The sequence below is a fragment of the Dipodomys merriami genome, unplaced genomic scaffold (assembly GCF_024711535.1).
Source record: "Dipodomys merriami isolate MVZ:Mamm:240054 unplaced genomic scaffold, mDipMer1.0.p SCAF_6, whole genome shotgun sequence".
In the NCBI taxonomy this organism is placed as follows: domain Eukaryota; kingdom Metazoa; phylum Chordata; class Mammalia; order Rodentia; family Heteromyidae; genus Dipodomys; species Dipodomys merriami.
Genome location: NW_027206179.1, coordinates 66,008,548 through 66,293,146, shown reverse-complemented (window position 1 = coordinate 66,293,146; position 284,599 = coordinate 66,008,548). Strand labels below are relative to the sequence as shown.

Sequence of the window (284,599 nt, the reverse complement as noted above, 5' to 3'; positions counted from 1 at the left end):
GACTCAGATAAGCGCTGGCCCGTCACTGGTGTGAAGCCAGGCCTGCCCTTCTCTATTCTTTGACAGCAGAGTCCTCGGTGACAGCCTGAAAATCTGCAGTCGGGACTTAGTCACCGCTATCCTGTTTATTGGCTGTTTGTACACTGGAACATGTTTATTTAGTTCTCATCAAATAAGTCATTGAGCGGGGGCTCTTATATCTAGGCAGTACTGTAGATGTAGAAACTATGGCAACTGTAGCTACGTGAGAGCAAAGACCAAATCTTTAGGCACTTTAGGCAGTCATAATCTGTGAAACAGTAAACTGGAGCAATTCTTGTTTGTTACTGTAGAGCCAGGGTTCGAATCTGTGTTGGCCATTTCCCAGTTAAATGAATTGCTTCTTCAGTTCTCCATACCAAGATGAAAGTGATGATGTAGGGGCTGGGAAGGTGGCTCAGTGGTAGAACGCTTGCCTTGCATGCATGAGGCCCTGGGTTCGATTTCTCAGCACCACATAAGCAAAAAGAAAAAAGCCAGAAGTGGTGCTGTGGCTCAAGTGGTAGAGCGCTAGCCTTGAGCTGAAGAGCTGAGGGACAGCGCCCAGGCCCAGAGTTCAGGCCCCACGACTGGACCCCCCCCCCCGCCCCAAAAAGAAAATGATGATGTATGGATAAAGTGATTCGCTTTAGATGAATCGGTTGGTGTTCAGCAGGTGTCACATTGGTGATAACATTTACTTATGAGCCAGACACTTACTATATATATTAAGTTACTTTAATCCTCAGAATAACCTCATGAGCTAATTGCTATTATTGCCCATTTCACGGGTGAGAGAACTGAAGGATAGAATTAAGTGCTTTACTCACCATTACACACAATAACAGGAGAAAGAGAGGGAGGGGGGCAGAGAGAAAGACTGAATGTGTAGCTCAATGGTAGAGCACTTGATTAAGCATGTGTGAGGCTCTGGCCTCAACCTTCTGCAGAGAGAGAGAGAGGAAAGAGAGAGAGAGAGAGAGAGAGGGAGAGAGAGAGAGAGAGGAGAGAGAGAGAGAGAGAGAGAGAGAGAGAGAGAGAGAGAGAGAGAGAGAGGAGAGAGAGAGAGAGAGAGAGAGAGAGAGAGAGAGAGAGAGAGAGAAACAGGCAATCCAGCACCCCAGATTATATGCCTCTTATATGCTACTACACTCAAGGGATAACAGAAGTTAACAGTTACCTAGTCTCTGAAAATAGTCAAATGTATGGAAGGAACTGAAGCATTTAAGATGCAAACGAAGGATTCAAGAGTTTGGAAAGATTATATCTTGAAATTCATGCCACATAGTCCCTGGTAAACTTTGAAGGCCTGTGGGTCCAGAGTCGATGAATTGGGCAGCTTTCCAATGGCCTTGGTCAGATGTCCGAAGACCCACAAGATGGTGGTTTAGTGTTCTTGAGAGTAGACCTGCAGGAAAGGGATTTCTTTTCATCTTGAGCTCTGTTTTAACCTCCAGGTGAACTGGGATGTGGTTGCTTTTAAAGAACCATTGAGAGCTTGGTGCTCTGTTTGTGGCAGGTCATGAAGATCCTTAAATAAGGCAGTGGAACTGGCTTCCTGCACAGTCCTAACTTGCTAAGACAACATTCTGGCTTGGGAAAGTAATTATTGTGCCACAAATGTGTAATTTGCTCCATTGTGTGCACAAAACAGTACTGTCAGATGTGTACAGTTTCCCAACTGTCGTTTCTACCCATAATCTCCCTTGTCTCAAAGCATAATCTCACTAAGATCCAAATCCTAGTAATTCTAAAGCAGCTCCCTCCCTCCCTCCCTCCTTCCTTCCTTCCCTCCTTCCTTCTCTTTTCTTCCTTCCCTCCTTCCTTCCCCTCTTCCCTCCCCCTCCTTCCCTCCTTCCTTCCTGCCCTCCTTCTTTCTTTCCCTCCCTGCCTCCCTCCTTCCTTCCTTCCTTCTTTCCTTTCTTCTCTCCCTCCTTCTTTCCCTCCTTCCCTCCTTCCCTTCTTTCTTCCTTCCTTCCCTCCCTCCTTCCTCTTTCTCTTCCTTTTCCTCTTCTTCCTCCTCTTCCCCTCCACACCTCTACCAATACTGGGACTTTAACTCAGGGCTTTGGTCCTGAACCTTTTTTTTTTTTTTTTTTTTTGCTTCAGGCTGGTGCTCTAGCATTTGAGCCACACCTCCACTTCTGGCTTTTGCTAGTTAATTGAAGGTGAGAGTCTCCTGGACCTTCCTGCCCAAGCTGGTTTTAAACCTCAATCCTCATGAGTAGGCTTTGAACCTCAGCCTCTGAGTAGCTAGGATTACAGGTGTGAGCCACTAATGCCTTACTGTAAAACTTGTGTATTGTCTATATCACATAGTAACATCCATGTTAATTGCCATAGCAGGTCTATGAACTTTCTCAATGATGTTTTGCTCTGGTAAAGGATTGGTGGAAATGTTCTATCCCTCTCCTTACCATTAGCTTTGAAAACCCTCTAACTGCCAATGCACAGGGAACCTTCCAGAACCAGGGAGGCATATATGACTCAGTAGTTTAGACCAAGGTCCTTGAGATAAATCATTCCCACAAAGGAATTATTTATTCTATGGGTAATTTCTTTGAAAAGTTATTACCATTAATCTGTTTTCATATTGCCACAATGACTATAACAATTTTAATTTTTTATGGATTCGTTTTCTGTGTGTACCAGTATTGAGTATTGAACTCAGGGTTTTGCACTCTTGTTTGACTTTTTTGTTCAAGGCTGGATGTCTACCACAGCCCTACTTCTGGCTTTTTGTTGGTTAATTGGAGATAAAAACTCTCACTGACTTTTCTGCCTGGTCTGGCTTCGAACCATGATCCTTACATCTTAGCCTCCTTAGTAGCTAAAATTACAGATGTAAATCACCAGTGTCTGGCCTTAACAAATAATTTTAAAAGTGTATATTTATACTAGTAAAACTCCTAGTGTATTTTTTATTGTTACTATAAAGGTGATATACAGAGTGATTACAGCTACATAAGCCAGGTAATAAGTATATTTCTTTTTGAACAATGTCACCCCTTCCCTCCTCTCTCCTGGGTGTATTTTGAAGTTCTATACACAGTGCAAAGCCTATATGGGTTCACATATGCAGTGTATTCTTCAACAAGTCATTGTTCATGGATTATAGTTGATTTATATAGTTCCCTCTCTATATGACTATAAGCTTGATCAGGGTAGTTTTTCTAAAATAGAAGAACTGAAGTCTGTTATGTGTGAGATCCTCTGTTGTGCCAACTAATTTGAGCGGACATGAACTATCTAACGAAAATGGCAGGATGTCTACTGTTACAATATCAGTTTAGTAGCTAAGAATCTGCTCTGTTTAGTTTTTCATTACCAACTTGTCATAGGACATAGAAAGCAATATGTGTATCTGGCTTCAGCTGAGTGTTAAGAACCTCATTTAGATTTTTATTTTAAAAGATGATTCATCAAGTGCTGATGGCTCATAGCTGTACTCCTAGTTACTTGGGTGGCTGAGATCTGAGGATTATGGTTTGTAGCCAAGTTAGAAAAAGTCCTTGAGACTTTTATTTCCAATTAATCACAAAAAAGTGGGAAATGTAGCTGTGTTTAAAGTAATAGAGTGCTAACCTTGATCACCAAAGCTCAAAGACAGCACCCAGGCCTGGAGTCCAAGCCTCTCTGGCTGGAGGCCTTTGTGTAGAATCTGTGCTGTTCAACCACAGAAAGAGTGTGTCTAATTCACTCCAAACATATACACATTATTATACTTCAAAAACAAAAGCTTCTAGGAAAGGAGATTTCGCTCCTCACATCAGTGTTTTCTAGGTCATAGGAATCTTTTCCTTCGTGTAACCTAAATTCGCCACATCGCTCCTTAGTCAGGTTCCCGGGTGGGCTGAAGAGCATCTGGTGATCACATCTGTGTTATAGCCCTTCATGGGTTCTCAGACTGTGTTTAAATTTAGGACAAAGTTCTTTATCATGTGTAAGATTTCCCATGATGCTACAGTTCAGATTAACCCTTGCTTTGACCAAAACACTATGGCACCCATTAATACACAGTAGTAGTTGTGATGAGTAAAACTATTTAAAATAGTACATATTGTAATTGATTTTTGTACAGTTTTCACATATGCTAAGTAGAAGTATTTATGCATGGAGGTTCCATTTCTTTTCTTTGAGAAGTCTCTGTGCCCCTAATTAAAGCAGAAAATAGGTTCAAAAATCTCCTTTGGGTTTCCAACAAAACCATGTGTTTCTGTTTCAAAACAAGTCATTTTTTGAAACATTAAATGAAAATAATTCTCATTGCTGTCACAGAACGTCATACAGGATGGTGAAAAGGAAGTGCTGAAACTTTATAAGGTGGTCCATGTTAATTACTGTGAAAATCAAAGCAAAACAGAACCAAGTTGTTAGTTTGAATTTTACATTTAACATACAATCTAATTACTTTTTAAAAATATTTTCCTTTCTTCTCTCTCTCCCCTCCCTCCCTCCCTCCCTCCCTCCCTCCCTCCCTCCTTCCTTCCTTCCTTCCTTCCTTCCTTCCTTCCTTCCTTCCTTCCTGTCTTCCTTCCCCCTTTCTCTTTCCTTCCCTCCCTCCCTCCTCCCTCTCTTTCTTTTTTGCTGCCAGTACTAAGGCTTTAACTCAGGGCCTAGGTGCTGCCCCTTAGCTTTTTCCACTAAAGGCTGGCACCCTACCACTTGAGCCACAGCTCCAGTTCTGGCTTTTTTGGTAGTTAATTAGAGATAAGAGTCTCATGGACTTTCCTGCCTCAGCTGACTTTGAACCAACATCATCAGATGTCAATCTCCTGAGCATCAAAGGCTATTTTAGAAAAGCACCCAGTTTAAACACTTAGTTGCTCCCTTCCAAAGGAAAGCATGTCTGACAGCCATTACAGTGTCAGCAATGGAACGAACACATTTGTACTTTCACAGTTTCCCATTTTGGAGGCAAGCAGAATTAGAAGCCAATCATATTGGAAGTTTCCTCTAGCATGGCGTTTTCCCTGTTTACTGTATGGGGGAGCCTTTCTACTGTCCATTGGCACATTGTTCTGCTGCTTTCCCCCACATGGAAGTTGCTAGGTTCCACTGCACAGATTTTAAAGGCGGCATTGTTGGCAGCCTAGGACACATCCATGACCTTACCAAATTCAAGCGAAAGCTTCAGTTTTTCTTTTTTCTCCTTTTTCTTTTTTGCAACAGTAAATCTACCAATTTTACAGTCAGTTGAACAGCAATGGAGTAATTTGTGTAAAGTCTGCCTTCACAAAGGAAACCTGAGCTTCAGTGGCTTGAATGCCTGAAACCGTAGCGTGATATTTGAAGGGTAGACATTCTTACAACTTGCTCTCAAAAGATGCAGGCAGGCCACTGTCACCTGCTTCTCTGCACAGGTGCTGACCCCTCGGTCGATGCGGGCATCCTGATTGGGTAGGAGGAAGGCCAGGCCTTTGTGTGTTACAGAGAAGGCTTTTCCAATGCCGGCCCAGTTTTCTCTAGCAGCCTCAGGAAGCAGAAGAAAGGAGAGGTGAAGGTCACCTCAGGGGTCACAGTGGGTTAAATTTAGTTAACATCAGAGGTTGTAGCTTTTAACAAGAGCTTCAAGAAAACTTATTCGAAGATGCAATTTGTTTCCTCTTTGTCCACTGTTTTTCTTTTTCTTTTTTCTTTTTTAACTCTATTGATAGTGACAGCCTAACAAAGTTGCTGGAGGTTTTCATCCTTTAGAGAATAAAGAACTGTGGTCCTAAAGAGATGCAGGTGGAAGGCTTTATAAAGCTTCTATGATTTTCAAATCGGGAGCTTTAAAATAGGCTCCCTGCTTGGCTAAATCAAAAATAATCTGTGAGGGATGTTGAAAAAGTGCCCATTAGAAATGGAGGAAAGTTTCATCTGTCAAATGAAGAGGCTCAAGCTTCTAGAACATTCTTGTGTTTTTTTCCCCTTAGCTGTCCTAGTATAGACTTATCAGTTGTTATTCAAAGTTACTGGAGGAGATGAATGGATCAAGAAAATGTGGTGATGTGCCTCCATCAGAAAGAATGACACTGCCCCATTTGTTAGGAAAGACTTGGAAAAAATTACATTAAATGAAGTAAGCCGGACTCAAATAAACATAGGTCCCATGGTTTCCCTTATCTGCAATAAGTAGTATCTGTCTAGGAGAAGCAGAAGAGGTCAAAAGCTATGTACATATGACCATATAAACTGATGCGAAGTGAAATGAACCCCAAGATAGGGACAGAAGAGATTTTATCTTTCTTGTTGTGCTTTTTAATGTACTTATAATGTACTATGTGATTTTTTTTTTGTTTCTTTGTATGTTCTTCCCCCCATAGTATAACCCCTGTTGTCACTGTATTTGATTCCGGTGTCCTGCATCTTGTATATACATTTTTCTAATTTGAGGAGGGGAAAAGAAAGGACAAAGTGCTGAAATAAGGATACAGGATGACCCATTGTAACAAGATGTACCAGACACTATGTTGAAAACAAATTTTACAACTTTGGGGCGGGGGAGGAATTGGGGAGGTGGGGAGGAAAGGGATGGTAGGAGAAAAACAAAGAAGGAGGTAACAATGCTCGATAGGAAATGTACTCATTAACTTGCTCATGTAATGGTAACCCCTCTGTACAGTATCTTTACAATAAAAAATATTTAAAAAAATTCCTGGAGGCCTCCTCCTAAGTTCTCATGGGTGCATTTCTCTAAATTTAGAGCATAAACCTAGAAAGAGTGAGCTCTTTGTTGTATTTTTACAGATGCAGAAAAGATAGCCATTGATTTCTAAATATATGCTCTATGCTCTTTTTTTTTTTTATAAATTAGTCACTCCACACTTCCTATTCAAGGACTGAACCATTAAGGAATTGGTCTTTCAACAGTTATGTATACACTCAGTTTTTGATTGGAAATGTCTGATAACCAGGAACTCACCTTGCCTGTCCTTTGTCATAAGACCTTGTGTGTTACTGAGCATCATTTCCCTGATAAACAAATGACTTGATATAGTTTGAATGAGTTCTGTGTGTGTGTGTGTGTGTGTGTGTGTGTGTGTGTGTGTGTGTGTGTGTGTGTCTTGCGTGCACATATGCATATGTGCCAGTACTAGGACTTCAGCTTAGGGTCTGGGTGCTGTCCCTTAGCTTTTCCACTCAGGCTGGTGCTCTTCTTGGCAGTTAACTGGAGTCTCATGGACTTTACCACCCAGCTGGCTTCGAACCTCCTCAGATCACCTCAGACTTCTGAGTAGCTAAGATTATAGATAGAAGTCGCCAGCGCCCAGCTTTAGTGAAGCTTTTAATGGGCTGAACTTGGGTTCCTACTTTGTGATCAGCAAGGCAAACATAATCCACATAATCTATGTGCTGAACTATAATGTGCTTTTAGAAGTATATTTGGTTAAGGTAGGGTGAATACTCAATCATCATTTGGGAAATAATATATTTTATATAAGAGAATCTTACAGACATACAGGCTTTCCTCCTGAATGGATACCAATCTGAATATATAGTATAATTGCAAACATTCTCAGTTTCTGAAATTTAACATACTCATATTTTGTAATGGTACTGGGGGTTGAACCAGGGCCTTACATTTGCTAAGTAGGAACTCTGCCAGTTGGGCCATCCTCCCCAGCCCCTTTTGCTTTGTTTATTCTGGGGACACTGATAGCTTTCTATATTTAGCCTCACAGTGAAGGCATTGTCTAATCTCTCTTCATGCTCTTCATCTTATCCAAATCAGCTCACACACTACCAGGCTGGGTTTCCACACCTGCCTGCTGAGTTGAATTGTGGTTTCACCCTATCATCGTCCACAGCATGTCTATGGTAGTGAACTACTCAGTTTGTTGGCCTGCTCTGTCCCTTGCTCAAAGACTGTGTTCCTGTACTTAGCTCCTAAAAATATCCTGTCATAACTGCCAGGATTTGGATAGAAATCTTACCTAAGGAGAACCAGTCCATAGATTGACAATTTGGAGATTAGTTGGATGTTGAAAGGGCACTTTTGACACATATACTAACCAGATATGTCTTCCTTTTCCAGGTTTTAATGGGCATAGGGCTGCCAGAATAATCCTTTACAGAAAGATGTGGCCACATGCCAAGGTTCTGACCAATGGGATTTATGAAGCAGGATAGCCATATATCCTGGGATGGTTCTAGTTTATGTGTGGTGTCTCCATAGGACAATAATGTGATATCAACAATAATTAGCTCCATTTTGTGTGAGTAGTAGGGCTTCAACTCAGAGCCTTGAACTCTCCACTTGGCTTTTTGCTCATGACTAGTCTCTACCACTTGAACCATGCTTCCAGTGTTTTGCTGATTAATTAGAGACAAGAGTCAGATTTGTCTGTTCTAACCCTCAATTCTCATATCCCAATCTTGAATTGGAGGTATGAGCCACCAGATCTGGCATAATTACTAGCAGTATCCATTCACTCACAAAAATTCCAGTGTTCGGGGCTGGGAAGGTGGCTCAGTGGTAGAGTGCTTGCCTTGCATGCCTGAGGCCCTGGGTTCGATTCCTCAGCACCACATAAGCAAAAAGAAAAAAGCCGGAAGTGGTGTTGTGGCTCAAGTGGTAGAGCTCTAGCCTTGAGCTGAAGAGCTGAGGGATAGCGCCCAGGCCCAGAGTTCAGGCCCCACAACCGGACCCCCCCCAAAAAAATTCCAGTGTTCTTGGCATATTATATAGTCAAAAATGCAGAGATAGAATATGAAACTTTCATAAAGTTCTCCAGAAAGGAGAGAATACTCCTTTCTCTTCTTCCTTCCTGCCAGAGCCAAGGTAAACAGGACAACTAAGCATGGCTCTCACCCTGTTGTCACCTTCGAGGGCATCATAGGATCAAAACTATATGGTAGAAAAGTACCATAGAAATATCCAGAATCCATTTGCAGGGACATGGATATATCTGGAAAATATATGGAGTGAAACAAGCCAGGCCCAGACAGACAAAGGGCCTATTTTACTTAGGATCTAAAACCAAAAACACAAGCTTCCATGAAGATACACACAGAACCATATACTTACACTCATGATTTAGTTGACAGACATATACAATATTCAGAAATGAAGCTTCATGGAGTAAATTTTTTTAACAAAATATCAGGAAGCTGAAATGAGAGGGGGCGGGTGGAGGAATGAGAAAGGGAATGGGATAAAAGAACACATTGTACATATGTGATAAAGTGGGACATGTGAAATGAGTCTGGGGGAGAGAACAGATTGGATGGAGGAGAGTGATGGAAGGGGTGACTGATCAAGAAGCACTGGACACAACCTTTGGGAGTTCAGAAAGTGGGTGGAAGAAGATGTTGTCAGATCTTGGTACCATGGTGTACTATGACAGCCTGAGATTAAATCCTGTACCCCTAGGTTTCTTGGATGACAGAGAAACATGTTTCTAGTACAGTTAAGTCTTCTAAACAACATGATACTTGAACTAAGACATCATTCAAAGGTCTTTTATAATACAAGCCCATGGCTTTTGCATCCTGGAGACTTCAAACAGATGAATTGGTCTGCAGAGCAATTGGAAATTAAAATAAGAGAAAAGAATTTTCAGCCCTGTAACAAAAGGGAGAAGTAGTTCTTATTTCTGCCTTTCAAATTCCAGTACCAGAAGATATCTTCTGGGCCTCAAGCCCTGTCTCTGAGTGGATAATTTTCTTTTCTTTCTTTCTTTTCTTTTTTTTTTGGGGGCGGGGGGTCCGGTCATAGGGCCTGAACTCTGGGCCTGGGCACTGTCCCTCAGCTCTTCAGCTCAAGGCTAGCAACGCTACCACTTGAGCCATAGCACCACTTCTGGCTTTTTTTTTCTGCTTATGTGGTGCTGAGGAATTGAACCCAGGGCCTCATGCATGCAAGGCAAGTGCTCTACCACTGGGCCACCTTCTCAGCCCCTCTGAGTGGATAACTTTCTGCTCATTGCAACCAGTATTTGTTGAACAGTTGTTGAGTATAAGACATACAACAAAGCCTGAAGTATTTCCTGAAGTAAGGAAGAGCAGGCTTATGTCTGAGTAAGGTGTGCATACTCTCTTGCAGGCCATTGTGTCAGAGCTTTCCTTTGCTCTCCTGGCTTCAAGATGAGGTACTTAATTTTTTTTTAAACCCACTAGGTAAATGCCTATGGCTTTATAAGAAAACTTTCCAGATTGCCTGGGCCACTGTGTTGAGATAGGAATTTTTATTGAAACAGATGCACAGGTGTTTGCCTACAACTAGCAATATACAACTATAGTGGAAGCAAGAAGCAACAATAAGGACTTTGGATTTTCTTACCTTAATTACTGTATTATAGACTCTATAATAATCTGCTGCCTTCATTTAACAGCATCACAGTTGTCAAGAGGGTTGTGAAAAGATCACACCTGTGTAACATTGGGTTGGCATAGCTATACCCAATCCAGAAAAGTCTGATCGAATTCACAGTGTGATAGAAAATCCAGTCTAACCACTTCTTTCATTTTTTTGCATATAATTGACACATTTTGTGATTGACTTGGATAGATGTTCGGATATTCTTAATTAAAAAACAGACACCATAAACAGACTCGTGTAATTATAGCTGCAACTTTTGCTAGGAGGGCATGTGCTCCAATAATGTGGGCTAAGGAAAAAGAAGGCTGTTGGCCTCACCCAAGGACACCACAGAGAGGCTGTAATTGGACGGCAATTCGGTTCACCACATTCCACACTCAGCCATCCTGTCAGGGCACCCTGGGGTGATTTACTGGGGGTCAGTAATAGTTTGGTCCTAGAAGTCCCCAATGATTTTACTCATCTGGATTGGAGGTTTTACAAATGATGATAGATTTGAAGGTATTCTGTGGACTATTGCTTTCCAGTTCTTTCTAGCTCCTGAAGTGGGAAAAAGAATTGCTGGCTTACAGCTGACATCACAGGAGTGGTGGCATCTTACACTAAACCTGGTTAAGGCTGGAAATGTGGCTTAGTGGTAGAGTGCTTGCCTAGCATACATGAAGCCCTGTGTTCTATTCCTCAGTACCATATAAACAGAAAAGGCCAGAAGTATTGCTGAGGCTCAAGTGGTAGAATGCCAGCCTTGAGTGAAAGAAGTACCCAGGCCCTGAGTTCAAGCCCCAGGACTGGCAAACACACACACACACACACACACACACACACACACACACACACACACACACACACGCCTGGTTAAGTGAGACCATCACATGCTTCCTAGACATGCTGAATTATGGCAAGAGAGCTCACATGAGCTGCTCTCAGTCTGCAAGTGCTGGCAAAGGAAATGGTATGTATGAAAGAACAAAGCTGGAACACAACACAGAGGTGTCACTCAGTGGGAAAGCAGTTGCCTAGCATCTTCTAGCACTAGCACCATGAAAAAGAAAGAGCCAAAACCAACAAAAACTCTCTCTGTCAGAACAGAGAGATAGACCTGGAACTTAGATAGAGAAGAAAAATAAAGACAAATCAAAAGAGGGGCCCAGATATTGTCAAATCCAGGTAGCAAAGCTTTCTTGAGAAATAACACAATTACAATACCACCATTATTTGTAATATATAATCATATTCAAAAATACTGTTTAGAAAATGGTATGAAGTTCTCAATCTAGAGTACAGGGCTGAAGATGTGCAACCAACACTTTCCTTATTCTAAAAGCATCAAGGATAGGGACTCTTGCTCAGAATTGGCGATAATAACTGAAATTTGTGTTTTCACTCTGATGATTACAGAATCTGAAGTGCAGGGATGGGCAATGGGGTAAACAATTTGAACATTGTCTGAGGATATTGTTTGAATAGAGCTTATTTTACCACCTCAATACCTACATATTGCCAGGTGCTATAGTCTTTGTCCAGAGTCCCTTGGGAAAACCAGCAAACTCAGAAGGAAAGGTGCATATGATATTTGGAGAGAGGCAGGCACTCTGAGCAGTTCTTCTGGACTGGTCCCTGTTTGTATTTCGTGAGCAGTTTGCCTGGCAAGGTGATCAGAACATAGGCTCCGGTCATGGGGAAAGGGCTCTTATTGTGATGGGCTTGTTAGCTCTCACCTTGTGCAGATTATTGAATTTCTATGTCTTCTACTTTTCTGACAAGGGAGGATTTTCATGTATAGCCTGACTGTCTCATAACTGTCAGAAGCAACCATGTCATAATTGTGATTGTTTTATGATAAATTATCACCAAAAGTACTGTAGGACATATAGGTTTAGCTATCAGAACCACTACAAAACACCATTCACAATGCATCTGGTTAATAAGAAAGCAGGTCAGAGCCAGGCACCAGTGGTTCATGCCTGTAATCCTGGCTACTCAGGAGGCTGTGATCTGAGGATCTTGATTTGAAGCCAGCACTGGCAGGAAAGCACAATCGACTCTTATCTCCAAGCTCTGAGTTCAAGCCCCAGTACTGGCACAAAAAAAAATTAAAAACATAAAGAGGCAGACCACAGCTGAAGACAAAAGCTGAGAAGAAGGTCAAGTTCAAGTCTGATGGTCCTTGGAATCGCCTCTTCACTCAGGGCTTCTTTCCACTCCCATATGTCACTGCTGCTTCCCGACCATTCATCTTCTCTTTTTTCTATGCTCTGTGCATAAGGGAAGTTCCAGGTCTGCACGGGAGTGGTGGATTTTGGAGGAGTTATTTGAAACTCTTCCAATTACATCCTTAAGGCCACTTTAGTGCAGGGTTGCTGTCACTGCCCTCTGCCAAGGACCACGTTCCTTCCAGAAGTTCACAGCTGAGAGTCATGATGTGCTGATGCTACTGGAGATCTCTGATGATCCACTGGTCTGAGCTTTCTGCCTGGAGGTAGGAAGCAGGGCCAAAGTGGGCCGGTAGAAGATGTGGAACATGGAGGAAGGGGTGCAAAGAGGGTGGAGCCAGGCTGCTGCTGAGATAGAATTATGCTCCCAGAAGCACCGAGGCTCGTTTCAAATACTTATTGCTCTGTGAAGATGGCAAGACAGCCTTTGTTGTGCTTTGAGGAGTCTATTTATACATCGTGCCTCGTATATTGATGACACCCTGCTTTGCTGAAGTAGTGTTTAAAGAAGAAAGCAGTAATTATTAACTGTATATCCAGATGTAAGCTCAAAATGAGCAAAGAGCAGAAATTACTTGCTGCTTCAGGGGGATGTGGAGGCTGAGTGATGTCTAGCTAAAGCATGGCTCTTGAAATAAATGTGCTGCAGGACTTCAGAATCCACCAAGCCTTGGCCTTTTGGCTTTTCCACTGTGAAGCTTCATCCCTTTACCTTTACACAACCCTAAGGCCAGGGGTGCGTGTGGTGTATGTGTGTTGGGGGAGAAGATGGAGATTGAGGGGCTCCATCTGCTACTGAATGGAGACTGAGTGACAGCTGCTTAGAATCCAGTCAGCATTAAGTCCTGATCAATGCTATGGGGGTGGGGAAGGGCGGGTTACATAATGATAGATACGATATGTAGCTCACTAGACTAATACTAAAGACATGGGAATATTATTCTTTTCAGTAGCAAAAGAAAGTAGCACTAGCTGGGTACTGGTAGCTCATACCTGTGATCCTATTTATTCAGGACGTGAAATCTAAGGACCACAGTTCAAAAAATAGCCTGGGCAGAAAAGTCCATGAGACTCTTATCTCTAATTAACTAGTGAAAAAAGAAAGTGTAGGTGTGGCTCAATTGATATTTATATCTTGATACTACTGTGTGCTAGAAATTCAAGATACTTGAGAAGCAAGAGGAAGGCAGAATGTTCTAGCCTCTCCCCAGGCTCTTAGTTACCTCACTGCTGTGAATACCAATGTCAGTAGTCTTTATTTTTATGACTCATATTCCTTGAGATCTGCAACTTAGTATTGTCATTGTTTCCACTTACCGTTTAATGGTGTATATCATACTGCCGTGAGTCAAAAACGACAGAGATATTCTGAGAACTGTGTCACTAGGCAACTTTGTCATCATCGTGCCAACATTCTACTGTGTGCTTGCACAAACTTGCATGGCCTCATCTACACATATTGGCCATTGTGATTTCACAGGAACACTCAGGTATGTAAGTCTATCTATGACAGAGATCTTATATTCAGCATGTAATTAAACTGTGTAATTATTATATCAAGTATGGCCAGCAAGAACAAATTTGGGGACCAAAACAAAAATTCTTTTGGTCATGGGAATACAGTGGGTATGAGTGGATGTGTATAGGGGTATTCAGAGAGCAGCCTGTGGTGTTCAGGGTGTCTCTGCTTAGGGACATCAGGTGACACTGGGCAGAGGCTGTGGAGACCATCGGGGTGCCCTGTATGGCTGCTGAAGGGGAGAGCAGTAACAAAGCCATCTGCCTACACATGGGGATTACATACAACACAGAACTTCCCTGCTCAAGGGTAAGTCCAAGAATGCATAATGGATTATGTGAGGACAGAAACAAATATATAATTACATGAAGACTGATGGCTGATCTCAACAACCTAGTTCCAATCACTAACCAAGTGATAGCAATCAAATACCTGCTTAGACCTGAAGTCCATCAATTAAATCATTTGTATACAAATAAGCCAACTTGGGGCTAGGAAGGTGGCTCAGTGGTAGAGCGCTTGCCTTGCATGCCTAAGGCCCTGGATTCGATTCCTTAGCACCACATAAGAAAAAAGAAAAAAGCCGGAAGTGGTGCTGTGGCTCAAGTGGTAGAGTGCTAGCCTTGAGCTGAATTGCTGAGGGACAGTGCCCAGGCCCAGAGTTCAGGCCCCACGACCCGACCCAAAAAAACAAAAACTAAAAACCAAATAAGCCAACTTTAATAGTTCTTAATTTATATTTGCATAGCACATTTGTTTATTTATTTATTTATTTATTTGGGCCAGTCCTGGGGCTTGACCTCTGGGCTTGGGCACTGAGCTTATTTGTCCCTGAGCTTATTTACTTAAAACATATTTGCATGCTACCACTTGAGCCACAGCTCCACTTCCAGCTTTTGGGTGGTTAATTGGAGATAAGAGTTGCACAGACTTTTTTTCCTGGACTGGTTTCAAACAATGATTCCAGATCTCAGCCTCCTGAGTAGCTAGACATAAGCCACTAGCACCTGATTGCATAGATACTTTTTACAATCAATAGTTTCTCCCATTCACCACTGCTCCCCCCCCCTGCCAAAATGGCCAACTTTGCACACCCATAAAAATGTGTAGGAGGTCCACAGAGCCAGAATATAGAGGAGGATGAGAGATGCTAGGGTGCAGGGGGTGGCGGGTTGCCACACCTCCTGGAGCTAACACCAGAGATCCAGAGTTGGAAGGGAGGAGCCCTGGGTGTGTGCTGGAGACCTGCCTACAGGAGTACTGCTTAGTCATTTTTATACTAAGTAACCAAAGCTTGAAAACTATGGCAGATGCTGTCCCCAGGTAGTTCCTGAGGATATTAGCTACAATCTTTTGTTTCATCCAAAAGGGCTATGATGACAGCCCAGCCTACCTGTCAGGTAAAGTCAGCCGACTGCACGCAATGGAAGATCAGATTCCACGTGTTGGTCGCGCCACAGGCAGTCCTTCGACAGGTTTGCACAGGAGCTCATTGTTGAAAGAGTCAGCATTCCCTGAGAAAACTCCAAGCAGACATCCTAGAAAATAGAGGTAAGGATGTTCTGGGTGGATGAATGGAGCACCAGCTCTCATGTTGTCTCTAAGAACATCATGTCTGGCTCTCACTTCCTTACCTGGCAGCTGGGGTATTTCCTCACTATTATGCTAAAAATCATGTAACAGCAGATCCACTCTGTGTGTGTGTGTGTGTGTGTGTGTGTGTGTGTGTGTGTGTGTGTGTGTGTGTGTGTGTGTGTGTGTGCCCATCCTGAGTCTTGAGCTCAGGGCCTGGACACTTTAACAGCTTTTGTGATCAAGGCTGGTGCTTTACCACTTAAGCCACAGCTCTACTTCTAGCTTTTAACTGGAGATAAGAGTCTCAGGGACTTTCCTGCCTGGGCTGGCTTTGAACCATGATCCTCTGATTTCAGCCTCCTAAGTAGCTAGGATTATAGGCGTGAGCCACCAGTGCCCAGCTAAAGGCTCCTAGCTTTTTTGAATGCATCTATTCAGCTCTACATGAAGGGCCCTTGTGACTGTCTTGCAGGTTTGCAGGTGTAGAGGGAGAGAATAAAGGCCAGCACACTGAGTAGCATGTGGCAGGTGCCCAGCAGCATCACTGCCCTTCTTTCCCCTTCCCCCACACCCAGACTCAAGGGAGCTGTACATCAGACACATTTGCTTCCATAATCTTAGCTATACCAGCTCACAGACGAGGTGAAGTTTACCTTGGAGGGAAGTTGATGGAAGCTCCTGGAGGCTTAGGCATCTTAAAAAATTCAGAGAGAGAAGTGGCGCTGTAGCTCAAGTGGTAGAGCGCTCACCTTGAGCTGAAGAGCTGAGGGACAGCGCCCAGGCCCAGAGTTCAAGCCCCACGGCCGACAAAACAAAACAAAACAAAACAAAAAAAACATGTGGTCAGGGACATAAAAAAAAAATTCAGAGAGAGCTGGGGGCCGGTGGCTCATGCCTGTAATCCTAGCTACTCAGGAGCTGAGATCTGAGGATCACTGTTCAAAGCCAGCCCAGGCAGGAAACTCTGTGAGACTCTTATCTCCAATAAAAACCACTAGAAAACTGGAAATGGTGCTGTGGCTCAAGCAGTACAGTGCTTGCAGGGAAAGCTCCCAGGCCCAGAGTTCAGGCCCCAGGATGGACAAAAAATAAAAAAATAAAAAAATTCTGAGACACCCCCCCCTTCTTTGTAAGACCCAGTCACCTTCTCTGTCTCAATCAGCAGCCCTGAAGGCCAAACTGGCCCTTGGTGATAGACCCTGACATTAGGGAAAGATGGGAGCTGACAGGGTCGTGAGACCCTCTGGAGTATTTGGAATGATGGAATGATTCCCACCATGAGGAAGGCTCAACACTTTTATGTAAAGTCCTCAGTGACTGAGGATGCCCTTTTCTTCTCCCTTCTCCTGTCTTTGGCAGGTGAGCTCAGATCAGTATCTCTGAGCAGGGGGTCAAAGAGCCTGGAGAGTGCTTTGGGCATTCCTCGGGCAAATAAATAAATATAAAAAAATTAAAAAATGAATTCCCATTCAGCTGTGGAATGGTTGTTCAAGGGGAAGTGCTGGTTTCTAGGCTTAGACCCTTCTTTCAAACCCAGGGCTGGTAAAGAAGGCCCACTGCATGGATTGCCTCTCTTGGGACTTCCTCTTCAAATATTCAGGGCACATGGCTTCTATGCAAATCACTTCTAGCATTTATCCTGCTTTTCATTAACACAGTATCTCCTGGGCCATCACCCTAGCTGCAACGTTCTTCAGACAAGAAAAGCTCAGCAATAATGGGGGAGAGCGTCTGGAGGAGGTACCTGCATCTTTGCTAGGGAGGTAGAGACATTGGTCTTGGATGTTTGTATTATATAGGATCATATGTAATATCCACATCCAAATGCTTTTTTTGTTCTAACAAAGGACAAAATAAAACTGCGATGAATGTTTCCTGGATTCAGAAGCCCCCAAATCTCAAAGGACTTCTGAATTTTACCTATATGCACACCTCACACAAGTCTTTATCTGTGAGGTGGCCAGATGCTTGACAGAATGAGAAAAGAGCTCGTGTAGGGGTGTGCTCACAGCGATGACATTCACAATAGCCATCCAATCTCCTGGGAGGAGAAGTTATTCTATGCAGGTAATGGCTAGAAGGGAGATGAGGTAGAGGAAGATGGGGGCGTCGCTCCCAAAGGCAATATTGTCACTTGATCTATTGCATTCTATATGTGATGCTTGTCAGCTTAATTCCAAATCTTATCTCTGTGCACCAGGATGATTCTAGAACTCGGGAGGAAGAGCAGGTGAGCTCCTAAGCAGTATTTACCAAACTGATTTCATCTCATGCCTTGGAGTAGGATGCAGCGACTATTCTGACTTTACAGAGCTTTTGATTCACACATGACTTAAAACAAGAGTACAGAGCAGTTTAAGATATAATCTTGGGGCTGGGAAGGTGGCTCAGTGGTAGAGCACTTGCCTTGCATGCTTGAGGCCCTGGGTTCGATTCCTCAGCACCACATAAGCAAAAATTTTTGAAAAGCCAGAAGTGGTGCTATGGCTCAAGTGGTAGAGCGCTAGCCTTGAGCTGAAGAGCTGAGGGACAGCGCCCAGGCCCAGAGTTCAGGCCCCACGACCGGACCAAAAAAAAAAAAAAAAAAAAAAAGATATAATCTCAGCTGTGAACACCCCAGCACACACATTCTTTATTTTATTGAAATTTTAAAGTTATATTTAAGGAGCTATACAGAGGGGTTTCCATGTGACGTGTCAGTTTATGAATACAATGCATCCTGACCAATGGCACCTCTCCATCATTCTCCCCCATCTCTACCAAACCTACCCATCCCTTCAAGTGACTTGGTTCTATTCTCACATATGTACATTGAATATTATGACTGTATTCGCCCACCCTTCTCTTGGCCTCCCTCCCCCCACAACACATTTCAGCTTTTTGGTATTCATTTTGTTCAACTATGTGATGTTCAAAGGAGTTACACCATTGAAATTCTCCCCTGAGTATACCATAATTCAGTCAATTTGTATATTTAACCCCATATGTTTTTATATGTGTTTATAATTTAGGTCTAACTTCTACATATGAGAGAAGATAGCTGTCTTGTCTCTCTGACCTTGACTTATGTCACCTGTATAACTTTTTCAGGTCTTCCCACTTTCCTGCAAATGACCTAATATTATTCTTTCTGGTAGATGAGTAAAATTTCATTACATATATCATTATATATACATATATTTCCTGATCCATTTATTCATTGTAGGGCATCTTGGCTGTTTCTATTACTTGGCTATGGACACACAAACATTAAAAAAAATGAAACCTTACAACTGTGATGTTATAAGAGGTTATCTCCAGATTCTTGGGCTTAATGTTGGTTTTTAGTGGTTTTAAATATATTTTATTCAATGCATCTATAGAAGCCTGAATTTCTTTTATAACCAAAAAGAAATGAACATTTTATTTCTTCTATAAAAACACCCTAGAAACTGGTTAATCCTTAATAAGTCATTGGAGGACATTTTCAAAGGAATTAATTAACAGCCCAGTTAGAATAAGACTTTGGTGACATCAAACATGTTATTAATACCTGCAGTTGGAGGACAGACAGGAGTGGAGACAGGAAAGCAGGGGAGGCGATTGTCAGTCAGTAGGATGTCAACAATAATGTGGTCTGCTAAGTGACATTTTCCTGGGCCTCGCACACCATATCCTAGGTCTGACTCAAGAATGGCTGGCAGCCTGCAAACCAGAAGCTGAAGGCCTGCCTACTCCAGTTTTAAAATGACAATCAAACTGATATTGAATCAGTCCATTTTGTATAGCTATAACTGAATACCAGAGACTGGCTAATTTATAAAGGAGAGTTTATTTCTTGTAGTTCTGGAGGGTTAGAAGTTCAAGACTAAGGTGTTGTTGACATAGGACTGGGAGTGTGGCTTAGTGGCAGAGTGCTTGCCTAGCATGCACGAAGCCCTGGGTTCAATTCCTCAACAGCACATAAACAGAAAAAGCCAGAAGTGGCACTCTGACTCAAGTAGTTCAAGTGCTAGCCTTGAGCAAAAGAAGCTCAGGGACAGTGCCTAGGCCCTGAGTTAAAGCCCCAGGAGTGGCAAAACCCAAACAGAACAAAGACACATGTCCACATGGTGGAAGGCAGAAGGACAAACAACAAACAAAACAAACAACAACAAAAGGACCAAACTAGTCTGGCACTGGTAACTCATGCCTATAATCCTAGTGATTCAGGAGGCTGAGATCTGAGGATCAAGGTGTGAAGCCAGCCTGAGCAGGAAAGTCCATGAGACTTTTTTTTTTTTTTGGTCAGTTGTGGGGCCTGAATTCTGGGCCTGGACACTGTCCCTCAGCTCTTCAGCTCAAGGATAGCGCTCTACCACTTGAGCCACGGTGCCATTTCCAGCTTTTTCTGCTTATGTGGTGCTGAGGAATTGAACCCAGGGTCTCATGCATGCAAGGCAGGAACTCTAACACTGAGCCACCTTCCCAACCCTATCCATGAGACTTTTATCTCCAATTAATCAGCAAAAAAGGCAGAAGTGGAGATGCAATTCAATTGTTATAGCTCCAGTCTTGAGTGAAAAAGCTAAGGGACAGTGTCCAGGTCCTGAGTTCAAGGCTCAGTACTGCCACAGAAGAAAGAAAGAAAGAAAGAAAGAAAGAAAGAAAGGAAAGAAAGAAAGAAAGAAAGAAAGAAAGAAAGAAAGAAAGAAAGAAAGAAAGAAGAAAGAAAGAGAAAAAAGAAAGGAAAGAAAGAAAGAAAAAAAGAGAAAAAAGAAGGAAAGAAAGGAAGAAAGAAAGCAAAAAAGAAAGAAAGAAAGAAGAAAGAAAGGAAGGAAGGAAGAAGGAAGGAAGAAAGAAAGAGGAAGGAAGGAAAGAAGGAAGGAAGGAAGGAAAGAAGAATAGAAGGAAAGAAGGAAGGAGGGAAGGAAGGAGGGAAGGAAGGAAGGAAGGAAGGAAGGAAGGTGGCAAGAGAGAAAGAAAGGAAGGAAAGAAGGAAGGAGGGAAGGAGGGAAGGAGGGAGGGAGAGAAGGAAGGAGGAGAGAAAAGAAAAAACAGTGAGGTCCTTAAAACTCTATGAGGCCAATGAGAACTAAGAAGCTATCACCACCTCTAGGCTGCAGGGACAGTAGCAGTGGACCATGTTGAATCCTGAAGGTGGAAGAGCCCATATAGGGCTTTTTGTGTGTCTATGCCCTAGACAGAACTCATCCCTGGAAGGATGAGAGGAGTGGCCTGGCTTCTCCCAATGCCTGCAAAGGAGCAGCCACACTGATGCCATCAGAGTGCAGGAGGAGGAGCGGTGGATCAGGTCTGAGATTCAGTGAGCCTCAGATTGGACCCTGTCTGTCTGGGGGGCAAAGGAACCTGTGTTATCTGGTTCCATTCTCCATCCCCTTAAGAGAATAGACTCCAAATATGCCAAGGATTTTTTTTCATAATCTTCATGATCTGCAAAAGGGCAAAGATGAAATGATTGCATTAGTTACAATAGACTTCCTGCCAGGTACCAGTGGCTCATGCCTGTCATCCTAGCTACTCTGGTGGCTGGGATCTGAGGTGTGAAGCCAGACTGAACAGAAACATCTGTGAGAGTCTTATCTCCAATTAACCAGCAAAATCCAGAAAGTAGAGCTGTGGCCCAAGAAATGAGCTCTAGCTTTTAGCAAAAATGCTGAGAAACAGCACCCAATATCTGAGTTTAAGACGCGGGACCAGCACAAGAAACAAACACACAAACCAACAAATAGATTTTCTGAGACAGGTGCCAGTGGCTCATGCCTATAATCCTGCTTAGGAGACTGAGATCTGAGAGTTAAGGTTTAAAACCAGCCTAGGCATAAGTCTGTTAAACTCTTTTCTCCAATAAACCACCAAAAACCTAGAAGTGGAACTGTGGCTCAAGTGTAGAGTGCTAGCCTTGAGCAAAAAAGCTCAGGAATAGCATCCAGGCCCTGAGTTCAAGCCTCAGGACCAATACCAAAAAAAAAAAAAATTAGGAAGTCCATTTTATTTCCATTTTTGTGTCAGTACTGACACTTGAACTCAGGGCCTGGCTCTCCTTTAGCTTTTTTGCTTGAGGCTCATTCTCTACCACTTAAACCACAGCTCCACTTCTGGTCTTTTTGGTGGTTAATCAGAGATAAGAGTCTCACAGACTTCTGCCTGGGCTGGCTTTAAACCTTAATCCTAAAACTTTCTTGCTTGGGATGGCTTTGAACTGTAATCCTCAGATCTCAGCCTCCTGAGTAGCTAGGATTACAGGCGTGAGCCACCAGTTCCCAGCTACCTAGATTTTTTTTTTTTTTTGGTCGGTCATGGGGCCTGAACTCTGGGCCTGGGCACTGCCCCTCAGCTCTTCAGCTCAAGGCTAGTGCTCTACCACTTGAGCCACAGAGCCACTTCTGGCCTTTTCCTCTTAGGTGGTGCTGAGGACTCGAACCCAGGGCCTCATGCATGCAAGGCAAGCGCTCTACCACTGAGCCACCTTCCCAGCCCAACTACCAAAATTTTTGTGTATAAATGAGGACACTGCACTTTCAAGCTCCCAGTCTCTCAGGGCTCTGGCTTCAAGTTCCATCCACTGTCGGCTACTGTGGCCCATAGTAGCAGAGGGTCAGCCCTAGAGCTATATAATGGGTATGAAAACCAGTCAGTCCCCATTCAAGTTGGGGACTTGTTCCTCTCTTTCCCCAGGCCCCAAATAAATATCCCTGCTTAGCTATGAGGGGAGGGGTACCGGGGTAAAAGGCATGCTTAATTTAGGATGCTTCCAGACATGGGAGAAGAAAATGAAACCCGGATGGGAGGAAAGGCAAAGAGATCCAGGAAGGAGGAGAACCTATGCCTGGGGCCGCTTTGGGGGCACAGTGATCTCACCCCCTGCTGTCGGGTTCTCCAGAGTTAGAAGATCTCACAGATAATCACTGAGGCAGAGGGCAAAGTGGGCCAAGCATCGAAAGCTTTACAGTGCTTCCCAGCATAGCAAAATGAAGCCTAGAGATTCTTTTCTATGAGTCAAGGCAGGAATTAAAGGAAAGAAAAGCAAGGTGCCAATGGCTCATGTCTGTAAGCCAAGGTACTCAGTGAGGCTGAAATCTGAAGATCATGGTTTGAAGCCAGAACAGCCTGAAAAGCCCCTGGGTTGGTTATTTGATTATCTACAGAAAACCAAAAAGTGGAGCTGTGGGTCAAAGTGGTAGAGCATTAGCCTTGAGCAAAAGAGTTCAGGGACAGTGCCCAAGCTCTGAGTTCAAGCCCCAGAACCAAAAGAAAGAAAGAAAGAAAGAAAAGAGATGCGGGGAGGGGGAGAAAGGGAAAAGGGAAGGGAAGGAGAGGCTTTTCCCTGCTTTAAGCTATGCATATAATTTGAGGTACTAGAGGGCGGCCTTAATATGAAGGCTGAAGTCATGGGCAGAAGGAAAGCCTATGTCACTAGCTAGTGCTGGTATGTTTGGACAGGAGGACACAAACTACCAGAGCACTACTGGGGCTTGAACTCAGGGCCTCACTCCCTCACTTGGCTTTTTCTCTCGATCAGGGGTGGCACTTTACTTCTTGCACCACACTTCCTTGATCAGCCCTTTGCATACAGGAATTTTCAGTTCTTCCTATTTGATAGATAAATGAAATGCATTGGGTCATGCAATTTCACTTTTTAAAGGTGGCACTACATTATGTATAGTTTAACCTTTAAAGCTTCAAAAACATTATATCAACATGTTATAAGTCTATCTAATGGTGTTTAAAACTTTAGACATGGGGAAGGTGGCTCAGTGTAGAGTGCTCGCTTTGCATGCATGAGGCCCTGAGTTCAATTCCTCAGCACCACATAAGCAGAAAAAGCCAGAAGTGGCACTGTGGCTCAAGTGGTAGAGCACTATCCTTGAGCTGAAGAGCCGAAGGACAGCACCCAGGCCCAGAGTTTAGGCCCCACAACCAGAAAAAACAACAACAACAACAAAAATGTTAGACATGAATGATCAGACTTGGCTTACAAGCACAGAATAAAAATACGGTCACATCTCTTCAATTTGTTTTTAAAAATTAATTACTGGGGTAAACAGGCTCCTTGAGCACAGATCCCTATTTCTCTTTTTCAAAATTTTCTTCGGGTCATTTCTCAGTCAAGTTGTCTGAGAATATTTACTTTCAAGGGCTCGGGGATGGCAAACTGATAAAACTGCATTTATTAGGGTTCTAGCCATGCAGTTCTCACTCGTTGCCACATGGTGTCACTGTTGAAGAGTAGTCCTGTACCCTCCAAGTCACAAGAACCACCCAAGCCTAGAGTGCTGGCCAGCCCAGGGCCTGGTGGTTCATATTTGCCTGCCTACTCACTGGCCTCTAAGCCACAGACACTGAGTAACACTAAGATGTTTCCAAGGCCAAAAATATACATCTCTGAAGTCAATTCCATCACCGACTCTTCGGTCCTTGTGATTAATTTGGGACATGAGACTTGGATGTCCTTTTTTCAGGGAGACTATTTTTAGGTTGTCTTTACTTCCCTGTGATAGACGTGAGCCAACTTGTGTCTAATATACAATTTCTAATGGAAACAGTGGTTAGCGGTTGATTCCTTTGGAGAATCCTGTATATCTTGAGCAGACCAGTCCTCTTCCTTCTAAGCTGTGTGTGTGTGTGTGTGTGTGTGTGTGTGTGTGTGTGTGTGTGTGTGTGTGTGTGTGTGTGTGTGTGTGTGGTTAGCGGTTGATTCCTTTGGAGAATCCTGTATATCTTGAGCAGACCAGTCCTCTTCCTTCTAAGCTCTGTGTGTGTGTGTGGGGGGGGGGTTTGAACTCAGGGCCCAGGAGCTCTCCCTTAGCTTTTTCATGCAAGGCTGGCACTTTCCCTCTTAAGCTACATTTACACTTCCAGCTTTTGGGTGGTCAATTAGAAGTAAGAGTCTCATGGACTTTTCCCTGCCCAAGCTGGCTTTGAACTGCAGTCCTCAGATGTTAGTCTCCTGAGTAGTAAGGATTACAGGTGTGAGCCACCTGTGCCCAGCTTCTTTTTTCTTTTAATTACAGTCCTCTCCAGACAATGAATCAGGGTCTCACAAGAAAACTTTATGCCTTTCTGAAAGCAAGGGGCCCCAATGACCTAACAACCTTCCAGCAGGCTCCACCTTTTAGGGGTCCATTACCACCTGGAGGCCAAAGCTCCCCGCCTATGACTCCTTGGGGGGACAACCCAAATTCAAAGTCTCACAAGCAGAAACTTGAAGACAGAACTGGAGCAATGGTGATGCTGCTCAGCACTCAGTCTTCTGTTGCTAACAAGAACAGAAAGGAAGAGCTCCCTAGGAGACATTCAGACACCTTCCCAACTGGGGCCAAGTTTAGGCTAGATATAGGATAGATACTGTGAAGGGAGAGGGAAAGCCTGGCAGGCAAATGTGCCAGTTTCTGGATTCCCTCAGCAAGTGAGGCACCAGGAACTACAGACTGCCCACAAAGATGGAACTCAGTTTGGAACCTCAGGGAATCAGCCTTCTCAGAGTTCCTGCTAGGGGCCACAGGGGAAGGATATAACACCCTATCTCCAACTCATTTTAGCTCCGGCTGGTACCAGCCACTGGCTGAGAAGTGCATGGGTATGGCAGCCTGTGTCAGAACTCCTCTACAGCCAGCTCCACCCTCTAGAAGGCACCTGGACCTGATACTATGGGTGGTGGTAATGGTGTGTGTGTACCATTATTGGGGCTTGAACTCAGAGCCTGGTATTGTCCCTGAGCTTTTTTGCTAATGGCTATCATTCTAGCACTTGAGCCACAGCTCCATTTCTGGCTTCTTTCTTTCTTACTTACTTTCTTCTTTCTTTGATGGTTAGTTGGAAGATAAGAATTTCATGGACCTTCCTGCCGGGATTGGCTTCAAACTGCTAAGATCTCAGCCACCTGTGTAGCTAGGTTTATGGTTGTGAGCTACTGCCATCTTGACCACTCTGATTATTTGTGTGTATGTGTGCCTGTACTGGGAACTGAACTCAGGGCTTTATGCTCTTGTTTGGCTTTTTTCACTCAAAGCTGGTGCTCTATCACTTGAGCCAAACTTCCACTTCTGGTTTTTTTTGGTGGTTCTTTGGAGATAAGAGTCTCAGAGACCTTTATGCTTACATTGGCTTTGAACTGTGGTTCCCAGATCTCAGCCTCCTGAGTAGCTAGGATTGCAGGCGTGAGCCAACAGTGCCCAGCGTACTCTGGCTATTTTTGAGATAAGGTCTTGCTTTTTCCATGAGGACTGCCTAGCAAAGCCTTGGGCTTTGCTTGGGTTTTTCATGCCAGGCTGGCAGTCTACCACTTGAAGCAGACCACTACTTCTGACATTTTGTTAATTCATTCAAGAGTCTGCCTGGACTTAGAATTTTGATTTTCATGTATCAGCCTCCTGAGGAGCTTTGATCACAAGCATGAGCCACCAGACAGAGAGCTTTGTTTTTCTAAAAAGGACAATAGGCCAGGAGCCAGTAGTTCATACCTATAATCCTAGCTACTTAAGGGGCTAAGATCTGAAGTTCAAAGCCAACCTGGGCAGAAAAGTCAATGAGATTGTCCTCTCTAATTAACCACCAAAAAGGCCAGAAGTGGAGGTGTGGCTCAAGTGGTAGAGTGATAGCCTTGAGCCAAAAAGCTCACAGGACCTGAGTTCAAGTCCCAAGATGAACACACACACACACACACACACACACACACACACACACACACACACACACACGAAAAGAGAGAAAAAAAAAAAAGAATAGTGGAGAGGAAATATAAGACCTAAACCTTGTAGCTCTTTCCAAATGGATTTTCCTGCCTTCTAAACTGGAAGACAGCAGCCCAAGACTGGCCAGGCATAGGGCCTCTCACCCCGGGCAGACTTCCTGCTGAGCGAACAGCTGTCTGTTGGGAGAGGGGGGTCTCCACACTGGCTCAGCTCCTGCTTGCAAAGGCAATTCAGGCTCTATTGCGTCTCTTTTTAAATCCTATGAAGGTAAGGGGCAGGAGCAGATTTTAATGCAATAGGAAAAAATAAAACCCAAACCCCACCAACCCTTGGGCATGTGGTTTCTGCAATTAGCTCGCTGTGCTAATGAGAGTCTTCAGGAGAACGACATTAATTAATGGGTGAATATCACTTTAATAAATGTATAGGCAATTTTCTAAATGCAGGCGGTAGAGTCCGCCCTGATGGCTGTACCTAGAGGCACTCGACTTGGTAAGTGTTGGATGAAAGTGGTTAATTTGTAAAATGCTTCATGATCCTGATTAGAAGAGAATAATGCCTGTGTTTGCTTTCCAATGTATCATTCATCTCTCCCAGCCGAGTACTGGTGCCTCTTTCTCACTCTCCGCAGTATCCCGGGGCTCTTTCCCATTGTTTTGAAATGGGAGGACTGGAGGGATCTCCCCTTTTTCTGGGGGTTTCTTCTCATTCTGTTTCTAATGCCAAGGCAATGCTCGGTGCCTGAATCATACCTCCCCCTCTCTGTCTCTCAGTCTCTTTCTCTTGCCTCTGTCTCTGTCTCAGAAGCCAAAAAGGGCTGAAGTGGCCCCTACAAGAGCAATGACACTGTCAATAAAGAAAATGGCTGATAGAAACTGTTATGATCCAAAGCCATTTCTGCAGGATATACTGTGCTCCTTGCTGCCTCCAGACATTTAAACACAGCAGGATGACAGGAAGCTAAGGGAAGCAGGGAATTCCTCTCTGGGTAAGTTTCTCTTCCTCCTTCCAAGGTAGACAGGGGAACAAAAGAAAAATGGGAAGCTGGTCTCCAATTTGAAGTCCCATTTCCAGTCATTCTCTTCGGGACCAATAAACACTTGTTTGGGGACCTCCACTGAGGTTCACTGCAATAAAATTCAGCCTCTCTGGGTTGGTAAACTTTAAAATTCAAACCCTGACCAAGTGCCAGTAGCTCAAATCTGTAATCCTAGCTACTCAAGTGGCTACAATCTGAAGATCACAGTTTAAAACCAGCCCAGGCAGGAAAGTTCATGAAACTGTTTTCTCCAATTAGCCACCAAAAACCAAAAATGGAGCTGTGGCTCCCCAGTCTTGAGTGAACATGCTAAGGGACAGCATCCCAGCCCTGAGTTCAAGCCCCAGTACCAGCATTCTCTTGGAGTAAATAGGTTGCTACATTTAGACAAATAGGCCAGACTTACAACTAGCTCACTAGATCAGGACACACATGTCTGCTACAGATGCCCTTCTAATTCATGGAAGTTTGTGTGTCACGTCTCATTTTATAAATGAGCTAAGAGAAGTATGTGTGTCATTTCATTCCATGAAATTGGTTATTGGGAGTAATTAAGGTTTGGATAAGTCTCCCACAGAAACCCACATATGAAAAGCTGGTGCTATTGAGAGGTGGTAGAACCCTTAAGAGATGGAGCCTACAGCTGAGCATGGTGGTGTATGCCAGTTTTAAGCTGAGATAGGATGATCATAAGTTCAAAGCCAGCCTGAGCTACACAGGGAGTTTGAGGCCAGTCTGGGCTATACGACAAGATCCTGATTCAAAACAAAACAGAAAAAAGCAAACCAACCAAACAAAAACAATAAAAAGGGAAGGAAGAGAAAAAAAAGGTGGGGCCTAGTATAAGGAAGTTAGGTCATTGGGGGTGTGCCCACCAAGTGACTCTTGGGATCATAATCCATTCTTTCTCTGTGTACTTCCTGGCTATGTGAGGTGATCAGCTTTTCTTCTCCATGCCCTCCCACCAGCTGGGCTGCCACAGATATCCCCTGTCCCGTGCCCCAAATGATGTCTACCACCCATAGACTAAAACCTCTGCAATTATTCATTGTAATAAAACGATTCAGTTTTATAAGTTGATTATCTCAAGTATTTTGCTACAGTAATGGAAAGCTAGCAGAGGAGTTGGCTGATTTTTCAGGACTTGGCTGATGTTTTTTTTTTAAGTGTTTAAAATATTCTTGCTAAGATTTGGAAGACGTAACAAGCAAAGGGTGTAGAGCATGCCTTCCTATCCTCTTTCCCAATGTTTCTGATGGGAAATATTTTTTTCCCTGCTTCTTCCCCCTCACCCCTACCCTCTTTCTTTTTTAGTTTTTTTGTTTGTTTGATTTGCTTTTTGTTGAGAGGAAATCATGACTGCTGGTGACTGGTATCAAGCACTCTGTGGCCTATTTTGGAGACTCCACTGGTTATATGAGCATGTAGAGGATGGGAGAGAAGCCATTGACCAACCTCCTCCTGGAGCATGCTCAAACACAACAGGGAAAGGCTCAGATCCTGTCTCAGATTCCATGGGTGTACCCAATCAACGATTTCCACCTCTTCAGTGATCTACTCATTTATCCTATGGACTTTGATGACTTCTTTGTGCCAGGTACTCGTGCTGCAAAGGAAATCATGAGGAACTGTCCCTGTGGAGTATATAGTCCAGTGGCAGAAGGCACCTTTTTATTACTATAACAAAACACCTGAGATGATTTAGCAACTTTTAAAGAGGAACGGTCTTTTCAGGCTCACAGAGAGCAAGCAAAATTATCATCTTCTCAATGAATGGATTAGGTGACAAGTATCACTTTTGGCTTGCTTAGCCAAAAGTGGTTTTCTTCTGGTGGTTTTCTGGTGGTTAATTGGAGATAAGAGTCTCAGAGACTTTCCTGCCAAGGCTTTCTTTGAACCACAATCCTCAGATCTCAGCCTCTTGAGTAGTTAGGGTTACAGATGTGAGCTACCGGTACGGCTGCACAGGTGCTTTTTCTTGGTGGGTCTTGAATGCTAGTGGGATGAGTTAGCCTATACAGGGGCAGGGCTAGAAACCAGCTAAAGCTAACAGGGAGTTTATCGGTTCGACTTGGCTACTGTCACTGTATGCACTGGGCAAATAGGTGACCATGTGGGCATCAGCTGTGCCTGCCTCGTGAGAGTCTGTGCATCCAATGAAATGACACCCGTGCATGGTGCTTTGTCCATGCAATTGTCACTTGATAACTTGTCAGGCATTCTTGCCTAAGAATTATTTATTACAGGCAAGATCATTGATTAGCAAGGCTGGGCTCATCTGCTGAGGGACGTAGCAGTACGTAGCACAGGGACAGAGGTACCTGTGAGATGATGGGGACTCAGACACCCTGCTATTCAGCAGTGGGAATGGCCAGATATTTTCCTGTCATGATTTCCACTGGAAGCCCGGGAAGTAAGGAGGCCTCTCCTGTGCGGGTCTATGGGAGAGTTTAAGTTCATGGTTTAGGTTTTAAAACTGCAATTTGAGCCCATTAGAGAGAGATTGGGCTGCTGACATGCATGAGGAAACAGTGCATTAGCCTATTTCCTTCCCGTAAAGACCTGTAAAAGCCAGTGTGATTTTTGCAGAATGAGGTTGTTACAGCCGGTAATCGGCTAGCCCAGCACTGGAAGCTTTGAAATCAACCAGACCAGGTCAAAGGGGCTCTATGTTGCTTTGGGAATGGGAACTAATTCATCTTAATATTTGCAATGATCAGATGGAAGAACGCTCGACCCCATTTCCTAGTTGGGGAAGCTGAGGCTTTGGAGGTTCACAAAGCTGCCCCAAAGTCAAAGGGCAGGAGGTGATGGAGCCAGGACTTTGGGAACTGGCATTCCCTGGGGGGAGGGGGGGTGAAGGAAGAGCCTCTAGGGAGGAGGGGCCTCAGAGGAAAAGCCCCTAGGGGGCAGGGCACATTTGCCAGTCCTGCCATCTACTGGGTAGCCTCCTAGAGCAATGGGGGCATGTAACACAGAAAAGGCACCACAGAAAATGCCTGCCATCTGGCCTAAGGGGGCAAAAACTCCCACACTCGCAGGTCAGGCATCTGCTGTACCCTTAGCCCAGGGAGGCAGCCAAGGTCAAGCAGGCCGCACGCAGAATTCAGATGCACCCGGCAGGGACTGGAAGACATGGGCTCTCAGCCCACTCCCTGCAGTATTGCCTTTTGGTTACTCAGCTTCCTCATCAGGAAGCAGATGCAATAAAGTGGCCCAGAGCTTTGGTAGACTTTGAGAGTAATGCTGCTTAACCATTGAGAGGACTTCCAACTGTTTGAGGTTGAGGTTTATCATGATCATTTGGATCATATATATTGGCCCCAAATTTACTTTCTTTCTTCCTCTTTTTCTCTCTCTCTCTTTCTTTTTTCTTTCTTTCTTTCTTTCTTTCTTTCTTTCTTTCTTTCTTTCTTTCTTTCTTTCTTTCCTTCTTTCTTTCTTTCCTTCTTTCTTCCTTCCTTCTTCCCTTCCTTCCTTCCTTCCTTCCTTCCTTCCTTCCTTCCTTCCTTCCTTCCTTCCTTCCTTCCTTCCTCTCTCTCTTTCTTCTTTCTCTTTCTTTCTTTCTTTTTTTCTTGTTTTTCTCTCTCTTTCTTTCTCTCTTTCTGTCTCTCTTTTTTTGTGTGCGAGTCTGGGGCTTGAACTCAGGGCCTGAGTGCCGCCCCTGAGCTTTTTTTTTTGCTCAAAACTAGTGTTTTACCACTTGAGCCACAGCTCCACTCCTGGCTTTTTTAGTGCTTAATTGGAGATAAGAGTCTCACAGACTTTCCTTCCAAGGCTGGTATCAAACCACAATTCTCAGATCTCAGCATTCTGAGAAGTTAGGAATTTTGGCATGAGCCATCAGTTCCCGGCCAGAAACTCTAGCTTTTAAAAGCCATTAGCTGTGACTTAACTAATAGGATGGTCCCATTTTGTTGGGCATATGGCCAGGAAACATTTGGAGTCAAAGAAGGAGGCTCCTGGCAGAGAGGCTGATAGGCCCTGCACCTGGGGTCTCTGAGCACCCCAACAGTGTAGGAAGGACAGTAGGAACAGAGACTTCAGAATTAAAGAGGGATCCCTCCCCCAAATTGTTCTACTGGGCCATCAAGCGACAGGCCTATTAGCTTTCTTAGGGGGCAGATCTGTCTCCTTCCCCCTGGTTCTCAGCCACAGCATTTTACCTCTTTTAGTCGCTGACCTCAGAAAGCACACATCCCTGTTCTCTGAAGGAGCACTTGTTTCTTGATTGCTGACTCCATTCCAGGAGGACAAGAAAGAAAGTGAAGAGGACTGTGTATATTTATGCACCGCCTTTTGCTCAGTGGGTTATACTATAGTGACAGGGGTGTTGGCAGGCCCTTTAAGGTAGGAAATGGAAACTAGAGGGATAGAGAGAGGAGAGGAATTGCAGGGACACTGGTGCAGTATTGAGGGGATCTGAGGGCCCCCTCACCTCCTTCAGGACCCTGGTGGCCCCAAGAGACAGACGCAAGGCTGGTGCTCTACCACTTGAGCCACACTTCCAATTCCAGCTTTTTCCCCCTAATTAACTGGAGACCAGTATCTTCTAGATTTGTCTGCCCAAAATGGTTTCAAATCAGTATTCTCAGATCTCAGCCTCTTGAATAGCTAGGATCATGGGTGTGAGCCACTAGAGCCTGGCAGTGTGTGGCTATAGTCTCGGTTATGAATAGCTATGCATGTCAGTGGTTTGCGATGCTGAATGCAAAAGTGAGAAAGAAGGTTGAGAATATGGCTTAGTGGTAGAGTGCTTGCCTACCATGCAAGAAGCCCTGGTTTCGGTTCCTCAGTATCACATAAGCAGAAAAAGCTGGAAGTAGCACTGTGGCTCAAGTGGTAGAACACTAGCCTTGAGCACAGAGAGGCTCAGGAACAGAGCCCAGTCCCTGAGTTCATGGCCCAGGCCCAGCCAAAAGAAGAACAAAAATGCAAAAGATCCTTCTGCAGAGAATGGGACCATGCATGTGCACACATCTGCACTTGCATACACACAGGCCCATGGGGAAGGAATCAGGCCTCACATCTTTGGTTCTCTGTGTCTTAGCCATGTGAGAACAGTTCATCTCTACGGTCCCCTCTGCAGATGGTGGATTTTGTGTGTTTGGGCTGACATCTCATTAATAAACAGTTGTTACTTGGCATGAGGCCATTTTAAGCCATTCTCTGTGCACTGCTGAGCCTACTGTATCTAGTTTCATTTCATTGCCTGCCCCCCTCTTCTTATTAGTTCTGTTGTGGCCCAAACTCCTCCATGTTTTGAAGTCTTTGGAGATTTAACCCACATGCTGTTTGCCAGCTCCTGAGAAGCACAGGCTTCCAGACGCAGGATCCAGCATCCCCACTCTCAGCCCAGCTGGAAGAGGGAAAGGATGGGTGACAGTGGCCAGCGGGCACTTTGAGTGATTTGCTGCTCACACACCTCAGACTGGAGAGCCAGGAAGCCCTGATGGCACTGTGCCGTTCTGAGAGGACTCATGAGTCCCATCTCTTATAACAGCCTGCATCCTAAGACCAGATGTTGGCTGCTCATGCCTGTAATTCTAGCTTCTCATGAGGATGAGATGTGAGGATTGAGGTTTGAAGCCAGCCCAGGCAGGAAAATCCTTGAGACTCTTACCTCCAATTAACCAGCAAAATGTTGCAAGTGCTAATCTTGAGCAAAAAAGCCAACCAAGATTAGGAGGCCTGGGGCTGGGAAGGTGGCTCAGTGGTAGAGCGCTTGCCTTGCATGCTCGAGGCCCTGGGTTCGATTCCTTAGCACCACATAAGCAAAAAGAAAAAAAAGCCAGAAGTGGCACTGTGGCTCAAGTGGTAGAGCGCTAGCCTTGAGCTGAAGAGCTGAGGGATAGTGCCCAGGCCCAGAGTTCAGGCCCTGTGACCGGACCCCCCCCCCAAAAAAACAAGATTAGGAGGCCCAGAGTTCAAGCCTTAGTATCACCGCCCGCCCCCTTCCCCGCCACCATCTCCCCACATCAGGAGGACTCTGATCCTGTCACCATCTCTTCTCCATCATGGGACAACCAGGTACAATTCTTTCTCACTGAGAAGTGACTGAGGAAAAGCTGACCTCTGCTGTGGTCAGTTCCTGAGTGATCTGCCCCTTGATGCTGCAGTAGCCTTCCATGACACAGCCCAATTGAGGAAATGAGGCATTCCATGGTGAGGCTTCGAGTGAATCAGAAACTATTCATCTAACTTGGGTAAAAATAATAACGATAATAAAAGGTCCAGGTCCAGGGCCCTGCCTAGCAAGCCAGAGGTCCTGGGTTCAATCCCCAGTACCTAAAATCAAAACAAAACAAAAAAAGGGGTGGGGGAGAAAGAAAGAGGGAGAGAAAAATAGAACTTGTAGATTTAAGACCAGTATTCTTAAGACCAAAAGAATTCTTGTCACCTCTGGATAGTACCACTCCAACGCCAAGGCCAAAATGACTAGTTCTTAGCAAGGCAGCCCCTCCCCAACACCCAGAAAGGGCAGCCTGAGGACCTCTGTGGAATTGTGACAATCCAGCTGATTCAGTGGGGTTCTGTGCAATGCTTTCCACCTGTATGTCCGATTATTCTGTTTGGATCTCCTTTAAATTAGGACAAACCGTACTGGCATGGTGCTGCTGTTGTCACTCCGTTCTGTTTACTCTCAGCTCTCTTTAAGATGGAAAAGGCTAGAACCTGCGTCCTAATGGCCCAATTAGTCCTAATGCTGCGTAGTGTTGACTGTTTAGTTACCACCATATTGTGTACAGAACTAATTGTGGTGAAAGCAAATGAATGGTCAGGAAACAAACAGGCTACTAGAAAATAATTACTTGGAGTGTTTCTCTTTAGTGCCTGTGCAGCGGATTTCATTATAGTCAACAGCCCCTAAGCTGCTTGAAATAGCGGTATTTGTCATTTTCATAGAAACTTGATAATGACATTAATTTATCTTAATGGCCTGTTCTATTGTTATAAATAGTAAAATTAGCTTAAATTGTCTTGCTTTTGCTGGTTTTGGATGGCTGCAGAGGGCCCCACAGCAGCCGACGAGTAGATAATTTGGTGTGCTTGACAGATTTCCAATAATTTGTTATGTGGAACATGAGTAATGCTAGTACCATTAATGTTCATTTTCCTCTAAATTCATTACTGCCCTTTTCCCTTTTATCTGTTTTAATGTCTGGGCCATTTTTCTATATTTCAAGTGGAGCCACAGAGCCTATTCATATTCAGCCAGCTATTAACATTCTGAACATAGCGAACGTCCTGCAGAAAAACAGGTCTTTATGAAATGATGAGCTGTCAGAAAAGCAGGCAGAATGAGTGAGGGGCCTGCAGGTATCAGGGCCTGGTGTAATTAAGTCAAATGTAATTTTAAAGAAATTTAAATGTTTTCATTTATGGCAAAGGTAAAACACACTCAAGGGAGAATCTAAGATGGTATAAATCCATTGCTAACATTCATCTCTCCTCTGTTGGAAGACTCCATTCCAACATCTCATGGCATTTGAGCGAAGGTTATTATGGGGTTTCTCTAGAAAGTTGATTCTAATTAATCCCTGAAAAATATTATGGTTCATCTCATTTCTGGAAGCTGATATGTTATCACAATATCTGGAACAAATATGAGGGTTCTTTCTTCTTTTCTTTTCTGTTCCAATAGTGGGGCTTGAACTCAGGGCCTGGGTGTTGTCCTTTATCTTGCTCAAGGCTGGGGCTGTACCATTTGAGTTACAGCTTCACTTCTGGCTTTTTGCTGGTTAATATGAGATAAGAGTCACAGATTTTCCTGCCCAGACTGGCTTCAATACATAATCCTCAAACCTCAACCTCCTGAGTAGCTAGGATACAAGAACTAGAATGTAGTGTACACAGGATGCCCTGTAATTGCTTTTAGCTCCATGTCTCTGCTGTTTCATGGGTTAGATTAGACCACAAAACCATTTGCTCCAGTTTTCCAGTGGTTTTTAAGCACCTTTCCCTGTGTTCTTTAATATTTCTGTAGGAAGGCAACTAAATAGTAATGGAGATGTGCTCATCTTCCATAGCAGACATCTTGTGTCCCACAAACATGAAGAGATTGTACAATATTTATCCTGAACAAGGAGCGACCGCTACAACTTAACGCCAGCTTCATGTGACACTGGGCAGAGTGGAGCTGGGAGCCATTCCCACCCTGCCCCTAACACTTCATGTTACATACCCCTGAGTGGGAGGGACAGATGGAAACATACACACATATTTGTTAATTATAAAATAAGCTTTAAATATTATAAACTGAATCTTTTAATTTTATTTTGTGCTGGTACTAGGGCTTGAACTCTGGGCCTGGACACTGTACCTTAACTTTTTCGCTCAAGGCTGGCACCCTATCACTTGAGCCACAGCTCCACTTCTGGATTTTTGGTGGTTAATTGGAGATAACAGTCTCACAGACTTTCCTGCCAGGCTAGTTTTGAACTGATCTCAGGCTCCTGAATAGTTAGGATTATGGCACTTTTTTAAAAAAGTGAAGTTTTAGCTGTATGTAGGTACAGGTATGTACCTGGTTCAGCAGTATCTTTTTAAAAAGTGAAGTTTTAGCTGGGAGCTAGCTACTCAGGAGGCTGAGATCTGAGGATTGCAGTTCAAAGTCAGCTCAGGCAGGAAAGTCCATGAGACTCTTATCTCCAAATGAGCACCAAAAAAGTTGGAAGTGGAGTTGTGGTTCAAGTGGTACAGCACTAACTTTGAGCAAAACTAATTAGGGATAGTGCCCAGGCCCTGAGTTCAAGTCACAGGATCTCCATCCCCCAAAACCCCAAAGCACTAAGTTTTTAAAAGGAAGACTGATTTTCTTGTGATGCTTTATTCTCAAAAATAATGAAGATTCTCTATCACAAGGTATCAACACTTTTCCTGAGGGTCTCTTGGCCCTGATTCTTCAGAAAAGATCCATTGAAGGTTTGGTTTTGGTTTTTTAAAGCAGACTCTAGACACTTTTGTTCAACAAAAAGTCTCCAGATGACAACTTTCACACTGAAAAAGCAAACCTGATTTAAAGAACTGTTTCTTTTCATAAGACAAAATTACTTCTCCCCCCCACCACAGATACAAATAGATTTTAAAAGCAGCCTGTTCAATAAAATCACCCAAATGTACTCTTGAGTACATCCCTCCACTGTTCAGGGAGGGATGAAGGATAATGTACTAATAATGTAATGTATCAGAGAGGCAATTCATAAAATATTTATCTTAAAGCAGAAAATGTGTCTGTCTGCCTTGTTCATTTATAAAATAATAGTTTAGGAGAATTAGGTACCAGCTAAGTCCCTTCGTCTAAATAGTTGGCTTCACCCAGAGTCCATTAGACTGGGTTATGTATCTGCTGTAGAAGACACAGCCGTCAGTGATGCATAATGGATCATGAAAGATAAATGGAATTAGGCAATTGAATAATTAGAGTGGTGTCCACCAGAACAGCTCTAAGTAGAGGGCTGCAGGGATTTCCATTAGAAACCTCCATTTCAATGGTTACACATCCATCTGAGGGAATTTGGCTGGGGTTGGAAGTTAGTACCAAGTGAGGAAGGGAGGGGAAAAGAATTTTCCCAAGAGATACCTTGCTACTCAAAGGTCAGGTTGAGGTGACTTCAGGGGTCATAGTACAGAGCCTACAATCCTACCCAATTTAAGCACCTGGGTAGAAAGAAATGTTTTTCTGAGGCAAGAGGAGTTATGCCCAATCTGTTCCTCTGTACTTAGATTTGGAGCTCTTAGCACCTGTGCTGTGAATGTTGCAGCCTAAGATGGTGCAGTGTGCAACCTGCAAAATGGTATTCAGCCATCTTTCCAGTTACCTCCTCTTTTACCCTTTGTCCCTCCATTTCTATGCCTCCCCTTATACTCCCTAAAACATATAGACAAACAAGACAAAACCAAAAAACCAAAAAAAAAGCAGCAAAAAAAGATAAAACCTCTTGTTTGCAAATGCAGCAATGGTACTCACTGGATACTACGTTAAAAATGAACTATACAACTTCTGGGTGGGATGGGAAGGAAAAACTGGCAGAAAGCTAGGGAAAGAGTGACAGTGTTGAAAAGAGAATGAACTCTCTGCCTGACTTAGGTAACTGTTACCCCTCTCTTTTGAGTATTTTCAAATAAATCACCATCATCATCATCATCATCATCATCATCATCATCATCATTGTTACACCCTCAATATGTTCATCTTCCCTGAAAATACTGTCAAACACATACCCAGAAGTAATGCTTTGACCATTTCTCCATGAATCCCCCAAATCCAGTCTACTTGGCACCCACCATTACATTTTGGGGGGGGTCAGTCATGAGGCCTGAACTCTGGGCCTGGGCGCTGTCCCTGAGCTCTTCAGTTCAAGGTTAATGCTCTACCACTTGAGCTAGAGCGCCACTTCCGGCCTTTTTTTGCTTATATGGTGCTAAGGAATCAAACCCAGGGCCTCATGCATGCAAGGCAAGTGCTCTACCACTGAGCCACCTTCCCAGCCCCCCACCATTACATGTTATTAAAGACTTTGCCCAGAGTGTATCATAAATGTCTCTATACACCTCCTAAGGTCCTGCTATTACAAAAACTTGCTTCCCATGATCCTCTGGGTTTATCTGCACTTGATTTATCTGCACTATCCCTTCCCTGCTTTCTCTCCTGACTCTCCCCCTCTCATGATTGGCTCATCTCTTCTGCAACCTTGTACTGAAACCACAGCACCTTCTACTTCTAACCCTCTCCTTTCCCAGCTCCTTTATATAAGAGTGAAGATAGCTCAGTCCTCTCAGTGCCCAAGGATAAGCAACTTACAAAACAATCTTTCAACCATTTGTCACTCTTCCTGCTGATGGCAGGCAGGATCTAGCTTGCATGTGGTTGCTGATGGCTTGGTACTGCCAGGTCTCCAGGTCATGTGTATCTCCACCAGGCCTGTATCTCCTCGCCCCACTGTTGGCACAGGGGTGAACATTGTGTCATGCCTCCTCCTTGAGCTTATTTATCATCTTGGCACTCCATGGCACTTCTTGGTTCTCTTCCATGTGCCTTCTCCAATTTCAACTGCTATCTGCACACATATGACTTCCAAGACAACTAGTGTTAAGACATGTGCTTACCACCTACCTGCATGGAGACTGAACCTTTCCTCTACTCTATATAACGTTCCCCTGGCCTCTTCCAGTCAAGTCCCCAAAGGTAACCCCTGCTTCGCTTCTCAGAACCCTTCATTGCAATAGATGGAAATCACCTAAGATGTCCTTTTAGTGTCTTACTCTTCTCACTGAGCTGATTAGCAGAGGGGGGATTCAATCGTGTTGTCATACATGTCAATGACAGATTCCTTTTTCTTGGCCCAGTAAGAATTCATTGTATGAATCTATCACAACCCATTATCCATTCCCTCCATATCCTCTGATGGAGACATTTGGGGTTGTTTAGTTTTGGGTTTTTGTGTGTGTGTGTGTGTTGGCTACTGTATCTAAATATGTTCTAAACTTCGGCTATTGGGAATAAAAATGCTGGAAATGTCTTTTACATGTCCTTTGAGAAAACCAAAGGGCTTTTCAAAGTGGCTGAAAAAATGTATACCTGTACCACCTATGCCTTAGAGTTCCAGTTGCTCCCTTTTCTCATCAACATTGATATTGTGAATCTCTTCCCATCCTTCTAGTGGTAGTGAAAATACTTTGCATAATCTTTTGTCTAATTTCAAAATTTTTCATAGTCATATTTTTTTTATTGTACTGACATTTGAAAACTCACTTGCCAAGTTGAGCACATAAAGTGTGCTTGTAGTCCTAGGCACTCAGAGGCTGAGGCAGGAAGACTGTTTGAAGCCAGAAAAGAAAAGAGAAGAGAAGAAAAGAAAAGAAAAAAGAAAAGAAAATGTTGGCTAGGATAGGTAAGCAAAAAAAAGTACATTAAGAAAAGTTGGCTAGTGATGGTGGCTCACACCTGTAATCCTAGCTACTCAGGAGGCTGAGATCTAAGGATCACAGTTCAAAGCTAGTCTGGGCAGGAAAGTCCATGAGACTTCTATCTCCAATTAACTACCAGAAAACTGGAAGTTGATCTGTGGCGTTAAAGTGATAGAGCACTAGCCTTGAGCAAAAAAGCTCAGGGACAGTGCTCAGACCCTGAGTTCAAACCCCATGACTGACAGAAAACAAACAAAAGTTGGCTTTATTCATTTCAGTATTTATAATCCCTAGAGTATAAGTTTAATAAAACTAGTGAATAAAATTCATAAAATCAAGTAAATGATCATTTACTTAATAGAAGAAGCATGTTGCATCAAATTAACTATGGAAGTAAAATATGAAGATTTAAAAAATTAAAAAAAATCATTGAACATTAAGGCTTCTCCTATTTGGGAAAGATATTTAAGTACTTTTTGTTTTGTACTTATTTATTTACTAACTTATTTGTTTATTTATTTAGTGTTGGTTCTGGGGCTGGGATTCAGAGTCTGTGAGCTCTTGTTGATGTTTTTCTGTTCCAGACTGGCACTCGGGCTGGGAAGGTGGCTCAGTGGTAGAGTGCTTGATTTGCATGCATGAGGCCCTGGGTCTGATTCCTCAGCACCACATAAATCAAAAAAGCCGGAAGTAGGCACTGTGGCTCAAGTAGTAGGGTGCTAGCCTTAAGCTAAAGAGCCTGAGGGACAGTGCCCAAGCCTAGAGTTCAAGCCTGACAACCACCACCACCACCAACAAAAAGACTGGCACTCTACTACTTGAGCCACTGATCACCACTTCCTGCTTTTTACTGGTTAACTGAGATGAGAATTATAAGGGCTTTTCTACCTGGGATAGCTTTGAACTCTGACTTTCTGATCTCAGCTTTCTGAGTAGTTAGGATTACAGTTGGGAGTCACCAGTACTGTGCTTGGTTTCTCTTTTAGTAGGGCTTTGAAGGAGTAAGGCAGGGATTGGCTGAGACTCACTGAACTGTTTAACCTGCTGTGGGACTTCTGGCACATTTGCACAATCTTGTTTCTTCATCCACAAAGTTGGGGTAATAGCAGAACATGGTAATAGAGTTGTTATGAGGATTAAGTAAGTTATTACTCTTAGAATAAGTCCTGGCACTTGAGTTAATGCTCATTAAATCTCAGCTGTTACTGTCATCTGAAGACATTTATTGAATGTTATTTCTTTTCCCACTAGCAGTTAATAATAGCTCTTATAAAACTAAGGCACACACAGGAATCTGTGCTTTATTTCATTGGTTAATTGTTCTGACCTTAAGCTATTACCATATAGCTTTGTTGACTGTTGTTTAATACTATGTTTTATAAGTATATGGAAAGTTGAGTTCTTTGATTTTGCTTCTACTTTCCTTTCCTGAAATACTCTTCCCTGTTTATTTTCCTGGTAGGTTTTTAATATGATTCTGATGGGAATCTTAATTAGTGCTGGAGTTCTACCTATAATTAGCTGTGGGAGAGCTTTGATCTTTACCATTTCAAATCTTTTTAAAATACAGCCCAATGCTTAACATCCAACTTTTCAATGCCTTTTTGATTTCTACTACAAGAAGTTCATACTTTTCTTTCAAGGGGTCTTGAAATCAGATACCAGGTGAACTCTCAAATATATTCTTTAAAATTTTCACGATTTAGATCTTCTTATCACTGTTTACTTTTTATGTTCTGCATATTAGAGAATGATTATGTTGGGGGGGGGCTCATGTTACAGCAGGCACTATGGAAAGCCCATGGATGATGGTGTTGGGTTTTGTGAGGGACACAGCAAGCCACATTGGAAGAGCTCAGTGTTTGCAATAGAAGGGTCGGCTGTCAATAAATCTGTTCCTCAAAGTGCATGTGAGACTAGGGCTAAGCTCTCATCTCCTCTGAGTGCCAGGGTCCTCTCTGAAGAGGAAAGGAAAATGACAGCCTGGGATGGCTTGTGCTGGTGAGAAGTTAGGCCTTCTGGGATAGGTCGAAAATGGCAGCTGGGGGATGACGCAACAAGACACGTGTGCCCCTCAGGGTGGTGGTGGAGGGGCGGGATGACTTAGCAGATAGGAGAACCAATCACAAGACTCATTGCAGCACATGGCCAATCAGAACAAGAGCATACCTTAAGGAGGCAGAGGCAAGGAACCCTATATATAGGGTACCTGGGGAAAAGATGGAGGATAGGTACTCATACAAGGAGTCTGTTTTGCTATTTCTTTTGCTGCCTTTTTTCAGTGTTAATTTTGGTTTCTAAATAAGCCTGTGTGCCTGCTTTAAACACTTTCATTCTTCATTAGGTGAAGGAAATGAACCTGAACCCTATTACTGGAACTGCAGACTTTCTTATAGGCCATATCAACTGCTAGAAATATACTCAAAATAACGATGCTAGCAGCATGAAGAGCTGTTTGTACACCCAAGTTTGCAACAGCATTATTTGTAACAGCCAAGAGGTGGAAGAAACTTGGTATCTATCAGTATATAGATATGAATGCTTAAAAACTTTGATATATGTATATTCACATATATATGAAAGTCATGCAGCATCACAGATGAACCTGAAGGACATTATGCTAACTGAAACAACCACATAGAATAGATACCGTCTGGATTCACATATATCATCGGTGCTGGTCAGCTTTCCATCACTAAATGAGATAATCAACTCACAAAGAGAAAAAGGTTGGACACAGTTGTGGAGGCTCTAGTCAATGCTCTCTTGGCCCTGGTGATTTTAGGCCAATAGTAACACATGATAATGGGAGCCTGTGGTAGAAAGGAGCCACTGACCCTCATGTCCAGGAAGGAAAAGAGAGAGGGGAAACTGGGGTTCCACATTTGCTGTTGAGAGCACACCCATGCTTATCTGAAGGCTTCCAACTGGGCCCAACAGCATCATGCTGAAAATCAGTCTTTATCAGGTGGACTGTTAGGGGGACAGTGGAGGTCCAAATTATATCAGTGAGGCATGCAGAGAAGTCTAATTCACAGAGACAGGATGTGGAGTGGAAGTTATGGGGATTTATTATTTTTTTTAATGAGATTAGGGCTTCAGTTTTATAAGATGAAAGAGTTCAGTCAAGTGCTGGTGGCTCATGCCTGCAATCCTAGCTACTCAGGAGGCTGAAATCTGAGGATCACAGAGGTTCAAAGCCAGCTCAGGCAGAAAAGTCTGTGAGACTCTTTAACTAGCAAAAATCCAGACATGGATCTGTGGTTCATATGGTACAGTGTCAGTTTTGAGCAGAAAAGCCAAGCAAGAGTGTGAGACCCTGAGTTGAAGCCCCATATTGGCATGTGTACAGGCTAACACATACACACTCTCACACATACACATACAAGATCAAAGAGTTCTGGAGATGAATAGTAATAAGTTAGAGCATAACTACCACTAAGACGCTAATAAAAATTATTATTAATAATAATAATATTGCAGAACTTTGAAATATTATTTGCACAGTTCATTTATGCTAACAAAAAATTGGGGGAAAATGATCCTTGACAGATGTTGCCCTTTATTTGGGATATCTCATCTCCAGGGATCTTGAGATAATAAATTTTCAGTCATTATGAACTATAAGTTATAAAGTTGGAAGTCTAGCTCAGTTGATAGAGACTAGTTAATGAGCATAAGCATCAGGTACCAAGTTTGAGTTTCAGTCTCAGACTTTTTTTTAAAAAAAAGCAAAAAATGAAATATAAGTAATAGCAATATATGTTGGCAATTGGAACCCTCCTACATCTCCTGTGGGAGTGTAAAATGGTAGAGTTGTTTTAGAAAAGCCATTTGACATTTCCTCAAAAAGTTAAAAATAGAATTACCACATGACCTTATTTTATATCTACAAGAATTTCAACCAAACATTTATGTAAAAACTTGTACCCCAGTGTTCTTCAGCATTATTTATATTAACTGAAAATGGGAAACAACTCAGATAATTCTCAACTGATAAATAAAATGTGGGATATTTATAGAATGAAATATTATTTTCCCATCAAAAGGAATCATGTATCAACATGTACTACAACATAAATGAACTTGGAAAATGTTCTGCTAAGTGTACAAATCTAGTCATAAGTGTTATACACCACTGATTCCACTTAAACATCTCAAATAGGCAGATTCTTTTTTTTTTTTTTTTTTTTTTTGTCGGTCGTGGGGCTTGAACTCTGGGCCTGGGCGCTGTCCCTCAGCTCTTCAGCTCAAGGCGAGCGCTCTACCACTTGAGCTACAGCGCCACTTCCGGTTTTCTGGTGGTTTATTGGAGATAGGAGTCTCACGGTCTCTCCTGCCCGGGCTGGCTTTGAACCGCGATCCTCAGATCTCAGCCTCCTGAGTAGCTAGGATTACAGGCGTGAGCCACCAGCGCCCGGCTATAGGCAGATTCTTATGTCAGGACAAGAGGGCACTAGAGCTTGCTAATGGGGTTTGGGACTTTTAGGGGGATGAAGGAAAAGTTCTGAAGTTAGGAGAGTGGTTATACACAATATTTTTAATATATGGAAAATCACTGAATTGTTTATTTTATTTTATTTTATTTTATTTTATTTTATTTGTGAACATACTGTACAGAGGGGTTACAATTACATGGGCAGGATAATGTATACATTTCTTACCAAGCATTGCAGCCTCCTCCTTTGTTTACCCTTCACCTCCCTTCCCAGCCTCCCCCCTCCTCCCCCACCCAATCCTTCTGAATTGTTTATTTTTAAGTGTGCCTTCTACAATTTGTGAACCAATGCAATTAAAAAAGCACAAAGCAATTGAATGTCCATTCATCAGCCATAAATTATTTAGAAATATAAAACATATTGTTTACAATATCAGCAAAAGCCTAACAAAAATATGCAAGCTAATTTTAGAAAAATATACAAATTTATTAAACCTTTTCCTCAGTATTTTCAGTATCCAGGGCCTTGCTCTTGTAAGCAAACACCTTATCATTTGAGTTATCTGGGACCACCTTTCATGTTTTCTTTTGAATAGGGTCTCATATTTAGGCTTAGCCTGGACTGTGAACCTTCTATTTGCACTTCCTGTGCTCAGCTTTATTGATTGAGACCCCCATCTCAATCACAAACATTTTGCTTATGCAGGCCTCAGACAGTGATTCTCCTTATTTCATCCTCCCAGGTAGCTAGGGTTATAAGTTCCTTGGTTGGAGCATTTAAAAAAGGTGAAATAAATGAACTGAAATAAGAAGGTCATGGAGTCAGGTGCTGGTGGCTCACACCTGTAATCTTAGCTACTCAGGAGACTGAGATCTAAGGATCCCAGTTTGAAGACAGCCTGTGCAGAAAAGTCAATGAGACCCTTATCTCCAGTTAACCACAGAAAGGCCAGAAGTGGAGCTGTGATTCAAGTGGTAGGTGCTAGCCTTGTGTAAAATAGCTCAGGGGTGGCAACCAGGCCCTAGGACACACACACACACACACACACACACACACACACACACACACACACACACACACACACAGGCTCATCAATAGAAAATATCGGTATTATAGGTATTTACTCTGAATCATCTCAACTCAATCAAAATTCCAACAGGGTTATTCAAACAATTAGAAGCTGAATCTGAAAGTTTATTTAGGAGTAAAAAATTTCTAAGAAGAGAGACAGACACAGAGAATGGACATAGCTATGTTGCTGTGATTTCTGCCAAGAATCTTTAAAAAAAAAATTTTTTTTTTTTGGTCACTCATGGGACTTGAACTTGGGCTGGGTGTTGACCCTCAGCTCTTTAGCTCAAGATTAGTGCTCTACTACTTGAGCCACAGCACCGTTTCCGGTATTCTGGTGGTTTATTGGAGATAAGAGTCTCACAGACTTTCCTGCTCAAGCTGGCTTTGAACTGCGATCCTCAGATCTTAGCCTCCTGGTTAGCTAGGATTACAGGGCTCCCATCATCTGCCAAGATTCGTAAAACCATTACTGATTAGTCATTTAGCTAGAGGGCATTTAAGGTGGATGAATCAGTGATTTGGGAGCTTAGGAGCTTGTCTGGGACAGCTCTGCTCACAGGATACTTATTACAGTGGAAGGACCTTGTTATACAAATGAGAAAATAATGACCTTCCCATGACCTTGGTTTATTCCTCCAAAGATTTCCTTTTGGTCTTGAATAGAGCCCTTTTGCATGGACTGCTTGGGGTCTCCCTTGCCTAGTTCTGGATTGCTGTAGTCCTGGAGTGCTGGACCATTGTCTCTCTATGTGACACTCATTCTGAAATCCTATAGAAAAAGTATAGCAGCCCTCATTCATTCCCCGCCCCCCCCCCCCATATTCAACTGGAAAGTATCTTGTCAGTTGCTTTACCCCTGGAAAATCTACTGTGTCCCTGCTCCTCCTTAGACAAGCAGCCCCCAAGCAGAATAGCATACATCTGGTAGCAGAGATGGTTGCACATACCTGTAGTACTCTTAACCCTAGAGGGACAGTTTCTGCTTTTGCAAGGGCAGCACTACCAGTCCTGGGGCTGGAACTCAGGGCCTGGGGAGCTTCTTTGGTTCAAGTCTAGTGCTCTACCACTTGAGCCACAGTGCCACTTCTGGGTTTTGGGTTTTTTTTGCAATTTATTGAAAATTAGAGTCTCAAGGACTTTCCTGCCTGGGCTGATCCTCAGATCTTAGCCTCTTGAGTAGCTATGATTACAGAGGTAAGCTACTAGTGTCCAGCAAAGCATTGCCTTTTGCAAAAACTAACTTCCTGTGGAAAGAGGTCTGCATCAACCTGGTGGAGTAACTCATCACCACTGGTTCAAATCCCAGTGGCCCATCTGCTCTAGCTCCAAGGCTTCATTTCCTTCCCATCCCAGGCAGCCAGCCAAGTCTCCAGGGAACAAAGCGCATATGGTTACAAAAAAAAAATCTGTGTGTCCAGGGAAGAAGTGCGCATGCATGGGTGGAAAATGAACCAACTCGTTTGCTCAGAATCTGCACAAATAAGAGAAGGCTCAGCTGGGGCAGGGCCGGGGGTGGGAACAACAGGATCAACCTTGGACCCCCAAACTGGGGTGTGTGTGTGTGTGTGTGTGTGTGTGTGTGTGTGTGTGTGTGTGTGTGTGAGAGAGAGAGAGAGAGAGAGAGAGAGACAGAGAGAGAGAGAGAGAGAGAGAGAGAGAGAGAGAGAGAGAGAAAGAGAGAAAGAGAGAGAGAGAGAGAGAGACCTTGTCCTGACAGCCTCAAACCACCACAACCCCTCCTCTTTACCTTCTTCTGTGTTACTTTTAATTTTGTAATTTCTTTTAATGTGGTATGGAATCCATTTTCAGAATAAAGAAAATTTCAAAGGAAAAAAGCGCTGAAAAATACTGCTACAAATCAGATGACGAGGATCTCTAGGTGACATCTCCAGGACCCACGGAAGCCTCTGAGAGCAAAGGTGCCCCCGGAGGGAGCTGGGGCTGGGGAGGGTGGTGACGGCGGCATGCTGAGTCCTGGAGGTGCAGGCGGGCAGATCTGCCCAGAGCTTGACAGAGGGCAGAGGCTAGCAGTCAACAGATGACTGCCAAGCTTTGGCTGAAGTGCCTGAGAGCACAGTATCCCTGCCACAGACAATGAGCTGGATGAGGAGGCAGCTGCCCTGGCCACCAGACAAGGCCATCAACCCTCTTGATCCATGAAGCTGCAAGGTTTTCAGCTAGAACACCCCGTCTTACTTCTTAGATGGATTCTAAGTTTGAAAACCTGAGTTTTAGCAATGGGAACCGAGAGTGTGTGTGTGTGTGTGTGTGTGTGTGTGTGTGTGTGTGTGTGTGTGTGTGTGTGTGTGTGTGTGTGTGTGTGTGTGTGTGTGTGTGTGTGTGTGTCAGGACTTGAACATAGCTGGGCACTGTTTCTTAGTTTTTTTTGTTCAAAGCTAACACTCTACTACTCAAGCCACAGCTCCACATTTTTTGTCTATTTTTTTTGGTGGCTCTTTGGAGCCTCATGGATTGTCCTGAGCTGCCTTTGAACCATGATCCTCAGATCTCAGCCCCCTGAGCAGCTAGGATTATAGGCATGAACCACCAATGCCAAGTTGAGTGATATTTTTAGGACATTGAACATCGGGGCTGGGAAGGTGGCTCAGTGGTAGAGTGCTTGCCTTGCATGCATGAGGCCCTGGGTTCGATTCCTCAGCACCACATAAGCAGAAAAAGCTGGAAGTGGCGCTGTGGCTCAAGTGGTAGAGCGCGATCCTTGAGCTGAAGAGCTGATGGATATCTCCCAGGCCCAGAGTTCAGGCCCCACGACCAACAAAAAAACAAAACAAAACACCACTATGAACATCTATGAAAGCATCATGTACATGAATACAAATGTACAGATACCCCAAAGTGAATACAACAATGAAACTGTCCCCAGGGTGAAGAAACAAAATCTAACAGACCCAAGAAACCCTGTCCTGTCCTATGAAGCTCCTTTCAGTATCTACATTTTGTTTTTTATTCTGTGTGTGGGGTGTATGTATGTGTGTGTATGGGTGTGTGTGTTGGTCCTAGGGCTTTAACTCAGGACCTAAGGTGTGGCCTTTGAGCTTTCTTTCTTGCTTACTTGCTTGCTTTTTTCCTCTACCACTTTAGCCACAGTTTTACTTCTGGCTTTTTTTGGTAGTTCATTGGACTTAAGAGTCTCATGGGCTTTCTTGCCCAGGCTGGTTTTGAACCACAATCTTCATATCTCAGCCTCCAGAGCAGCTAGGATTACAGATGTGAGCCATGGGCACTGGCTACTCTCTTGATTTTAGGGCTAGAGTCCCCCATCTGGTTCCAAAGTGAGCTCCAAAGGATGACTCAGTCTTTCTTACTGCAGGCCAGTGCCCCCACCCTGAACAAATGGCTGTTGCATACAGATTGGGTCTGTCTCCTTGTGGGCCCTCTCCTTCTCCTAATTCCTCATGCCAAAAAAAAAAAAAAAAAAGCCTTCTGTGATACCATCTGTTACTTTCCATTTTTATTCCTATAGTTCTCATCCTAATGATTCTGTTACTAAATTCAGGTCATTGGGTCCACAGGCCAGAAAGTTTTTCATGTTGTGGGAAAAAGAACTTAGGATGGACATGGAGGACACATAAGACATAAGCAGGTTTATTTATGTGATGCAAAAAGAGAGCAAAGCAAGACTGTAGCTTTCATATGCAGTAGCAGGCAGGCTAGAGACACAGCCCTGCACTGCAGGGACCATGATCCCATAGTTTTATGAGGTCTGCAGACAGAGTTGGTCCTGGAAAACCGGGTTAATGGGTCAATAGCCTTGGAATACTAGGCTAGGTGCCATCAAGTCCGCCTACATGTCAGGTGGGAGGTTTCTTGGCCCTGGATGGTCATCATTGGTTCTGTCATTTTCTATAGGCTGTGGGTCAGCCAGACTCTGCTGTATTGCATAAGTACTTCCTGTAACATCAGAATTCTAGGATTTGAGTTTTCCTTCCTTCCTTCCTTCCTTCCTTCCTTCCTCCCTCCCTCCCTCCCTCCCTCTTTCTCTCTCTCTTTCTTTTTCTTTCTTTCTTCCTTTCTTCTTAGAAATCAACACAATACCATCATTCTCAGCCACTGTGTTTTCTAACTCTTTACTTCTTCTTCTCCCCTTTTCCTTCACCTTCTCCTTCTTCTTTACCTCCTCCTTTCCCTCCTTCTCCTCCTTCATTGTCTCCCCCTCCTCCTCCTCCTCCATCTCCTTTTCCTCTTCTTTTTTCTTCTTCATATCAGGGCTTAAGCTCAGGGCCTTGGCTTAGCTTTTTCACTCAAGGCTGACTCTCTACCTCTTGAGCCACAGCTCTATTTCCAGCCTTTGGCTGGTGGTTAATTGGAACTAAGACTTTCTAGCATGGGTTGGCTTTAAATTGCAGTCCTCCGATCTCAGCCTCCTGAGTTGCCAGGATTACAGGTGTGAATCACCTGTGTTTTGACTCACCTAACTTCTCTATCATTCCATCCTCAAGAAGTACAGCTCAGAGTTTGCTGAGTACCAGTATCTTATAATCACTGATGGCCTACGAAGTCCTCTCCATGTGGAGAATGCACCTGGCTATCCATATCCTGCAGCTGTATCACCCTTCAGGGATCTTGGCCAGGTGGTCAGCACTGGCCTCAGCAGTGGCAGAAGCAGGGAACCAGCTCCAGGAGGCAAGGCTTCCCCAAGGCACAAGCTCACCATTGAGGTGGATGTACCCATTCTATTCAACATAGGAGCACAGAACACAGATAACCATAGAAATCATGAGTTGGGCACTGCTGGCTCACATCTGTAATCCTTACCACACAGGAGGCTGAGATCTGAGGATCACAGTATGATGCCAGCTTGGGCAGGAAAGTCCATGAGACTCCTATCTCTAATTAACCACCAAAAAGCTAGAAGAGAAGCTGTGGCTCAAATGGTAGAGCACTAGCCTTGAGCAAAAAAGCAAAAAATAAATAAAATAAAATAAAATAAGCCAAAAAAAGCATCTAGCACCTAGAAGGATAGCACCTAGGTCCTGAGTTCAAGCCCCAGGACTGGTACAAATTAACACACACACACACACACACACACACACACACACACACACACACACACACACACACACACATTCCAATGGCCATGAATGCTATGGGGTCATAGCTCCCAAGGGCAGAAGGCAGCATTTGTGGGCAGAGGGGGGAAGAAGATGCTGCAGTTTAGGCAAGTGGTATAGGGCAGTCCTCACTGAGAAGGTGGCCAAGCCCCGAGTTCAAGCCCCAGTACTAGCACAAAACAAGTAAACAGCCTACCATAGAAATTACCCCTTCCATTTAGTTTACACCAGCTTACGTCTTCTCTTCTACTTTGTGAAGCTGAAAGGCTGCTGTCATCTTCCCTTTGGACAGAACCCAAGGCCCAAGGCTTAGAATAGTGGTGAGGTTTTCTAACTCCAACAACAATGTTCTCTATCTTTTCCCAGCATGGAAAAGATCAAGAAAACCTGAATTCTATCAGGTCTTATCGATGTTTCCCCTTGTCATTTAACCTCACATATCCTCTACCCCACCACTCCTTCAGAGTTAGAAACCCTCCCCATCCCCCATCCCAGGCCAGGCTGTGTCTTTGAAGGAAACTCCGGAGCAGCAAGGATTCAAAGGTGTTCAATTCTGCCACACCTTTCTCCAAGGTGTTGACTTTCATGGCTCTCAATCACCTTTGCAGCTGCACTTGAAGTTGAGTGTGGTTGAAAATCACTGGAGCTTCCTTTGGAAGGTAACTTGAATGTCTTACATTTTGGGGAAACCTGGTTGATTTGGTACTCACAAAGTTTTCAGGCAGTGGTGACCGAGTCCTTTCAGTGATTCAAAGCCAAAAGGCACATCCCTCTCCAACCCTAGAATCAAGGCTGTGACTCCCCATGAGGGCTTCCCCTTTTCCCAGCCCATGCCAGAGACGTGTACCACAAGTTCCACCCACCCATGAGGCAGAAAGAAACTGGTGGAATGACATAGTGGTGACCAACTTATTGTTGGAGCAAGGGGTGTCTCTGTGTGGAGGTGTGACCACATCTTGTTTCAAAGTCAGCCATGCCTGGTGTCTGCTTGAAGCAGGGGTGGGGCATGAGAGGGTGAGATGGTGGGAGTGTGGGGGGGAGGGGGGATGGGAGGGGCAGGAACGACTACAGAAGACACACTGTTTAGAAATAGGGGCTAATTTACATGTTGTCACTGAGACTCTTTGTCCAGTGGGGTTGTCACAGATCATGGCCACCCAAAGCCCAAGGTGAGGGAGGGAGGCATTGTCCTTGGTGACACAGTCAGGGTAGACACGGGCCAGCACTTGGAAATGATCTGGAAACCTTGGACAGCTTAGAGGTGTTATTTGTTTGTTGACATACTCCAGGAAGCGGAAGAGCTGAGCCCCTACCCACGGAAATCCTGTTATGCATGCTGTGGAGTGAATACATGCTTTTTCCCTGCAAAATTCACACTGAAATGTAATCATTTTTGTAAGAGTATGCAGAGGCAGGACCTTTAAGAGGTAATTAGACCATGAGAGCTCTGTCCTTCTGGATTAATGGCATTGTAGAAGTACGGTACCATCGGCTTCCTTGATACTGTTGGCAGGGGAGATGTGCTCTTTCCTCTGCACAGCATGCAAGGGGCCATCTTGGAATGAGAATCACTAACCTTGCTGGTGCCTTGACCTTGGACTTCCCAGCCTACAGAACTGTGAGCTGAGAGATTTCTCTTCTCTATCAACCATGCAGTCTGTGGTATGCAGTTATAGCAACACAAAGCAGACTGGTACACTCTCAGTATACACAGCTCTCTCCAGTCTTCGGCCCATGGAGACCTCTCAAACAGAAATCTATTGAAGGTTAAGGAAACTGAGGCAGAGAGGGCAGGAAACAGGGCTACCAAGAGCTAAATCTGGCTCCACATGCTCCTCTGTCAGCCCAGTCTGTGCCTGGACCCTCAGCTGCTCTTGCCTGCCTCCCTCCTGAGCAGTAGCAATGCTTACAACACAGCCATGCCCATGCTCAGCCATGAGTGACCAGCCCTTCTGGGAACAAGAGGAAGGTGGGGGGTGGGGGTGGGGGTTGCTACTCAGTGATTATATACCAATGCTGTGTGGACTTTACACTGTCACCTAGGAGATAGTGGATGACTCACTCACAGGCTGATAGGTTTAAGGGGCTTGTTTATAAAGTTTATAAAGATCACACATTCTTTTGTTTTTCTTTTTTAGTTCTGCCAGAACTGGGTCTTAAACTCAGGGAGTGGGCACTGTCCTTGAGCTTCTTTTGCTCAAGGCTAGCACTCTACTACTTGAGCCACAGTGCCACCTCCGGCTTTTTTTTTGTGTATGTGGTACTGAGGAATCGAACCCAAGGCTTCATGCATGCTAGGCAAGCACTCTACCACTAAGCCATATTCCCAGCTCCAAGATCACATTTTCATGGCAAGATCAAGATTCAAACCGGGTCTACCTATCTCCAAGTTTTGACTCTATGGCTTATAAGCCAGAGACACAATATATAGCTCTAAATCCCACAGATCTGGGAGTCAGGGTTCTGGACTTAAGTAGAACTCTTTCCATAAAAGAGAAGACGTGAACATGATCTCATCTAATTAACTCATCTTGCTTTTTTTTTGGTCAATCATGGGGCTTGAACTCTGGGCCTGGGTGCTGTCCCTCAGCTCTTCAGCTCAAGGCTAGCACTCTACACTTGAGCCATAGCACCACTTATGGTTTTCTTTTTTCTTTTCTTTCTTTCTTTCTTTTTTTTGTCAGTCATAGGGCTTGAACTCTGGGCCTGGACACTGTCCCTCAGCTCTTCAGCTCAAGGCTAGTGCTCTACCACTTGAGCCACAGTGCCACTTGTGGTTTTTCTGGTGGTTTATTGGAGATTAGAGTCTCACAGACTTTGCTGCCTGGGCTGGCTTTGAACCACGATCCTCAGATCTCAGCCTCCTGAGTAGCTAGGATTACAGGCGTGAGCCAGTGGCACCCAGCTGCTTTGCTTTTCTTTTTCGTCATCTTAAATGCTATCTCCTTTCCCCTGGCCTCACATTCTCCACAGGGAATGTGTGAAAGTAGACTCTTAGGACTCAAGAGACTTGATTTTGGCTTTTCCCAGCTCTGAGTAAGTCACCTAATTTCTGTGGCTCCCAGCTTCCTCTTGTAAACTAGGGATGGGTAAAGGGGTCCACAGCCAAGATGTCTTCTGTGTTCATACTGCAGATCCGGGGCCCCTGCTCTTCTGCCTTCTGCAGGTTCACGCTTGCCCCTCCCCCAGAGGGGAGAGATGAGCTGGCCTTGGCACCATTACTGTCAAGAGTTGACAGTGCAGAAACTCCATGGTGAGAAATGCTGGCCCCCAACAAAGTATTCTGTAGAACAGAGCTGGGGTTTTGTTCTTAAACGATCCTTAGCAACTATGGTTTGAGTGACTTGCCAGAACTTCCCTGGAACATAAGGTGATCTTGGAAATGCTTTTCGCAGCCTTCCTGTCCTTCTAGAAAGGACAGGAAGAGGGAGGAGAAGTCTTCAGTCATGCTTTGCAGAGCTAAAAGCACTAACTGCAGTCCTACATGTTTAAAAAAAAATGATTTCCCACCAGAAATCCATCTACCAGCCCCAAATGTGACCCAAAGTAGCCCAAAGGAAATGTTGGAGACGTCTCTCCCTTTGTCTGAGTAGCACCAGACGGAATCTCAGAGCTGGAAGTCATCTGAGAAGCCATTGCACGTGATGTAATTTCCAGAACTCTCCTTGGACCCCATCCACATTTCCACATCCACCTTTACAAGTGTCCACAAGGACAGGATGTGTTGTGTTGATAGCAAGGATGGGCGGGGTGGGTAGGGGGCTCTCCCTTCCTTTGTGTAGCTGGCTCTACTCTGCTTTCATTAACATGACTGGAAACTGCACAGCAGCCATGTCCCATGCACAATCCTACTAAAACATGGCCACCTAGATTTCCCGGCACTCTATTTTTTGCTGATGCAACTAGTTCCCTGAACCTATATGAGGTCCTTGATTCTTTTCAGTCTTTTCAGTTTTAGCTTCTTTAGTTCTTGTTCCACCCTGGTATTTGGTCATCAAACCCTTTAACTCTTCTGCCTTAGTTTTGTGTCTTTTTTTTTTTTTTTTTTTTTTGCCAGTCTTGGGGCTTGAACTCTGCCAGGGCACTGTTCTTGAGTTCCATTTGCTCGAGGCTAGCACTCTACCACCTGAGCCACAGCGCCACTTCCGGCTTTTTCTGTTTATCTGGTACTGAGGAATGGAACCCAGGGCTTCATGCAGGCACTTAGGCAAGCACTCTACTACTAGGTCACATTCCCAGCCCCTGGGCCAGTTTGAGCTAAAAATTCACATAGGATAACCCCAAGGACAGAGCTGTGACCCAGCAAATCACATGGTCTCTGAAGTACTAGAAATTAGTTGTTATTCCTCCACCATGTATAACATCCATTCTACATTTCAGAAATTTTTTTTTCACCACTTTCACCACAGACAGCTTAGCTTTCAGGTGATGTTATCCCCAGCTCAGACAGGGCATTGTGCCAAAGGCCCTTACTGACCACAACCACCCATCCCACATTTCTCCAGAAAGTTCTGAGTGCAATCTTTTCTTCTCTCTTCTTTTCCCTTCCCTTTCCCTCTTCCCTTCCCTTATTTTCTTCTTCTCCTCCTCCTCTTCCCTCCCTCCCTCCTCCTTCTTTTCTTCCTCCTTCCCTTCCTCCTCTTCCCTCCCTCCCTCCTCCTTCTTTTCTTCCTCCTTCCCTTCCTCCTCTCCCTCCCCTTCCCTTCCCTCTCCCCTTCCCCCTCACTCCCTTTCTCCCTCTCCTTCCTTTTTTCTTTCTTCTTTCCTCTTTCCTTTATTCCTTTCTCTGTCTTTCCTTCCTTTCTTCCTTTTCTTTCTTCTTTCTTTCTTCCTTCCATCGCACAGGGTCTTGCTATGTAGACACAGCTGCCCTTGAACTCAAAATTATTGTGCTTCAGAATCCCAAATGCTGAAGTCACAGGCATATATCACCATTTGTGGCTTGAGTGTAATGTTTCTATGTCACTCACTCTCTCTCTTGGGTGGAATGGGTGAATGATGTGAAAAGGTATAGCTCTTAAGCATACAAGGAATGTGCCTTACACAACTGAACTTTTCTATATGGATTGGCTGGTCTTAGTGTTAAATCTATACACTTTTAAGCCCATTCCTGTAGTCCTAGCTACTCAGGAGGATGAGATCTGAGGATTGCAGTTCAATGCCTGCTGGGACAGGGAAGTCTCTTCTCCAATTAACCACCAGAAAACTGGAAGTGGTGCTGTGGTTCAAAGTGGTAAAGTGTTAGCCAGCCTTGATAGAAAAAGCATGGGGACAGTGCCCAGACCCTTAGTTCAAGTCCCACGACTGACCAAAACAAAAACACAAGTGATTTTGACAGTAAAAACAAGGATATGATTTTGGCAGTAAAAGCTAAATGTCCTGAACCAAAAGAATGTGTGCTGCCTTGAATATGAAATGTCCCTGCCAACTGCTGGTGACACATCAGTAATTCTAGCTACTTAGTAGGCTGAGACCTGAAAAATAGTTTCAAACCAGCCAGGGCAGCAAAGCCTACAAGACTCAATCTCCAAAGTAATTACAAAAAGCTGCACTGGAAGTTTGACTACAGTGGTAGAGCACCAGACAAACAGCAAGGTTCAAGCCCTTGTACATACCAGCAAAAAAAAAAAAAAAAGTCCCCTGTAGACTATGTTGGAAGTCAAGCGGCAGCCAGCTGATGAGCATTGGAGAAATATTTGGATCCTGAGGGCTGCCATCTAATCAACAAATTAACCCCTTGATGGATTCCTAATATGATGGCATTGTGAGGTGGTGGAACTCTGGAAGGTGGGCCTAGTTGGAGGTAGTAGATCACTGGGGATGTATTACTGAGGAATACATCTTGCCTTAGCCTCTTCCTGTATTCTGTCTCACTGCTTCCTTTGAACTGTACGTACCACAACACTATTCACTGTTTTTTAGACTATCTTCGCTGAAATAGGGGCCCCAGAGAATCTTGAACCACATGTGTTTGGTTTTAAAGTAGTGGAATTTGAACTCAGGGCCTTGTACTTGTTAGATGTGTTTCCACTGCTTAGGCACTGCCTCTAGCACCCATACATTCTTTTGCCTCCCAACTTTCACATTCTAATCTCTCAATAGCTCCAAGATTTCCCTCCCCACTGGTAATCTTAGGTTGCCACAAGTAACCAGGCCAGGCACCATTGTCACTGTAACTGGCTTCTCCACTGGGCCCTCTGTGAAGTCTTGCTTTGCTCTTGGTCTGTAGCCTGGGCTTCATGTTTGTCTCTGGGCTTACCAGCTTTGTGTTTGTACAGAGTCCTCAACTTACAGAACTTGTTTCTTCATTGTTAAGGGAAGAGATCCATCTATTTGTCCTCTCAGGGCTTTGGTGTGTGTAGCCAATGACAGCCTGCTAGCTTCTTCAGTCTTCATCAAGTTTAGTCTTCATCAAAGTACAGGACGACTGAGGTATACTTTAATATTTCAGATTTTGGCCCAGAGAAACATTTACTGTACACAGTCCATATGAAAAAGGTTTGCATTATATGAATTATTTTCCTATTTGAAACCCAGAATCTCCCTCAAATGGCTTTCCAACCCACACTGTACTGAAGTATCCTGTTTGTTCCATTAACTATTCACAGAGTCAACTGGGGAACTGTTGTTATTAATTTCAATGGAAAGCTAAAATGCAGTTCATTTTCTGTAATTGCGGGCCCACGGTCTAAAGAGCCAGCGAAAGCTTTTAATCTGAGGCTTTTTTAGAGGAGTATGATCAGAATTACATTGAACATCTTTTGAAGGTGCATAATTACCAAAACCTCAATGACATTGACATTCAAAGAGCCCTATCCCATAGAAGCTAAGCCCCGTGCAGAAACATGGCAAATTGCCGCCTTAGTTCCTCGTGGATGGAGAAAATGGCCATGGTCGACAGTGTGTGTACACATTCATTTTTCTGTTTTATGCCAACTATGTGGTTCCTCATGCGGATATACCCACTCTACTCTTATGTAAAAGCTTTTGTGGCCTCAGAAATCCCATCCCCTACCCTAGCACAGGGATCCTCAGGGCTTCAAACACTAGGGAATAGCCAGTGAGGGTGGCCACTCCATTTGTCCACCAGAGGGTGCTAGAACATGACACAGCTAACGGGGATAGACATTTGTGATGTCTAGCTGTTCTAGTGTGATGTCTAGCTGTTCTAGGGTACAGTGTGTGTGTGTGAGTGTGTGTGTGTGTATGTGTAGCACTAACCAGTCATCTCACTCGTGTTCCTCCAGATTACTCATGAGTCAAGAGCATCAAGACCATCCTCATTGGTCACAATTCTGTGAGACAGAGCCCCACACCTCTTCTTCTCCCAAAGGAAGAAGGCCAGCAGCAGAGAAGGTCAGGGAGGTGGCCCAGAGCAGTGGCAGTGAGCCACCTCCTGTAAAGACTGGTTAATGACATCAGCACCATGACTCCTGCAGGTGACCATGAGGCAGAGAAAGCAGAGCATGAGAGAACATGTCCCCTTTTATTCAAAACTCAGAAGTGGTTTTTTTTTTTTAAATTGTTGTTCTATGGCATGAGAGCTTGAACTTTGGGCCTGGGTGTGGTCCCTGAGCTTTTATGCTCAAGGCTACCACTCTAAAGTCGCTTTTTCTGTGATTAATTGGAGATGAGTGTCTCATGAACTTTTCTGCCTGGGCTGGCTTTGAACTGTGACCTTCAGACTTCAGTCTCCTGATTAGCTAGGACTACAGGCATGAGCCATGGGTGCTATACTTCAGAGGTGTATTTCTAAGCCAGAAGAACATCTGGATACAGAGACAGCCCATGAGTCCAGGTGTATCAATCCTGTCCTTGTTAAAGGGTTGTGGATGCAGAGACTTGGGAAAGTTGGGTTAAGTTATAGGGAGAAACCAGCCCTTGAACTAGCTTGTGCAGAGATACAGTGCAGCCTGTGGAGGACAGAGGAGGAAGTGTGAATTCCAGGCAGATCTGGAGGATGGGGTAAAGATCTAGATGCAGTAGGGGTCCACAGATGACGTGTCATCTAGAAGTGGAAGTCTGGCGGTGGGAATCTGGTCTTTGTTCAGTTGGCCATAAGAAACCAACAGGGCCTTTGAGGCTGAAGAGTGACAGTGTCAGATGTGTAATTTACAAAGTCCACTCTGGGCCGTTGGTGCCATCAGAGTCAGTGGGGAGCCAGTGAAGCAAATAGTCCCCTTCCCCAAGCATTTCTGCTCTGTGTGGATCCTGAGGTAGGGCTCACCCAGTGCCTTTGGATCCTGGAAATAAAATATTAGATATCCATCTAACTTTTTTCCTGAAAATAAAAAGAATTAAACGTCACAAATAGTTACAATCCATGTCTGAGGTGGCACATTCCTTCACTGTGTCATTCGGGAAATTTTCTCATCTCCGTTTGCTTTCAGCATATTGTGATCTGCTGCAGATCCTGTGCTTCTGGATAAGTAGCCTTAAATGGGTTTCCATATTAAATGGGTTTTCATATTAAATGAAAACTTGAAAATATAGAGGCTTTAGAAAGTTCACTAAAAAGAAACTGTAGGTGGATAATGAAGCTCGGAATCACAAGTGATCCCAGGAAAAACAGACAAAACAAAAAAACAAAAAGAGCAAACTCAAACAACAGCAACAAAAAAGCTTTGGCATCTCCCACTTCCCCCAGAAGAGCTCCTTTCCCAGACCTATCACCAGGAAGACAGTGGAGGAACCACCACACCTGATGATCTCAGGCCACTGAGCATTTAGCATGGAAAAGCCACAAATCTGCCCTGTCAAGGGAGACATGTGTAAACAGCAAATAAGAATCTGAGTGATTTTTTTCCCCTTCTTCTTCAGAGGACATGTAACCTGTAATAGGAGACCATTTTAAAAAATGGGATGGCTGTAAACTTGTTATGGTTCTGATAGTTTTATTGTCAAAAACTGAATTTGTAGTTGAATACTACAAAAGCTTCTCTAAATGCACCCCTAAAATTAAAGCAGAATGTTCTAATTATATGAAAATCTACCAAATCTCCTTAAATTGTTTTTGAGCCCATATCTCAAAAACATAAAATGCCAAGATTGTGTGTGTGTGTGTGTGTGTGTGTGTGTGTGTGTGTGCAAGTACTGGAACTTGAACTCAGGGCTTCTCCTTCTTGCTTGGTTATTCCTCTTCTACCACTTGAGTCACACCTCCACTTCCAGCATTCTGCTGACTAATTGGAGATAAAGAGTTTCAAGGATTTTTCTGCCTTGGCTGACTTTGAAGCTTGATCCTCATATCTCAGTCTCTTGAGTAGCTAAGATTACAGGAGTGAGTTACCAGTGCCTGGCTGACAAGACCTTCTGGTTAGTATATAAGAACTGGACAATATCTGAGAAAGGGGAATGTGTGGTGTGTGGCTAAATGTCAATTCAGAACCTTGCGTAAGTTGGGCACTTGTGACTCATGCCTGTAATCTAGCTAGTCAGGAGACTGAGATCTGAGAAGCCCATCCCAGAAAGTCAAAGCCATCCCAGAAAGCAAAGACTGTGAAACTCCTATCTTTAATTAGCCAGCATAAGGCTGGTATGGCTGGTATGGCTCAAGTGGTAGAGCACCAGCCTTGAGCAAAAAAAGCCAATTGAGAGTGAAAGGCCCTGGGTTCAAGCTCCAGTGTCACCCTCCCCCTCAAAAAAGGAAACTGTGTAATTAGTAGATGGGTACAAAAAGTCAATATGGAAGCTGAGCCTCACCTCATGGAGGTGACCTTATTGGCTGTAGCAGCCATCAACAAAGTACCAACATAAAGGACCAACCCTTCCAAACACTGTACCTCAAAATTCAAATTGAGGCTTAAAAATGAATTATGCACGAAACATTTAACTAGAAATTATTCTTAATAATTTAATGTGAATAATTTTATAATTTTAGCAGTTATAATTATTTGCAATGAGGAATAATTAATGAATATTTAAAATGCTTCAGTGAGGGAAAAAGGTATTTTTGTAGCTTTAATTAAAATCACTTCAAATCTTGTAGATTTTATCTTTCACTTTTTCTAATTTTCATGCTTGGTTTCATTAGGCTATAGATAAGGAAGTCATTTATATGTATGTGTTCACATTCCACTGTGGGGGAGAGCTACCCCTAATTTTTTCTTGAATGGGTAGAGAGCTGAACGGTGTGCAGAGGCCTTCTTTGGCTGCCTCTTAGCTGCCATCTTTCCAGCTCTGCCATGGGCACCTGCCTGACCCTAGGCGACAGGCACTGAGAGTACCATGCAGGTCCACTGCCCAACTCTCAGCCCTCCAGGTTTTCATTTTTCTGTTCTCTGTGCTTTGGATGGGAAGAAAGCTGGGCATCGCCTGAGGTGACAATCTTAGTGGAAAAGACTGTTTTAGACATGGAGACGGGCCTGGAACAGCTGGGAGCGTGGTAGGACTGACAGGCAGGTGGCCAGAGGCTGCCCTGGAAGGGACTGTGAATCACGGGCAGCTGGTCCATGGAATCGGCAGACAGTGTGGATGACTAAACAGGTTTGAACAGCAAAGGGCCCTGCCTGTCCTCCAAGGAGCGTGTAGTGCAGTTGCAAAGGGAAGGCTTACACATGTGACATGGCATTGTGCAATGGAAAGAAGAGGAAAGCTGCACATGGGTGTGGGCTCCAGCAGTGCCCAGGAGCTTCCCAGGGCTGCGTGGGCTGGTGGCTGTGCTCCTCTGGAAGCCAGTGCTGGGGCAAAGGGAGTTGCTGGGTGCTTGCCATACCTGGGAGGGATAAGGAGAGGAGGATGGAAATAATCAAGACTCCTGTTCCCCTGGCTGAAGACAGCACACGCAGACACTTGATCTTTAGCCTCAAACACCTGGAACACACAAACCAACACTCAAACCAAAGAGCCAGATGTGAGAAATAAAAAAAACAGCAACAACAAAAAAGCCAGGTACTAGTGGATCACACCTATAATCCCATCTACTCAGGAGGCTGAGATCTGAGGATAGTGGTTCAAAGCCAACCCAGGCAGGAAAGTATGCAAGATTCTTAGTTCCAGTTAACCACCAAAAAAAAAAAAAAAAAAAAGCCAGAAGTAGAGCTGTGTCTCAAGTGGTAGAGTACTAGCTTTGAACAAAAAGCTCAGGGTCATGTCCACCGCCTCCCCCCCCCCCCCGGAAGTTCAAGCCCCAGGACCAGCAAGAAAAAAATGGAAAGTGGAGCTGTGGCTCAAGTGGCTGAACACGAGTCTTGAGTAAAAAAGCTAAAGGATGGTGTCCAGGCCCTGAGATTGAGCCCCTTACCCATATGCACAACAAAACAACAATCAAAACACCATCCAAATAACTGAACAATGAAGGTATGGCCAAAAGCACAGTGGTTTTTGGGCTAGTGAAAGCAAGCAAACTACAAAGAAGACAAAGAGAGTCAAGGACAGGAGAAAAGCAAACACAGAGTTGGAGAGCAAGTGGAGAAAAACCAGCCTGGGGCTTTCTCTTGTCACCTGAGGGTTTTGTTTAGGCTGAACTGTGAAAAGTCATGGACCCATTGAGTCTCTGTCACCCAAGGCCTGTTCAATTAACAATGACTCTAGAAGGACTCTCTTTCTGTGTAGGTTTTACACAGTGAAGCCTGCTTGGCCCAGTCAGCTTTCCCCAGGGGCCATAGGACATTTGACCAATGCTATTTGACCTGGCCTGGCTGCCTGATGATTCTGACAATGGGCCCATCTGTCAAGGATGCATACCATTTCTAAGAAGTCCTTGGTCACATTAACTTCTTGGAAATATGAAATCCCATCTTTACAGTATCACGTGAAGATGATGGTAGACTATAACATTATCGTGAAATGGCGGTAAACAAATTAAAAGTGAGCACATGATAAATTCTTTCCAAGAGATAGGAACTTTCCAGGGAGGGGCTGCTTCTGCTGTAGCATCCGTCCCACCATGCACCAGTTCAGTCTTTCCTATGTTGCCTACCCACCCGTGTCAGATGGTGACAAGAGATGACAAACAGGGAGGCAGTGGTCCAACAGGAAGGCAAAGATACATTGTATATCAGCTAGCAGATTGTGTACTTCCCAGCCCAGGCTCATACATAACATTAAACATACATTAAAAGAAAAAGCCTGCCAGACTGGGCTTGGGCCTGGCCCTCAGAGCAAACATAAGACAGACTATAGTATGGTGGGTTTTGAGCCCAGGACTTTGGGGACTCCACCTGCCAGAGCTGGGACCCAAGCTCTATGTGCGTGTCAACTCTGAACTGGGCTTATTGAAGCTCTTATTTTGAAGTGTGGGGTAAGGAACAAAGTGCGTGGGGAGAAGGCTTGGCAAAGGGCAACCATAACTGTTAGCTGTTAGAATCTCACCTTACCGTGGAAGCCAAACGAATGTGCCCAGTTCGAGCGGCCTCATCTTTTGAATTTTCCAAATCTTTTGTGGCATTTCAACATCAATTTCTCAGTTCACACAGTATATGAATCCTGAAGTACACATGAGATTTGCTGGTTTGAGAAAGGCAACTGTCGAAGTAAGGGCAGGAACAGAGAAGAGATCTCAGGGGCACTCTCCCCATTCAGATGTTGAAATGGAAAAACTGAAAGTAAATAGCTCAAGCCAGGTGCTGAAGGTGCAAACCTTTACTCCTAGCTATTTAGGATGATGAGATATGAGGATCATAATTCCAAGCTAGCCTGGGCAGGAAAGGCTGTGAAATTTATTTCTAATGAATTACCCAAAAGCTGGAGGTAGAGCTGTGGCTCAAGTATAGAGCACTAGCCTTGAGCAAAAAAGCTCAGGGACAGCTCCCAGACTTCTGCAGCTCAAGCCCCAGGATGGGGCGGCTGGGGAGGGGGGGAGGGAGGGCGGGGAGTACAAAGCTCAAAGCTCAGATAACAAAACTGCTGTGGGGAGGGGAAAAGACCAGTTTGATATAATCAAGAATATTAACCTTGTTTAAAGTGAAAGGCATTGAAATGGCATATGCCTGCAATCCCACCACTTGGGATTAAAAATGTAGCAAGACCTTAGCTCAAAAAGCTAGAATCAGAACATAGCTTAGTCCACAGCTTGCCAGCCTCTAAATTCCTACTCAGTAGAACTTTAACTTGAGGCCTCTCAGAGGTCAGGCAGAGTACATTAACATGACTGTCCGCAGGCTCCCCATCTAAGGAGTCAATCAACCATGGTTGGTTATTTTATAGAAAAATGTTTTGTTTTTAAAGTCTGTACAAAACACATACAAGCTTTTTTTTTCTTGCCTTACACAATGTAATGTAGCAGTGATTTCCATGGCGTTTACATTGTATTGGGTGTTGTACATCTTGAGCACTTGAGCACCCAGGGACTTCGGTATCCATGGGAGGTGTTGTGGGGGGGGGGGGTTGGGACCAGTCCCCTGTGGACCTGGAAGGGTAACTCTGTGTCTCCCTTGACTTTACTTAGTGGGGACTTCCCAAAGGAGGCTGCCTTCTTACATTCATGTCTGTTGAATTCACGTGTAACATGGAGAAGTCTTCTGCACAGGGAAGGGGTGGGGAGTTGGTTGTGATGGCTCACATCTGTCACCCTAGCTACTTAGGAACCTGAGATCAGGAGGATCATGGATGGTGGTCCAGGCTGGCCCAGGTATAAACACAAGACCCTCTTCAAAACAATAGGAATAACAACAAAAGCAAAAAAAGGGCTGGGGATATGGCTCAAGTGGTAGCCCGCCTGCCTAGCAAGCACAAGGCCTTGAGTTAAAATCCTAGTCTCTTCATTTTCTCTTTCTGTCTGTCTCTCTCTCTGTGTATCTATCACAGACACACACGAGGTGGAAAATAATCATTTCCTCTATTGTTAGCCTGGGCAGTGTGGTCAGGATATTAATGGAAGGCAGGGGTGTGGAATCTCGTGGTGGGCAGGCGGCTGAGCAGGGTGGGTGGAATTCTCATTATGGGTATGTATTTTTCCACTTGCCAGCTATGTGTAAATGAGTGAGTCAAATCACGGACACCTCCATTTTCATCATTTATCAAATAAGAATAATCTAGTCCAAACACCGTGTAGATTATTATGAGAATGAAAAAATAGATGATTATGAGAATGGAATGAAACATTTGTAAAAATGTAAAATGTGATAAATGTATAATTATGCTAGTTTTTGGCCACCTGCATTTCTTGTACATGATTAAATGAGAAAATAGGAAAATTTTCCTAGAAATTATGCCAAAATAAGTAAACAGAAACAAAAGTCTTTTTTTTTTTTTTGGTGTGTGTGTATGCCAGTACGGGGGCTTGAACTCAGGGCCTGGGCACTGTCCCTTAGCTTTTTTGCTTAAGGCTGGTGCTTTACCACTTGAGCCATATCTCCTCTTCTAGCTTTTTGGTGGTTAATTGCAGATAAGGCTTTTCTGCCCAGGCTGGCGTGGGACATTATCTTCATATCTGGGATTACAGGCATGAGCCGTCAGCACCCAGCTTTCTTATGTTTCTTTACAGACTTATATTGTTAATGTCTAAATAAATACCAGCCCAGCCAGTTTTTTCCTCCTTCCAGACTTTTTTTTTTGTGGTGCATTGCCATTCTTCTATTTCTCTTTAGGGAGATTGTAAACATTTCCTTCCTTCCTTCTATTCCTGTACTCTTAGCTTTCCTTTGTTTGCTGGGGAGTCTGAAAGATCCCAGACACCATCCAGAAACTCTTGTACATCCTGCCGGACATGTTTGCAGAGGCAGCCTGAACGTTCCTCTGCTGCCCAGACCTCTTCTCTTAAAGACTTTGCCTTAGCCCCTGCCCCACTTACATCCTGCTGCAGACGCAGAGTTTGCCAGAGTTTGCCCCCAACTTTTCTCCCAGCTTCTAACAGCTTGAGTTGAAGCTGACTGGGATCATGTGAATAGCACACAACAGTCTGTGGTAAGTATGTGGGTGGTCGGATGCTCAGACGTTGGAGCGGGTCATAGACGCTGAGGGAAACAGATGGGACAGGCTGCAATCAGAACGTGCAAGCACATCCAAGGGACTGATGGTGGTGCAGGTGCCAGGCAGCCTTGGTGCATCTGGCTGGGGCTTGAAGGCTGAGCAGGACTAGAAGAGTGGGACAGCAGAAGCAGAAGCCTGGCCTGGGGAAATCTCGGGGTGCATGTTGGAAACATGAATCACTTGTATGATTAAGGCACACGAGAGAACTTGCTGGTTTTGTTCCATTTAGACAAACACAATCATGGGAGGAAACAAAAGTTCAAAGAAACCTCTAAAAATCAGCCTTAATAATTTACTTATACTGTGATCTTTGATCATTCCCAGGGATGAATAATTCTAGCCAGATTCTCTGCATATCCACAGACAACTACAACCAGGTGTCAGCCATTTTACACATTCCACCTCTTGAATTTGAATACCAACCAAGCATAGAAGCATTTTCATTTTATGGATAAGAAAATAGGACCAGAGAGGTGTCATCAGTTGTTTCATTAAGTCCTAGTGACAGGAGGTGAATCGAGGCTTGTCTGGCTCTTCCCACCATGCCACAGGACTGACCTTCCTCTATATTTGTGTACAACAATGCACATTAGTGTTTCTGTTCCAGAACAGAAAAGCTCATGTCACGAGCCCAGATTCACCATACTGTCACAGCCTCCTAGACTGGTCACTCCAGTCACCAAGCTTCTAAGACTCACATAGGTCACCATCAAATATACCACAGAGAACCTACATTCTGCTTCCTACACCTCCTCAATCATGATACAGGACGTCCCAGGCTGCTCCACAGTCTCCATGTACTTGTTTCACTTGGTCACATTTCTCATTATCTAAAATTACATTAGTTCTCCATATTATATCGAGTTCTGTCTCTGTCTCTGAGACAGCAATAACCTTTCCTTGTTAACATGGATCTTAACCTCAGGACAGTGTCTGACACATAACATATGCTAAGTAAATACTGAGCCAAAAAAGAAGAAATGAGCTGGGCACTGGTGGCTCATATCTGTGATCCCAGCTATTCAAGAGGCTGAGACCTGAGGACTGAGGTTTGAAGCCAGCCAAGGCAGGAAAGTCAGTGAGACTCTTATCTCCAATCAGCTACTAAAAAACAACAGCAACAACAAAAAACCAGAAATGGATCTGTGGCTCAAGCAGTAGAGTGTTAGCCTTGAGCAACAAAGCTCAGGAACAGAGTCCAGGCTCTAAGTTCAAGCCCCAGGACCAGCACAAAAAAGAAAAAAGAAAAAAGACAAATCAAGCAAGAGTGTTGTGTTGCGCACCTACCTAATACTCAAATATTAAAAGTAACAAATGAAGAAATACTTTTTTTTTCTCCCTAGAGCTTCTCCACTCTTACTTAGAGAGAACAGGGATAATTTATCATTTACAATCACCAACGCAAGCACCTAGAATGAGGGAATGAGGACCCTGTAATGGGGAGCATTCAAGCAGGAGCAGGATGACAGATCATAAGAATGGGCAAGGAGCTTCCAATTCTAAGCCTCTCTGACTTGGGATAGTGATAGATGATTATATAGGGTGTAGAGAACAAGATGACACAATGACATCATCTCCTTTGGAAGGACTGACAAATGAGAGTTAAAAAGAACCCATTTTCCATATCCACAGATGAGCTTTGCTTCGGTAGGCCCCAGCACCGTCCACCAGTGATCACCTAGGTGGGCACAGGCTGGCACCCCAGAACTTGAGTGCAGTCCACTGTTCCCAAGCAGTAAGAAGAGTGCTTTAAAGTCAGGCTATTTTGCAAAGTTGAATTAATTCAGTTCTCTGAACTTGTTCAGAAAGTTTTCCATTTAAGGATGAATCCAGGCAAAGATCCCAAACTTGAAGCCTGAGGGCCTGAGCCAGGGAGGATGAGGCACACAAATGCTCTGGTATGTGGTTTCCCAGAGTAGGAGAGGCTGGAGACCTAGAACTTTCTCAGATGAGCTCTGTAAGAGGTGGGTGGGAGGCTGGGAATGTGGCTTAATGGTAGGGTGCTTGTGTAGCATGCATGAAGCCCTGGGTTCAATTCCTCAGTATCATATAAACAGAAAAAGTCAGAAGTGACACTGTGGCTCAAGTGGTAGAGTGCTAGCTAGTCTTGAGCAAAAGAAGCTTAGGGACAGTGCCCAGGCCCAGAGTTCAAGCCCCAAGATTGGGGATAAAAAGGTGGGTGGAGAAATCCTTTAGATAAAATCCAGGGGGAGTAAGGAAAATCTATTTATTCATTTGTGTGTGTGTGTGTGTGTGTGTGAGAGAGAGAGAGAGAGAGAGAGAGAGAGAGAGAGAGAGAGAGAAGAGAGAAGAGAGAGAGAGAGAGAGAGAGAGAGAGAGAGAGAGAGAGAGAGAGAGAGAGAGAGAGAGAGAGAGAGAGAGAGAGAGAGAGAGAGTACTATGGCTTGAACTCAGGGCCTTGTGCTGGCACTTGAGCTATACTACCACTGGCTAACTCATAGACTTTTCTGCCTGGGCTGGCTTTAAACTGTGTTCCTCACATCTCAGTCTCCTGAATAGCTAGGATTACAGGTGTAAGCCACTGGGGCCTGACTGAAATTTATTTTTGTGGGTTGTAGGGCTTCAACTCATGGCCTAGGCACTGTCCCTTAGCTTTTGTGCTCAAGGCTAGTACTCTACCACTTTGAGCCACAGCTCCACTTCCAGCTTTGGGTGGTAAACTGGAGATATGAGTCTCATGAACTTTCCTGTCTGGGTTGGCTTAATACTGTGATCTTTAGATTTCAGCCTCCTGAGTAGCTAGGATTACAGGCATGAGCCACCAGAGCCTGGAAAATCTTTAATAGTTGCCTCTTCCTATCCAGTCTTGACTCTGGACAATTGTTGCTTCTCTTCATCAGCTTAAGCAACAGACATTTCTAACTGCTCTTTCTCTTCTATTTCCTGGAATTCATTTCAATAAACAGTATGCTCATTGAAGTGAATGCCTGGAGTCCTGTATAGGTTACCATGTCCATTTGGATTCACTCTTAAATAAAAAAGTTTTGAAGAGAATAAGGTGAGAACTGCACCAAGTTTGTATAGTCATCTGTCTTCCAAGTGTTATTTGCAGGCGAGGGCTTGACAGAGCTCTAGTAGAAAATCCTGAAGTGTTTCCTGCTTGGCCTGGGGCTTGCAGCCGCCTCTTCCTTGTGGGAGGGAGCCAGGCTCTCTGCCACCTGCCAAGATGGTGTTAGTCTCCAAGTACAAACCTTTTATTCTTGTTTGTGATTAAAGTTTTAGCACCTCTAACTTGGCTACTTTATAGCTATTAGGCAATGCACTTACATGTGCAACTTCACTTCTAAATAGCTTTTGTGTTGCCATAGAAATTAATTGGCAATGTTGTTAAATGAAATAGATTTACACCATGAAATGGCCAAAAAGCTTTCTAATTAGGATCCCGAGGAGCTGGATCCTTTCTTATGTAAGCAAAAAAAAAGACTTCATAGAAAAGCTCAATTCATAAACTGCTAGTCTATGGCCAGAGCAGTGACTCACTGCTGGTGTAATGTACACCAGCTTTGATTATCACCAAATGTGGGGAAACAGATGAGGTGAATTATGAGTTTAGGTGTTGTACACAAGTGATCCAGAGCCAATCACTATGTTGCACACATAGTAGGTGTTGTGTAAATGACTACACAGGCAAGGAAATGATAACCACCTCATTGTACATGTATACTTTTCATGCCCTTCTGGAAACTCAAAAGCAGTACACTTCAGCATGCAGCTTAAGTCCTCCTCTCTCCATGTTTAAAAATATGTTGACTTAAGACATTTCTTGCACTGGGTGCCAGTGGCTCGCGCCTGTAATCCTGGCTACTCAGGAGGCTGAGATCTGAGGATCTCAGTTCAAAGCCAGCCCGAGCAGGACCACCTGTGAGACTCTTATCTCCAATAAACCACCAGAAAACCAGAGTGGCATTGTGGCTTAAGTGTTAGAGTGCTTGCCTTGGGCTGAAGAGCTCAGGGACAGTGCTCAGGCCCACAGTTCAAGCCCCACGACCGCCCTCAGACCCCCCAAAGACATTTATTGCTTTTTTTTGGGGGGGGTTCCGGTCGTGGGGCCTGAACTCTGGGCCTGGATGCTGTCCCTCAGCTCTTCAGCTCAAGGCTAGCGCTTTACCACTTGAGCCACAGCGCCACTTCCGGCTTTTTTCTTTTTGCTTATGTGGTGCTGAGGAATCGAACCCAGGGCCTCGAGCATGCAAGGCAAACGCTCTATCACTGAGCCACCTTCCCAGCCCACATTTATTGCTTTGATGGCCCTTAAGTTTTTCACATTGCCAATTAGTGGAATTAATGGGCATTACTATACTGCAATATTGTGTTAGATGATTGACATTGGAAGATAAGATTCCTGTGTGTTAATTTCAAATTCATTTTTTCCCCCTTTTTGCTGGTCTTGGGGCTTGAACTCAGGGCCTGGATGCTGTCCCTGAACATCTTTTGGTTATGCCTAGCACTCTACCACTTGAGCTACACCACTAGCTTTTTAAAAAAAATTTAAAAAAATTTTTTTAGTAGTTTATTGATGTTGTCTCAAGGACTTTGCTGTCTGGGTTGGCTTTGTACCACAATCCTCACATCTCAGACTCTTGAATAGATAGGATTATAAAGGTGAGCCACTGGAGCCTGGTCAAATTCAATTTTAACAACCTCTTTATCTGGCTAAACCGCCAAACATTTGAGGAATCATAAGGTTGTAATCCACTTTAAAACATGCAAGTGTGTACGAACTGGAGGTATGGGTCAAGTGGTAGAGTATGGGCCTTGAGCCAAAGATAGTTCTGAGTTCAAGTCCCACTACTAACACACACTCTAAAATATGCAAGTGTTTATGGAACTGGAGGTATGGGTCAAGTGGTAAGAGTATGGGCCTTGTGCCAAAAGATAGTTCTGAGTTCAAGTCCCACTACCAACACACACACACACACACACACACACACACACACACACACACACACACACACACACACACACACACACACAGAGAAATGTAAATTAAGTTATAAAGTCCTGTCAATGGAAGAAGTAGACCCAAGGGTCTTTTACTGAGAAAAGAGCAATAGTTATGAGAGACAGCCCAGATGTTTAAAAATCTAGTCATAGTCTACAACATCTTGAAGACTAAACTCTCTGAATTTGCTGGTATGACTTGAGTATGTTTTCCTCACATTTCTAAGGCTTGGTCCCCAGCAAGTGGCCTAACTGGAAAGCAGTGAAACGGTTTCGCAGTAGAGCTTAGTGAGAGGTGTTAGGTCTTCTGGTGTGTACCTTGCTTTAGTTCCCAGCCACCATGAGCTGACCACCTATACTCTACTACAACACTTATACTCTACAACTTCACTACAGACCCCAGAACAATGGGGCCACACCTCAGAAACTGTGAGCCAAAACAAACCTTTCCCCCTTTGAAACTAATGAACCTGGGTCTTTTGTTATGGTACCAGAAAGTTGATCAACACATCTGCCTTCTAACTTTCCCTCTGAAAACATGTCCAAGTTGAATCTGTTCTATGAAAGCTGGTGATAGTACTTTGCTAAAAATATGAATTTTTATTAGTGATTCCCAAAGCTGGCAACATGGTGAGGACGCTGCTGCGCTCTAAGCTTTCATGGAATCTTTCCTTGGGTCTGGACTGCAATGTCAACTTTCAGATTGTCTGGGTCCATGTGTCCATTAATTCCACTCTAGCCTTTTGTTTTTCACATGTCCTTTGTGGGATCTCATTATTATGCTGAATTATCATGAACTGTTATGTGTCAGTATAATAGTTCAGAAACAAAATCGAACTAAACTTCGACTGTACAACACGAATCTATTGACAATGGCTGAATCAGGCACAGATGGCTCATGCTTGAAATCTTGTTAACTTGGGAGAATTGAGGACTGAGATTTGAGGCCAGCCCTGGCAAAAAGGTCGTAAGACTCCATGTCAATCAATGAACAGCTAGGTGTAGTGGTGTGCACTCTGTCATTCCAGCTGAGTGGGAAGTTTATGTAAATAGTAGGATTGTGGTCTAGTCTGGCCCTGCTGACATGGCAGAATGCCTGCCTAGCTTAGGGCAAGATCCTGAATTCAAATTTCACAAAACACACACACACACACACACACACACACACACACACACACACACACACGATCCTGAATTCAAATTTCACAAAACACACACACACACACACACACACACACACACACACACACACACACACACACACACACACACACACACACACACACACACACACACACACACACACACACACGGCCAACTAAAAATAACAAAGAGGAACTATAGCTGTAGGAGCCACCAAGTCAGACTCTATAGTGACTGGAGTACATATGTTGTAAGGCCCTTGTATTATGTACAGAAGGCAGAATGACTGACCAAGCTTAGAGTTTATATTAAAGAGGCACAAAGAAAATTCAAGAGTAACCAATAGGTAAATAGAAACAAGTCTGATATTCTGAAGAAAACATGAACACAAGGTTGCAGAGTAAATTGAAAGCACAATTCAAGATGAAAGGAAAGGAGGCTGAGATCTGAAGATCATGGCTGAAAGCCAGCCTGGGCAGGAAAGTCTGTGAGACTCATCCCCAATTATCATAATCAAAAAAAGCCCGAAGTAGAGCTGTGGCTCAACTGGCAAAGCAGTAGCCTTGAGTAAAAAAGTTCAGGGACAGAGCCCAGGCCTTGAGTTCAAGCCTCAGGACTGGAACACACACAGACACACACAAACCTTATAATAGTAATAATAATAGTAATAATAATAATAATAATAATGTCAACCCCTGACAGATGAAAAAATTCTAAAACTAGATAAAACCACTTCTTCCAAATATATACCTATTAAATACTACATTGTTTGCTCCCATTCCAAAAATGTTTTAAACTTCAATTAAAATAAAATTTTAACTTATTATTTAAAAACCCAATCTGCTTATATACGTGTATACCTGTTTAGCTAAGCAAATAATTACAAAGTTGAAAAGAAGTTACAAACTGGTAGTCAAGACATTGTACCACATATAAGCCATGAAGTCTTACAGCCAGAACAAGGACTTGCTATAGACTAGGAAGAGACTTATGAATAACCTATGAGAAAACAATCCAAGAGGTCACTTCCCATGGAGGACACCTGAATGGTTGGTCAACATGTGGGAAGGTATACAACTTCTTTAGTAAGGGAATGTAAACCAAAACTTCTGTGATGCAATAATTTACCAGCTTCAGTTTGACAAAAACAAATGTCACATTGATAGTAGGAATCCTTAACCTGAGATCAATGGCATATTACCTTAGAGACCTTCCTCCCATAAGCTTAGAGGCTCATCTAATCATGGGAAAAAAGCAGCAAGTCTTAATGGAACATAACCTACAATATATCCGCTAGCAACTTCAATCCTGTCCATATGCTCATAGGTTAAGAAAACCTAGAGAAAATAGCACAGCCAAGAAGAGCCTACAGAGATATGACCACTAAATGGCTGTAAGACTTCATGGTTTATATGTGGTGCCAGGAAGTTGGCTTAGTGGTACAGTGCTTGCCTCACATGCATGAGGCCCTGGGTTTGATTCCTCAACACCACATAAACAAAAAAAAGCCGGAAGTGGCACTGTGGCTCAAGTAGTAGGGCACAAGCCTTGAGCTGAAGAGCTGAGGGACTGTGCCCAGTCCCAGAGTTCAGACCACATGACGGACAAAAAGAAAAAAAAAAGTGATGTATGGTCATGAACATAGGAAGGACTTCAGGCTTACAAAGGTTTTCCTCTACAATATCCTGAGCTCTTCAAGTCCAAAATGTGTCATTTATTGGTGTGTGTGTGTGTGTTTGTGTGTGTGAGAGAGTTTTATTTTTGCTGGTCTTGAGGCTTTAACTTAGGGTCTGACTCTGAACCTCTCTGTCTCAAGGCTAGTGCTCTACCATTTGCTCAAGGCTAGCACTACCACTTGAACCACAGAGCCACCTCACTTCTGGCTTTTTCTGTTTATGTGGTATTGAGGAATTGAACCCAGAGCTTCATGCATGCTAGACAAGCACTCTACTACTAAGCCATATTACCAGCCTGTGTGTTTATTGTTAAGTGTATGAATGTATGTATGTTGTGCCTTGGATCCATCGTACACTTATTATCACTTTGCTTCACCTCAGCCCCTATTGTGTATTTTTAAAAAGTGACCAAGCCAGGCATGATGGTCCACCTGTAGCCCTAACTACTATAGGGGTTGAAAGATAGGTCCATTGCAGTCCAGGGCTGGTCTAGACAAAATTTTGGGTCCCTATCTGAAAAACTAAAAGCAAAAACACTTGGACATGGCTCAAGCGGTACTCCTGACTCCAATTTCCAGTACTGCCAAACAACAATGACAACAACAACAAAAACCAAAAGACCACTGACTGGGTAACTAATCAACTACCTGGCAAGTCTGTCATCCTGATGTAAAGCTATGTATGACCATAAAAAATAATTTAGCAAATCTTTTTAAAGATTAAAAAATTTGCCTAGTTAAGACTGGCAAGCATTTCTCAAAAAGGTGGCTACTGGAACGAAGCCATCCCCTGTAAATAGAGAAGGACAGGGGCTGTATAGAAGTGAGGTGGGGGGAATGGTTTATATACTAAATATGAATGGGAAGTTAGGCTACAGGGCCAGATCTGAAAAGAACCTTTTGTGCCACATTGACATTTTTTACACTATATGTAGACAATGTAGAATCACTAGATTTAAAAAAATAAGACAAGGCTATGATCAGAGATAAGGTTTAGAAAAGTAACTGATGTAAGTACCTGGACTGAGAGAGAGAGAGGGAATGGAGGTAGACAAATGTTTGGGAAGAGGGAATTCAGTTTTGGAGGAGCTAGGAAGGTGATGCCTTAATGAACAAGCAATTCAGTCTACTGCTGTGGCGACTATACACCTAGGACAGGCCAAACTGCAAGGTGATGGCCAAAGCTGGTCCTTGAAACTATGGCAATGGATAGCAAATGATGGGGCCAGAATAAATGGTAAGAGAAAGACCGACCCATTGAGACTCATGCTAAGTAGTTAAAGGGGAGCAGAGTCCAGCAGAGAGAATTCGCAGATCCTCTAAATGATGGGGGCAATATGAACTTGCAGAGGCAGAGAAGGGAGAGCTGGAGGAAGGGACTGGCATCTGAGGTGTCTGAAAGGAGATGAGGAGCCATTGGGAAGCCAGATTAGAGATGTGACTGAAGCCTTGGTTTAAACTTAGTTTACTAGGAAAGCAGAGACAATATTCTTCCTTCATCATTTTTGTTATTATTCTAGGCTGGGAATGATCAAGGCTATAGGAAGAACAGAAACCACAATGCCAGGACTATCTGACTTGGAAAATATGGTGATGATGAGCAGTTGAAGAGAACAGCCACCAACAGTAACATCTAACTGAAACATAAGGTCATTTAAACCTCATGCAACTCACAATATGTAAAATCACATCACAGAAAAGTAAAAAGAAACTGAAGTTAATTTTAATCATGTGTTACCTATAACCCATTGCATCTAGGACAGTATCATTCAAACACATGGTGCTGGCCACCATGTAGGGACTCAACAGCCAAATGTATTGGACCATGGGGGTGCAAAGGTACTGGAGGTAAAGCTCGCACAAGGAGGGCACGTTCTAGCACATGTCCTCCATCTGCTGAGTGAAGTAAGACGGTGGGTTAGTGATCCTGAGGCTGATGGTAAAGACAGTGGTAGCATGCACAAAAATTAGGGAGGGATCTCAGGCTGAGTTCATCTGCTAGTCAAGAAAAGAATACTGCTGATATTCCAGAGAGGATGACATTTATTTCCATCCTGCATGATTATCACAGCATTATTTAAACACATCTGGAAAACCCTGAAATAATTTAAACCGAAGGCACAGAACAAATCAAAATACTTAACTGTGAGAGCCTAAATGAGAAAAATCCAAGTATTTTAACAGTAACAATAAATTATGAACAAGCTTCCGTCACCAAATATCATTCCAAATAGTCTTTTTCTCATAAAATCTATAGCTTAAGCTGATTTCAAGACATCCATGATAGAAATAATGTTGAAAAAAATTCTTTCAAAATACTCAGATCATCAGGTTCAATGTAAGTATTTTTATCTATCACAAAGTAGTGGTTACAGTATTTGTTGATGAATGGCCAATCCCCTGAAGAAAAGACACGTTCTTACAAACTGCTTAAAAAAAAAATAACAAAGTTGGTTACAAAATTCTATTTGGGGAGCAGGAAGAAAACTTGTTCTTTGTCAATTAGAATATCAAAGTACTTCAGTATCAAACTGCTTCAAAAGCCAATCACCATGTAACAGTAATATACTGTGTGGGACATTCACTGTATTCTGGCTCCATGTTGACAGTACAGTGTAGCAAAAAGGCTGAACAAATCAGAAGCAATTAATATTGTCAGTTATTTATTCCAAAGATAAACACTTAAAAAAAATCATTATAGCCAGGCGCTGGTGGCGCATACCTGTAATCTTAGCTACTCAGGAGGCTAAGATCTGGAGATCACGGTTCAAAGCCAGCCTGGGCAGGAAGTCTGTGAGACTCTTATCTCCAATAAGCCACTATAAAACCGGAAGTGGCGCTGTGGCTCAAGTGTTGAGTGCTCACCTTGAGCTGAAGAGCGAGAGACAACACCCAGGCCCAGAGTTCAGGCCCCATGACCAAAAAAAAAAAAAAAAATCATTTATAAAACTAACTGGAATAATCAGAGGACATGCTACAGATATAATAAACTCCAGAAACTTGGCTGCTAAGTTTGAAAATGAAGTGGTCATGCTTTTATAATATATTGTAGTATTTTGAAATACATTCTGATTATCACTACCACTTATTATTACAGAGGTCACTTGTAAATTAGCTCAGATTCTGAACTAGGTTTCTAAAAGAAACTTTTTCAAGTATGCATAATATTAATAAAGTAAAAACATTTTTTCTTATTCACTTCCTTAAGTGCCATCCAAAGGACAACTTTGTTCAATAAAGGACAGTTTTCAAAAAACTTTTCAAAAATATGAAATACTCTTGCGACCAAGACATTAACATCTAAAACCTACTATTTCAGATTAAAAAAACAAAACAAAAAATAGCATTTCCATCTCTTATTTGAAACAAGTTCTTAAGAAACAAAGTTTTAGAAACAGTTTTCTAAAACACTCAGAAGGTTCCTATCTGAATAAAATAATAAGGTTTCTCTTCTCCTACTTAGCTGTGATATATGTGGGTTTAATAGCAATATGGTTTTTATCATCTATTTTAATTGCATAATCACAAAAAACATTTTCAGACAATATTGCTGATAAATATAATACAAACTCTAGAAATATTTTTTTTAGCAAAAAACGCCTTCAGAATATTCCTATGTAGCAAAACATTCCTTTGGAAATGAATCTTTAATATTTTGGACTGTTGCAATAAATGCAGCTTTACCCTCCAGCTCTAAGCTATAATTACCGCCAATCTTCTCTGTGCATTGGGTAACATCCTCTGTTTTTCTTTCTATTCTAATAACAGCACATTATTATTATTTTTTTTGAAAAAAAAACCTCTTTAGTGGTGTCAGATTTGTCTTCATCATTTATGAGTACTGAGAGATTAAAGTAGAAGTAAAATAAACCAAAAAATCACTTTATAAGTAGTATAGAGTTTTGAAATGTTGGCACCAATGAAAAATGAGCACTGTGATATCTCTAGACTTAAGACGTATTCCTTCGGGAAGTTGTTTGTGGCAATGGCAGTAAGCACTATTGCTAGTGGCTGCTCTGACATGGGTCTGGGAGGATATATAATTCACCCTACGATTGAGTCACTGAAAACCAACAGCCACCACTTATCATAAAAAACTCAACTGGCTTGGTCACAGTTTGAGCAGCTTCATTCATTACTGTATGTACTCTCAAAGTGTACCACACCAGGGTTAGTGGAAGGATATTTTTGGGCTAACAGAAATGTAGCTAACTTTAGGAGAAAATTTAAATAAGCATAAAAGAATGACTTTAGTGGTTTTTGACCCCATGCCTGCCAACTGTGCCAACAGCTCCTAATAAGCAGAAACACAATGATACCAAAGGTGTTTCTTTCAAAAATCTAAAATGGAAGAAACAATCCTGGAAACCAGTTTCATAAATGCTATACGAGGCTGCCAGGCCAACAAATGACTGTGAGAGTGACTTTGTTCCTCTGTTCCTTCAACATGGGAACGAGAGCAGAGTGGCTCATGCCCACAGTTGATAAACCGTTTACAGCTACGATCATGTCTCCACATCTGCACAAAGACAAACAGAAAGAGAAGTAGATTGTTATTATTTTAACAGTACTACAGACGTTATCCTAACTGTTTAGCCTGAGAATTGAAATTTTACTTCCTAATTAACTGTCACCAGGGTATGTTATCTACTTTGGGAAACACTTGGAAAAAGTTTCAAGCCTATTCTGGTTTTCCCTTGCCAATCAGGAATAATCTGGTGCTAACTCCTCCAATAGCTGGTAGGGGAATTTCAAAGATATGTAAAATAATTTTCATATTAGCAAGATATAATTAGGATAATTAACCTGTTCAATTTCTGAAATACCAAACAATGCACTTGGAGGATGTTGGCTCTCATTCTGACCCCAACTTCTCTATTCCTTCTTAGAGTTCACACATTTGGGTGGTCAATTAAACTGAGAATAAGACCTACATTTCCTCTTCCTTCAGCTCTCAATACTCTCCTCTAAGTGGAGTTATTCCAAGTGGATGATGAGTACCTTCCTAGCCTTATAACGTCCCATAATTTATGATTTCTGGTCTTTATAACATGAATAAGTATGCAAATTAATAAACTGAGGCCTGGCTGGTAATTTAGCTAATTGAACAATTAATTTTCTTCATCTTAAAATAGTCTTATAAAATAGAGACTGGTGGAAGTGATGCTGTGGCTCAAGTGGTAGAGCAATTAGCCTTGAGCACAAAAAGGCTCAGGGACAGGCTCTAGTTCAAGCTCCAGGACTGGCAAAACAAAAAAAAAACAAAACAACTATATATATATATATATATATATATATATATATATATATATATTTTTTTTTTTTTTTTTGGTAGGGCGGGGGGAGGGTTGTATTTAGGATTGAACTCAGGGCCTCATGCTGGCTAGGCACGTGTTCTACCACTTGAGTCTAGTCCCTTTTGTAATGGTTATTTTTTGAGGTAGGGTCTTGCTTTCTGCCTAGCCAAGCATGGGCTATAATCCCTCTACTTGTACTTTCCCATGTCACCAGAGATTACAGTTACATACCACACCATGACCAACCATTGGCTGTGATAGTGTCTGGGAAATTATTTTTGTCTGTGTTAGCCTCAGGCTATGATTGTACATCTTTGCCTCCCAAGGACTATATGCTAGAGCCACCATGCCCAGCAGTATTATTTGGACAATATTTTCTCTTAGCAAACAGTGTTAATATTCCACTAGTGCCACATTCTGTCTAGCATATCTACATTCACATTCATATTTCTCTCTTTTCTTTCATTTTTTCTTTTCTTTTTTGCTGGTTCCGATCTTGAATATATTTACTTTTAAAGAACTAGTTATACCAAAAATTAGGCAGTAAGAATTTACCATCAACTACTTCCTATCTGTTGGTGATAACTTCTATTTGGTCTTCCAGTACTAAGCTCTGAAAAAGAAGTATTTGTCTCCTAGCTAAGCAAGTGCTTGCTGCCCAGTGAGAGGTGACAGACAGCAGAGGGGTTAAAGGCCAGAGCTCTGGAGCCACAATTCTGGTTGAATGCTAGTAAACCAGCTTTAGTTATTTAACCATGAGCAAGATTCTTAGACTTTCTAAGACTCAGTTATCTTGTTTGTAAAACAGGAATAATAACACATCTTATATGGCTGTTAAAAAGATTAAATAGGGCGACATTGTCCAATGAGAAATGTACTTATTACCTGACCTATGTAACTATAACCCGTTTATCACCTTTCTAATAAGAATAAAAACAAGAAAAAAAGATTAAATAATGTATGCCTAGCCTTTAGTACTTTCCTGATATACTACATATTTATTCAGAAAATATTGATTAGACTTACATACAAGGCACTGCTATGGGGGCTGGGAAGGTGGCTCAGTGGTAGAGTGCTTGCCTTGCATGCATGAGACCCTGGGTTCGATTCCTCAGTACCACATAAGCAAAAAGAAAAAAGCCGGAACGCTAGCCTTGAGCTAAACAGCTGAGGGACAGCACCCAGGCCAAGAGGTCAGGCCCCATGACCGGAACCAAAAAATAAAAAAAAGGCACTGCTATGGGCAGCTAGGGATCTAACAATATCTGCAGCAACATACACTCCCCCATGGAGCTTGCATAAACACAATGTTAGGCAGAGATGTGTGCTGTGGAGGCAAAGAATGTCCTACTGGTAGGACTGATGTCTGAGCAGTTGTGTGGAAGAATATCATTTACAACGTACCCAATGACTTATTTAGTTATGGTCATTGGATTGAAAAGTAGAGCTTTAAGGGACAAGGTGGTGAAGGTAATGCTTCAGTGTAGATGAGGGGCTGGCATGTTTCCTGTATGGTAAGTATTTTAGGCTGGGTGAACTATACATACAGTCTCATGAAAACTAGAGCCTTCAACTGTAGTTTGCAAGCATTCAAAGAGGTACATAAAGGAGTGAGTGTGGCTGCTGCTATAAAACTTCACTAATTGTTTTTTGTTTTTGTTTTTTGACACAGTCAAAAAAAAAAATGTGTCCCAGGCTGGCTTGAAACGCAAGTATCTGGACTCAGCCTCCTCAATACTGGGATTAGAGCTGAGTGCCACCTACTTGGAAATATAACTTTATTTACAAGACAGCGGGCTAGATTGTTGATCCCTGAGGGCTAGATCTTACAGAACATAATGAACACATACATTGTTAAGGAAAACAAGACTTACTTTAACCTTCCGTCATAGTAAGCAGGAGTTCCTAGAACAATGGTTTTGATGAAGAAAGGCTGATTGGTGTGATTCTCTTCATATCCACCAACAATACTAAAGCCCCAGCTTCCCAAATAGCTTCTTCGTAGCACTATATCATGGCAGCTGTGGAGGGCGCTGTGAAAAAATCACAAATATAAATGCACATGAAGGCTTTCATAGCCTGTTCACCTTTGCCATAAGTTCCACAACATGGTATATTTACCACTCCTGGAAAAAACAAAGCTATTTTATTTCCTAGTCATGATATTAACTTTTTTGGTGCTAAGGATTGCACTCAGGGCCTAAGTTCATGCTAGGCAAATGCTCTATCATTGACCTACACCACACCCTGACTGTTATATTCTGACAACTCCATTTTGTAGTATAGATGCAGTCCCAGGTAGACCCAGTTTCTCCAGCATTCCAAGTCGCTCTTCCCAGGTGAAGACATGCATATACATGTATGCAGGAAAGAAGCTTAAGTAAGCTTAGTTATAGAACTATACCTCAGAAATGTTTACAGAAGATTATGTGATGATATTCGTTCACAGCCAACATTCTCATTTCCAATAATCATCTGTTTCTATAAGAACAGATACACAGTGTATGAAAAGGTCTAGAATTGTGGCTCTCAGCATTCAAATGAAAGAAGACTATGACCAGTAGTGTAGCTTCTGAGTAGCATAGTCAGAGGGCTGGGGATGCAGTTCACACTAGCACACAGAGGCCCCAGGAGGGAACGAAAAAAAAAAAAAGGTAGATAACTTTCTCTTACTTTGGAAAGTATATTTTCCAAAGTATGTGACCTTAATTTACAAGAAGAGCTATTTGTTGTTCTTTCTTCCTTCACTTAGTATAGTTCACTTTAGGGTGTTTTAATAACCAAAATAGGAAACTCAAGTCTAGAGAACACTTATATAAACAACATGTTTTTTTCTTTGCACGGACACTGAGATGCTACAGTTGAAATGTTGAAAGGAAGAAAATAATCTTACACTTCCACAAAATATGGATTTGGGAATAAGCAGTAAATCAGTGCTTAAAAAAAAGTGATATAAAAAGTCAATCTTCATACATCTTTTTTCCCCCTTTTATTTCTTTTTGGTGACACTGGGCTTTGAACTTAGAAGTCACAGTTGTACTGAACCATGACTTCAACCCTCATTTTCACTGGATATTTTTAGGACTGAGTCTCATTTCCTGTTTGCCTTCATCCTTGAGCTGTGATCTGCCTGTCATCACCAAGATCACAGGCATATGCCATCACAGCCAGTTTCCCTTCAGGAAGACAGATTCTCACAGCCTTTTCTGCCTGGGTTGGCCTCATACTGTGATTTGCTTGGGACAACAGGCAGACACCACTGCACCCAGTTATCGGTCTTGAAAATCTTTTTGCCTTGGCTGTTCTAGGCAGCCTCTCAAGTATTTAGGATTATAAGGACTGAGCCATATATTTTCTATTTCATAGAATAAATATTTTAGAAAATATATAGAATATATTTCATAGAAAATATATTTTAGGAGATATATATTTTATAGAAAATGTTTTTCAGAGTAAAGAAGTACCTTTTATTAAGTGAAATCAGATCTACAAACATCAAATGTAAGGTTTCTTGTTTTTAATCCATAAAAATGATTTCTTAAAGTTGTTGTAAAGTGATATACAACTGTCAGAACTTGTAATTTCTTAGCTCATTGATAAGATGTTTAGAGATGGACTGGAGCTAGGTCCCATGTACACAGGAGGCCAAGTAATGTTGTATGCAAATTTACATGCAACAGAGCCCTCCATGAATCTTCAAAAATGGCCTTTGTTGGCAGATATTCTTTCAGCACAGGTTGGCTCAAAAATAGATTTGACTAATAAGCACATATTTCTCTTCTAATGCCTTTCTTACAGTCCTTGGCGTATCAGAAAATGCTAAGTTAAAAAGACATGCATTTGTAGACTTCAAGACAAGGCTGGGAGAACAGATGAGGGCAGTTAACGGAAATACCAGCCCCACAGATTTCTCCAAGAGGTTGCTACATAAACAGAGGGACAAAGTCTGATGAGCTCATGGGCGCAGGACAGCATAGGTGGCAGGCTGTGCACCCACAGGTCCTGTCATCCTAGATTTACATAGCCACTCAGGAATCAGATTGAGAACTGAGCAAGATAAATGAGGCTCCCTCGGAACTCTCAATTTTAGGAACTCTGAAGGAGTTTAACAACTATTTAAATCATGCTTACCTTTCAATAGAAAAAGGAGTAATCAGTTTTGATGCACAGCATAAATGTATGGCAATTAAATATTCTTTGTTACCAAAAATCTGTCCACAAGGTCCTTTTATATCTGTAAGTCATGAATGCTGGTATGGCTTTAGGCTTTAGTTGTCAAGTTAGGTTACCAACAAATGAAGTCTAATAGTACCTTGCTTTATTCTGCTATTTTTATGTGAAAGTACTTTATAAACCACAAAAATGATATTCAATTATATCATAAAACAATTACAAAAACTTATCCCACATGAATCAGAAGGCTGTTTATTTTTATTTTATTTTTTATATTTATTCTTATTCTAAAGAATCAGTAATTTTCCTACTTGGTAAGAGTTAAAATGTTTCACTATAGTTTTAGGATTTTTATACAGCGGAGATTATAAACTGATTTAGAAACTAATGATGGAAATATGAACTCTTCCTATTTCAGTACGAAGTAACAACTGAATGATAGGAAAGTGCCTTTAAAAAGACTACTGGGGGGGGGGCTGGGAAGGTGGCTCAGTGGTAGAGCGCTTGCCTTGCATGCATGAGGCCCTGGGTTCGATTCCTCAGCACCACATAAGCAAAAAGAAAAAAGCCGGAAGAGGCGCTGTGGCTCAAGTGGTAGAGCTCTAGCCTTGAGCTGAAGAGCTGAGGGACAGCGCCCAGGCCCAGAGTTCAGGCCCCACGACTGGACCACCCCCTCCCCCCCAAAAAAAAAAAAAAAGAATGAAGCACTGTACTCACAAACGGACCTGTGGAACTGAAACCCGTTTGTACAAATATTCAAAGATAATAAAAAAAAAATTTAAAAAAAAAGACTACTGGGTTGTGGCACAGCCCAGACATTGGATTATTATTTTTTTAAATCACATGCACTTGAAGGTCAAACAGAGATCAGAATGGATGTTGATAAGTGACAGCTTTACCTAGTAATGAGAAGAACATCCAATCTAACGTCTAATCAACTTAAGATCCTTAGTACAAATGGGAAGAAATACTTTCTTCATTTTAACAAACAGAAACAGATACAAGGTTTTGGATTTCTTTTCTTTCTTTCTTTGTCTGTTTTTTAGCTAGTTCTTGTTATTAAATGACTTTCTTAAATGTCATTAATTTTTTTCATGTTTTTCATGTTTTTTTTTTGCTGGACCTGAGGCTTGAAATCAGGGCCTAGGTGTCTCTGAGCTTTGTGTTCAAGGCTAGTGCCACATAGCTCCTTCTGGCCTTCTCTGAGTAGTTTATTAGAGATAAGTCTCAAGACTTTCCTGACCAAGCTGGCTTTGAACCATGATCCTTAGATCTTGCCTCCTGAGTTGCTAAGATTACAGGTGTGAGCTACATATGCCTGGCTGAAAAATCACCATTTAAAAAAAGAATCTGATTTAATAATAGTACTTCATCTAATTAAAGTCTTTTGTTCCCTACTGGGTATGTTAACTATTTTACACACAGATAGAGATTGCAAATATGATTATTACATAAAACAACAACAACAAAAAAATCGATCAGTACCTTGGGAGTCCAAGCCACATGACCCATGATGGAGACCAGCTGGCATCGTACTCATTCTCACTGAAAACACTTGGCTGCTCTTCTGAGGTTTGAGTTGTCTCCTCGACCACCTGGACCTCCAATGCTTTGAGGACGACAGCTGGGGAGGCAGCACTGGCCTTCAGCATAGCCACAGCCTCACTGTGACTTAGATTGGTCAAGTCAATACCATTGATATTCAGCAATACATCACCTGTTCCAATAAAGAAACAAAAAATATGGTCGTGGCCACCAAGTGGTTATTTCCCTATAACTATTGTAAAAACTGTTGTAAATGGATCAACAACTGTTAGTTCTGATTATTCAAAAAAAGTAAACAACTAGTTTTTACTTCTTTATAATTTTTATAATAGTGAGGACAAGTCTAAATCAAGTAACACATTCCAAAATAATTCCAAAATTCAGAATAATGTCAAATATAGAAGTGTGTCTTGAGGCACATTGATAAAGCTGGAAACTCAGATCTTTAGCCTGAATTCAGTTGAGTACAGGCCCTGGGCACATTCATTTTTCTTATTCAAGTTTCAGAGTTTTTTCTAATTCAATAATGATGTGACGCCCTTTACTTTTGGAAATAGATTCTATTTTATATATGTACAATTATATACATCAAGACAGCCCTGCATAGTTCACTCAGGGCAAACATAACAGAATATGTACAGAGAAACAACCTCGAGCTACACAATAAAATGAAACTTGTGATTTAAAAAGCTTCCTTTGCTAGAGGGAAGAAAAAAATGTGTATTGTTCTCCCAAGCAATATAATGAAGAAGAGAGCGGAGGTTAGATAAAAGGTTAGGAAAGGACATTGTGCTAGAAAATCTATAGAAAACCCACTCTTCCACTTTTTCACCTATTTTACAGATTATTAAAGGGAAAGATTCTCATTGTAGAAAACTTCAGAGAAAAAAACCAGTTGGGTACAGGTTTTTATTTGACATGTGTTTACTTCTCTAGTAGTAGAATCTCTGGATCATATGGTTAATTCTTTGAAAAACTGACAAACTAAACAGTTACATTATTGCATATTTCTATCAGAATCTTACTTTCTTGTTAACATTTGTTATTGTCTCTCTTTCTATGGGCACTCTAGTGTATGCGGTGGTAACTCCCTGTAATTTTGATTTGCATTTCCCTAATTATCAATGATATTGAATAGCTTTCTCAGAGATTTTCTGCAATTTTTTTTTTTTTGCCTTTGGAGAAATGCCTACTCAGATTCTTTGTCCATCTTTAAACTGGGTTATCTGTGGTTTTTATTGAGGTATAAGAGTTCTTTATAAATTCTAGATACAAGACAGATGGTTTGCAAATATTTTCTTTTATTCTGTGGGCTATATCCTTATGCCTTTTTGGTGAAAACTTTTTCAAGACAAGCATTTTCAATTTCCATAAAGTCCAGTTTATCTTTTTTTTTTTTTATTACTTTTGCTTTTAGTGTAATATTTATAGAAATCCATGCCTAATTAAAGGTTATAGGAATTTACACCTGCATTTTCTTCTAAGATGTTTAGCCTCTTACATTTTTGTCTTGAAGCCATTATGGTAGGAGATACAGGTCTAAATTTATCCTTGGAAAAGTAGCTTTAATGCTCATTTTTCTCTTTATATGAACAGACTAAGTCAATAAATACTATTTTTATCATAGTAATAATGGTTAATTGTACCCTTCCCACCTATGTACCCTTTCCACCTATCAAGAAGGAATGCAAAACAGTAAATGAATTTACGCCTAAAGTTAATTTTGTCCTTTACCTCCTAAGTCCCATTCTACATAGATACTTTATTTTAATCAACATTTTGTATTTTAGTGAGCTGGGCCTTCAGAGTATCTACCACAATGCTGAAAGCCTAAGTCTCTTAGATCTCTTCCAAGACAAAAACAAATCAACATTGTGAATAAATGTTAGCAAATTCTGGAACCATCATCAAGGCTCAGCAATTTTCTTTTACCTTGGACATTTTTCTAACCTTTTATAAAGACATTTTATGCTCATATACAAGGATAATATAACATTAAAAAAACTTGAAAAGTCATCTTTAGGTTGGGCCCCCATGGCTCATGCCTGTAACTCTAGCTACTCAGGAGGCCGAAATCTGAAGATTGCAATTCAAAGTCAGCCCAAGGAAGGAAAGTCTGAGACTCTTACCTACAATTAATCACTAAAATGCTCTAAGTAAAACTGTGGCTTAACTGGTAGAGTAGTAGTTTTGAACAAAAAAGTTCAAGGGCAGTGCCCAGGCCCTCAGTCCTGAGTTTAAGGCCCCAGATTGGCACAGACAGAGACAGACATTATGTTTAACAGGAGACTTTGTAATATTCTTATTTTATTTTACTTGCTGGTTCTGGGGCTTGAACTCAGGGTCTGGGGGTTGTACCTGAGCTTCCGTGCTCAAAGCTAGTGTTCTACCACTACAGCCATAGCTCCACTTCTGGCTTTTTGTACTTAACTGGAGATAAGAACCTTTCAGATGTTTCCTTCCTGAAGCTGGCTTTAAACTGTGATCCTTATATCTCAGCTTCTTGAGTATCTAGGATTATTGGCATGAGCCACTAGTGCTTGACATACTCTATTAAAAATATTTTTAAAAGTGTTTAATTCAGGGATAAGAAATGGTGGAACTGTTCTCTTACCTCTCTTGATCCTGCCATCTCGTGCGAGACAGCCATGAGGTGGTACGCTGGTCACAAAGATGGGCAGTTCGCCACTCTTACTTCCTCTGCCTCCAGCAACAGTCATTCCGAGAGACTCGTGTGGCTCCTTCTTTATAGTAATATGTTTTTCTTGGCATGTAACACACTGAGTTAGATCCTAAAATAATGAGAGAAAAAATAGATAATAATATATAGCTAAGATAAAAACAGCTTAAACCAAGGTGGTAACTAATATGGCATTTATAAAGTGATTTTTTTCACACTTTATTGACCAAACAGTTCTTAATAGGTATGTATACTGTGTATCAATGTCACACTTTGAACTACCGTATTTTTGTATAACTATGCAATAAAAAAAAACCCTCAGCACTGTATTCATAAGGAAGTCAAAGTCAAAGCTAAAATAAACATACCATTTTTATAATCACCTTGAGTATCAAGATATAATCAATACTGTAAGAGTAATGCTTTTGAGGTGCAAGATTCTAAAGTCAATTAATTTTACTTCTATCTTCTACAATTCTCTGAAAGAAAAGCTGACAGAATTGTACACAAGTAAAATGTTAGGTAGATTGTGCTGACTGCTAGAAAAGCTGGAGTCCTCTGTTCTAATTCTTCTTGACAGGGACTGCAGAGTGCTCCATCATGAAACATGTGCAAGTCTCCCCTCAAGACTTTCATGAAAAGCTAAAAGATATGAAAGATCCAAAGTCTTAAAAAAGTCATTGATAGGGAAATAAATTCCCAACAAACTAGTGATCTTGTATAAAAACGACTTGCACTGACATTTGTTTGTCTGACTTGATACTGTGGACACTCCAGTAAGAATTTGAAACATCAGTTTTCTTTGGACTTAGAATTCAGTAACAAATAGGGTATACATAGACCCTATCAATAATTAACATGTATTAGTGCTAGCATGTGCAAAGCTCACAGCCTACATGCATTATTTCACTTCATGATCATTGCAGTGCTAAAAAAGTAAACATCTTATAGATGACAAAACAAGCTCAGAGAGGTTGTGTACCCTGTGAACTTAAACATGAAAAAAGTACACTTTATGCATTAATAAGCATCTATCTTTTGTGTGTATTCATATTGTATATGTGCAAGTATTGACTGTATTGTGTACACTTGCACTTCGTATTATCCCACTCAGTATATAAGTGGAAGCTAGCAGTTCCAAAGATTTTAACACTTATATGAATTATATTTACAGAATTATAACAATGTCTTAAATGATACTAGTTTAAAAAGCTGACATGTCCTTAACTGTTAGTAAGAGTATTTATTAAATCTCTGGAGTGGGCTATGGAATTCTAAGTCCAGGTGCCTCTTCCAGACTTAATCCATTTCCACTTGAAATTTTATCAAACGATCTTTGTGTAATAGCAGCAAAATATTCCTAAATAATGTTCTAACTTGTCAAACTTGTCAAGCAAACTTGTCAACATCTTCAGGTAGTCTTGATCTAAAGCTATGACATTTTTAAAAATTAATATTGGACAAACATGTTTGTCTTTATTATGAAGACAACTCCAAGACATTCAGCCTTGAGTTAATATTTAGGTAGTTTTGGGCCTTAGTCAGTCAGTTAGGGGAGGTTGTTTCATTATTCTCATTAGTAGAATTATATACATTTTCCCGTAGGAACTAACCAAATTTCAAAGATTATACTCAATATGCTTTCTAAGGGTTCTCTAAATATTTATCCAACGAGCCACTGAGAGGTATGGTGATAGACTAATATACTTTAACTTTTCATAATGATTATAACCCATTTGCCCAGGTTATTTTGGTAGGTTTGTATGTGTTTGTTTTTCCTAGGAGATCTTTGTCTTATATCAGGATTTGATGTAACAAATATAATCTGTTAGTAACAAACAGCTAAAGTACCATATTATATTTCCATGTGGTTGTTCTAGCTAGAACACTTAGAGCAAATTTGAGAATGTTCTTTCCAAAAACATTGCCAAATAAAGAAGGTTAATAAGCAAAGTTATGACAGAAATAAATACACAGTACCAAGACAAATTAGCTTTCAAATGAAACAGTTCTTTATATGAATGTTAGAAGATTAAGAATAATTTTAAAATTGCTTTAAAACGGCAAGGTCAGATCTGCCTCAAATTACTGTAGAATTCAATGACATACAAGCTTTAATTACCAACTTTTCCCATATATTACAATCTTGTGAGCGAGTGTGTGTGTGTGTGTGTGTGTATGTAAAGCAAGGACTAGCTATATGAAAAAACTTCTCAAATTTCCTTTGCAAAACAGTAATTCCTTTCACATAATCATCATTACAAAGGGGAAATTATAGGCTTCCTTCATACAATTTTGCTTTTGTTCAGAAGTGAGAACAAATGTCTGTGGTTATAATTTTCTCTTAAGTGTTAACTAAACCATAAGACAATGAAGACATCTGTACTTAGCTTGGAAAAACTGAAAAAGTTGATGGGCCAAAAATAGTTTTCTTTCAGCAATGCTTTCTTAGTGTCAATAGCAGATTCTGAAGAATCATCCTCTCAAATGTTGAGCTAAAATTTCAAAGCTACATTAGCACATAGGAACTGTCTATAGATTTTAAGCAGACCAATAAATATGTTTTTGTTAGGTCAAGTACTTTAGCTTCAGAAGAATGACTTTGGAAGCCCATATTTGCCTTGCATTTTAGATTTTGGGTAAGCATCGCATCATTGTTTTAAAATGGAAGCTGAGTTCAAATGCAGAATCAAACGAAGTAAATGATACTCAGAACTTTAGTTGTGGAATGCAAGTGACACAGTGTCCAAATTCTCAACTAAATGATACCAGTGACTGCTGATGTTCAGGAAGCAGATGGGGACATCAATGATTTTCAGGCAATATTCACCTAAGCTGCAACATAAAAACACAGGCTATACTGTGTCCATCAAAGTTTATGACTCCTGTGTTAATTCTAATTCTATTATTGCTGTCTACAAAAATGCCCAACAGCTAAATATAAACTTGTCAATAACATTTGCATGATGCCTTTTCAATCATATATCCAATGTTTACAGTAAGCATTCAGAGATAAATCCTACTTACAGGTGGCAATAAAACTGATTTTTCTGAAAGATTATAAACTTTTTGTTTGCTTGACAAAGGATTCCTTCCTGCCAAAAATTATCTCTAGTAGCTGAGGGACTAAGAAAGTGAAGTTACTCTCTAATGGAGAAAGCATATTTTATATCTGGAATACTTACATTACACTTGTCCAAGAGAATGACAACGCATATTTAAATCTTAAAAAGAGAAATCTTTACATTGAGATATGACTGGCATGCAAAAAACCTTCGTTTAAATTTCATAAGCTTGCAGCAATGATCCTTAGAATGACAGAAATTCCTTTTGTTTTTTAAATCCTCACCTTATGTGAACTTGGTCTGCTGTGGGAGGGCAGCTGTGGGTGGTGCTGGCTGCTATTATGAGTTCCTGCTTCCCGGGTGGAGTTGCCAGGCTGGGGTTTCACTGGCCTAGCAATAGTTAAGCTCACCCGCTCTCCACTGGCCTGGAGAAAACACACATGTATTACCACCTGTTATGAATGACGTTTGTCATTTTAAAGACCACATGCAGGATAATTTTCTATGCACTTCTCAATCACTGTACCTGGGCCTCACCTGTGCAGTGACTGTACCTGTTGGTGAGGAGGAGGGACGTTTATTAGCTAACAAACTCAAACTTCTGTGAAACACACACATATACACAAACACATGTCCTTAAGCATTAGAAGTTCAGCTTATAATTTGAAAGAGGCCAGTTACCTATCTAATTTGTAAACCAATTCACATATTAAGATTAAAAAATTAATTAACTTCTAAAAGTTACTTTGTCTTCTTTTTTGGTGGGTCGTGGGGCCTAAACTCTGGGCCTGTTCACTGTCCCTGAGCTCTTCAGCTCAAGGTTTAACAATCTACCACTTGAGCCACAGCACCATTTCTGGCTTTTTCTGCTTATGTGTTGCTGAGGAATCGGATCAAGGGCCTCAGGCATGCAATCTACCATTGAGCCACCTTCCCAGGCCTCCCTCACACACCCCTTCCCCTCCCCCCCCCCAGCCTTTTTTGTCAGTCCTGGGGCTTGTCCCTCAGCTTTTCAGCTCAAGGCTAGCACTCTACCACTTGAGCCACAGTGCCACTTCCAGTTTTCTGGTGGTTAACTGGAGAAAAGAGTCTCACAGACTTTCCCACCCAGTCTGGCTCTGAACTGTGATCCTCAGATCTCAGCCTCCTGAGTAGCTAGGATTACGGGCGTGAGCCACCGGTGCCCGGCTTGTCCTTATTTTAAAAAGTACAGCTCAGACTTACTTGGTGTTTACTCTTGGTCATGACAATTCTCAATTTTATTATTATTCCTATGAGAAAAGATGACAGCCTGCTTTCAGGAATTAGGGTACAAAGTAGAAACTTTTCCTATGATTAACGTCAATAATGTTAAGAAATCATTTCATTTCCAACACTCAAATTGAAAATTCCACGGTAATCTTAGAATCCTATTATAAGTCATTTGCAATTAAAGCTTATTAAACTAGTTTCAGACAAGTTCTTAAAAAAGTAACTGAAGGAATAACATTCAGCTGATATCTCCAGGCAGGGAGAGTTGCTCGATAGGGTGCATGCTGGCCTTGGGACATGGATCAATTGGTAGAGCACCTACTAGCATATGGGAAGTCCTGGGCTCAATCCCCAAGGACCCTGAAGGGTAAATGCCAAGGCAGATTGTTCAGAACCTTGATATTTATAATCCTAAAATTCCAGACTAGTGGACTATACTGTGTGGTTCTGTGATTTTTATTTTAATATACAGACTCATTTTCATTATTGCTTCATATCTTATAACCAAAGTCAGTATTTTAACTTAATTAGAAAGCTGTTTACAGAAACCAGTCAATTGAAGCCAATCCTTGTGCTTGAAAGACAAAATTCTGTGTATATGATAGAAGTGTACATTTAGAACTTAAAATGATGGGGCCAGGTGCTGGTGGCTCAGGCCTGTAATCCTAGCAGGAGGCTAAGACCTGAGGATGGTGGTTCAAAGCCAGCCTGAACAAGAAAGTCTGTGAGATTGTTATCTCCAATTAACTCCCAGAAAATCAGAAGAGCAGTTGTGGCTCAAAGTGGTACAGCACTAGTTTTGAGCAAAGGAGCTCAGGGAGGCACTCTGGCCCTGAGTTCCACTCCATAACAGACAAGAAACAAAACAAAACAAAACTAACGAACAAGAAAAAGCATTTAAATAATGGGCCAACATTGGGTTTAGGTAATTTTTAAAGACTTAGGGTTTAGCACAGCAAGACTTATTTAAATCAAGATTTAGAAAATGTAAGGATGTTCAAGTAACAACTGCTAAACATACTTGTCAATCACATTATGATTGTCAACCATATCATGCTTCTTTGTGTGTTTCATGGTATTAGGGCTTGAACTCAGGGCCTCACCCTTTTCCCTCAGCTTTTTCATTCACAGCTGCTACTCTACCAATTTGCCCTACACTTCCAGTTTTGGCTTTTTGATGGTTAATTGGGGATAAAGCCTTGTAAATGTGTCTGCCTGGGCTGGCTTTGAACCTCTATCCTTCGATCTCAGCCACCTGAGTAGGTAGGATTAGAGGGGTGAGCCACTGGAACCCAGACCCAGGCATACTCAGTTCTTGAGTGAGTGGCATGCCTTGCTGTTGGGAATACAAATTTGTATCCTCTTTCTGTAGTAAAGTTTAGCAAAATACCTTAAACTTGATAACAAAACATGAAAGACTATCAACAGAGGAGTGACGAAATAAACAAATACTTACTTTCATATACATGTTTACAACATAGCATTGACAAAGATAGAGATACAAAGCTAGAATTTATAAGATCAGTACATGTATTAAGGATTTGTGTCCACAGGTACACATAGAAGTGTTTCAAATGGTGTTCTCTAAAATCTTAACATTGATATTTTGGAGTGCTTAGATTGAACGCGATTTTTCTTCTTTATTTACTGTAAATTTTCATTATTCTCCTTTTTAGACATTTTTTTAAATAATCCAGAAGCAATTAAGACTGAATTTTGAACAATTTCACTTACGTAATGTTAATGGAAAATTGTAACACAAAATATAAGGCAACTATTTAAAAAACTGGCAGAGACTCTAAGTTGTGGTTGGACCATATGTAATGAAGCATATTAACATGAACTCCAAGAATTGGAAACAAGAGATTCTTACTCTGTCCTGCAAGCATTTCTTTCTTTTTTTTTTTTTAGTTGTCTGCACCTTTTGTCTTTTGTCTTGTATATAAGTTTATCGGATCCGTGAAAGGGAAAGGGACTCATAGGCACAGCAAGACAAAGGGTGAACTAAGGCAACAATGAACCTGACACTATGTTGGAAATGAACCACTCAACTGGAAGGCAGGAAAATAGGGAGGGGTAAGTGGGAGAAAATGAGGGAGGGGTTAACAGTGTTTAAAAAGAAATGTACTCATTACCTTACTTATATAACTATAATCCCCCTGTTCATCATCTTTATAATAAAGATAAAAAATCCAAATATAAAATACCAGGGAAAATTTAAAATAGTTTCTACATCTATGGATGTATTTCTCTCATGTTGGTTAGAAATTTAGTAAGGACCATTTACTTAAGAATTAAGAGACTTAAGCCTGATGCTGGTGATTCATACTTATAAGGCTAGCTACTTGAGAAGCTAAGATCTAGAAGACTGAGTTTCAAAGCCAGCTTGAGTGGAAATACCCACTAGACTCCATCACCAAAATAGCAAACAAAAGCAGGGTTAGAGGTGTGGCTCAAGTGGTAAAGCACCAGCCTAATAAGAAAATCTCTTGACGGAGAAGCACTGAGTTCAGACCGTCAAACCTTAGCAGAAAAATTAAGAAAATTTAAATATTGCTTGCGATATAATATGGCCACTCTATTTCTAACTTACTGATTTACCTCTCACTGCATAAAGTAAATCTTACCCTTCTATTTTTTCAAACAAGTCCATAACATCACTGGCTTTCTACATCCTCCTCTCTATTTCCCCCATTTTTCTCCCTAGAAAGGGAAAAGAGGTAGCTTTCTGTAGGGTAGCAACTGGTTCTGATTTGGGGAAATTTAAAAGTATACATTTCTTTAAACTTCAACTTTATAAAATATAAATAACACCTGACTCGCTCTCCACTGTAATAAATCAGGTTAAGACTTGGATTTTCTTACAGTCTTATATCTTCCTTGTTATTTGATTCCATGTGGCAAGATATTTCACTATCCACCTGATGTTTGGTTTCTTTTACAGGATTCTGCTGTGATTACTTTAAGTATTTTTGTTTCACCTTTATCACTGTAAGAAATGCCCCTATCATTAAGTGCCATGGCATGTGGCAGAACCTGTAGATCTTCCTGGAGTGAGTTTCCAGATGATCTGTCTTTATGCTCTTCCTGAAAACATGTCTATCCTTTCTCACTTCACAGAGACACTGTGAGGACAAATTTTATGATGTGTGTAAAATAATTTGAATTCCTTAAATTATGAAAAAAAACACTAACTAGTTTAGGTGTGTGTGCTTTTCCTTTTTTGGACTAGGCTGGCCTTGTACTCCTAGGTTCAAGGAATATTCCCACTTTAGCCTACCTCAGGAGAGACATTATTAATAAAATAACCTGGACCCAGTGGGGATAAGTTATTAAGCAAATTATCCCCCCTCTCATTTATATGGATTTCCTGAAGGGAGTTAAAGAGACTGGAAACTCATAACTTCACTTTCCTTCTTTAGAATGTGGACACCACTATTTGTTCTATCTTGCTGACTAGGTGAGCTCCAAGATCAAAATGTGACTTCAATATGAAGCTGTAATGGAGCCTACAATGTATAAACAGCTAAGGTGAAAGTCCACAGGAACAAAGTGTTCAGATAAAGTTTTATCTATAAGGAAGTTACACTAGCTTACGTTTTGAGGCATTTAGATAACCATGTCATATTTTTTAATAAAACATCAAAAGTCCCTTGAATTCTGACATGTGCTAATGGAAACAAACACTGCTATGTGGACTTTTAAGGCTCAGCGTTCAGCATTCACCTGAATAATATGGGCAGCAAGCTCTGGAGTCCCATGCTTCAGGTCATGCCCATTGATGGCCAGTACCCGGTCGTTGCTGCTGAGCCTGCCATCTTGGGCTGCCAGCCCCCCTTCTAGTAGATCAAGAATAAAAACACCTGGCTCATCTGTCCTTCGGACTAGTTTGATGCCGAGCTGTTCAGCAGAGTCCCGTTTATGAAGAACCACCTGGAAAACCTCTTCCCTTGCAGTGCTGCCATCAGAATGGTTGTAGGCTCGGCTGCCAAAGCGCCTCTCCCGCAGCACAGTCAGATGCAGAGTGGTGCAAGGCTGGGAAAGGACAGCTCTGGCATAGTTATGGGACACATTGCTGATATCATAGTTGTTGACCTAGGGGGAATAAAAAAAGAACCATGATCCATGCATGACAACCTCTCATTTCCTTACCTTGTAGAAATGTTTTGGTGACATTTCCAAAGGAAATCAACATTGAAAAAAGTGCTATAAGTATCAGCATTTATAAAGAAAAATCAGAACTTACAAGATGTCTTAAAATATAAGGTCTCTAAAGTTAGTTTATAATGACTAACCTCTAGTACAGAACAGTAGTTAGCATCACAGGCTTTGATGATAGTCTGGAATTAAGAGTTCTCAGTTCTGCTAGTTACTGATAACCTAAGGCCAACTACAGAACTTGAGCTTAATTTGTGTGTTTCCTCATCTGTGAAATGTGTTTACCATCTGCTTCAAAGGATCAGCATGAACCCAAGTTGTACATCAGCACAGGACAAGCACTATATACTACTTCTAATGGAAAAGAAACTCAAATTCTGGATTAGAGAGTTGCTTTACCTAACAAAATACTCCTAAGCTTCAGAAAATAAATAGAGACTACCTTATTAATTCAATATTCATATATCATTTGTGTATTAAGCGCTACAACTTTGAAATAATTATAGTGACTGATCCTTGGACATGTAACATCATTCAGAAAATATATCCAGCTTCAGTTATTCAATAAATAGATGAGTATAATTCCTAGAATTTATTACAATTTGAGTCCTCTGAATCAGTCTGAGATCAAACCAACATTCTCTGAACATACATAATGGGACAGGCTCTGGGTTAGGTGAAAGGATTTCATTAGAAATCCTTAAATCTCTTCCACACCAATTCATGTTAAGGTCTTCATATTATTCTGTCGAGATTCATCTTTTTTTTGTGTTTTTTTTTCTTTGGTATCTTTGCTTGTTTTCTGGGATTAACAATTTTGGAACTAACTTGAATTTTGATTTTGGCATATCAATGTCCTATTTAAAAAATTCAGTAATTGGGCTGGGAAGATGGCTCAGTGGTAGAGTGCTTGCCTTGCATGCATGAGGCTCTGGGTTTGATTCCTCAGCACCAAATAAGCAGGAAAAGCCAAAGTGGCTCAAGTGGTAGAGTGGTAGCCTTGAGCTGAAGAGCTGAAAGGCAGGCCCTAAACTCTAGCCCCAGGCCCAGAGTTTAGGCCCCATGACCAAAAAAAGAAAAAAAAAATCAGTCATGAAATTGATAAACTGTCACACACAAATTTGCTGTCTTTCCATGTTTGCCACCCAAGATTCTTTTTATAAAAAAATGCTCACTATTAATATTTAATTAAAACCAGTTCCTCTAGAGTTTTTATTTTCATACTATTTGAGACATTTGTAGCACCTTTTCAAGGTGTGTATTTTGCTCGTTCCCATTCTTCTTGTCCAGAGCCATCTAAGATTCTTATAGAAATGCTGGCTAATTTAGGCTCAAGACCACAACTTTAGGGCAGCTTCATTAGTCAGATCCTCATCCTGACTGTTCGGATAAAAGCTTCCTATCACTACATTCACAGTGTTCCATCTCCCATTCAATCACAAAAGATTTATATTAAATCACAAAAGATTGTGCTAAATGTCTGGATGAAATGTGGCTATACTTTCCAGCTACATACAAGCACAGTCTAGTATTTTCTTTGTATAATAAGTTGAAGAGTATCTTACAACTGGAAAAAGATTCAGAAGCCATAAGTGAAATTCAAAGAAAGCTGAGACCAAAGTAAATACCATTTGTATATTTTGTAAAGATAGCATAAGCACAGTAAAGTCTAACGCATTTTTTGGCTAAATGTTTTATTAACAATGTAACCAATACTGGTCACAAGATTAAATATTGACAGTAACTAAGTTATTGGTTCTGATCAACTGAAGATAATTAATGATGTTCTAAAATTTATATTACTTTTAATAGTGACATTGATATAATTTACAAAAGCATATTTTTCCTCAAAATAGCTCATATACAACATGCAAAAGAGGGCATATGGTTCTTTGCAGAGGCCATTTAACAGAGTAGCAATAAATACATGTTATTTCCATATCCATGTTATTACTGTATAGGTATTTCTGTATTTCTAAAAACATGCATACAATATTATTATTGTTGTTATTTTGTGGTACTTAAGATTGAACCCAGGGCTCTCAAACACTCTAGGCAAACCCTATAAACATGAACTGTACCCCTAGTTCCTTTGTTTATATATTTTTTTGGTTTTATTGCCAGAGTTTGAACTCAGGACCTTGTGTTCACAAGGCTTATTTGCTCAAGCTCTACGACTTGAGCCATATCTGCATTCTAGTCTTTTGCTCGTTATGTGGAGATGAGTCTAGCAAACTTCTCTGCCCAGGCTGGCTTTGAACCTTAATCCTCCAGATCTCAGGAGCAGGCACGAGCCACTCATTTCTGGCTATATTTTGTTTTTGAGATATGATCTCACTGATTTTGCCCAGGCTGGTCTTGAACTCATAATCTTCTTGCCTCTGCTTCTCAAGTAGTTGGGATTATAAGCATGCACCATCATGCCCTCAGCTAACATTTTCTTCTTTTCGGTTGGTTGCGGGGCTTAAACTCAGGGCCTTGGCGCTGTCCCTGAGCTCTTTCATTCAAGACTAGCACTCTAACACTTGGGCCCACAGCACTACCTCCAGTTTTCTAGTGGCTAATTGGAGCTAAGAGTCTCATGGACTTTCCTGTTTGGGCTGGCTTTGAACCACGATCTTCAGGTCTCAGCCTTCTCAGCAGCTACGATTAGAGGCGTGAGGCACTAGTGCCCAGTGTCCAACATGTTTTTTAATGTGAGCAAACTAAAGCTTCTAACTACATGCACTTTCCTAAAGTGAAGGATAACTTAGCTCTCTAGTCTGTAGATAAACTATTTTATTGTGGATTTTCAAACTGGCTTACTATGTTATTAATCCTGTTTATACAAAGTAGAAGTTAGCAAAGTATTAAAAAAATAATAACGAGGCCTCTTTCTTAGTATTTCCTTAGACCCTGGCAAAGGAGATAGCTTTACTTACTGGCTCCAGCATACCAGAAGTCAGGGCTCACAAAAGGAGAGGGCATTGTGAATTGATAAATCAAGTTATGTGCTCACACTTCATCAACTTGAATCATTAAACTGGATTGAGAACAGCCAGCAGTATACAGTCTCCATAGTTAATAATAATGCACTGCATTTTCTACAGTGTAAAGTTTTATTTCTTTGGTAAATTCAAAGACTATGTCAATAATTTCAGATAATTATAGTTTTATTTGAGGCACTTATTTTAATTACATCATTAAAAAATTCTCCAAAATGTTTAAAATTTAGAAAGGAAATGTACAAAAATGGTGATAACCACTGCTAACCCATTGTTGGTAGCAAAAAAAGGACAAATTTATGTGTACACTTAAATTCCAGCTAGAAAGACCAGATGAGAAAGAATACTGTGCAAATAGGCTACAGAAAAGGGCTCTTTGGTTCTTGTGGTCTCAACTGCTAAGATATCAAGATATGAGAGAAGGGAACCAACATGCATGTGGGGTACCAGGTATAAGATTCTTTCCATGTAGAATTGGACAGGAACTAGGAATTAAGGAATACAGGCAGTGTCCTTAAAGTTGTGCCAGTATGCAGCTGAAGTATTAATATCAACTGACAGCTAGGATATACTACAGCTAACTATGATAGATCAGAAATTTGATTTCATACAAGCAGTAATTATGCTTCCTATATTCCTTTACTACTTCTTAGCATTTGGAGAAAAACAAAAACAAAAAAAGAATAAAAAGTAAATGAACAACAACAAAAATCCCTACAAAAGAGTATGAAAGCTCAAGCTGCCTCAGCCATACTAAAGGCAATGAAGGGTTGAGGCTTGAAAGATAAAACAGAAATGACACACTGAGAGGCAGCATACAAGTGGGTGTGAAAATCCAAACTAAGGCTCCACAATGAAAGGCCAATCATAGCTGCCCTGTAGCCTATCTCCACCCTTTCCCCAAATCTATACATTTCTTTTTAAAAACTGAAACTTCTGAAGGCTCCAAGTTCTGTTTTAGTAAGGGAATGACTATTCTCAGCAGGATGTCACATCCAAATCCATTCTTATATTGAGACTGTAACTGTGTGAACAACCTAAGTAATGGATCATGAACCAAACAAGGAAAATAAAAAGAACAAATGCTATCAATAATTCCAGTGAGGAGGAATTGGGTAGGCAAGAATAGTAAAACAAAGCTTTCTGGTAGAGACAAGACAAGCTGGAGCACAAGATGAGGTCAGGGTGGAAGTGGAAGAATGCTGTCCATATGGAAGCAGAAGACTGCTAGCCTAGGTCTGGCTTTTCCACTAGACAGTACTTGGTGAGACAAAACAGAGCAACTAGTACAGTGCTATAAACATTGTAAGAAATGAACTGGTATGCCAGATATGAAAGAAAATTCAGGCCTGGTACAGGTAGCTCTCATCCGTAATTCTAGTTACTTGGGATGTGAGGTTCAGTAAGATTCCAGGTTAAAAGGTCAGCCAAGGCAAAAAAAGTTCGAAAGACCTGTTTCAGTCAGTAGTAATATGCACCTGACATCTCAGCTACTCAGGAGGCTGAGATCAGAAAGATCATGATTTTAGGCCAGTCTGGACAAAAAAATCCAGAAGGTCCTGTCTCAACAGAAAAGGCTGGTGTGTGGCTGTTATCCCAGTTATGGGATGATACTGAAAATATAAATAGGAGAATTGTGGTCCAAGCTGATCCAGGCAAAATAAACAAAGATTCTCAAAAACAAGCAGAGCAAAAAGTGCTGGAGGCAAAGTTCAAGTGGCAGAACGTCTGCCTAGTAAGCACAAACCCCTGAGTTCAAATTCCACTGCTAGAGGAAGAAGGAGAGAAGGAAAGAAAGAGAGGAAAAGGGAAGAGAGGGAGAGAGGGAGAGGGAGAAAGAGAGGAAGAAGGAGAATAGGAGAGAGAAAGACAGAGAGAATCATATTTAAGAAGACAGGGACTATGTAGCACCTAGAACCATGAATAGCTATCACCCTACGACATTCTAGCCAAATCTTGGTGGGGAAATTGGTTACAGCTATATTTAATCATGGCAGATTTTAGGATGAGTGGCAGACAACTTGATGTGATATTCTATTACCTCAGGTATGAAGTAATAATATGGAGTAGTGGAGAAAAAGGAAGGAAGAGGTAGAATCAGCAGATGACAGTGAAGAATGAACAATGAATGCAAGGAGGGATGTGTCCTTGTGGTTGAGTTGCTAGAGGACATTTTCTTGTTCATGAGTGTTCCTTTTTTTCTCCTAGAATTATCCATTTTCGAACTTCAACTAGTATCACACTGATTCAAATGCCCAGTCCAGGTTTCTTATGAACTCTACTTTTACAAGCAAAATGATTACTATCCTCATCCTCAGTGTCAACATACCTCTTAATAAAATATCTTTCCCGGTATTAGTTCTTCTTTTGGGAACATCTTTTCTAAGGCCTTGTGCATACAAAGACACTTTCCAATCACTGAACTATAACCTGAAATGCTCATTTCTCCTTAAAGATAATATGCTGGTACCAAAAGTTTTTGAAAGTGAGAGTTCAAATGCTAAGAGAGCATGCTTGAATCAGTAAGATTTTTGAACTCTATCATAAATTCAGTGATACAAATTACAAGGAACTCAGGCTGAGGGTTTAGCTTGGTGGCAGAATGTTTGTTAGAATGCGCAAGCAAATGCTTTATCACTAATCTTAGATATCTATCTATCTATCTATCTATCTCTACACATATAGGTATAGATATCTGTATCTATCAGTAACCAGTGTTATATAGTTCTTTCTAGCTTCTAGTAATCAGTGTATATGATTCAGACATGAAGACAACAGATGGATAGGAAACACATATTAGAAACCAATGTTATGTAGTTATGTCTTTCTAGCTTCTAGTAATTAGTGTACAGAAGATAAATCAGACATGAAGGCAACAGATGGATTGGAAAACTGGATGTGGAATAAAGAAAGGCAATGGATAAGCAAATTTCAACTTGAAAAACCGTGGCCATGAAATAGCCAGTTATAGAATCCAAGCCAAGAAAGTCTAGCAAGCCCAGAATGTTTAGCACTGTGCCTAGACACATGTGGGATTGAAAATTAATGTTCCAGGGAAGAGATCTGTGGGGGAGGGAAAGTGGGAGAAAACAAGGAAGGGAGTAACAATGTTTGACAAGGAATGTACTCATCACCTTTCTTATGTAACTGTAACCCTTTGACATCACCCTTATAGTAAAATTAAATTAAAAAAAAGAAAATTAGGGGCTGGGAAGGTGGCTCGGTGGTAGAGCGCTTGCCTTGCATGCCTGAGGCCCTGGGTTCGATTCCTCAGCACCACATAAGCAAAAAGAAAAAAGCCGGAAGTGGCGCTGTGGCTGAAGTAGTAGAGCGCTAGCCTTGAGCTGAAGAGCTGAGGGACAGCGCCCAGGCCCAGAGTTCAGGCCCCATGACCGGACCCAAAAAACAAGCTGAATAATATAGTAATTTTCTAAGTGTTTTGGGGGGGTGGTAGTGGTGGTGGTACTGGTATTGGAACTCAGGGCCTCATGCTTGTCAGATGTGACTTTATCTTTATTTTAGTTTTTTCTTTTTTTAGTTATTTTTCAGGCAGGCTCTTCTAATTTTGTCTAGCTCATCCTGGATTGTAATTCCTCTATTTAGATCTCTCATGTAGCCAGGATGACATGCATAAAACACCACATCTGGCTTAAAAGCTGAGTCTGGCTTAAAAGCTGAGTGTCACTTCCCCTTCCCTCACTCCCAGCACTGGCCTGAACTGTGATCTTCTTGATCTCCACTTTCTGAGTGGCTGGGATGATAGGTTTCTAACACTAATAAACAAACAAACCAAGTTAATAGAGTAATTTAAAACTTACCTGAAGAATCTGGTCTCCAGCAAGGAGTCTCCCATCTCTGGCAATGATTCCATCTCGGTAGACTTCCTGGATGACAATGTTAATCAGTGGTGTTTCATTGCCACCCACAATGCTAATTCCTAACTGAATATATGGATTAGATCGGTGTATTTCAATTGTGGTAATTTCTCCTTCTGGTAAACTGAGTGGCTGTTGTGCAGCTGCAAAGTTAAAAACGAGAGAGGAAGAACAATGTTTTATATGGGTTTTCTTCATGTAAACAAGGCATCTTATGTTAACATGTAGATGATTAATAACTAAGCAATATGACTGGCTAATGGCTGGAATGTTGACAAAAATCAGTTAAGACTATGTAAACTTTTCTACTTCAACCTAAGTAAAAACAGTGATTAAAAAAGAAATCTACTGCCCGGTGCGCTGGTGGCTCATGCCTGTAATCATAGCTACTCAGGAGGCTGAGATCTGGGGATCACGTTCAAAGCCAGTCTGGGCAGGAAAAGTCCGTGAGACTTTTATCTTCAATAAGCCACTGAGAAAACTGGAAGTGGCGCTGTGGTTCAAATGGTAGAGTGCTAGCCTTGAGCTGAAGAGCTGAGGGATAGCGCCCCAGCCCAGAGTTCAAGCCCCATGACCAACAAAAAAAAAGAAACCTACTTTGTACCAGATCTGGGATGACATGGAATCTGGTAAAGAAACATTAAGAGAAAACCATCTGGAAATAGTGTACTCTTAGCACAAGGCAGAAGAAATGAAGCATATACTTGGTGTTACATTAAGCCCACAGAGAGAATAGCTATGTTGAGCTCCTACATGGTGTTTGGATGTCAGAAGGGCTTGAGAGCTGTGGCAAGGACAATCTGAGTATGGAGTATACTTGTTAGTTTGTAAGAGAAAAACTACTTTTGAAAGTAATTAGCTAAGACGAATTACCATGGTGCCCAGGATGCTGACTGACCACAGGCTTACTTCCTAGTGGATGTGCTATACAAGCTAGTGCAGCAGTTTGCTAAAGGTGTGTGCTGGTTAAAAGCATGCTCAAAAGTCCTATTCCAAGACACTTGCTCTATGATATATCTACTCATTCTCTCAAGACACAGTTTTCTTAAAAAATAAAAATAAAAAGGTTCATAATTGCTGGGTTATGCCTGTAATCCTAGCTACTCAGGAGGCAGAGATCTGAGCACTGCAGTTTGAAGCCAGATTGGGCAGGGTAGTCCATGAGACTCTTATCTCCAATTAACACCAGAAAAAGCAGGAAGTAGTGCTATGGCTCAAGTATGTAATAGAAGGCTAACCTTGAGAGAAAGGGTCTTTTAGGGACAGCATCCAGGCCCAGAGTTCAAGGCCCAGAACTAGCACCAAAAACTAAAACCAAGCCAAACCAAAACAACAACAAAAAACACCACCTCCAAAAACTTCATAATGTCATTCAGCATCACTTAAGTAATCAGTTAATAGAAAGTGCTTGGTAGTGTCTGACAGAATAAGTACTTGATTTGAGCTATGTAGGTTTACTGTCAATGATGTCATTGATTTCTTATGTCAAGAGGTAAATGTATTTGTGAACAAAAACAGTAAGAATCGATGGGTACTGGCAGCTCACACCTGTAATCCTAGCTACTCAGGAGTCTGAGATCTGAGGATCACAGTTCAAAGCCAGCCCAGGCAGAAAAGTCCATGAGACTCTTATCTCCAATTAACAGAAAACTGGAAGTGGCACTGTGGCTCCAGTGGTAGAGCACTTGCCTTGAGCTGAAGAGCTGAGGGACAGCACCCAGGCCCAGAGGTCAAGCCTCATGATCGACAAAAACAAAAACAAACAAGCAAACAAACAAAAAAACAGTAAGAACCATGTGAATGACTGGTGGGTAACAATGGGAAAATAATGGAGAAGGATCATTTCTCTTCTATTAAGACTTGTATTTTATTTCTAAGATGCAGAACATTACATCTGTATACTGAGAAGGGAGAATGATGTGATATGTAAACTGTATCTGAATGCAGTAACTATAACTGTTTAGAGGACAAAGGTGCATGATGGAAGATTAGTGTGAAGAAGGGCAAAAGAAATATACTACAGCAGGAGGAGGTAAACTGCAACATTACCATCAGCTCCAGTGCTTTCATCAAAGGCAGGGTTGTCCAGACCTGGCTCCTCACTCCACACGGGAAGAGATGTGGATGTTGAGTTCTGTTCAGCAGGTCCTGGGCCTGTCCCTGTCCCTGAGCAATCCGTTTCTGGGGATGAAGTACTTGGAAGATCTATTATGGTGGATCCATTTTCAGTCTCAGTATCTGTCTGAGTTTTACTAGTTTTCCTTCTTTCCAGGGCAGCTCTCCGATGAAAAGCTCCAGGACACCTAGAAGAATTATCAGGTTATTTCCACATGATTTGTTTGAAAAGGAAAAAAAGTTTGTACCTGAACCAAATAATGGTACCTTGAAGTACTGACAAATTAGTACATAGTTCTGATCCTAATCTCTACTCAAAGTAACAATTTACTATACTTCATCTGGTAGACAAATAAAGACAAGACACAGGCACGAACAGTGGCTTGGAACATATCTCTAAAAGACTACTACTTCAATAAAAAGTCGCCAGGACACATCCTATAATTGTGTTTATTTGGCAATGATGAGTGAGAAGCCAGAAGTGGTGGCTTATTCCTGTAATCCTAGCTACTCAGAAGAGTATTGAGATCTCAGTTTAAGGCCAGCCTGGGCAAAAAGAAAATCTGTGAGATTCTTATCTCCAACAAACCAACCAAAAGCTAGAAGTAAAGGTATGGCTCAAGTGGTATTTTGACAGCCTTGAATGAAAAGGCCAAGTAAGAGCTCTAGGCCCTAAATTCCAGCCCCAGTTCTGGCACAGAGTGTAAAAATCTGATGACCTAGCCCTTTTTACAGGCCAGATGGCTCACTCAGAGGAGTAGCAATCTCAGGTTTCTTCTACCATGGTACCATGAGGGTACCATGATGCTGCTTCACTCTTCATACCTTCCATGTTACACATTCACTAACTAGTACTAATGTATCTGAAACTTTACTGCCTGTAGCAAGGCACATCAAAGGCCCAAATATTTACATAATAGACACAGAAAGAGAGAAAAATGTATTGCTCCATCTGTAAAATTAGAACTGTAGTGATGGTATTAAAGGGACAGTCAATGAGCTAAAAACTGCACTCTAAGTGCTTAGGAAACTTATGTAAGTAACTAGAAATAAGAACTGTTAGCATGCTTGTTTTACTTGTTTAAGCAAAAAGAAACCGCAGACAGATGCTCATTTAAACTCACAACCAACAAAATATTTAAATGAAAGCCTTTCACAAGACATTAGAAACAATGCCAGATGTACATTCCTTCCAATCCAACACCTTGATTAGGCAACGATCAATATGGCTAAGCTTGAAGAATGGGAAAGAAGACTCAGGATTAGCAAGGAAGAACGAGAGCCATTCTTGGGAGAAGTAGTGACCATATGAACAATGTTAAAGGCTTTCACTCAACAGTATTTTTAAAAATCCACAATTTCCAACAAAATTAAGTATAGGAGTAAATTAAACTAAAACAGAAAGCTATCCTTTAACTATGAAAGTAGCCCCGAGCTAAAGATTTATTTTAAATCTTGGATTTCAAGCTTCATTTATTCCCTTTTCTCTTTTTTCTATGTCTTGTTATGAAGGGAGGGAGACAATTAATTTTCTTTCTGCATGTGCAGGCAATGTTCTTTTAAGGCTCTGACAAATAGTTTTTTGAAAACTAGATCAAGATAAAAATGTCTTTTGTCAAAGAAGATTTAATTAGAAATCCAAACTGTTTTATTTGAAAAGGGAAAAGGTTGCAGCAATAACTAGATTAAAAGATTTTCTGGCTAAAAAGATAGATAGATCAAATTTAATTCCTCAAATATATATCATACAAAAACATCCACATGGGCAATAGCTAGTCTTCACTGAAAAATGAATAAAGACCAGGAAATGAAGAGGATATAGGGGCAGAACATGAACACCTGGGAATTGGCTTAGTTAGCAGCTCTAAGCCCTGATAAACTAAATAGGCTTATCCTATAGTTATTAAGCCTGTTAAAAATAAATTTAAGCGGGGTGCTGATGGCTCAAACCTATAATTCTAACTACTAAAGGAGGCTGAGATCTGATGATGGAGATTTGAAGCCAGCCCTGACTCTTACCTCCAATTACTCACCAAAAAAAATCTTGAAGTGGAATTGCAGCTCAAGTGGTAGAGCATTGGTAGTAAGCAAAAAGCCCAGGGACAATGCCCAGGCCCTAAGTTCAAGTCTCAGTACTTGGGCACAGGCACAGGCACGCGCGTGCATGTGCGTGCACACGCACACACGCACGCACGCACATACACACACACACACAATCAAGAAGGAAAACCTAAACACTAGGTTGCTAATGAGGTTAAGGTACAGGCAAATTCACACACCTAATCAGACAGCATACTATTAGGAGGATTGCTAAATGAAAAAGATATTAAAAAGCTACCAAGGAAAAATATGGAATAATGATACTGTCCAGTATTAGAGAAAGAAAGCTTTAGATAGAACCTTTGGGAACATCCATATTTAAATAAGATGGGTCAGCTGAACTGACTGAAGTAGAACCACTAGGCAGGATATTCTGAAACAAAGATGTACAACTTAACCAAGGGAGATAAAGAGTGTCAACAAAGAGAAAGCTGCTAGTCTGCCAACTGCCACAAAAGGGGCAAACAAGGACCAACTAGAAGCCAATGGTGACTTGCCTAAAATGTGGCCAAAAGCCCAAGTTATAATACAAGCTTTACTGCTAACATAAGCATTCTATATATATATATAGACTTAATGGAAAAGAGACCACTCAAAGCCAGAGCATATGGAAATGGGGAGTACTTGGGGTTCCTTCTTGATGTGTTGTAATATTCTAAAAATTAAATTAGAATGATGCTGTACAGGTCTATGAATATATATAAAGTCACTGAATTATATATTTTAAGTAGGTGAATTTTATAGTATATGAAATACATGCCAATAAAGCTTTTTATTTATTTATTTATTTATTCATTTATTTTTGTCAGTCATGGGTCTTGAACTCTGGGCCTGGGTGCTGTCCCTCAGCTCTTCAGCTCAAGGCTAACAATCTACCACTTGAGCCACAGCGCCACTTCCAGCTTTTTCTGTTTATGTGATGCTGAGAATCGAATCCAGGGCCTCATGCATGCGAGGCAAGCACTCTACCACTAAGCCACCTTCCCATCCCACCAATAAAACTGTTAGGAAATAAGGACAGAGAAAAGCCATGATTCAGACATCACAGAGCTACCATCTGTCCCTCAAGTTTGTAAATACCTGGAACTGAAAGTGAAAAGGGAAAGAACAGTATTTGTGGAGTATTTTGTGTAAACTCCATGTAGCAACCTCAATTTATACTATTTAACTGATCCTAACAACTGTTCCATTACCTTCAGTTTACAATGAGAACTTGAGACAACTAGGCCAAGATTGTATCTCTTTCTTTTGCATCATGCTAAATTCATTCACATGGAATTTTATTTGTTCTATAAACTTGTAACTAGAAACACAATTATAGAATGTTAGAGCTGTAAAAATCTTCCTGATGATTAGAAAACAAAAAAGCCAAGTACAGTGGTAGTGGGACTGCACAGGTTCCTCCTGCTGCAGACGGAGGGCTATATCCTTTTTGTCAGTGTTTGATTTTTCCCTCTTTATTATTTTAGCTCACTTTAAGAAGGAAAACACTACCTATGAACTTTTTTTCCCCTGCTATAGCAACATTATTCACTGGTAACACTGCATACACCAGGAGACTTGGTAACAGAACACACTATGTTATCACCAGTGATGGTAGGGATCTTGTAAGACACAATGAAGTGAGGCAGTGGCGCTGTGGCTCAAGTGGTAGAGTGCTAGCCTTGACCTGAAGAGGTCAGGAACAGCACTCAGGCCGAGTTCAAGCCCTATGACCAACCAAAAAAGAAAAAAAAAAGTTTCCATAAAAACGAAGTGAAGTACGTAAAACACCACATAACTCCAGGCCCTTAATGGAACTGAAAGGATGTGACATCTGATGATTTTTATAAAAGATAAAAAGTTATAGAGTAATAAAAATCAATCCCATTAATGTCAGGAAAAAGGTATATCAAGGATATTGGAAAAGCCTCTCTTCCATATAAGCAATGCAAAGAACAAGAGAAAGCATCAGAACCCATTATTTCTGGAGTCGAGGAATTAGTAACAGGACCAGAGCAATGAGATCATTTCAGTCCCTCCCCCACGGTATAATCCCTGTTCTCACTGTATTTGATGTTGGTATAATTTGTGGAGGGGAAGGGAAAAAACAAATAGTTTAAATAGGGATACAGATGGACCCCACTGCAACAATGAGATGTACAAGACGTTATGTTGAAAAATGAACTTTACAACTTTGGCATATGCGGGGAGGGGGAGTAGTGTAAGGGATGGTAAGGGGAAACAAAGGAGGAGGCAACAATGCTTGGTAAGAAATGTACTCATTACCTTGCTCATGTAATTGTAACCCCTCTGTACGGTACTTACACAATAAATAAAAAAAAATTTTACACTGGAAACCAAGCTACTAGGGAAACAGCCACTGAGAGTTTTAAAGCTCCATGATCAACACACTATCTTAAATTGACCTGTCTATTGTTATTTGGAATACCCCATTTGTAAGGCTGTCTCTTCTTCATCTGACTTAAAAGCTTGCCCAATGCAAAGGCCTTTTCATTGAGGGTGTTTGCTGATTTTTATAAGTTATAAGCAGCCGAGTGCCAGTGGTTCACGCTTATTATCCTAGCTAGTCAGGAGGCTGAGATCTGAGGATCGCGGTTCAAAGCCAGCCTGGGCAGGAAAATCCGTGAAACTCTTATCTCCAATAAACCAATAGAAAACTGCAAGTATGGCTCAAGCAGTAGAGCACTGGCCTTGAGCTGAAGAGCACAGGGGCAGCGCCCAAGCCCAGAGTTCAAGCCCCACAACTGACCAAAAAAAAAAAAAAAAAGTTATAAGCAGAGAAATAAAAGGCTAAAATGAAACGTTAGATAATAAAATGTCTACAGAGGTTCAGATATGTCCAGGGTTGTGGGAATGTACAAAAAAGATCTATCAAGGCCTGGAGGGTTCACCTATGGCAAACACTGAAACCCAACGAAAGCAGATAATGAAGGCTAAGGCAGAGCTGAGTGCTAAAGGCATGCTGTGTCCTACTGTGTACACATTGTCCTGAGAGATGACAAGAAACTTTAATGGTTCTAGGAACTTAGGGAATGTCCTATCTGATCATTAGCTGTCTAGTAAACTGAGATTTTATAGATTAAGTTCATAAGTAACTGAACCAATAACAAAAAATAAAAACCAGCGATAAATCTTGGAGGGAGCTAAGTGTGGTGGTATATACGCGCCTGTAATCCTGGTACTCAGGAGGAAGAGGCAGGAGAACTCTAAGTACCAGGTCAGCCTGGTCTACATGGTGAAGAATACATGTGAAGAAAAAGTATGGTCCATACCCAAGATAAAAGCAACCAACAGAAACTGTCCCTGAGTAAGATCAGACATTGCATTTATAAGGCAGCTACTTAAATATGCTATTTTGAATATGTTCAAGAACTAAAGGAAAACATATCTAAAGAAAAGAAGGAAGATATGCTGGGCACTGGTGGCTCATGCCTGTGCCTGTGATTTTAGCACTACTTAGGAGACTGAGAACTGAGGATCATGGTTCAAAGCACAGCTGGGCAGAAAAGTCAGCAAGCTCCATCTCCAATTAACCAGCAAAACAAGAACAAAATCAGAAGTGGAGATGTGGCAAATGTTAGAATGTCAGCCTTGAACAAAAAAGTTAAGCAAGAGCACAGAGTTCAAGCTCCAATACCAGCACAATAAACAAATACATAAATAAAGTAAAATAAGAGACTTATGTCTCATCAAAGTACTATGAAGAAACATAAGCAATTAATACAGAACTAATCAAAATGCTATAGATTAATTAAATTCTATTTTTCATTTAAATGAAATGAAAAAAATATACTAGAGAAGTTTTAACAGCAGAATTGAAGAAAAAATCAGATTTGGAGATAGTAATTGACATTAACCAATTTGAAGCACAAAAAGAAAAATGAACAAAAAATAAAAAGAGCCTCAGAGTCCTGTGTGGTATCAGTATTATTTATATAATAGGAGTCTGACAGGGAGAGTGAGATAAAAACAGTATTTGAAGAAATAATGGCCAAAAATCTACCAAATCTGACTGAATACATTCATCTTCGCATCCAATCTCCAATTTAGCAATCTCCATGTAAGAAAACTAGAAGGGATCCATATGTAGACACATTATAAGAAATTGATAAAAATATTTTTTCACAGTACCCAGGATTGAATTTAGAGGCCCTCACTTACTTGGAAGGTTCTATACCACTTGAGCATTACTCTATCTCTTCTGTTTTAGTTGTTTTTTCTTTTTTCCTTTTGGTGCTGAATCTGGGCATGAACTCTGGGACTAAGCACTGTCCCTGAGCTTTTTTGTTCAAGGCTAGTGCTCTACCACTTGAGCCACAGCTCCACTTCCAGCTTTCTGGTAGATACAAGTCTCATGGACTTTCCTGCCCAGGCTGTCTTTGAACCATGATCCTTAGATCTCAGCCTCCTGAGTAGCTAGGATTATAGGCATGAGTCACCAGTGCCCAGCTAGTTATTTTTCATATAGGGCCAAATGCTTTACCCAGAGCTGAACTTGGATGATAATTCTTGCATTCTACACAGCAGGGGATTATAAGGCATGTACCACCACACCTGGCTTTTTTAAAATTTGAAGATAGCATCTCACTAACTTTTTTTCTTTCTCTTTTGCCACGGCTGGCCTAAAACTTTGAACCTACTGATCTCCACCCTTTGAATAGCTGGAAATACAGGCCTTTATCACTATGCCCAGCCCTAAACAAAGAATTCTTAAAGTGGCAAGAAACAAGTCATCACATAGAAAGATCTTCAATAAGATCCACTAATTTCTTTTCAGAAATCGTGAAAGCTAGAAGTCAATGGATTAAATACAGTCCAAGTTCTAAAAATTTTTTAAAGAAAAGTGAGAAAATAACCTAATATCTATAAGCAACAAACCATTCTTCAAAATTAAAGGTGATAGTAATATAATATCAGATAAACAAAAAAGGCTGTTTCTATCTGTCCTATAAGAAATTAAAAAGCTGGACTAGAGGTGTAGCTCAGTAAGCCCAGTGAAAGTATAAGGCCTTGAGTTAAGCCCCAGTACCAGCACAAATTGAAAATAAAAAAGAAATACTGGAGGTTTTGAAATACATAACAACTATGTATGAAGACATCATAAGAAATCTCAATGAAAGCTGTTGATAAATAGGGAACTGGGGTGGAGAAAAGAGAAAGCAGCCGTGTGTTATTCTGAACAAAATATGTATGAAATACCATGGCGAACCCCTTAGTGGAATTAATAAACACACAAGAAAAATGAACTCCAGAAAAGTCAAATAGACTTTGTTAGGGTAGGCTGGGAAGCAGTGATAAGGAATTGGGTTAGTGGGGGGTTGGAGGATAGGGAAATGGGGGTGAGTGAGGATAAATACATTCAAACTAGTTGGTTTGCATATATGAAAATGGAACAATGAAACATGTTAAAAATGTTTTAAGAAGGGGAATAAGAGAGTGACAGGGAAGGTGAGGTTGATTGGGATACCTTCTATCCAAGTGCAGAACTGTTATAATAACTCTTCCCATCCTTTAAAACTAATGTATGCTAATAAATTCCAAAAAGAGAAAAACGAAAGTCCTTCAGGCTGATATGATAGGACATTGGTTAGCAATTCAGATCCACAGGAAGAAAAAAGAATACCAATAAAGGTGAATAAACATAAAAGAGATAGTATAAAATATTTTCTTTTGATTTGCAACTTTTTTCTTATGATTTAAAAGGTAACTAAATAAATAAGTATAATTCTTTGTTGCTGGACATAGAATCCATCAGATGTAATTTACATAACAGTAACAGCATGATGGAGGGGAGGGCCATGTATCACTAACAATGAGAAACACCCTGAGAAATGCAAATATCACAGACCCAAGTGAATCACTGGAGGTGGCCTCTGGACAAAATCCAGAGACATGGCAAACGTGAGACATACCAGGCTGCCAAGGGTACACTACAGAGAACTGTTTTACAACAAATTCTTTTAATGAATAGTACATTCTAAAATATACAAGGTACAATAAAGACATAGAGCAGCAATACAGTCATTTATTATTAAATATGATGTACTCTGTACAACTATATGTTATATGTTTGTAAGTGGAGAAGGTTTACACCAGAATTGCCACATGTGTGCTGTGTTATGCTCTGCTGTTAGGGTGGCTTATGATGTCCCGAGCCAAGAGAATTTTTTTTCAGTTTCATTATAATCCCAGAGAATGCTGCCATATATACAGTCTATTGTTAAGCAAAAATGTCACTGTGCATCACATGGCTGTATATACAAGGCATGTGTACTAGCTATGATGGGTAGTTTTATGTGTGAACATAAAGAGGCCCTACTGAACACTGTATATCAGTATGTTAGAGTGTTTCTCAATGAGATTAATACTGAATCAGTGAACTCAGTAAAGCCTAGATGGAGTGCCCTAGTTAATGTGGTTTGGCATCATTCAATCCATTCAGCTCATGAGAACAAAAAATTGAGGAAGGAAGATCTTGTTCCATTTTTTCACCGCAATGCATGAGCTTGGACATCTCTTATTTTCTCCCTGCCATATTACTGGTTCCTTTGTTTCTCAAAGCTCAGACTCAGATGCAATCATACTGCTGATTTTCCTGAGTCTCTAGCTAGCAGACAGCACTGCTGTGGAACTTTTCAGCTCCATAATCATGAGCCTATTCCTCATAATTAATCTATTGCTTCTGTTTCTGAAGAATGCTGACTAATACATTAGTGAAATTAACTGCATTGTTATAAATCCAAATGATAACTTTAAACAAACAAACAAAAAAGACTACTACTAAGCTAGTGAGACCCTATATCAAAGAAAAAAAAAAAGCCAGAAGCTGTTGGCTAGTGCCTGTAATCCTAGCTATTCAGGAGGCTGAGATCTGAGGATCTCGGTTTGAAGCCAGCCTGGGCAGAAAAGTCCCCATGAGACTCTTATCTCCAATGAACTGCTCAAAAAAAGCCGGAGTGGCACCATGGCTCAAGTGGTAGAACGCTAGCCTTGAGTATAAAGAGGCTCAGAGAAAGTGCCCAGGCCTTGAGTTCAAGCTCCAAGACCAGCAAAAAAGTAAAATGTAATAACAGCAGCAGCAACAACAACAACTAATATAATAATATAACTACTCAGATTATACATTCCAATCAAAAGTCAGTGATTGACAATGGTGCACACGTATAAGCCCAGCACTTGGGAGGTTGACACAGGAATTTCAAGTTTTAGGCCAGCCTTAACTATACAATGATATTTTCACAACAAAACAAAACACAAAACATAGGGGCTAGGAATACAGCTTGGTGATAGTGTGCTTGTCAAGCAAAGGCAAAGCCCTAGGTTTGATCACTAGAACTGGGAAGTGGGGAGTCATTAATTGCTGGGAATAGTGAGTGACACAAAACTGTAATCCCCAAACTCAGGAGGTAGTCAGGAAGTTAACAAGTTCCAGGCCAGCCTAAGCTTTGAAACTGTCTCCAAAATATTAAAAAGCAAAATAAAACCCAACCCTGCCCCGTGCAAAAGTCAGAGTGATTTAGACAATGGATAAGCCAGTGATTGAACACTTTATCCACTACTACTACCACTACGAAAAAAGTCAATAATGAGAAGAAGGGGTTACAGAAAAATAAAAACAATGGGTCCATTATATTCAATCTATAATAGACACAGCTTCAAATGATGTACTTTAGAATGAAAGATATAAAGAGGCCAAAAATTAAACATGGAAAAACATATACCAATAGAAATCAGTACAGCTGTGTGTGTACACTAGTCTCAGTCAAAATTTTAGGGCAAAAATTATACATACCCTAAAATATACTGAAAATTTAAAAAATAGACAATTCAACAATTCTAAAAGCTTTAATAATCTTCTGGTGGAAAAACTAGACATAGGAGCAAGAAAACAGAGCAAAACTTTAATGACTTTATGTAACAACTAAATCTAAGACATTTATAAAATACTTCATGTACCCATAGTAAAATATATCCTCAAGTAGACTGACGATGTGTTAGGCCATTTTAAAAAACCTTAATAATTAAAAAAATTAATTATATTAATTTTTCTAGGATATGCAAAATGGATCAAAGTCCTAAATGTAAAAAAACTCTTAGAAGAAAATACAGATGTAAATCTTTGTTATTTTGATTAACCAGTGACCCCAAAAGCATGAGCAAAGAAAACAAATAAACTATAGACTTCATAAAAATAGTGAAATTTGCCGGGCACTGGTGGCTCACGCCTGTAATCCTAGCTACTCAGGAGGCTGAGATCTGAGGATCGCGGTTCAAAGCCAGCCCGGACAAGAAAGACCGTGAGACTCCTATCTCCAATAAACCACCAGAAAACCGGAAGTGGCGCTGTAGCTCAAGTGGTAGAGCGCTCGCCTTGAGCTGAAGAGCTGAGTGACAGCGCCCAGGCCCAGAGTTCAAGCCCCACGACTGACAAAAAAAAAAAAAAAAAAGTGAAATTTGCCCTTCAAAGAACATAGAAGAGTGAAAAAGATACTGAGTAGAATGTTGGTATAATAGGAAAAAAAAGAAAAAGAAAACCTTTAAAGAAATCTTTTCTATACTAACATCTTTCCAAGTTCATCAGATGTTTTTCTTTTCCTCTTAAAACTTATAGCAAGCTGGACTCCGGTAGTTTACATTTGTAATCCTAGGTAGTTTACATTTGTAATCCTAGGTACTCAGAAAGCTGCAATCTGAGGATCATGGTTGGAAGCCAGTTGGGCAAAAAAGCCCGTGGGACTCTTATCTCCAATATACTACTCAGAAAAAGCTGGAAAGTGCTCTGGCTCAAGTAGCAGAGTGCTAGCCCTGAGCCCTAAAGGGTTCAGGGACAGAGCCTGAGTTCAAGCCCTAGGACTGGCAAAATAAATAAATAAATAAAATATATATTATAGTAGAGAAAATACTCATTTTTACCATAAATTAGAACATAAAAACACATAATCTAACAAGGAAAAAAAGAACATTTACATGACCGTAAGATTTGACTGTTCAATTGTTGGAGAAAAGTGAGGGAGGAAACAAAAGAGGCAGGAGGAATACTTTATAGTTGAGGTTGCTTGGTAAAATTTCACAGTGCAATTACTTAAATGTTACTTATGTAGTATAATATATAGAATATTTTTAAAAGCTTCATTTCTCCAGTTAAACCTAGATGTTATCAATATCCTTAAAAATTCCTCATGGTTACTAATTTATTATTAGGAAGCAGTAAATTTACTTTAAAATATTCATCTTTCACAAATTTACTATAATTTGTAGGAGAAAAATATCATCTCTTACCAAACCAAAACATAAACCAGTAAGAGTAGAACTCTACCCAAAATAGGGAAAGTGATTTTACATTTGAAATTCATGTAAACCACTTCCAATGTTGTACTTCTATTAATGAGATTTCCAAACACTAAAATTAAAGGACTAAGGCAGACAAGAGCTTTCACTTGGTGATGCACTGTTGCTGATGCTGAAAGTCTACAGATTTCAATAAAGCTTACTGACAAACCAGCTTCTAATAAATAACTAGGATTATATACAGAGGTACCAGACAGTCAGAATAATCACGTTCCGTTCTTCATAATATAAATTCTTCCTTTACTACTTTGTTATGGTTTGAGATATAGTTGCATTTTTTTTCTCACAAGATGAAGCAGTTGTCCCCTCCATCAAATCTGGGTGGACCTAGGTCTCCTTCCAAGAGAGTAACAGCAGAGAGATGCCACACAACTTCAAGGTTAGGTTCCAGTAGGCCACTTCTCTCCTTGAGACAGTAAGCCTCCACTTAAGAACTTTAAATATCAACTTTGAGGTTGCGGAGCCTACAGGCCACCTATATGCTTTCTAGGTGACAAGTCTAAACTAGGCCCCGGCTTGGTCATCCCTAAGTAGTCAGACATGTAAATGAAGAGGCCATTTGGAAAGAGATTCTCTAATTCCAACTGTGGCAGTTTCTAGCTTTTAGTTCTTCTAAGCTGTGGCCCAGATATACAGCAGAGCCAGGCCATTTCTTTTGTGTCCTGTTTGAATTCTGACTCACAGAATCCACAAGCAGAATCAAAGGCTTGGTATTTTTGGTCACTATGTTTGGGTTGGTTAATTTCTCTGTATTGAACAAACATCAGATGAGAATCTACTTTGGGTCACAGAAAGGAATTACAACCCAGCAGTAGTTTCTAACTTGCTTTCAAGTTGCTGAGATTATGTAGCAAATAGAACTGTGGGTTATAGGGTAGTAGTTACACTTGATCTTAGCCAAAAGTAATAACTTCTTAGCAAAGAAGTAATAACATAGCTAATATTTTCTGAATGAATGTACAAATAAACTATATTCTTTAGGGATGAGTATTGAATAACGAATACTCCTAAATTTTAACATATTAAATATTAATGTACCTGTTAAATGAGACATAAATAGCAAATTAAACTTGATAATTTACATTTTTGTATTTGCATACTCAGTAATAACTCTTAGTTCTTTATATCAGACAAATCAGCAACTTTCCCGTTCTTCCACTATTCCACTGTATCTTTCACAGTGGGCCTTGTATATGCTAACCAAGCTCTACCACCGAGCTACATTTCTAGCCCTTGTTCATTTTTTCCTCATACTTTTTCACAGATCTTATTTATTTCTAATGACACAATGATATTTTGGAGCAGAATGAACATGTGGATTCATGTGTGTATGAAAATTTGACTATGCAGAAGTAGAGCACATAACTTAAGCTGTGGTGGAGTCAGTTTGGTATACAAAAGTTAAACAATGAACTTTAACCAAAGTGTTAACCAGTTAACCAGTTAATCTGTGACTTTATAAAATGGGGAGAATCAAACTTAATGAGACAATCTCCTTCAATTTTATGATTTTATGTGTGAGGACAGTGCTATGATATAATACACTAGACTTATACTTGGGCATCATAGTCTAATATGATGTACAATTCATTGTTTTCCACAGCAGTCAAGACTGTACTTTATACTGTATAGCGCTTTCACTTGAAACATAATTCAATAAAGTTATTTCTATCATTTTATGTGATTCTACATAAATTATATTTTAACTCTTCCTACAGGTTTAAATGATTTTGAAAAGCGAAATTATAAAACGCAAAAACTAATCAATTAAATAAATTGCTCAACATTTCAAAAGGCTTTTACTAGAACAAAATCCTGATGAAATGTTTAGTTTTCTAACTCCTAGCTGCTATATTCCAACTTCTGGTTATTGTTCAGTTAAGCCCCTGAAGCACCTCAGCAAATTAAATCATGCAACTTAATGCTAATCTTTTTTTTTTTCTCATAACAATAGCAATAAAAATCATCATTTTAAAAAAATAGGCTGCATTGTATCTCTTGAGTTGATGAACTATTTTAATCCTTCCAACTTTTAAGATTGACTCTAATTTGCCAAACTATGCACAATATTACAGTAAGCATCTTTACATATAATTTTTCCGTCTATTGAATTATTTTCTTATGATAGTAAACTGGATTAAAAATATTTACATTTACAGCTTTAAAAACAAACTGCCAATTACCTTGTAAAAAGTCCAGGGCTGGGAAGGTGGCCAGTGGTAGAGTGCTTGCCTCGCATGCATTAGGCCCTGGGTTCGATTCCTCAGCATCACATAAGCAGAAAAAGCCAGAAGTGGCACTGGCTCAAGTGGTAGAGAGCTAGCCTTGAGCTGAAGAGCTAAGGGACAGTGCCCAGGCCGAGAGTTCAAGCCCCACGACCAACAAAAAAAAAAGAAAAGAAAAGAAAAAATTCCTAACTGGGTGCCAGTGGCTCACCTCTATAATTCTAAATACACAGGAGAATCACAATTTGAAGGCAGCCTTTAACAAGCAAAAAGAAGGTGCAAGGCTAAAGTGGTAGAGCACCAGCAAAACAAGCAAGCCAATCAAGTATGAGGCCCTGAGTTCAAATCCCAATATAGAAAAAAAAAGTCAGTATCTCTTAAAACTCATTTCAATTCTTGGGTAAATCATAATGGTAAGTACTATTCAATGCAACTCATTTATTGTATCTTTTCTGAATTCAATTGTCTCATTTACTCTGGTGGGTCATTTTATTTGTTTTCTATTTTTTGAGACAGGATCTTATCTGGCTGTCTTCAAATGAGCAATCTTTCTTCCTTATTCTCTCGAGTGCTAGGATCACATGAATATGGCACCATGCCCAGTCTGGTGTATTTTTAAATAAAGTTTTCATTTATTGTTTTATACAACCTCTTTTAAAAAAAAATCTTGCTATTTCTTTTCTATTTCTTGCTTACCTGTTTTTAAGATGTGCCTCCAGATCACAGCGTTGCATTACGTCTTGGCACACTGAAGAAAATGGACACAAAACTAACAACTTGTCTAGAAGTTTATGAACCAGAATGCTAGACTTCTTACACAGCTTGAAATGAAGTCTCTTCCGGTCTAATGGACAGAAATCTTTCTCTTGTAAAAAGTTTTTGAGGCACTTGTAGCAGAATGTGTGTCCACAGGGTGTATCAAGTGGCTGCAGCAGAGGCTGAAGGCAAATATGGCAGACGAGGTCATCATCCACTTCATCCTGGTAATTGTACAAGTGGTTTTCTCTGGTCCAGTGCTGTTGGCCACACTCAAAGCACAGGGGGTTTAGGGAGGAGGAAGAGGAGGAGGTCTGTTCCACTGATACCATCTCATCACTTGTGGTTCCCATCTTGAATCAACTGGTGTAGTTTCTGTGTCCTCATAAGCTAGTCTTCCATTAATGGTTGGGTTTCCTTTAATACACTGGGGTGTATCTGAATAAAGCCAATGTCTGTTTTTCTAGAGGTCACAAACAAAAGCAATTAGAATAACTCACAATAAGTTTAAAGTAAAAACTAATTTTAGTAAAGACTTAAAAGTTTAGATAAGGTAATAAATTAATCATAAAAATAGTGAAATAAATCCATTTGCTAGTTGGATAATCTTCTAAGATCTGGATGAAGAAAGAACATGCAATTGCAGTATGATATAATAATCAATTTGGTTTACTATTTGAAATTCTCAAATATAGTTTTAAAACTAATTAATCTCCTGTTTGCTAACTGGACAACTTAAAGTATATTTTGTAATGCACTTGCTTTTGTGGGTGGCTCTTGGCTTCTAATTGACATATACAGAAAATATAGTACTATACCAGTGTAAGAGTGTATGTGAGATGTAGTCTCAGGAGAAACATGCTTTATTAATTTAAAAAAATGACATTTTTGCTGTGAACTAGTGGCTCACACAGGAGGCAAAAACCTGAAGATAACAAAGGCCAGACATGCAGGAAAAGTTTGTAATTATTTTTTTTTAATTTTCTAAGTTTTTTTTATTGTGAAAAGACTGTACAGAGGGGTTACAGTTACATGAGCAAGGTAATGAGTACATTTCTATCAAGCATTGTTGCCTCCTTCTAATCTCCAATTACCTAGCAAAAAACCAGAAGTAGAGCTGTGGCTCAAGTGATAGAGCAACAGTCTTGAGTGAAAAGCCAGGTGAGCAAAAGAAAAAAACCAAACTTTGCTCTTTACTATCAGAAAAAAAAAATTTAAGACATGTAAAACTTGATTATGTTTAGAACATAATTCATAGGAAAACACATCAGCATAGGATATAAAATAGCATCTGGATAAAATTCCATAAGGTATACTACCCTAGTTCATTAAATGAAAAAAGAAAAACATTTATTCAATTGAAAAGTAATATATGTATAAACTGTAGTTCTGCTTCCTATTATTCCACACTTCCATTTGGAGGTGTTTACTTGGAGCCTTTGGTATGTGTACATATGTACATGCATGTACAGTTTCTCCAATAAAACTCTTACGGCACTCTCCATTTCATGAAAGCTTGAAAGAGAATGGTCCCCTTCTGCAGAAGCACCAGGAGCTAAAAATCAGCTGTAAGAGCAGCAGTTTCCTGGATCCTTTCTGTAAATATTTACAGTCTCCAGCATATGCTGAATGTTGTACTCGGGCATAGGCAGAGAGAACAGTTTAGAAAACCTGTTATTAAAATTCCATGTAATAAGTACTCTAAAAAAGTTATATACAGGATGTTACGTAAGTGTGGGAAAGATGAGGAGAACTGGCATTTAAGTCTGTTTGGCTTTGTGGCTAGAAATATTTTCAAAAGTGTTTCAAAAAACATAGTCTGCTGAGTTGTGATAGGAAGCACTGGCCAGAGAGAAGAAAAATGGACAAGGTCATTTTGGGTAAGAGAAAAGCATCAACTACTTTTACAAGTCACAGGTCCTGGACAGTATGTGGCACATTCAGAAAATGTAAAATGGATGCTAACAACCAGGTACAGACCATGCTCTTAGGCAACAAAAAAACTGTTAACTTCTAACCCAAGATCATAAAAAGCAGGATTCCATGTGGGTATATAGTGTCTATATTTCAATATCAATTTTCTCCATTCAACATATATTCACTATTTTATTTCAAACATTAAAACAAACCACAAAAATGAAGCCAAGTATATGGTGAGCACATATAATCAATTCAGCACTCAGAAGGCCGAGGCCAGCCTGATTTTCACATTGACACTCTATCTAAATAAACAAACAAACAAATATATATTAACATTTTAACAGATTTAACTTGGCCATGAAATAGAAGAATTGGGATAGGACTCAGGTAAAACAGCTTGATCTGACCTTGGATGTTTTGAAAAATAACATTAACAGGATCCGTGATCTAAACTACTGGCAGCAACATCAAGAGGGCAAACATGCTTGTATTTGCTAACTTTACCCTTTGAACATCAAAACTACTTTAGATATCTGTACAAGGTTTGTGACACTAAGTAACGTGTATCTCAGGCAGATAGATTACCTCAAGTCAGGAATTTTTATACTCTGTTTCTCCTTAAATAGCAAGAAACTTAAATATTCTTTCTTCTTCTTTGTGTTAGTGCTTATTCTAGCTTTTCTTTCCCTCCAGAAAATATACTACAGTTTTAGCCTCCCACATAATGACTAAGAAACCTTTATTGTAAGACTATTATATTTTAGCTATTTTCTGCATCTCTAAATAACTTCAGTTCTTTGACAATTTTCATTTTATCACAAAATCTTTTCATAAGGAAAATTAACATGTTCTCACTTAAAATACCAAATAACAACTGCTTTATCTCCATCCTGAAATAACTCAATGTTAACATGAAACAAACATTCAATAAAAACTAAACTGATAGCCGTAAGTCCTTGAGAGCACAGGCCAGAAGCCTGAGGGGTCAAGACTGCTTGGTCACTTACTAGGCTGTGACATTACTAAATCCCTGTCTGTTGCCTTTTCAGATGAAAAATGGGAGTGATAACAGTGTTCCCTTTCAATGTAAGTAATACATGTAAGTGTGTGTTGCTTAAAACAGCACCTGTGCCAGGAGCAGGTGGCTCACACCTGTAATCCTAGCTATTCAGGAGGCTGAGATCTGAGGATTTCGGTTCAACGCTAGCCTGGGCAGGAAAAGTCCATGAGACTCTTATCTCAAATTAACCACAGAAAACTGAAAGCGGTGTTGTGGCTCAAGTGGTAGAGAGCTAGCCTTAAGCTGAAGAGCTGAGGGAAAGAGCCCAGGTCCAAAATTCAAGCCCCATAACTGACAAAACAAACAAACAAAAACAGTAGCTGTCACATCATAGGTACAATGTGTTAGCTTTTATTAAAAAAGCAAGCAGGATGCTATTTCACTAGCTATTCACTAGGCTGAGATCTGAGGATTAAGGTTCAAAGCCAGCCAGGGTAGGAAAAGTCCATGATACTCTTATCTCCAATTAAACACCAATAATCTGGAAGTTGTGGTATGGCTCAAGTGGCAGAGTGCTAGCCTTGAGCAAAAATGCTCAGGGGCAGTGCCCAAGCTCTGAATTCAAGCCCAGGACAGCGCGCGTGCACGCGCACACACACACAAACACGCACGCACGCACGCACGCGCGCACACACACACACAATGCAAAAATTTGGGCAATTTTTATGATTTTTCCCGAAGCTAAACAACTTACAATTAGTGAGAAGAAAAAACAAACCAAAAACCAAACAATCCAAGTCCTTCTTGCTCCAAAGTAATATAATGGAAAATTAAATGGTAACAGGAAAGAGGAAAGATATCAATGGGAGCTTCTGAGAGTTTTCTTTTTTCTTTTTTGGGGGGGGGTCCGGTCGTGGGGCCTGAACTCTGGGCCTGGGCGCTGTCCCTCAGCTCTTTAGCTCAAGGCTAGCGCTGTACCACTTGAGCCACAGCGCCACTTCGGGCTTTTTTCTTTTTGCTTATGTGGTGCTGAGGAATCGAACCCAGGGCCTCAGGCATGCAAGGCAAGCGCTCTACCACTGAGCCACCTTCCCAGCCCTTCTGAGAGTTTTCTAAGAAACAAAACCTGGCCTGACTTTTTTAACTCCTTGACCACTACTTCCACCTCTGGCAGGTGATTTTCTTCCCATTCTGTATGCAAGTATCGTATACTGCCCCACATCACGTCTCATGTTGTAAGCGTGCTTTGGGTCTAACTAAGATTGTGTCCTTCACGGGCTCACATCCTGAAAGGATGGTTCTCCAGAGTGGTGGTGGAAATTTTGAGAGCTGGGGTCTCAGGATTAGGCCTTTGGGGGTGTTACACTAAGACACAGTAGGGTGGTAAAAGAGAGAGTCTGGCACTGAATTTTATGATTTTGTCTCACATGTGATTCCTTCCTCACGAGGCTGTGACCCTTTTCCTTGGCACACAGGTGGGACCTCATCAGAGGCTAAACAGAAAGTGCTGCTCATCTTGGACTTCCAGCTCCAAAACGACTTTTTCTTTATAAGGTGCTCCAGCACAGGTATTTTGTTACAACAGAGCTCTAAGAGTTTGGCCTCTTACTGAGGAGAAGTTTAATAAATGTTGAATTACCAACTGTACAACAATACTTTTTTTATATTGGCAAGTTCAGGCCATCATAACTACATGTAGTAGTTTAGAGGAGGGTATGGCTAGGTTTATATATAATTTTGATTCAGATATTATCTATAATACCTGTGCACCCAGTTTAAGATGGCAAAATACAAGTTATATAGTCTCAAACATTTCCCAAAATATTTAAGTGAAGCATAATGTATATCTTAATTTTTTTTTGTCAGTCATGGGGCTTGCACTCTGGGCTTAGGGCACTGTCCCTGCGCCCTTCAGCTCAAGGTGGGTGCTCTACCGCTTGAGCTACAGTGCCACTTTCAGTTTTCTAGTGGTTTATTGGAGATAAAGAGTCTCACAGACTTTCCTGCCCACCTCCTGAGTAGCTAGGATTACAGACATTAACCACGGGCGCCCAGCTTTATTTTTTGTCAGTCGTGGAGCTTGAATGTCATGGGACCTGAACTCTGGGCTAGGGCACTGTACCTCAGCTCTTCAGCTCAAGGCTAGTGCTCTACCACTTGAGTTACAGTGCCATTTTCAGTTTTCTGGCCATTTATTGGAGATAAGAGTCTCACAGACTTTGCTGCCCAGGCTGGCTTTGAACCGTGATCCTCAGATCTCAGCCTCCTTAGTAGCTCAGGATTACAGGCGTGAGCCACTAGCACCTGGCTTTTTTTTTGGGGGGGGGGCTGGGGATGAACTCTAGGCCTGGGCACTATCCCTCAGCTCCTCAGCTTAAGGCTAGTGCTCTACCACTTAAGCCACAGTGCCACTTCCAGCCTTTTCTGCTTATGTGGTATTGAGGAATTGAACTCAGGGCCTCATGCATGTAAGGCAAGCACTCTATCATTGAGCCACCATCCCAGCCCTTAAAACTTTTTTTGTTATTATAAAGGTGATGTACAGAGAGAGGTGTTACAGTTACATAAGTCAGGTAAAGAGTACATTTCTTTTTGGGCAATGTCACCCCTTCCCTCATTTTCTCCCAATTTTTTACACCTGTCCCCACCATAAGTTGTATGGTTCATTTTCAAGTTTCTAGTGACTACCACTGCTGCATTTGTTCACTCTTTGTCCTTCCATTTCTGTGCCTCTCTTTACCCTCCCAAAGATAGATAAACAATGTACATCACAATGTATACTCTTATATTATCTACTTAAATGATTTTGAGAGCAGTAAAGAAGCTATCAAAAACTCTGACATATTTTAAATAATAGGCTGAAAAACAGCTCATGTGGTAGAAAGGAGGCATGAAACCATTTACAACTTCCCTCTAGTTATGACTAACATGCTTGTGCGTCCTACTGGGGGGTAGGAAGGGAAGGAGCAGGCTAAAAATATCTAATGCACTGTGAGGATTCCAGAAAGACTAGCGCACTAATGTATATGCCCCAAATCTAGCATTTGCAGATCATTCTCTTAGAATTACCTTGTTTGGGGGATGGGAAGGTGGCTCATTATAGGGTGTTTGCCTCGCATGCATGAGGCCCTGGGTTTGATTCCTCAGCACCACATAAGCAGAAAAAGCCAGAAATGGCACTGTGGCTCAAGTGGTAGAGCACTAGCCTTAAGCTGAAGAGCTAAGGGACAGCGCCCAGGCCCAGAATTCAGGCCCTACAACTGACAAAAGAAAGAAAGAAAGAAAGAAATTACCTTGTTTATTGTTTTGGTGGTATTGAGGTTGAACCAAGTGCTAGGGAGATGCTCTATTTCTTCATCTATGCCCTCAGCCCTTTTGGCCTCACATTTTTAGAATGAGATATTAGGTAGGTCTGCCTGGGCTGATCTCAGCTTCCTACATAGCTATGGTGATAGACACACATCACTGTATCAGCTAAAGTAGCTAGGATTACAGGTGTGAGCCACAGATACAGACTTGACATTACTTCTGACTCAGAATTAAAGCACCTCATGTCCTAGCCTAAGAGATCCAGACTAGGGTAAAGGATGATGAAGTAAGGGCCATCACCAAAGTATGCTCAGATGGAAACCACCTGTGGTCCTTTTGACTTAGCAATGTCAAGTGTCTAAGAACACCCCTCTCATCCTCTCACCCTCTGATACCTTCATGTGAGTAACTTCTGTAGGTGTGCATGTCAATCTCATTTCCACTCCTCTTGGAAGGGAAACATGGTCTTTTTTAATCTTTTGTATTTCTACTTCTTAGCACATACAATGCAATAAAATGTTAGCCTAAAATGTGTAACTATATAAATATACAAAACTATGTGCATTAATTTGTGGTAGTGCAAAGCAATCAACATACTGGACCCTAACCTGTAACTTGCATTACTCACTTTAGCATTCAAAAGGCTGATGAAAGTTTGCTTGCTGAATATGGGAGGATCAAAATCCAGGCCAGCTTGGCTATACAGTAAAACCTTGTCTCAAAAAAAATGCATATATCTAAATGGACATTGTACATGCACATGCATGTATATGCACGTGTGTGCACATATACACACACACACACAAACACAAACACAGAGGAGGGAGAAAAGGAGGGATTTTGAAAGCTGGCAAATCTGTTGTGAGAATACATGCAAGTTTTGTAAAAACATATTCAATATTTGGGAAAAATGAGTAAAAAAGACACTGTGAAAACAATTTTGAAGCTGGGCATGGAGTTTACCCTGGCTACTTTAGGAAGCCACATTTTAAGGACTGCACAGTACTGGAACAAACAAAAAAGTTTTGACTTTTGCAGATGTCAGTAAAGAGAATAGGCCATGAATGACTAACACAGGCACTAAAGGGCTCTTATTTCCTTGTAAAGGCACATGTTAGTCTTTTTTTGGGGGAGGGGGGGGAGTCCAGTCATGGGGCCTGAACTCTGGGCCTGGGCGCTGTCCCTCAGCTCTTCAGCTCAAGGCTAGCACTCTACCACTTGAGCCACAGGGCCACTTCCGGCATTTTTTTCCTGCTTATGTGGTGCTGGGGAATCGAACCTGCTGGGGAATGGAACCCAGGGCCTCAGGCATGCAAGGCAAGCGCTCTACCACTGAGCCACCTTCCCAGCCCACATGTTAGTCTTTTGAAAAACAACAGCAGCCAAAGCAACAACTGAAAACTGAAACAACTGAAAACTGGGTAAAATGTTGGATTGTAAATGTCCTCCAAAAGCCCCTGTATTAAAAAACTTGGTGCTTGGAATGCTGCAAATGGCAGATGGTGGAACCTTCAAGAAGTGGGGCCATGATGCGGCCCTGTCTCTTCCTTTCTCTCTGATTTGCTACCTGGCCATGAGGTGAGTAATTCTGTATCACACACTCCAGCCATGATGTGCTAAGTACTTAGCCCAAAGCAAAAGAGTCAACTGACCATAGACTGGAATGTCTAGTAAATCTGTGGGCCAAAACACTCCTCTGCCATTGCAACACGTTAACAGTGACAAAAACTAACACACTGCTGTAGGAGTTTGTTTTTCCTGAAACAAAGTATTTCTGCAGTCTATGCCCACTGGAAGAAACAATCTGGACATATAAAAACACTTAATGATATAGGAGCTTTATATAAACTCTATTCTTAAATTAATCAACATTTCACTAACAATATTTAAAATATTAGTTCCAACAACTTCACAAATTTTAAAATTTTCTTGATTTTCTACACAAAACTAATTCGTGGACTTAGCAATTTGTCTCCTTTCTCCTTTTAGCAACATTTGAAAAATCATTTTGGGTTTCAGGCATTCTTAAGGCACTACTTATAGTTAGATATATCCCTATTTAACAATCTAGGAAATTAGTAAGCTAAGCAAAAAATGCTAGAAGCAGTAAAATTAAGGCTCGGAACTCTATGGCAGCTGGGTAACTAGGTCACTACACACTGATTCTTTTCATCCACTACGCCTGTCAAATGTCTTCTGTGGTACTTCACTAAAGACACTCTAGGGCTGGGAATGTGGCCCAGTGGTAGTGTGTTTGCCTAGCATGCATGAAGTTTGATTCCTTAGTACCACATGAACAGAAAAAGCCGTAAGTGACACTGTGGCTCAAGACATAAAATGTTAGCCTTGAGCAAAAGATGCCCAGGGACAGTGTCCAGGCCCTGAGTTCAAGGGCCAGGACTGGCAAAAAGAAAAAAAAAAAAAAAGACACTCTAAAGACTTACCAGTGGCTTACACCCTGATTATAAACAGTAGTTTTGCTAAAATATTAATTGATCACTTGAACACATGTGAGTTTAAGCCTAATCCTAAAATGCTTACCATTTTATGTTTGTATACATGATAAAATATTCATTGACAGCATTATACTTGTCTTTTAGTTCTAACATGTTAGTTTTTTTTAGTTTTGCTACGACAGGATACACAAACTAAAATGTCCTTCCATGTGTAGTTGTCCTAATTTTAAGCCACCAAGCTATGATGAAAAACTTGCCAGGATAGAGGCAAATGCTACTTTGAATCGCCTAGACTCCTTACTTATTATACTTAAAAAAAAAACTATCCATATTGTTACTTTAGAACACATTAAAAACAAATTTATACAAAACTACTTTAAAAATACACCAAATGGTAGTAAAGCCTTTCCATATATCTGAGTATCTCGGACATGCTTCTGCTGATCAGAAAGAACCTCTGTGGAAAGAACTGCTGCTGCACCCAGAGCATGAGGCTCTTCCTGAGTGAAGCCTGCTGAGGGGAGCCACTATTAGGAGATTGTCCTGGATAATGCCTCAGTTTACAAGGTCAGTCATATCATGTACAATAGGTAGGAAAGGGTAGGTGGATGGGGGCAAAGGGAATTTTACTGCTCAGTTAAGTTTTTTTATCTGCTAAGTGTGTAGATAATTTAAATGCTTCCTATATTACATTCAAGTGTAAGGGTTCAAATTGTAGCTAATTTAGAAAGCTTTTATATTCTTCTAACAGATGAAAAGATTTCAAATGTTCAATTTCTTCTAAAATAACCCCTAAAAGTATTTGTCTTCAAATGATCTGTGACTTCTCTTAATTTTGGCTACAATTACCCAAGGGAGTAAAGGTCACCAAAAGGGCACTGATTTGGAGTTAGGAACCTGAGTTCAATATTTAGTTCTACCACTCACTCTCTAGTAATGTGAAATAATGACATAACAAACCACTGAAACATCTATAAATCTGTTCCCTCCTGGGTAAAGCAGAAATGGCATCTTGCTTCACAGAGCATTAAAGTACAAAATGCTTCACTGACAGAAAGACCTTTTATAAGCATTATAAAAGCACTGCAATATTAATATTACAAGCCAGTGTAACACTAATTCATCGTTGATTGAATCAGTGCCCATGGAGGGTGATGTATTGAGCAGCCTAATTCTTCTACTAGACTGGTGATCAGGACCTCTGTGGCAGCACTCAGAACACATGGCACTGGTATACCTCAGACTTTCACTCCTGCATCTGCAGAGTGAGCCAAACTGACTAGTGAGATTAGACAGATCTCAAAGTTCATAAATATAGAAATGTACTTTGAGTACAGATTCCTTTTGCTTTAGCCTAAAGGACAAACAACTTTCTTTACTGTTACTTAGTAATTATGTTTACCTTAAAAATGACCTAAATTTAAAGTCCTTTTGCAAGGTTTTCTTTTTGTTTTTTCATCACAGTATATTTTCAATATCCTGATGTAAAAATTCCTATTTGCACAGATAAGTGTACATATACAAGGGAGAGGTACAAAACACATAATTGGACACTTCTGTTATGACTTAAGATACTACTATGTCATGAGATAAAATATTTTCTCTACTAGTTTCTAGACAAAAAGTTAGGAGATAATGCTGCAATCACTGCAAGACCAGTCTGGTTTACTTGTTTTTCTTTATTTATTTTTCAAGACACAAATACCTTCACAATGATAGTCATTATCTTAATCTACATTGCTTATGCACTTGTTTCTTAAAAGGCAAACATGAGCTGGGTGTCAATGGCTCATGCCTATAGTTCTAGGTTCTCAGGAGGCTCAGATCTGAGGACTATGGTTCAAAGCCAGCCCATCTAGGAAAGTCCATGAGACTCTTATTTCCAATTAAGCCCCCAAACCAGAAGTGGAGCTGTGGCTCAAGTAGTAGAGTGTAAACCTTGAGCAAAAAAGCTCAGAGACAGCACCCAAGCCCTGAATTCAAGCCCCAAGACCAGCATTACACATCTAATTTTACAGTCTTACTTCTCCAATATATATAAAGTATTTAACAAGATAGGGCTATTCTGTGATCAAACCCACACAATAAATGAAGTGAAACTAAAGCATATTCAGAATGTGTCTTATGATGGTAGGCTCACTAATAATTAAAGTTGCTTAACTTCATAATTTTAACTATAGGCAAGAGGTAAGAAGTTTAAATGCTCTAATTTTCAGAATGAACTAGCAACACTAATTATTATTATTTTTTTACATTTTTTGGGGGGTCCGGTCGTGGAGCCTGAACTCTGGGCCTTGGTACTGTCCCTCAGCTCTTCAGCTCAAGGCTAGCGCTCTACCACTTGAACCACAGCACCACTTCTGGCTTTTTTCTTTTTGCTTATGTGGTACTGAGGAAATCGAACCCAGGGCCTCAGGCATGCAAGGCAAGCGCTCTACCACTGAGCCACCTTCCCAGCCCGCAACACTAATAATTTAAAACACATTTTTATTTAAGCTATCTGTTTTGTTCCAGTTCTAAGTTAAAATATAGAAAAATGATCAGATAAAAGAGCATTTGGGCCAGACCTCAAAGGACCATCACTGAGCAGGCCAGATGTTTGTACTTCCCAAAGCTAGTCAAAATAGACAATGGCCTCAGGGACAAGGACCAAAGCCGTGTTGGCCTTGGTTTTTATCCAGAATATAGTTCCATGTGAAACCAGAGGGCCTACTTACTTACTAAATGAGCTATTTGAGTTATAATTCTATTACTGAGGGGAAAAAAAGGAAAAGAAAATCCTTATTGTATTTTAAATTACCTAGATTCAGATGTATCATGAGTCAGATATTACTTCAAGACATAAACAGCTAACATGACATAATTGGAAATAAAATTTTACTCTTAGGCCAGAGATTTTAACTACATAAGTATTAGGGATGATCAACAATGCACCCCAATTATATCATGCACTATTAATATATAATTTTTCTCCAATGCTTTTTATATCTATTATTTTGCCATAAAAGCACTACAATTAAGACTACTTTTTCATTTCCCTATTATCTCCTTTAATATCTGTCACTTGTTACCTGTCTCATATACATACAGCAGATTTATAGTTTGTTGCTGCTGATCTATAGTCTTCACACTTAAAAAACAAACTTAATGGCAACCATAGCTTTGAAAGGAGCCAATACTGAAGATTAGAAAATGATCAAAGAATGAGGCTTTAGTATAAGACTAAGCTCACAAGTACCATTGGTGCTCAATGGTCTCTTTCATGGAAAACTAAAGAATTTCAAGACATATAGTAGCTCTTTAAAGAGTAAAGTAGAACAAGATTGGTCAGGGCCTATTTTAAAACTCAGTTAATCTGTTTAGTCAAGAATGGTAGGTTTCAGTGAAATAAATCTCTATGCAAATGTATAAGTTTATGAATGCTAGTCATACACCAAATAGTTCATTTACCACAATAAATTACTGTCAGATTAGAAGGGAGAGATCAGGCCATTTTTGTACTAGCTTTCCTGTATTTTAGATAGATATTCCTGATGGTATTTGCTATCTTCACCATTTATCTCCTCCACTTATCTTTACCTTTATGTTTTACATTTTATAACTTTACAGGCTAACTTTAAGCTATGAAATTTAGACTACTCACTTGCAAACAAAATACACGGGTAAGTTGCTGGGAGACATGAAGTTATCTGTAGAATTTAATGGAGAATAAGGTAACTTCTGGAAATTTTTGCATTAAACACATGCTTTAAAATAGATTATTACATTTCTCAAAAACTGTTCTTGGGCCGGGCGCTGGTGGCTCACGCCTGTAATCCTGGCTACTCAGGAGGCTGAGATCTGAGGATTGCGGTTCAAAGCCAGCCCGGGCAAGAAAGACAGTGAGACTCCTATCTCCAATAAACCACCAGAAAACAGGAAGTGGCGCTGTAGCTCAAGTGGTAGAGCACTCGCCTTGAGCTGAAGAGCTGAGGGACAACGCCCAGGCCCAGAGTTCAAGCCCCAGGACCTACAAAAAAAAAAAAAAAAAACTGTTCTTGAACTTATTTGTAATATTGGGCTTTGTTGCACTATGAAGGGAACCCCTATAAACTCATCTGAGGTGCTTTTCAAAAGTGATCACAACCATTAGAGATTTCACTGGTTTTATTCCTAATAAGAGATCTTTACACAGAAACAATATAAGAAATGAGAGATTTCACAACTATTAACTGTTCTTATATGGCAGCCCTAAATTAAATCTCCCCAAACCTAGCAGTCTAATTAAAAAAAACAAATCTTAAAATTGAGATGAAAAAATATGACCATTACCTGGCATAGATACTTCCTACTCTCCAACATTTCTCCATTTATTGAATGTGCTGAGTTAAGATTTTTTTCCCCCAAGATCTGAGGACCAAATCAGGGCCTTGCACTTGCCAGCCCCACTGGGCTAAATCCCCAACACTGATTTATTTTGATTGATTGACTGATTTTTGCTATAGCTAATTAATGTAATATGAGAGCCTGTCCAGAAAGAAAAGTATTTCTAGAAACAAATTATCTGACTTAACCTGGATTAGTCTATAATCTATTTCACACAGGAAAAAAAAGCAACAATAGAAACACAAACATTTTTAGGAAAAACTTGGTAATTTAGAATAAGCTATAAATTAGATGTTCAACATACATGGATATAATTTTTGTTGATGTATTAAATTCAGAATTCATCTTAGAAATGCTTGATTCACTCTTAAAGCCTACAGACTTTCTATCAGAAGTAAATCTATTTAAGAAACAAAATATCTTATCTCTTGAATCTTAAGAAATTCAGAAAATTTACAAATGTTTTTAAAAATGAAATAATAGATTCATATAAACAATTACCTTATGTTACAAACCACCTTCTTTCTGTTCACAATAATTCTTGTCATAAAGCACAGAATGCTGACACAGGGGACAGACAGCTCAACACCAATAAGCTTATTTCTCTTCTGGATGCTGAGTGTGCTTTCCAGCTATTTGAAGTGGCTGAAGAAAGAAAAAAATGGACATTAGAACTGTTGTATATGTGTATATGTGGAGTTTGAAGTCTAGAACATAAAGTATTATTTAATAAAACTGTTTAATTATATAGTAACTTGCAGTTAGGCAGTTAGGCTTATTGCAATTATATTAAGGCTATGTATACTATTTTTATAGCAGATGAAAACAGTATCAGCTATTTAAATATGAGGTATGGTGTGCTTAATAGTTGAAAAGGTCAGATGAGTCAGTCTTAATATCATAGAATTCACAAATGCCTTAGACGACTAACACAAAATTCCAAGAAACAAATAAGTGTAAAAATACTATTACTGAGTTTATTAATTTCTGATAGAAAATAATTTAAAATGAGTGAATTATTTTTAAAAATACTTTCTCTAACATCTACTATATTATTTTCTTTTGGGGAAGGGTGAGACAATAGTGATTAAGTATTTTTATTACTTAAAAATACTCGCTTTGTGGGTGCTGGTAGTTCACACCTGTAATTCTTGCTGCTCAGAAGGCTGAGATTTGAGGATCAGTTTGAAGCTAGCCCAGACAGAATAAGTCTGTGAGACTTTTACCTCCAATGAACTGCCCCTCACCGCCCCCCTGCAAAAGAGCTATCCTTAATTTAAAAAAAAAAAAAAAAAAAAAGGACAAGGACAGCATCCAGCCCTAGGACAACACACACAAAAATTGCTTTAAAACTTTTATGTTAAACATTTTAACTATATATACACACAAAATCATATTCCAACCTGTCAACATAATGTATTTTTCATATAATGTAAACATTGTTAATTACCACAGTGATCATAAATGACCTTAACCTTCTCCTGTTTACCTGTATTTTCCAACTTTTATGAACAGTCAAAATGTAGGCTGTTTATTTATTTGTTTAAGAAGTAATGTATATTCACCAAATGACCCAAACAGTGACACCTGACAAATTAAACAACAACCAAGAGGATGGGGCATGTGCAACCAGGCATCCCTAATTGTTCATCTCACAATGGGGGAGGAGGAGGAGATGATTATTTTCTTCATCTGACAAACAGAAAATGTCTTTTCTAAGCATCTCAAACATGGTAGATTCCTCTATCCTATGAAGTGTTAGGGGAGGATTGGTTAAGACCAAAATTAGACTAAAATGCTAGTGGTAAAGAATCAAAGAAACTTTCTATTATGAGAAGCTCCCCATCTCCAAAAAGCATTTGTTCAGCTGAGACAGTATGACTTCCAAAGTATGTGGTGGTCAATAAATGAAGGGAGCCAAAGAAAGGAAAAAGGAATCTACAAGCCTCCCAGGAAATAGAAAAGTAAGAAAAACAAGCAAATTATTAATCCAGCAATGGCTTTAAAGTAGCTTAACTTCTGTTAGACAGGCACAGTTAGTAATCAATCAAATATATAGTGACATTTAATTAGCTTGCTATTAAATAATATTAGGGGCATTCTCTGGTGGTAAATGGCATACACTTGCTACTAAGGCACACTACAGTAACTTCAACCTAATTATAAAATAGTGAAAAATCATACCCTAAGGTGGAATCAATAATGATTATAATGAGACATGCAAAGTATGAAGGAGCCTGATAAGAGAGAGCACAAGTGTAACTGGAACTCCACCTCTATACACAAGGACCAGGTCCCTGCCCACCTGAAAATCACCATTTCTCTTATTTGAGGAACCTTTCATACTTATTCCCTACATACTGGCTCTCGTAAGAATTAGAACAAAAAAGTACAAGAAAAATTTAGTTCTGTTTGTGGCTCCTGGCAGACAAAAATGCTTTCATATGCAATCCTCATTTTAATTCCTTTCACCAGAAGGTGGAAAGCAGATAAAAGTACAAGCCAGGTGCTTTTGGGTTGCAACCGTCCAATAGTAAAACACCTGACCACCCCAGTGAGACCTAGATCTCAATCCTTACCACTGTACAACAACAAAAACCCTTTGACTTAGAGAACAATTTTAAAGCCAAGGTCAAAATGTACTACACAAGGTAAATATTTTTAACTAAATATAATTTCTATAAGTAAATTTTATTTACACACTCTGACGCTGTCTTTTAATGTACATGAAGTGTCTAAGTTGCTTACAAATTTATCATTCCAAACTTTCTACACACGCACACACACACACGTACAGGGGGTTTGAACTCAGGGCCTGAGCATTGTCCCTGAACTACTTTGCTTGAGGCTAGTGCTCTACCACCTGAGCCACAGCTCCACCTTTTTTTAAAAAACGAAAAAAACAAGGAAAGTGTCTCAGTATGCCTCAATATGAGAATACACAGCTAGATGCTCTGATATAAAGCTTAAATTGCCTACATTAAAACTAACAAGATTCTCTAAAAGTTACTTTCCTCACCAAAACCAGCAGGCATCTTCCCCTTATGTGAACACTGCATAGGAGTAAAAAAAAAAAAAAAAAAAAAAAAAGCAAAACTTCATTTCTACTATGCCCTTAAACTTGCTTCTGACCCCAGGTATGAAGAAATAATAAATTCACTTAAACTCAACAATCACCACAGAAAACACTTGTGGCTTAGCAAACAATTCTACAACTAAGTCCTGAAATTCAATTCAGTTCTGACACTAGCTGAGAATAGCTGAAGGCACAGTTACTCAGGACTGACCACAGCCCTGTACCCTTGCACTATAGGTGCCAATCAAAAACCAAGGGTTGTTTTGCTTATGCTTCTGATTGTGGCTATAAACTAGGGTCATCATCATTTCTTTCTTAGATTTAACAAATTTATTGGGCCACTCACTCACAGAGCTCAGGGAACTTACATCTCTAGGTTTACATAAAGGACACCAGATGGAAGCATGCACAGAGTGAGGCATAGAGGAAGTAGTGTTGATCAACCAAAGCTCTCCAGGAACTTCCTAGAGATGGTCAGCTATCAAAAAGCTCTCCCTACCTGTCCTTTAGGTTATTATGGAAGCCTCACTGCATAAGGGTGAGTGGTTAAATCACACCCCAGATCAACCTTCAGCTGCATTCCCTAGGAGTTAGAGGTTGGGGCTGAAAGTCCCAGTCCTTGGATTCCCTCCACGGACTAGCTACTATTCTAAAACTACCTAGTATATGCAGGCCACCAGGCAATTCATTAGTATACCAAAAACATACTTACCAATTTGAAGGATTTTGGAAACTGTGAAAGAAACCAGGAGCAAAGGCTACAGAGAGCACTGCACCTCAAAATTAAGGTTTCAGTCAGCCTCCCTAGTTGTTCTAGTCTTGGTCATTAACTTTTCTGCCTTTAGATCATTGAGAGAACAGCCTCAAGGGCCTGTATAATCATCAGAAGTCAATCTGTCCTCTTGAACTCATCCTTGCAAAGCCTTCTGACAAATTATGACACAATAACAAAGCCCTTATCAGATGCCAATACCTGGCTCCTGGACTTCCCAAACTCTAGAACTATGAGAAATAAAAATCACTTCTCAAATTAAGAAGAGGGGTTTCAGGGGTTTCAGCTCAGTGGTAGAGCCTTCACCTAGCATGCAACTATACTGGTTGACCCCAGGAAAAAGGAAAAAAAGAGTCAATACAGAAAAGACTAATTTCTATTGTGAAAATTTCAGAAAGTTTTGTTGGAGAAGTATATGGATTCAGAAATGATACTTAGTAACTCAACAGCTCTGTTCAGGAGACCAGGAACCACAGCTTCAAAAATACAAAGAATTTAAAAAGTGGGACTGGGAAGGTGGCTTGCATGCATGAGGCTCTGGGTTCGATCCCTCAGCGTGGTGCACAAAAAGCCAAAAGTGGCACTGTGGCTTAAGCGGTAGAGTGCTAGCCTTGAGCTGAAGCGCTGAGGGACAGTGCCTAGGCTAAGTTCAAGCACAACAACCAGCAAAAAAAAGTATTTAAAAAGAGAATAGGTATGCACACCATGTGATTGTGTAAGCATGAGATAGGTCTGAGAGAGGGACTGCTGTACAGACAGAAGGGGAGAGATGGTCAAGAAAGGATGTGATTATATCTACTTCTTAAGACAAGATAGCTATCAGTGGGAGTTTGGTACAAACAAAAAGCGTTTAGTAAAACAGGAAGTTACTGCAATGGTCAAGATGAATGACGTGAGAGTTTAAACTCAGATCATGCCTAGGAATAGTCAAATTTGAATGATTTTGTATATCATTTAGGATAGGAGGCATGAAGAGAGAGGAAGAAAAGGATGAAAAGAGGGAGAAGGTGGCAGCATACTATAACCAGCACAAATATATTCAACAAAAATTTTTTTCTCATAATTCTCATAATATTCCCTATATTCCTTTAATTCAGAGTTTCAGTCATATATAAGAATTTCTGATAGCTCCAAATCAGTGCATAAACTGCAATCTGTTGAGACATAAGATTTCCTTATACTTACATCTAAAAGGAATAGATCTAGTGAGATAATTTTAATAGGGAACATTTACTAAGCACTCACTATGTGTAAGCCATGGTATAAATGTGATATGTGGGTATTAATAGATGTAATCCTCATGATAACTCTGAGTTAGGTATCATTCCCACCTTCCTCTTCATTGTTCAGATAAGGAAACTGAAAATAAGGAACATTAGGTAACTGATGGAAATTTCTGTTAACATCAGGAGACTAATTTCTAGAAGAAAAATCTACATTGTTATTTATGTAAGAGCCAAGATACTTAGATGGACTTACACTCTCACAGGAATTTCATGTAATTTTGTATTTTTTCTTTTTGATTTTTGTTGTGATAAAATGAAGCCTCTGAAATTGATATCTCTTGATAACCACAAAATTCAAATAAGTATGCTTCTGTGTTCAGCTATGAAAATCACTTTGAAGGAGCATAAAACTAAGAAACAGCTCAAATTTTGAGCTGTCAATCAATCTTTCCAAAAGCTTCTTGGAAAACTTATATTTGCCAAGGGGCACAAAATATTTGTAAGGATCTGAATGCAAGCTGCTTATAAAGGTCTGCACAGAAATGTTTAAGGCTTTCCTTCCATTATGTCTTGCAGACTCAGATATCAAAAGAAGGCTTTATGCTTCTTCACTGGAACCATGCCCTCATCTAAGCACCCACTATTACCATGTAACATAATTTCTCAAGATCTGGAATTCCACCTGGTTTTGGATTATATGTGGAAATAACTGAATCTAACTGCCTCTACCCCTACCTACTCACATCCTCAATGCAATCTAAACTTCAGTTCACTTAAATTACAGAAAATAAAATTATGTTCTAGCCAAGAAAAGGCCAATTAGCAATCTGTAAAGAATTCATTGGGAAAGAATGAAGAGATAGTACAACATATAACAAATCAGGAGGGTATCATCTTCAGTAACTATCTTACTTTCTTTTCAGCAAACTATTTTAATGTAAAGGACTTCAAAAGTTCCAGCAAAATGAATATTTAACCATTTATGACAGGCCTTACTATGTGGCCTAGGCTTGCAATCTTCCTCATTACAGGTATAGGTCACTACTCCCAGATATTTAACATAGCTTTCAAGGTTCATCCACGTTATAGCATACATCAAATGTTTCCATTCCTTTTTCTTTTTTTTTTTTTTTTGGTCCAGTCATGGGGCCTGAACTCTGGGCCTGGGCGCTGTCCCACAGCTCTTCAGCTCAAGACTAGCGCTCTACCACTTGAGCCACAACGCCACTTCCGGCTTTTTTTCTTTTTGCTTATGTGGTGCTGAGGAATTGAACCCAGGGCCTCATGCATGCAAGGCAAGCGCTCTACCACTGAGCCACCTTCCCAGCCCTCCATTCCTTTTTTCAAAAAAAGTTATTTTTTTGAAATTTTAAATTTTTGCAGTACTGGAAATTGAACCAAAGATCTCACACATGCTAAACAAGAAGCCTGACACTGGATTTAAGATGCAAGACCTAGCTATCTAAGTATTTAAATGTGCAGGTTTGGGTTCAGAATGGCAGTAAATATTTCCAAAACAATACAACAATCCTGGTCTGGGAAGGTGGCTCAGTGGGAGAGTGCTTGCTTCGCATGTATGAGGCCTGAGGTTCAATTCCTCAACACCACATAAGCAGAAAAAGCTGGAAGTGGTACTGTGGCTCAAGTAGTAGAGTGCTAGCCTTGAGCTGAAGAGCTCGGGGACAGCATCCAGGCTCAGAGTTCAAGCTCCACAACCCCCCCAAAAAAACAAAAACAAAAAAACAATTTTAAAAAATCCTGACAATCTTTTGGTTGCTGTTTCCAGGGAGACTATCTAGATGAGGGAAATCTAAGAGTAAGACAGAATTTATTTTTAAAAAGCACTTTATCTTGTTTCCCCTCTCAACTAGCATGGTCTATGGCATGCACCCTAACAGGTACATAAATTAAGCCACAGAAAATGTGGAACTCATTCAACAAATATTTGTTGATTACATGCTGCGTGCCAGGCTCTGTGGAGTTTTACTTTGGTGAGTTACATTATCAGTCCTTGCTTTCAGAGATTAGTTAAGTACAAAGACATTAGTTAGCCAGTGTTACAAACAGGTAGATAAAGTAACGCATATCTTTAAATTTTCCAATAGCTACATTTTATTTTTTTAATATCCCAAATGTCTATTTTTTATTTTTTTTATTTTTATTTTTTGTGAACATACTGTACAGAGAGGTTACAATTACATGGGCAAGATAATGAGTACATTTCTTATCAAGCATTGCAGCCTCCTCCTTTGTTTACCCTTCACATCCCTTCCCAGCCTCCCCCCCCCCCCCCCCCCCGCACCAAAGTTGTAAAGTTCATTTTCGACAAGACAACTTGTACTTCTCATTGTTGCAACGGGTCCACAAACGACTTGTTTTTCCCCATCTCCTCCACAAATTATACCAACATAAAATATAGTGAAAGCAGGGGTTATACTGTGGGGGAGGGACATAGCTACATTTTATTAAAGAAACATAATACTAATTATATCAATGCATTTAACCCATTATTATCGACTTATATAATGTCTTACTCTTTTTTTTTTTTTCCATACCAGGTCTCTGAAATCCAATGTGTACTTCACATTTATATCACATCTCAGTTGGGACTGGTCACATTTCAAATGCTTGATAACCAGGTAGGGTTCTAGACAGCACCAACAGAGATATGCCAATGAGGATACAAAGAATGTGTACTGGTAATAGATTTTCATCAAAGACATTAAAATCTAACTAGACAATCTAACCACTAGACAATGAAAAGTATATGTGCTATAGAAAAAAATAAACATAATTAGAATTAGTAAAGGAAGTCTTAAGCAATACTAATAAGATACTATACTAGGTGAACAAGTATGTACAGAATTCTTTCAGCTGCAAGACAGAAAACCTGACTGAAACTGGCTTTAAGTAAGAGGTGTGGCTGAATGGTGACTCTCCCAACTGCATTCTCAGGCTGCTTGCAGTGAATGTCTACAGCAGTTTTAGGGTGCAGAGTCATAACCCTCACTCAGCTTCCACAATATTGCCAATAAAAACCTAAGAATCACATCTTCCTGTCTCTGATGGGGTGGGTCATATAACCATTCTGAAACTAATCAGGGTAGCAAGGGATGTGTGATGATTTAATGGGTTATTTCCAGAACAAGGCACTGATTTAACTTCCCCAGACATACAATGATTCAAGTAGAGAAAAGACATACCTTAAAAAAGAAAATCCAAGACTCTGACTGGTAAGTACCCCCAAAGTGTCTACTATTTGAACACTCTAAAAGTCAAACAGTATCATGATCATCATCTATAGTATCTTCTTGATCCCAAGTCCTCAGACAGAAATCTATAGATTTCCCTAATGTTACTCTGTATTAGAAGTGTCCATTCAGTGGTTACACATGTGGCCAACATACATCTACGCACCTGGTATTACCTTACTGCATTACTTTCTTACTCCAACAACCTGGCAGTTTAAAATTCATTGCCAATGATTTAACTATTCCCTCAAAATTCTATTCTCCCCTATTGCCACATCGCTAGTCATCACACTAATTGCTTTATACGCTTTACTTGATTTAGTCATTCCAACAAATCCTATAAAAGTCACCACTGCCCTTTTACAGATGAGGAAAACGAGGTTCAGGGAGGTTAAACACTAGGCTGAAAGTGACGAAATAGAATTCAAAACCTGGTCCATCCAATTCTAAAGTCTATGTTCAGTGATACCTGAAATTGTTTTCTTCTTGTTCCTCATCATTAAAGAAAATCTTTAGCATCATAGAAGCAACATGTAACATGATCCCAGCAAACCCATATGATTTCTAACAGTCCATTTGAAGAGAAAAACTGTAACAACAGTCCTAAAGACTTCTCAAATAAATAACTAGCAGGAGAGATAAATTCTCAGACAGAACAAGTTCAAATAGGAAATCATAATAAACATCAGAGAAGCAAGTTTATAAAATCCTTCATGAACAAAAAATCATTAACACCTCCACTATTATTTTCCTAACAACTCTGTATGAACGTTTTCAAACACACACCAAAGTTCACTATCTTTACAGCAAACATATCTTACAGGTCTACTACGTCTATTTTATTATACTTGCACAATATCTACCCATTTTTAAATTCATTTTCTGCACTTCAATTTAAACAAGTTAGCATACTTCTCTTTAAATGCTACAGTTTGCAGTCATTAACTGAAGTTCTGCATTTTCACTTCTGGTACAAAAAAACTGCAGTCTTACGCATACACTCACTAGGCTTTTAATAAATGCATATAACTACAGATCACTTTATTAAGGGATGTAGAAAATAATCATTACTTATGGCGCTTTCCAGTTCTCTCTACCTCGAGAGGCAACCACTGCTCTGGTATTTTTTTATTTTTTTATTTATTTTTGTAGATGAGTTTCACCCATTCTATAGTACCAACTAGATGCTAATATAGAACATGTATATTTTGGGGTAAGTCTTCTTTCACTCAGCATGCTTTTGAAATTCACTTATGTTGTGGTATGTATCAATAGGCTTCCTTTCCATTGCTCAGCAGTATCAGTGTATTCTGCTCCTTCTTGATGGATAACTGGATTGTTAGCAATTGGCAATTATGAACAAAACCCTCTCTGAGCCTAAGTTTTCAGTTCTCTTTGATATGTACCTCAAAGTGAAAAGACTGAGTTAGAGGTAGATATCTGCTTAGTTTCATAAGAATTAGTAGACCTCTCCCAAAGTGGTTGTACTATTCTGTATACCCAGCAAGACTGTATAAGCTCTGGTTGCTCCATATCTTGCCAACAGTTGATATTATCAAAAGTCCTAAAAAGATTATATGAACAAGAATAACTGAGTTATATGAAATATAAAATAATCTTAAAACAAATTATAAGGGCCAGTTATAGTGGATCATACTTGTAATCCTAGTTACTTAGGAGGTGGAGATAGAAGGATCACAGTTTCAGGCCAGCCTAGGCAAAAAAAGATAGTGAGACTCTATCTCAAAACAACCCCAGGCATGGTGGTACACATGTAATCACAGCAACAGGGTCGGTGTAGGTAGGAGTATCATGGCCTGAAGCCAGCAATGGGCAAAAGTTGAGGCCCTTTCTGAAAAATAAAAGCAAAAGGACCAGAGATGTGGTTCACATGGTAGAGTGCTAGACTAGCAAGAAAAGTACCAAGTTCACACCCCACAAAAAAAAAAAAAAAAGACAAATTATAGTGTCATGAGTAATTTTTTGTTACCTACTTGCCAGTCTGGCGCTCTACCAATGAGCCATGTCTTTAGCCTTGATTTTGGCCAGTTATTTTCAGGACAGGTTCTCATTTTCTTCTTGGGTTCATTTACTTTAGGTATATGCCACTGCATTTAGCTTTCTTCTGTGGCAATGACTTGTGAACTTTTCTACCTGGGCTGGCCTGGAACCAAAATTCTCCATGCACCATTGAACCCAACTGTGGATTGAGAAAGAGGTCAAATAAACTTTTCTGTCTGGGCAGGTCTCCAACAGCAATGATTCTCAGTCTCCCTAGCAGCTAGGATTATAGGCATAAGCCACTAGTGCCTGGCTATGATGTTACAAATTTTCATACATAATATTTATACAATTTTTTTTTCTTTTGTCGGTCATGGGGCTTGAACTCTGGGTCTCTCTCAGCTATTCAGCTCAAGGCGAGCACTCTACTGCTTGAGCCACAGCACTACTTCCAGTTTTCTAGTGGTTTATTGGAGATAAGTCTCATGAACTTTCCTGCCTGGGCTGGCTTTGAACCTTGATCTTCAGATCTCAGCCTCCTGAATAGCTAGGATTACAGGTGTGAGCTACCAGCACCCAGCAAAAACCTTTTTTTTTGTCTGTCATGGGGCTTGAACTCAGGGCCTGGAGGCTGTCCCTGAGCTTTTGAGCTTAAGACTATCCCTCTACCACTTTCAGCCATTTTACCACTTCCACAAACTTTTTTTTTCATTTTCCAAAAACCCCATAAATGAAACTATACTTTCATTTATTAGCTCATGAAATAATAATGCTGTCATCTAGCAGCACTGTTCTTGGGAAACTGGTGGAGATAACTTTTTTTTTCATCTCTTAGGACTTAATAACATCAACAATTTATGACTCAATTCATAATTTAGATCAATGACTGAGCATCTGTTGAATAGAATACTGTCAGCTCTCTTTAAAATTTAATTCCTGTTAATTCTTACATTGAAAGACTTTGTTACCATTCCCAACTTAACTGTCTAATGTTATTAAGTTCTGGGGGAACAAGACTTGAACCTACCCTTAAAAATAAAACCAAATGTATTTTGCTACAAGTAAATATTTTGAATGAGTTCACACAAGTAGCAAACTGTCGAAGAAATAACAGCAAATCATTCCTTGATATATTATGACTATTTTCAATAGAATATGGTTATGTAATCAGTGTCATTCTAGAACTCAGGATGTGCCTATCCAAATTAGTGAACTTACTATCTGCTGATGACAAATAGTACCTACAGCAACCCAGAATTCTGTTATATGTTACTTGCTCATAATATGTCAGTGGGCAGTCAGTCCCTATATAGCTACTCTTTGCTTTTCTACCACATAAATGGCAACAAAGCAACTAATGCTACTATGACTTTACAATAATATGATTTAACTCAGTGAAGAAACTGCCTAGTTAATGCATCCCTTCCCACAAGAGTAGATATCCAACTGTTGTTTTAATGCCTATATCTTAAGAATATCAGTTCACAAAGCAAACCTGTTTTCTGCACATATTCTGAAATAATTCCTTTAATTAAAAAAAATGGGGCTGTATAAATACTTGTAAGCCAACTACTTGGCAAGTGGAGATTTGGTAGATCTCAATTTGAGATGAGTCTGGGAAAATGCCTATTTCTGCCCAGTGCTGGGTGTTGAACCTAAGGCTTCCTGCATGCCAGGCAAATGCTTTACCACTTGAGCTATACTCCTGGCCTAAAGATAAAAGTTTGTTTTTTTTTTTTTTTGGCTGTACTGGGGTTTGGACTCATGGTCTTATACTTGCCAAACAGGTATTCTAACACTCAAACCACTGTAATAATCTATGAACTGTTTTTTCAACTTGAGTCTCTCTGTCTTTGATGTCATGTTCTGGATAACAGTTGGACCCATAATAACTACAAGAGCTATGTACATATGTAGTAATGAGAAAAATAAGTATTTCTGTGAGCAAAAGCTTTACTGGGTAAGTTGAGGCACATTCCAAGAAGCAGGGTTAAGCAAAAGAAACAGAGGTTAATGAGAATGAGGGATTCATGAAACTCCTTTGACACTAAAAAGAGCATTATAAATTTTACTCATGAGATGCTGTAGTTCACAAGTGTAATCCCAGATACTTGGAATTCAGAAATTGGGAATAGTCATGGTTTGGGGTCAGCCAAGGCAAAAAGTTAGTGAGAATTCTTCTCAACAAGTAAGTCAGGCATTGTGGTACGTACTTGGAATTCAGAAATTGGGAATAGTCATGGTAGGTAGGATCATAAGGATCATAAGGTTGAGCCAAGGTAGAAATACAAGCCAGAAAAATAGCTAATCCCAAATAGCTAGGATTACACTTGTGAACCACAGCATCTCATGAGTAAAATTTATAATGCTAAAGTAAAAAGGAGTAGAGTCAGGGTCCAGGTTGAGCCGAGGTAGAAATACAAGCCAGAAAAATAGCTAAAGTAAAAAGGGGTGGAGTAATGTTTCAGGTGGTATAATAATGCCTGTATAGCAAACACAAAATCCTGAGTTCAAATCAAAATACAACCAAAAGATTTCACTCATAAATTTTACTGTAGATAATGAAGATTTCCTTTGAAATCCATCTATGAGTATCTACTACTAATGTTCTAATTAGATTACTTATGTAATATAAAAAATTAAAAAATTCCAAAAACCATATTTAAAAAAAAACAATTAGAGAATGATAAAGAAGAGAATGAGTACATTGTATACATACATAGAAATGTCACAGTGAAACCTCCTTTGTGCAACTAATGTATGCTAATAAAAAATTAAGCAACTCCATCTTGATTTATTAAAAAAGTTCAAACAATCATTTTGTCTGTAATCGTATCCAGCAAAGAAAGCCTTTTTATGTAATTCAAGAGACAAACACCTTTTTTAAAAAGTAGTAGGTTACATGAGATCAGGAAACTAAAATGAGACAAGCTAACTTTCAAAAGGACTAGGAATTTAAAACTACTTTGAAGCTAAAAATCTATAGATAGGCAGGGCAATGGTGGCTCACATCTGTAATCCTAGCTACTCAAGAAGCTGAGATCTGAGGATCATGGTCCAAAGCCAGGTCTGGCAAGAAAGTCAGTGAGACTCTTATCTCCAAATAACCACCAAAAAACCAGAATGGCACTATGGCTCAAGTGGTAGAGCATTTGTCTTAAGCTGAAGAGCTCAGGGATAGTGAGCAGGCCCTGAGTTCAAGCCCCACGACCGACAAAAGGAAAAAAAAATCTATACAGATGGACACAATATTTTATAAACAAAATATGCCTGTCAAGATATATAAATTTCTAATAGTAGTCACTCTGGAGGAATTATGGAAAGCTGGAGAGTGTGGGGTTGAAGGTCTTAAGTATTTATTTGCATAGCTTGACTGTTATGTGGATGGGAACATACTGTGGTAGGCATAAAGGAGTATGTTCAAGAGGAAATAAAAGTAGAATGTGAAAAGCAGCTGAACTTGGTTCATATATATAGTATATAATATTATATATCATATATATATGACAAAATAGAAAATACAGCTGGCAAAGGTAACTCACACCTGTAATCCTCAGAGAACTGAGAATCCCAGTTAGAAGCTAAAAGGAAGATAAGTCTGTGAGACACTTACCTTCAATTAACCACTAGAAAGTCAGAAGTGGAGCTGTAGTTCAAGTGCTAAGTGCTAGACTGCCAGCCTTGAGTAGAAAAGAACTAAAGAACAGTGCTCAGACCCTGAGATTCAAGCAAAGTACTAGTACAAGAAGAAAAAAGAGAAAGAGAAAGAGAAAGAGGAAGAGAAAGAGAAAGAGAGAAGGAAAGAAAGAAAAAGAAAGAGAAAGAGAAGGGGAGGGAGGGAGAGAAGGAAGGAAGGAAGGAAGGAAGGAAGGAAGGAAGGAAGGAAGGAAGGAAGGAAGGAAGGAAGGAAGGAGAGAAAAGAAAAAGCAAAACAAAGCAAACAAGATGCCTGAATAAAAAGTAAAAACAATTTTATGGGGCAGTAAAAACATAGTATATCCAAGGTCAGTTTTTCTTTATTGCTCCATTTGTGTTTTAAAGATGGATAAACCACACTCCTAAATATCAAGTATCAGAGTTATCCGCAAAGTTACTTCATACTCAAAAAATGGGAGAAATGCAGCTATTACCACATTTAAGAACATTTTTGTAAGGCACAACGTTTATACCAATTTTATTCAAAATCATTGAGATGACACATTTCTAAGTCATTCAGTAAACAACTATAATCACACCAGTACAGATATAGACAAATTTGTGTTTTCTTAAATTTACTTCTGTCATTGCTGCTTAAGGGAAATCTACTATCACATTCTTTGTTTCTAAAAATGTACCACAACGTCAGATGATGAGTCATGGGGCTCATTCCAAATTCTTATGTACCAAAGAAAGCAGGGCACAAGTCTTACACATCAATTGTAAAGATAGTCTAATAAGCTAAGTTACAAATTAGGTTTTTCATGTGGTGACATAGATGAGTTTTTTAAGATGTGAGAAACATCAAAACAAACTGCAAATTCCACAAGGATTGCATAGATCTATGCTTCTATCATGCTGTATTATGAATAAACAATTTAAGAGCTGCCTAGTAGACTATTTTACTTTCTTGCAGCACAAAATTATTCTCTATTAACTAGAAAGATTTAATTTGTTCTTACTCCAGAACACAAGAATGTAAAGTACTGTTGAGATACTGACAGATGAAAACTCAAGTTTGTATAGACTATACATATGCTCAGTTTCATGAAAAGCCAAACTATGTGAAAAATGATTTTCCCAGATGACTTGCTTTCTCTATTAATTCCTTCCGATTTAGTTCTTATTTAATTCACTGAGTAGGAAAACTCCAAGAAGGTAGACAAGGGAAAGATGACATTGTTGGGCCTGGGGGCTATGCTCAGTGGTTAGAATACTTGCCTAGCATGTGCAAGGCTTTGGTTCGATCCCTAGCACTTCTTTGTTGGTACTGAATAAAAGATTTCCTGGCAAAAAAGCAAACCAATAAGCTAAAGGAAGTTTGGAGACCAGCTATATGTTTCAGTCACTTAGTGTAACTTATGTAGCCTATTCAGATCTAACCATATCTTGTTATTTTCTTCCTAACATTTGTCATTGTCTATTTCATGAATTTGCTTTCTGTTTTTTGTATAATAACACATGCTCCTTTCCCCAATATGTAATTTCAATAACAGCACTCCCACTTATCTTACTCATTGCTTACTAGAGCATGGTGCATTACAGGACTTCAAAAATATTCAATGGTGGAAGAAAAAATATAATCATAGATTTAACTATTGGGATTTGCACACCTGTAAAACTTGTTTTCATGAACAATTATCCTTTATCTATAGTTTATAATAATAAACTTTCATCTTACCTTACCATACATCTATGCTTCTATCATGCTGTATTATGAATAAACAATTTAAGAGCTGCCTAGTAGACTATTTTACTTTCTTGCAGCACAAACTGTGATTTATACTACAGGCAATCCCAAACTATAGAAAAGGAAACCTTGACACTCTGTCATATTTAGAAGACTAAAACCAAAATGAAGAACTTTAAAATAAGTGTTTTATAAGGAAAAAAAGTTAATCTAATAAGCAGTTAAAAGAACTTGAAAGTTGACTGTGATATTTAAGAGTATTCTTTTGCCATTTGCATTAGCTGCTTTTCACTGCTGTAATGAAATGCCCATGGTAAGCTACTTTTATGGAGAAAGGAGTTAAGAGTTCCGGAAATTCATGAGTATCATGGAGAATGGCAGGAGTACACCAAAGAGGGTAAGATGTATCTTGAAACAGGAAGTTGAAGATGCTATAATTTGCTGTCTTCAGAACTCAATCTAGGAGACCAACAATCCCTCTCCAACTGACCTAAAGACTTCCCATTAGGCCTTACCTCATAAAGGTCCACCCATTTCTTGGTTCTACTACATTAGAGACCAATCTCCCAATATATGAGCTCTTCAATGGTACATTCAAACCACATCAAAACCACAGTACCATTATTGGGTATTCAGTAAAATAGATTCATTAAATCTTTTTCAAAAATTCAAACTAATAGAATAAATCCTGAAAGAATTCTTTTTTTTTTTTTTTGGTCCAGTCATGGGGCCTGAACTCTGGGCCTGGGTGCTGTCCCTCAGCTCTTCAGCTCAAGGCTAGCGCTCTACCACTTGAGCCACAGCGCCACTTCCGACTTTTTTCTTTTTGCTTATGTGGTGCTGAGGAATCGAACCCAGGGCCTCATGCATGCAAGGCAAGCGCTCTACCACTGAACCACCTTCCCAGCCCCCTGAAAGGATTCTTAATATTTTTATATTCCTTCACAGATAGAAAGTCATTCCAACATGTTAATATAATGTATATTCCTGGAAAAAGAACAGGGGAAGAATCTCAGAATAATCTTGTCTATCTGTAACAAAATTGATACTATTTAAGTATCAATTAGTGTATCTCATTTATAATAAAAGCACAAAGCCTAAAATTAGAGAAATTAATGGAGTTAATAAATATTTCGTATGTGAATTAATTGACAGAGATACTTTTGAAATCTATTATGTAGCACTCACAGATAGTCATAAAAGGCAAACACTATAAATATTGACCAAAGGGGGGCTGGGAAGGTGGCTCACTGGTAGAGTGCTTGCCTTGCATGCATGAGGCCCTGTATTCGATTCCCCAGCACCACATAAACAAAAAACAAACAAACAAAAAAAAGCCAGAAGTGGCGCTGTGGATCAAGTGGTAGAGCGCTAGCCTTGAGCTGAGGGATAGCACCCAGGCCCAGAGTTCAGGCCCCACAACTGGACCCAAAATAAATACATAAATAAATAAATATTGAACAAAGGCATTATGTTCTTAGAAACAGGACCCAATCACATGCCCTATGCTACCTGACTTTTCCTCACTGATTTTGTTTTAGATTCTGCTAAACCTACACTATTGACTATTTCCACACTAATGTCTCACAACAAGATCAAAAAAACCAGAGTAGAAAATATAATGAAGTACCATTAGTTTGGTCTAGTCCAATCACAAACATTAAGCCACTTCCCAAAAAACTATAAATTTCAGAACTTTCCCTCTGTACAAAAAATCTTCGAACCATATTTAAAGTATTTGTTTGGACCTTTACTTATTTCATAAACCCCCCCCCCCAAAAAAAAAACTGACTAAAAATAGCTAGGCGCTGGTGGCTCACGCCTATAATCCTATAATCCTAGCTACTCAGGAAGCTGAGATCTGAGGATCATGGTTCAAAGCCAGCACAGTAAAGTCTGTGAGACTTTTTTTTTTAATTGTAAAAATACTGCTACAGTTACATGAATAGGGTAATGAGTATATTTCCTATCAAGCATTGTTACCTCCTCCCATCCCTTCCCTCCCCACCTCCCCAACTCCTTCCCCCTACACCCCCCACTCCCCAGAGTCCCCCCCTCCCCCCGCCCAACAATGTAAAGTTCATTTTCAACATAGTGTCCTGTACATCTCATTGTCGCAATGGGTCAACCTGCATCCCCATTTAAGCTTTTTGTTATATCCCTTCCCCTCCCCAGATTACCAAAATGTATATACAAGATGCAGAACCCTGGAATCAAATACAGTGGAAACAGAGGTTATACTATGGGGGAACATAAAAAAGAAACAAAAGAATCACTTAGTGCATTAAAAACAATAGCAAGCGTGAGACTCTTATCTCCAATAAACCACTAAAAAACCGGAAGTGGCACTGTGGCTCAAGCAGTAGAACACACACCTTGAGCTGAAGAGCACAGGGAAAGTACCCAAACCCAGAGTTCATGCCCCATGACTGACAAAAAAAAAAAAGACAAATGAGACTCCATAGTAAAAACTTTCTACATATCCAAGGACACGGTCAACAATAAAAGGCAACTTAGGAGTGTAAGAAAGTATTTGCAAATCAAATATGTTTACTATCCAGAATACATAATGAACTCCAAAAATTCAAGAACAAAGAAATGTATTTTAAAAATGGGTTAAGGACTAGAAGAGGCACTTTTAATACAAAACCATAATCAGATACTTCATTAGCCATTAAAATGGCTAAAATCCCAAAATCAGAAAACAGTAAGTGTTGGTAAAGTTTTAAAGAAGCTGAAGTATTTGTGCACTGTTCATGGGATTGTAAAATGGAAACAGTATAGAAGTCTCCCAGAAATTTTAAAAATAGAACTGACATATGACCCAGCAGTCCTATTTATGGATATTATATTCATATGGGATATATATGTTTATGTGTGGATATATACACATATATATCCCCAAATGAACAGTTTCAGAGGTATCTGCATGCTCAAGTTCATAGCAGCCTTATTCACAGAAGCTACTATGAAAGCTGCCTAAATGTCTATTGACAGATAAATGGCTAAACAAAATGTAGTATGTAGTACATACAAAGGGATTTTTACACCATAAAAGGAAGGAAATCCTGTCACGAGCTACAACTTGGATAAACTATGTGGTCACTATGCTAAGTAAAACAAGTCAGTCATAACAACAAAGACAAATATGCCAGGTACCAGTAGCTCATGCCTACAATCCTAGCTAATCAGGAGTCTAATATATGAGGATCACATATTGAAGCCAGCCTGGGCAGAAAAATCTGTGAGACTCTTATCTACAAATAGCCACCAAAAGGCTAGAAGTGGAGTTTTGAGTCAAATGACGAGAGCTAGCTGTAAACACAAAAGCTCAGGGACAACACCCTGGACTTGAGTTCAAGCCCCAGTATTGCCCCTTCCAAAACAGACAAGCACTGTATCATTCTCTTTTTTGTAAGATAGCTAAAGCTGTCAAATTCATAGAAACAGAAAGCAAAGGGTTGTTAACAAGAACCGCAGGAAGAGCACAAATTGTATATTGGGATAGTTCCACATTTCAAGATGATAAAGTTTTGGGAATCTGTTTTACAACAAGGCTACTGAGAACTCTATACTTGCAAATGGTTAAATCGTAAATCCTGTGGTTTTTACCATAAAAGGAAAAAAAATGAAGCAATGTAAAATATGTTTGTTTCTATTATTGTGATAGGATTTCCTTCACTTAAACCTTGAAAATTGGAAAAAGAAACCAGGTGCTGGTGGCTTGTGTTGTAATCCCAGCTACTCTGGAGGCTGAGATTTGAGCATTGTTGTTCAAAGTAATCCCAGGAGGAAAGCACATGATATTCCAATTAATCACACAGAAAGCAGCTCAAAGTAGAACTGTGGTTCAAGTGGTAGAGCACTAACTAGCCTTTAACAAAAGGCTCAAGGATAGTGCCCAGGCCCTAAGCTGAAGCCTGGGCCTTGCACCAAAGAGGGGAACAGAGTGGGGGGGGGGGGGGGGGGGAGAAGGAGGGAGGGACAGAGGAAAAGGAAGGAAGTAAAGAAGGAAGGAAGGAGGGAGGGAGGGAGGGAGGGAGGGAGGGGGAAGGGAGGGGGGAGGAAGGGAGGGAGGGAGGGGGAAAGGGAGAAGGGAAGAAGGGAGGGAGAAAGAAAAGAAAAATGAAAAAAGAGAAAGAAAATTGAAAAAAAAAGGGAATTCAGGGGAAGATGCAAGATTAGTTTTACCAAAGTAATAACAGGGGCAGAAGAAGGGATCATCTAACAGAGGTGTTACCTAGCAAAGAAGCAAAGGTATATTCCAGAGGCTTCAAATCAGATAGTTAACAATCTTAAGCCTAATAATAGATATTAATGCAACAGGGAAAGGAATATGGCAATCAGTCTCTGAGAAGGAGGGCACTATGCTATGAGTGTGTACATGAGAGAGCTGGAAGACTGGTCAGGGAACAGGACATAGAAGTTTAAGGATAGGTAAATTTCTAATGTGGAAGATTTGGGGAAAATAAAAAGTTTCCAAATAAATACACTGGAATTGAAGGTCACTGAAGTGGAGGGGCTAAAGAATTAGCAATCAAGGTTATTAGTCACCCAGCTTTGAATGATTATTTTTCCACTGAATGTCTTTTAAATTCTCTAAGGGCAGAAACTATCTTTTGTGTTCCACACAGCTCATTGTGGATCACATGATACATGTTTAGGAATTTGGTAAATGTAACTATATTTAAAATCAAAGTTCAAACTCATAAAATTATAGAAAAGTAACCATTAGTCATGATATTTAAAGAAGAGTTAGGTGAAAAACTCCAATTTATTTTGTTTAATAATTAGAATTGTGATAAAGAATTAATTCTGAGATTTAAATGAGAATTATCAGCCAAATTCCTGATTTGGTGGGAAGAGGAATGTTTCTCAGTCTTTGATTCATAAAACAATACCTAATAGAGCCTTTGAAATACTACAGCAAACTATAATTTTACATAAATTATAGGTCCTCAAATAAAACAAACTTGGTTATAAACATTGCTTCACAATGGTCAACATTTGGGCACTTTGTTATTTAAAAGAATTCTAAGGCCTGGGAGAATAACTCAAGGGGTAGAATACCTGCCCAGCAGGCATGAAACCCTGAGGAATTCAGAACTCCACAATTATAATAAAAGAATTCTAAGATTATTCTTTGAATTAAAGAAATTAAAGATTCCTTTACCTTACACTTCAAGTTAATATGCTTTTGGGGGAAATATACACTTATTGTTTGCTAATGTTACCTGCCCATTCTCTGCCTTTATTCTTCTTTCTCCTATGCATTCTTCATTATTTTTATCTTTTGGTGCCAGTACTGGGCTTGAACTCAGAATGCTATCCTTAGCTTTTTCATTCAAGAATGGCACTCTACCACTTGAGCCACAGCTCCAATTCTGTCTTTTTGGTTGTTAATTGGAGAAAAGAGTCTAACAGACTTACCTGCCTACGTTGGCTTTGAACTGCAATCCTCAGAATACTGGTACAAGTCACCAGCTTCTGGCTTCCTGTGTATTCCAATTTTGAGAAAAAACAAATTTTCCATCCTATGATGTCTGCACTGAAGGACTACCAGATTAACAGTCCATCATCTGCAGACTAGAAAAACAGAGGTTAAACTGTGCTTAAATCCTATCTTCTCACATCTCTGTCCCAGCTTTCCAGTTATCCTTATCAAGACTTCAGAGACTCTGCCCCGGAATTCTAATAATCCAGAGAGGACACATTTATAGTGTGGCTGTTGTCAGTTTACCTACGAACAAAGTTATATCCCTATATAAGTCAGTTTCTCCTTACTACACCCCCAACTATGGCAGTAAAATGTGAAAAAGAGGAGGGATGGAATATGCAAATAATTATAGCATCTGGCACTGAAACTGTTGAATCATGATAGCCAACAATTCTGTTATAGGTCCTCTATCTTCTTGTAAGCACAAAGTACTTTAAGCTTCCTCACTGGGTCAATTCTCTTTTTTTCCTCTCTATCCAATGATTATTCTAAAGAGTTGGCCCATATAGGGCCAAAACAGATCAAAGCCAATGGATCTAAGTCATTCATTTATGTGTACATTAATATTTATTTCTCTAAGTTCCTGGCTATTCTGCAGTGAGCAAAACAGATAGGATCTATGCTCTGAGAAGCACATATCCTAAAAAACAGAAAATATGACATTTGCTTCTTTGAAATAACTAACTGAGATGGGGATTTAGCTTGGTAATATAGCACCTGATGAACAGGCACCAAGGCTCTGGGTTCCAGAGTTCTACTCCCAACAATACATACACAATCACAAAAACAGGACAATTTATTATTGTAATATCTATCAGGAGCAGGGAAATTTATAATTGATGTCATAATATATCATTGGCATATGCTTTTCTAAAACTCCTTCTAAATAAGTTCTCATTAATCTCATTGCCTGTTTTTCCCCCTGAACCCAACCAACCCAAACTTATGTAACAGCTTTTTTTAAAACTGCTTTCTACTTTCTGAGAAAAATAAACATATGATAGGAAAGCTAAAGGAAATCTGTTTCACAAAGCTCCCAGTTCCTCTAAGAGGATCCCCGTGCATCAGTGCAGATTGTCTACAACTACAATTCTACACATAAGAGGTACACATATTTTTTTTCAGCCTGCACTGCTTCCTAAATAAAGTTAACCTGTGAAATGATACTTCTGGAAAGTCTCATTTCTAGAAACTTTGCTGGGTTTGGATATGGAAAGGTGGCTTTAGAAACAAGGGGGAAAGTTAAATGGTTTTACATAACAAAATATTTTTAGACTAGGGAGCAGGGGTAGGAAGCAATTAGAAAGAAGAGTGGGAGAAGCCAATCTAGTTACCACCTTTCCTTTTCTCAATAGTTTTCCTCCCCTTCCCCCAATTTTTCCATAGAGTTTACAACACCTCTCTGTACAAAGACTTTACATAAACTCTTTTTCAGAGTCCATTGTTTCCTAACTCCTGCATCACAGACATCTCAACTATTCATACAGCACTCCACTGGTTTGGTCCCAAATTGAACTTATTTTCCTTTCTCTGTCTCTAATGACAATTATTTTTAACTATTCCTGACAGCCTCCAACATTCCACTAAGTCACTAATATCATCACCATGAAAGGAACAACTAATATTTATTGAGCACTTGTGACACACCAAGTACTGTGCCAAAGGCATTACATGCGTAATTTCACCTAATCCTTAAACCCTACTAAACAAGTATTATGACTATTTCCTAAATATTAGGGATTCAACAATCTCGTGGTCATAGTCATTCTAAGGGTAAATGAAAGAATTAGAATTTAACCCATTCTGACTCCACAGCCAACTTAACTGGTATACATGTTGCATGTGCTATGCCCCATCATCCCTCTCATTAATCCTTTCTAGTCACTTACTAGTTTAGCTTCCCAGTCATAACCTCCTAAATGCCTCATCATCTCTCTTCCCACTGCCTTCACACAGGACAGCACTAAGTCTTTACTATGTATCAGGCATTATTCTAAATAATTTATACACTTTCTTCAAGTCTCCAAGCCTTATGAGATGAAAAGAGGACAAAGACTGTTCAAAGCCAGATAACCTAAATAAGAGATCCTTAAGCACTTCCCCTTACCTGTGAGAGCCATCAACTTTGTCTCCCTACCTCCCTTCTGGAACCCCACCATCTTCCAGACTGCTGGAGATATCTTTCTGGAATGTAGATGTTATCGTGACATTCTCCTGCTTAAAATTGGCAGCTCTGTGTCACTTGACTGGCTCAAGTCCAAATGTCTGTACAAAATACTTCATTTTTTTTCTCTAGTCAGTTCAATAAATATCTGAACACGTACCGAAGGCAAGGCCGAGTGCCATGTGCTTTCATATGGGTATCAGTAGTCCCTGACTATTTCAGCCCAGAACCCTGAGTGCCAGACAAACCAGATGTAGATCTGGCAATACCCTAAAGACCTATGCATATAGAATGTACCTGGCAAAATTCCACATCAATCTGAAGAGTGCCTATGTGAGACATTCTCTAACAAAGCCCAGGCAGAAAAATAATCTTTCATGTTCCCACAGCACTTTGAACACAAACTACTTTTAAAGGTAGTTAATAGAATCAGCTTTCATAAGGGACTCTGAGCAACTAGGGGCAAAAAGTGACCCTGGCACGCAGGAGGCACTTTATGATTGGCTAAATAGTTAATGAAGCCATTATAAATTTGGTAAGAAGAACTAGACACAGAATAAGAATGTTAATACAGAAGCTGGTTGGCATGCAAGTAATGTCATTCTACTGTGGTTCTAGTGTGGCCTGAATTTTACTCCTGTGGGAAAACTCACATGTGGGACTTGGGGCAGGCTAAAAAGGCAAAAAATGTTATTCCTGGCACAACAAAGCTTTGACAAGCCAAACAGGACACTAGATCCCCACTTCCTCACTTCCTTCTTTACCTGCCAAAATCCTTTCTCTAAATGTGTAGGGGAGAGGGGAATCAAATCTATCAAAGTAAAAAGAATTAAATTGATCTTCTCAGATCCAACTTCATCAGTGCTGTGTCACAGTACACACAAGAGAAAAATTAAAATCTGTCCTGGGAAGAAGGCCAATTTCCAAGTAAGAATTGCTGCTACAAGAATGTGAAATTTTTAAAGCGAAGGCAGTTCCAATAAACTAGAGCTCACAACTGTTTGCTCCAACTGCACTTACCAGGGGCTCCACTTGGTTTCATTTCTCAAGCCCTGTGTTGGTTTTGTTTTATTTTGTTTTTTTAAAGTAAAGCCCATGCCCAGATGTACTTTGGATCCTAGCAGAAAACAAATGTCTAGATCCATAATATTAAATGTAAGCTGAAGCATACACACACAAAAAATCTTACGTGTCACACACATTCAAATCCTTATCTAAAACGCGTGGCACAAAGCTCTGAAAAGCAGTGATGAATTTCCCGAGTGGTGCTTTGTGTGCAAACGCTTCCAAATCAAGATCTACATGTTGAAATTTACTCCTGGGAAGATGTCAATCTCTCTCCCACTCTCTTTCAGCCTAGGAAAAAGAATTTTCAGGCAACAGTCTGGGACGATCAGACCGTCTCCCCATCCCTTCCAAAGAGAACAAAATCCAAGACGAAGGCACCTAGCGCCACTCATTCCTAAATACACACACACACACACACACACACACACACACACACACACACACACACACACACACACACACACACACACACACGCAAAAAGAAATGTTAAAGACACTCATCCCACCGCTCCTCTTCCCTGAAAATCAAACGACGCCAAGATCTGCAACCAGCGGCCGGAACCACTAATACTAACAGCCAGGCCGCCCACCCCACCCCACCCCACCCCACCCCGTCCGCCCTCCACGCGCCGACCGGCGGCGGCGGGCACAGGGCGCATGGTAGCGCCGCTTCCAGCCTGGCACCCGGTCCACGCGGCCCCCCGCAGCCCGGGAGAGCCAGGCGAACCGCGGAGGTCGGCGGCACCAGGCGGGCAGCGGCGCCGCTCCGGCCGCCTCCTGGGGCGCGGCGCTGCCCCACACCCCGCCGCCGCCCGCACCTGAGGCGGCTGCCCGCAGCCGGCGAGAGGGCAGCGCGGAGCGGACGGGCAAAGTTACTCACCGGGAAACCGCGGCTGCCCGGGGCGCACACCGCGCACGGTACCGCAGTCCAGGGCCGGCTCCCGCTCTCCGGGACTCGCGGAGGGAGAGCCAAGAGCCAGCCCGGAGGCTCCGCTCTGCCGGGACTCGCCGCCGCCACCACCGCCGCCGCCGCCGCGGATTTCCTGGCAAGAAGCAAACTCTGGCCAAGACTTCACTTCTCAACCGCCCCTGCTGCCTTCCCGGGGGCGAGCGCCGGAGCCAAGGGGCCCAACCCGACACGCACCTGGACCAATAGACAGCGGCGTAGGGCGGGACAGAGGCGGCTTCGCCTATCTGAGCGCTCAGGGGGCGGGCCGTCACTCCCGAGTTAGAGTGAGCCGACTCCGCCCCTCGCTCCCTGCCCTCCCCCACCGCTCTGGGCTGTCCCCGCCGCTCGCCTGATTCCTTTAGCTGAAGAAGCTCCAGAAGTGTCTACGCACAGCCGCGACCGCCGCGGGGAGGGTGGAACAGCTGTGTGGAGAGGGATGAAGGGGGCTGTGGGGGTGGAGGGGAGACAGCTACAGGAGCCTGGGGTAGAGTAGGGGAGAACAGGTGGCGTAGGAAAGCAGAAATGTAGGTGTGTTGGGAGAGATGACAGCTGGAGTAGGACAGGGACGGGCTGGCCGGGGGTCAAGAAGGGCGGGGAAGGAGGATAGGCTGATCACCGGGGATGAGCACTTGCAGGTATGGAGAGGGCAGGTCCTGAGGAGGTCGCCGAGCGCGGCGGGTGGGGAAAGGTGGCCGCGGGGCTGAGGCACCTGCAGGAAAAGGTGAAAGGGAGGTCCCGCTGGTGCAGGTTCGAGGATCCCACCGCGAGGAGGACGTGCTCCGGGAATGGGAAGGTTCAGAGCAGGGAAAGAAGGCAATGGGGTGTGCTTTCCTCCCAAACTCTTGCTCTGTTCCCCGAAGCTGCCGTTCGGCCCAGTAGAGAGGTCCAGCTTCAGGAATCTCAGTGAAATCAGTACCACCTGACAACAGCATTGTTAGTTAATTCATCTCGCAAATAGCCCTCTCCTTTAGCAAGGTGTATGGCGCAACTATAACCTGAGGCTGGTGTCCCACGAATGACAGGTTCCTTAAAAGACTCGGATCCTAGGCAGTGCCAATCCGAGGGTACCACCGTCCCCCAGGGCTCCAGCAAAGCAAGTCAGAAACAGGCCCGACTCCAAATTTAAGGAGGAAGGTGATTTGGGAAGCGGCAGGTGAGGCTCCGCCCCTTTCGCTACCACCTGAGAAAGGTACGGGAGACTTGAGTCCCCAAGCCTATACAAGCCAGAAAGTCCGCGCCCCGGATGGGAGAGGTGGGGGATGTGGGGCGGTGTAGAGGGTGGGGCTGGACCCCGGATCCTCTGCGCCCACGTTGGGTCTGGCTGGCTGCCCCCCGCCGCGCCGCGCGCGCCTTCTTTCGCACCGGGGGCGGAGCTTAGGGCGGGGCCTCTACGCCCCGCCCCTCCGCTGGGCCCTGCCGCGCCGCTGCGGCTCCGCCCCGCTTCTTCCGTCTTCCGCTCCTTCGGTGGGTCGTTCATCCTTCCTGCTTCTCCCGCACGTTTGGTGTTATGGGACAGAGCTTCCTTTCCTTTCGTACCACCTGAGGATCCAGGAAATCGCCCCCGCGATGGAAGAGGACCAGGAGCTGGAGAGGTAACGGCCAAGAGGCAGGTGGAAGCGGAGCGGGGCGGTGAGGAGGGGGGGGAGGAGAGGAGTCGCGCCGGGTGAGGACCGCGGGTGGCGGAGGGGCACGCGGCCTGGCTCGGCCTGGCTGGAAGGCCTGATCGCGTAGGCGTTGAGAAGGGGGGAGGGCGGGGAGGGGAGGAGCGTGGCTGAATGGGGAGAAGCAGGGGGTAGATAGGGATGAGTATACCGAGAGATATTCCCCAGGGCCCTTTAGTTATCGGGGGTGGGGGGGGCGGAATACAAACTGAGCAGCCAGAGTTAGGTCCCAAGCTGCCCAACCCCATTAGAACTGCCTGGTGTAAAGTCCCACACCGTGCCAGGGGCACCTTGGCATGTTGAGTTTAGCCTTAGTCTCTTTACCACTTATGGTCCTGTTTTGTACAGCTGGCTGTAAAGCTGCTCTTCGCTGAGTTATTTTTCTCCCTCTTGCTAGTCTCTGGTTCACATCTTCCACGTTCTCGCAGTGTCCTTACCTCTTGCAAATGAAAACCGTAGTTGATGATCTGTAGTTTCTGTTTTCGTACTGAAGTCCTCTGTGTTCTTCTCTGCCTACCCACTAACTCCCCCTTCACCTTCCAGCAGGGCCCACCCTTTTCTAATCCTTTCACGTGACTCTACTAAAATAATAGTTTTGCAAATATTTAAGGTTTTCTGAGAAGATTCCCCTGTGGCCAATGTGGGTAGTCTAACGGATTAGGGAGGAATTGGAGATGGTTAAGTTTTTAATGGGTAGAGGCAGGAAAATGAGAGGCTTATCTAATTGAAATGGATTAGAGTAATGTGTCCCAATTACGATTTAATATATGAAAAAAAGATAGCTACAATATCGAGTATTATCTCATTTTTATAAAAACTATGTGTGTAGAAAAATGTCTGGATTGAAGACCTCAATGGCTGAAGGCGAGAGGAAGACAGCCCTGGAAATGGTCCAGGCAGCTGGATCAGATAGACACTGTGTGACATTTGTATTGCACGAGGAAGACCATACCTTAGGAAATTCTCTACGTTATATGATCATGAAGAACCCAGAAGTGGAATTTTGTGGTTATACTACAACCCATCCTTCAGAGAGCAAAATTAATTTGCGCATTCAGACTCGAGGTGCTCTGCCAGCTGTTGAGCCATTTCAGAAAGGCTTGAATGAGCTCATGAATGTCTGCCAGCATGTACTTGACAAGTTTGAGGCCAGCATAAAGGACTATAAGAATCAAAAGGCAAGCAAAAATGAATCCACATTCTAGTCCCTTTTGCAGAATACAAGGGGGACTATCCTCATGGTCATGCAGAACCCAGAATTAGAAGTTTATGATTGCAGCATGCTCTAGCCTTCAGAAAGATGTGATTCTATAGCTGTTGCGCAATTGAAGCTGTTGGAATCTCTGCAAGAACCTGTGTATTCACCTAATAAATTCCCTCTTTTCTTTAAAGTAGTTTGAGTGGTTTCTATTCCTTGCAACCAATGATCCTCAAAGATTAGTGGTTCCCCCCTTCTTAATTGAGCCAATATTGAAATGAGGAAACTGAGAAAAGAGCCAATAAAAGTGATCTTGGGAAGTAAAAGTAATCATTCCTGTCTGTTGGGCTGGTGGTAAAAGGGGAGGTACAGTTGAATAGACTAGTTTTATTTTTTTTTTATTTTATTTTATTTTATTTTTTGGTCCGGTTGTGGGGCCTGAACTCTGGGCCTGAGCACTGTCCCTCAGCTCTTCAGCTCAAGGCTAGTGCTCTACCACTTGAGCTATAACGCCACTTCCGGCTTTTTTCTTTTTGCTTATGTGGTGCTGAGGAATCGAACCCAGGGCCTCAGGCATGCAAGGCAAGCGCTCTACCACTGAGCCAACTTCCCAGCCCCGAATAGACTAGTTTTAAAAACAAGGAAAGAAGGTTGGAATGAGGACTTGTCTTGATAGACATCATTTTTAGTAATGAGAATTATGTCCATTGCTGTGATTGGTTGATTGGGCACAGATGAAATAATTTGAGAGATTTTTGAAAATTCTGGTTTTGTGTCAGAGTTTTAGATGGTGTCAAGCTCCATCTTGGTGGCATTTATAGGCTAGATATCAAGTTTATGGTTGAATTCAGAACACTAATGATATATTTAGTCATTACCTGAATAAGCCAAAATATTTTGATTTTTTTTGTTTGTTTGTTTGGGGATTTTTTTGATGGAGAATATTGGGGTAGCCAAGTAACATTTTCAGTTACTAGATACATGTCTTTAGTATAGCCTAGGGTTACAGAGAAGCCACATTATTTGAAAGTAAGGACAAGAAGGAAAATAATTTGTGGGAGAAACATTCGTGAATCACATCAAAGAGCCAGCCATTTGTTCTACCTTTCTTCAACCTTGTTTCATAACTATCCTATCACCCTAAATATTTGTTAAACCTTAAGCCCAAGCACACCCTCCCCCCCTTCTGTGCTCTGAGCCTTGATGCACTTCCTCTTCTTGGAGCATTTTACTGTTAGGTAAATTAAATAGGTAGATTTGATTAAGTAGCCAATAAAGAGAATACCCTGTGGTAATCAGGCAGGAAGAGAAGTTTATTGTATTACAGAACTGCTGCCCCACCACGCATGGTGCAGAAGTACAAGGCCAAAGGAGGAGCTAAGGTCCTGCCTGGGTTTAAGTAGGGAAGGGGGAAGGGAGATGGATGTGGATGTGACCTCAGGGCTCTGAACCCTCCCTCAGTCTGATGGAGGTATGACAGGGGGCAGCCCAGGGTGTGACCAAGGATGGGGAGGTGACTGTCTTCAGGTGTGGCAGTTACGCAGGTACTGGGTGGAGATTGTTCGGCCTTCCTGGGGCAGACCTTATATTTACTACCAAACTTAATTTCTGACTTGCCAGCCAAGTGTTGGTACTTCTATGTGATGTGATTACATTCTGTCTTTCCTAATTATGCTATTTACTGTGCTCTTGTTAGTGCTTACATTGTCTGTCGCTATACTAACTGGCTTATTGATGTGGTTCTGGTACCTATAAATAACAGTATTTGACAGTATTAGGCACTTAGTAAATACTAAATGAACCTATGTAGGTAGGTAAGGCATTTAGCCTTGCAGTCACTGAGATTTGGCCTCTTATTCTGTGTAAAGCCTACTTTATCCATGTTCTATCCACTTATTTAAAAAAAAAAATTGAGGCCAGCCACAGCAGTTCATGCCTGTAAGCAAGGCTAACCTAGCAAAAAGGTAAGCCGTACTATTTCAGTTGTGATCCCAGTATGTAGGTAAGTAGGATTGTGGTCTGAGGATGACCAAGAGCAAAAACTTAAGACACTAACTGAAAAATAAATAAGAGATCTAGGACTGTGACTCAACTCAATCTGCCTAACAAAGAGTTCCTGAGTCTAAACCCTAATACCATCAAGAAGAAAAAACAAAGTATTTCTGTGTTATTGAGTCTTTAATTTGTACAAGACCTTGAGGATAGGTATTGTAGTGGGTAAGGACCATCAGTCCTGTCCTTAGAGATTATACATTGTAGGAGGAACATGGTTCAAGATAGAATCTATTTTGGCACAGAAGTTAGGGAAGATCTTCCTAGTATTATAGGAAAAGGAGGACCTGGCTGTGTGGTGTGAACAGAAAATGCATGCTGAAGGATATGTATGCACAAAGGTCCTAAATAAACTCATATTTTGAGGAACTGAAGATGGGATAGAGCTGCTTAGCGTACTAAGCAAAGAGAACTCTCAGGTTCATGCAACACACTTTCAGAGAAGTGAAGAGAGAAAACAGGGCAGGGGAGATAGGATAACCAAGAGTCTCATGTGTAGAAAGAATGGTTGCATGAAGTCTGTGGGGAAGGATGAATTGGTCTAAGAAAGGAGAAGGGAGATGAGCATGAATCATACTTATAAAACAAAAAAGTCACTTGGTCACTATCTGATTTGCTCTATAATAAATTTGATTTGCTCAAAATAAATGATTCAAAATCAGAAATTCTGTTCAGCTTTAAAAGTACCTTTAAAGAGCCAATCATTAAAGAAGATGATTATATACCAAAGGCTTTTAATGCACAATAATTCTGAGTACTTACCTAGCACTTTCCATTTTCAAAGCACTTTATAAACTAGTTATTTATAAATTGCAGATAGCCATAACATCTAAGTGCTCTTAATTAATTGGAATAAAACAAGTTCATGAAAAAAAAAAACTGTAGAGATGAACAGGTATCTGCATAAGAAATGGTCTGTGCAAGCCAGGCGCGGGTGGCTCACACCTGTAATCCTAGCTACTCAGTAGGCCAAGATCTGAGGATCGCGGTTCAAAGCCAGCCCGGGCAGAAAAGTCCGTGAGACTATTGTCTCCAATAAACCACTAGAAAACCGGAAGTAGTGCTGTGGCTCCAGCGGTAGAGCACTGGCCTTGAGCTGAAGAGCGCAGGGACAGCACCCAAACCCAGAGTTCAAGCCCCATGACCAACCAAAAGAAAAGTTATCTGTGCAGTACTGATCTGAAGTATCTTACCTTCTAAGAATACGAAGTCATTTCAGGTTCCAAGGCCCACAATTTCCCACCCTTATTTTCATTTCCCTTAAACATGTTAATAAGATAATCTTCAGACCACTAATTAAAAGGATCTTTTTGGTTAAGATCATTTTAGACAGGTCTTTATCACATCCTTCAAACTGGGATCCCAGGGTATTTTACTCAAACCTACCAGTCTGTTTTCAAAGATGTATTCTAAATCTTAGCCCTTTGCAGTTCAGATTGGTTTTCTAGTGGTTAAGTGGAGATAAGAGTCTCATGGACTTTTCTGCCAGGCTGGCTTTGAACCATGATCCTGAGATCTCTGCCTACTCAGTAGCTAGGATTACAGGTGTGAGCCACCAGTGCCAGCCAGATTTTTTTTTTTTTTAAGATGAAATTAGAAGCTAGGCACTGATGGCTCATGCCTGTAATTCTAGCTACTCAAGAGGCTGAGATCTCAGGATCACAGTTTGAAGCCAGCCTGAGTAGGAAAGTCAATAAGACTCTTCTCTCCACTAAACTACTGGAAAAAGCTGGAAGTGGAGCTGTGGTTCAAGTGGTAGAGTACTAGCCTTGAGCAAGAAGGTCAAGGAGAGACCTGGCCATGGTTTAAGCCCCAGTATTGGCACACATACACACAAAAAAGTTATTCAGCAATGAAAATTTTGAGTGAAAAGAATAAATTTGGTAGTTCTAAAGTGTGTATGTGGAACTTAGTACCTAACTTTATATTACTGTAATTACTTTTATGTATTTATAAGTCAGGTAATGAGTAGTTTTGTTTTTGAACAGTGTTACCCACTGCCTCATTTTCTCCCACTTTTTCCCCTCCTGATTCCCTTCACCCCTATGTTGTAAAGTTCATTTCCAACATAGTGTCTAGTGAGTATCACTGTTGCATTGGTTCACCCTTTGTCCCACTGTTTCTGTGATTCCTTTTCCCTTCCCCAAATCAGATAACTTATATAAAGACAAAAGGTACAGAAATCAAAAACAGTGGCATCAGGGAATAAAAGGGAAAAAAGAAAGAAAAAGGAAATAACTACAAACAGTACAATTTAAAAAAAAAAAAAAACCTTTGTTTCCATTTCTTGGAGTTCATTTAGATAAACATTTTATATGGTCATATCTGCACATAGCTATTGAGCTATTGTAGCCCTCTTCTAAGAATATCCTAGACATATTCTAGTTATTACAAATGAGGGAAACCATGCAGCTTGTATTTCTTTGGATCTGGCTTAATATGATTTTTTCCACATTTTTCCATTTCCTTATGAATGGGGCAGTGTCATTTTTTCTAATGGAAACATAGAATTCCATTGTGTATATATACAACATGTTCTTGATCCATTCATTCACTGAAGGGGGTATCTGGGTTGATTCCATATTTTAGGTATTGTAAATAATGTTGCAATTACATGACTCTGGGTTTTTTGTTATTTTAGGGTTTTTTTTTACTTAAAATTGTTCTTTTGTGGTATTGGATTTGCTTTTGGAGTTACTTTTTTATGGAGTCCTTTCTTGCTATGTTCATTAGTGCTGTTATTATTGTAGTATTACTCATTATGTTCGAACAGATTGATTGGTTTATAAATATTCTTAGGTGAAAACTTTGAACAAATAAATCCTTAGTCGATTCTGTGGTTTTTAGCTCTATTTAGCTTAATGGAGCATTATAATATACATTTGAGAGCCCTTATGTGGTAGAGTCCCAACCTGTTAAAGCTTTTAAGAAAAAAAACTTGAAATAATATTTCTATTAATAGATAAAAATCAGAGATAATTGGACTGGCTTTCTGCTCTTTTCAAAAGGAAATTAAGATTCTGCTGGAACATTCATAATCTTCCCAAAGAATCAAGATAAGGAAGGAAAAGCAAGTTCTGTAGCAGATGGCTACCTGGTGCGGTGCCAGGTATGTGGAATGTTGAGAGGGAAGTCAGGACTCAATCTAGGTCACTGAGCATGAAACTACATAAAACAGAATATATTGATATTTTTTCCTAATAATTCCCATTCCTCAAAAATAGCCTATTTGTTACACATATGTCAGATAGAAAAACTACCAGGATGTCTGTCTGTTTTACTCTTTTGACTTGTGTTGGACCTAGAAACAAAACAAAACTAGGTAATATTTCAACAATTATATTAAAAAGGACTAGATGAGAAAACCAAACAGTCTAGATCATCTAATGAGGCAGAGGCTAGATTTGTTGCCTTTAAACAGCGCTATATAGGTTTGGGATTTCTTTCTTTTCTTTTTTCAAGAGCAAAGACTTTCTAGCTACCTCTTTTTCAGAGTAGTAGTATATGTATTTCAGTATCAGAGTGGTGACTCAAGACTAGAGTTCCTTTGACTTTGACAAATCTTAGATTGTAAATGATTGAGTGGCATAGCTTTTCTCCATATCTATAAAATTGAGTAAATAGTAACCCCTACTTTACTGGGTACTATTAAGAGCAAATATTAGCCAGGTGCCAGTGGAGCATGTCTATAATCCTAGCTACTTGGAAGGCTAAGGTCTGGAGGATCAAGATTTGAGACCAGCCTAGTCAGAAAAATTCATGAGATCCTCTTCTCGGCCTATAGCTGAGTGCAGTGGCTCATGCCTGCCATTTAAACTATATGAGCTGCTGAGATTAGGAGGATTGCAGTTTCTGGCCAGTCCTGGCAGAAAAGTCTGTAAGAGTCCATCTCCAATAAAGGAAGCTAAGCTGGCTTCTCCCAGAGCAAGCTATTCAAGAGAATTAGAGAACACAAGACCAAAATGACTAATCACAGCAGTGACATCCTGTCATTCTGCTCTATTCTGTTTGTTAGCTATGGACCCATGTGTCCAGCCACAGTCATGAGGCCAACAGAGGCTGCCTGCCATAATTACCTTCCCTGAAATAGCATGTGGTCCCTCAGAAAATTTTCCATCATTTTCTATACCCTTTCCTTGCTGTTCCTTCATCAAGGTCATTGGTAACTAACGTATTTTAATTTTGTTCAATGTTAACTCCATTTAAATATAAGTTCCCCAAAGACAAGGACTTAGTCCTTATTTGCCACTATCCCTAGCCCCTAAAAATTGGATCATCATACAGTAGGCTTTCCTTAACACATATTCAGAAGTGAACATATACACATATTCATAATTAATATCAGGAATACAAAAGGAAGGGAAAACTGTAGGGACTGATCGTTTGTAATGACATTGGTACATTTGGCTTACATTTGTGGACTCAAGTAACAAGCCACCAAACAAGCTTCAAGGAGACAGACTCTTTTTTTTTTTTTTCCTTCCGGTCGTGGGGCCTGAACTCTGGGCCTGGGCACTGTCCCTCAGCTCTTCAGCTCAAGGCTAGCGCTCTACCACTTGAGCCACAGCGCCACTTCCGGCTTTTTTCATTTTGCTTATGTGGTGCTGAGGAATCGAACCCAGGGCCTTAGGCATGCAAGCCAAGCGCTCTACCACTGAGCCATCTTCCCAGCCCGGAGACAGACTCTTGAGTGTGCAAGTAACCATGCCTACCTTGTGGGAGTTGGGGATAATACGCATCTTAGAGAGCCCAAGTAAAGGTGGTTATGCTTAATATATGTTCGCTTTCATTTCTGCCTTTTCTGTTCCAAAGAGCCTTTAACATTGTTATCTCCATCAGCTTTTATCCTATGATCCCATGCTCTATGTGATCTATGCTCTATGTGATCTTTTCTTCTATTGATCTGAAATAAAAAGGTAGATTATCTGCTATTGAAATTAATCAAAGAACATTTTTATTTGAAGTACCATTGTAAGAGGATATGTAAGAAGACTTTCACTGGATTCTTGAATTTTAGTAGAGCAAAAGTTGTAGGATTCTTGTTGTGGATATTGAAAAGTTGAATTCTAATAGTCTGATTTTAATGGACACTTTTTTTCAATACCAAATTCTACATCCATTCCCTGACCACATATCTCATTTGTTGCAAATAGTATTGTTTTAGAAAAATGAAGAATGCATGTTTTTGTTTTTTTCCAGAAGCTATGGAAGATACTGCTGTGTTCCAGATGAATCTCATTTGGTTCCTGCTTTTATAGAGTTTGCAATTTGGTTGAGCCAAATTGCTGAAATTGTAAAAATTCTAAATAATAGCCTTCTCTTCCCCAAACCCTTACCCTGCGGTATTTTTCTATAGTGCTTAACTCTTTTAACATATATACACTTATAATATCTATTTATTCTAAATAATAAATATTGACTAAACATACATACTATAGCATAAGCTCTATGAATGTAGATACTTTAGTCTTAACTGTTAATCATGGATGTAACCATAGCTTCTGAAACAGTGCATGGTTCATAGTATAGGTTCATAGTATATTCTCAATAAATATTTATCAAATGAATTAATTGAAGATAAACTCTGCCTTTTTCTTGCCAAATAACCCAAGAGCTGAACTCGAATTTTAAAAGCTAAAATAACTGTCTTATAAGCTTTGCATTAATTTGTACATATATATTTTTAGCTCTTAGTCTATTGACATAAATGACAAGAGATTGGGTCTGTTTAGGAGGAGTTGGGCCTTGAAGGTCATATAGGCAAAGTGTGATTATGACCGGAACAGGCAAAGACACAGTACCAGAGGAGTAGTCTATACAGTAGAAACAAGCAGATCTGACAGGCAGGTGATTCCAGAGAGGTCACCTGAGCTGAGAAGAATTGGGCATGTTTATAGACTTGTAAAAGTCAGAGCTATGTATTTGGAATATCTCATTCCAAAGCAGACAGTGTTGGTTTGTGAGCATCTCTATTTATATGCCTATTTCATTGGCCTCAGTTGGAGAATCCATAAACCAATTATATTTCAAAACTGAAAGTTTTGTTACCTATTCCTGATTTTATTTGTTTTGCCTTTCCTGGAGCTTGACTGGAGGCCTGAGCTCTGTCCCTGAGCTTCTTTGGCTCAAGGCTAATGCTCTACCATTTGAGCCACAGCACCACTTTTGGCTTTTTCTGAGTAGTTTATTGGAGATAAGCATCTTATGGACTTTCATATCAGTGCTGGCTTCAAATCACAATCCTCAGATATCAGCCTTCCCAAGTAACTAGAATTGCAGGCATGAGCCACTGGCACCCAGCTTGTTCCTTTTTTCTTTCTCTCAAGGCTGGCACTCTACCAGTTGAGTTATAGCTCCACTTCCAACTTTTACTAATTAACTGGAGATAAGAATTTCACAAGACTTTTTTGCTCTGTCTGGCTTCAAACCACTATCACCAGATATCAACCACCTGAGTAGTTAGAATTACACGTGTGAGCCACTGGCTCACCCAGCTTTCAGCCATTATTTTGCCCCTACTTTGTGAAATATATTTTTCTTTGCTAGAACATTGTCAGAAATTTCTGTTTTTATATGGCTTAAAACAGATAAAAGACAAGACCAAGAATTAAATGGAACATTCTATAATTTGGTGTCTATTGTACCATTTTTTAATCACATATGCTCTACAATAAGATAAATAGATCTTGTAGTTTTCTCATAGATCCTTATGAGCATTTGATCTACAAAACTCTTATTTCTTAACACCATCTGTAAGGTATATAAGATTGGAAGTTTAAGTGGAACTTAAAAGTTCAAGAATCACCCACATCATTGAGATCTTCATCTAAATTTATTTCAGAGATTGGTTTGCTTGTTTACTCTGTTCTGCATACTTAATCAAATAAATCTTGGTACTTGGAATACTTTGAAGGATTTTTCTTCAAAAGTGATTAATACAAAATTGGAGAGCTTCAATTATCACCACATTCCCTGGAGGTGAAAAATAATGTGATCGGGGCTGGGAAGATGGTTCAGTGGTAGAGTGCTTGCCTTGCATGCCTGAGGCCCTGTGTTCGAATCCTCAGCACCACATAAGCAAAAAGAAAAAAGCCGGAAGTGGCGCTGTGGCTCAAGTGGTAGAGCTCTAGCCTTGAGCTAAAGAGCTGAGGGACAGCGCTCAGGCCCCACGACCGGACCCCCAAAAAAAATAAAAAAATAAAAATAATGTGATCATCATGTTCTTTGTTAAAGTAACTGAGTTTGATTTATAGTCTACATCAGACAGTGATCAAAGCCTTCCAGGCTTAGTGCCTCAATTTTATTGCTGCTTTTGTCTGATTGTTTTCTTGTTTATATACAAAGATTGTATTTTGTTTTGTTTTTTGTCGGTTGTGGGGCTTGAACTCTGGGCCTGGGATCTGTCCCTCAGCTCTTAAGCTCAAGTCAAGCACTCTACCACTTGAGCCACAGCACCACTTTCAGTTTTCAGAGTGGAGATATGCATCTTACAGACTTTCCTGCCCAGGATGGCTTTGAACAGCAAACCTCAGATCTCAGCCTCCTGAGTAGCTAAGATTACAGGCATGAGCCACCAGTGCCTGGCTTGTATTTTCTTTGTAAATGGATAGGAAACTGGATTCTAGAGGCTAACAATGAGAAACTATTCTCCTCCAAATGTGTCTTTAAAAGAGCACCTACTGGTGTGTCATAGTCTGTTGCCCAGACTTGTTAGAAGCCAACAGAGGGTTCCCTTCCTATTTGCTTCTTCTAAGAGGTTGATCCCTATGTGAGCTATGTACTGCAGAGCAAGCCAGGACATGAGAAAGCCAACAAGGCTTATTTTAGCCAAAAGCAGATGGCCTAATGGCCACGTAACTGTGACTATAAAGTAAGAAGACTGATTTAAGTGGAAAAACCAGTTTTCTTCTCCTTCAGGATTTGATTATTTTTCCATTTATAGAAAAAGAAACTGGGGCCTTGAGAAGTTAAGTAACCAGCCTAAGGTTATATAGCTACTAAATCTTAATCATGAAAAGGTTCAATGACTTTGTATTTGCTTAAGAGTAGATTTGTTTACTGGTGATACTTGGTTCATGAAAATATCATTTTCCATGTTATTAAAGTTTAATCTTTTTATCTATGATGTATTAAAGTACCACTTGAACATTGTCAAAATGTAGAAGCCATCTTCATGAATTGAATAAAATAAGGATATCATATCTGTTACCCAAAAGGTTTCCAGCTATGAAGTCACAAACTCAAGGTTAGAGTCAGCTATACCCCCTTACTGTTGACTTGGACATGCCAACTTTCCCCAAGCCTAAGTTGCTTAATCAGTAAAAGGGGATCAGAAAGATCAAGGGTTCTGAAAATCAGTGCAATGACATATATTATGCTGTATATGGCGAGGCACATAGTGTTTTTGTTAATTATAACATGGTTATTTTTTAATAGTATATTTTTTTCAGTGCCTTGTAATCGCAAAGTAACTATAAATTTACTTAATCCCCATAGGAACTCTGAAAGGGCAGTAGAAATTTTATAAATCCTTTAACTCTGATCTTGAATGTCAAAATACAGCAAGTGGACAAACTTACTCTCTCACCACTGTGTTGTAGTTGCTACCTCATTTTCTTGAGGTGACTTGCACATATCCTCAGTTCAAAACTATTGTATGAAATGTGTATTTTGATATCGCATAATGCAATCTGTCAACATTTGTTAGGATAAGTATAATTTCAGTAAACTAATGTTTTCCAAATGACCAAGAAAGAAAGACCAGTGGGTTTTTAAATATAAATAAGTATAAGTTCACTGAGATGATTTCAGATTTCACATTGTAAGAAACTAAGTTTAACCAACTATTACTTGCCCAGTGGAAAAAAAAAACCACCAAACTACTATATGGGCCAGGCATCTGTGGGTCATGTTTGTGATCCTAGCTACTGAGGAGGCTGAGAGCCAGAGGATCCCTTGATCCAGCCTTTGAGGCCAGCCAAGTAGCAAAATTTGCCTCCAAAATAACCATCAAAATCCAGGCTGGAGGCATGGGTCGTGGTAGAGTGCTAGCTGAGCACAAGCCCATCAGTTTAAACCCCAACTCTGGCCAAAATAAAGAAACTATTAAGATCTAGTGTAGACAATTAAATTATTGGTTAATCCTAGTCAGTCTGGATTTGGACTCTTAAGTCTGGGTATTTCAGAACACACAGAGCCATAGCACAGCACTGAGATAGTCTTAGTAGTGTTGGTACTTGTTATGTCACAAAATAATGACCACAAGATGAAACATAGTTAATCTTCTTCTAATTTTTCTCTAGAGTGTTGTAACATGTCATCCAACCTAGAGGAAAAAGAAATAGTATGGATAATTTTTGTTTTGTTAGATTTGTTGCTTTTGAGACAGAATCTTTCTTACTACTTAGCGCAGGCTGGCCTCACACTGACTATACTTCAGCCTCAGGATTCCTCAAGCCCCAATGTCCTGAGATTACTGTCATGTACAATCACATTTGGCCTTATTATAAAATTTTGAATTATGTTCTTTCCCTCTCCAAAAAAATCAGATAATTTCTTAGTTGTAAGCCAGTTAATTTCTCTAAATCATCATGGCTTTACATGCCACAGTTAAACTTAGATGGCTTCTAACTTTGGTATGTGAAAAACTTTGACCTTATGTTTTTAATATATACTCTGTAATGAGTCTTTACCTGAGCATTTTCATTTATTTTGTGCTTTTTCCCTTTGCAAATGTTACTAAAAAGTGTATTGCAAATAATGTAGATTTAACACTTCTCTGGAAATGCTGTATATATAAGAATTAATATAGGGATTTCATTATGGCTAAATCCCTTCTCAAGCAGATGCTGTGAGAGAATTGTGATTTTTGTTGTTGTTGTCGTTGTCTGTGTTTTGTGATCCTGGGGATTGAATTTGGCTCCATACTTGCTAGGCAGTTGCTCTGTCATTTGAGTCATTCCTCCAGCCCCTTTTGCAGCTGGTTATTTTCAAGGTAGGATATCGCATTATGCCTGGACCAGCAATCCTGGTGCTTTCCAGTGTGGCTGTGAAAGAATGACATGGCTCAGTGCCAGCCATGGGTTTAGATAGAGTCTTGAGAACTTCTTTTTGCTATGGCTAGCTTCAAACTGTGATCCCCAATCTTTTCCTCTCAAGTAGCAACTTAATTACAAAACATTTTTAGCATTGTTTCATCCAGCAACTATAGCTGCTGTTCTATCCCTAAGGATGGTTTGTATTTCAGTAGTAGAAGGTTCTAGTGTGTAAAGCTATTTAAAGCATAGCATTAGTGTGAAGAGATAGGAGAAGATTATGTTTAGGGCTTTTTAATAACTTGTGAAACAGTAAATCTCTGAATAACATAGATCTCATTAGAGTTCTTGGTTGCCTTACAGCTGGTTTCTGATGACATAATCACTATCCACATTACCCTCTATGTTTTTCTGTTCCTTTTGATACCTGAATTTTCTAGTCCTTAGGCTTTTATCCTACAGAGAGTAGTCACCAGGAGCTGGTTCTTTCTCTTCAGTTGTCTCTGCAGCCTTTCTAAGTGCATCTTCAGTGCCATTGAACTCAGCACCTATAATAATGTGTTAACATTGCTTCAGAGCTCAGGAATATCAGCTTGCTGTGAAGGAAACATCTCCTTAAAAATAATATGAAGCCCTACTTTCATATTTGTCCAGTTTGGGCAGACTTGCTTAGTAGACCATGTAAGTTTAATAAGTACTTCAAGCTTTTCTAAACATTTTTTGAGGAAGCACTACTCAGTTTTTTGGTTTGGGTTTTGAGCATGCTCTCCCTAGATCCTTCCCTCCCTCCCTCCTTCCCTCTCTCTCTCCCCTGCTTTTCCCTCCATTCTCTTTTCCTTCCTTCCTTCCCTTCCTCCTTCTCTCACTCTCCCCCTCCTCTGTGCATACACATGCTTAATTACTACATTATAGAAAAGGAGGTTTTTCAAAAAGTGCTTGTATACTTGTATGTATATTAACCAAGATGCTTTCTTAATTTTGAAATTGCTTTGTCCTATTTAACTTCATAATATGTAAATTAGCACTTGCAAAACAACTTGAAACTTGACCACTATAAGGTTAAAAATCAAGAATTTTCTGCCTTTATAGAGGAAACTACCATATCCTTTAAAGTAATGAAAGATAGAGAGCATCTAGTAGTGAAAAGGCCAAGTCTGGGGATCACATAGGAGGGCAGCACCTTCACTCCAGAGCAAACTAACACCAGGTTCTTCATCATTCTTCAAAATTTAACCTTGCTGTGGGATGTGAGCTTTCTCTTTCTTCTTATTTTGTATTGCTGATTCTTCTAACCATAGTATAAATGCTTTCTTCCAAGTTAAAGGGCTCAGTTCAGTTGATGTCAGGTAAATTATTTATCTTGAAAAAGCACCTTCTAGAGACTTGTTTCTACATGTGCCTTAAAATGAAAACACTTTTTAAGAACATGAGATGATTAGAAAATCCTACACATTCTGAAGCTTTCTTATCTTCATTGTTTTTCATTCGTTGGCTCTTAGCTCTGAAGATAATTTATAATCATTTGGTGAATCAGACCAGACACTGGATTCTATAAGGGGTGGACAGCTTGTTTTCAAGCAGATTACTTCAGCCTTGACGCAACAGAAGGAAATAGCTCCAGTAGGCTGGCCAGACTTTGTGAAGAATAGGCCATCCTTAGAGCTGAGATCCAGTGACTCCAAAGCATTGTTTAGGACAGTCTACTGATTGCTGCAGATCATTTGTACCAAGTAAAGCTCTTTTAGGATCCAGCTTTCAGTGAGGTGATTTTTTCCAGTCTGTAGTGTACTTATCAAAAGATTGTTCTACACTTATAAAGGAAAGCTGTAGCGACAAACCATAAAGACTTTATATTGTAATATTTTCTTTTTCACAGTTCCTGTGTTTTTTTTGTTTGCATTTTGAATAGCTATTTGGAATTGGGAATTTTATTTTGCATTTTGTGTTTTTTACTCTGTCATATTTTCCTCTTTTAGGAAAGGCAGCTGCTGTGTTAGCTTTATTCTGCTTGTGTATTGTCTCTCTTTCATGTCCATCTTCCTAGACTTGAAATCCTTTCTTTTCCTGCACCTTTTTTGGGGGGTGGTGGGGGAGGATTGTACCAGTTTTGTTATTCAGAGCATCTGTTTTCCTGAACAGAAGAGCGAATGCTTTTTATTGAGTAAAAGGGCTTAATATTTTCAACTTTACACTCTCTATCTGGATTTATTTCTCCCAGCTAATATTTTAGTAGGGCATGTGCATGTATTTTTGAACCTACCAATTGGCCTAGCCAACAGATATGCTGTCCTTAGTGTTATGTAATTCATGGGCTTTTCTATTCAGTTTATTATTTCCTAAACAACCTTAAATCACTACCGCCCACAGTTATTTTTAGTAAAAGATGCTTTTCTTCATAACTTATTTAAAATTTAAATTTACTGAGATCTTCTAATATGAACTGAAAATGAATCATATTTTTTGTGTCAGGATTTAAGAGTAAATATTTGTAAAAATACATATGTACTTGCTGCTTTGAAAATAAATTAATATAACTACAGCCAGGTAAGTGTCTTATGAACTAAGAAATAAGGTTTTCTTCTAAAAGCTAATCTATTAAGAATCAACACACATTAAATATTAAGTGAAAAAGTAATCTATACTAGTAACCCAACCTCAGGTCACCTGTGCAGAGATTTGTGGATGCTGAAGTCTGGGTCAAGATTGTAGAGTTTTTGTTGTTGTTGCTGTTGTTTTTGTTTTTGTTAGGTGGTCATAGGGCTTGAATTCAGGGCCTGGGCACTGTCCCTGAGCTCTTTTGTTCAAGGCTGGCACTCTACATTTGAGCCACACAACCACTTCTGGCCTTTTCTGAGTAGTTTATTGCAAATAAAAGAGTCTTACAGACTTTCCTGCCTCTTGCCTGGGCAGAAAAGTCCTCAGATCTCAGCCTCCTGAGTAGCTAGGGTTACAGGCATGAGCCACTGGTGCCCAGCTCGACTATTGACTTTTGAGTGGACATTGCTTTAGAGTATGGGAAGAAAAGAGAAAGAAAGCCACATTAACAGAGGCAAGTATTGTTCCCAGTGATGCTAACCTTCCATTTTCTTGTGGTAGTAGTTCATAATTCCATACCTACTACTGACTTAGTCCATGCAGAGTTTGGTTCTTAGATGTTCCAGAAAGGCCTGTATGATAAGGGCTTGGTGCAATCCCCAGCTTGGAGTTGTATGGAGCTAAAGGAAACTTCAAGAGGTGGGACCTAGTGGGAGGTCTTCAGCTAATTGGAGGTATTCCCTTAAAGGGGATAGCAGGACTCCCAATCTTTTCCTTTTTGACTTGCTGACCATGAAATAAATGGTTTTACTCCTCCATACACTGCCAATATAATTTGCTTCCTCCCCACAAAACCTAAAAACAATGAGGCCACACAACCATGGAACAAAACCTCCAAAACAGTGAGTCCAAATAAACCTTTTCTCTTTATAAGTTGATTGTCTCAGGGACTTGTTATAGTAATATAACAAGTCTATAGTAATAGAAAGCTAACTCACACAGCACTGCTGCATCTGTGAAGCTGAGTTGCACCTAGAGACTGAGTACCATTTTGCATTTAAATCCTATTATTTATGTGTATATGTGTGTAAATCTATGAAGCATGCAAGAAGTTTGATATTCATAGATCATTTTATTTTATAAGAAAATTTAAAAACATTCAAACTTTAGGTCTTAAATTTTTACATTTTAGGGTAATTTGCATTTTTCAACAAAATTTATGCATATTGTGTAGTTACACTAAGTTTTAATATTTTAGGTTTAGGATTGTAAAACAATGTAAAAATCATGATTATCTCAATAATAGTATTTTGCTGAAATCAGTGGAGGAAAGTGAATTTTATGGAGTAAATATTAATGCATACATTATGCCTGTTTCTATATCCAAATGTGACCCAACTCATTAATAATATATGCAATAAATTCTAGTATTTACATATTTTTTGTTTTTTGCCACTCTTAGGGCTTGAACTTGGGGTGTGGGTTCTGTACTTGAGCTTCTTTTGTTTAAGGCTAGTGCTTTACCACTTCCAGCCTTTTCTGAGTAGTTCATTGGAGATAAAAGTCTCACAGACTTTCCTGCTCAGGCTGGCTTTGAACTGTTCCTCAGATCTCAGCTTTCTGAGTAGCTAGGATTACAGTCATGAGGCATTAACACCCAGCTCATCTTTTATATTTTCAGTCACTTAAAAAGAAAGTAGCTCTACTCAGTTTTTGTTTTTATTTTTGTTTTTGTTTGTGCAGTAATGCCAAGATAGGAGGGAGGAATATATTTTATTTAAAAATTGTTAGGTTCTTTATAACATTGAAATATTTAAACTATGGTATGTGAAACTTCCTTGGCCCCTGGGTGGGCCTAAAAGAGGAATATCTTTTGATGTGGAATAAATGGGGACATGAGGCAAGAGAGTGCCTGGTAGAGAATGTCTGTGCTAGGTGTCTGGTGATGAGATGTAGCTGGAGGGTGTAGCCCAGGTAAAGCTCCACAGTTTCTATAAAGACAGATGTGATACTGCAGGAAGTAAGGGGTCATAGCCCTATTAGGCTTCAAGACTTGTCAAAGCCAAGGACCTAAACATAGTGATCCCATGGCATTTCCCTTGTGAGGCGCTCTGACTGACAGGCAAGTAGCCCCTATGATGACATCTCTTCATCTCTACATCAACTCTCCATTAGCCAGCACTAAGTACTTCTCTTTCAAAACACAATTAGCATCTTCTCTAAGAAATAGAGTATAGAGGATGTCATCTAGATAATTGAAATGGGCTTTCACCACATGTATGGAAAGCCATTTCTCTTTGGTAGCTCACTAAGGAAGAATCTTTTCTGAATATGCAACTTTATTGACACTTTCAAACAGCCCTTTAGGATCAGTGTTCTCAGTCCTTTATCTCAGCCTCATTCTCTACTTTCCACTGTGGCTTTTCAGTATCACCCAGTATTTGATGACACTATAGATATATAGTACTGATTGATATGCCTAAATTTGATCACTGCTTAGAATGCCCTATGAGGAACCTTGATCAATCATTTCCTTGTCTTTTTCTCTTTGGTCCTCTTTTTTTACCTGTTCTTCTATTTCAGTATCATCTCCTATTCTACCATAGATACAGTATTTTTATTTTTATTTTTAATTTAATTTTGATTAAAAAATAAAAGTATGGTTTTTTTTGTTGTTTTTTGTTTTGTTTTTGGGTCCGGTCATGGGGCCTGAACTCTGGGCCTGGGCGCTGTCCCTCAGCTCTTCAGCTCAAAGCTAGCACTCTACCACTTGAGCCACAGTGCCACTTCCAGCTTTTTTTCTTTTTTGCTTATGTGGTGCTGAGGAATCGAACCCAGGGCCTCAGGCATGCAAGGCAAGCACTTTACCACTGAGCCACCTCCCCAGCCCAAGCCATTTATTTATTTTTTTTTGTCACACCCTTGTAGCACTTACCTTGCCAGCTTTATGATGGTCACCATTCTAACAGGTATAAAGTAATACTACATTATAGTTTTAATTTGTGTTTCTCTGATTTGTGATTTTGAGCATTTCCTTCTGTATTTGTTGGTCATTCCTATGTTTGCTATGGAATATTCTTTGTCCATTTTAAATGAGCTATTACTATTGAAATGTTTGAATTGTGTTCTTATATTTTTAGTTTTTGTTGTTTTTATAAAGATGATGTATAGAGGCATTCTTACTTTTAATGTTTGCATTTTTATTATGTCCCACTCAAAAAGAAAACATCATTCATTGCTCAAATCTTAATTTAGTATACTTCATGTGCCAGCCATAGGAAGAGCTAAGATGAAAAAGACAAATCCCTGACCTCTAAAAGTTTTGTCAAATAAAAACCAACTACATATTTCTTAAACTTATAAAAGCCAGAAAGTTGGATCCAAATAAAGTATCACCCTCATAACAACCCTTTAATATCACTAAGATAATGATCATCAACATTGTAAAACACAATCTGTAATGTCTTTGATTTTCCAACAATGATTAAAAACAGTGCTTTTTTTTCTTTCTTTTTGATCTGTGTCTATGAAGTCAAAGAGTCTCATTAATAAAAAGTTACTATTCCTCTGTCATCGTCTGCTCTTAGTTACTAGCATCAATATTTTAAGAAACTTAAGTTTCCTTTTCTCATGACTCTCCCTGTGCATTATAAATGTTGGTGCTCTCTCCTAAGGTATCCAGTATTCATTTTTATTTGTTGTTTTGGTGCCAGTCCTGGGGCTTGACTTCAGGGCCTGGGCACTTTGATTTATTTTTGCTCAAGACTAGTGCTTTACCATTTGAGCCACAGCTTCACTTCCAGCTTTTTTGGTGCTTCATTGGAGATAAGTGTCTGATGGACTCTACTGCCCAGGATGGCTTTAAACCATGATCCTCAGACCTCAGCCTCTGGAGTAGCTAGGATTACGGATGTGAGCCATCAGCACTGGTCTTGGTTGGAGCTTACTGCTGTTGTTTTTTCAGTTCTAGGGCTCAAATCCAAGGTCTTGCATAAACCAGGCATGCACTCTACCACTAAGCTACATCCCTAAACTCTTAATATTTCTTTTAAAGTACATATATAGTTCTTGATAAACAATCTCTAGTATGAAGACGCTTTGGAAAAGGACCTTGTTTACCATGAAAATCAAAGTATTGGGGCTGGGAAGGTGGCTCAATGGCAGAGTGCTTGCCTTACATGCATGAAGCCCTGGGTTCGATTCCTCAGCACCTCATAAGCAAAAAGAAAAAAGCTGGAAATGGTGCTGTGGCTCAAGTGCAGAGCACTAGCCTTGAGCTGAAGAGCTGAGGGACAGCGCCCACGACTGGACCCCCCCCCCCCCAAAAAAAAAAGAAAGAAAAAGAAAATCACAGTATTGACTGGGAGAGGTGGTCACGCCTGTAATCCCAGCTACTTGAGAAGCCAAGATATAGGAGCACAGTTTGAAGCCAGCCTAAACAAAAAGTTAATTTAAATTAATATGAAAGGCATACTGGTGTACCTCTGTGATCCCAAGTGCATGGAAGGCCATACTAAGATCACATGGTCCTGAGCAATAACCTAAAAAATAACTAAAGGCAAAAAAGACTGGAGGCTTGGTTCACATAGTAGAGTGCTTAGCTAGAATGCACGAGGCTCTGAATTCAACCCCAGGACTTGGAAAAAAGGAAGAGACAGAGAAATGGTAGGGAAGAAAGAAAGGGAAAAAAATCAGAGTACTTACAGAATAAGTACATCATACAGAGTGACTAAATGTAGCATTACTTATGAATATTTTTTGTTTTCATCTATGTTTATAATCAAAATACTGTTATACCTAATTCAAACTTTGATATTGTTTCTAATCATCTACATGATCATTGTCACTTAGGCATTAGTTACTGCTAGTTCATTGTAAGTCTATAGGCAGCTGTTTCGGATGCCCAGCAGTAATCCAATCATCTATCTGCTCACATTTTTAATCAGTATTTTCTGTGATCTAACATAAGATCAAGTAGATTGTACCATTTTTCTGTCCAAGTCTTATTGTTGGATTATGGGAAGAAATTTAGTAAAATTTCTGTTACATGCTGCCCAGTGCATGGATGCTTGCTATTTACGGATGACTCAGTTGTGAACTGGTTGACTTTTTCATTGATCTTGAGCAGAACCTGTATGAGGACTCACCAGTCAGCAGTAGCAAATGATGCTGGGTTTTGCCAGTTCTCTAAGAAGACTATTCTTTTCACCAAGTCATGCTTGCTTGAACACATTCTTTATTTGAACCTGTTTCTTCATCCATCATGAGACAGCTACTGTACTTTACAGTTAATTGATCAAGGGTGACTTTGTAAAGGCTTACAGAGACACAAAACAAGGAAAGCTGCTAATGTTCCTGCTCTGTTCCTACTTTCCTTCACTACTGGAGGACTTCTTTTTTTTTTTTTACTTTTTTTTTTTTCTTTTGGTGCTGGTACTTGGCTTGAACTCAAGTCCTCACACTCTGACTAAGCTTTTTGCTCAAGACTGCCACCCGATCACTTGAGCCACATCTCCAATTATGGCTTTTTGCTAGTTAGAGATGAATCTCATGGACTTCTGCCTAGGCTGGCTTTGAAGTAGAGAGTCCTTAGATCTCAGACATAAGAGTAGCTAGGATTACAGGCATGAGCCACCAGCACTCCGCTCCATCTGAATTGTATCTCTCATTTTTAAGCACCTTATTTGGGGTTCAGCATCTCTGACTTTATTTCCTTAATTCCCATTTTCTTCATTATTTAATTTGCCTTTCAACTTGATGCTTCATTTTAGTTACCTTAAATTCCTTAGTTCACTAGAGTAGTTATAATGATCAGTTAGTTTGAGTGAATAAAAAGAAAAACAGACCCAGATACCTCAAAACTAATCTGTTTGACTTGGGTTTTAAGATGATTTTGCACCAGATTTGCATTCCCACTTGGGTTTTATTTAAGCTGCTGTTATGATCAATTGACGTTCCTTAAGTATATGCCAGCTGTCCGATAGAATAAGTAACTCAGCCTGAGGAAGCTGAACTAGGATGGAAAATAGCTGATAGATAATATACTCATGAATCATTGAAAATTGATGGTAGTTTGTTTCTGTGCCCAGAAAACTATCCATTTAATGACCCAACCCTCCTGGACTCTATTCCTTGGGATATTAAAATATAATGAATTTGTTTTATGAAAAAAACAAGATATTTAAAGAGGAAAAAAGGATGTTTAAAGGAACAAACCATAAAAATTAATGTACTAAGATTATATAACAGTAATTGATTAAATTCTGTGTGTATTTATTTCTTATGTATCCTATATTTTAACTGCTGCTTATACTTCAGTTTCATCATTTCATCATTTCATCAAAAACCATCTATTTGTATAGACATTGATGTTTCACATCTTTGATAAGTTAAGTGTTTAGCTTCTGTGTTAATGTGCAATAGGAATTAGATTCATTTGGGAAGTTATTAGCAAGAGTTTCAGAGAAAACCCTTGAGACTATAGAAATGAGGAAAGTCTTGACTTTTTCACCTTAATTTTGAAGGTGGTGATGTGTCAAAGCCAGAATACTTGATTGCAAGAAACTGTTGTTCTCTATAGAAGAAAGGCTTTGCCAAAGGAACTTAGGCAGGAGAATGTTGGGTGGGAAGTAGTGGCGTGTTCGACATTCTTAGAACAAAATAGTGAGCAGTCCTTCATTCCTCCCGCCTCTCCACAATCAGCCTGTCTCCTATTTCTCTTTCAGTGAGTACAAATCAGGGGCAACTAAGGCCTCCTCAATTACTTTATTTAATTTTTTTCTATTTAATGTGGGATCAGTTAAAAATAATTTGCTGCAGAATTGTTTGTCAGGAAGATAGGTAGTATAATAGGCTAGATAGGTTTAAGAACCACAGAAGTGGGACCCTATGTACCATATCTGCTGTGGGTTGTAGCTAACCATCTTTATTCAGAAGACCTGTGGTTGAGTTTGATCCCCACCAAACCTTGCCCTTCTTATGATCTTCCATCCTTGGCAATTACCTCCGGCAGGCTTTCTCCATAATACATTGTTTATTCTCTTTAGTTGGACTTACAAATCAGAAGTCATTCTTAATCATGCCAGGTAAAGCTAATAGGGCTAGAGAATGTTTTAAGTAAAATTGAAGCTGAATAATTAATTAGAATCAAACTTCTGAAAGAATCCAGAGCATGCCTTTGAGGTTTCCACAAAGTTCGTTAGTGAATATTGTTTTCTTTTAGATAGTCTGTATTTTACCTGCATTCTGAACTCATGTAGGCTTTTGTAGCAGAGAGCCTATAGTTTTATGGGACAATGTATTCTAGTTTATTTGTAATTGAAATAATTTTGCTCATAATTGAGGAACTGCCCAGACAAATTTTCCCATTTGTATTGTCATGACAAGAATGCATGGGTGGAGCTAAGTATAATTGAAGCCCTGTTTTTATTTAAAAACTACCTCATTGATTTGTGGGAAGAGGAGAAATATTTTAAGGATATTTAATTTTTTTAATTATATAAAGGTGAAAAGGAATCTCTGTTTTAGAGCTAGACAGGGTAAAATTTTCATGAAACTATTAAGTAAAGTTGTCAGATCCTTCTATCCATGAGACTGCATTATTATTTTCTTTTTTGAAAAACATTTTTTATTATAAAGGTGATATACAGATGGGTTATAGTTACATAAGTCAGGTAATGAATATATTTCTTTTGGGGGGGAAGGGGGAGGTCATGCAGCTTGAAATCTGGCCTGGGTGCTGTCCCTCAGCTCTTCACCTCAAGGCTAGCACTCCACCACTTGAGCTACAGTGCCACTTCCCATCTTCTGGTGGTTTATTGGAGATAAGTTTCATGGATTTTCCTGCCTGGGCTGGCTTTGAACCATGATCCTCAGACCTCAGCCTCCTGCGTAGCTAGGATTATAGGTGTGAGCCATTGGCGCCCAGCATGAATATGTTTCTTTTAGGACAGTGTGACCTCTTCCCTTGCTTCCATTTTTTCCTTTCCATCCCCATCTACAGTTTATTTTCAACATAGTATCTAGTGAGTCCCACTGCTGCATTTATTTACCCTTTGTCCCTCCATTTCTGTGTCCCTCCTTAGCTTCCCCAAGACAGATAAATGAACAAACAAGACAGGAAGGAAAGGAAACAAAAACAGCAACAGAGAACAAAAATCTCTTTCCATTTCAATGTGTATTACTGTTTTTAAAAGGTGGAAGGAGGAGGATACTGTAATCAGATGTCTTAAGCTCTTCTTGAGATTCTAAAGCTGAACTGTGAACTCCGCTCTAAATTCCCAAAGGATTAGAAGTATACAGATTAGTAGACAGGCAAGTACTTCAGTTCTTCGTTGGCCCAGCCACTTGCCCATTAGGACAGATGAGAAATTATCAAGCTTTAAACTGACTGAAAAGACTTTTTAAGCATTTCAATATTAAGAAGTTTATTAAAAATATGTTATTTCAGATAACATTTGTCAAAGATTAAGAGGCTGGTAAAATAGTTCAAAAGTACAGTACACCAGTAGACATGATTTAAGTTGATCTTATTATAGGAACTCTTAGTTTTCTTTTTTTTTTTTGTCCACTGACACATTGACCATTCAAAAATGTGTGTGGAATCTCTATGTGTTAAAGTTTCTGGTGTTTCTCCTGCTATTGATATCTAATTTAAGACAAATCAAATTATTCGTTTTCTTTTATATGTTAAGACTTTCTTTGTCACCTAAGATGTGATCTGTTTTGGAGAAAGTTCCATGGGCTGCTGAGGAAAATATTTCCTTCACTTTTTGGATGGTGTGTTCTCTACATGTCTGTTCAGTACATTTGATCTGTGGTGCAGTTAACTCTGAGCTTCTTTGTTAATTATCTGAATGATATATATTTATTGGTAAAAATGGAGTATTAAAATCACTATATCTATTCCTTTATGTCCAGTACTGCTCTTTGTATGAAATTGTTGTACCAACCTTTTGTGCACATAAATTTATAAATTGGATATTCTTAATGAACTTTAGCCTTTATTAATATATAGTGACCTTCTTTGTCTCTTTAGTCAATCAATCTGCCTCTTAATTTGAGAGTTAAAAGCCACTATTTATATTTAGGGTCATTGTTGGCAGTTATTTGTTGATTCTAACAATTTTGTTGTGTGTGTGTTTTGTTCTTGGTCAATTTAGATACCGTTTGTCCTTTTCTTGTCCTTTGCATGTCTTGGGAGTTTGCTGGTTTTCTACATTGAAAATGTTTAATTCTTGACTTATTCTCATTTGTTAATTTCTGTCTGAAATTTATCCTGATATTCTGCTGACTTAGTAATCATGAATTGCTTTAGTTTATGCTTATCTTGGAAAAATCTTGATCCATTATTTTAAAGGAATTTAGGGGATATAGTAATTTTGGTTGGAAGTTATTTTCTTTCAGAACTTGAAATGTATTATCATTCCATGCTTTCCTGACTTTAAGGGTTTCTGCTGAGACGTCTGATGTAATTCTGATATGTTTTCCTTTGTAAGTTAGCATTTTTCTCTTTTAGCTTTCAATATTCAATGTTTATTCAATGTATATTCAATATTCAATGTATATTCAATATTTCAATGTTTATTTAGGATTCTAAATGGCTCCTTCACTTCTATATCCATATATTTCCCAAGATTTAGAAATTTTTCTGGTTTAATTTCATTGACCATATTTATATACCTTTTTGCTCAGATCCTTCTACCTTATGCATTCTTTATTCTTAATTATATTTTTATTATCTTTAAGTAGTTATACAAAAAATAAAATTTTATTTTATTGTAAAGATGCTGTACAGAGGAGTTAAAGTTACACAAGTAAGGCAATGAGTACATTTCTTGTTGAGCATTGTTACCCCTCCCTTATTGTTCTCCCACTGTCCCTTCCCTTCCCTACCTCCCTCATTTCTTCCTCTCTCCAAAGTTGTAAGGTTCATTTCCAATATACTGTCTTGTAGGTATCATTGTTGCAATGGGTCATCCTGTGTCCTTGTTTGAGAGTTTTGTTTATTCCCTTCCCCCTCCCAAAATTAGACAAATGTATATACCAGATACACGGTACCAAAATCAAGAACAGTGACAACAGGGGATATACCATAGGGGGAAGAATATACAAACAAAACCAAAAAATCACACATAGTACATTAAAAATCAACAACAACAAAGAATGACCTCTTGTGTCCCATATCTTGGGGTTCATTTCACTTTCATCTGGGATTCTTAAGTTTAGTCATTTGGTCATGGCCCAGCATTCTTCAAAGTCTTGGTCATGTTTTGTTTTGTTTTTTGTATTCCTATTGCTATCTGGATGTAATATTTCTTAGACTTTGTCTTGATAGTCTTACTTCTGCTTGATCTAAACTACTGTGTGTTTTACTTTTTTTATCCTCAGCATTTCCAAGGGGTTTTTTGTTTTGTTTTGTTTAGAACCTGAATTTCTTTGTAATTTCTCATCTAGATCTTGAATTTACTTCCCTGACTTTATTAGTTTTTTAATCCTTCTTGAGGTCATTGATCATGTTTTGAACTTTTGAATTTTTATTTAACATTTCACCCATTTCAGTATCTTTGAATTTGGTTATTGAGGAGTTGTGAGCTTTGGGAGGCATCATAAAGTCATGCTTTTTCATATGTAACTTTTAGGTTGTGATTTGCACATCTGTAGGGGTAGATATATCTTCCTGTTTTACTTGGTGGATGTATTAGCAGCCATCACCTAAGGGCTTAATCCCCAGAACCACTCAGAAGAAAGCAAGCTACCATAATAGCAAAAATACTGTTCAGGCTGGTGCTATATATATATCAAGGCTACATTCATTTTATGGGAGTGGTGCACTACCTACTATGCTCACAAGCCACTTACTACATTCATTTTAGATGCTCTCTTTTTTTGTATATCAAGAGCTGCTGTTGGCCTCAATAGGCAGCCCACTAGTTTATACATGTAGGAACAGCAAACATCAAGGCCTAGCATGTCACCTGAGAGAATGGGAAAGTGAGAGAACTAAATAGGGCACTAAATTTTCCACTGAAGGGGAACAACTGAGGGAACCAGCACACTGCCTGCTTGTTTCAGAGCTTTCAGATTGTATCCACTGGTGAATCACTCAGCCAGAGGAAGTAGGCCAGGTAAAGACACCAGTCACCTGGACCTGGTCTCAGAGGTCTCACTGCTTCCCAGCAGCAAACCATATACGGCAGTCAGGCAGCCCTAGAAGCCCACAGTCTGCTGGCCATGGGCTGAAGTTTGGATCACTCAGACTCTAAATGAGATCCATAGTTAATGGAGCTCATTCCTCAGCACAGAGGATGGAACCACCAGTTCTACAGCCTTCACAATGTAAGCTCTCTGCTGCCAGAATTTCTTAGTGGGTCCATACTTTACTTCTCTCTGTAACACACATATATACATGAGTACAACTGCTTCTTGTAGGTATGTCCCACCCCAACACGGTGGGAAGATATTTTCAGGCTCTGATTTCTCCCCAAAGTTGCTCAATTTCAAATAATAGGCACTCTCTTAAGATGATACCTGAACATAGCTTTTCAAGCTATGAAGAGCAACGAAATGGATTTCTTCTCCAATATTAGTCTACACACAGAGGAGAAGTCACATCACACGCAAATACCTCCCCTGGATTTAAGGCTTACAAGAATGGTGTGTTTATCCTGCACTTAGGACTGCAAATCTGTTGTTAACAGTGCTACCTGGCTTACATTGTGCTTTTGGCCAGGGTTGGAGCTGGAACCTGCAGGCTGCTGCAAGCTTTCTTTTCTTTGCATAGTATTTCTGTTTCTCTCTTCAGCTGTCTTGTCACCACTTCAGTAACTTGTGATTCTCCTCATCTTTTCCTTTCTTTGATATCTTGTCTTCCTTTTGTTACTCTGGGTCTTCTCATTCATGGAATCACGTGGAAGAAGCCTTTGTTCCACCATTTTACCCAAAACCCTCCTAATTTTACTATTTATCTCTCACAACAATATTTAAGTCAGAGATAGTCATCTTTCTATATTGCTACTCACAACATCTTTTATGGTAGTTTATGTATAATCGAGTCTTTTTATTATTATCTTTAAGTAGTTGTACAAAAATGTTCCTATTCTACAAAACAGTATATAAGTACAAAATGTCTTACAACATTGTCACCCATCTCTCCTAACCCATCCCTTCTCTCACTTTTTTTCTTTAATTGAGATTAGGTGATTACATAAATTTCACATATTTATTTCACAGTATTGTGGAATAGTGATACTTAGTTAAAGTCACAAACACATTTTAACCTTCACAAGGCAAATTGTCATTATCATGGTCTACACAATTTGTGAATTCTATGAACTTTGACAATACAAGTTATTTTTTCCACATCAGGTGATGTCTGTGTTTCTTTCCTTTTGCTTAATATAGATAGATAGATAACTGGATAACTTTTCTGGGATTCAGAAAGAAAGTATACTGATAATACATATTCATTATAGAAGATTCAGATAAGAAGAAAAAAACACCCAAAACATAAATAGGATTATCTGTACACTTTATAGCCAGCTTTATATATGATTTTTCTTCTCTTACTAATTTCTTGGTCTTCTTGAATTTGGGGCGTGGGTACTGTTGCTGAGCTTTTCTTGTTCAAGGCTAGCCACAGCTCTACTTCTGGGTTCTTCTTGTTGTTGTTTGGGGGTGGGTAAGTTCAGTAGTTTATTGGAGATAAGAGTCAAAAGTCTCACAGACTTTTCTACCAAAGCAGGCTTTGAACCACAATTTTCAAATCTCATGCTCCTGAGTAGCTGTCTGGCACAATCCACCAGCACCTGGCTTTAATTTCATTTTTAATGACTGTCTAATTTTCCACTTAAATGAATATGGTATGATTCATTTAACCCATCTTTTATTGATAAATATTTGTCTGCTTTTTCTTTCACTGTTAACAAGTAGTTTTATGAATATCTATGTACATATAGTTTTACATACTTACTTGAATATTTTCTTAGGAAAATATACAGCTATACAGTAAATAAATATACAGCTATACAGAAAATGTACAGCTATACAGTTCTTAAAGCTTTTTATCTTGGTGTCAAATTGTTCTTGCGATATTGCTTTAGTCCCCATTAGTAGAGAAGTGACTACTCATTTTTTTCCTCACTCAATCTTTGGTGGACAGAACCATTTATCATTGTTGGGTTAATTGGTATTTCTTCAAGTAAATAATAATTAATTCTAACGTTAAATAGAGATATACATATCTATATATATATTTGGTTGTTCATATCTCTGGTTACTTTTCAAAGAAATATGATAGGAAACAATCGTTGAATTAAAGATACATAACTTTGCAGACATTTCTAGTTCAATGTTTTTTCTAGTCATATTTTTCTCATCTTATTTTCAATGTTTTATTTTCCTTAAAATGAAAGTTTTTCTCTTTCATTTTTGTATTTGAAGCTTTTTTTTTAATTTAATTTTATTTTATTTGTGAACATACTGTATAGAGGGGTTACAATTACATGGGCAGGATAATGCATACATTACTTACCAAGCATTGCAGCCTCCTCCTTTGGTTTACTCTTCACATCCCTTCCCAGCCTCCCCCCTCCCCCCCAATCCCAATCCTTCTCCTTCCCCCCCTTCCCCCTCCCCCGCCCCCACCGACTTTGTAAAGCTTGTTTTGGACATGACAACTTGTACTTCTCATTGTTGCGACAGGTCCACCTGTATCCTTAAACAACTGGTTTTTCCCCATCTCCTCCACAAGTTATGCTGGCATCAAATATAGTGAAAGCAGGGGTTATACTGTGGGGGAGGGACATACAAAGCAACAAAGAGATAATCTTATAAATGCATTAGAAACACATGCATGAAAGAGAAAAACATTAAAATACATATCTAAGGGTTCATTTTCCTGACATCACATTATCTGACCTTTTCCGCTTGACTCATACATATACTAGATATTGCAAATAAGGGAAAGCATGGGACCTATGTTTCTTTGGGCCTGGCTTACTTCACTTAATATAATTTTTTCCAAGTTTTTCCATTTCCTAACAAATGGGGCAATGTCATTCTTTCTGATGGAGGCATAGAATTCCATTGTGTATATATACCACATTTTCTTGATCCATTCATCTACTGAGGGGCATCTGGGTTGGTTCCATATCTTAGCTATGGTAAATAACGCTGCAATAAACATAGTTGTGCTGGTAGCTTTAGTGTGGTCTTGTTTGTAAACATTTGGGTAAATGCCCAAAAGTGGGATTGCTGGGTCATAGGGGAGTTCTATGTGAAGTCTTTTGAGGAACCTCCATACTGCTTTCCAAAGTGGTTGAACAAGTTTACATTCCCACCAACAATGAAGTAAGGTTCCTTTCTGTCCACATCCCCTCCAGCATCTGTTGTTGTTAGAGTTCTTGATTTTTGCCATTCTAACTGGGGTGAGGTGATATCTCAATGTTGTTTTGATTTGCATTTCTTTTATGGCTAGGGATGTTGAACATTTCTTCATGTGTCTATTGGCCATCCTTCTTTCTTCTTCAGAGAAGTTTCTCTTTAAGTCTTTCGCCCACTTATTTATTGGGCAGTTGTTTCTTTGAGGATTTGTTGTTGGGGGTTTAATTTTTTGAGTACCAAGTATATTTTAGATATGAGACCCTTGTCCGTTGTATGGCTAGTAAAGATCTTCTCCCAATCCGTGGGTTTTCTATTGATCTTGCTAGCTATGTCATTTGCCCTGCAGAAGCTCTGCAACTTTATGCAATCCCATTTGTCCAACCTTTCTTTGATTTGTTGTGTTTTCGGGTCTCTATTCAAAAAATTTCGGCCTGAGCCAAGGAGACCTAGGGTTTCTCCTATTCCATCCTGTAATGTTTTCAGAATGTCTGCTTTGACTTCAAGGTCTTTGATCCATTTGGAGTTGATTCTGGTGCAGGGTGATATATAAGGATCTAGCTTTAGTTTTCTACATGTAGTTAACCAATTTTGCCAGCACCATTTACTGAAGAGGCTGTCTTTCTTCCATTCTATTGTTTTAGCTCCCTTATCAAAGATTAGATGGCTATAGGTCTGTAGGTTCATTTCTGGGTTTTCAATTCTATTCCATTGGTCCTGAAGTCTATTCTTATGCCAATACAAAGATGTTTTGATTACTATGGCTTTATAGTAGAGTTTGAAATTTGGTATTGATATTCCTCCAGCAGTGTTCTTTCCGTTGAGGAGCGTTTTTGCTATTCGGGGTCTTTTATTGTTCCATATGAATTTTTGGATTGCCTCTTCTATTTCCTTGAAGAATGAGGTTGGAATTTTGATAGGTATTGCGTTGAATTTGTAGATAGCCTTGGGAAGTATTGCCATTTTCACGATGTTAATCTTTCCAATCCAGGAGCATGGGAGGCTTTGCCATTTTTTTAGTTCTGTGTTGATTTCCTTTTTCAAGATTTTAAAGTTTTGAAGCTGTTGACCATCAAAAAAAAAAAAATCTTGGGGGCTGGGAAGGTGGCTCAGTGGTAGAGCGCTTGCCTTGCATGCCTGAGGCCCTGGGTTCGATTCCTCAGCACCACATTAGCAAAAAGAAAAAAGCCGGAAGTGGCGCTGTGGCTCTAGTGGTAGAGTACTAGCCTTGAGCTGAAGAGCTGAGGGACAGTGCCCAGGCCCAGAGTTCAGGCCCCACGACCAGACCCAAACAAAAAAAAAAAAATCTTGCCCTAGAAAATCATATACATTAGAAATAATTTCCTTTCCTAAGAGTATGTGGCTGCATCTCTAATTTCTTCCTTTTTTCCATCAGGAAAGCTATAGAGGAGCTGTTAAAGGAAGCAAAACGTGGGAAAACTAGAGCAGAAACAATGGGACCTATGGGTTGGTAAGTTCTTGAGAAATCTTTTATAAAACTTAAAGAAATATTGAAAAGCCTTGGGTGTAGACATCAGTATGTTACTCTAACATAAAACCCAGAGTTGAGTGTTGAATAAGAATGCTGCTGAGGGCCAAATGCTGAGGTGCTCTAGAGTAGTGGGGTGTGAAGAAAATGTGTGGTAACAGGTTTTTGATCACTTTAACTCACAGATTCTAAAAAGAGGTATCACTTGTTTGAGAACAATATTTTATTAGTATACATCATCTTCAAATTTGTTTTAATTATAATTCTTAGTAAAATTTTAAATTGTTTTTAATTTTATTATATTTTAGTTAAGTACAGTTCAGTCATAGAGCTAAAGTTTAACTTGAAAATCCCTCTACAAAGTAGAACTTGTTTAAACTTAACAATATAAACAAAGGAAGGATTTAAACCTTAAGAACTAATTTTACTATTTCAGACATGTCTTTAGTAATAGCATTCAGTAGACTATTGAATAAAGGTACTGACTTTAGATCTTTTATCTACATTGGAATAGTGCAGACTATTTAAAATTGAATTGATGGGGAAAGAGTAGAAAGTAGATTTCTGACCATACTTAATTTTGTAAAGAAAAATTAATCTCTAAAAATGAAACAAATAGATCTAAATTATCCATTAAGAGGATATTTTTGTCACAGAGAAACTGCTTCTTACAGGAATCTGAAATGTGACTATGTTTACAAAAAGTCAGAAGAGAACTCATAATATTAATATTGATGTCCTCAAAATATAAGACAAAACAATAAAATATTTTTTTCTTTTTTTCTTTTTTTTGGGGGGTTGTCTGGTTGTGGGGCCTGAACTCAGGGCCTGGGCTTTGTCCCTCAGCTCTTCAGCTCAAGGCTAGCACTCTACCACTTGAGCCACAGTGCCACTTCCGGCTTTTTTCTTTTTGCTTATGCGGTGCTGAGGAATCGAATCCAGGGCCTCATGTATTGCAAGTCAAGCGCTCTACCACTGAGCCACCTTCCCAGCCCCAATTTATTTCTTAATATAAATACCATGACTTCCTGTGTAAAAGAGATTCAGATACAAAATCAAAGAACTAAAACTTGGCTATAATTTTAAATTTGGATTGGAAATGTTGATATAAAGTTCTGCTAGATTTGAGAGACAAAGTTTTTTCTTAGTTCTGGTACATAGAAAAACCCCAGAAACAGTAACCACATTGCTCAGTAGCAAATACATTGTATAAATACCATTTCATACTGAAATATGACAGGGATCCTTAGATTAATAGCTGATTGCAAATCTGAAGGAATTCTTGGAATTTAGGCAAACTGAAAAAGTTAATGTTTGCGAGACCCAAGACAACCTTCACTTCTTAACCAACTACAAGTTCAGATTATGCGTTCAAAAACTATTTTCAGCTTTACCAGTTCACTACAAGTACTCACACAATTCACTGAAATCTTTTTTTTTTTTTTGCGGGGGGGGGGGGGGGTGTAAGACCGTCATGGGGCCTGAACTCTGGGCCTGGGCGCTGTCCCTCAGCTCTTCAGCTCAAGTCTAGCACTCTATCACTTGAGCCACAGTGCCACTTCCGGCTTTTTTTCTTTTTGCTTATGTGGTGCTGAGGAATCGAACCCAGGGCCTCAGGCATGCAAGGCAAGGGCTCTACCACTGAGCCACCTTCCCAGCCCCCTCACTGAAATCTTTTATACTCATGGTTGCAGATTATTACAGGGTAAGGATACAAATTGAAATTAGAAAAATAAGAGACAGAAAGCAGTCTTGAGGAAATCAAAACAGGGAGCCTCTGTTGTTTTCTCACCTGTGGAATCACAGAGCACTGTGATAGATGTTTGTATATGGAATGTTGTTAAGGAACTTTCCTGGACTTCAGTGTTCAGTTTTTATTGAGACTCCAATATGTGGATATACTTGTTTGATTGATTGATTGTTTACATCGTTGATCTTGGTTTCCAGGTTGACCAGTATCAAGTAGCCTAAAGTTGTTCTTACCCTGAATCACATGGTTTGTCCCTCTGGCATAGTCAGCCCTCAGCTGAGACTAAGTTGTGAACAACCCCACCCTAAAAAAAGACATTTCTATCAGCATGATATAGATTACCTTCTGGGAGTGAAGGGCAAAGATCAACCCTGCTTTAGGCAAAGCCAAACTCTTTAATACATAGAAATGTAGAAGAGGAGCTAGAAAATCTTGGCACATTCATAAACAAAGAAACTGTCAAAGACTAATATAATCAGGTTAGAAAGTTTTAGGAGCCAACTTGAAAGGCCTCCCACTAGTCAAAGAATATTTGGATTATCAAAAAATACAAAACTATGATTAGAAAATGACTTATAATCCTAGAAATTCGGTGGACATTAGGAAGTTTGTGGATAAAAGTCAACCAACAACCCTCCACATAATCACATACCAAATTTTTTTTTGTTTTCAACCTTTTTTAAATTTTTTTATTGTGAAAATACTGTACAGAAGGGTTACAATTACATGGGCAATATAATGAGTACATTTCTTATCAAGCATTGTAGCCTCCTCCTTTGTTTCCCCTCACATACCAAATTATGACAGCAACAACAATAAAAGTAAGACCTCCATCTGGACAAAACCAGTTAGGTGTGGTAGCTTGGACTTTACATCTGACCTAGGAAGAAGGGTATAGGTAAGATGGTAGAGTTCTGAGGCTTAGCTAAGGCAAAAAAAATATGATCCTATCTGAAAAATAAACTAAAGCAAAATGTGCTGGAAGTAGAGCTTAAGTGGGATAGCACTTGCCTATTAAGCTTAAATCCCATTACAAAAAACAAACACCAAAACGCTAATATTAAGACACCTAAACTACTTTAAGGGTCATAAGGTTAATCAATCATAACAGCAGTTCTTTCTGAAGAATTTGAGGAAAACAAGTCACTATTCACAAAACTGGTGAATAGGAACAACATTTATCCTTCAGATTGCCAGATAATGAAATAAAACTTCTTGCCGGGCGCTGGTGGCTCACGCCTGTAATCCTAGCTACTCAGGAGGCTGAGATCTGAGGATCGCGGTTCAAAGCCAGCCGGGGCAGGAAAGATCGTGAGACTCCTATCTCCAATAAACCACCAGAAAACCGGAAGTGGCGCTGTAGCTCAAGTGGTAGAGCGCTGGCCTTGAGCTAAAGAGCTGAAGGACAGCGTCCAGGCCCAGAGTTCAAGCCCCACGACCGACAAAAAAGAAAAAAGAAATAAAACTTCTTTATAAGAGAGTATATCTGACTAAGCATAATGGTTCATCCTGTAATCCTAGCATTGTAGAGACTGAAACATGAGGAGAAAAAAAAAACTGTATGTAGAAGGATGACAGAATAAGATTGTTAACTCAATGTTAATAAGGCAAACAATCCAATTTAAGAACAGAAAGAAAGGTTGAACAGATACTTCAAGGAAAATATAGGATTGGCCAATAAATACTATAGAAGATGTTCAAAGCATTAGGTATCAGAAAGATGCTAAATAAAACCACAGTTATTAACCACAGCACTTGCTAAAATGGTGATAAATTTTTTAAGGGAGTTTTCTATGAGTAAAGAAGAATATATGGAACCATTGTTGGTAGAAAAGTTAAAGTCATATAGCCACTGAGAACAGGTTAGCAGTTTCTTACAAATACATAACATACAGAATCTTCTTTTTAACAAATTACCAAAAAGAGTTGAAAACTTGAATCCATATAAAAGTCTGTATTATAGAGTTGTGACAGTTTTATTCATAATAACCCTAAACTAGAAACTACCCACATGCCTATCGACTGATGAATAGATAAACAGACTGCAATTTTCTATCTACAAACCCAATACTTCTTAACAAAAAGAAATAGGATACATGATACATTTATGACTCTTGAAAGCATTGTGCTAAGTGAAAGAAGCCAGACACAAAACATGACGCAGTGTATGACTCCATTTATGTGGCATTCTAAAACCCAAAACAGATCACTGGTTGCTAGGAGATAGAAGGTTGGAGGAAAGGATTTATAGCAGGTTGTGGTAGTAGTTATGTGACTTCGTACATTTGTCAAAATCCATAAAACTGTCCACTTGAAACAATAAAATCTATTGTATATAAATTTTACCATTATAAAACTGATTTTTAAAAGCAGTGTCAGGGATGGTGGCATTTGCTTATAATCTCAGCACTTGAGAGACTGGACAGAAAGATTGTGAGTTTAAGGCAATTCTAGGCTATATAGCCAGAGACCCTACCTCAAAAATAAAAGAAAGAAGGAATGTAGTTCAGTAGCCAAACATGTATAGTATGCACAAAGCTTTGTGTCTTGATCTCCAGCAAAGAAAGGGCAGGAAAGAGAAATAGGAGGAAGAGGGAAGAAGGAAGGGATGGGAAAGAAAGAAAGAAGAGAAAGAGAAAGAATGAAAACAAGTAGTATTATTTTACAAAGCCTTAAGGACAGATTAGATCATCAATGGCTGCTAAGTCTTATCAGGTGAAAGCTGGTGAATTCTGCTGAGTGGGCTGGGCTAACACTTGACTACATTGACGAATCATCTTCACACCACAAAAATACAATAATGACAGGTGCTGGTGGCTCATACCTGTAATCCTAGCTACTCAGGAGGCTGAAGTAGTTCAAGGGCGGTCTGGTCACAAACGTTTACAAGACACCTTCTCCAAAATAACCAGCATAAAGGTGGGCTGTAGTTATGATTAAAGTGATAGAACACCAGCCTAGCAAGCAAGCTGAGCAATTGTGAGACCCTAAATAAAAAGACATTCTTATCTTTCCATTCAGTGAGGGAAGATGTTATCACTCATGAAGCATCCTTTCAAAAATTAAAACTGACTGATCGTTTATAGTTAAAACTACGACATACAAAGAAAAACATTCTAAATGTTACCATATGCTGCAGTTACCACAAACTAGAGAATTCTACCAGAGATCCCAGTGTTTTTAATAAGCAAATTACAGGGATTCCTTGAAATGATGGATTTGAAGCATGTTAAATAAAATGTATATATTGTTGGGATTTTTATCTAAAATAATTATAAAAAGACATGAAACAATTGGGACATTTATTTCTAAGGAGTTAATGTTTTTCTTTTTTAGGTATGATAATAGCATTGCCATTATTCTGATTTTTTAAAACCTATAATATTTTAGAAATTCATTCTGAAAGCCAATGTAGTAGTACACACCTGTAATCCTAGCATTCAGGATGCTGAGGCAAAAGGATCTGAAATTGAAGACCAACATAAATTACATAGCAAGTTTCAGGTCAACCTAAGCTATATAGTGAGACCTTTTCTCTTTCTCTCTCTCTCTCTCTCTCTCTCTCTCTCTCTCTCACACACACACACACACACACACACACATTCATTCTAATATGAATTAATTTATATACAGAAATTAAATAATATAGTATAAGTGAGTCAGTTTGTAATGTGTGTAATCTTAGATTTAGTAACATACTAGCTCCTGAGAGGGTGATTAGGGTGGTTATGAAAACAGAGTGGGCTAATGTGCATGAAAATACCCCACATGGTATGTAGCAGCTGGCAAATATTAGAAATATTAGTCAAACTTGCTCTTCTTTCCAATCTTCACCTGTCCTTTACAGAAATAAGAAATCTCTACTAATGTGAATCATGTTAGTACAGATTTGTTAGGACAGGGTAGTTTGGGTTTTGGTGTAAGGCAGGGCCTTCAGTGGGGCTCACAGAAGTCCAATCTGATACTTCACATGGAATGATCAGCGTAGGACTAAATCATTAATGCAGATTTTGAGAGTGAATAAGAAAATGCAGATATGACTCTTACTCTGTAAGGAACAATAAAAAAATGTGAGGGAGGACAGTTATTTCTAGGCAGCTCTCCAGATAGAAGTCATTTTGTCCTGACAACATAGGACCACTTAGTGGCTTAGCAGAACTTTCTGATAATAAAATCCCTAGTATATCAATGCCAGACCTACTTCCCCTGGATAGAGTTGCACTATGTACAGTTTACTTGAGATTTGTGAGACTATTGATGAACCATTTGTATAATGTCCCAATTAGGTTAGCAGTTCCACAAGTTATTGGGGACCCAAGCTCCTTAGTTTTTCAAACTTCCCATCCATAAAGTATGACTCTCCTATTGTGGTAGCAGTATTAAATTGACACTCAGTCTGTTGCGGTGTTATTTTGGTAAATTGATATGTGAGCTTCATATAATTCTACCAATAGCATTATGGTATAAATATAGTATAAATAACTATATGGAGTTCACGTAGGTATATGTAGAAAAGGAAGAAATATTTCAATAACCTCAGAAAAATGTAATTATTCCTTTTTTGCTGTTATACTTCATCCAGACTTTGCAAGGAATTTCATCTAATGGTAGATTCCTAACATTTATTTTCAATGATGCAAACTTTTCATATTTTATATAATAAAATCCCTTAGTCTCCAGTGAACATGGGATTTTTCTACCCAGCTTGGAAAGTATTTGGTACCTGAATCATAAAGATTTTCAAAGTGCTGACAGATGTCATTATATAATATTTTAAAGCTACATTTCTAAATATCACCTCGGATCTCATCAGAAAAGTCTAAAATTTTATTAAACTGTCAAGCTCACATTTTTCCAAAATTGTAATTTTCTTCTATTCAAGGGTGACATTGAACCAGATGCATTGTACTCATAAACTGATAAATTGAATTGCAACTCGTCTGCACAACTACTTAAAGATAATATTTTTAAATTTTTTACCATTATAAAGTGCCGGGTTTCTTTTGGCAATGAGTACTGGGCATTGTGTACCTTGAAATGATAGCTCATCCATGTCTGAATAACCAACCAGTTCACCTTGTAGCGCAATCACACAAGTACTTTCCCTGAAGCAACCACCGTACTTCATAAGTAGCAGTAGAAGTACTTGGTAGTGAAGAAGGCAGTGACTACTGATACGGTTTGATGTCACCGTCTTGATTCTTGCACAGTTTTGTCACTTTTGTACCATCAGTACAAATGTCAACCTTGTGTAAAAGTAACATCAAAAACAATGAAAATAGCTTTGACTTTGTAGATGCCTTCCTGTGATCTGGAGGAAACGGCGTCTACAGAACGTACTTTGAGAACTGCTTTAAAGAGGTTCCAAGAAGCCAGTAAAACAAAGCAAGAAAAATAACAAAGCTTTGACTTGGAAAGGAAGAGACAGAAGGGTCTTCTGTTAAAGATGGAATGCCTACCCATAATGGTTCACAAGATAAGCATTCTCAGTCAGTATTCAGTAGCCAACTAGAAAATGTGATGGGACAAGAGGAATTTGTGTATACACACACACACACACATATTTCTGTTATATGTGTAATCTGCTCATATATAATACACAGTGTTAAGCTATTAGTAATTACAGATATTTATATTTCATTTCCATGCATTCCAACATGCAGATTCCAAAGACATCCTACTACCTAAATGCATCCAAGAAAATGCAAAATAATTTCATCATCTAAAATCACCAAAATGGCTTATATAGGTAGTTGTTTTCTCTCTCTGTTTTGTATTTTTTGTTAGTTTGTTTGGAGGCTTTAAGAGCTGATTTGGATCCAGTCAAAAAATGTCCCACATTCTGGATTTGCTGGCTCGTAGTTAGATTTGGGTTAAACATTTGGGGCAAGAATGTTAATAGAGATGAGAAGGTGATTTTTTTTTTTTTTTTTTTTTTTTTTTTACATCTGAATGCCTCAGCTTAAGAGGACTTAATGTCAAGTTTCTCTTAGTCAAGATGGTTACCACCAGATCTCTCAGTACTTTTTGGGAGCTAAACTATATGGGAAGGGAAATGAGATGGGAATATTATATATTCTGGTATAACATTTCTTTAAATTTATAGAGAAGTTAGTGACCCATGTTTTTAGAGCAGGTTAATGTGTAGTCAAAGAGGGTCATTTGTATAACTGGAGAAAGGATAAATTGTTCAGTAGGGAGTGCTGCATTCAGTTAGCTATCCATCTCTAAGAGTAAACATTAATTCCAGAAAGACTAGAAAGCTAAATATTAAAAACAAACTAGTTTTGGGGGGAAAAAAGAATAGGTTGGTTTTTTGGCTAAAATGGGGCAGGAACTTAAGACCAAGCATACAGCTTAGAAACTTGAAAGAAATAACTGACAGATTTGACTGTAAGCTTCTACATAGCAAAAGATGCTATGTAGAAGTATGTAAAAAGCTAGCTTATTAAAAGACTGGTAATAGAATTGTTGCAGTTATTTACCATAATAACCGACAAGGAACTAATTAATATCCTTCATTAAAAAGCCCCTATAAATCAGTTTGTAAAAAGGAAATCATACATGCATGCACAAAAATGTATATATACATACATACGTTTTTTAGAACAAAACTACAGATGACCAATGAACAGATAACTAATGAATGTATTAGGCACTTTAGCAGTTCTAGGTAACACTATCATTCAGAAACATCGGTAAGCAGAGTGGAAAGATCTCTGCTCTCTTAGACTTTAAAATCTAAGAGGGACAGAAATACGCGCATAGATTTTTATATTCTTAAGTAGCAAGACTCCATTTTTTTGTACCCATTACACTGGCAAAAATTGAAAAGCAACAATGTAGTATAAGCAAGGGCATGTGGCTAGTAGCACTGTTGATTACAGGGAGTGGTATAGTTTTCTCTGCTAGCGGTTTTCTCTACTAAGACATAGAGTCACAGTTATTATCTGTGCTTTTCCTTCTATCTTGTGTGATCTCTCCCAGTAATCTCTCTTAATAGAGCGCTACATAATATATGTGACAGGGTGGGGCTGGTGTGTAGCCCAGTAAATACTAGCCTAGCGTGGATTCAGTCCTCAGTAAGTTGCACATTAATATGCATAGTCTTCCACTGGCCAGGTTGGAAGAAGATGTGAAATATAACTTCTGAGAGAAGATGCTCTTGACAGTAGTAATTGCTAATGAAAGCAAGAGAACAGGAAAGAAGAAGATGGAAACAGCCAATTTCTACCCGCTGCTTGTTTTACAAGTATATTCTGTGTATAACTTAACACAAATGTTTAAATGAGAAAAAAAACCCTCTGGAAAGGAATTTAAAATCCAGGTCACCCACTACTTAATTCACCCTAGGAAATTGTGATAAAGAGATCAAAGATGACTCCTACATCTTTTTAAAGATCCCCCAGATGGATCTTGTGAACCAAGTATGGGAATTACTTTCTTAAAGAAGCATCAAAGCCACACACAGTTTATCTCATTAGAAATGAAAAAGGAAATTATCTGCTTCCTTTGAGGGGTTAGTTGGGGGTTTGGGTTTGGGGTTTCGTACAGGGAGTTTTTCATTATAATATGTCTATATATGCATCCAATGTATCCTACTCAAACGCACTCCCTCTGTCACCCCCTTTCTTCAAACAATTTCAACAGGTTTCATACGTGCAAATAAATTACTTCAACTTTTATTTGGGTTTTTTTCATATTTACATGTGTGTATGTGTGTGTGTGTGTGTGTGTGTGTGTGTGTGTGCATGTGTGTGCACTACTCCTGGGGCTTGAACCCAGAGCCTGGGCGCTGTCCCTGAACATTTGTGCTCAAGGCTACTGTTCTACCACTTGAGCCACCGCTTCACTTCTGGCTTTTTTGGTGGTTAATTGGAGGTAAGAGCCTTACAGACTTTCCTGCCCAGGCTAGTTTTAAACCACAGTGCTCAGATATCAGCCTTCTGAGTAGCTAGGATTATAGGTATGAGCCACCTTGTATGGCTCCATATTTACATTGTAACCTTTTGTCTTTGTTGCTCTGTAGCCATGTTTCTCTGAGTAGCTGGTAACTCCAAGGGCATTTGATTTTTTTCCTCAGCAACCTTTCCTGCATCTCACTTCATAGATACAGGTTATAAAGGAGATCCAAACCCAGCTTAACTCTGCTTTCTGTTCATAGTGCTGGGACAAAGAGAATCTGCCTCATATTCTGCTGATTTTAGGAGAGCACCTACTTTCTCTGTGTGTGTGTGTGTGTGTGTGTGTGTGTGTGTGTGTGTGTGTGTGTGTGTGTATGTGTACACGCATGCACACATACATGCTTGCCCAAATATATATGCACAATTGGATTACCTGGAGAGCTTCAAAAACTACTGATGCATGCACATTTGTAAAACACTTAACTAATCCTGATTGAAAAGAACAGTACCAACATGCTCTGTGGAATCCATAGTAACCCTATCGCATGGCTCTGCACTGAAAGCCTGGCCAGGTATCCAGGCACCCATCCTATGGTATGCACCTCCCTGCACAGATCTTAAAGTAACAGGCAGTCCATTGCTCTCTAGTGGGCCATGGCCTGTTTTTCTAAGCATACAAAAAAAAATAATTCCTAATTTTAAACAGAGCTAGAATGACTAAGATTGTTTCATATTAGATGTTCCATAAGAAAGATCTTACAGGGCCAGGTGCTGGTGGCTCGTGCCTGTAATCCTAGCTACTCAGGAGGTTGAGATCTGAGGACCATGGTTCAAAACCAGCCCGGGCAGTAAAGTCCATGAGACTCTTATCTCCAGTTAACCACCAGAAAACTGGTAGTGGAGCTGTGACTCAAAGTGGTAGAGCACTGGCCTTAAGCTAAAGAATTCAGGTATAGTGCCCCGGCTCTGAGTTCAGGCCCACAGGCAACAGAAAATAAAAGAAAGATCTTAATTAGAAGTTGGGCAGGTGTCAGACAGAGGCTGGTGAACTAAAGAAAATGCAAGTGGGATGCCCTTTTCTGTTTTCTAGAGAAAGAGACCTTTTGGTGCCATATATTTCCTTGGATGTATTTCAGCAAAAGAAATCTATTTAGAAAGCTGGGTTCCAGTAGCTCATGCCTGTAAAATCCTAGCTACCCAGGAGGCTGAAATTTGAAGATCCCAGTTCAAAGCCAACCCAGTCAGGAAAGTGGTTGTGACTCAAGTCCAGCTAACTACCAGAAAACAGAAAGTGATGCTGTGGCTCAAAGTGGTAGCAAGCTGTTAGCCTTGAGGGGGAAAGCTCAGCACCCAGGCTCTGATTTCAAGCCCTATGGAAAAATAAAATCTGTTTAGTCTCTTGTTGACAGAGGCCTTGGAAAAGCTGAAATATTGGCTCATAGGACTTCCTCTTAGTTAACCTAAAGGAATTTATGTGCATAAATTTCAGAACTTTGCCCAGCTTCATTGTCTACAAAGCCATTTTTATTCTTGTCACACTCATTTTAGCTTATCTCCAGCCCACTATAATTTTTTACTGTAGAGCCTGTGAAACACAGCCTTTTATTTAGAAAGAATTATATATTGGTATCAAAAGTCTACAGATTCAATTAAGAGAAAATGAGCCTTCAATTTTTTAATATAGTTGTTTTAGGAAAATGACATTTTGGGGGTGCTTTGCCGTATTGGTTTAAGGTCAGTCTGGAAATAAGGAGAAAATTGCTTCCATTATTTTTTCATTGAATGTTATTGACCTTTGGGGGTTCTGGGAATGGGACCTGGAACCTTGCACATATTGCTGACCTACATCTTCACCCTGACATCAGTTGTGGGGGGGGGGACAGGTGGGGTGTTGGTGTGTGTGTGTGTGTGTGTGTGTGTGTGTGTGTGTGTGTGTGTGTGTGTGTGTGTGTGTGTGTGTGTGTGTGACTGGAGTTTGAACCCAGGGTCTTGGGCTCTACTGGTTGAATCATGCCCTAGCCCTCAAGTTGTTTGTTTTGTTTTGGTTTGGTTTTGATTTTGGTTTTTGCCAGTCCTGGGGCTTGAACTGGGCCCGGGCACTGTCCCTGAGCTTCTTTTGTTCAAGACTAGCACTCTACTACTTGAGCAATAGCACTGCTTCCAGCTTTTTCTGTTTATATGGTACTGAGGAACTGAACCCAGGGTTTCATGCATGCTAGGCTACATTCCCAGCACTCACTTTTTTGTTGTTGTTGTTGTTGTTTTTGTTATTTTTATTCCCTTTTATTGTAAGGGTGGCATACAGAGGGATTCCAGTTATATAAGTAAGATAATGAGTACATTTCTTGTCGAACATTGTTATCCCCTCCCTCTTTTTCTCCTACTTTCCTTCCTCCCTGAATCCCCTCTCCGCCAGGTCGTCAAGTTCATTTCTAACATAGTATCTTGTGAGCATTACATTGGTCTACCCTTTGTCCTTTGTCTCACCATTCTGTTATTTCCCTTCCCTTCCCCAGATCAGATAAACATATATACAAGACACAGTGTACCAAAATCTAAAACGATGACAAAAGGAGATAAACCAAAGGGAAAAATGAAAAGGGGGGGGGGGAGAAATAACTTCACACAGCACACTAAAAACAAAACAAAAAAACAACTCTTGTTTCCATACCTGGGAGTTCATTTCAATTAGCATCATTTTATATGGTGATCTATACATAGCTATTGTGCTATTGTGCTCCTCTGCTAGTACTATCCTAGACATAAACTAATCATTACAAATGAGGGAAACCATGGAGCCTATGTTTCTTTGGGCCTGGTGTACTGTTGGAAAGCCAATAATGTTTCCAGACTTTACACAGTCTTTATACAAACGTGGTTTTTCAGTTCAATGAAATATTCACTGTACACCAGTAGATATATTAAGAGGCCAGGTGAAGCAGCAGTCAGGAAGGCTCATTCGCTTGACCTGCAGGTTTTTAATCCCCTGGGGCATAAGACAAATGAGGCAATCTCAACACAGGCCTGCCACACTTTTAAAACCAATGAGGAAAGCATAAGGGGTCCACGACTCAGGTGGTTCATGCATGAGGCTCTTTGAGTATTTTAGGGCCATGGAAATCTAAAGCTTTCACTTTATAATTAGAGAACCCAAGACCCCAAAGAAGTTTCCTGACACTCCCAGCTAGTGATCTTCTGATGGGTTGGTTTTGCTGTATTGTCTCTAACTTAGTGCTTTACTACACCACCTCTTTTCGGTGTATTATTGTAAGATAACCCAATGAAATGCCAGTGTTTTCTCCTTTCTTCCTTTCTACTCCCCCCCCCCTCTTTCTTATCAGTCGTGGGGCTTGAACTCTGGGCCTGGGCTTTGTCCTTGAGCTGTTATCAAGGTGAATGCTCTACCACTTAAGCCATAGTACCACTTCCGGTATTCTGGTGGTTAATTGGAGATAAGAGTCTCTTGAACTTTTCTTCCCAGACTGACTTTGAACCATGATCCTCAGATCTCAGCCTCCTGAGTAGCTAGGATTACAGGCATGAGCCAGCAGTGCCCGGCTAATGCCAGTGCTTTCTGCCCAAGCATCCTTCCCACATTCCTCTCATATCAGTGCTTTAGAGAGCCCTGAATGTTTCTCAGAACACATAACCCATTTAAATGACCTGTTGTGCTAAGGGAACCAGCAGCCAAGGACTAGAACCTTATAGTCTATCCCTGCAACTGCCTTCAATACTTGCTTTTAACCTTTACCTTCCCCTGCCGTGTTTTTCTCTTTAGTTTTCTAAAGAGATGTGCTTTCTGATAGCCTGGTCCTGGTATTTGTCTCTACTGCAGGGCCTAGCATAATATCTATGTATGAAAGATGAACAGATGTTTTTTCAGTGAAGAAGTATTTTACATGTAATTTATATGTATATATACACTCCCACATGCATATATATGTTAACTATTTTGGATTACAGTACAACATACAGTAATGAGGACATACAGTAATAATACCCAGGACAGCCTCAGGACTGTTACATAGAATAAGGGTTAACAGTTTAGTAATGAGACTTACAGAAAACACTATGAACACATTGCTCCAGTGGCCCCAGTTGATTGTCACATTGGAACTATAGCACCATTACTGACTCTGGTAGTTGTGGTGGCATTAAACAACAAAATGAATTGTAATCACTATAGCATCAAGGTAAGAACTATTACTCAGCTTTATGGAGAACTGGGAGGGTCACTGAGCCTCTGCCTCAGCCTTCTGAAGGATTCTTTTGGACTTGCATCTACAACAGTGCAAAGAATGCACAGGATGGAAGGTGGGATGTTTGCAGTTATAGGAATGGATTTGGTCATAAAATAAGAGAATGATATGGAGCGGGGAATGGAGTCTTGCTCAAACATGTCTGAGTCACAATTTCCCAGTGCCTAGCATACCTCACGTATCTCAAAGTCATTGTGTTGATGAGTTCTCTACCCTTTTCCATAGCTGTTACTGTCCTGTGCTAGCCATCCTTTATTGGCTTGGAGTGTGGCTTTGCTCAGCTTCTCCTGGACAGAGCACACTTTCCACTTGTAGTTGGTTCCCTGACTACTAATTGTTCCTCTGCTTAGACTACAGTGAATATCCCCTGACAGACTGGTGCTGTGAGACTGGACTCTAAAATGGATGAGAGGCAAGAGACTGAGGTAGCATTGGTAATATACTGGCACAGGGTGTAAAGAAATGAACTGTGTAACTTGAGGCTAGGGATCGGAGGGGGAGGAAATGAGGGAGAATGAAGGAAGGGGTGACATTGACCAAGAAGCATTGTACTCATAACCTGATGTATGGAATTGTGTCCCCTTTGTAAAACAACATAATAATTTTTAAATTAAAGGCAGAAAAGAAGTTTAACATAGAATGCTGGATCTTAACTGGCAGTGTGTTATGGGTTCTTTCTAAAGCAATTTTAACCAGTCTCATGATGTTTAAGGTTTGATATCCATTTATGCTGTTACCACATTAAATCTGGCTCTTCCTGTGTGAGCTAGTATGACTTTTTAGAACCAAAAATAAAGCAACAATAAAATATAACTAGTCAGAATGAGAACGTCTACTGGCCAGGATGAGCTACAGACAGGAAAGCAGCTGCCCCTCCCTGCCTCCCTGGGCCCCCCCTCCCCCCCTTCTCCTCAGTCCCCTGCCCTGGCACACCTGCTGGGGTACAGACAGTGACAGATTTAGTGCAAACACATCTGACAGCCATGGCCTGTAATCTTCCTGCAGGCCCCAGATTTCTGCCTAAAACCTCCTAAGGGGAAGGCTACAGGATGGTTGATGATTTTGTGCCAGGTTTTCATGTCATCTCAAATACAGGAAATGGCAGTAAGAAGGAGCTCAGCAACCCGAAAACACATGAAGAAAATGAAGTAATTTCCTAACGTGAATGAGCAGAGAGTACTGTCCTAGGGGTAACCTACAGACCATGAGCACGAGCAGAGGCTCAAACTGAGTAGGGTGCTAGCAACCACCTATTGCTTCAGTCTTTAGCTTTACCCTCAAGGAGAGTACAGAGCAATTGAAAATGAAAATTATTGGACGTGGAGCTGTGGCTCAAAGTGGTAGAGCACTAGTCTTGAGCAAAAAAGCTCAGAGAGAGCCAGGGACCGGTGGCCCACTCCTGTAATCCTAGCTACTCAAGAGGCTGAGATCTGAGGATCGCAGTTCAAAGCTAGCCCGGGCAGGAAAGTCCGTGAAACTTTTATCGCCAGTAAACCACAGAAAAATGGAAGTGTCACTGTGGCTTAAATGGTCGAGCCCTAGCCTTGACCTGAAGAGCTCAGGGACAGTGCCCAGGCCCAGAGTTCAAGCCCCACAATGTACCGGGAGGGGGTGGGGGGGAGCTCAGGGACAGTGCATAGGCCCTGAATTCAAGCCCCATAACTGACCAAAAGAAAAGAGAGAAAGGTGGGGGGGGGGGGGGGGAGAAGGGAGGGAGAGAGGGAAGGAAAAATGGAAGGAAGAATTATAGTGGTGAGTGGTAGCCCACTGATCTTTGTACTTACAGAATTGAGATAGCCTGGAAAGGGAAAATATAGCCACTCTTAAGTAGATACACTATATACGGTATTTCATTAAAATAAGGCACTTGCTCCCTACAGTTACACCAAGTCAAACTTAGAGGACAGCTAGGTTCTGTGGCTTATATCTGTAGTCTTAGCTACTCAGGAGCCTGAGATCTGAGAATCATGGGTTAAAGCTATCCTGGGTCTCTGCTGCTCCCCACTCTGTGTGAACAGTGCACTCTTTCAGCAGAGTTCCATTCACCTGAGGAAGTGTATGGTTTCACAGGTGTTCTAACACTAAAGGTCACAAAGTCAAATGGAATTTACCTAGAATTACCAAAGCTCCCACTTCGAGATCCTGAATTATTGTCCACTCGGCATAGTCACATTTCTTTGTTTAATTCAGAGAGGAACTCAGCACTGAGATGGCCCACTCCAGTGAAAACATCCCACTACTGATTCCCAATACCCTGAGTGCTCAGAAACAGCCTCCTAGAGGAGGCAGAAATAACTTCCCCTCCGGACTACTAAGGTGGTCATGCTGGAGATGGTTTCCAGGAAGCTCACTGAAGCCCTACAGGGATAAGGGATCTAAGTGTTTTTCCTTCCTGTTCTAATTCATTCCCCTGCCACTTTCTTTGGCCTAAGCATTAACCATTCACAGCAATGAGAGTTACCTTGGCTTTTTCTTAGGTACTTTCTCTGTCCTTCAAGACTCAGGATCTATTTATTTGCAGCAAGATGTGTTTTTCTCTTTTATTTCCAAATTCAATGCCATTTTTGACTGTCTAAGGTGGTTTGACTTCCATACCATATCAAATAAGACTGCTTATCTTTCTTTTAAAAAAATTTTTTTTTAAATTCAAGCCAGGCATCTATGGTGTACATCTATAATTCTAGCTACTCAGGAATCTGAGACTTGGGGATTGCAATTGAAACCCAGCCCAGACAGAAAAGTCCATAAGATTCTTATCTCCAATTAGTCACCACAAAGCTGGAAATGGAACTATGGCTTAAATGGTAGAGCATTAGTATCGAGCAAAAAAGCTCAGGACCTTCCTATACTTAGTAGCAAGTACCATGTTCCTTTTGCCTTTTTCTTAACCTTTTTTTTTCAGTAGTACGGAGGATTGACCTTGTGCTTGCTAGGCAGGTGTCCTGCCTCTTCAGCCAGATCTGCAATCCCAAGGACTACTCATCTTTCATTTATGCAGTTCTAGGCTATGCTTCTTTATTATAGGGAGAGCTATTGATTTGGGTTTAACATGATGGTGCTCCTCAACTTACAGTTGGTGGGATTTCATCCCAATAAACCCATCATAAATTAAAAACAATCATCTACTCTGTCAAGCATAGCTCAACCTGGTCTACCTTAAACATTCTTCAAGACACTTGGGAAAAGCTATCTAACACAAATCTTGTTTTATAATAAGGTTTTAAAGAATTTTGAATTGATGGTCACAGTGGCTCACAACTGTTATCCCAGCACTTAACTTAGGACCTGGGAAGTGGAGGCTGGCAAGTTCAAAGCTTTCACATCATAAAGTTGAAAAATATCAGACGTTGAACTGTCTTTGTAAATTGAAATTTTATAGAAAGTTGGATATTATTTGCTTATATTTAATACATGACTTGGGCCTCAGGATACTCCTGAAATAGCATGTCATATGTCTTAACAGCTCAAGGGCAGGAGAAAATGTGTGGTTTTCATTTGGAGTTTCTTTTCCAAAATTAAAATCTTTGCTGCATTCAGTAAACTTGAACCATAAAGTTACTTAATTGTCCACTATATAGAAATTCATCCCAAAAGTGAGTATAAGGTGCCTCACACACACACAAAGCACCAACTATTGTCCTGAAAGAGAAAATGTGAGGTCCCTTTAAAACAGACAGAGAGAGGGAGAGAGAGAGAGAGAGAGAGAGAGAGGGAGAGATTGTTGCATATTTATGATTTTTCACAGTAATTTATTTCTAGAATATACCATTTAATTACTATATTCAAAATATACCAGTTCACACTTTTGTGCAGCTCAGAAAAAAAAGTTATTTTTATCCTTTGGTAATAAAAAAAGTAAGCCACAAAAATTGTGAACATGACAATCGAATCAGGCATTTATTTTTCAGAAGGTAGTAACTGAGACCATTAATTTGCATTGTGGTCAATACCTGAACGCATAAACTTCCGCAGGAAACCGAGTTCCCAGTAAGGAAGGATGATTAACTGGGTTGCAAACAAGGTTCAATGGGGTCCATCTAAGGCATTGTCTTGACTTCTTTTACTCCAAGTTTACACTAGGTGGCATGCAAGGAAAGCTGAACAAACTCAGGAACTTGGCTGTGGAATTCCCCACTTACCATAGTAGGGGGCTGAGCCTGGGAGGAAGAAAGCAGCACTGTCACTTATGGTGGTTTTCCTTGTCTTCCTCCATTCTCTCCCCAGGATGAAGTGTCCTCTTGCTGGTACAAATAAAAGATTCCTGATTAACACAATCAAGAACACATTGCCCTCCCATAAAGAGCAAGAACAAGAACAAAAAGAGGGCAGTAAGGAATCTGCAAAACACCAGGACCAAAAAGAAGCCAACCCGAAAAAGCGCAGAAGCCACCCCTACAAGCACAGCCGAGGCCACTCTCCGCCAAGGAAGCGGAGCTCCCGGGACAAGTGCGACCCGAGACCCAGCAGGCGGTGAGGCTGAGCCCAGAGTGGCAATCCCACCAGCCCAGCCCATCATCACACCTGTGACTCAGTCCAGGAGGACAGGTGGGTGGGAGCTGGCAGGCTGAACACCTGAGAGTGACTTTCCCAGTAGGTCCCTTGCTGATTTTACAGAGGCTGTTGGTGATGGGCAAAAAAAAAAAAAAAAAAGAAATGAAAAAGAAAAAAATGACCTGTGACTCTTCAAGAACACCAAACAAAGGAACTTGCTCTGAAGATGTGTTGTTTAAGCTGCTTCAGCAGTATCATGTACATCTATAGCGTTTTTATTCTATCTTGTTTGGAAGTTCGTTTCAAAACAAACAAATGTAGAATTTAAAGTTTTCAGATTGTTAAAACTAATTCCAGTTTTTTGATGTGCTGCACTTTTGGTCATTTCTCAAATTTTCTCAAAAAATAAAATACTTATAAATCCTATGCTTTAGTTTTTGGAGTATCAGATTCAGTATGTAGAAATCATATGGCCAGTGTCCATATTATACTTTATGAGAAGTTGTAGTCCTTCAAGGAGTGGAACTTACCAGAAAATCAGTAATAGCTCTGTATTTATTTTCCTTTAAGTGATCAATGTGGAACATTCTCAAAATGGCTATAGACTTAACGATTCCACACCAATTGGCAGAGGGTAAAAAAAAGTGGCTGTTTGTCTCTATTCATTCTCACATTCCTTAACACATTTTTCTATACTTGTAGTATAGGTTTTAAGTGGTGATTTTAAAAGAACTTTTAAAAGTTAAAATATAAGTATTTCAGGGCTAGACTTTGTTTAGCTAATGATTGACACTGCAACTTCTAGTATAGCTGTGCCCAAAATTTCCATGTGTTCACAATGCCTTCTCCAGTTTTTAGTACATGTTTTAACAACAATTTCAAACCTCTTATTCCATCATCATACTCAAGAAAATGTTGCAAAGGGCTCTTTCCAGTCCATAAAAGGAAGTGTTTATTAGAAATAATAGAGTCTCAGGGTTGGGGACTGAACTCAATGGAAGAGCACTTGCCTAGGATGTACAAGGCCCTGAGTTCAGTCCTCAGCTCAACAAAAACAATAAAATAACAAGCTGAGCATCAATAACTCACATCTGTAATCCTAACAGCTCAGGAGGCTGAGGTCTCAGGATTGCATTTCAAAGCCAACCTCGGTTAGGAAAATCCATGAGACTCTTGTCTCTAATTAACCACCAGAAAAAACGAAGTGGCACTGTGGCTCAAAGTGGTAGATTGCTAGCCTTGAGCAAAAAAGCTCAGAGACAGTGCCCAGGCCCTGAGTTCAAGCCCCAACAGAAAATAAACAGTCAAGGAGGTTATTTTTTTTAATTCTTGCTATGATAAAAAGTTAAACATATCATTTGTTTTTCTAATCTTCATATATACTAGACTCCCAAGTTCTTTACCCTTTTATGATTATAGCCATTATCAAAAGGGAGTGTTTAGAATGTACCTTTTATCCTCAAAATTAAGGGTCTAACAATACTTACCTTTTTGTTTCATTTTTGGTGGTGGTGGTACTGGGGTTTGAGCTCAGGACATTGTGCTTGATAGGCAGGTGCTGAACCTGCATGGATTCATGTTCCCTAGACCTCCATATGTTCCTTTCTTTATAAGTTCTTTAAAGGAGAAATGGCCTACAAAACCTTTATTCTACAAAAAAAAAAATTTGAATCTTTCATATGTTCATTAAGAACAGGTATAATTTTGTACACATAAAATCTTAAGAGCAGATTATCCATTTTTGTTCCTTATCAGTCAAGTGGATGTTAGGAGAGGGACTACTGGTCCTAAGATCTGTACCACAGCTACCACTTTGCTCTGAGGTTAACACTGGGGCACAGCAAGGAGCGCTGCCCTCTGAACTACTACTATAACACTAGAGATCACAGAGCCAGGAGAGAGAGTGAAGAACTTGAATCTCAGTACTGCCTCTGCTTCTGGCCAGCTATGGAGCCTAATTCAAGTCATTTTATTAGTCTGTATTTTTCTCATCTACCAACAAAGATGTTGGGACTGATTCTTTTTTTTTTAATTTTTTTTTATTGTGAAAATACTGTACAGAGGGGTTACAATTACATGGGCAAGATAACGAGTACATTTCTTATCAAGCATTGTAGCCTCCTTTGTTTCCCCTTTCCATCCCATCCTCCTCCTACCCCCCCACCCATCCTCTTCCCTCCCCACTACCAAAGTTGTAAAGTTCATTTTTGACATAACGACTTGTACGTCTCGTTGCAATGGGTTGATTCTCTAACTTAAGTAAGTGGAAGAAAGGAATTTTACTTCAGGGTGAGCTGAGTGAGCACTCCAGCATTTCCTCATATCTGATTCTAGAAAATGACTATGAAGTCTAAAAATTTTTTTTTTATTTTAATTTTTATTTTTTGTGAACATACTGTACAGAGGGATTACAATTACATGGGCAAGATAATGAGTAAGTACATTTCTTATCAATAAAAAAAATTTTTTTTGATCAGTCATGGGGCTTGATGAAATTTTCTCCCACATTTGTATGTGGAAGCCCCATCATGGCAGTTGGGAACACTATCAGTTTAGGTAGCCAACTGAATCCAAGAGAAAAACTCTGATACTGTCACATGATTAAATGGCAACCAATGAAATACATTGGAGAGAAACTAACATCTGAGGTGAAGCCAGTACATGAACTTATTTCATGTTTGACTTCTCCTTTGTCCCATCTGTAAGAATACGGTAATCTTCCCTTTTCTACAGCTTGTCTTTTCAAGGTGTTAGTTTCCCTATGTCTGAAGATACTAGTTGCATGTTTCATGTTTTGAGAGAGCCAGTTGCCATGTGGTATATAACTATCTTACGAAAAACTGGCTAGTAGTTGGGGGCTCATGCCTGTAATCCTATCTAATCAGGAAATTGAGATCTGAGGATTGTGGTTTCAAGCCAGTCTGAATAGGGAACTCTGTGAGATTCTTCTCTCCACCTAATCTAAAAGCTAAAAATGGAGGTATGGTTCAAGTGGTAGAGCACCAGCCTTGAGTAAAAAAGTTAAGGGGCAGCACCCAGGTCCTCAGTTCGCCTCAGTACTGGTGTGTGGGTGTGTATGTGTGGGTGTGCGCGCGCACGTGTGCATGCGCAAAGGCTACTATAAGTACACAGAATGTACACTAAAAAGTAAAGATGAACTGTTCATGAAAGAAAATACAGGGGCTAGGAATGTGGCGTAATGGTAGAGTCTTTGCCTAGCATGCATGAAGCCTTGGGTTCCATTCCTCAGTACCACATAAAAAGAAAAGGCCCGCACTGTGGCTCTAGTGGTGGAGTACTGCCTTGAGCAAAAGAAGCTTAGGGACAGTGCCCAGGCCTTGAGTTCAAGCCCCAGGAATGCCCCCCCCCAAAAAAAGAAAAGAAAAGACAAATACCCCGTAAGCATATTCATATAACCAGTGAACAAAACAATACACATTTTTTAACTTTTCAAATTAGCAGATATTAGGGAGGCAGGGTTATTGTTTTCCATTAAACATTTCTTCCAACAATTCTGTGGTAATACAGTCAAAAAAAACTCATGAGAGAGTATAAATTCATCAACAAGATTCCAGGAATATTTTTTTTATTGTGAAAATAATGTACAGAGGGGTTACAATTACATGGGCAAGATAATGAGTACATTTCTTATCAAGCATTGTAGCCTCCTCCTTTGTTTCCCCTTCCCATCCCATCCTCCTCCCACCCCACTCCAGGAATCTTTTTATTGGTCTTTTTTGTTTTGGTCAGTCATGAGGCTTGAACTCTGGGCCTGGGCGCTGTCCCTTAGCTCTTCAGCTCAAGGCTAGCACTTTACCACTTGTGCCACAGCGCCACTTCCTATTTCCAGGAATCTTTAAATGACTTCCTTGGGAAAAATCAGAATCCTGATAAATTCCACAGTTTGGTTTTTGTGTTGTTTCACGATCTACTTATTATAGATTGAATTGTGCCCCCCAAGAATATGTTAAAATTTTAACCCTACAGCCTTAAAATGGAACTAAAGTCTGTCTTTAAAAGATGATTTGCAGGGGCTGAAAAAGTGGTAGAGCGCTTGCCTTGCATGCATGAGGCCCTGGGTTCGATTCCTCAGCACCACATATGCAAAAAGAAAAAAGCCAGAAGTGGCGCAGTAGCTCAAGTGGTGGAGCGCTAGCCTTGAGCTGAAGAACTGAAGGACAGCGCCCAGGACCAGAGTTCAGGCTCCATGACTGGACCCAAAAAAAAAAAAAAGATGATTTGCAGTAATGTGACAATGTTAGGGTGTGTGTGTACTGACCAGGTGAGCATATAATAAGAGGAAATCAGCATACAAGACCACAGGATGTGTATGCCCAGAGGAAAAGCTATGTGAAAACACTTAAAGCCAAGGAGAGAGGCCTGGGGAAGCCAACCCCACTGTCACCTACTCTTGGCCTTCCAGTTTCCAGAGCCTTGAGAGCAGATTTCCATTGTTTAGGCCACCTTGTCTGTGGTACTTTGTCATGACAACCCAAGCAGATGACACCATATCCCTATGTAAATGTTTGCTGAAACTGACTCCTTTCACTTCATTACTTGGCCAATTCCTGTTTTGATTATTGTTTGAGAACTATATCAACAAATATAGCAATAATTTCAACATAAAAATGCAAAAAAAAATCACGATTCTCTTCTTACCTATTAAGACAGTTCATTTCTTATGTTCCCTATAGTCCTTCCACTTATGAGGATTATTATAAATTTTTCCTTTTCTCTCATAGCCAGCTCACAGTAAGTGAGGAGATTGTGGAGATGAAAATTAGGGGTTTATCCTCAAAAGTATGTATTTACTCTTTCTAAATCTAAGGCACGAGGGTCTGTTGTGCTAGCCAATGGAACTCACAGAGATCTTAGCATCAGTGCTCTTAACTGAAAATTAGAACTACTACCATGTCTCTTCCATCTTACAGTCACACTGTTGAATGGGGAATTCAACCCTGAAATCAAAGGAAACTAAAGTTAGCCCTACTCCAAAGGGGCAACTGAAAGAAATTAAGAGGAATCTTGGAACACCTCCCATGACTGTTCAAGCTTTGGGTAATGGTTAGTGCCTCAACTGGTCTCAAGGAGCCTTGTGACAGAGCCAGAGTTGAAGGTCCCCCCCAAAATCCATGTGTAAAGGCTTGGTCTCCAAAGTGGCACTATTGGGAGATGGTGGAAACTTGGAAAATGGAGTCTGTGGGAGCCCCTTAAGTCATTAAGGCCACATCCATGAGGCGACTGTAGGATTCCAGCCGTTTTTCCCTTTGTTTTGCTTCCTGACCTTGTTATAAGCAGCTTTATTTTACCAGCCTCTTCCCACCATTGCCAACTAGCACTTGCACCAGAGACCAAAAAGCAAAAGAAGTCACTGGATCACCTCTGGGAATCTCCCAAACTGTGAGCCAAAATAACCTTTCCTCCTTATAAGTTAATCACGTCAGACATTTTGTTATAGAAATAAAACTGAAACACCATACAACACCATTATGTGAATGAGAGGAAGGTGCTCAGGGTGGGTGGTGGAAGATGTGGCCTATGGGATGGGCCCCATCCTCAGGATGAGCCACTGGCAAAGCTCCAATAATCACAAAGAAAAGAAAGAGGAGACAGAAAAAAAAGGCAAAAACAATGGCTTTGGAAAATAAGAGAAAGTAAAGGATAATAATGAGAGCCAAATTAAATAAAATTTAAAACAGAATCAAAAGGGAAAAAATGAGAAAGAATGAGCAGACATTACACTCAGTTACATAAGCGATCGATTGGATTCTTGGATAAAGTGTTCAACATCAGTTTTCAGAGAATCACAAGTTAAAACTGAAATGAGATACTACGTGCTATGGCTTCATTCTCTGGAAACTTAATCCTTAATGCAACAATGTGAGAAAAGGGACCCCTTACAAGGTAATTAGATCATAAAGCTTCAGCCTTCATGCTGGATGAATTAATACCTTTATCTTGGGAGTGAGTTAGTTATTACAGGAGTGAGTTCCTCACAAAAAGATGAATTCAACCCCTTTTCTCTCCGTCTGCCTCTGCCTCTCCTTCCATGGCTGCCCAATATGTGCATGTGTACTTGTTTGCCCTTCAACCTTCCGCCATGAGATAACATACATCCAGAAGGCCCTTACCAAGAAGGGAACTAAAGAGAGACTTCTCAGAAGAAAAGATAAAAAATGGCAAAGAAACACATGAAGAAATGTTTATCATCCCTGGCCATAAAGGAAATGCAAATAAAAACAACCCTGCGGGCTGGGAAGGTGGCTCAGTGGTAGAGTGCTTGCCTTGCTTGTGTGAGGCCCTGGGTTCGATTCCTCAGCACCACATAAGCAGAAAAAGCCGGAAGTGGCGCTGTGGCTCAAGTGGTAGAGTGTTAGCCTTGAGCAGAAGAGCTCAAGGCCCAGAGTTCAGGCCCCACCACCACCAACAAAAAAACAAAACAAAAAACCTGAGATACCACCTTACCCCAATCAGAATGGCCTATATCCTAAATTCAGACAATGACAAATGCTGTCGGGGATGCAGAGAAAGAGGAACCCTACTGCACTGCTGGTGGAAATGTACACTAATACAAGCACTCTGGAAAGCAGTCTGGAAGTTCCTCAGAAAACTAATTATAGGCTTTTCCTACAACCCAGCCATACCACTCCTAGACATCTACCCTGAGCAACAGGAACCATGATACAAGAATGCATCTACCTCAAAGTTCATTGCTGCACTATTCATAATAGCCAAGATATGAAACAACCCAGATGCCCTGCTACAGATGAGTGGATCCAAAAATTGTGGTACTATAATGCAGTGGAATATTATGCAGCCATTAGAAAGGACAAAATAATGGCAGTCACAGGAAAATGGATGGAACTATAACAAATCATGTTGAGCAAGGTAAGCCAAGATCAGAGAGACAAATGGCACATGGTCTCCTTGATAAGCGAATGTTAAATTCAAACTGCAAAGAGATATGACAAAGTAAACAGGACTCAGGGAACAAAGGACCTCTTCTTAATTTGTCACATCATTTTTAGATGACTTCATGTTCTTGACCTTTCATATGGTTATACATGTGCACATCTGAGGGGAGCTAGGAGGAGGATACAGAATCAGAGGGAAACAGGTGAAAAAATACAACAGAGGGAACCATCAGCTCCACTGGACATTGATGAAAGCGAAGTAAGCAACTCGGGCAGCAATGGGAGGGAGGGAATGAGAGAGAAAGAGGGAACAGCTTACACTAAGCAAAAGGAAAAAAATGTACATATCACCCGATTTGGAAAAAAAACGGCTATAGTGCCAAAGTTTGTAGAGCCCATAAGCTTTATAGACCATGATAATGACAATGTGCCTCCTGAAGGTTAAAATATGTTTGTGACTTTAAATATCACTATCCCATAATACTGTGAAATTGGTGGGATCACTTAATCTCAATAAAGAAAGAAAAAAAATATTTAAAAAAGAAGGCCCTTACCAGCCAGGCACAGGTGGCCCATGCCTGAAATCCTAGCTACTCAAGAGGCTGAAATCCAGAAGATCATGCCTCAAAGCCATCCTGGAAAAGTCTTTGAGACTCCATCTCCAAAATAATGAGAAAATTAAAAAAAAAAAACCCAGACTGAGAGATGGCATAAGTGATAGAGCATCACCATTCAAGCACATGGCCCTGAGTTCAAACCTCAGTACAGCAGAGAGAGGAAGGGGAGAGGAGAGAGCCCTCAGATGCTAGTTACTTAGCCTTGATCTTCCCAGCCTCCAGAAATGTGACAAATTTATGTTGTTTATAAATTACCTAGCCTCATATATTGTTATTGTAGCACAAAATGGATTAAGGCATTGTAAGCCTTATAAACCTACTAGAAGAGCTAAAATTAAAGAGACTAGCATCAGATCCCAGTGAGATGTAAGAGCAACCAGAAGTGCCATCCATTATTTGTGAGAACATAAAATTACACCACTCTAGTCATTTTTATAAAACTAAGCATGCGGCCTTAACTTAGGACTTGGCAATTTCAGTCCCACATACTTGCCCAGGAGAAATGAAAACATATGGTCATAATAAAACTGTACAAAAATATCCCTAACATTCATAATTCCTAATTCTCCAAAGTGGGAAAATGGTAGGAGTCCGTCAGTGGAAGAAATACAGCATACACAAAAAATAGTAGACATGATGGTGATGTCACTTAAGGACAGGCCAGCCAGCTACAGGGAGTGCTCAGCAGGTATGTTCAACCCCATTTCCCAGCTCTTCAGTTTCAGCCTCAGCTTCAGAGCAACACTGGTCCTTTGGGATATAACCTGTAGCTGGTGACGGAGCAAGGTGGGTAAGAGCATGGCTGTTTCTGCTCCATGTAGAAGGCCAGGGAATAGGCTTCTTTCAAATTTCCCACTAGATTTCAAAGGGTCTACCTGGCCTGTATGACAGTTCAACTTCCTCTTCTTCAACTTCTATCCAGCTACCATCTGCTTCTGTGCTGGATCCTTAGTAAACCTCTTATGCCACTGGCTCTGGTTCAGCAGGTTTGCAGATAATCCAAGCACTGCAGTTGAATCTAGGAAAAGTCTGGAACAGGAGGCAGTGGGATTTGGGAGCTGAATTATTCACTTTCCACCCCTGCCAGCAACATTGACACTCCTGCACAGGTGATTTTTTTTCTGGTACTGGGGCTTAAACTCAGGAGCTGGGCACCGTCCCTCAGTTTTTTTGTTGTTTTTTGTTTAGCTCAAGCCTGATGCTCTACCACTTGAGCCACAGTTACATTTCAGGCTTTGTAGTAGATAATTGGAGATAAGAATCTCACAGACTTTCCTGGCTTCAAATCATCAATTCTTAGATTTCAGCCCCCTGACTAGTTAGGACTACAGGCATGAACCCCTGGTGCCAGGCTCACAGTAATGTTTGATTGTTAAAACTTATATAGGAGATGATTCCAGACAGTAGAGTTGGGAAAGGAACGGCACTGCACACACATTGTATCAATTGTGTGAGAATTAGGGAAGGAACAGAAGATACAGTAATAAGTGGATAAAATGGCTATTGCCTAGAAATAATGTAGCTGCTAGAAGCATGGAAAAAGGGAAGACTCATACTGAAAGAAGCTGAGATGTATTATGGGATAGTGAATCTCTCATGAACTTCTACCGCATTCCAAGAAGAGCTCTTTCCTACTACCAAAGTGAAGCAGTCCCATTTCTCTTTGCTAATTAGGGGTAATTACTGGGATACCACCTGCACTTTAGCCCAGTAGGTCTAGTTGCATTGGGAGCCACAATGGGTACTGTTGTGTCACCTGTGGACACCTGCTTCCTTTTATTCTAAGAGAGCTTAAAGAAACAGGCCCTACATTCCACAATAGGAAGCAACACTTTATAAGTGACTCACAATGTTAGAAGTACCACTTCTCTTACCCTTTGATTCTCAGACTCATTTTTTTCTGCTTTGGAGAGGAACTATATTATCTATTGACTATTTTTTCTTAGAACAGCATTCTAACAGCACAAGCTGTTTTCTGCCAACAGTTATCTTCAAAAGGCCTTTCCACCATTGTGTCAGATTTCTAGCTGATGGGTTTGTAGTAATCACTGTGACTTCCTATGGCTTCCTAATCTCATGTCTTCTGTTATAAATTTTTCCCAACACAATATGTTAAGGTATAACTTGGTGCTACATCAGACATGAAGTCCATGAATGGAAGTGCCAGAAGTATAGATAAGAAAGACAAAATCTGTATGAAGAATACGTGTCTTCTCCAGTGAAGACAAATTGCTGCTCTCTTTGTTATGGGAGCTGTCCCCTGCAATAAGTGGTAGTTTAGCAAGTCCCTTTAGGGCATGATGGTCAATGGTCTCTTTGATTAGTAATTGATCTCTTTAACAAGTTAGACACTTAAAAGTGGTGATGGTCAGATCAGAATTGGTCCATTCCTGCCACTATGGTCACTTTGAACATAAGCATTGTAGGTGTGGCATTTTTTTTCACAAACTGCTTGGATTTTTTTCAAGCTAATCTTTTCTGTTATAAATATTACATATTCGGAAGTGGCGCTGTAGCTCAAGTGGTAGAGTGCTCGCCTTGAGCTGAAGAGCTGAGGGACAGCGCCCAGGCCGAGTTCAAGCCCCACGACTGACCAAAGAAATAAAATAAATAAATAAATAAATATTACATATTGGGGCTGGGAAGGTGGCTCAGTGGTAAAGCACTTGCCTTGCATGCATGAGGGCCTGATTCCTCAGCACCACATAAGCAAAAAAAAAAAAAAAAAAAAAAAAAAGCCAGAAGTGGCACTGTGGCTCAAGTGGTAGAGCTCTAGCCTTGAGCTGAAGAGCCGAGGGACAGCGCCCAGGCCCAGAGTTCAGGCCCATGACCAGACCCCCACACACACAAAAAAATTACATATTGTATTTTAGAGACCTTCAGAAAGGGAAAAAAAACTTATTAATTGCACACTTCCCTTACTCTTACTTAATGATGAAAGCCTGAATGCTCTCCCCTAGAAGACCAAGAATAAGGCAAGGATGTTAACTCAAAGTACTTCTAGTCAATACTATCCTGAAGGGTCTAACCAGCTACAAAAACTCAAGGAAGAGAAATACGTGGTATTCATATCAGAATTAAAACTCTCGATTTGCAGCTGACATCCTTTTCTCTGTAGAATAGAATGTAGCATCTATAAATAAATAACTACTAGAACTTCAAGCTTACTGAGATTGCAAAATATAAGTATACAAAATTTAACTTTGTTAGTATTTCTAGTACCAAAAAAAAAGTGAAATTTTAAAAGAATTTAATGGTACTAAAAATGTAAAGCTGGGTGGGGTGGCATATGTCTGTAATCCCAGCATTATTGTATGGCTGAGTCAAAAGGGTCACAAATTAGATCTCAAAAACAAAATAGTAAAAGAAAAAAAGATGAAATATATGATAAAAATATGCAAAACTATAAGATGTGACTAAGATTTCTCACATCCTAAAGATCTAAGCAAATGGAAAAGTATACCATCTTCATGAATTGGAAGAGTAAATATTTTAGAATTCATTCTTCCAACATATATGGCTCCAAAGCAATGCCAACTTTTAAAATTTAGCATGCATAAAATTCAAATGCAAGTAGCAAGAACACAGAGAAGCCAAAATAACTCAGAAAAAATGGTGAATATACTATACTTACTTCAAGGATTATTATAAAATGACCATTCTTAGGATAGTATGATATTATAGTTGAGACTGGTAAATACATCACTGGAACAGAAAAAAGATTGCAGAAATGGAATACATATAGATTAATGAACACAACAAAAATAAATTTAATGGGAGGTAGCTACTAAGGTGTTGGCATGAGGAACACTGCAGACTCTCCTAAGTTGAACTTATTTCTTCTATAGAAGTGGTCTTAAGGGGATATGGCAAATGGAGTTTTTTAATTTGTTCAAATGGAGTTAGTAGCTAAGCAAATGAGCCACTTTGCTCTCTCTTCCACTAATGCACCTTCAAAGTGTTCTTTCCTTTTGTTTCAACTAAAACTTTCTGAAAGAGGTGAGCACATCTAGAAGCTTTAAATTTTAACCTTTAAATCATGTGTTCTACGACCTTGAGCTGGGCATGCCTAGAAATGTGTCTACCATCTTTCCTTCTTGAACTATGAACCTAAATTGAGCACACTTGGGAATATGCCTGTTCCTAAATTTGTATGTAGGCACCTCATATAAAATCCCCATGATTCTTTTATTCAGGGAGAACATTGCTTTGGAAAGAACCCCAGTTCTCTTCTTACATGCTTCAGGTAATAAATCTTTCTCCACTCTTTTATCTCTTGGCTGTGCCTTGGGGCTTTGAATACACCAAGATAAGAATAAATTGTGCACTTGCAATCTGGTAAGAGCACCGGGTTTTCACTTCTGTTCCTACAACACCACTGCTCCCTCTCATTCACTACCAGCTCAGCAAGACAGAAGCTCCAGTGTAGACAAGTACAGCCCAAAATACAAGGCCCCCTCTGCACCCAGTCAGTGGGCTATTGTCTTACAAGGGGCAGGACATCACATTTTTCATCTTATGCCCAAATACCTGTAGCTCAAACTGAGCTCCAAGAATATATGACAAGATGAGGGTTCCCTTCTCCCACCCAGTCCTTATGGTGGGAAAAAAATACTTTTGGCATAGTAACACTGAAAATTCTGGGTCCCTAATCACCCTTGTGCTGACTTGTAAGGCAACGGTTCCATACCAGGAGAGGCAAGTTAGGAAAATAGGAGGCTAAGATTCCCTCCCTACCTCATGATCAACTTCTAAAGTGGGGATTTGTAAGTGGGAATCTACAAATCAAGCTATTGTCCCAAACCCCAGTTCAGAGACTTATCTGGAATTGGAGTTTAAAGTCAGCCTAGGCAGATAAAATATGAAATATTCCATTTACATAAATAACCAACAAAAGCAGGGCTGGAGGTGCTACTCATGAGCTCCAGCCAAGCAAGGAAGCTGAGCAAGTGAGAGGCTAAGAGAAAAAAAATGAATAATCAAACTGTGGTATTTATGATAGAGTACTACTCAGCAATAAAATAATTTACTATCAATTTGTGCAGTACTATCAATCACTGGGTGAGTGTAGATAAATTTCTAAATAATTGTGCAAAGAGAAGGAAATCAGAGACAAAAAAAGAGGATTTAGTTTCTGCTTCCATTCACATAAAAATCTAGAAAATGCAACTGACAGGGAGAATGGTTACTTGGAGACAGAAGATGAGTGCAACAGGCAGTCATGGACATGTAGAAATGGAAGAATTGCAGAATATGTTCATTATATTGATTGTGGTGATGGTTTTACTGAGGTATACATAGGCCAAAACTTATATAAAGTTTTACAGTTCAAATCTGTAAGGCTTGGTATAGGTCAGTTATATCTCATATAATTACTTTAAGTATTTTAATCATGAAGAAAAAGAACTAAAGGGAAATAAGCAGTTACCCAGCTACTGATTGATGTATTCTCCATGAAGTTTATTCTAATAGATAATGAATATATTTAAGAGAAATCCTGGCAGCTTAGATTTTAGAATTATGTGCAGAAATGTCAGTCTCTAAAACAATGGGTGCTGGTGGCTCACACTTATAATGCTAGCTAATCAAGGGCTGAGATCTGAGGATCACAGTTCAAAGCCAGTCCAAGTAGGAAGGTCTGTGAGACTTTTATCTCCAATTAACCACCAAAAAACTAGAAGTGGTGTTGTGGCTCAAGTGATAGAGCACTAGTCTTGAGCACAGAGAGGCTCAGGAACAACACCCAGGCCCTGAGTTCAAGCCTCACAACTGAAAGAAAAAAAGAAGCAAAACCAAGAGCAGATTTCCATTCTTTGGATTCTAAATACCTTACCAAGGCACCTAAGGTGTCTACAATTTCTTATTTCTAGGATCGGTATTGCCTATTAGCATGATAAAGTCCATATAGTAGACCAACATGAAATACTGTGGAATGATGGTGTGATGCCCTCCATTATTGTTGTCAAAGAAAGTATTTTTTAGCCAAGTGGTTCATGCCTGAACTACTACCTACTCAGGAGGCTAAGATCTGAGGATCAAGGTTCAAAGCCAGCCCAGGCAAAAAAGTCCATAAGACTTATCTCCAATTAACCACCAAAAGGCCAGAAGTGGATTGTGGCTCATGTGGTAGGATGCTAGCCTAGAGCAGAAAAGCTCAGAGACAGTGTCCAGGCCCTGATTCTTTTTTAAAGTATTTCTTTTTCACTTTTGAAGGATAATTTTGCTAAATTCTAGCTTTTGTTTGTTTATTTTTTTAGCATTGTCTCAGCATTTCAGTCTTGTTTCCAAAGAGTACAATTCTTATTCTTGATTATCTAGATGTAAGATTTTCTTTTTCTCTGGTTTCAAGATTCTCTCTGTGTGTCTCTGTGTCTGTCTGTCTCTGTCTGTCTCTGTCTCTTTGTCTCTGTCTGTCTCTGCCTGTCTCTCTGTGTCTCTGTGTCTCTGTGTCTGTCTGTCTCTCTCTCTCCCTCTGTCTCTCTCTCTCTCTGTCTCTCTCGCTCTCTATTTCTGCTTGTTGTTATTTATTTTTGTGCCAGTCCTGGGGCTTGAACTCAGGGCCTGGGCACTAAGCTTTTTTGCTCAAGGATAACACTCTACTACTTGAGCCATAGCTCTACTTCCTTTTCTTTGTTTTTTATTATTTGCAGTTTGAATATGAGTGTCGTTTAGGTAGATGTCTTGATATTTATCCTCTAAGCTAGATCTGTTTTGGTGACTACCTTTAATCTTGGAAGATTCTATCATCATTTCTACAAATACTTTTTCTTTTCCTTTCTCCATTTCCTATTTCATATGCCTATTCTTTATGTGTGGTACCTTTCATAATTGTTCCTTAGCTCTTCAACATTCTGTTCCATCTTTTTAATTCTTTAGAGTTATTTTACTTTCCTCTCCTTTATGTTTCCGTTTGCAAAGTTTCTATAGACTTTTACCCTAGTTCCCTTAACTGTGTCTAGTCTATTAATGGGCCCATTAAAGGCACTTTTTGTTGCTCCTTGGTGTTTTTTATTTCTAATATTTCTTTTCTTTACTTTCTTAGGTTTTCCATTCAAATGCTTATATTATTCCCTCATTCTTGCATATTGCCTGAGGGAGTATACTAATTGAAATGTTGGACCAGTCTTACATACTTGAAATAAATCTCAATTATATTGCATAATTCCATTTGTACATTTGATTACCCAATATTTTGCTGAGGGTTTTTGCTTCTATGTTCATGAGAGATGTTAATATGATATTTAGTTTTCCTTTTTGTAAGCCTTTTATATCTGCAGGCTTCTCATCCATAGATTCAGCCAAGCAAGGACTAAAAATATCTGTACTGACCATGTACAGAGAGTTTTCCTTGTCATTTTATTGTAGTGCCTAGAATTGAATACAGGGCCGTGTATTCTAAACGAGCACTTGTGCATGCTAGGTAAGCCCCCTACCGGTAAAATACACTCCAAGCCTTGTTGCCATCATTTTTATTATGTGTGCCAGTCCTGGGTTTTGAGCTCAGGATCTGGGCACTCTCCGTGAGCCTCTTTACTCAAAGTTAGCACACTACCACAAGCCATAACTCCATTTCTGGCTTTTGGTGGTTAATAAGAGAAACATAGGTCCCATAGTTTCCCTTGTTTGCAGTGACTAGTACATGTCTAGGACAAGCAGAATAGGTCAAAGGCTATGTACATACGACCATATGAGATAATGTTAAGCAAAATGTACCCCCAAGACAGGGACACAAGAGGTTTTTTGTTTGTTTGTTTTGTTTTGTTTCTTTCTTGCTAGTGTTTTTAATGTACTTGCTAGAGTTTTAATGCACTATGTAATTCTTTTGTTTCTATTGTATGTTCTTCCCCCATGGTATAACGCCTGTTTTCACTGAATTTAACGCTGGTATTCTGCATCTTGTATATATATATTTGTAATTTGGGGAAGGGAAGGGATATTGCAGAACGCTTAAATGAGGATGCAAACTGACCCATTGTGACGACGAGATGTACAGGACACTATATTGAAAATGAACTTTACAGTGGGGGGGTGGTGGTGGGAGGAGTTGAGGAGGTGGGGAGGGAAATAATGGTAGGGGAAAATAAAGGAGGAGGTAACAATGCTCACTGTTTTTTTTTTGGTGGGGGGTCCAGTTGTGGGGCCTGAACTCTAGGCCTGGGTGCTATCCCACAGCTCTTCAGCTGAAGGCTAGCGCTCTACCACTTGAGCCACAGCGCCGCTTCCGGCTTTTTTCTTTTTGCTTATGTGGTGCCTCATTGCATGCAAGGCAAACATACTCTACCAGTGAGCCACCTTCCCAGCCCCAACAATGCTCACTATGAAACGTACTCATTACCCTACTCATGTAACTGCAACCCCTCTGCACAACATTCTTACAATAAGAAAGTTAATAATAAAGAATATCATGGACTTTCCTACCCAAGCTGGCTTCAAACTACAGTCCTCAGATTCAGCCTGCTGAGTAGCTAGGATTATAAATGTGAGCCATCAGCCCAGCTGTTATTATTTTTAAACAATAAAGTATAACAACTATTCATGTACTGCTTACATTGGGTTATGTATTGTAAGTAATCCAGAAGTATTTAAAATTTATTGGATATATTCTATGTAAATATAAGGAGTTGTGGGTTGGGGTCTTGGAACCAATTTCTCATGGATAGTAAAGGAAGACTGTATATTAATCCTGGTCATTATAGTTTTCTACTCGAATAATCTTATCATCCTTCCATGCCTGGTCTGGATCTGATATTGCTCTTTCTCTTCAAGCTATGTGTTTTTTGTGTTTTACTCTGCTTTGTATTTTTTTTCTTGAAAGCCTCTTTAGAAAGCTACTTGAGAAATCCCATTTGACAATGGGTATTATTATAGTCTATAATACCCTTCATTTTTCTTGAATCAGTCTTGTATGAAAAGCTAAGGGACAGAGCTCAAGCTCTGAGTTCAAGCCCCAGTATCAGCACAAAAAGAAAGAAAGGAAGGAAGGAGGGAAGGAAAGAAGGAAGGAAGGCAGAAAGAGAGGAAAAGAAAGAGAAAGAAAGAGAGAAAAAGAAAGAGAAAGGAAAGGAAAGGAAAGGAAATTCAACCTATTCCTTACTTTGAAAACATTGACAGAGCTTTCAGCAAATGTGAAGTTTTGTTTAGGTGCACATGAAAGCTTCTTGCTATCTTCTCCAACCAAATTTTAAGGATCTCAGTCTACAAAATCCAACACATGTCTTGATAAACATAGATACTGGATTTTTTATATTACTGTGCAAAAACTTGTAGTTTTAAGAAAAGAAGTTGGAAGTGGCACTGTGGCTCAAGCGGTAGAGCGCTCACCTTGAGCTGAAGAGCAGAGCACAGGGACAGCGCCCAGGCCCAGAGTTCAAGCCCCACGACCGACCAAAAAAAAAAAAAAAAAAAGAAAAGAAAAGAAAAAAAGTAAACCCATCATTCTTGCATGAGATTGATATTTCTTTGTACCAGGGTTTGAACTCAGGACCTTTTGCTCACCATGCTTGCTTAATTTACACTCTACCAGCCAAGCCATATCTCTAAACCTAGCTTTTTTTCTATCTTGCTAGTTATCTTTCTTTTTTTATTGTCAAGATGATGTATAGAGGAGTTACAGTTGCATAAGTAAGATAATAAATACATTTCTTGTCAAACTTGTTACCCCTTACCTCATTATTCTCCTATTTTCCCTTCCCCATCCCCCTAAGTCGTACAGATCATTTCCAACATATTGTGTTGTAAATATCATTGTTGTATTGGTTCCACCTTGTCTTTGTCTCACTATTCTGTTGTTTCCCTTCTCTTCCCTGATTCAGATGAACATATAACTCTAAGACATGGACACTAGAGGTTTTTCTTTGTTGTTGTTGTTTTTAATGTACTATGTGATTTCTTGTTTCTTTTGTCTGTTCTTCCCTCTGTGTTCTATCCCCTGTTGTCACTGTATTTGATTTTGTACCCTAGTATTGTAGCCTAGCTTTTTGCAGTTGTCTTGAAGAAAGTCTCGTGGACTTTTCTGCCTTGGTTCGTTTTATAATACAGTCCTCTGAATCTCAGCCTCCTGAGTCGCTAGAATTACAGGAGTCAGCCATCAGCACATAGCTCATAAAATTGATTTTTTAACCTCACAATATTTCTATTTAGCTAAATCCTTTTCTTCCCTCTTTAGAAAGCTACTTGAGAAATCCCATTTGACAAGGGGTATTATTATAGATTGTAATACCCAACATCAGGGCAAGAGTTCCCCCCCCTCTTTTTGTAAAATCATTTCAGTTATTTTCAATGACCTTAAAAACCATGAACTTTAATGAAAAAGCCTGACAGGTTTGATGTATGGCAGACTAAAGTTTAAGGGAAAAAAGTGGTTTTGTTTTTGTTTTGTTTTTTCCTTTTTGGCTGTGAAATGAAAACATGGCTCTAGCTACCCAAAGCTGCTTCTCAGAGAACAGTGTAATAGAGTTGCCCAGTGATTATAAAATTTCTACAGAAAACTAGCTAACAAAGAAGATGTAAATGTTTTTCCATCAATAGAATAATGCAGCCAGAGGGGGTTGCGTTTTTCCCAACCAACAGAATTGTGTGTGTTGTCTGTGGTCTTTGATTGCATTGCTTACTTTACCCATTTGGAGTAACTTTTAATAATTTTTTTTCAAGACAAGCACAAAAAATGCATAAGGTAAAAAATCCTTACAGAGAAGTCTAGATTCTGGTTCTGGCTGGCTGGATATTTCCATCCTAGCTCCTTGTTTGGTTAAGGCCTCCATACTGATAACAGCAAACAGTTTCTCAAAAAACAATCTTCACTCATATGTTTGCTTTGAGTGTGCTGTTGATTTAGAACTTCTTTTTCAAAGGAAATTCATGTGTCCAAAGGCAAGTAAGAATAATTGTGTCGAGGTATCCAGCTCCAGCTTTGGAACAATCCCTAAATTATTTTTGCTGTTTAATTTTCTTCCTCTTAAATCCTGCTTTACGGTAACCATTCAAATGATCGCACTACATGTTCAGCTAAATAATGGCCTTAAGAGACTGGCTATTTTAAATTGGAAAGACAAAACACTTTTGAGCACCACTCTGTTTAGTAAATGAAAAATGCCTGGAATATGAATTTAAATGTGTGCAAATTCTTCTAAAATACTTTTGTTCTTTGTAACTTGCTTTCAGATAGTATTTGTTATTGTTTCTATTTTTCTTCTTTTATTAATAAGTTTTTTATTGTGAAAATACCGTACAGAAGGGTTGCAATTACATGGGCAAGGTAATGAGTACATTTCTTATCAAGCATTGTTGCCTCCTCCTTTGTTTCCTTTGTTTTACCTTACCATTCCTGCCCTCCCATCTCCAGGACTACACTCGCCCACCCCCCCGCCAAAGTTGTAAAGTTTGTTTTTCAACATAGCATCTTGTACATTTCATTGTTGCAATGGGTCCACCTGTATCCCTATTTAAACAATTTGTTTTTTCCCTTCTCCTGTTTCTATTTTTCTTTCTTTTCTTACAGTGCTTGAACTAAGACCCAGGACTCTTGCTTGGCAAGTACTCTACCACTGAGCAGTATTTGTAACAATTTCTTCATATGAAATAACAAGGAAAGATTATAAAGATGAAATGAAATTAAACAATGACTTTGAGATGAGTTTGGGGGCAACTACACTTTCAGCTTTCTCTCTTTCATCTTTGACCATGATGAATTCATTCTTTGAGTTCAGTATTTAAACAAGAAGAAAAACAGAAGGATATGGATCCCACTAAATTAAGCTTGCCTCTGCCTTGAATTTCATAGTTCCCGTTTAAGTCTGATCTCTCCCACTTCCACAATGACCATAATTCCCAAAAGAGCTGGGATATTGGATGGATGAGAAAGAACTTGTTGATGTTTGGGAACAGACATAGTCAGGCACTCAGAACTTCAATGGTTGAATGGGATCCCCAGTGCTGTGTGTCTGCCAGGCCAATGGAGCTGTTGTCAGATAGATCCAGAAATATGGAAATAGCTGATAAACTTTGTCATTTAAACACTGGCTTTGGAAGTGTTTTATTTTTTGACACTTCTTTGGAAAAAGTTAGAGTGTAGAAAGAATGATAGCAATAGAAAATGAACATTTAGCAGTAGTTTTATGTTTTCTTTTGTTTTTAATGTCAAGAATCACCAACGGAATCACCAACAGGAAGTAGAACTGTGGCTCAAAGTGGTAGAGTGCTAGCCTTGAAGGAAAAAGCTCAGGGACAGCTTCCAGGCCCTGAGTTCAAGTCCCATGATTGACAAAAAAAAAAAAATCACTTATGGGCTAGGAAGCTGGCTCAGTGGTACAATGCTTGCCTCACATGCATGAAGCCCTGGGTTGGATTCCTCAGTACCACATAAACAGAAAAGGCCAGAAGTGGTGCTGTGGCTCAAGTGGTAGAGCACTGGCCTTGAGCAAAAGAAGCTCAGGGACAGCCCAGGCCCTGAGTTCAAGCCCCAGGACCAGCAAAAAAAAAAAAAAATCACTTAGAAAGCTGACACAGGAGGATCTCAAGTTCCACGTGAGCTGGGCTACATAGTGAGACTCAGCTATGAATAAATAATCATCTGTAAATCATAGGTTTGTTAGTTCATAGATTGTACTTGGCTTTAGTTAGATTCTAGAATCAGACAATGTTGATGAGCAGAGTTGAGGTTGGTTCTATAAAGAAGAGTTGAAAAAAGCAAAAACTAAAAACAAAAAGGTATTGGTTCATTTCTCAGTTACTTTCCTTACAAAGTAGGGCAGAGAGACAGAGGAATAGAAAAATAATGAGAGGAATAGAAAAATAATGGATTAGTTAACATGAAGTTACACCTTGTGTGTGAGGATTAAAGCAGAAGGAACTTTGATAACATAAAGGTTGAAACTGGCCTATTTGGAAAATCTGTTACTCTCTAATTCTGATTTCTCACAAAGTCAGACAGCTTTGTTTCAGCTTGGTAATATAGAATTTTTGTATGGGTAACTCCATTGTTATGTTTAGCTTAATTTGTTAGAGCCTAGTGCCGGGTTACTTAAACTAGATTCATACCAGGGTTTGTGTGTGTCTAAGACTGGGGACTGGACTAAAGAAGATAATATATTAAATCACTATTAAATTTATTTTACCTCATACCAGTGCACAGATTATACAAAGACAATCAGCCCATTACTTCTTAAGTTCCTTAAAAAAATGTTCCAGTACTAGGGGTTGAAGTCAGTGCTGAAGTTCTTTTCACTCAAGCTCCAAAGGGTTGTAGACTCCTTGAGTCATGCCTCTGCGTCTGGCCTTTTGCTGGTTAATTGGAGATAAAAATCTTTCAGATTTGTCTGCTCCAGCTGACTCCAAGCTATGATCCTCAGATCTCAGCCTCTTGAGTAGCTAGGATTTCAGAAGTGAGCCAGTAGCACCCTTAAATAGTCATTTTGAAGAACAGAATAATATTCTAACTTGAGAAACACAAAGAGTAAGATGGTTGGAAATATCATGCGTAGTAGTAAATATAAAGTAAGGACTGTGCTGAGTACTTCTACACATTCATCTGCTCAGGCACAAATCCAGAGAAAGCAGAAAGCTGGATCTAACCAGTTTGCTTTCCCCCAGATACTTCAGAGGAGTAAGGAAGCCAGGGATCTCTACCACAGACTCTATCCTGGAAGTCATGGTAGAAAGAATTGACAAAGAAGTGTCAAAGTCAGTGAGCTAGAGGTCCTGATATATAGAGAATGTTGGGAGGGGGAACTAGAGCAAAGGACCTGCTAAGAGGAAGCCGGAAAGGAAGGGGAAAGTGTATTTCAGCAGGTGATGAAGGCAGAGAATCAAAAAGCCAACATGTTGGATGGTCATTCGTGGATGTGAAGATTATTCCTTTTGAGAGCAAAACAAGGCTTCAGGGGGACAGTTTTCAACAGATGAAGATTTGTGGAGAGATTGCTAGTTGACAATGATGATAAGGAGTGGCTGATGACAAAGGAGCTGGAAACTTGGAAGGAAAATGGAGGAGGAAGGAATCAGGTAGGTCAACAAGGGGCAGGTGGTATTTGGGACAAGAAACGAAGTCTCCACTCAGGAGAAACAGGAACACAAAAATTGGAAGATAATGTGTAAAATATGATAGAAAAACATAAGCATATCTGATAAACTCTAGATAAACATGTTTTGTAAATTTCTTTTGCTAAATTTGTGTGTGTATTGACTATAGATATAATATATTTCTTTCTGTAGCTTGCAATAAAGAAGTTAGAAAGCCACAGCACAAGATGACTTTAGAAAACCTATAGGCGACCGGGAATGTGGCTTAGTGGTAGAGTGCTTGCCTACTATGCATGAAGCCCTGGGTTCAATTCCTCAGTACCACATATACAGAAAAAGCCAGGAGTGGCACTGTGGCTCAAGTAGTAGAGTGCTAGCATTGAGCAAAAGAAACTCAGGGACAGTGCCCAGGCCCTGAGTTCAAGCCCCAGAACTGGCAGGGGGAAAAAAGGAAAGAAACAAACAAAAAAGATTATTTTAAGAAAAAGAAAGAAAGAAAGAGAAAGAAAGAAAAAAAGAAGCAAGCAAGCAAGCAAGCAAGCAAGCAAGCAAGCAAGCAAGCAAGCAAGCAAGAAAGAAAGAAAGAAAGAAAGAAAGAAAGAAAGAAAGAAAGAAAGAAAGAAAGAAAGAAAGAAAGAAAGAGAAAGAAAAAAGCAAGCAAGCAAGCAAGCAAGAAAGAAAGAAAGAAAGACAGAAAACCTATAGGTGACCATGGTCTGTTTGGCTTAGAAATAGGAAGGGATGTGAGGCATGATGGGATTAATGTCCCTAATCTTGTAAATGAAACTCCTGGACTCTGCTGGTCTGACTAGGGACTGTCTCTCATTTGTATCGAAGTCTACATGACAACTTCTCCAAATTATCTGTACATAATTAATTAATACACTGTTCTTTTTTCCTGGTTCCTGGTTTCCTGACACAGAGGACCTAAAACCTTTGTAATTTCCTCCATTGACAGGAAAACCTTCTGGTATTCAGAATTAGTTGAGTTTATGCTAATGAAGACTTAGGATGGGGTCACTAGATAAGCTTCAGGATGGGGTGAGTTATGACTCTTTAATCAAGTGACTATAAGGTTGAAACTTCCAGCCCTACCCACTGACTTCTGCAAAGAGGTAAAAGATACCTAGAGATGAGTCCTGATAAAAATCCTTTAAATAACAAGGTGCTAGGGAGGACAGGGAAGCTCCACTCCCTCCCCACATCTTGCCTTGTGTTCTTTGTTTCTATACCATCCTTTATGATAAACAGTAAGTGTATTTCCCTGAGTTCTGGGAGCTCTCCTAGTAAATTAATTGACCCTGACCAGGAGGCCATGGAAACCCTTATTTAGCATCAATTGGTCAGGTGCACAAGTAAACCCACTTAGGTCTCTCAACTGGCATCTAAAGGGAGTGGGGAATCTTGCAAGTGTGATTTTTCTCAGATGAATCGTTTTCCTAATCCATTACATTCAAGGCTTAGTTTATTTTAGCTTAATTTTATATAGATACAGTCATTGAGTATTTTAAGCTTTATTAGTCAGAACTCATTGTAAGGAGTTTTCTTGTGGTTAATTGTAGATAAGCGTCTCAGGCCTTTTCTGACCAAGCTGGCTTCCTATTACAGGCGTAAGCCACCAGCTCCTGGCAAACACCAAGCTCCTGGCTTGGACTGAAAATTCTTCTTTTAGTACCAGTGATGTCAGTTTACTATTGGGACATTGTTACAAAATGTACCAGTCAGGATTTCTACATGATTCTAGGCAAATCTATCTCCAATAATAAAGTTGTGGGTGGTTTTTTTTTTTCATCGTATTTGTATATGGAAGGCAGAAATGAATAGAATTTCCTTCTGTCTTGTAAAGAAACCACATTGGTAATGCATCAAGTTGCTGAAGGAACTACTATAGAAACAGAGTATAATGTAAAGACAGAAAGTATAATGGAAAGACTAGCTTCAGTCCCTTGTGGTGGACATGTTCATGACTATGCTTGACAACTCTCATCTAAGGACACCCTGCCCCCATGTTTAATGGGCTGGAGTCATGGCTCAGCAGTAGAGTACTTGCCTAGCACAGATTTGGCCCTGGCTTTCATATCTAACACTGAAAAAAAGGAAGAAGAAAAAGAAGAAGAAACCCAAGTCTTTAGATTTTATAAAGGCCATTCATAGGTTTTCATGACCATATTAAGAGACAGTATTCACAGATGTACACAGTAGGGCTCATTCAATTCAGTACAGTAACCATTTACTAGGCATCATGTCATACAAAAGGCATTGTTCCAGGTCATAGAGGTTCTGGAAGTGGATAGAGAATTCTCATTGACTTTGTAGGACCTGCATCGATGAATTGAAATCATCAATGTCAAGCCAAGGTCTAGTGTTACTAGTCCTCTCTGTACTTTTTTCTTTTTTAGGTGTGAAACTGGGACTCAAACTCAGAACCTGACACTTTGGCGCATTGGCTAGCACTCTGCCAATTGAGCCATGTCTCCTACCCCCTCCCTGTACTTCTTGGATAAAGTGAACCATCTACTCCATAATTGTCTCTGCTTTACACATCATTTTACTCCTCTAAGAAAATATAAGAGAAAAATGAATTCCTCAAAGAAGCCTAGTGTTTCATGCTTGTAATTCAGGGGAGAAAGATTGGGTAGGTTGAGGTTCTAGGCCAGCCTGGACAAAAAGTTAGTGAGACTCCATCTCAACTGATAAAAGCTGAGTGTGAAGGTATGTGCATGTTATCCCAGCTTTGCTGGAGGCAAAAATAGGAGGATCATGATCTAGGCTGGCCTAAGCATAACTAGAGATCTTTTTTCACAAACAATGGTAACAAAAAAACAAAAATCTAAACCAAAAGGGCTGGAGTCTGGCTCAAATGTAAGACAACTGTCTAGCAAGTCCAAGGCTCTGAGTTCAAACCACAGTACAACTAAAAAGATTTTTTTAAAGCACTTTGCTTTCTCATAAACCCCTTAATAGTTGTAATATCATCATTTTAAAGAGCTTAAGAGTTCATTTTTCCATGACAAGAGCATAGAAAAGTTGAGATTTAAAATTCTTTTTTGTTTGTATGCCAGTCCTAGGGCTTGATTCAGGGCCTAGGCACTGTCCCTGAGCTTTTGCTCAAGGATAGCACTCTACCATTTGAGACACAGCTCCACTTCTGGCTTTTTAGTAGTTAATTGGAGATAAGAGTCTCATGGACTTGTTGGCTAAGTTGGCTTTGAACTGAGAACCTCAGATCTTAGCCTCCTGAGCAGCTAGAGTTACAGGCATGAGCTATTAGCACTCATCTTTTAATTTTTAAGTCATGTCTACAGCCCACAAATTAAGACTTAAATACTTTCTTGCTTTTGGGGATACTGCTTTAATTAACTGATATTAAATGCATTTGAATAGATGATAATGCTTGTGTGTACTTTACAATTTCTCTGGGGTTTTTGGAGGGGAAAGGGGAGGTGCAGGTAAAGGGTAGGCCAGGTCCCGGGCCACTTATAAATGATCATCTTTGTACTTCTAATTAGCATTTGTACACAGAGACCACCTTGAAGAAGCAGAAAAGTGAGACATAGAGAACCCTGATTTCATGGTCCCACTTTGCTATAAGATCCTGAATCCAAAACATTCCCAGTGACAGCTAATAAGCCAGTATCCCAAGCCAAGCAACCTGCAAGATCAGAAAACACTAAATCATGGTTTTGCCTTAAAGCTGGGCAGAGACCCTGCAAAGTGTGTTAGACATGTACTGATGCTCTTATATTTTATCCATTTTCTTTACTTGTGCTTAATGAGTACAAACTTCTCCAAAAAGAGTGGAAACTCACTAAATCTTTCATGAAGAGGCAGCGGGGAGGATGAAGAGAGCAAAAGAGATTGAGAGAAAGAGAGGAGAGGGAGAAAGAGAGAGACTGATAGAGGGAGGCCCAGCAGTGAATTGTTCAGAGTACAAATCTGTGTTCAGTGTGTCAAATACATTCTTAGGGCAGGTGCTCAAATTCACAAGCTCTTTAGAGAAAACTTAGCAGCCCCAGGAATATATTGGTTAAGAAGAAGAAGAAGAAGAAGAAAGGAGGGGTGGGGGTGGTGAAGAAACATCAGCTGCTAGGATGGAAAAAGCTAACCTTAGAAACTTCTCTGCCCCAGAGAGGTGCAGCTGCCGAAGCAATAAGGTAAATGAGACTCAGGCTGAAATGGATTTTGTCACAGAACTGTGTCCTCTGATAAATAGAGGAGCTTGAACTCTAGCACCATCCCACTATTCCTTGGTAATGTCCCATTTGGGGCGCTGACTGGGTGGTCTTAAGCCAACTGCCACCCTGGCTAACACCAGCCATACCAATCAAGGCCCCCGCAGCTGAGACCCTGGCTGACCTGCTTCAGGACTCTCTTTTTGAAACTCTGATTCACTCATTTGTGTGGGATGTTTTTTTCACTACTTTATTTATGGGATTACATAAATGAGCCATTAAAAATGTAAATCTTCACAACAGTGGGATAATACAGATTTAAACAATAAGCTCAGGGCGGTACAGTACAGAAACCACCCTGCACTGGCGATATCTCCTTCGTGACTATGGCAACAATAGAGGAGCAAGGGACAGACAGAAGGGAGAGAAATAAAACATCTCCACATTGTCAGAGTCATTGGTACCAGAGAAAGATTAGGGTATTTCTTAAGGGAGTATTAGAACAATAATGAAGATGTGCCATTATAATCAACAAAAGGAGCCAGGGCATCCCACACAGGGTGGGTGTCAGGACAATCAGACAGACCACAGATCTGAGTTTATCCCACCTCGTGGCAAAGTATTTAACCCTTTTGTGGCTTTTGGAGAAGCAAAAAAGAGAGAGAGGGAGAGACAGACAGAAAGAGAAAGGGGGAGAGAATTGGAGAATAGAATCACTACTAATTCTCAAGTTGTACAGTCTCAGGACTCAATTTTTTTTTAATTTTTTAATTGTAAAGATACTATACAGAGGGTTACAGTTACATGAGTAAGGTAATGAGTACACTTCCTCTTGAACATTGTTACCCCCTCCATTGTTTTCCCCCTACCATCCCCTCCCTCCCTCCCTTCCCCAAGGTTCTTTTTTTTTTTTTTTTTGATTGTGATTAAGTGATTACATAATTTCTGGAAATTCACAGTATTGTGGAATAATGATGCTCATTTAAAGTCACAAGTTCATTCTAACTTTCCTGGAGCAAATTGTCTATCACAGTCTGTAATATATAACGGTGCTCACATGTTATATACCATATATGTGATCAGCAGCATGGGGATATTTGGTAGTGGTTCAACCAGATGAGTGGGAGTTCTTTGTTTCTTAAGTCCTGTTAGTTTTGTCATATCACCTAACATTTTGGATTTAGCATCCACTTATCAGGGAGACCATGTACTGTTTGTCTCTTCGTTCTTGGCTTACCTTGCTCAACATGATTTCAGGACTCAATTTTTAAATAGTATTTCTGCATACAGATTCTAGGGGAGTCGCTTGTCTGGGTGGTCAACTCCTCTAGAAAAAGGGCTGCTACCTTTCCCCACTGAGTAGTTATTTCACCCCTGGCAGGAAAAGGAATTGGCATGCAGTGGCCAGGTTTATCTGGCACATGAGCAGTCCAGCCAGGAAAGGAGGCAACACTGCACCTGTCTGGGAGAACCCCATGGAAGAAGTACCCATGGCTAGCCATGGCTCAGAGTACAGAAGCTGGTGAAGAGTCTTAAATTTGGAAGGAAGGTTACATTGAGCCAAGGTGAAGTACCAGAAAAGACTGGTCATAGAAATCTAACTTCTTTTAGCTTCTTGTAATTAAAAGGTACGAGCAAGCCCAGTGTCTAAGGGTAGTTAATTAATCAATGGCGTGGTCTAGTTGAACTGTGGAATGTTATTGAGCCTTGAAAAAGAAGGAAATCCTGGCCCATGCTATATCAGAGATAAACCTTGATGGCGTGATGGTAAATGTAATCAGCCAGTCACAAAAAGGAGGCCTCTAGAGTAGTGAAATTCATACAGCCAGAAGGCAGAATAATGATTGCCCAAGAACGATAAGGATAGAGTTTTTGTTTTAGGGGTACAGAGTTCTAGTTTGAAATGATGAAAAATTTCCAGAGATAGATAGTGATTATATTTGCACAAAAGTGTGAGTGTACTCAAGACCATTGAATTGTGCACTTGAAAATAGCTGAAATAGCACTGTTCGCAATAGCTAGGATATGGAAACAACCTAGATGCCCCACCACAGATGAATGGATCCAAAAATTGTGGTATCTATACACAATGGAATATTATGCAGCCATTAGAAATGACAAAATAATGGCATTTGCAGGGAAATGGATGGAGCTAGAAGGAATCATGTTGAGCGAGGTAAGCCAAGAACGAAGAGACAAACAGTACATGGTCTCCCTGATAAGTGGATGATGAATCCAAAATGTTAGGTGATATGACAAAACTAACAGGACTTAAGAAACAAAGAACTCCCACTCATCTGGTTGAACCACTACTAAATATCCCCATGCTGCTGATCACATATATGGTATATAACATATGAGCACCGTTATATATTACAGACTGTGATAGACAATTTGCTCCAGGAAAGTTAGAATGAACTTGTGACTTTAAATGAGCATCATTATTCCACAATACTGTGAATTTCCGGAAATTAAGTAATCACTTAATCACGATCAAAAAAAAAAAAAAAAAAAGAACCTTGGGGAAGGGAGGGAGGGAGGGGATGGTAGGGGGAAAACAATGGAGGGGGTAACAATGTTCAAGAGGAAGTGGAAGTGTACTCATTACCTCACTCATGTAACTGTAACCCTCTGTATAGTATCTCTACAATAAAAAAAATTAAAAAAAAAAAAAAAGAAAAAAGAAAATAGCTGAAATAGTATAGGTGGTATTATGTGTATTGTACCACAATGTTTTTGTCTCTCACACAGTGTGTTTAAAAGTAGGTAAGAAATCAAATGTAACAGTCTATCCAGTGATCCAAAGTTCATCTCGATAAGTAATTAGCTTGAATTCCATGATTTACAACAGTTGAGAGTTTTCACTTTTTATTTTCAAGTTTTATGGAAAGCCACTTTTTTTTTTTTTTAATCACTGGGCACCAGTGGCTCACGCCTGTAATCCTAAGAGGTTGAGATCTGAGGGTCACAGTTCAAAGCCAGCCCAGGCAGGATAGGCCATGAGACTCTTATCTCTAATTAACCACCAGAAAACTGGAAGCAGCCCTGTGGCTCAAGTGATAAAGTACTTGCCTTGAGCTGAAGAGCTGAGGGACAGCACCCAGGCCCAGAGTTCAAGTCCCATGACTGACAAAAAAAAAAAAAGTAACTGCTTACAAAGAAGCTCTCTATTAAAGAAGTATGTTGCTATGACACTTAAGTCCCTGTGAGGGAAGATCTGGGACATGGGAGCAGAGCCATGACCTTGCTCGGGGTAACTGGAATGGACACCTTGGGATTACAGACTTAGGCTGATCAGAGGAAGCCTTTGTACATGAAAGCAAGACTTCTCTCTGGCTGCACCTCACACCAAGGCTGTACCCACTTGGTCTTTTCTCAGCATACCATATTATAGCATATAAGGCATACCATATTATGGTATGCCTTAAGGCCACTCTGCAGATTCCTATGTGTAAACCCCTTGTTAAGGTATAAGGCCCCTGCCTTGGCTATGACCATAGCCATGACTACCATTTGCCTAAAGGGCACATGGTGAGATTACCACAGGGCTCTGCCTCTGCCATGCCTGTGGGCAGCCTACAGCCTGCTGTTCAGCAGCGTCTCAGGGAGACAGGAGGGAGGGTCTTGAGTGAAAACAGAATCCTACTTTATGCCCAATTCTCTAATTGGCTTGAATATGAAGAACGTGATGATCACCATTGTTGCTGGCATCACCATCATCATTGTCATCAAATACACATAGGAAGTGATTCTTGGGAATCTCTCTTCTATGTGCACCATCTGGCTTGATTCTCACCATGCTTCCTCACAGTCAGGGGTACTGTCGTCTCCATTTCCCAGAGGAGGACATAAAGAACCACGTAAAGTTCTAAACTTCAAAGCCCTGTGTTCTCTTTCTACTCTCCCCTGACCTCTTTCCCCCTCCCCACCCCCCCACCCCTCACACAGCACTTCGTGTTTAATTCTGGACTTCCCAACCATCCATGCTTAGAATAGCTGCTTTTGTGGAATAGTTGTATAATCTGTCCATTTACCTGGATATTCTTGTGTGTCTCTTGGTAGGATGAAAGTTATAGATGCTTATTGTTGCAACTCAAACAATGCATGCAAGTAAAATTAAGTCTTACCTCTGCCCTTTTGAAGTATTATTGTCAGTCTGGAACTCTCCAGATTGACCCCCAATTTATACTATAAGAACATGTATATTTGTAGACAAGGTTGCTTGTTATTTTAGATGAAAGTAGAATCTTACTCTATAATTCTGTAATTTTGAGTTTTTCATGGAAATGTTGAATAATGTGGACATACCTCAAGGCCTGTGCATTTCTTCTCAAGGCGTGGGTATTGTTCCTTAGCATTTTTGCTCAAGGTTGGCACTCTCCCACTTGAGCCACAGCTCCATTTCTGACTTTTTATGGTGGTTAACTGAAAATAAGCATCTCATAGGTCTTTCTGTCTGGGCTAGCTTTAACTATGATCCTCAGGTCTCAGCTTCCTGAGTAGCTAGTAGCTAGGGTTATAGGAATGAGCCACTAACATCAGTTCTCTTCATTCGTGTGTGTGTGTGTGTGTGTGTGTGTGCATGCATGCGCGGGTGCACGTGCACGTGCACGTGCACCAGTCCTAGGGCTTGAACTCAGGGACTGGGTACTGTGTCTGAGCTTTTCTGTTCATAGCTGGCACTCCATCACATGAGCTTCTGGCTTTCTGGTGGCTAACTGGAGATAAGAGTCACAGACTTTACTGCGAAGATTGACTTTGAACCATGATCCTTGGATCTCAGCCACCTGAGTAGCCAGGATTACAGGTATGAGCCACCAGCACCCAGCATTTCTTTCTTTGTACCAGTGGGAAAATACTATACAGGACAAATTGGTGTGGGAATAACAATTCTCAAAGGGTGAGCTACCAGTACCTGGTTTAGAGAAGTCAATTCTCACACCAATTCCAGTGCTGCATATTATCAGTTGTCTATAGTTTTAATAAGTGGGTAGATGAACACGAGAATCTTATTACTGCTTTGATTTGCATTTCTCTGAATGTTATGAGATTGAAAAACATTTTTTTCTTTTTTTTTTCTTTTTTTTGTGGGGCTAGGGCTAGAACCCAGGACCTCACCAATGGCATAAAAGCATTCTTTTTTTTTTTTTTTTGGGTCCAGTCCTGGGGCCTGAACTCTGGGCCTGGGCGCTGTACCTCAGCTCTTCAGCTCAAGGCTAGCACTCTACCACTTGAGCCACAGCACCACTTCCGGCTTTTTTCTTATGTGGTGCTGAGGAATCGAACCCAGGGCCTCGAGCATGCAAGGCAAGTGCTCTACCACTGAGCCACCTCCCAGCCCGGCATATAAGCATTCTATTACTGAGATTGATCAACTTTTCATTAAGGATTTGAGAGCCCTTTCCTTAAGTAAACAAGTTGGTGGAAATTTTACTTTTTGTGTCACCATCCAAATTTTATTTTATGTGAGATTTTTTTGGTCAGTCATGGGGCTTGAACTCAGTATCAGAGCACTGTCCTTGAGCTTTTTCACTCAAGGCTAGCACTCTACCATTTTGAGCCAAGCTCCACTTCCAGTTTTCTGGTGGTTAATTGGAGATAAAAGTGCTATGGACTTTCCTGCCTGGGCTGGCTTTGAACTTCAATCCTCAGATCTCAACCTTCTGAGTAGCTAGAATTACAGGCAAAAGCCATTGGCACCCACTTTTATGTGAATTTTTAGTAAGTGAATGGACAAGTTTACTAGAATAATAATAACTAGTACTGTCTTAAATAGAGATTTTAGGTATGTTTTGGTGGTACAGGGTTTTGAATTCAGAACTTTGAGCTTGCTTGCAGGTATTCTACCACTTGAGCCATGTTCTCAGCTTGAAGCAGATATTATTTCTGACTTTCTAGAATCTAAACTATCTATCTAGGTATCTTTTATCTAGCTCTCTAGATAGGTATCTAGATACTAGAGTCTCTGATGAGTAGAATCTTGGTTATTTGCTTATTTATTGATGGATTTATTTTTTGCCAGTACTAAGGCATGAACTCAAGACCTGGATGCTATCCCTTAGCTTTTTCACTCAATACTAGTACTTGAGCTACATCTTTGCTCTAGTTTTTTGGGTTTTTTTTCCTAGTTAATTGGAGGTAAGGGTCTCTCAGACTTTCCTGACCAGGCTGGCTTCAAACCATGATCCTCAGATCTCAGCCTCCTGATTTGCTAGGATTACAGTCATGACCCATTGGTGAATGGCTAGAATCTTGGTTATTTATTGCTGCTTGACTATATGATATACCTAATCAATTATACAGTATACCTACTCACCATTATAAGAATTAAGAATAGAAGTTTACCTTCATAAATTTATGGTTTGTGTTGATTTTATGCTATTCTACAAAATAGATAATTTTAAAAGTTATATTTAAAAAAAAAAACAAATGGCATGGGTTCCCCAAAAGATAGTTTCCATAGAAATTCTTTGCCTTTTGAAGTGAAGGAGAGAGGGTAGAATAACATGGCCATGTGACTCAAGAAATAAATGCTTTAATTTTTCTAACTATGTTATTTACTTGTGGAGATAAATGGCTATATACAGATGTTCAGACTATAAAAACTATTCTTTCAAGCAGGGCGTCAGTAGCTCAGGCTTATAATCCTAGCTACTCAGGAGACTGAGATCTGAGGATCACAGTTCAAAGCCAGCCCAGGCAGGAAAGGCCATGAGACTCTAATCTCCAATAAATCACTCAGAAAACCAGAAGTGGTGCTGTGGCTCAAGTGGTAGAGCACTTGCATTGAGCTGAAGAGCTGAGGGACAGCGCCCAGGCCCAGACTTCAAGCCCCATGACCAACCAAAAAAAACAAACAAAAAAAAAAAACCCAACCTATTCTTTCAGAGTTTTTTTAATTTTCAGATTACTAGGGTTAGGGGTAGGGTGGGGTAAGAATGTTTCAGAGACATTGAATTCATAAGGTCTAATTCTTAACAGCTGAGGTGAATTTAAAAAATTGAGAATTAGGTCCAAATGGGTTGATTTCTTCTTGCTATTTCAATTCTAGAGCTGGGATAGAAGGTTTGGGGTGCAATGATACAGGAAATTTTGCCAAAGTCCAGTGGATCTGTTCTGTTAATGGTGGCAATCGTGATGGTGGTGGTGGAGGAGAAAGAGGAAGAGAAGAAAGAGGAGGAGGAAGAAGAGCATCATAGAATTGTTATTCACAACTCCATATTATACTGCTTTCATTGGTTAACATAGTGTCTAAATAAATTGTCCATTAATTTTCTTCACACAAGCCATATTGAAAACCTGAAGAGCATTCTGGAAGACAAGAGCATTTCTGCCATATTGTATGCCTTCACCTGGGCAGTACCCTGCAGCTTTATTCATTTTCCTGGGCCTTGATTACTTGGCAGGCAAAAATTAGAGTAGAGAGCTGTGGATTTTCAATGACTTTATCAAGAAGCTTCTGCCTAGTGTTCCTCTGTCACCTTCCCGGTGAGCAACTTGGCTTGCTGTTTCTGGTTGTTGACACAAGAATGAAATAACAAAATTCAATGGCCTCTTCTTTCTTTATTTCTCACTCTTTTGAGGCAAACAAGATTTTCCAGGTTTCCATCAATTCACTGCCTATATTTTTTCTTCTTAAAAAAAGAAACAGAAGAACCAAAGCCTCACTACTTAAAAAGAGATGATACAAGGCAGCCTTTTTTCTTCCTCACGAACTGCATATATAATTACTTGAATAATGTTGAATTTCACCCATATGCTGGCAAAGAAACCAGCAAAATAAATAAATAAATAAACCACTGTGAATCAAACCTCAAATGAATGGAGCTGGCCTCATTCATAAATGTCATATGAAGCTTTGGTTAAAAAGGCAACTCTGTCATTCCAGGGACAGCAGCTGTTGTTATGTTGGACAAAATGGATACAAATGGGTATTATTTTAAAGTGAAATGCTTAATTTCAGGCCTAACAAGCACACTGTCCTTCCTGGAGCCCTGTGTCACACAAGCCATGGTCTCCAGTAGAGGGCTTGATTGCACAGGAAATCAAACTCCCAGGCTGCGGCTGGATGGACCCGCAAACACACTGGCAATGTTTGAGTTACTATGGCAATCACAAATAGGAAGGCCTTTTCTTCTTTTCCCCATCTCTGCATGCAGCCCTCAGCCTGCTCTTGAATAGACCACATCTGCAAAAAGTTTTAACACGGTACTCAGATAAAGAAAAGGAGCCCCAAAATGGGCACTGACCCGTCTCAAAAAATGTTGCAAATTTTACATACAAGAATTGGGGGAGCTGGGCCACTTTGGGCAAGTTATGTCATAATGCAAATACAAAGGATAAAAGCAGATGGAGGCTTGAACTGTCAGAGACTGAGAGAAGGGAGCTGCAGAAATAAATGACAGCTTAAATGCAGATGTAAGGAGGAAAGTCAGAAATGGGTGACAGAAAGTTACTGGTTGATGAATAAGGAAGAAATTTCAAACACACACACACACACACATACACACACACACACACACACACACACACACACACACACACACACACACACACACACATACACACACCAGACAAAAGGGTAAAATGCAATTTGGAAAAATCTGTCTATAGAGATTTACTAAGAATTTCCCCCCTGCCTCCCAAAGCATAGTTAGCAAATCTTAGAACTATGAAACCCTGTGAAATCAACACATGACTCTTCAGATGTGGCCTTTGTTGACTTTCACAACCCAAAACTGTGTCTAGGAAGCTTCTGGATGGGCTGAGGGGGGCACGGGTGGGGGTGTTGTCAAACAATGGCAGAGCCCTCCTAGGAACTAACTGGTATTGTATACAAAAATGGATGTATGTTTACCAGTGAAAAGGCAAACACACACACACACACACACACACACACACACACACACACACACACACACACACACACAGATGATCCTTAGAAACAAATCTTTAGCCAGGTGCCAGTGGCTCACACCTGTAATCCTATCTACTCAGAAGGCTGAGATTTGAAGCCAGACAAGGCAGACAAATTTGAGAGGTTCTTATCCTCAATCAACCACCAAAAAGCTCAAAGTGGGGCTGTGGCTCAAATGGTAGAGCTCCAACTTTGAACAAAACAGCTAAGCAAGAGTGGGAAGCCCCAATACCTGCACACATGCATGCAAAAAGGGCTTGGCTCACACCAATTCCTAGAGTTACTCTGGTTTGAAGAGATACCAATTCCATGTAGTCCTTATACTCAAGTATTGTTTGAGTCTCCTCATCTCTCTCATGTCTTAAGGTGATTTGGTAGTTTTCTGGAATGGAAGTACCTACCCCTGCCCTGAATGGAAGAGAGCCACTTTTAGATTGCAAAAAGGCTTGTCTCATTTTCCTCTCGGTCCCATCACCCCTCCACTGAGCTAAGGGGTGAGCAGTCAGCAATCTCAAAAAGAAAAAAAAAATCCAGCCAAGCATCAAGAAGAAGCAGAGATACCGAAATTAATCTTCACTTCTTTTTAAATTGCTATTCATAGCATGAAAGCAGTTGGAAAGGACTTGGGTGGGTAGTGGACTCCGAAGTCGCCATTTGCAAGAGTTGAAACTCAGAAGGAAGAATACATTTAAATAGCATGAACTCACCACACAAAAAGTCACAGGGCTGAAAGGCGTCTAGCAGCCAGTAAAACTGACACTACATTTCACATTCATTGACTCTTGTTCTTTTGGGGGAGTCTTCGTATGAAGAGAAAGAGACAATGGAAGACAATAGTGGTACCTTATCAAAGTTCATTCATGCAGCTATTTCAAATACTTTTAACTGCTTGTCAATAGGTCTTGCAAGTCTCTGAGATTCTAAACGTTCTGTCACATTTGTGTACTAACCACTTAAAGTTCTGCTAAAGCCTCATGACCTGGACTGCCTCCCTTTTATGTGGGTCAAAATGCAAGGCAAAGCCATTGTGTCAACCAGCCTTCATTAAATTCATTGATTTGACCTGTATTTTAAAGACCAAAAGTCAAATGGAACGGGAAGTGAAAGTTCCCATACAAAACTCTTGACTTGGGCACTTTTCGGCTTCCTTGAACTCTCCCCAAGTGTGGAAAAAGGTCATGTTAGGGCTGTTTGAAGTCTGCTTTGCATCTGGACAAATGCTTTTTGCATCCATATCATTTTTTTGAGAAAGTGGGATTTGTTTTTAATGTTATACAAGGATGAAACAAATGCTAAGATTGAAGAAAGGTTTTCCTTTAACTTTATTCATTTATTTTGGTGCTAGTATTGTGGTTTGAACTCAGGACCTGAACACCGTTCTTCAGCTTTTTTTTTACTCAAAGCTGGCTCTATACCACTTAAGTCATACCTCCAGCTTTGGGGTGGTTAATTGGATATAAAAGTCCCATGGCCTTTCCTGCCTAGGCTAGCTTAGAACCTCTATCCTCAGATCTCAGCCTCTCGAGTAGCTAGGATTAGAGGTGTGAGCCATCTAAAGTCCTGTATTTTTCTGGTGACTATTTTTATAGTGCAATAAATGACCAACAGTGGCCATGTCAAATATAGGGGGCAAAGAGGCAGAGGAGGTGAAGAAAGAGGAAAAATTGTCAATAAAAATCCAAAAAGTTACCCTTCAACTACGAGGCTTACTCACCCTTAACTTACTCACTCTTTCATCCTTGGTCCTGCCCATTTTTACTCATATTCATCCCCCCATTTTGTCCAATTACAAAGTCCATCTAGTTTATTACAGAAACATCACACAAACCAAACTAGTGGCTCCACTTACCTGATGCCACAATTCTGAAATTTAAAAAAGAAAAGCTCTAGCAATACAATTGGACCAGAGCAAAGGACACTGGATATACCCTTGTGATACAGTTGAGGAGTTTCAATGGAAAGGAAATAACAGTCAGATTTAAGTGAATGTTTCCAGGCTCTAGATCAAACTGAGAAGGATATAGAAAGGATATAGAATGAGACATGTGTAGCTATTTCAAAATTCAGAAGCAACATTCTGTTGCTTGTGGAAATAGAGTAGTGGCAAAGCAATAGCCTTGAGAAATGAATAAATAAATAAACAAATAAACAAACAAATAAATAAATAAATAAATAAGGGATAGTGCCCAGGCCCCAAATTCAAGCCCCAGGCTTTTGCTGCTGTTTGTGGGTTTGGTGTTTTGAGAAGGGTCTCATTATGTTGCACAGGATGGTTTCAAACTCTTGGGCTCAAGTAATCCTCCTGCTTCAGTCTCTTAAGTGCTGGGACTATAAGTATGCACTACTATATCCAACTTTAGAGATTGAATTCTTTTTTTGGGGGGGGGGTCTGGTCGTGGGGCCTGAACTCTGGGCCTGGGTGCTGTCCCTCAGCTCTTCAGCTCAAGGCTAGCGCTCTACCACTTGAGCCACAGCACCACTTCCGGCTTTTTTCTTTTTGCTTATGTGGTGCTGGGAATTGAACCCAGGGCCTCAGGCATGCAAGGCAAGCGCTCTACCACTGAGCCACCTTCCCAGCCCCGAGATTGAATTCTTAAAAGTCATTGAGAAATATCTCTATGGCTTAAAAAAAAAAAGAAAAAGAAAAAAAAAAACAACCACAAAACAAAAATTAGCTACTGTCCCAGCACAATAGTAAGGCATAATTGTTGAAGAGGGGATCCTTATCTTCATTTTGTTAGAAATCTGAGACTAGAAAATTAGGCAGTTTTCCAATCACACAGCAAATCAATAGTGGAATGGAACTATGATCTATGTGGCCACAGACCCACATGCTAGCATTCTGTGGGCAGAGGGGAGAGGGTGATGGCCATGTGTGTACTGGAAGTCATTTCTGTAAGTTATGGGATACCTTCCTGGGAATACAACATATCCACTGGGATACACTTGAGTGATGATGTTCCAAGGGCACTTTTAGCTCTGTCCTCACCATCACAGCCATTATGCTCATGTATGAAGCCCCTCGTGGTTCTCCAGTGCATGCCCCTAAACCTAGGATAGAGGTGAAACCAGCCAAGACAGGACCATAGACACCACTCAGTGTCCCCCTGCTGTGTCCTTCCTCTGCTAACTTGGGGGATTATGGCTCCTTTGCTTTCGATTAGGACAAAACCCATCGTTTTAAGACTCTTGGATGGTTAACATCTCTAACAGATTATTGCCTTTATTTTTTCCCCAGCAGATCATAATTTTTCTTGAAACAGTTTCAATATCTAACTTCTGGAGACACAAAAGTGGAACTCACAGATCCCTTAGGTCTGAGTTTACTGCTTTATATGGGCCTCGTGTTAAAAGGTACTTTCTGTCTTCCTTGCAGCTCAACTCAAACACAGAGAGAATCTTTTGATTTGTTGTCATCCCTTTTATTAGTCGTTGATTCAAGAAGCCCCAAGATAGAGCCAAACCTTCCTCCATTTCAGAAGGGCTGGGGATGGAGTGTTAGATGCACCACCATGGTGGGCCCAGAAGGCAGAGACAATCCCAGCAGGCCCACAGAACAGAGAATGGAACCAAAGAGGATTATTCTCAAGCCTCAAGATCTAATGGGATTTGTCCTGTAGGTTTTGGACTTACTTAGGACTTGTGACCCCTTTCTTTTTCCAAATTTCTCCCTTTGGGAAGAGAATGTCTCTCCTAGGCCTATCCTATATAACTTGTTTGGCTCCCAGCTGGAGAGGACTTTTCCCTTAGGATGAATCATATAATTCAATTTTCACTCATAATTGATTTATCTGTTGTTATTTTTTGTGTGTGCCAGTACTAAGGCTTGAATTCAGGGCCTGGACACTGTTGCTTAGCTTTTTTTCGCTCAAAGCTGATGTTCTACTACTTGAGCCACATTTCCACTTCTGGCTTTTGCTGGATAATTGGAGATAAGTATCTCACAGACTTTCTTGCCCAGGCTGGCTTCAAACCAAAATTCTCTACTCTCAGCCACCCAAGTAGCTAAGAATATAAGCATAAGCCCACAGTACCCAGCTTTACATGAAATTTAGATACAATTTTGTAGAATTAGAATTAATGTTGGAATGGATTCAATTTGGGGATTGTTGGGATGAGGTGATTTTTTTTTTTTGGCAGTCCTGGGGTTTGAACCCAAGGCCTTCTGCCTGCTAAGTGCACACTCTACCACTTGAACCATGCCTCTAGTCCTTCTTGCCTTAAGTTGTCCTTCAGATAAGGTCTGACACTTTTGCCCAAGTCTGGCCTCAGACCACCAAGATCTCCCTATCTATGACTCCTGAGCAGCTGGGATTGTAATCATCACATCCATTGCATTTGTTGAAATTTGGTCTCACTAACTTTTTTTCTAGGCTAGCTTCAAATAATGATCTTTCTATCTCTACCTCTTAAGTATCGGACATTAGAGGTATATATTGCTATATCCAACCCAAGATGGACATCTTTAAAGAAATAAGTCCAAAGTTACAATAATTTGCTCTTATCCTCAGAGGTTACCTTCTAAGACCTAAATGGATGCCTAAAATTGGAAATAGTACCTAACCCAATACTTGCTGGTTTTTATCTGCTCTGTAATGCAGCTACATGGTACCAGATCCCATTTATCCTTCCATGTTGTATGGCCCTCCAGTGCCTACTTTGCATTACTGCTGTTGAGCTTTGGAGCTAATATTGGGTAAAGTCAGGGTTATAGGCACATAAGCATTGCCTTACTGCCATAGATGGCCTGGCAACCAAGGCTACTGCTATGTAACTAGCATGTATATACAGGGTAGACACACTGGACAGAGAAACAAGTCACATTGTGAGCTGGACAGAGTGTGATAGTGCAGACTTCATCATGCTACTCAAAATGACATATACCTGAAAACTTAGGAACTACTGATTTCTGAGATTTTTCCCACTTAAATATATTTTTGGATCATTGTTGGTTATTGAAACTGCAGAAAGCAAAACTACAGATAAAGAGACATTAGAGAGGTCCTAATGACATAGAACAGGAAATTTAAGCTGGGATTGTGGTACATATCTATAACCCCAGAATTCTGCAGGGTGAAATAGGAAAATCATGAATTCAAGGTGAGTTTGGGCTAAATGGCAAAGCCCTGTCTCAAAAGTTAGTAAAGAAATAGAAATGTAGAAATAAAAATATGGCAAATAGACACATGAAAAAATGTTCAACATCTCTGGTCATATAAGAAATGCAAATCAGGGCTCCGAAGGTGGCTCAGTGGTAGCGTGCTTGCCTTGCATGCATGAAGCCCTGGGTTTGATTGCTCAGTACCACATAAGCAGAAAAAGCCAGAAGTGGCACTGTGGTTCAAGCGGTAGAGTGCTAGCCTTGAGCTGAAGAGCTGAGGGACAGCATCCAGGCCCAGACCAAAAATAAATAAATAAATAAATAAATGAAAGAAATGCAAATCAAAACAACATAGAGATTCCACCTCACCCCTGTTAGAATGGCCATTATCAAGAAATCTAACAACGACAGATGCTGGCAGGCATGTGACCAAAAAGGAATGCTACTGCACTGTTGGTGGGAGTGTAAACTTGTTCAACCACTCTGGGAAGCTATATGGAGGTTCCTTAAAATACTAAACATACAGTGCCCCCATGACCCAGAAATCCCACTTCTGGGCATTTACCCAAATAACCACAAACAAGGCCATACTAAAGCTACCAGCACAACTATGTTTATCGCAGCATTATTTACCATAGCTAAGATTTGGAAGAAAAGAAGACATTTAGACTCAATGTAATTTGCCCAGAGAGAAAACTACATTTAAGGCATGGGAAGAAGACAGCCACGTAAGCCAAGCAAAGGGGCTTACGAAGACACCATCGTTATGATACTTTGATTTCAGACTTACAGCCCCTAGAATTATGAAACAAATAATGCATTTCTGTGTTTAAACCATTCTCTTGAGGGCAGGGGTTGTTTGTTATGTTAACCATGGCAAAATAATACCCTGTAGTTCCAATGTTGCAATCCATCACTAGTTTTTTGTTTGGGTTGAGATTTTGAGCCAGCCTAATCTTCTGGAAGCACAAGAGGACTAGAGATTAATTTCTACCACATGTTTAGTGATAGTTATACAATGAAACCACAATAAAATGCCAGAGCACCATCAAACCTTAGAACACTAAGGCTCAGGTGAGCTTTCTAGTTGGCATCACCTGCCACCATAGTGACACAGCTCTATTCAGGGAAAGGACACAGAAGCTCTGTATTTTGGACTCTCCAGTAGCTCACTTTTCCCTCTCTTCCCCTCTTTTCTTCCCTCTTTCTCTTCTCTCTCCTGATCTCCTCCCCTCTCCTCCCTTTCTTTCTCTTGCCCTCTCCTTTCTTCCCTTCCCATCTCCTATCTTCATTTAGCTGCTTCTGATTTGTGTCTTTCATCTTGAAGCTGTTTTATAAGTATACTTTCTTGAATTCCACAAGTCATTTTAATAAGTTATCACACCAAAGAAACATCTGAGAATTCCTGAGTTTTAGTAAGTTATTCAGAAATGTGGGTACCTCAAACTTGCAACTGTGGTCAGAAATAAGGACAATCTTGTTGGAAAATGTGTCCTTTATATAACGTATACAATAATATATTATATATGTATATATATGGTATATTTGTTATATATATCCATAAAATATAGTTATACATTATATATTATTACATAATATATAATATAATATTATATTTATAATATGTTATATTATTATATAACATGATATATCTGGATTTACAAAATAAGATTCACAAGGTGCCTTTTTACAATAGATTTATGCATTTAATTACTATATAGTAACTGCTCACTATGTGCCAGGCAATCTTTAGACTCTTGGTTGTCAACTTGAGTGGACTGAGAGATGCCTAAGAGATTAGTAAAGCACCCTTCTGGGTATGTCTCTGAAGACTTTTCCACAAATGATTAACTAAGAAGAGGAAGCCCACCCAGAATGTGGGTGGCACTATCCAATAGGCTGGGAGCCTAGATTGAATAAAAGGAAAGAAGGAGGAAGCCCATTGGCACCATGTTCCTCTCTGCTCCTTGGCTGCCAAGGAGGAGCAGCTTTGCTCTACCACACCCTCCAACCAGGATGTTCTGGCCCAGACACACAGTGCCAAGTGACCATGCTGAGCCAAGCAATTCTTTCCTCCTTTATGTCAGGTATTGTATCCCAAAAGTGTGGCTAATAACAAATTCTGAGGATGAAATAGTAAACGAAACTGACAATCCTTTGCTGTCACAAAAGGTACCACAAAAGGTACTGCTGGAATAACCAAGAGGGGTTTTAATGACAGACTAAAGGCAGAGAACTTGGGGACAAGATTCTGGCTTTTTCCATGGGTCAGATTCTGGCTGTCATTAGAGGGTAAAACAATAGGATTTGCTGACCAGTTAGAGACAGTGTATAAAAGAGAAACTAATGAAGAGTTACATATCGCTCTGAGACAACAACAAAAATAAAGAAGCTGAGCTGGGAAGGTGGCTCAGGGGTAGAGTGATTGCCTTGCATGTATGAGGCCCTGGGTTCAATTCCTCAGCACCACATAAGCAGAAAAAGTCGGAAGTAGCGCTGTGGCTCAAGTGGCAGAGTGCTCGCCTTGAGCTGAAGAGCTGAGGGACAGCGCCCAGGCCCAGAGTTCAGGCCCCATGACCAACAAAAAGCAAGAAAGCAAGAGAGAGGGAGAGAGAGAGAAATAGAGATGGAGGGAGAGGGAGAGAGAGAGAGAGAGAGAGAGAGAGAGAGAGAGAGAGAGAGAGAGAGAGAGAGAGAGAGAGAGGAAGGAAGGAAGGAAGGTAGGAAGGGAAGAAAGAGAGAAAAAGCTGTCATTTCAGAGACAAAAAACTCAGAGAAAGAAACTTTTTTTTTTTTTTGTCGTGGGGCTTGAACTCTGGGCCTGAGCATTGTCCCTCAGCTCTTCAGCTCAAGGCTAGCGCTCTACCACTTCCAGTTTTCTGGTGTTTATTGGAGATAAGAGTTTCGCGGACTTTTCTGCCCGGGCTGGCTTTGAACCGTGATCCTCAGATCCTCAGATCTCAGCCTCCTGAATAGCTAGGATTACAGCCACCGGCGCCCTGCAGAGAAACATTTTTAAGGTGTGTGGAGGAGGGGTGGATTTGGAACCTACTGAACCTGATATGCCAATTATGTATCCAGGTAGAAACAATATTAGTCAATTGTACATATGGGTATAGAATATCTGGGAGATGTCCTGGTTAGAGATAAAAAGTTGAGAATCATTAAAAGCAGAAAAAGAGCCTGGCTAGGCAATCAGTGCAAAGGTTGTTTCCTATAGAGGTTCTGCATCTGTCTCCATGCCCCTGAGCAGTCCTGTGTGAAGGCACCAGGATCACAGGACCATGGTCTCTTGGGCATTCTGTCATAGCCCATTGTTCCTGGAAGACTTGTATATCTGATTGGGCTGATTGGACCTCAGAGGTATGCACTAAAATGGACATCCAGTCAGAGAGCTGGTATAAGCTGTGTGGAGCCTCTGCTTGAGTCAGAGGACTAGATGTGGCCTATACTCTGTCTAATGATCTTGGGAGTCACATCTCTCTTAGAGACCTTATTAACCTCTGCATAATCCTCCCTTAGGGCCTCTTCTGTCTAGCCAGAACTGTGTTTATTTTTTCCTTCAATAAATCTTTGTCATTTTACTTCTCTCTGTGTGTCCTTGGACTCAATCTTCAAGTCTATAGAGAAAAAAGACACAATCTGGATGTTGTAGAGTTTTGGTAGCATCATTAATCTTCCTTCTACGTTTTCCTATGCCCTGCTTCCCTACATCATTCACTCCATCAAATAAAAGCATTTTGCTTTGCTCTGGTCTTGTTAGATGGGTAGGCCATGATCAACTTAGAAGCAGAAAATACAGAGCTGCTCAATGCCTGTGACTATTTTCCTGATGGATGCCCAGTTCTTGATTCAAACCACAACCTATCAGATAGCCTATAGGAAGTCCTGGGCTCTTGCCAACTCACAGAGACACTGAAACTACTCTCTAGTTCTTGAAGCCTTCATCGTCTAATGATGACACTATTCACCCTTCCTTACACAACTAAATTTATGTTTGCTATTCAGCTTTTCAAAGCTATACACTTATTCAAGTGTTGATAGCTCATCTGCAATCCTAACTACTCAGGAAGCTGAGATCTGGAGATCTTAGTTCGAAGCCAACCCAGGCCGAAAACACCAAGAAACTCCATCTCTAATTAATCAGCATAAAGCAGATGGAGTTGTGGCTCAAATGGAAGAGCCATGAGCAAGGAAATTCAAAGTAGGTTAACACTCCGTTCAAGCCTTGGTAGTTAAAAAAAAAAAATCTATACAGTAGTTGGGTACTGGTGGCTCACGCCTGTAATCCTAGCTACTCAGGAAGCTGAGATCTGAGGATGGAGGTTTGAAGCCAGCCTAGGCAGGAAAGTAGGTCTGTGAAACTCTTCTCTCCAATAAACTATTCAGAAAAGCTGGTAGTGGCACTGTGGCTCAAGTAGTAGAGCACTAGAGCACTAGCCTTAAGTAAAAAGTTTAGGACAGTGAGTGTCCAGGCCCCAAGTTCAAGCCCCAGGACCGGCAAAAAAAAACTATATAATTGGATACACACCACACACACACACACACACACACACACACACACACACACACACACACACACATACACAGTTATTTAAACAGCAGAAAAACAATGGAATCATTATTGTAAAAGCCAGGATATGCGTAACTCTGAAAAGGAAGGAAAAGCATGCACAGGTGCTGGAGATTTTCTAGTTATTTGTCTGGGTGAAAATATACAATATGCAATACTGTTGTTTTCATTGTAAATATTCCCTTAGAATTTCTCTCTGTGTTGCACATGTCTCATTTTAAAATATTTTAGAAAGGGGGGAGAAGATTTGTTTAGCTCTTTCTTTCTTTCTTCCTTCTTTCTTTCTTTCTTTCTTTCTTTCTTTCTTTCTTTCTTTCTCTCCTTCCTTCCTTCCTTCCTTCCTTCCTTCCTTCCTTCCTTCCTTCCTTCCTTCCTTCCTTCCTTCCTTCCTTCTTTCCTTCCTTGCCTTATTTCCTTTGTGATGCTAGGGCTGGAACTCAGGTCCATGTGCATGCTAGCATGTCACTGAGTTACCCTCAGTCCCAGTTCATAGAAAGGACTGTTTCAGATCAGGAAGGCTTCTTTGGGGGAGTGACAGATGAGCAAAGAAAAAGGAATGAGTACTGTGATGGTTAACTTGGTATGTGTGCTTGATTAGTTTGAGGGGTTTCCAGAGAGCCAGTAATACATTACTTATAGTAATCTGTGAGGTCTATAAGGGTGTTTTCCAGGGGAGATGGCAAGTGAGTCAGAGAACCGAGTGCAAAAGGCCCTCCCTCAGGGTGAGTGAGCACCAACCAGCTCAGGCCTACATGGAACAGGAAAGCAGAAGGGGGAAATTCTCCTGGTACTTCTTTTCAGAAGGGCACATTTCTCCTGCTGCCTTGCAATACAGACTATTCGGTAAGGATGAATCTTAAAAGTAATAGACTAATTAATTTGGCAGGGGAAATTTTAGGACAGCAAAAAATTCAGGCTGTAGCATAGTGATTGCTAGCTCCTTTCAGTCAGGTTAACAGTGAGAATGAGAAGTAAAAGCCAAAGTGAAAAGACTTGAAAAATATTTGATCAGTAAGGATCATGTTTAAAAGATGGTGTTTTAAAGAGATTAGTGACATTAAAAAGAAACTGAGAGGGTCAGATGCTGGTGGCTCACAGCTGCCAACCTAGTCAGGAAAGTCCGTGAGACTTCTTTACTCCAATTAGCTACCAAAAAATAGCTGGAAGTAGAGCAGTGGCTCAAGTGGTAGAGCTCTAGCTTTGAGAGACAAAGCTTAGGGATAGCCCCCTGGCCCTAAATTCAAGCCCCAGAACTAGCACCAAAAACAAACAAACAAACAAACAAATAGTATTTTGTACCTCAGCAATAGTAAAGATACCTTGAGGGCATCTTGGGAATTGACCAGACCCACCCATCACAAGATCCAGAATATAAAGTTACAAATTCATTGAAAAAAATCTTCCTTTTAAAAAGAGAGCTCCAGAATACCCTGTTCTCCCGGGGCTGCCTGGAGAAGGCTTTCCCTCGAGCTTAATCACCCAGACTGCCAGAGGCACTGCCACTGTAGTCTGAGGGAGACTGACCACTACTTGAGCTGGTGGCAGACCTTGGCATCACCCAAATGAGGCTGGTTTAGTGAAAGTTGCACAGTGCTTGTGGCTTCTGCTAACATTTCAAAGGACCGTTTGGGAGGCTTAGCAATGTGTGACAGAGTCAGAGTCCCTGCAGGATTGAATCCTCTGAGAGGGCAATGCATGAGGCTGTGAAGATGACGCCTAAGCTGCCATTGAGAGTCCATTGGACACGTGCTGAAGAAAGCTACACGCAAAGGGGAGACAGTCTAAGTGAGAAGACACGTGGCAAGGTAGTTTGAACCACTGGAGCTCATATGACAGTGTGCCCTAGATGGCAGGCATGGAACTACAGGGTTTAATATTTGGCCTGATGAGCAAACATTTCAGTCTAGCTTTAGTGACATGCCTCCAATTGTGTGTGTGTGTGTGTGTGTGTGTGTGTGTGTGTGTGTGTGTGTGTGTGTGTGTGTGTGTGTGTGTGTGTGTGATGGTACTGGGGCTTGAACTCAGGATCTGCGTGTTCTCTTAGCTTTTTCACTCAAGGCTGATGCTCTACCACTTGAACCACAGCTCCACATCAGGATTTTTGGTATTTAATTGGAGATGAGTCTCATTGGTTTTCCTGCTGAGGCTGGCTTCAAACTATGATCCTCAGATCTCAGCCTCCTGAGTGGCTCAGATTACAAGCTTGAGCCACTGGTGCCAGGCAACATGTGCCTCCATTCTATGCCCCTTTTACTCCCTTTCCAATAAGAATATTTACTCTGCCATTGCCTTGGATGTATGCAACTTTCTCTTTGCTTTTACAGGAGCTCATAACTAAGATGTTTTTCTCAAGATTCAGAAAAGATCTGGACTTAAACTTGTGATCAGTGGTGGGAGTGCTTAGAGACAGACTGATTGCACTTTGCATTATAAGATGGCCATGATTCTTGGAGGGCCAGGAAAAGAATGTTATGGTTTGCATATGCACAGGCTCATTTATTAAATATTTGGTCTCCAACTGTTGGTGTTATTTGGGGATACTGCAGAAGCTCTAGGAGATAGAACCTAGCTGGAGGAAATTGAAGGTTGTACCTGGCCCCTATTCTTCTCTGTCTCTGCTTCCTGTCTATCATGATATGAATAGTCTCCTCCTCTACCCTGCCCCCCCCATTACAATCTGCCTTTCCAATAGTGAGCCAAATAACTCATTTCCAATAGTGAGCCAAATAACTCATTTCTCCGTTAAGTTGCTTTTGTCAAAGTAATGAGAAAAGTAACTAACCCAGTACCTATCCTTCACATTCCTGCTATCAGCCTGTGGCCCAGGCACTCATGCTGTGAAACCTCTAAATGTTACTAAGCCTCTCCACTCAACTTGTACAAAAGGTACGTAAAAGAAGGGCCAGCATGTCAACCCCATGTATTTAGGAGAATGCTAGATTCTAAATCACAATTCAGAGTGAATAAGCTTAGGTATTTTATGTAATCTAATATAAAATACGTGCACTTAAACTTGACATGAATATCTGAACCTTCCTTTCTTTGTTCCTTCCTTCTTTACTTCTTTCCTTCCTTCCTTCCTTCCTTCTTTCTTTTCTTCTTTTTGTCCTCCTTTCTTTCCTTTTTTCTTTCTTTCTGTTTTCTTTCTTTTTCTATTAAACTGAGGTATGAACTAAGGACCTTACTCTTAGAAACCACATTCTCAGTCCTTTTTGTTTTAGCTAAGGTCTTGTGTTTTTGCTTTGACTAGCCTGGACCATGATCCTCCTGTTTTTACCTCTTGAGTATCTGGAATGACAAGCATGTGCTACCAAGTCAGCCTATTGGTTGTGATAGGGATCTTGTCAACTTTAAGCCTGGGCTGGCCTTGAACTGCCATCCACCCAATTTCTACCTTATGAGTATCTGAGATTACAGATGTAAACCACAGTGCTTGACTGATTACCCCTTTTTCTGAAATAGAATTCTAGAAATTGCATTAATAATATTCCTTTGGAAATACTGAAAAGTTTTGTGGTATTGAATTTTTAAAATTTTATTTACATGTAGAGAAACTTTAAAGTCTTAAGTGAAGAAATCCTTTCATTCTGTTTTAGTCTGAGTCTTCTGAAAAGGGAATATTAAGATAGGATTGAATGTGTAAGAATTATTATTAAGGGAAGTGAGAAGAACTAGTGAGATAATCAAGGAAAGCCTAGAAGACTGTCAGACATAATGCAAACCTACCTCTGGGTAAAGGGAAGAGAAAGAAGAGAATGAGGGAAAGCCCTACCTAGGCTACTGTGGTCTGATAAAGTTGGCATGGAGGATTTGAGCCAAAGCAAGCTGGCAATCTTTTTTTTTTTAATGTGTGTGTGTGTGTGTGTGTGTGTGTGTGTGTGTGTGTGTGTGTGTGTGTGTGTGTGTGTGTGTGTGTGTGTATGACAGTCCTGGGGCTTCAACTCAGGGCCTGGATGCTGCCCTTGAGCTTTTTTTGTTCAGGGCTAATGCTCTTCCACTTGAGCCACAGCTCCACTTTCAGCTTTTTGGTGATTAAGAGTCTCATGCACTTTCCTGCCTAGGCTGGCTTTGAATTATGAGCCTCAGATCTTAGCCTCTTGGGTAGCTAAGATTACAGTCATGAGCTACAGCACCTGGTGCAAGTTTACAATCTTAAAAGAAAACAGAGGGTTAAATATTCATGACCTTATTTTGGCAATGGATCCTTACAAATCAACCATAGCACATGTCACAAAGGAAAGAATAGGTAAATTAGATTTCATCGAAATTTAAAACCTTTGTACAACTGGGTCCTAGTGGTAAATATCTATAATCCTAGCTTCCCAGGAGGCTGAGATCTGAAAATCATAGTTTGAAGCCATACTAGGCAAGAAAGTCCTTGAGACTTCTCTCTCCAGTTAACCAAGTGGTACTCAAGTGATAGAGTACCAGCCTTAAGCAAAAAATTATTTTAAAAAACAGCACCCAGGCCCTACACTCAAGCCCCAATAAGGAAATAAAACACATACACACACACACACACACACACACACACACACACACACACACACACGGACTCCATGGCTCTCCTATGACCTTTCTCTTTCAGTGTCCCTAGTCTTTAGTTTGCTGTATCCATCTTATTTTGTCTCTTAAATATCTCTTAAATATTTTTCCACTGATGTCACTATTCAGCCCCATCACTCATGCTATATTTTTTAATTATTTATTTTTTGCTTAAATCTTTGAATGCACTTTCATAACTAGGACACCCAAGTCCCTGCCAGATACTTTCTTGGAGGTTCTGGTCATTGGTGATGTTGAATCCATTAATGACTTGGGGCTATAACATATTTGCCGATGCACAGAAGTTTCTTGGTTTTGTTTTGTTTTGTTTCCTTTTTTTTTTTTTTTTTCTCTCAGTACTGGGCCTCAAACTCTTGCTCAGCTTGCTTACTCACAGCTGGCCCTCTACAACTTGAGCCACACCTCTAGTCTGATTTTTTACTGATTATTTGGGAGATAGAATCTTATCAAGCTTTTGTGCCTGGGCTAGCTTTAAACCACAGTCCTTCAGATCTAGCCTCCTGAGTAGCTATGGTTATAGGTATAAGCCACTGGCACCTGGCTCAGAGGAGTATTCAAATCATTGTTTGGAAAAGAGTTTTTATACTGTGACCCTTTGTGGCTTCTACCAGGGCCTAAAGACCTCTGCCAAACAGTTGGTTCTTTCCCTCATTCCAGAGGTGTCGGCCAGAGCTGGGAGCCGGGCTGTGCCTTCATCCTATCTGCATTGCTCTTATTTAAGGAAAAGTCCCACTGTGGAAATGTGATATGTAAAGATGCTGCTCCCTTTTTTTTTAACTTCTAGGGCCAGGCATAATTGGACATGCTTGTGCTTCTAAGTGCTAGGGAGCTGCAGCAGAAGGATCATGATTTCAAGTCCCGTTGGGGCTAGATAGCTAGACCACCTCAATCAAAGAAACACACAAAAAAACCCTCCTCGCATCTTTTGGGGGGATACTTTCCACAGTTTATCCTTGCAGTTGGGCAAGGGCTTGACTGGACTTACTCCATTATCTTTGTCTATTTTCTGTTGCCATAACAAAATATTTAAGGCTGGAAACTTTTAAAGATAAGAGGTTTATTTAGTTCACCATTTTGAAGGCTACTTGTTAGCTTTTTGGTGGTTAACTGGAGATGAGTCTTACAGATTTTTCTACCTGGGCTGGCTTCAAACCACAATCCTCAGATCTCAGCCTCCTGAGTAGCTGGGATTTCATGTGTGAACCACTTACACCCAGCTGAATTCTCATGTGGATGGAAATGAGCCTTCCCTTGGAAGAGAAACAGGGCCTGGACTCTCCCAAAGACCTCAACCTCCATGATGCAAGCAAACAGCCATAGAAATGCCAATCAGGACCCTCCAGGGTCCATTGTCCCTCCCTCCCCCCACCCCCAAGAAATGACCTGCATGGGCAATCCATCATCCTATGACTGTGGCTCCGGCCGCTGGCCCTTGGTGCTGATGCTTGACTCCATTAACATCATTTAGTTTTTAGACTTTTCCTAATTAAGAAAGGTTCCCACCAGCAAACAGAAAAAAAAAAAAAAAGTCCTTACCACCTCTTTCATTACCCCAGCTTTTCTTCCCCTTAATTACTATTGAGCCTCCTGGTTGATTAAATTAGTTTTTTTTAAAGATCTTTTCTAAAATCTTAGGGAAATTATCTTTTTAAAAAATCATGAAATCAATTCCCTTACGCTGTTTTAATCTTTTATGCCCTGAGCTCAAAGAGGGATGGGCGGACAAGAGCAGGCCCTCTGAGGAGTGTGCAGCCCTACACTGCCGGCCGGCCTTCCAGGGCCTTTGTGGACCATCTGGGTCAATTTCCTTCCAAGTAAATGAAATGCAAATAAAAATTCCAGCAGTTTTTCAGCTGCCGGCTGCCCAGCTGATTAGCATGACAGAGACTGGGAGCTGAGGCCTGACCCAGTGCACTTCCCCTCATCTCATTAAGTTGTAACTCCACCACGGCTGCATTCACCGTGTTTATTGACGCTGAAAGGCGTCTTTATCCAAAACTAGCTAAATTCACATTCAGAGTTTTTACTTGGAAGTCTTGCCTACTTGGGCATCCACATGAAAGTGAACCTATTGTGACTGGCTCATGTGCCCTGCTGATTCTCAAACAATCTGGAGGTTTCCCAAAAAAATGTTTATTTCCCAAGTTTGTATCCTTCCACCCAACTCAGCTCCTCCCCCCTCAATGCTGGGGGGAGGGCGAGGGAAGGGGAGGAGGGCACACTGGGCAGAAGGAGGCAGTGGTGAGCGTGGGAGGAATTCCTAAAGTCAAGTTCTTAGGGATTTTGACCTGGGTGAGTCTGAGATCTATAGGCATGGCAGGCTCCCTGCTCCTTGTAAAGCTTTCCTACCTACTTGGAGACTAGCTTCCCACAGACGCCGGCCAGGCCCCGGGCTCCATGCCCTGCTGTGCCCCCTGGCTCCCATTTCCTTGATCTCTTCTTTTACAAAGCACTTGCCAGCTCACAGCCGGTACCTCCTGTTGGTAAATCCTAGCCAGTCTGGAGGCTGAGATTTGTGGATTGCAATTTGAAGCCAGCCCCAACAGGAAAGTCTGTGACAGAACTCTTTATCTCCAGTGAACTATTTAAAAAAAAAATCCAGAAGTAGAAGTGAGGGTCAAATGGTAGAGTGCTGGCTTTGCCCCCAAAGGAAGCTCAGGGACAGCACCCAGGCCCTGAGTTCAAGCCCCAGGACCAGCAAAAAGCAAACAAACACACTTGTCAGAGGCGTTTTCTTCCCAGTATTCATTAACCACATAAGGAAATATATCACATCAGGAGCCTTTTGGACTGGGAGGCCCTCATTGCCTTACAGCTTCTGCATGTGCATAACCAGGGAGCGATCTTGCTATGAAGCTGCAAAGTCCCAGGACCTGTGGGTCCCTTCCCTCATCTGTATCTGAGAGACTGGGTCATGGAAGGTAAGAGGTGTTTATCTTTGCAAGTTGAGCATGAGGGAAGAAATCAAGTTCAAGAGTGGGAAGAACACACAATTATATGCAATTCTCTGGTGATCCTCTAAACAAAGCATAAAAATCAAACCAAATGCCTAGCACCAGTGGCTCACACCTGTAATCCTAGCTACTTAGGAGGCTGAGATCTGAGGACTAAGGATCGAAGTTCAAAGCCAGCCCAGGCAGGAGAAAGTCTGTGAAACTCTTATCTCCAGTTAACCACCAGAAAACTGGAAGTGGCGCTGTGGCTCAAGTGGTAGAGCCCTAGCTTTGAGCTGAAGAGCTCAGGGACAGCGCATAGGCCTAGAGTTCAAGCCTCAAGACCCACAAATAAATAAATAAATAAATAATAAACCCAAATGTATTTGACCTTGTTTGACCTTGTTGGGACAGCAGCTAGGGAGAAAGCTGGAAATGGAGTTTCACGAATGGTAGCTTTTTGTATGAAAGTGAAGCCTGATACTGTTCATATATACTGGCTAGTATGTATAAGGTCCTCTACCACTGAGCTATGCTCCCTGAAAACCCAGCCCGGGAAAACATTGCTTTCACAAGTAAATAACATTGGGACTGTTTATAATAATTTTATTAGTGTATGAAACTATCTTACTCTTTTGTCAATCAGAGCTGTGCTATGGATTTAAGGTTTTGTTTAATTAATGTGTATGTGCACATGCGTGTCCACACATGTGCATGCTTGTGTTTCTATGTGTGCTAGGACTGGGGCTTGAACTTAGATCCTCACCCCCTTGCTTAGCTTTTTCTGCTCAATGCTGGCACTCTATCACTTCAGCCATACTCCTACTTCTAGCTTTCTGCTGATTAATTGGAGACACGAATGTCTCAGATTTGTCTGCCCAGGCTGGCTTCAAATCAAGATCCTGAATAACTAGCCACCGACACCTGGTATTTTTATTAATAGTAGTATTTAAATCATTTTCTGTGGTGGAAGGGATGACATTGATTAAGATGCATCGCACTCATAAATGGTTGGATTGAAACCCTTTTGTATAATTACTTAAAGATAATTTTTAAAAATAAAATTACATCATTTTCTACCCTCAGTTTTCTTTTAGGGCTGTCTTAATATTTTAGGGTCACTGTGGGTCAGCTCAGACTTTCCTGACTATGGATGGAAACAGCTTGTTTCCTGTGCAGTTGGCCAACAGAAGAGACAGGGTAGAAGCAAGGGCTGAATGACCAATCATTGATAGTGTGGAAGAGCTGTTTAATCTGCCATGACCAGAACAGCTCATCTGGCTTGTAACTGGACAGGAACAAGAAGAGGATACCAGAATGAGGCTTCAACTAAAGAAAAAGGGAAAACTCAAGGTAGGAAGCTACCTTGCAAGTGTATTGAAGTAAAGGTTAAGGGAATGTGGACTGTGTCTTAAAAAAAAATCTTATTATACTATGCTCACCCTTCTATGACAATGTAAGATCATGAAGTGAATGACAGCTGATGAAGTGTTGAATTACCATGTAAAGTTTACAGGACTACAAAGCCCTGTGCTACCATAACTGTCAATTAGACAGCCAAATTGGTTGCTAAGTGACTGGGTCAGCAGCACATATAGTGTGTATACACTGAACAAAGAAGAATTCACTTTCGAGGCAACATGGAAAATGACAGATACTTCAAGATTTCATCAAGCTGCTCAGAATAGCAGTGAATTTAGTGCTTCTGAATTTTTTGTGGAATGTTCCCTTTGGTCTCAGGTGATTGAAACCTAAAAAATCAAAAGCATAGATGGTGGTGGGGAGGAGGAACTATGATACGTGCTTTATGAATGTCTTGGGTAGGAAATAAGTGCAGCCATCATTAGTGACTAGGTAAGTGACAGTGTTCTATCTTGCTCTTCAAAATGCATTCAAAATTCAAACTGACAACTGGGTGCTGGTGGCTCATGCCTATAAACCTAGCTACTCAGGAATTTGAGACCTGAGAATCCCAGTTTGAAGTCCATGAGACACTTAACTACTACATGAGATAGTTAACTACCAAAAGGCTGGAAGTGGAGATGTGGCTCAAGTAATGGAATGTCATCTTTGAATGTCATCAGTGCCCAGGCCCTGAATTCAAGCCCTAGTACTAGCATGCATGCATACACACACACACACACACACACACACACACAATTTTCTGTAGAAATGAGAATTAGGTTGCACCCTCCTTATCTTGACAGACCACGTGGAATTTTCAGGACCAAGGTTGTCCTTCTGGATGACAATATATTTTTATATGAAATATTCTGGCACTAACTTGGCTATTTTGCTAAAAGAAAAAAAATCCAGATTTACAATTCTTTCCCAGTTCTCTCTCTAGTTTTCTCTCTGCTCCCAAACTCCTGACTACTTCTACCAAGTCCCCAGGGCCTGAAATATTCTCTACCTTCTTTTCCTTGTCCTTCTTTTCCTTGTCCCACCCAAATTCCTGTTCAGCAGCAATGTACATGTCAGAAAAATGATAAGAAATTATATGCTGGCTAACCTAATTCACTTTAAGGGGTGAAAGATTGATAACTCCATCAACATCCCAAAGCAATTTGAATTTAAAAGAGGATTTTATACAATTTATAGAAACTCTGCTTACATACATTTCAAGCTTGGGAAAGAGATTTTTGTTTTGTTTTGTTTACCACAGAATTTGGAACTCAGGTTTTGTTTTTAACCTAGTATTTTATTTTGTTTTGCTTTGTACCAATACTGGGTACTTGAATATAGGGCCTCTTGCTTTCCCTTACTTAGCTTTTCTGCTCAAGGCTGGCACTGTACCACTTGAGCACAGCTTCACTTGCTTTTTGCTGGTTAATTGGAGATAAGAGTCTTACAGACTTTTTTTGTCCAGGCTGGCTTCGAATAACAGTTCTCAGACTCTCAGCCTCCTAAGTAGCTAGGATTACAGGTGTGAGCCACCAGCACCCAGCTGATGATCAGGTTTGTTTGTTTAACCAATTTTAATCAACTGAATGGTTGAGTTAAAACCATGGGAACTGCACTGTTGCTTGCACAGAATTTGCCTCATACTAGACAAGCAATTTCTCTGCACTTGATCTCTGTACTAGATCCCCCTTCAAATGTAAAACCAGTCTAAGAGAGTCCTATTTCCACCTTATCCCACTCTTGCCAGAACTGACAGAACGTCCCCCACATAACCGGTTCAATTGCAAAATCCAGCCACTTCTACAACAGCAATTGGCAAGATAGGAAATAAGACATCCTGATTTTTGTATAATCTACCTGCTCCTTCATAGATTTGCTGTCCCCTTGACCTTGTGAACTGTGGATTAAGTCTTACTTCCAAAATACCAGCCCTGGGCAGAGGGAGCAGAGAGAACAGAGATTACCTGAGCTTCAAAGAACAATATTCCTTTATCATTGTTATCTTCCTAATTATTAAACAATTACCAGCTGATGAGTACTCTGTCACATAGTTAATCTTTTTTTTTTTTTTGTCGGTCGTGGGGCTTGAACTCTGGGCCTGGGCGCTGTCCCTCAGCTCTTCAGCTCAAGGCGAGCGCTCTACCACTTGAGCTACAGCGCCACTTCCGGTTTTCTGGTGGTTTATTGGAGATAGGAGTCTCATGGTCTTTCTTGCCCGGGCTGGCTTTGAACCGCGATCCTCAGATCTCAGCCTCCTGAGTAGCTAGGATTACAGGCGTGAGCCACCAGCGCCCGGCTCACATAGTTAATCTTTACATGTTGCAGAAATATCATTTCCTCTACTTCAAAGATGATAAGGAAGGGAGAATCAGAGAAGTTCAACAACTTACCCAAGGTGCCACAGCTACAGAGCAAAGCCAAGATTCAAACTACAATCTGTCTCTGAGGTCCTGACTCTTCCTTTCCATATTGTAGTATAGGTGATAAGGCCTGTGATGTGGTCTGTGAATCATTTCCTAGGCAAGGTCAACATATCCAGTAGGATAATTTTAATTTTTTTTTTTTAGTGGTAGTTCTGGGGTTTGAACTCAAGGTCTTATGTTCCCACTTGACTTTTTTGCCCAAGGTTGGCACTTTACCACTTAAGCCACAGCTTCACTTCTAGCTTTTTGGTGGTTAATTGGAGGTTAATTAACCAATTAATTGGTTAATTGGGCTGGGGCTTTAGCCCAGTAGAAGGGCGCCCACCTGGTGCGCACAAGGCCCTGGGTTGGGTCCTCAGCCCTGGAAAAAAAAAAAAAAAAAAAAAGAGTCTCACAGAGTTTCCTGCTCAGGCTGGCTTCTGACAGTGATTCTCAAATCTCAGCCTCCTGAGTAGTTAGGAATATAGGCATGAGTCACTGGTGCTCAGCTAGAAAGATGACTTTTAAAGTAATTAAAACATTTTCACAGACCCACAAAAGCCTGTGAAAATTTTTCACCTTGAAAATCAGAAGAGAAAAAAAATTAACTTTTAGGTTAAAGAAAATGTTTTAATGTATATAGATTTTCTTTATGTCAACACTTGTCATCATTTTTAAAAATATTTTTATGGACTGGTACCTGTAATACTGTAATACTAACTATTCTTTTTTTTAATTTAATTTTATTTTATTTGTGAACATACTGTACAGAGGAGTTACAATTACATGGGCAGGATAATGCGTACATTTCTTACCAAGCATTGCAGCCTCCTCCTTTGTTTACCCTTCACTACTAACTATTCTTAATATGAATAGTTACTAATACTTGTAAGACCTGTAATGCTAGCTACTCGGGAGGCTGGTTCAAAGCCAATCCAGATAGAAAAATTCACTACCATTTCCAAAATAACCAGCAAAAGTAAGGCTAGAGGTGTGGCTAAAGTGATAGAGTGCCAGCTGAGCAAGCAAGCTGAGCATGCATGAGGCCCTGAATTCAAACACTAGTACTGAAAATACATAACCTCTAAGAATAACAAAGTCTAAGGGCAAGAAAAGATAGATACCCCACCTCAAAAGGAGAACACAGTCTCTTCCTCCCTGTCCTTTGCTCTGCCTGGGCATTGTATGGCACCTGACTAATTGGTTAGGGTAGCAGTTCTATACTCTGTCCAGTCCATTTCATTACCAAGTTCTTTTTTTTTTTTCTGTTTCTGGAATTGAACTCAAGGCCTGAGTGCTGTTTCTGAGTTTTTTCAGTTTGAGACTAGTGCTCTGCCACTTGAGCCACTGAGCTCTACTGATGATTAATTGAAAATAAAAGTCTCATGGACTTTCCTGTCTCAGTTGGCTTTGAGTTATAATCCTCAGATCTCAGACACCCAATTATAGGCATGAGCCACTGGCACCCAGCTACCAACTTCCCTCTAACCACTATCACAAATATACCCAGAAATAACATTTGGCAGTCATCTGGGCATCTTGTAGCTCAGGCAGGGTGACCTAAAATGAATTCTCACACTAAACATTCTAAGTGATGAGGTCAGAGAAGCAGACTGACAAAGAGCAAGTATTCTCAAGCGCTAGCAAATCTATTAGTGAAGGGTGGTATTCTGCCTTAATAGTTTGAGCACAATTCCTGATAAATCACTGATGGATGACTAAGTGACATTGATAGAGAGGAGAAACTGAGATTAAAAATAAAAGCAATAAACTGAGCTGGCCACTGGTAGTTCACACCAGTAATCCTAGCAAATGAGGAAGCTGAGATCTGAAGGTCACAGTTCAAAGCCAGCCTGGTCAGGGAAGTCCATGGGACATTTGTCTTCAGTTAACTGCCAAAAATTAAAAACTTGGAAATGGAGCTGTGGCTCAAGAGGCAGAGCACTAATCTTGAGCAAAAAAGCTCACGGACAGTGCCCATGTCCTGAGTTCAAGCCCCAGTATGAGCACAAAACAAAACAAAAGAAAAGCTGGGAACCAGAAGCTCAATGCCTATAATTCTAGCTCCTCAGAAGGCTGAGAAGTGAAGATGGAAATTAGAAGCCAGCCTGGACAGGAAAGTCAGTGAAACTCTTATCTCCAATTAACAACTGTAGATAGAGCTGTGGCTCAAGTGCTAGATTGATAACCTTGAGCTAAAGCTAAGAAGCACTTTCCAGGCCCTGAGTTCAAGCTCCAGAACCAGCATAAATAATTAAATGACACACTAAAAAGAGACACCAGAAGCTGCCCACTACAAAGAAAACAAGTCCTTAAAATTAGTTCATGCAGATTACTAAGCAACATATAAATCCCTGCAACAGTTAAAAAAAAAAAGCCTAAGAGTAGGGTGTAGAGGTAGAATCTAAATCTAGATTTACTATATTATATTAAATTATCTAGAATATCTAGTTTCAGACAAGAAATTAGAAGACATACAAAGTAGAAAAATTAAATCTATGGTGATGCATTAATTTTAAACAAATATTTTCATTCTAAACGAATCTATCAGTAGACACTGTCTTGGGAGTTTCAACTATAGAACTTATGAGACTTCATAGCAGGGCTAGAAAGGTGGCTCAGTGGTAGAGTGCTTGCCTTGCATGCATGAGGCCCTGGGTTCGATTCCTCAGCACCACAAAAGTGGAAAAAGCTGGCAGTGGCACTGTGGCTCAAGCGGTAGATTGCTAGCCTTGAGCTGCGGAACTGAGGGATAGTGCCTAGGTCTAGAGTTCAGCCCCCACAACTGACAAAAAAAAAAAAAAAAAAGACTTCAAAGCAGCTATTAGAAGTATATTCAAAGAAGTAATACAAGTCGAACTTGAAAAATTAAAAGAACCTATGATGACAAAAACTCATCAAAGACAGCATATCAAACTAGACAGCTACCTAGGAAGTTCAATTCAGAGGATTACTTGAACACATGAATGTAGGTAATATATCAAGACCTCATCTTAGAGACTCAGAGAGTCTGACAGACAGAGACAGAGACAAAGATACAGAGATACAGACACAGATAAAGAGGCAGAGAGAGAATGTCAATAGAGAACTAAAACTTATGAAAAGAAACAATGGAAAATATGAAGCTGAAAAACAATATAAGGAGAACTGAAAAATGAGGAGTGTTAATCTGAGATGACAGAAGAAGGAATCAGTTAAAGATAGAGCAATAGAAATTATCTATAATTTTTTTTCAAAAGGCTAAGTAGTTTCTTGGAGATGGGATGGACAGGCCAGGAGCAGGGATGGGTGAGCACAAGGACACATCTGGGTGGGGTTCAGTATATTCACTAAATTGTGTGTAGTAATAGCCTATGTATATGTCAAAAATTAGCAATTCATACATTTTAAATTGGCACCAGTTTTTGTGTTAATTACATTTTCAGAAAGCTGTTTAAGCCAGTGGTTTACACTTGTATCCTAGCTACTCAGGAGGTTAGGATGTAAGGATCAAGATTCAACGCCAGGCCAGGCAAGGAAGCTCATGAGATTCTTATTGTCATTTAACCACCAAAATGCCAGAAGTGGAGGTATGGCTCAAATGGTAGCACATTAGTCTTGACCAAAAAGGCTAGGGATAGTACCCAGGCGCTGAGTTCAGTTTAAATAAAATAAAGTAAAATAATAAGCATTGTGCCTTGAATTTGTCAATAGCTTTTCTAATGTTGCCTAGCTAATAAACAGTAGAACTGGAATTTGACCCAAAGTCTGTCTAACTCTAAAAGTGATGGGTAAGGTACAAGTTAATCACCTAAAGAAAGAGGGTGCATTATGGCATTTCCAAACACATTTGTAATGTACCTTGATCAGCCTTACCCCCTTTATCAATTCTCTCATTTCTTAAAACAGTTTCAACAGGTTTCACTGTTCTATTTCCACACATGAAAATAAACTACATAACAAGCAGAAAAGGTCAGATATGTTGATGTTAGGTGAAATGAACCCCAAGATAAGTATTCAAATTTTTTTTTCTTTCATGCGATTGTTTCTAACATATTTATAAGATTATTTCTTTGTTACTTTGTATGTCCCTTCCCCACAATATAACCCCTGTTTTCACTGTATTTGATGTTGGTATAATTTGTGGAGGGGAAGGGAAAAAGCAAATCGTTTAAATAGGGATACAGGTGGACCCATTGCAACAATGAGATGTACAAGTCGTTATGTCGAAAACGAACTTTACAACTTTGGGGGGGGATATGGATGGGTGAGGGAGGCAGGATATGGGAAGGGGAAACAAAGGAGGAAGCAACAATGCTTGATAAGGAATGTACTCATTATCTTGCCCATGTAATTGTAACTCCTCTGTACGGTATTTTCATAATAAAAAATTTAAAAAGAAAAGAAAAGAAAAGAAACTATATGGACCATAAAAAAAGAAAGAAAGTGCACTGATTATTTAGCCATGTTTTGTTAAATGAAGAAATCTCTAGTAATTCTTCATTACCAATTTATCTGAACTTAACCTCTAATAATCCCACAGATTTAGGGTATAGGTAAAGAATATGGTTTATTTGCTTATTTACTAATTTGTTTATTGACAGTACATGGGTTTGAACTCAGGGTCTTACATTTGATAAGCAGGCACTAAACCACTTGAATTGTGTCCAGAACCTTTTTTGCTCTGGTTATTTTTTTGAATAGAGCTTCATTTTTTTCCAATGGTGGCCTGAACCACAATCTCCCTATTTTGGCAACTCATGTACCTGGGTTGATAAGCATGTACACATCACTGTGTCCAACTTTTTATTGGTAGTGAGATATTCACTTTTCACTTTTTACTTTTTTCCCATTTTATTGGTAGAGAGCGATTTCACAAACTTTTTGTCTGATCTGATCTCCAACTGTGAGCCTCCTAATTTCAGCCTCCTGAGTAGCTAAGTATTATAGGCAACAGGTATAAGACTATTTGATAAGAATTTTTATTTTATTTTATTTTATTTTTTGTCGGTCATGGGTCTTGAACTCTGGGCCTGGGCGCTGTCCCTCAGCTCTTCAGCTCAAGGCGAGCGCTCTACCACTTGAGCTACAGCGCCACTTCCGGTTTTCTGGTGATTTATTGGAGATAGGAGTCTCACGGTCTTTCCTGCCAGGGCTGGCTTTGAACCTCGATCCTCAGATCTCAGCCTCCTGAGTAGCTAGGATTACAGGCGTGAGTCACCAGTACCCGGCTTTGATAAGAATTTTTTATTTGATAAGAGTTGTTAGTTCTCTTTTCTTCTCCTAATCCTCCTCTTTATATTCCTCCCCCTTCCTCTCCTCCCCCTTTTCCATTTTCTTCTTTATTTGTGTTTGTTTGTTTGCTTACTTAATGAGAGTACTGGGCACTGCATTCAGGGCCTTGTGCATAATAGGCAGGTACTTTACTACTCAAACCATACCTCCAACTCCTTTTGGACAGTAGATTCTTTCTTTTGGGGAGGGGATACCAGTCCTTGGGCTTGAACTTAGGGCCTGGATGCTGCCCCTGAGTTTTTGCTCAAAGCTAGTGCTCTACAACTTGAGTCACAGCTCCAAGTCCAGGTTTTTGGGTACTTAATTGCAGATAAGAATCTCATGGAGATGTACAAGTCCTTATGTCCAAAAATGAACTTTACAATTTTGGTGGGGAGAGGAGATGGGAGGGGAGAAGGGACTGCAGGGTGGGGGAAGATGGGGGAGTGAGGGGGGGGAGATGGAAAGGGATAGGAAGGGGAAACAAAGGAGGAGGCAACAATGCTTGATAAGAAATGTACTCATTATCTTGCCCATGTAATTGTAACTCCTCTGTATGGTATTTTCACAATAAATAAATAAATAATTTAAAAAAAGAAACATAAAGAATCTCATGGACTTTCTTGCCCATGCTGGCTTCAAACCAAGATTCTCAGATACTAGCCTCCTGAATAGCTAGGATTATAGACATGAACCACTAGGATTATAGACATGAACCACTGGTGTTGGCAGTAGTTTCTTTCTTTATGCCTGCAAATTTTGTGGCATTTTCTTCTAACCTAACTCATATATCATTAACTCCATCTAGTGTATTTTTCATTTCAGTCATGGATGTTTTCATCTCTAGAAGTTTGATTTAAGTATTATTTTATATCTTCCATATCTCTGCTTAACTTTCTTTTTTTTTGGTCCAGTCGTGGGGCCTGAACTCTGGGCCTGGGCGCTGTCCCTCAGCTCTTCAGCTCAAGGGTAGCGCTCTACCACTTGAGCCACAGCGCCACTTCCGGCTTTTTTTTCTTTTTGCTTATGTGGTGCTGAGGAATCGAACCCAGGGCCTTGAGCATGCAAAGCAAGCGCTCTACCACTGAGCCACCTTCCCAGCCCCGCGGCTTTTTTTTTTCTTTTTGCTTATGTGGTGCTGAGGAATCAAACCCCGGGCCTCGAGCATGCAAGGCAAGCGCTCTACCACTGAGCCACCTTCCCAGCCCCTCTGCTTAACTTTCTAAATCATAGAATATATTATAATAATTGTCTTAGGGGCTGGGAAGGTGGCTCAGTGGTAGAGTGCTTGCCTTGCATACATGAGGCCCTGGGTTTGATTCCTCAGTACCACATAAGCAGAAAAAGCCAGAAATGGTGCTGTGGCTCAAGTGGTAGAGCGCTAGCCTTGAGCTGAAGAGCTGAGGGACAGCACCCAGGCCCAGAGTTCAGGCCCCATGACTGGATCCAAAAAAAAATTAATAATAATTGTCTTAATATTCTTTTCTTATCATTTAAATATCTATGTCACTTCTAGGTAAGTTTTGATGATTTTTTTAATTCCTCACTATGAGTCACTTTTTCTGTTTCTCTGCCTGTCTGATCATTTCTTTTCTTTTCTTTCTTTCTTTCTTTCTTTCTTTCTTTCTTTCTTTCTTTCTTTCTTTCTTTCTTTCTTTCTTTCTTTCTTTCTTTCTTTCTTTCTCCTTCCTTCCTTCCTTTCTTTCTTCCTTTCTTCCTTTCTTCCTTTCTTTCTTTCTTTCTTTCTTTTCTTCCTTCCTTCCCTCCTTCCTTCCTTTCTTTCATTCTTTTTTTCTCTTTCTTTTTTTGTGCTAATACTGGGGCTTGAACTCAGGACCCATGTGCTGTCCCTTAACTTTTTCATTCAAGGCTGATGCCCTATCATTTGGGCCACAGCTCCACTTTTGACTTCTTGATGATTTATTGGAGATATGAATCTCACTAGCTTTCCTGCCCAGGCTGACTTCAAACTGCAGTCTTCAGAACTTAACCTCCTGAGTAGTTAAGATTACAGGTGTGAGCCATTGGTGCCCAGCTTTCATTTTTTTTTTTTTTTGACACATGGTCTTACTATACAGCCTAGGGTGAAGGACTGTGTGGACCACAAGAGTCCCAATCCTAGAATCTAAACTTATGGTGTGAGTTGTTGTGTGAGCAGGGTGATGCAAAGCTTGAAGGAATTTAGTTTTGACCCAGCACTGAGGTCAGCGAGGATGCCTGAAGCTCCTCCAGACTATTTTGCAAGGGATCGATCGGGGAAATGTGATCTCTTGTGCAACAATGACTGACTACCACCAAACAGCTGAAAACAAAATTATGACTCAATCGTTTTAGCAGTTTTATTCCCAGATCATCAGAAGCTAAAACTCTAGTGTAAGAAGTACAAAATGTTTATTTCTGCTATTTTTATTTAATATTTTCAGGCACTAGGTAAGCAGGAGTAACTGAAACTGCTGAAATGAGATGGTGGATGGGGAAATGACTATTGTACCCCCATTTTCATGACATTGAAACTGAGGAGGCATGAAGGGGTTCGTTAATTTGCACCTTGTCCTTCAGCCAGTAGATGGCAGAGCTGCGATTCAAACAGCTCTGTCTCTCTCTACAGGCAAAGCTTAACCACTTAACCTGTCACAGAATCTTTGACATGGTGCAGAGGAAGAAAGTGGCTACTCATAGACGTGGAGAAATTCCACAAGATTATCTAAAATTCACACACACACACACACACACACACACACACACACACACACACACACACACACACACACACACACACACACACACACACACACACCTGGGCCCATGCCTAGCTACTCAAGAAACTGAGACCTGAGGATCTTAAAGCCAGTTCAAAGCCAGCTAGAACAGGAAAGTCCATGAGACTTATTTCCAATAAACTACTCAAAAAAAAAAAAAAAAACCTCTCAAAGTGGAGTTGTAGCTCAGGTGATAGAGCATTAACCATGAACATTAAAAGCTCAAGGACAGTGGCTAGTCCCTGAGTTCAAGCCCGAGGGGACACACACACACACACACACACACACACACACCCCACAGATGTGTCTTCCAGCAATGGATTTAACCAGGAGCCAGCTGTGCCCATGGCTCCATGCGCCCCCGCTGATGTAGGAAATGGGATTTGTTTCTTTCCTGCATCCACAGTAACCCTGCCAGCAGACTATCTCTGAGATTTCCTTCAGGCAGAATTTCGTATTCAGGAAGAGCTTTTTGGCTTCATTTCTCCTGAGTGCTGGGGCACCAAGACCTAACTATAACAATGCTTCCAACAAGTGAAGTAACGATCACTGATTCTACCAATCCAGGAAGAGAACAAAGGAAGACAGGAACACACCAAAGCAGCTATCTGTCATCCTCAACATACTAAAAGCCATGAACAGAGGTGCCTGACCCAATATGCTTCTTGCTTCCAGTCTCTTTCTCTCCCTCAGAGCTGCAGCCTCTCCAGCTCTCCTCCATCCCCCACAGCCAGGGCCTTGCATATGCTTGAGGAACAGGCTGGATCCCCAGGAGGTTTTTCTGAGGTGACTTAAAATTTACAAAGAGCTTTCACTTGCCAAAACAGGAGTGTGCTAAAGGTCCCTAGGTGGGTACAGCATTGGCAGAGAAGGAGACAGGCTGGAAAGGGAGGGACTGCATTCTGGAGGGAAAAAAATGGCAGCTCCATTTCCAAATTCCCTTTTCTGAAGGACCAGCAGTTACCTCAGCAGATGGAGACAGCAATAAGTGGTACCCAAAGTGAGTTCCCACCTCCACAAAAGAGAAGCAGTTTTATCTCCCCCTCTTCATTCAAGAGCCTTACAGTTCCCTTAACCCATTCCCCCTCAGTGAGATAGGCTTGTACTCAAATCCCAGCTGTGGGGAAAATAGTGCTTCTCCCTCTCTTTGCAAGGGGCTTGGTGATATGATGGAGATGTGACACACCCAGGCTGCTTCCTCTCTTCCAGCTCCAGTGTCTGAGCTGGCTCTGAGCTGCAGGGGAGAACTTTCTGATACCATAGCTGTCAAACAGCAGCCAAAGCAGAGAGCAGATAAAGAGACTGGCACAACAATCATCAGGACAAGGTCCCCTCTCATAATATTCTGCATCCTTCACCATGACCTTGAGCAGTCCCATATGCAGGTCCCTAGACATTGAACTACCATAGGCTTGAGCGGTCAATAATGCAGGCCCCTAAGCATCCTGTCATATAACCTATTGCCCCTGGAAGACTTGCACATGAACAGTGGACTGATTGGACCCCAGAAATGTGTGCTGGAAAGGGCATCCAATCAGAGGGACTAACGAGCACCATGGAGAGCTCATGCAGGCTGTGAGACCTCTGATTTGGTCTGGGGACTGATATGTCCTACAAACTGTCCAATGATCTGAAGAATCATATAAATCTCTCCTAGAGACACCTTATTAACCCGACACAATCCACTCCAGATGCTGCCCTCTCTTAAAACCCTTATGTCTAGCAGGAGCTCTGATTATGTTTTTGTTCAATAAATCTTTGTCATTTTACTTCTCCCTCTGTGTCCATAAACTCAGTTTTTCAAGATCACAGAGACAAAGGATTTGATCTAGGTGTTGCAGTATTCCAGTATGAAAGTGACTTTGGGGACTGAGTGGAGGAACTCTGTGTGTGTGTGTGTGTGTGTGTGTGTGTGTGTGTGTGTGTGTGTGTGTGTGTGTGTGTGTGCTGGAGAGGTGTGTTTTATGCTAGTATGGGGCTTGAACTCAGGGCTGGACACTGTCCTTTAGTATTTTCACTCAAAACTAGCATTGTACCACTTTAACCACACCTTGATTTCTGCCTTTTTGCTGGTTAATTGGACATAAAAGTCTCACCAAATAATCTGCTCCGGGCTGGCTTTGAATCTTAATCCTCAGATCTCAGCCTCCTGAGTAGCTAGAGTTACAGACCTAAGCTACTAGCACCTGGCCTTTTTTATGTGTTTGTTATTGTTGTTGTATGTGCCAGTCCTGGGGCTTTTAAACTCTGGACCTGGGTACTATCCCTGAGAGTCTGTGCTCCAGGCTAGGCTAGTGCACTATCACTTGAGCCACAGGTCCATTTCTGAATTTTGGATGGTTAATTGGAAAGAAGAATCTCATGTACTTTCCTACCCAGGCTGGCTGAGAACAATGATTCTTGTATCTCAGCCTCCTGAGCAGCTAGGATTACAGGTGTGAGCCACTGTGCCTGGCTCCTTTTGTGGTTTTTAGACTTTTCATGGCTCTATTGAATACAATCTACTTTTCCTATCAGAGCCCTGGGTGGGCAGAAGCAGTGCCTCCCTCCAATTACTTTTTCCTCAGTTCCCAAAGCAGGAAACATCTGAAAAAAAGGGCAGGTTTTGCCTGATTCTGACCATCCATCCTGGATGTCTGGTCCAAGTGAGGATTCAGATCATTCAAGGGACTTGAGTCATGCACCCCGCAGAAGCCAGGTCAATGGCAGCTTCCAGTTCTACCATCATGGAAACTGCCTCAGGTTTGCAGCAAGCTGAGAAATGATTTGTGTGCATGCGTGCGTGCGTGCGTGCGTGCGTGCATGCGTGTGTGTGTGTGTGTGTGTGTGTGTGTGTGTGTGTGTACATGAGTGTGTTTTCTGGTACTGGGGCTTGATCAGGGCCTCATGTTCCCACTTGGCTTTTTCTCTCAAGGCTGGAGCTCTTCTACTTGAGCCTCACCTCCACTTCTGACTTCTTGCTAGTTAATAGGAATTAAGAGTCTCTCACCAACTTTTCTGCTGGCTTCTAACCAAGATCCTCAGATCTCTGCTTCCTGAGTAGCTAGGATTGTAGTCCTGAGCCACCAGCCCCAGCTGAAAAATGACTATTGACAAAATCTTACCAGGGGTACTAGTGCCTGCCTCATTCATCTCAATTTGGACTTCATCTGGCGCTCCATTCATCACTACCTCCTGCCAAATGAGAGTCCAAAGCTTTGCCCTAGGCCTGGCATTCTCAAAGTCTTATGGATGTGGAGATCAATAAGTCCTTTTGTCTGGGGTGCAGAAAATATGCCTCATTCCAACAGTTTATTCCCTAACAGAAGTCTAGGCTAGGAGGGAAATCACCAAGTCTCTATGGACTGTGCCTAATGAGGAGAGGTTAATTTGTGGTCTTTGCCCTTAGTATTACAAAAGGAAAGAGAGTCGGTTCATTTTTATATTTGTGATAGATATTTTCTTTAGAAAATAATAAAAACTCTTCTTCTTTTAAAGAATATGACTATTTGGGTTTTAGTAAACACATGATCTGTTAGAAAGGCCTGTTAGAGCCAGGTGCTGGTGGCTCATATCTATAAACCTAGCTACTCAGGAGGCTGAGATGTGAGCATCATGGTTCAAACCTAGCCCAGCTAGCAAGGTCCATGGGACTTTTATCTCTAATTAATCAAAAAGCTGGAAGTAGATCTGTGGCTCAGATTGTAAAGCACTAGCCTTGAGATATAATATATATATATATATATATATATATATATATATATATAGTTAGAATGTGGGATACTAATTAGTACTCAGTAATATTTACTAATTATTTACGTATTTAGTAATTGAGTACTGAATCCGACACCCCAGTCTAAGAGAACACTATAGGAAAAGAAGAAAAAAAATTCAAGGTGAACACAAATGGATGAAAAGTAGATAAATCATCTTTCAAATGATTTGCAAAATACAGATTTGGCATTCTGCAAAAGGCTTTCTGCTAAACACTTTATTCTTTAGCTAAGGAGTTGATTAAAGTATTTACTGGCTAACTAAATTGCATGGAAGATCTGCATGGACTCTTGGTTTTGATGAGTTGGTCTGTGTGATTGAGTTCAAAAGAAAACATCACCATATCCTAGAGCCCTGTGTTAATGAAACTTTGGGGAGACAAATTTGGAGGGACTGAGTTAAGGGTGAAGGAACATTCTGTGGGGAGAGGAGGAAGACTCCAATGTGAGCAGGCTTTGGGATCCTTGAGAATCTTGGAAGATTGAACTTATGTGTGTTACTCATATCTATTACTGTAATAAAGTACTGAGACAGTCAGCTGAAAAAGAAAGAAAGAAGGAGGAGGGGGGATGAAGACGAGTGATAGAACAGGCGAGTCTGATCAAGGACATTGTGTGTATATGGGCATGTCAAAACAAAACCTCCTTGATCTATTAATTGATGCTAATCGAAATGCAAATTACCAAAGAAGTGGGGAGGGGAGGGAAGGTTTATTTTAGGTTCTGTCTTCAGAGGTTTCAGATCATGGTCACCTGGCTCATGGCTACCAGGTCTGTGATGGGACAGTAAAGCAATATGCACAGACTAGATGCTCACCTAATAGTGGCCAGGTAGTGAAGTAAGGAATAGAAGAGGCTGTGGTCCTAACAGCCTCTTTGGGAGCCTCCAGTGATGTAGCTTCTTTCCACAAGCCCTACCTTCCAAGGGTTCCACCCACTCCAACAGTGCCATAGCTGTGGACCAAGCCTTTTACATGGGCCTTCAGAGAACACTTATCTAAGCTACAGCAGCATGATCCTTGGGTGAGTTGAGGAGGCAAGCTATTCTAACCAAACATTAAAAGAAGGAGTCCTTTAGTGAAGTTGTGGCTTAAGTGGTAGAGAACCATCCTTGAGTGAGTGAGAAAGTCAAAAGAGAGCATGTGGCTCTGAGTTCAAGCTCTGGTTCCAACATAAAAAAAAAAAAAACAAAAAGAATCCTAGAGGCTTCAGGGTTTCAGCATCCTTAGGCAGTAGCTCTGGAGTTCGTCTCCCTTAAAACCCACCCTACAATTGCCAGCAGCCCTAATCCCTCCTCTCATCTCTTCCCACGTGGGGCCTTGTTCTCAGTACTTGTAGGAGACATCGCTGATTGGCTGACCCACTCTCATCCCCAATCCCCTTACCCTAGGATCCTTTCCAGCAGGGGTGGTGTGTGATGGAAATCTCCAGGGTGAATTTCTCAGGAAGCCCCCCGTTCTTGATACACAGTCAGAACTCCATTTTGTTTTCTGGTTCCTTCCCCAATTCCATGCCTAGAGCATAGTGAAGTTAGGAGAGCAGCAACTTCCTGTTTACTTTAAGGGGGAAAGCATGAATGTCACTAAAGATACAAATAAAACAAAACAAAACAATAAAAAAACCTCTGAATTTCTAGAAGTATTGTTGCATAATGGCAGCACATATTCATGTTGTATGCACGTGTGTATGTGTGCATGCACACATGCATGCATGTGCAAATGCACATGTGTGTGCCAGTACTGGGACTTGAACTCAGGGCCTGGGTGCTGTTCCTTAGCTTTTTCACTCAACTCAGAGATAATGATCCCTAAGGACCACATAAAGAACTGAATTTTGTTTCAACTCTGATTTAAAGTCAGGGCCTTCCTCAAGATAATATTTATATCAGACAAAATAATTAACACAGAACCATCCATGTTGTTTTAAAAATTCTAGATACCAAGCATTGGTGGCTTACAACTATAATTCTAGCTACTCAGGGGGCTGAGATCTGAAGATCTCAGTTAGAAGTCAGCTTAGGCAGATAATCTAAGACTCATCTCCAATTAACCAGCAAGTGTAAGTGTGGCTCAAGTGGTAGTGCACCAGCCAGCCTTTAGTGAAAAGCTAAGGGAGAGCTCAAAGCCCTGAGTTCAAGCCCCAATACTGGCATTCACAGACACAGACAGACACAGACAGACACATAGACACAGACACAGACATGCACGCATGCACGCACGCGCGCGCACGCGCACACACACACACACACACACACACACACACACATACACACACACAGATTCTGGAACTTAAGCCAGGTACCAATGGCTCATGCCTGCAATCCTAGCTAAACGATGTAGAGAGATGAGAATGTTTGAAGCCAGCCTGAGTAGGAAAGTCTATGAGACTCTAATCTCCAAAAACCACCAAAGAAGCCAGAAGTACAGCAGTGGATCAAGTGGTAGAGTGCTAGCCCTGAGCATGAAAGCTCAGGGACAGTGCACAGACCATGAGTTCAAGCCTCAAGACCTGCTTTAAAAAAGGAAAAAAGATACTGGACTGCGGGTGGAGCTGGTAGATAGGAGCTGAGCACCAAAGCCACTATTTTTAAATCCTCAACAGCCAGTTGATCTTTATCATAGTCAATCACAGTCATCCGAAGGCAAATATTAAACATGTATACATTCAACACTATCAGAGGCTTTGCATAACAACCCAGCAGATACAGATCTTTCCAGATTCTACTTCTTTTTCAAGAAAGACTTAGTATTCATTTTAATGCTGCTACAAAATCTTAGCTGATTCAAACAAGAACCACTTTGAAATTATCATTAATCCATGGCTGAACTGATGATCTGTTGGTCAGCACCAGGCTGGGCTGATTCTCTGGGCTTGCTGAATTGTCTAAGGGAGCATGTGGTCATCTAGGAACTGGCTAGTCTAGCTGGGCATTTCACAGGCCAGCCTGGGCTCTCTGTGTCTGGGAGGGTGCACTCCTGGGTCCAGAGGGTCCAGACTCAACACATCATCCCCTTTCTTGCAGTTTTCTGGTCACATCAAGCCATGAGATCAGCTCAGATGCACAGGATGATGAACTAAACTCCACCCTTGATGGATGAGCTTTAGAGTCACGTAAAACAGCAAGAAATGGAACGTGAAAGTCACGTACTACCTAAAAATCTTTTCAATATTTGACCACCAAGTTTCCATTAGACGTTCGTTTTCTGTTCCTCTCGATGGAGGGTATGTGTCTATCCTTTGTGAGATCATATCCACCATGTTTTAGAACCTCTTAATTACTAATGGACACTTATACAGTTTTCCCAGTCTGCTAATTGAAAAGAATACTACTTAGCTCATTTTTCTTTTTCTTTTTTTTGTTTGCTTGTATTTGTGCTGGTCTGAGCCTTTTTTTTATTGTGAAAATACCGTACAGAGGGGTTACAATGAGCAAGGTAATGAGTACATTTCTTATCAAGCATTGTTGCCTCCTCCTTTGTTTCCCCTTACCATCCCTTCCCTCCTCCCTCCCTCCCCCTTCCCCACGCCAAAGTTGTAAAGTTCATTTTTCGACATAACGACTTGTACATCTCATTGTTGCAATGGGTCCACCTGTATCCCTATTTAAACAATTTGTTTTTTTCCTTTCCCCTCCACAAATTATACCAACATCAAATACAGTGAAAACAGGGGGTTATATCGTGGGAGAGGGACATACAAAGCAACAAAGAAATAATCTTATAAATATGTTAGAAACAATAGCAAGAAAGAAAAAGCTTTTGAGTCCTGAGCCCTAAACTCAGAACCTGAACACTGTCACTTAGCATTTTTGCTCAAGGCTAACATTCTACCACTTCAGCCACAGTTCTACTTCTGACTTTTGGGTCGTTAACTGGAAATAAGAGTCACACAGACTTTCCTGCCTAGGCTGGCTTTGAACTACAATCTTCACTTCTCAGCCTCCTAAATAACTAGGATTACAGGTGTGAACCACTTTCCAACAACAAAAGCAAAACAAAACTAATATTCAATGCTGTTGAAGATTTAGGGAAATGAACATCCTTAAGCCCTAATGGTAAGAATGTAAAATGGAATATGCAGTATAGCAATGTGTTTCTGAGTTTTTAAACTATGTGTCTCCAGCTAATGGCTCAAATGATAGAGTGACAACTAAGCAAGTGTTAGGCTCTGTGTTCAAATTCTAGTACTGTCAAAAAAATCCTAAAATAGCCGGGCGCTGGTGGCTCACGCCTGTAATCCTAGCTACTCAGGAGGCTGAGATCTGAGGATCGCGGTTCAAAGCCAGCCCGGGCAGGAGAGACCGTGAGACTCCTATCTCCAATAAACCACCAGAAAACCGGAAGTGGCGCTGTAGCTCAAGTGGTAGAGCGCTGGCCTTGAGCTGAAGAGCTGAAGGACAGCGCCCAGGCCCAGAGTTCAAGCCCCACAACCAACAAAAAAAAAAAAAAAAAATCCTAAAATATATGTCTGCTTTGTCTCAACAACTTTTAGTTCTAAGCATTATCCTAATGAAAGAAATTGCCATATGGATATGATGCATCTAAAACAAAATGGTTTTGTAGCTTTTATTTTTTTTGTATCACTACTGGGCTTTGAACTCTGGGCCTCAAACTGTTGCTTGGCTTTTCTACTCAAGGCTGGTGCTCTAATACTTGAGCTATACCACAACCTCTGGCTTTTTGCTGGTTAATTTGAGATAAGAGTCTCACAGACTTTTCTGCCTGGCTGGCTTTAAACCATGATCCTCAGATCTTAGCCTCCTAAGTAGCTAGGATTACAGGCATAAGCCACCAGTGCCTGGCATAATTTTTATAAATACTTGAAAACATATCAAAGTGCTTAATAACAATAAGTGTGTTAAAGCTTGGTGCTTCTATACAACAAAACTACCTAGGTATTTAAAATGTTATTTTGCTTATCTATATATTAATGAGGAAGTAAATTTTATTGAAAGGTAAAAAATCAAATCCCAAATGAATATACATTCCATTTCCACATTGAAAAATTAATGTGAATAGAGTAAAAAGTCAGGTGTGATGTAGCTCAATGCTAGAGTACTTACCTAATATACGCAAGGCTCTGGTTTGTCTCCAGCAAAACACACACACACACACACACACACACACACACACACACACACACAGAGAGAGGCTAGAATAATATAGACCAAGACACTTCATTTATTTGTAAGTTATGGGTTTACGAATGTTTTCTTTGTGCTCATATCTATAACTCTAGCTACTTGGGAAACAGACTGGAAGGACTGTGGTTCAAGATCAGCCTAGGCAAAAAGTGAAATGCCCATCTCAATCAAGAATTGGGTGGGTATGGTACACATCTGTCCTCCCAGATATACAGAAGGCTGAGCTCAGCTGTGCCAAAAAAAAGCTTCAAGACTTCAATTCGATAAGAAAAAAAAAGGGGGAGGGGTCTGAATGTGATTATATGTACCTGTCATCCCCTCTATGATAGGACACATACAAAGGAGGATCATGGTCTAGGCTGATGCAGGCAAAAAGCAAAACACTATCTTAAAAATAACCAGAGCAAAAAGGGATAGAGACATGACTCAAGCCTACCAAGTGCAAAGCCTGAAGTCAAATTCCAGAACTGACAAAATATAAAAAGAGAGTGTTTTCTTCTTATTTATATACTATATCTACTCTTTAATGAACAAGTACTATCTTCAATATGACAATGTTATTTTATTTGAGAAAGTTATTAAGTAAATTGACATTTTCTAGAAAAAGGTTTTGAGGAATAACTTTCTATACAGTACTATGGATGGAGGGTAAATGGCAGAGATAGATAGGAAACAAGGTTAACCTTAAGCTGGGTGCTGGTGGCTCATGCCTGTAATCCTAGCTACTCAGGAGGCTGAGATCTGAGGATTGAGGTTCAAAGCCAGCTCAGGCAGGAAAGTCTGTGAGACTGTGTGTGTGTGTGTGTGTGTGTGTGTGTGTGTGTGTGTGTGTGTGTGTGTGTGTGTGTCTGTGTGTCTGTGTGTCTGTGTGTTTTTGTGTGTGTGTGTGAAAATACTGTACAGAGAGTTTACAATTACATGAGCAAGGTAATGAGTACATTTCTTATCAAGCATTGTTGCCTCCTCCTTTGTTTCCCCTTCCCATCCCTTCCCATCTCCCCCCCTGCCCCCGCACCCCCCACCCTACCAAAGTTGTAAAGTTCATTTTTCGACATAACGACTTGTACATCTCATTGTTGCAATGGGTCCACCTTATCCCTATTTAAACTATTTGTTTTTTCCCTTCCCCTCCACAAATTATACCAACATCAAATACAGTGAAAACAGGGGCTATACCGTGGGGGAGGGACATACAAAGCAACAAAAAAATCATCTTATAAATATGCTAGAAACAATAGCAAGAAAGAAAAACCATTTTAGTCCTTATCTTGGGGTTCACTTTGCCTAACATCGACTTATCTGGCCATTTCTGCTTGTCTCAGATATATACTAGTTATTACAAATAAGGGAAACCATGGGACCTATGTTTCTTTGGGCCTGGCTTACTTCACTTAATATAATTTTTTCCAAGTCTTTCCATTTCCTAACAAATGGGGCAATGTCATTCTTTCCGATGGAGGCATAGAATTCCATTGTGTATATATACCACATTTTCTTGATCCATTCATCTACTGGGGGGCATCTGGGTTGGTTCCATATCTTAGCTATGGTAAATAATGCTGCAATAAACATAGTTGTGCTGGTAGCTTTAGTATGGTCTTATTTGTGATCATTCTGGTAGATGCCCAAAAGTGGGATTGCTGGGTCATAGGAGAGCTCTATGTGGAGTCTTTTGAGGAACCTCCATACTATTATCCAAAGTGGTTGAACAAGTTTACACTTGTTTACACCAACAGTGCTGTAGGGTTCCCTTCTGTCCACATCCCTTCCAGCATCTGTTGTTATTAGAGGTCTTTTTGTTTGTTTGTTTGTTTGTTTTTGGTCGGTCGTAGGGCTTGAACTCTGGGCCTGGGTGCTGTCCCTCAGCTCTTCAGCTCAAGGCAAGCGCTCTACCACTTGAGCCACAGCACCACTTCTAGTTTTCAAGTGGTTTATTGGAGATAAGAATCTCACGGACTTTCCTACCCGGGCTAGCTTTGAACCACAATCCTCAGATCTCAGCCTCCTGAGTAGCTAGGATTACAGACGTGAGCCACTGGCACCTGGCTAGAGTTCTTGGTTATAGCCATTCTAACTGGGGTGAGGTGGAATCTCAATGTTATTTTAATTTGCATTTCTTTTATGGCGAAGGAGGTTGAGCATTTCTTCATGTGTCTATTGGCCATCCTTCTTTCCTCTTCAGAGAAGTTTCTCCTTAAGTCTCTAGCCCACTTATTTATTGGGCAGTTGTTTCTTTGAGGATTTGTTGTTGGGGGATTTAATTTTTTGAGTTACAGGTATATTTTAGATATGAGACCCTTGTCCATTGTATGGCTAGTGAAGATCTTCTCCCAATCTGTGGTCTTTCTATTGATCTTCCTAGCTATGTCCTTTGCCATGCAATTTCATGCAATCCCATTTGTCCAACCTTTCTTTGATTTATTGTGTTTCTGGGCCTCTACTAGGAAAATTTCGGCCTGTGCCAAGGAGACCTAGGGTTTCTCCTATTCCGTCCTATAATGTTTTCAGGGTGTCTGCTTTGACTCCAAGGTCTTTGATCCATTTGGAGTTGATTCTGGTGCAGGGTGATATGTAAGGATCTAGCTTTAGTTTTCTACAAGTAGTTAACCAATTTTGCCAGCACCATTTACTGAAAAGGCTTTCTTCCATTCTATTTTTTTTAGCTCCCTTATTGAAGATTAGATGGTTATAGGTCTGTGGGTTCATTTCTGGGTTTTCAATTCTATTCCATTGGTCCTGAGGTCTGTTTTTATGCCAGTACCAAGCTGTTCTGATTACTGTGGCTTTGTAGTAGAGTTTGAAATTTGGTATTGATATTTGTCTGTGAGACTCTTATCTCCAATTAGCCACCAGAAAACCAGAAGTGTCACTGTGGCTCAAGTGGTAGAGTGCTCACCTTGAGCTGAAGAGTTCAGGAACAGCGCCCAGGCCCAGAGTTCAAGCCCCATGACTAACAAAAAGAAAAAGAAAAAGAAAGAAAAAAAAGTTAACCTTAACTTTAATAATCACTGAAGCTTATGGACAGATACATTGGACCACAGAAGTACATACATTCCCTCTACTTCTCCAGATATTAGAGTTTTGGGGTTTTTTTTGTTTTGTTTTGCTTTGCTTTGTTTTGCTTATCATGGGGCTTGAACTCTGGGCCTGGGTACTGTTCCTCAGCTCTTCAGCTCAAGGCAAGCGCTCTACCACTTGAGCCACAGCGCCACTTCTGGTTTTTTGGTGGTTTTTTGGAGATAAGAGTTTCATAGACTTTCCTGCCCAGGCTGGTTTTGAACCACGATCCTCAGATCTCAGCCTTCTGAGTAGTTAGGATTAAAGCATGAGCCACTGATGCCTGGTGATGTTAGAGTTTTCTTTTCTTTTTTTTGGGTCCGGTCGTGAGGCCTGTACTCTGGGCCTGTGCGCTGTCCCTCAGCTCTTCAGCTCAAGGCTAGAGCTCTACCACTTGAGCCACAGCGCCACTTCCAGCTTTTTTCTTTTTTCTTATGTGGTGCTGAGGAATCGAACCCAGCGCCTCAGGCATGCAAGGCAAGCGCTCTACCACTGAGCCACCTTCCCAGCCCCGATGTTAGAGTTTTCTACTAAAAAATGTAAATTGTGTGGGTAGACCTGAAATCCCAGCTTGACAAGAAAACTAATGAGAAAAAGGTTCTCCTGTGTTATAGATGGCCACCCCCATCAGTGTCACCAATGAATAATTCCAAAGGCTCCGCTCTCCACCACCCTCCCTACACCCCCTTTCCCCCTGGGACAGCCCTGGAATCCTCCATCATGTG

At 40.4% G+C, this 284,599-nt stretch overlaps 2 protein-coding genes across 6 annotated transcripts; one reads left to right on the top strand and one right to left on the bottom strand.

Moving 5' to 3' along the window:
- Nucleotides 1-74,551: 74,551 nt before the first annotated feature.
- Nucleotides 74,552-156,692, bottom strand: Lnx2 (ligand of numb-protein X 2). 3 transcript variants are annotated; one of them, XM_070003068.1, is made up of 12 exons: nucleotides 156,475-156,692; nucleotides 131,655-131,798; nucleotides 130,432-130,797; nucleotides 118,044-118,566; nucleotides 103,606-103,859; nucleotides 101,500-101,699; nucleotides 94,266-94,634; nucleotides 89,573-89,713; nucleotides 86,158-86,335; nucleotides 83,484-83,715; nucleotides 79,700-79,858; nucleotides 74,552-77,047 (listed from the first exon to the last, which is right to left on the bottom strand). In XM_070003068.1, exons 4-12 carry the CDS (start codon nucleotides 118,454-118,456, stop codon nucleotides 76,912-76,914), a joined length of 2,082 nt encoding a protein of 693 aa, XP_069859169.1. In that variant the 5' UTR covers nucleotides 118,457-118,566; nucleotides 130,432-130,797; nucleotides 131,655-131,798; nucleotides 156,475-156,692; the 3' UTR covers nucleotides 74,552-76,911. The 3 variants fall into 3 exon arrangements, with proteins under 3 accessions (XP_069859169.1, XP_069859166.1, XP_069859167.1); XM_070003065.1 differs by lacking the exon at nucleotides 130,432-130,797; XM_070003066.1 differs by lacking the exons at nucleotides 130,432-130,797; nucleotides 156,475-156,692 and adding an exon at nucleotides 138,783-138,903.
- Nucleotides 156,693-157,787: 1,095 nt separating this feature from the next.
- Polr1d (RNA polymerase I and III subunit D) lies at nucleotides 157,788-208,457 on the top strand. Of its 3 annotated transcripts, XM_070003071.1 has the most exons (4): nucleotides 158,050-158,135; nucleotides 164,463-164,563; nucleotides 189,799-189,873; nucleotides 208,029-208,457. In XM_070003071.1, the coding sequence occupies exons 2-4, from the start codon at nucleotides 164,541-164,543 to the stop codon at nucleotides 208,276-208,278; spliced, it is 348 nt and encodes a 115-aa protein (XP_069859172.1). In that variant the 5' UTR covers nucleotides 158,050-158,135; nucleotides 164,463-164,540; the 3' UTR covers nucleotides 208,279-208,457. The 3 variants fall into 3 exon arrangements, with proteins under 3 accessions (XP_069859170.1, XP_069859171.1, XP_069859172.1); XM_070003069.1 differs by lacking the exon at nucleotides 164,463-164,563 and having other exon boundaries at nucleotides 157,788-158,149; XM_070003070.1 differs by lacking the exon at nucleotides 164,463-164,563 and having other exon boundaries at nucleotides 158,022-158,135.
- The last annotated feature ends 76,142 nt before the right edge of the window (nucleotides 208,458-284,599 follow it).

What these genes read in the sequence shown, in the direction of transcription:
- Polr1d (XM_070003069.1), top strand. Translation starts at nt 157,803, where the DNA reads ATGTGGGGCGGTGTAGAGGGTGGGGCTGGACCCCGGATCCTCTGCGCC. An exon ending in GGAGAGGTAACGGCCAAGAG is followed by an intron (nt 158,150 to 189,798) that starts GCAGGTGGAAGC and finishes TTTTTCCATCAG; the next exon opens with GAAAGCTATAGAGGAGCTGT. An exon ending in ACAATGGGACCTATGGGTTG is followed by an intron (nt 189,874 to 208,028) that starts GTAAGTTCTTGA and finishes TTCTCTCCCCAG; the next exon opens with GATGAAGTGTCCTCTTGCTG.
- Lnx2 (XM_070003068.1), bottom strand. Translation starts at nt 118,456, where the DNA reads ATGGGAACCACAAGTGATGAGATGGTATCAGTGGAACAGACCTCCTCC. An exon ending in GAGGCACATCTTAAAAACAG is followed by an intron (nt 103,860 to 118,043) that starts GTAAGCAAGAAA and finishes TAATTCTTCTAG; the next exon opens with GTGTCCTGGAGCTTTTCATC. An exon ending in GCAGACCAAGTTCACATAAG is followed by an intron (nt 86,336 to 89,572) that starts GTGAGGATTTAA and finishes TCATTATTTTAG; the next exon opens with GATCTAACTCAGTGTGTTAC.